The sequence below is a fragment of the Aythya marila genome, assembly GCF_965140915.1.
Source record: "Aythya marila genome assembly, chromosome: 4".
Taxonomy (NCBI): domain Eukaryota; kingdom Metazoa; phylum Chordata; class Aves; order Anseriformes; family Anatidae; genus Aythya; species Aythya marila.
In genome coordinates this window covers 45,685,492-45,914,219 of record NC_139045.1, presented here as the reverse complement: position 1 = coordinate 45,914,219, position 228,728 = coordinate 45,685,492, and the positions used below count along the sequence as shown (strand labels likewise).

At 42.7% G+C, this 228,728-nt stretch overlaps 2 protein-coding genes and 1 long non-coding RNA gene across 9 annotated transcripts; all 3 read left to right on the top strand.

Moving 5' to 3' along the window:
• Positions 1-44,607: 44,607 nt before the first annotated feature.
• On the top strand, positions 44,608-169,561 carry RASGEF1B (RasGEF domain family member 1B). Of its 7 annotated transcripts, none has more exons than XM_082759006.1 (14): positions 44,608-44,659; positions 151,960-152,142; positions 153,899-154,021; positions 154,893-155,030; positions 159,213-159,425; positions 159,524-159,598; positions 160,616-160,711; positions 161,011-161,113; positions 161,836-161,915; positions 163,368-163,463; positions 164,876-164,971; positions 166,185-166,308; positions 167,013-167,085; positions 168,206-169,561. In XM_082759006.1, exons 2-14 carry the CDS (start codon positions 151,966-151,968, stop codon positions 168,228-168,230), a joined length of 1,419 nt encoding a protein of 472 aa, XP_082615132.1. In that variant the 5' UTR covers positions 44,608-44,659; positions 151,960-151,965; the 3' UTR covers positions 168,231-169,561. The 7 variants fall into 7 exon arrangements, with proteins under 7 accessions (XP_082615132.1, XP_082615135.1, XP_082615134.1 ...); XM_082759009.1 differs by lacking the exon at positions 44,608-44,659 and adding an exon at positions 115,496-115,665; XM_082759008.1 differs by lacking the exon at positions 44,608-44,659 and adding an exon at positions 139,845-139,898.
• Positions 169,562-180,158: 10,597 nt separating this feature from the next.
• Positions 180,159-183,552, top strand: LOC309878112. The gene is made up of 4 exons (XR_014317485.1): positions 180,159-180,703; positions 181,151-181,325; positions 182,314-182,361; positions 183,353-183,552. It is a non-coding gene; the product is annotated as an uncharacterized lncRNA (long non-coding RNA).
• Positions 183,553-191,699: 8,147 nt separating this feature from the next.
• On the top strand, positions 191,700-222,246 carry PRKG2 (protein kinase cGMP-dependent 2). The gene is made up of 18 exons (XM_082758666.1): positions 191,700-192,152; positions 195,042-195,563; positions 201,977-202,143; positions 202,565-202,678; positions 205,281-205,386; positions 206,674-206,737; positions 207,513-207,590; positions 208,556-208,650; positions 210,887-210,955; positions 212,099-212,197; positions 212,996-213,146; positions 214,401-214,537; positions 214,685-214,774; positions 216,602-216,743; positions 217,503-217,666; positions 218,377-218,499; positions 219,427-219,489; positions 221,309-222,246. Exons 2-18 carry the CDS (start codon positions 195,055-195,057, stop codon positions 221,439-221,441), a joined length of 2,304 nt encoding a protein of 767 aa, XP_082614792.1. The 5' UTR covers positions 191,700-192,152; positions 195,042-195,054; the 3' UTR covers positions 221,442-222,246.
• Positions 222,247-228,728: the final 6,482 nt, after the last annotated feature.

Below are 228,728 nucleotides of genomic sequence, written 5' to 3'. Positions count from 1 at the left end.
GTGTGCCCATGCATATATATAATGTTTAGTGTTCATCTAGTCCCCAAAAAGAAAATCTGCTTTTTGATACTGCTAAGTAGTACTAGCTTGAAGTGCACAGCCTGAAGTGCTCATAGTCTGCTCCCTCTTCAGCAGTGTATAGCTGTTAACACTCTCCACAGACTTAGCTATGCTGGAAACCTGCAGCTAGCTTGCAGTGAGGCAGGGAAACAAAAGCAGCTGAATGTGGTCTCACTCCATCCTTCATTAAATTCAGTGGAACGTATTCCTCTGCCTTTACTAGGACTGAATGTCAAACAAACTGTTTAAATTGATTGGAGGCAAGGCGATGCCCATTCAGCAGCTTGTACAAACAGCTGCTGCAGTTTAGCTCCTGTTTTACTGCACAGCCACCAGCTGTGACAGCCAGTTTGCATGGGTTCCTCGGACTCTGCAACCTGCAGGCTGCCTGTATTGGTGACTCAGGAACAGACCAAGGCAGCTTCTTCACTGCCTTTGTGATATTCCTGCCACATGTGTATAGCAAACAGTGAGCACAGCTCCAGTGAGATTCTCACTGGGAAATGGGAACATCGTCAGTGAGGAAAAATGCCAAGCAAGATACCAAAACAGTGCTATAGATCATAAAATTAGGTTAAAAACCTCCCTTTTAAAGTGTCTCATTTCCTTGTCTACCACATCTCACAGAACTATAGAATCATTCCGATTGTAAAAGCTCCCTAAGATGATCTCATCCAACCTTCAACCTAATAGGGACGAGTCCACCGTTAAACCATGCTACTAAGTTCTACATCTACACATTTCTTGAAGATCTCCAGGGATGGTGATCACTTCCCTGGGCAGCATATTGCAATGCTGCACAACCCTTACAATAAGGAAATTTCACCTAATATCCAAGTAGGATATAAACATGACCAGGATATAAATATTTAAATAGTTTGTGTTTTTGTTTTTTTTTTTACAAATTTGCTGGACACTTCGTAGTAGGAAAGTGAATATCTAGCACTCTTAGAATAAACGGTTCCCTCAGGAGTCCAGCTGCCCCCATCAGCCAGCATTTGGCACAACACAGGGCAAGAGCTTTGAAAATAGCCTAAAATGTGAATGGAAAATAAAAGCCAAGCAGCATTGCATGCTTCTTCTGTGAGCCGCTCGGTCTTGTGCCTTAGGAATTGCACCAACAAAAAATCTGAAAAGTCAGTATTTGTGCTGCTTCCACCCCTATCCACACTCGGTGCATCCTGTGCTCTGCTGCCCTGTGCCTTTCACGGGCAGCTGTGATTGACCTTTGCCAGACGGCTCTGCCTTCACGGCTCCTCTCCCTGCGAGCTCCTTTAATGCGTGTAATTTCAAGACCAGCTTTGCCTTGGGGAAATGCAGTGTTGTGAGGCGAAGGGTTCCCTCTCGTGGCAAAAAGCAAGCATTAATCCAGAGATCCAGGTGGATGGGGAACTAGGAATTGGTGCCCATGGGCAGAAACACATCCAGATTACACCGACACCCAGCAGCTGCACCATTTCCATAGTTGTCACTGCTCCTGGCACGTTTTCGCTGAACCCACCCGCAGCGGATCTGAGTGCAGGGGGACACCGCAGGGGACAGAGCTGCTGCCAGCTGGGGACAGCAGGGAGCGAGCTGAACCCAGGCGGCCGGGCTGGGCCAAGGGTGGGCCAGGTGACCCGGGGGGTGTCTTTTCCACCCTTAATGGCTCCGTGATGTTGTGACGCCCATGATGTTGTGCTGTAATGCTCTGTTACAGGAACAAATCTCCTGGGACAGTAATATCTTAGTGCTTTGTGTGCTGGGGTTCTTAGACTGCATTCAGAAACATCCCAGTTTCTCTTGGTCAGTGCATCAGATCATCCTTTCAGTTCCTAGGAAAGAGCTGTGTGTGTTTGACCTCAGAAAAAGGTGCTGTACATCCAACCCCATGCCCATTTCCCATTGTAGATTGGGGACCACAGCGTTTTGTTGGGAAGGGACATGGGGAAAGGTCTGTGACCACACTGGGGCCAAACCAGACAGCCCTGCCTAGCCTGTGGTGGTGGCAGCGATGAGAAAAGCAGGATGATGCAGCAGGATCCCCTCTCCCCAGCCAGACAGCATGGCCAGCCTGTCCTGCACAGCTGTGGCTGCTTTTGTAGCTCCAGGGATGAGGATGGAGAGCCAGGAGTTGGTGATGTGCCTCTGCTGGCAGACAGGGCAGCAGCAGAGCCTGGCTCCACAGGTGTGTGTCCTGGGAAGGCTGCTGGGGCTCTCACACCCACCAGGCTCCTCAGTCCCAGCTCACTTCCTTCTGGGCCTGGAGAGCTCTGCCCAGCTGGTGTAAATGGCTGTAAATGTTGGCACAGGCTCTCCTTGGTGGGAGGCTGTTAGCTGCCCCAGCACTGGCTTCCCACAGGGTGCTCTTCAGCAGCTGACCCTGGGGGGAGGATTGTGGCCAAGGGGAGAAGCCTAAGGGGAGTTCGTACCTGAATGTTTTAAATTGCTGAAGGTTCTTTGGTCTCAAGTGTGTCTGATCCAGGTAAGTCAGGATCTGAGTGCTTTCCTTCAGCCACAGCTGAAGAATCTGTGTTGGAAATACCGTATGTAGGGAACCACTGCACAGGGGCAGTGGAAAAGAGCAGGGAGATGTTATGAGGGGTAAACTGAGGTGAGAGTGGTTGCTGGCTGGATGTGGTCAGAGTGATGATAGATAATGTGGAAGAGGTAAAAGGGAGTTCAGGTAAGAATAAGAAATACTAGGAGGCTTTTGGAGTTGAATGGAAGCAGCAGTGCCTGCAGAGCAGTCTGAAAATATAGCTAGTTCTGAGAGGCTATGAAGTCTCAATGCTCTAAATGTGTGAGGGTGTCCTAACTGCAAGGATCAGACCATCATTGTGCTGTGTGCAGCTGCTGAGAGCTATCCAGGACTAAGAAGGGATGGTAGTGCCCAGTTAGGAGAGGCTCAGCTTTTGGGCTGACTGCCTGTGCAGGATGTCAGCTGTCAGGGAAACGGGGGAAGAAGGACTGGATGTCAGAAACCTTTCTTAACAGGTACGTGACAAAAATTTGTTTATAATTTGAAGTTTCTTTGAGTGAGTCCTGTCAATGTGGTGTGGTCTTTCTGCCCTTAGGCAGAATTGTGCTTTTCAGATGAGAGTCCCTTCAATGTCTGTCCACAAAGTGCATTTTGTGCTGTCCCTTCTTCAAAAGGCTTACCTTGCTATCCTTTTTTCTCCTGCTTCACCAGTGTGGATACAGCTGTTCCATTCTTAAACTGCATGGATAGGAGTCTAGATCCAATGTTATTGTTCCATCCTATTTTGAAAAGAAACAAGCACAATGTTGTGCTTAAGTACACTACTACAATGACAAAAAAGACTTATTTCCCCACCTCATCCCCATATTAGTAAGTGAAACAAGAGACAAAATGCTCCTTAAAAAGTTAAGAGAAAACTTCATTATATTCATGTGGTCAGAAACACAAAACACTTGCAGTGAGTTCAAGTATTCTCAGGTGAAGCCCAAACAGACTTGGCAGACCTGAGCCATGGGGATGATGAATATGAAAGTTTACTTTGTAATTTGAATCTATGAATATATAAAATTCACTAGTTAAGAGGCTACTTTTTGCCTAGCATTGCTTATGGCACTTTCAGAGAGCCAAAAAGCATGAGTGTTTCTCAATGAGCTCTTTTTTCTGTTGTGTTCGTTTGATGCCTTCATAATTCAGGACAGGGTGACTTATTACTCTTCATACCATCTGTGGAGTTCAGACGTACATCTGAGGGTCTCTAGGGTCTTTGACCAATTTTTATGTTATAGGCATGTGAATGCTTCTGGTCTTTGATCAGAAGATTGTTTTATGTGAGGCATGTGTGTTAATAAGTGTTACCTTGCAGGGAGAAAGGTAAGACTGCTACCCAGAATGAGCTCCGTATATCAAGAAAATGATATAATCTTTATTAAATCTGATTACTTGTTGGTCATGGACAGTGGTAGCTTTAGTTCTTAAAAGAAGTGAAGACTTAACAAGGTTGGTCTTCCGTGTATCTGAAGAACACAATGGTATTTGTTAATGATGTTGCTGATTTACAAATTGTTGGATTAACACTTGTCTCTTTCCCTTTTCCTAGAGGGATGATCTGACTTGTCTTCCAAGCAAGAGAAAATCCCAGTTGCTGCTGCCTGTGCTGATTTACTGCTTAATTTTTCATAGGTCACTGAAACCTTGACATGTGCCTCTGGAGACTTAGCCAGTACTGTGTGTAGCTACTGTCAGTGTCAAAAGGTGACGTGTGTAAGTTGGCAGACATTAGCCTGTTTAAATTTTATACAGAATGAAATGTCTGATTTTGCAGCCTTGTGACAATGGATTTGCAAAATTGGCAGAGCTTTTGTGTTTAAATACCAACGGAGGCTACAGTCAAGGCATGCAGCAGCAAAGCTTAAGTCCTGAAAAACCTGGTTCTTAACCCAAAGAAGGAAATGTGACAAGTTGCGTTTTTTTTTTTTTTTTTTTTTTTTTTTTTTTTTAGGGCAGGATTCTCCTTTTGAGTACTTATTTCTGTCTTTGTCATACTATAGTTAAAAGTTCTTCCAGAAAAGGTTTTTCTCAAGCTCCATTTTTTCAGTCAATCCTGAGCAAACCTTTCCTATTACACCCATGCAGCTGGGTGCCAGCTCCTGAGCACAGTACAAAGCTGACTACACAAGGGGAAACCCTCCTGAAGGGTCTGGAGGCGGAGGAAGGTTCCCCAGCTCAGTGCCTGGCTGTGGCTCTTGTGGTTTAGGTGGGCCTGGTAATGCCTGGGCAGAGCTGAGTGTGGTAAGGTGTTGATCACACCTGCCCCTCTTCAGAGGGCTCATTGGAGAGCCAAACACAGCTGCTCCTATGCTGGTGCCTGAACAGCCTGCATATGAAGTCTTTATCTTCAGTGGCAGGTTATCTGAGACATTTACAGAAATGTTCTTTGCGTGCACTCGTGTTGAGGGCAAGGACCCCACTGCTGGGAGTGTTTTTGATCACAGGGGAGAGGTGACAGTTGTGTTATTTTGCTTTAGCCTGGGTTAGTTTTGCCTTGGTGGCTGCTGCTTCTATTTTTATTGCCCATTATTCTCTAGTTTGCTCCCAGCTGTACCTGCTGCAGGCCCTGTGCTCTCCCTAAGGTGGTTATGGTGCACCTGCACATGTGGATTTGATAAGGAGCTATTGCAGTGATAAAAAGTGTTGATAGGTCAAAGCGGCAGTGGTAAAATTAATTGTTCAGAGACTTGGAGTCTCAAGGCACCCATAAAAGCAGTGTAATGCACTGTATGGAGTACCACCTGTGTGTAGCAGCTGTCTCAACAACTTTGCTGACACAGGGAAAAAAAAAAGTGATGCTCAAGAGATTTTATTTGGGCTAAAGACATGTTCTCTGGAGGCTTTGTTTTTCACTTAATTGAAAACATCTACAGTACTGCTGCCAAATAAGTGATTAAGGGCCAGCCTTGCTGAGAGGGCCCCTTGCCTTGAAACCATGAAGCCTTGCTGATCATTCGTCAACTTCTTAGACCTTAGTATCAGGTTCTGCTTATCAAATAGTAGTGAACAGGAGGATTGCTGAGGTGACCGCTTTTGGGGCCTCCTCTAGGGAATTGTCACTGGATTTTTCTTCAGAAATCTTCTTGGAACAAGAAGACACCTTGCCTCTTCCAAAGGCAGTGTAGCTGCTGGAAGACACCTCCTTGTGCTGGTGGAGAATTACCTTCATCATAGGCCTCGTGTGAGTAGATTTACTGAAAGCTTTACATGAGCAGAGTGATGGGGTACTGGCCTGAAGGAAGCAGGGATGTGGTTTTATGCATGTGAGAACTATTCTACCGTGATTAGCAGTATGTGTTTTGTGATACTGGGTCTTGATCTAGAAGCCCTATACTAATGGGTATGATGTGTGCTTAAGTTATGGTTCAGTGTAAATTATCTTATATAATGACATCATCTTATATCATAAATTAACTCAAAACATGCTGTGGATAGTAAGAGGCATTGTATCTAATTTGTATCATAATCACTTGAGCAAGTTTTCCCGTTTTGATTTTTGTTTCTAAGTGAAGAATTGCCAGCCTGTCCCAAGAGTTAAGCTCTTCTGGGCAGAACTTGTGCCCAGTGACTGCGCAGAGCTAGGAGCTGGGGGTGCCCATGTCAGACCATGGGGCATGTGTGGGTTTGGGGTAGAGGGATTCTTGAGGTCCTTCAACAGGCCTCACTCAGCAGGTTTTGAATTGGTCTGACATAGACTTTCGTGCTTCTGCATGTTGCTATTGTGTACAACGTGTCAGATGTAAGTCTGCTGTAGTTAGAGGAATTGGTCTCTGGCCTGTTGGTTCTAGCTCCAGATGATTGCATAACCTTGGGCCAAGCTGGTCGTGACTGGGTGTTGAACTCTGTTCTTCCCATTGGGCTATTCAGTACAACCAAAGTGTAGTTCTTAAACCCGCATGCAAAAGAACTTTTTAGAGCTGTTGGATTTACTTTGGAAATGTCTGACCCTCAATCTTTCCTTTCTGGTAGCTTCCATTTACGCTGGTACGTGCTCAGCCTACATTAATCATCTGTGCTTGGGCCTGGAGGACTAAAAGGGGAGAAATCAGAGATACGTGGTGCTGTGGCATGGGGCTTGTGAACCTTGCACAGGAACAAGGTCAGTTTCTAGGATGGTTCCAGCACAAAGCAGTTCAAGCTTCCCTTGCTTCCTCTGACACACGAAATCATACTTGTGTACCCCTTAAAGCTCACATAATATATATGTCCTTAGAGTGAACTTAGCATATTTATTAGGGCCTGGGGGAGATTTGGGGCCCTCATTTTAGCTGATATCTCCTTCACAAGTTTGATCAATGCAAGATTTTCCTTCTCAGTTTTCCAGCTCTCAAAGTGCATGCAGTAACTCAGCTTTTCCGTAAGTCTATTGTGTTTCCCAAAGGGGTATTAAACCTGAACCAAAGCACCTTATGTAGGATTATAAATGAGGGTCAGATGCAAGGATATTCCTGAAGTCCTCTAAATTAAGAATCATTGCAACAGGTATACTTAAACAACAGATTTACAATGAGCTTCCAGTGAAACAAAGATGTTGTGTACAGCTGCGGGACATCTGCAGTCCACCTTCTCCTCTCTGAAGTCTATGGAAAGTGGCCTTTGCCTTTCCCTCTCTACAGCAGAGCCTGCACAGAATTATGTGCAAGCTGTCATTCAATGTCTTTAAAAAAAAAAAAAAAAAAGAAAGAAAGAAAAAACACTTCAAGGATGGTAGGAAGCTACTCTAAGACAAATTAGTAATTAGCATCATTTCCCTTTCTCAGCCTGGACCATGCTGTTCCCTTCTGTGGTGTCTCACCCTTGTGAAGTGCTGATGTGGCTGCCTGTGCTCTGTGCACCAAGGCTCGGTAACTTGGGGACCTTTTCCTATTTCCTAGTGCCATGCTGCTGCTGCTGGCCGACTCTGTGGCTTGGGATGAGCTGTAAAGCAATAAGCTTTGTGTTTCATCTTCCTCTGAGATCAGCTATGGCTGCAGAAGATGCACTGAGTTAGGAAATCACTTTTTTTCCCTCATCATAACCTAGCTGGGTTTTGGGACTCAACCTGTGAGGGCACTTGGGAGCAGTGGATCCCAGGCGTTTCCTTCTGTTCTGTGATTAGGGAAATGAGGGAGCCAAGAGCAACAGCGACATCTCTTTGCTCATGTGCAGGCCCCTGCAAAGCAAGTATATTTTGGAGCAGATTATAAGCATCCTGTCCAAACACCAAGATACATTGAGGAAATTGAAGCAAAAGGCAAATGTTACAAACAGGTAAAGTGAGCAAGGATAAGTTCAGAGAAGGGAAGACCAGATTTGCAGTGGATAGGATGTCCAGCATTTAAGTTTTTAAGCAGTGAAGACAGCAAACCACGACAGTGTTGTGGGTTTGTTAGAAGGGGTTATATGAGCCAGTGAAAGCAAGGTACTAAGGCTTCCTCATTTGTTTTCTGTCATCTGATCATTGTACATGAGAAAGGGCACATTCCAGTGACTTGGAAAAAGTCATTTGCTTAAGCCATGTCACTTGAGTTTCAACTAGTTGATGTTTTTACTCCACTGGTGAAGCAGAGCGAGAGCTGCTTTGGGCCCATGTGACAAGTGATGGTGCGAGCAGCTTTCACCTGTACTCATCAGGTGTGCCTTTCTGTATCTCTGGCAAGACTGTCTTGTTTTCTCCTGTTATCTGTTTGATACTGCTGTGAGGGAGAAGGTGTGCAGAGGTACGCAACTGAAAATTGCCACTTCCTTACTCAAATATTGACAGACAGAGGTGCTTTTCCTGTCCCCAGTGGTCCTGGGCTGGCAGAAGGACTTAGAAAGACTCCAAAGAGAGGCTTCAGCTCTTAGCAATTGCCATGTAGCCCCTGGTTTGCTTATGTAGCTGTGCTGACTGGTTTTATCTCTACATTTGTTGCTTATTTGTGATGTTTAATAAGAATTTTTAATCTGCTTGGATGAGTCAATGTTCTTGTGCTGTAAGAGTGTAAGAAGTAAAAACCTGTGTGGAGGAGTTTAAATGCCAATATGCCTTGTAAGAGAAGAGTCACGTTTATTTTCTACTCAGTTCTGCTTGTAGAGCAATTCACCTGCGCTACTGTCTTGGTTAAGAAAGCTCTCCTGGAGAAGAGTGCAGACCAACCGTGTAGTCTGTCCAGTCCAGGTAAACTATGAAAATTTTGATTTGAAAATCCCACAAGGGGAGGTTGAATGAGCTGGTTTGTTTGCTTGAAGAACAGATGTGTGTTGTTGTGTCTTAGTATTGCAGAACTGGGCTGGAGAGGGCACTGCTGTTCAAGGTATTCCTCTGACATGATAAATATTTGATCCCAAGGATTATTTCAGTGGCACTGTTCTTTATTTTAAATCTCCATCTAACTTGCATCGTGTCCGTTGTTGTTATAAAACTATGAATACTGTATACATCCATTCAGCATATCCACAGATACACGGTGCCACATTATTGATAGTGTTTTTGTGTTAATTACACCCACCCAATATGTGAATTGCATTGTATATAAGTGCCATTATCCAAGCACACTCTCAAACTGTTTACACAAGGTGGCAACCTTATGTAAATACAGAAGTAGGTAATTTTTGATCCATTTCTTAAAATCCTCTCCTCTGGGTGCCAGTGAGAGGTGGCAAGATTACTCTGTTATGTTATACCAAAATATAATTGAGAATGCTAGCAGCCTGCTGAGAAAGACCTGCCAGGAGAGCTGAGAGGCAGTTGGTTTTCTTGAGGCTTAAGTGGGTAATTTCCTAGTTAGAGCAGGAATGAACTGCTATGTTCCTCAAGATGAAACTTTGATTAGCTTATTCGGGATCAAAATACGTGTCGTTCTGTATCATTCTCCTTTACAAGTAAAAGAAAATTGTTTGGCTAAAGCTTTCACTGAGCCAGCAATTAGCTTTCTGTCAAATCTAGACCTTCACATAGAACACTTGCATGAGCAGATAATGTTTAATGAAATTAGTAGAGATGATAACTTTTGGCCTAACTGAAAAATGATAGGGAGAGTAAAGAGCACTTTGGCTATGGAAATACTGCTCACTTGCTGGATTAGAGTAGATGGTTAAGGCCAGTGAACATCATGTTGCAGAGGACAATGAAGAAAGAAAAAAAAAAAAAAGCAGAAACCATAGTATCAGAACAGTTGTCTTTGTTCCCGTGACTGCATGAAGCCTTGTCCCCAGCAGCTGCCTTGAGAAGGAAGCAGTAGAGCTGTAGCTGTTCCTTGGAGGGCTCTGAATGCTTGCTTGGAGAATGCTCCAGAAAAAGGCTGGTTTCAGGTGAAGTCTTCGTTCAACTTTCTCAATTTGGTTTCATAAAGGGCTGTTTTGGTGAGGAGGTCTTGTGATTTTTTTTTTTTTTAAACTTTAACTTTGAGTTGCTCAGTGTTGCTGTTGAAACACCCCTTAGGGGAGCTATGGTGCATCTTTGTTCCCGTCATCACTCAAATACTCATTGAGCATCGTGTCATGCAGTTCCCATTGGCATTTCACATACTGTTGGCCAAGTATTCATTTTGTGAGGAAAATGTCAGCAGCCCAGTTTTGTATAGTTCTCATCGTGGATTCCTCGCATTCATCCCCTATATCTGAAATTCTGACAGATTTGTTTTGTGCAGTCAAATGCTAGAGTAGTGCTCAGCACCTCGGTGTGCCATGACTCGATCACAGGTAGCGTGTTTTTCACAGTTTCTCCCCATTTGTACCAGTACAAAGCTATGGACCATTTCCTTTAGTCTGATAACATTGATAGCTACAGCTAGTTCCCAGATAAAACAGGCCTTTGTTTATAAAACCAGTGTTACCTGGTTGAGAAATGAATATACCACTGTATATCAGTATAACTGGAATGCTTACATGCTTTCCTGGACCACTGTAATAAAAATAGAGGGCTAATGTCATTAACTTTTTCAAATGTAAAATTTACACTTTTAATTTCATTTCATGATACTATAGCACAGTAGCACTTCTTTTTGAAGTTAACCATTTTTGAAGGCTGTCAACGTTTCTAGATAAAATCCTGCTGATTTCTCAAGCAAGAGTGAAAGAAAGAAGGAAGAAGGATTTTGTTTTTAAAACCAAAAACACCACAAAGTGAGCCCTGGCCAAATAAGGAATTTGGAGCCAGTAACATATGGGCACAAGGAACTGCAATGTAATTGTCACTAAGAAGTGAAGGGAATGTAACTGTGCATACAATAGGAATTGGATTTGGATCTCCCTCGTCACATTAATTGGCATAGAGGTTGCACTGGAGATAGCAATTGCTAATTAAAGTGCAAACAGTACCAGCTATGTGTTTTAGAAAGGGCTGGGGGCTGGGGGTGTGTGACAAATTGAATAATGTATAATGAAGTTGGTCTGAAAGGCATGCTTTATATCTGAGCTCTCCAGTGTTTGCGGAGCATTTTGAGTTCCATCTGTTCAGTTGTAAGTATATACGATGGGAATCACTCTCAGCTGGTACTTTTTCCTAGCCTGGATGAGGAAAAATCATCCTAAAAATGATCAAAGTGAAGTGATAAATTTTTAGGCAAAAAAAAATCTTGAAAGCTATTTGAAAATTTGTACTCCATAAAGTATAAATGGCTTCCATAAGGGCCATGTAATGCAAGTCATTTTAGATAATGAATGACACCAGAATTTTACAGCTGAGAAGGCTGAGTTAGAGTACCCACACCATTTAGTTTTGATGGTATCAAGACGAGATTTTAGAACACCCAGGATTTTCTAGATATCTAGATATTTCTAGATAAGTAGAAAATCCTGCTGAAGTGCATGTGTAGCATCTTAGGCTGTTCAATACCTTTAAAAATGTGAACCCTAGTTTAAAAAAAAAAAAAGCTGAGTTGATAAATTATGCATAGTAAATCAAATTTGGATTTTTTTTTTTTCTGTGAATATAGATTCTGATGGAAGAGCTTAATTTGTATCTTCACATTGTGAAGGAGATAGCTGGCACGTTAACCAAATCTTGCTAGTGTGGTAATCTCATGAGTTCTCAGTAAAAAGAATACAAAAAACCCCAGTGGTATGTGGCTAGAGCTCAGACCCTCTCTTAAGACCTTAGGAAGCCTCAAGGTTAGGAGGTGGCTGAATAGATTTTGGCCTTGTTTCTCCACTGTCCCTGTAAGGTCCAATGTTTTTATTTTGTATTTGAGGAAATTTCTGTGCAGTGTTACTGATTAGAATGTTTTGAAGACTTTTTCACTAGTCCTCAGGCCAGAACACATAAGCACAACTGAGGAAGTTGTATCAAAATGTTTTTAATTTCACATGCAAAGCAAGATACTTTCATTAAACTGATGCAGCATACGCAAAGTACCCTGAGCTTTTTTGAACATAGAATAGAGACACCTGCCTCCTCAAAGCATGTGCCTTTGCATGTGACTTGTACCACAGCATTGCTTCAAATGTATTTAATAATCCTAACGAGACTGAAGTAACTATTGATAATGAGGCACATGGGGAAATTAATGACTTAGAGAACACCCTGACAACACAGTAGCATTTGCAGCATGGCAAAGAAAGGATTTAAGAATGAATAGGAACAGATCCTATGCCAGAATGAATAAGGATAGTTATAACAAATGTACCCAGGGACAAAAATTCAGTTTAACTTATGATAACAGGAGGCAGCTATACAAAGACAAAGCCTCTGAAGCAGAGGGGTTCATAGATGTTAATATAATTGAGAACCTTAACTCCTCAAGACAAAGGAAGAAGGAAAGGAGAATGGACAAGAAAAGAGCTTTGAGGAATTGGATATCCAACAGGCTGATTGTATTTTTAGATATTTTGAGGATAAGCAAGTAGCCTAAATCATTAGCAAGGGCCATCTCCTGTGGATTCAGAGCTGCCCTCCTACAGGATTTACTGGTGGTGTAATCTCTAAATCATGACCAGAACAGTCAGTGGCTAAACTAAAGAATCAGTCAAGCGTTCATCTTAGTATTTTGAGCACAAGTGTGTTGGGGGAAATAATCTGTGCAACAACTGTGGGATAGAGGAAACCAAATTGCTAAAAATATTTTTTTTTATAAAATATCACCCAAGTTTCAGAAGATGGGATGCACCAATAGGAGTTCATACATATAGGTTACAAACATCTACTCAGATACTTCTTGTTCAGGGTGCTCTTCCAAAAGCCTCTCTAAATATTGAAGGCGGGGAGACATGTGAAGGAGATCTTGAAGCACGTTTGATTTCATTACTGGCATTTAAAATATAAAATTTGGCAAACTCAAAATGAGAAGTTGAAAGTGGTAGTCCTTCTTTCTATTTTAAAAGGAGTGCAAGAAGTTTTAGAGGAGATGCTGACAGGAAAACCCAGAGATGGAAGACGTGAAGTTTTGTTACGAGTGAAGTAAAATTGCTGCACAGAAGGGGATTCTGTACACAGGACAGGGTGTCATAATAATGCACAGTATTCAGGCAGATTTAGCAACCAGCTGTAACTTGTGTCTGAATGCAAATCTTCAAGCACATCAGAAATATTCTCTGTCCATTTATGGATTCTAGTGCTGAAGGCAAGTTATTTAAAAGGAAAATCTGTTCTAGAGCAGAAAACAAAGTAAAAGAACCCAGAGAGTCCTGTTTTCTAAGAATCTGACGGATAAAAAATATATTTGGGTGGGGTTATTCACTTTTTTTTTTTTTTTTTTTTTTTTCCCAAAATGAATGTCTGTAAAACTTACCGATTAACCAAAATAACTTTTGGAGAAAGGGATGGCTGATTTAAGGTAGCTGTGTGTGTGGTGTTGTCCAGTGACATACACCTCACCGTGCTTTAGTAAAGTCTGCACAAGTAGAACTGCTTATTGACTTAGACGAAAGCAGAGAAAACAACTTAGTATCAAAGTCTGTACAGTTTCTCGAGTCAGACAGCCCTGAAGAAGTTGCAATTGAAGGGCATGTTTAAGACTTGCTGTGAATGTAGATGGACAGTCAGGAGGAGAGCTGGTGAACAGTCAGTTACTCGCACAGCAGCAAGTGTGAGGTTTCAGCACTGCTGTCCAGAAGGGACCAAGTCCTTGGTAGTTTCTCTGGGGTAGTTTCCCTAGTAAAAAAAAAAACTGCAGGTGTTCAACACCCTAAATCGCACAGGTATGACGAATGGAAATGGTTATCCTGTTCTTGGCAGCAAATCACCTAGCCAAAACATAACTGTTTGTCCTTAGAAAGTGTAAGCCTGTTTTCATGGTTTACGTGGAAGCACATACACATCCCTTTGACAAGGCAGGATTTTTACTTTTTTTGTTTAGGAAAATGGATTTGAGGCTACTCCATACATGTTTGGCTTTATAAATAAAGCAGTAACAGATCCAATTTTCCATGCACCAAAATGATTGCACACGCATAAGTGAGAAGTTTTTTTTTTTTTGAGAGAAGAGACCGTCCAGTTTGTACTAGTGCAGGGAATAACTGTGACCTGCCCTCAGGCTGGGTCTAGGTATGGTGTTTTTGTTCGCATAAGGCACTAACGTGCACTCTCTGGAAGCCTTAGAGGGGTAGCAAGGACACCAGTGCTGTGTCTTCAGATTTATTTGTGTTTCCTTTCTTACACTTCAGTACTCAGGTAAAACATTTACTCTAGTGAGGAACTGAAATCCTATTTCCTGTCTTTGTGTAAAATTTGCACCTTAGAGATGTTTATTTTCCTCTTACAGTGGACATCTTCCCTTGTCTGTTCCAAATCATAGTGCAACCACCTGGTTGGCTGCCTGGGACCCCCGAGGCTGGTAAGGAGGGAAGAATTGTATTAACAGGCGATGCTTGACACTGCATTCGTTGTAAGGACAGCTCCCTGCTTATCTGTGTTCTGGGTCTGGCTGGGTTGGAATTAATTTTCTTTGTAGCAGCTGCTATAGTGGTATGTTTTAGGTTTGTGACCAAACCCAGTGCTGGTAATGCAATGATGGTAAAGAAAAATTTGTGGTTTTTCACAGCATCAAGGCTGGTTTTTCCTCTCTCTGCCCACCTTGATAACACACTGGGGTGTATGCAAGAGGTTGGGAAGGGGCACAGCAAGGTAGATATCCCAAAGGAACCAAAGAGGTATTCCACACTGTATCAAGTCAAGCAATAAAAAGGGAAGAGGGAGGGCTTAGGGAGGTTGGCATCTTTTTGCCTGGAAACTGGCTCAACAAATCTAACTGTGTGAGCTGGTAAGCAATTACCTCTGCATCACTTGTTTTGTTGTGTTTTATTTCTACTCTACTACTTCTTCACTTTTTACTTATTTTTTTATCTCAACCAATAAGTTTTTATTGATTTTTTTTTTTTTTTTTTTACTCTTCCTTTCCTCTTTCTCTGTCCCACCAGGCACACAGGGGAAGTGAGCCACTGTCTCTGTGGTGCTTAGCTGTCTATTTGTGTGAATGCACAACACTCAGCATAGCGAATGGTTTTATGTTTTATCTAAGGTACGTTTTCCTTGCTTGCAGCTTCCTGGATCTCACATGGTGTCATGTCCAAGTTGCATGATGTCCCAAGGGCACTGCCATCTGCCACACATCAGTCATTACAGGCCAACGTCACCAACCCAGTCTCCACAGACAGTATTAAAAAGGTCTCTTTGCCAGGTCCTAGAGCATTTTTCTTTCTGAATGTTTACATATGAGCATGAGTCACAAATTATCAGTGTAAGGACAGTGTATTTGTTTGCATCAGAACTGTGGGATTAGTAAAGTCCATGCTTGTGGTTTTTAGAGATGTTCATCATTAATTTACACAGCGGTCTCCTGTTGTGGTTTGGTCAGGATTTGCGTCAGCACAGGAAAACATTTTCTGCTCCCAGGAACCATTTCCAGTTCTGGCATATAAATTGTAGGACTGTAGTCACTTCTGGAATACTACTACTAACTGAGTATTCTAGGAATAAAGCCCTTTCATAACAGTAGGAATTTTTTCTTCCATATGGGAAGAAATAGAAATCTGAACCTAAATGCCTTCAGAGCTGGTAGAGAAGGCTGTGAAGGAATCTTGCTGTATTGCTTTCAAATTAAATATTGTATTAAGCAACTGTTGCCTCCTAGGATTCTTCTTATGACCAGATGGAAACATTAACTGACAGCATTATACACTGTTTTGACACTACACTTGGTGTCTGCAGAACTGAGATCTGGGCAGACAGTAGTTCTCCCTTTTGTTTAAGGACCAATGTCTGTGGCATGAAGTGTCTTACCCACTTTTCTCTGTGGAGATGCAAAGTGAAGCAGGTGTAGGGAGCGAGGAGTAGTCAAGAATTTTGTGGGAAACACTCATATGGGGCTCTTAAAGAAGAGAAAAATAGCTTTCTCACTAGTTCATGATGATCCTCACCATGGTTTTGATTGTTTCTTTATCTTTGTCATGTTTTTACTCTGGCTCTTATTCCAGCTACTTGAAAAAGACTTATTTATCTGCTAGGCTTTTGTTGTTTGTGGAAGGGTGTATTTCTCCCTAGCTGCTGAAGCTGACTACATAAAAATAAGTCAGAATAGTTCAGAAACTCACCACGCACAATCCTGGCTCTTTATCCTGAGGTCTGTGTGAAGATGCACTGCCATGTCAGAATGGGTGGATGGTAGCACAGCACGTGGTGGAGGAAAAAAAAAAAAAAAGCAAGAATAGGGAATGCATCAGTCAAGGCAGCCCAGGAGTTGGAAGCACTTATCACTGCTGCTTCCACCCTGCTCTGGTGTTTTAAGACCAAGAACCTGAGTGCAGGTGTTAGTCCCTAACCACGGTACTGTTTGTAGGATGCCCTCCCATTCTGACGCTCCTGGAGTAAAGCACTCCTTTCCTTTGTTGGCTTTGCAGAGAGATTTCCCTTTCTCTTTTCCTCTGAAACTAATGAATTAAATTTCATAAGATTTTACTTCCTTTAGGTTTATAGAGCTGTCAATTTACATTTTAGTAACAAAAATTACCACAGCTATTTTGATTTTCAAGAGTAGTGGTATAAATGTAATATAGCATCTAAATACTTTCCCTTACGCACTCCTTGACTGGAAGTCAGGTTTACTGTTGAACAGAGAGATAATGCAGTTAAAAATGCATACAAGTTTTTGTGTTTGTGTGTGTGTGTGTTTTTTTCCATGTAGCACAAAGAGTAAGACTGGACATAACTGTGTCATGAAGCAGCTTGCACCAAACAGTTTGGTCAGAGCATTGAACTCGCCATGCCATAGTGCATAGTGTGCTCTTCCAGATTTGTGTTTAAAGGTATTTCGGTGGGATTCCCATAATAATATCTCATTTTGTAGTATCAATATGCTCTCTGTTGCTATCTTTGCTCTTCTTATTATTTTTCCCCAATTTCTCTCCCTTGTCAATGTTACTGCTCCCCAGATAGGCAAAAGAACGATAGATGCCTTTAACTAACTGATCTTGACTTTTTTTTTTTTTTCCTTTTGGTCTCTTCCTTTGTGCCAAGCTCTCCCACTTTGATGTATTAAACAGGATTCTGACTTTTAGGATGCATCTGTGCCATACTTACTAAGTAGTCCTTATTTTCCTTGCAGGTTGGAAAGGAAGCCTCTGGTGTTGCAGCCAGTGGCATAAGCCCTCTCCTGGGCTGGATGCACTCAGATCCTAGCATGATGTGTGGTGGGAGCAGCAGCCTGGCCAGGTCTTGCCATTCTGTGGACTGCAGCAAGAAACAGATAAGGAAAAGAAATCATCACTTTAAGCAACTAGCCCAAGCAATTACCTTGCAAGGTGTTCCCGCTTTGTGCAAGTCTGGTCCTGCTGCAGCTCCACACAGCTCTGCAGACCTCCTCCCACAGGCTGGAAGATTAAAAAAGGTATTCTGCTGAGCTGAGTGCTGTTTAGAGGGTGCTCTGCAGAGGAGGGGGTAAAGCGGCAAGGGCAGCAAACGAGCTCCTAGCGGCTGCCCCCGGCCCTTCACAGCGCCTGGCCGCGGGGCGTCAGGAGAGGCGGGAGGGCCTGAGGGAAAGCGCGGGCTGGCGCTTTGAGGTTGGGGGCGGGAAAGGCTGAGGCAGCTCTCAGTGGTACAAAATGATGTTTTGGGAGGGAAATCTGAGGTAATCTGGAGGGGGCAAAATGAATGTTTTTGGAAGAAAAATTAGAGCTAGCCTGGAGTGGACAACATAGGCAATAAGGGGGGGGGAGGGGGGGGGGGGCAATATGAGGTAACTTAGATGGAAAAACAGGACTCTTTTTCCTGGAAAATCTGACATAACTTTAGAGGATGTAAAATTATAAAATACATCCTGGGGAGAAATGGAGCAATGCGGGAAGGGGGAAATCTGAGGTAACAGAGGGAAAATTACATGAGGAAACTTACAGGGGACAAAATGAGCTTTTCCTGAAGGAAAACCTCAGTTAACAAATAGAGACAAATTGAGTATTTTTTTGACAGAAACGTTGATGTAACTTTAGAGGATATAAAGTGACACTTCTGGGGAACAAACTGAGGTAACTTACACAGGAAAACCAAGTATTTTTTGAGGGAAAATTTATAGTAATTTAGAGGGGGAAAATTATTTTGGGGGGGTTGTTGAATTAAGTGTAGAGGATAAATGGATGTTTTAGGGAAAATCTGTGGAAACTCAGAAGGGACTAAGTGAGCTTTTTTGGAGAAAAAAAGATGAGGTAACAGAGGAGAAAAAATGAACATTTTTTTGAGGGAAAGTCTGATATAACTTTAGAGTATACAAACGGTTGCCTTGGGGAAAAAAATAGGTAACTCAGAGGGGATAAAATGAGCGTTTTAGGGGGAAAAGCTGTGGTAATATAAGAAGATATAAAATGATATTTTGAGAGAAAGTTGTGCAGTTTGGGAGGGAGGGAAATCTAAGTTAAGAAAAGGAACAAAATAAAGGTCCCAAAAATTTTGAGGTAATCCCAAGGGGACAAAATAATCATCTTCTATGGGAAAATCTGTGGTAACTTCTAGGTGACAAAAAGCATTTTTGGAGGGAAAACCTGAAGTAACTAGATGATACAAAGTGCATTTTAGCGGTTGGAAATTTGGGACATTAGGTGGGACAAAAATGAGCACTTTTAGAGGGGAAATAGAAGGTAACATAGAAGGGATAAAATGAGCATTTTGGGGGGAAAGCTGCAGTGACATTGACGTAAAATTACATTTTTGGGTAGAAAAGCTGAGGTACCCTTAGAGGATACTAAATGGTACTGTCGGTGAAGAACTTGAGGTAACTTATATAGGAAAACTAAGCATTTTCTGAGGGAAAATCTATAATAATTTAGAGGGAGGAGTGATTGGGAGGGGGGATGGAGTTAACTGCAGAGGGTAATTGGACATATTTTGGGGAAAACCTGCAGAAACTCGGAAGTGACACAGTGAGCTTTTTTGGAGGAAAAAGCTTAGGTAACTGAGGAAAAGAGGAAAAAAAAAGCATTTTTTCAGAGAAATTCTGACATAACTTTAGAGTATACATGTACAAACTGACATTTGGGGCAATGGTAATGGAGTGCTATTTTCATGCATAAAAGCCATTTTCATGGGGACCGATTCCATTTAACACTGGACCTCTGCTGTTTTCTTTCAGTGACAGCTCTGAAGGGCAACTTCAGCCTCGACTCTGCCATGTTGTCTCTGGAGGAAGGCTGCAGAAGGATCACCAGCACTTCCCACTGAGCACGGGCCGGAGTTTTCTTGTGAGTGAGAGGCAGCAGGGCAGAAAGCAGAGGACGGGAGAATAGAGAAGTGTCCTTGCTGGGGCTGCAAGGAGGAAACCAGCCTGGCTGAGTGAGGGGTGCGCCGAGTTTTAGGCCTCGCAGGGTGCCACAGCGAGGAGCCAATGCTTCTGGTGGCTCACGGTGTCCTCCTTCCCTTGCAGCAGCAGCCGAGCTGGCAGAGAAGGAAGAAAGAGTTGTGGTGTGGAGCTGTGAGGCAGAAGAGGAGCAGGGTAATGATGAGGAGCACAGGGACCCTCCTGTCACCAGGCCTGGGTGTATAGAAGATGACAGCTGACACCTGCGATGCCCAGTCTGGTTTGTGCTGGGTAACCTCCCTGGAAGCAGGGATGGGTCTTGGCTTCTCTGGCCTTTGTGGCCTTTTCTCCTGTTGCTCCTCCTGGTTGCCAGCAGAGCTTGGCCACCCTGTAAGGACCATAAGAGGCCATGTCTCCCTGCACCAGATGAGCCCCCTGTAAGCAGGGGAGGGCTGTTTCCCTGCCACACTCCTGTGGCCTCAGCAGCTTTCTGCCACATGGCAGCCTGGCCAGCATGACCCATTGTCATCAGGGTGTGTCACAGCCTTTGCACTTTGCCATCTGGGAAGCCTCTGGCACGTTTTGGTCTGTGGTCTTCGTGCAGCCCCTTGCGACGAGTATGAGGCTCTCCTATCCTTCTAGCAGAGAGAGAGGGGTTGCTGCCTGGGCACTGGCTGCACTCAGCTCCCTTTCTCCACTGGAACACAAGCTTTGGCCCTGGCCCTGGTCCAATCCCTGTCCTTGCCCAGTTTGCTGTGATTGAGTGAGCAAGTTCACTTGTACTTTAGGCCCCTGTTACAATCGCTGCAGCCTTGAGGGATGCTGCAGACCTCAACATCCCAAAACAAGAGGCTTCACAGGTGGCCAAGGCCAAAGGAACAGGGCTGCCCTGTGAGACAGAGCCCAGCAGCGCCCCACCTTCCTGGGCACTTGGCACTGCATGCAGCAGCTGGGGCCCTTGTACAAGCAGCAGAGCCGGCTCCGCGCCTGCTGCCTCACATGCCCAGGGGCTTGGTGGCTGTGGCATGGGGGAGCCTTGAGGCGGCCACCTGCTTGGCTGCTGAGCTGAGCTGAGCCCTGAAGAAGCAGCAGATGGTGTGTGGGGGGGTCTTTGCCTGAGGGCACCTGACTTGCCGGCATACTTGCCGTGCACTGTGGGACGGTGTCCAGGCCACGTGGGATTTTAAGTGCCTTTGATCCTCATTTGAGCAGGCAGTGTCAGGTGTTGATGTTTATTGATCATAATGGGCCTAAGCAATCCTCTGCATAAGCTTTGCCTCATGGAAGTGTAATAGAGTTATGGTTGCCCTGTGTTTACTAATTTCATGTGCCAAATATTATAATGAATCACAGTGTAACTATTTACCTCTTCCTTTCAGGCCTTAGAAACAAAGTATATCCTAGGAGCATGTAAAGATGGATTCCAATGATGTCTGCCTTGCAAGAAGACTCCAAAGACAACCATCAAAGTATCCAAAACCCAGTTGGTATGTTTTATGCATTGTGTTGCTCTTGGTTTTTCTGTCGGTGAAAGTCAAATGTCTTTTTCTTTAGAGACTACCAAAGTTGTTATAATGTTCAGTACATTGCATAACTTCTGTCTAGCATAATATGTTTGCAAGAACTTTGCTTTCAGGGACACCTTTTAGCTTTGCCTGTTGCAAACTTTGCTAATAATGTATTGCAAACCTGACTTAGTTACATTTCTAGCATGGCAGGGGGGAAAAAAAAAAAGGGACTTTGAGGAAAAGGAAAGGTGTTTACAGCAGGTGTTGAGCTTGCCACTTGTGTTGCAAACTGTTTCAAAGGGACATCCATTTCAAAATTTGTGGTAGCTTCTAAAGTAGTGACTTGTGCAGTTGGTGAGGAATGAACAGCTATAAAAAGACATAAAGTATTTATCAGCAGACAAGGTTTTACTTGCATTATTTAATATTCTTGAATAATGTCTTAAAATAGTGTAGAACATCCTAGGCCTCCGATAATCCCCTCAGGGTTGTTGTCAGGCATGACATTAAATGTGTGGAGCATGGAGTTTGATTGACTGGCTCGGAACACAGCGGGTGGTGTTCCTCCTGCACCTGAGCTGGGGACAGGAGTGAAACCTCCAGAGTACCTTCTTGTGTACTCATTGCATTCTAGCCAGGAGCATGCCCATGTAAAACTGGCTCAAATATTAAATGAACAAATTCCCTTTGCAGTGGAAGAGTTTGGGTTTGTTAGTGAAGCAGCAATTGATTTGAAAATACAGGAACACGTGGAATGTTTAGGCCGTAAAGTAGGTAGTGGGGCTGGGGATAGGTCTAAGCTTGTTGTTCCCTTTGCAAAACGTGCATGTACAATGGTATAGCTGACTTAAACAAGCATAAAAACACTTGAAATCACCCTTAGTCTCCAAAGATTATTTGCTTTTCTTGAATAAATATGGAAAGGTCTTGTTAAGGTGTCTTAAGGACCTTTGCAGGTTCGTTCTTCCTTTTTGTGTTTCCTTTTATGTTTCAAAAGATTGAGTGACAACTCAGAACAGAGTTTCAGTGATGCCTTGGATTATTTGTCATCTTCTGCCCTTTGAGTATCGAGAATTGTTCTTGCCTTGACTGATTTGACCTCAGGTCAGGATGGCTGAATTTGAAGGAATTTGATGCTTAGTGATGTGGTTCACTGCAGGGTTGGAGAGTCATTGTTTTTTTCCATGTTGTCAGCTTTGTGTCAATTTTGAGAACATATCTAGCCATCATGAAGTCAAAGTGAAAGGGGTCAGTGCAGCATTTTGTGGAACAGCTTTTTCAACTGTTTTACTTGGCCTTCAGTAATCTGCAGAGGGATTTGTGGCAAGAGTTGTGGATTTACTAATCCAGCAGGTTGGCTGTTCTCCCTTGAGAGGACTTGTCCTTGCTTATTGTAGCCTCATGGGATGGCCTTACTTGCTTGAATTGAGGTTCTGCAAATCCCAGCCAGAGAGAAACCCTCCTGCCAGCCGAAGGAAAGAACTGACAAGGACTTTTGTGGACGGAGCCCACTGGCCAATACCGCCAGGTGTAGTGCCTTGTTTGTGGCTGGTGGTGCTTCTGGCAGGCCCCTCTGGTCTGCTTGGGATGGAGGAGGCACTGGAAGCACATCTCTCCCTGTCATTAGGCCCACAGGAGCCTTCCTGTCACCGTACCAGGAGCTGAGGAGCATGTCGCTTACGTCCTGATGCAGAATAAGCAATGCAGTAAGCCTTTGGTTTGATTGTCACCTGATGACAGTGGTGACACAGAAATGAGTTGTTTGTCCCACATAACCCCTGTGCATGGTTATTAAGGGAGGCATTGATAGAGGGTTGTGTTTCAGACGTAGAACTGAAAATACTTGACATTCTCTGAAATGTCTGCGTATGAAAGGGAGTAAGGGGACAGAGTAGCTGTTGTAATACCCTTGGCATCAGCTGAGGTGACAAAAGAACAAGTCCTTCCTCCTGAGTGCATAGGATTATACTGACCCCCTTGTCACCCGGCCAGAATTAAGAAAGATTTTTAAAAGGACAGTCTGATCTCTAATACAACAGGCTTATCAAATTGGTAAAGGATGGTCTTGCTCTCTTTCCTCATTTTTATTTATATGGATAAATCTTTGCATGTTTGAGTTCCCTGCTAGTGTTCCAGCTCAGCAGAAGCCCTTCAGTGGAGGTATAAATCCAGTCCGAAAGCAGGAGGGCAACTAACCTATAGAAGAGTGTCTGAAAACGTTGGGGTTTCCATTTTTTTATGGGTAGCGAAAGAAGATTGTTAAGCCTAGTATTCCGTTTTAGAAACTTTGTGCCATGGGTGCTTCTGACTGGGAGAAAAACTTTGAATGCTTCTATTAAGTGTTTGGTTCCCCATTTGTCAGAGGAAGACAGGACGATTGCCCCTGTTTTTGGTTTGCAAGTATGGAACAGTGTTCTGAAGTCTCAGATGTGAAATGGTCTCCCTTGAAGATGCAGTGTGGGTCCATGGTCTGCTTGCAAATTAAAATGCTTGACTTTGATCAACTGTTGTTGTCTCCATCCCAGTGCTATGTTAGTGCATCTCATCAGTTGCTGTGCTAGGTGGTGTAAAGCCTGTTGGACTAATTGGGGCTTCCAAGCCCTCTACAGGTAGGAACTAGGTGTTGTATCAGGAAGTATTAGAATGTTAAGGGAAACGCTTAAAGGGTTTTTAGTGTGTTAAAGCAGTTTGATTCTGCTGCCACTTGTGTGGATGCTGACAGAAACAAAGGAGAATATTAGTTGTGCAGGCTGTTTATTGTCTAGGCTGCTACACTTGCTCTCTCTAAACTAGTATGTGCAAAGCAGGGTTTTATTTTTTGACTCGATTGTACAAGAGACTTGCATTGGGTGAGTGGCCAGTTCAGCTGCCTTCTGCAAACAGGATGTGTTAGTGCTAATGTTCTGCTCCTTCCTTGCCACTGACTGCATCCGACTCCACTTGTGGGTTGACCTGTGTGGTAACTGCACAATACTTGCTGTACAGTGAGCAAATAAAGTGTCCTTGAGAGGAGAAGTGGATTAGATGCTTTAGAACTGCTTGAAAATGCAAGATGTTGTGAGATTGCTGATAGAGCCAGGAGCCATAATGGCTGTAATAACATTTGCTTGACTTTTAGGGCTAATTGAGGTGCTTAAACTGTACCACGTGCTACTTCAGCTGCTGCCAAGCTGTCAAGCCAGTTTTTCCTGGAGCAGAGAAATTGAATTCCTCTCTTTTTTTTTTTATTTCTTTTTTTTTTTTTTTCAGACTTTTCAGTGAGGATTAGGGTTTTGATACATAACCTAAATGTATAAGTGGCATTAGGAACTTCCTGTGCCTGTGCTTGCAGTAAGCCTGGCAGCTTTGAGAACAGTGGTGCACAGAGACATTTTTTTCTTGCGCTGTCTGTGCCCTCACTTGTAGCAGAGCAGAAAAATAAGCCTAGCACAGCAACTGTCAAGGCTTGGACTTGAGATACTCAATGCTGATGTGGAGACAGTTATATTTCACTGATAAATTTCCATAAGCTTCAGGCAAGATTGTTTTTTGTACAACTGCACAGTGCATGAAACTGAACATGCAGTGCATCCTACGCTGACAAACTGAGGTGTGGAGCCTTAGCCCCAAGCCCTAGTCACTGCCTCAGGAGGGGCACAGAGGCTCCAGGCAAGTTTCTTTCTTGCTGACAAAAAGATGATCTATGGAGGATGTTACTCATTGGTAGTCAGGGCTGGAAATGGGTTTGCTTTTTTCTTTTGCCGTTTGACTTTGAAGTAGTTGAGTATTCCTGAGTGTAAATAGAAAAGGATCCTGTCAGGGAGTGTTTTGTGCGTCGGTACAGGAAGGAGGTGTATGCGCCGTGCACAGGACAAATCCTGTACCACAGGCAACTTGAGGTAATTTGCCAGTGCTCGTCTGTTTGCCAGCAGTCCTGCAGCGTTGTCCCTCTTACCACCCCTCTGCGGGGCCCCTTTCCTTTTCTATGATAATAGTGACATTCAGCGGGGAAAGGGGAGAAGCAAACATTGAAAAGCCCAGGCACTGTGCTGGTGCCTTACTTGATTTGTTTATTTTGGTAAGCTACTACGCAGTGAACCTGCGCAGCCTTGTTGAAATGACAGAGGGGGAATATGCTGGTGGATGGCCTGGATAACGAGCCCAGGAAAGAGCGGCCCTGGCTTGGCAGCGAGGAGGAATTTTTCTGCTGAGCTCCTCTCTTGCTGAAGGATATTTGCCTGGCACGGTGACAAGGAAGACCCCTTCCTCCCTGCTCATATATGGCAAAGTTTCTTGCTGAGCTCCTAGGCTGCGTGTTGCCAGATAAGGGTGCTTCTTCTGCATGTGAGGTAGGTGACTGTGCAGCGATGCTGTCTGACTAGTGATTTTTAAATGTCTCCGGAGTGTTGCAGGTACCTTCTGGCAGCTTGCGCGCCTCTTCTCCGCTGAGCAATAGCCAGGGCTGGGGCAGGGGTTCAGGAAACTGGGATGTTTTGTGTTCTGTGTAATAGTAACCCCCCAGGGGTGTTTACTGTTCCACATGTTGGTGGACAAAGAGCTGGAGCTTAATTGTGTGCTGCTGCTCACCTGAAAAGTGCTTGGCTTAGGAAATGAACAGCCATCGGTTCTCCCACCCCCAAATATATGCACGTGAACTGACACATCTCGACTACCAGCCGACAAACAAACTCCCTTGGTGTGTACAGCAAGACACAGCACGCACCTTAAGTTCCCTGTCTGAATTTTGGGGTGAAGATAGGGCTGCAGGCATTTCTAGCATTCTGGAAAGAATATGGTTCAGAAAATGAAGTTCCTCAACTCTAGGATGAGAGTAGTGCCTCTGTAGTGTTCCTTCTAGGTGAACTCTCAGTGCTTTGGAGAAGTCTGGTCTAAAGACTCAGGAGAGGATTTTACCCCCCATGCAGTGTATTTAATGGGAGGGTTATTAGCCTAGTTTTAGGGGCTCCAGTCCAAACCTGGATAGCAACTTACTGCAGCAATATGCCTTTGTGTGTGGGCAGCAGGAGCAGAGGAAGAGCTTGCCTTTTAGCATGCATTTGGGGATTTGGCTGGTATTTCAAACGAGGTACTGCTGAACTCAATTTCGTCTGGAGAAACAGCACTAAAAAGGTTTATTAGTTCAGAATTGCGCAGTTCTTCCACCGCATGGATTATACCTGACAAAAGTATAAGTAAGTTGGCAAATAAATTGTCGATGTTTTTAATTTAAGTTTGCCGGTTAGCTTGCGTTATCCCCTGTGTCTTAATTGTCGGCAATATACGTGAGCTCACTTGCTGTTCTGTGCCTTAACCTCCTGTGGTAAATAGCTTCTTGAAAGCATGACTTGAAAGATCTGTTCTAGTTCAACAAATTGCTTGGTGTACTTTTTGTCCTGTGCTTATGTGATTGCTATCACCACCCATCACAGCAGATTGCAAGTACCGTAATTAAACTTCTTCATTTAAGAGACGGGGTTTAGCATGTAGCTCTTCAGTTGAGCGTGTGCCTGTGCCCCTCTGAGCCTGTCTCTGGTGATGAAACCCAAATGAATCGGTGGTGTCGCTCCAGAAGCTTGATTGGAGTGCTTAAGGCAGCCTGAATGGAGCTGATGGGTGAGAGGGATATCCTCAAGCAGGCTTTGGGTGAACGGTGCTCAGTGGTTGCAGTCATGGGGCAGCTTGGGGATAGTGAGAGGCTTCCAGCTGTGCCTGCCCTGTGGCCCTTGTGGCTCAACGGGACCTGGTTTGCCAGCTGTGATTGTGTCTGGCACGGCTGGGTGTGCAGAGCCTTGCCTCAGTTTGGCGAATGCTCTTCAGACCTTTCTGAGGCCACGCTTTGCAAGTGGAAGCTAGCAGGCATCAGGTCTCCTGGGCAGCCTCTGGGTTTTAGTAGAGTTTGTCCCAGGCAAGCCTGTGCTGCAGCTAGGCGATGTGGCAGGGCTGCTGTGGAGGAAAGTGCTCTGCAGACCAGCAGGTGAGCATGAGTGGCAATGAAGGATCTAGGACTACTCATGGTAGAATGAAATTTCATTTCAATAGCTGTCACTGTCCAGAATGAGATTTGGAATGATCTATTACACTGGAGAAACTTTTTTTCCCAAAGTCAGCTCAGTATTGGCTTGATGATAACTGGTCTGCGAGGAATTAACATGGCCTGCTTTGCTTGGCCTCTGTTTCTGGGGCAGTCTCTCAGGATAATAACAGATGTAGGAACTGGTGGTTCTGGAACCTGGCAATCGCCCACAACCACATGGCTGCCAAGGAGCAGCTGCAGGCCAGCTGGCATGCCTGGTAGCACTTGAAATGGTTCTGTGCACCTATATTTAGGCAACTAATAGAGTCTGTAATCGTTTTGGTTGGGAAACAGGCATTTTGTGTTGGTCAGCTGGGGCTGTTGGCTACTGTTCCTTTGCTGGGTCTCTGGTGCTTCCAGTAGGAGCTAAGCAGCTTTGTTTATATGTATGCAGCTACCTTTAGATGTGCTGACCTTCAGCTTCATCCTACCTCAATTTTTATGCAGTCTTAATTGTGCTCTTCTCATTGATAATGAAAAATGTGACAAAGCAGTCTGAAACCAATAACAAAATGCTAGCGGGGGTGATGTTTGTTCAAACTGTCAGCATCTGTCACACGAGAACAAGATGTTCAAAGCGTGGTGTGATCTGCCTTGTGTTTGATATTGGCAAGCCTGCACCTCCAGAATGTCTGTAGAGAGCAGTGTCTGTAATGTTTGGTGTGTGTACTTCTGGGTGCTCATTGGGAAATGCTACCTTTAGGTTTGAGAAAGAGCATGGATAGTACAAAATTTTGTGCAATCTTTTTGCTTGTTAATGTACCCATAGATACGGAGGGGTGTGTGCATGTGGCTGTGCAGGTAAGTATTAGTTGCTGCTTAGAAGCTGATAAATATTAGGCTACCTTCAGAAATGACTGGCAAGGGTAGGTGCAAGTAAAATATCAGTTACATTTGACTAGTGGTTTCCAGAGGCTTGTATGTTGATAAAATAACTTACATGTGCATATTAGCAATAAATGGCAAGCAACAAATAGGTCTGGCTTGACCAGGAAAGCATTGTGTGCTGCTGGAGATCTGGTTTACATCTAACCACTGCAGATGTAGATCCTGTGGCCCAGTGTTTTGCCTCCTGTGGAAGAAAAGTCCACTGCTGCTTTAGCTTCACATGGTGGGCCGTGCCCTGCATTGACCTAGTTTGCATTGACCAGTTTGATGCAGGAAACCTACCAGTAGAATCTGTCCAAATATTTCATCTTAATGAATGCTTCTGAAGTCAATGAGTTGCAGTTTTTCAGAGGTCAAGTCCATATAAACACAACAGGAAATCCCAGACACAATCACTGGTTGTTCCTGGGTCTTGTAATTAAAGCACAAGTCCAGCAAAACGTTGTTAGGCCAAATGATGAAACAGTTTCTGGAGAAGTACTTGGTCAAAACAGCAGACTGATTTAGCTACAAGCAGGGTTTTGCCTGTTGTTCAGTCTTAGTTTCTTGGTGACTCACAAGTGGTTTAGAGAGCTATTAGAGTGATGTGATTTGTCCATTAATTACATGCAAGTGTGATCAGAGAAGTTCACCCCCAAGAGAATGCTTCAGTTGCTCATGCATAAACACCTTGCATTTGTATAAAGTTCCTCTTGAGACCTTGATGTAACTGAAGTGGTTGAATGGTGGTTCAAAGCCTAGCATACAAAAAAGTCTGATTGGATTTCCTGCTGAATTTGCTGATGACCAAGTAAGAAGCTCTCCACATTGCTCTCAGTTTAATTGTAATCTGAATGCAGGGCCTGTAGTACTCCAAACAGATTTTGGTTGAAAGATGCTAGGACTCCAACAAGGTACAGAAGTCTGGGCTTTTAACTGAAGGGATTAAAAATACTTTACTACTCCTTAATGTTAACTTCAGACTGAATTCAAGAGTAAACTTATTGGACACATTCGTAATAGCTGTCAAGTCATATCGATTGCTGGGCTGGGGAATCTTGAATGTCTAAATCTGTAGCTTAAAAGGAACTTTAATCCTTGACTAGTGTGACTACTCTACTTGCTAAAAGAGTTTAAGTGAAAGCTAGGTGGAGGTGATGTGCACAGGAGAAAATAGCTTGTAGATTTCTTGCCAGGAGGCCTATCTTAAAATTGTCACCATTTCACGGAGTCAGATTAAAAACTATACAAAAATTATTCAGAAGGCCTTAGGAGTCATAATGCTGTGGGAGCTTAATAGTCAGTTCAAAATAGAATTAATTGTTCTGGTGTGTGCCTGTGTAAATACCAACTTGTGATATAGCAAGGAGGTTATGATATGTCACCATGATTTCCAAAACGTAAAATTGGAAATCATAATTTACAGTTGACAAATCTATCGAAGACTAACCCAAACCCTGGAGAGCAGCAGGCAGCTGTGTTCATGGCTTCCATCACTGGCTCAACTGCCAGCATTACTGTCCAAGGTCTGTATTTATCACTAGTGGATTTGTTCAATCCGTTTTGTACTGCCTACATCTTTCTGCTGACCAGTAATGAAATACTTAAGAGCACTGAGACCTGAAACTGCAATTAGGTGTCCAATCATAAGGGCTATGTCTGGCTAACATTTCTTTGAGACAAATGCAAGGAAATGTACCTAGAACTCAAAAGATTGCTCAAGGCCTAAGCATACAGAAAAGCCACAGCATCTTCATGTGTTCATGACAGTCAAACTTCAGAGTGTCTATGAACATGTTTGCAAGACTTTCCTAACACTGATGACTGCAAGGGGTGTGGGTTTTTAATCTCTTAATCATTAAAGAGCGTTTAACTCCTGGTTAACTTCAGGAGTTAGAAACTGTCACATCACAGAACAAATGTGAAACATTACAGGAGTTGACAGTCTTCAGACATGTTCAGCGTACCAGCAGCATCCTTTATAAATCAGCCATCAGTCATATCTGTTCATCTTCAGACCTGGATCCTTCTTAGCTCTGGGCATGCAATTTCTCTTTAGCAGTGCTGGGATTAGGTCCTGCGGAGTTGGGCATTGTCATTTGACTTGCAGATTTCAGGAAGTTATTCAATGGACAGTCCCTCAATTTCTTGTGGGGGGTGGGAAAGAAACAGAATACTTTGTTTCTGCTGTACTGGGGGGTGGGAGGGGTGGGGAGATAGTGTGGTGTAATCAAAGAGCATTTAATCTACTGAAAACACTTGATATCTTCTGAGTGTAAGGAATTTTACCTTTAGCTTTACTCAAGCTGTTGATTCTTAAGATGACTAATGTCATTCAGATTCTTGGAACTGGAAGTAGAAAGCTCAAGGTTTGATCTGAAAAAATCACTGCAGGATTCTGCTGCGCTGTTTGATTTTTATTTTTTTTCCCCCTTTACTTGTTCCTTCCCTTTTTTTCTCCGTGAGCTTGAAGCAGCTGCCTTGCCTCCTTTGTTTACTGAACTGCTCCTAATCTCATAAAATGTTTTTTTCCCCTGAGGAGAAAAGTAAGCAAGCATAAAAGCATCCCTCTTTCTGTTCTTCTGGTAGTTTATTTTAATTTGTATGCTCAAAAAGAGCCAAGCAGAGGGAAGCTTTGACACAGTTTGTTTGTAAAATGCAAGTGAAATGGTTCACATAAGGAACTTTTGTTGTTGTTATAGGAAAAGAGTTCATTCCTGTGAGCTTTAGATACTTGCTAGCAGGAAGAGCTAAGTCCTAAACTAAGTGTTCCAGATGTTATTTATTTGCTGAAGGACAGTGAGGGATTGGCTAGATTAAAACATAGTTCGAAACTGTATGTGATGACAGCTGTGAGTACATCAACTTAAAAACAGGAGAAACTTTATGCTTCTAAATCCTATAGAGTCCAATTTTGGACAAGTTTTAGCATGTTTTCGCAGTCGAGGATGGAGATGTACGTGGAGCTGATGGCAGTACCACGTGACAGAGTGAGCTTCTCAAGTGCTTTGTGGTCCCTTTACTTAGACAGCAGTGATATCAGAGGTGGAGTGGTGGTAATGCTTTTGGAAATTCCATTCAGAATTTCAAGTGTCTTAAGGTTAAAGTGTGTGGGTCTGTTGCTGAGGCTTAATCCTCTGGACTTGACTCCTGAGATGCAGTTTCCTAGGTGCCCTACTGAGCAGGGGTTTGTTAGCAGGCAGCATGACATAACGGAAGCTCTAATCTATTCCGCATCTGGGTATTTGCCATCTTCTTTTTCCATGTTCTTAAGGGTTTGTGAATTAATGTTTTTTTATACAGGTATTCACCTTCCTCCATGAAAGCGTAGTCTCCTGTCTCCAGGACTCCAAAGCTTAAAAAGCAGGGGGTGGGGACTAGAGGTAGAGTTGTTGGAGCTGGCCACAGCTCTGAAGGGAAGGTGACTGAGTGTGTCATGTGTCTGCTTGCTTAGTCAATGAAAACCTGGAAATGTACCTGCTTGTAAGCAAAATGAGAATGCTGATTCAGAAATAGGAATTGAACATTGTTATAGCAGCAGCGTTTCAAGCTCATTTTAGTTACTTAGGATGCTTCTTTTCACCCTTGTCAGCTAAACCAAACATGTAGTAATATTTCAGCAGCAGCTACCAGCATTTGAGCTGTCCCTACAGCAGGGCTTGGATAATCAGAGCCACCTTGTGCTAAACCTGTCAGTACTCCTGAGCTGTTGTTGAGGCCAAACATTGTGGTTCTCATCTCCTGACTCAGGACCTTAGTATATACAAAATAAAAGAGGGTTGGGATTTGTTACCTATGAGAAGGTCTGCACCATTAGCCTTTGCAGCTCTTAAAATGGGCAAAGTTTGTCTGCCTGGGAGACATTCATTAAGGTCAGAAAGGAATGATACAGTTCTAAAGATCCAAGAATTATTTAAGAAGCTATTGGCCATGAGATCTTTCTTGCAACAAACACTGTGTACTATAACTGTAGAGTGAATTTTTGCTATGTCCTATTTAGGAGAATTAATCAATGTTTCAGAATGTGCGCATTAGATTTCTCTCCTATTCTGCTCTGTGCATTGTGGAATAGCTTGTGTGTACTGACCTTAAAATGAACTTCCTGGTTGTCTTTCCCCTGTCTGAATCCTGAATGTTTAATGAAAATATCAGCCCACATTACTTGGAAGGGGGATTACTTGTCTTGTATTTTTCATGTGCATTGAAGTGACACAAAGAAAACATAGTATGGTAAGGAATAATAACAGTAGGGGGCAGTTTTCTTCAGCTGTAAGGTTTGATCAGATTTTCAGCTAGAATCCATTAAACTGAGAAAGTGCACTTGATTAGAAAAGGTATGAGAACAATACCTGACGTAATTTCATTGCTGGGCTTCATTGTAGTATTTCCATGGGAGGGGAAAGAAGGAAGTATTCACGTTTTGTTACTATCGTTAGATATGAAAAATATTGCCCCTGTATATGATTTCACATTCAAGTGACTCATATGCAAGTTCAACACCAGCAAGGTGTGGTGTTTGGCTGATGTTGTATTGTAAACTTATGTTTAATTCTCTGTGCTTGTCTTCAAATTTGAAAAGTAAGCTATCCAATTCTTAGCATGAGATTTAATTTAGCCTGCTCAGCATCACGTCTGTTCTTTCCCTCCAGTGCTTACATACCTCTGTTTGACAAGTGGAGTCCATTTGACTTGATTTCTTCTGACAGAATGCATGTCGCTTGGCAGAAGCATGTGAGCAGCTACTGAAAGATGAACGGAGGCATGAACTTTTGCAAGGAGGTCTCGGGAGGCAGGTCTTTCTGTATGCAGTTAGCTTCCAGTGCTGAGTAGACAGGATGTTTCTTGAACATCTGTAATTGGTCTGGAATTGATTTTTATTCTAGCCTTTCTTGATTATCCGTTATTTGAGAAGAGGTGTTCAGAGCATTTGATGTAGATGCCTAACTTTAAGGGAAATACTCAATGTGGGGGAAAAAAATCATTTTGAGGAAAGAGAAAACAAAAATAACAATGTTTCTCTAACAGAAACACAAGTGCTTTAGAACAGAGCTCAACTTTCCCCCTCCTATTCCACAGCAGAGACCTGGAATAAGTCAGTGGCAAGAAGGTTCTTCAGCATAAACCAGCTATGGTACTGGGTGGGCCATTTCCCTAGGCTTTGAGACTTTTTGCATCGTCCTCCTGGAGGCAAAGCTTCAGCCATGCTTCATAGCAGGTGTGTGCTTCTGGAGACCCACAGCTACTTTTTGGGAGTGAAAAACAATTTTATGCATGGCTGATGCAGCAGTCTGGAGAAGACATTATATCCTTAGAGCTCACTTGGAAATAACTGCACTGTAAAGAAACGTATGCTTCAGTGGAAGTGATGAAGCATTGGCTTAAGGTTGCTTGGGATACCTCAGGTGTCAGGACTTTTGTCTAAAACCTTTAAAAAAAAAAAGGTTTAAAAACCTTTAAGAAGGTTTTAAAGGTCTAAAACCTTTAAAAATGTTTTTTAAAAGGTTTTAAAGGTTTCAAAGTTTTTTGATTTTTTTGTTTTGTTTGTTTTTTAAAGGTCTTAAAACCTTTAAAAAGGTTTTTGACTTGTAAGGTATAAAGATAAGACTGGCAAGCTTTATTGGCTAGTTGCATTTTCTTGCTAAAGAACAAGTCACATGCACTTGTTTTAAATGTTCTAAGCATTTTTGAAGCTGGTAAGGCAAAATAGTCAGTGGAGATAAAGAGTATTTTGTTGAAGGAGAAATGAATGCAATTAACAAATCTGTGGTCTTAACCTAATAAGATAGGCTACAACTTTTTAATAAAAAAGCTATCATACAAACTGTATCTAAAGTGTTAGCTTGAGGTAGGTGTAACTGGAAAGGTGGTATAAGTGGTAATCCTGGCAGCTGTAGAGTTAAGATGGGTTGCAGTAAGGATAAAAATCATGCTGTTGCTCATTTCTGAATGACTGAAGTTTGAGCATTGTGTTTAAACATGGAGCTCTTTCCTGGCTGTTTATAAAGGTGCTTAGGTACAAATGTCTTTCTTTGAGTCCACATATAAAAGTGTAAAGAATCACAGGTAGGAATGGCATAGTTGCAAGTAATGTTTGTGCTACTTTTCCTGAATGGTGTGCTTGCTTCTTGTTCTGAGTGGGCGTTTTGAATTGCTTGGAACTCTGCTAGGCTGAGCTCCCCTTGGCTGAGGTGAGCCTGGCTACAGAGGTACTGCAGGCTGAGCACCGCTGGAGTGGTGAGACCTTGACTACGCACAGAGGAAGACAGCCTATTAAATTCAGGGGGGTCTCCACATTTCAGGATACTGGTTAATAAAACATGTGATTTAATTCATAACAAATGCACACAGAACAAGTGGCAGCAGCATGTTCTTGTTGTTTGCTTCTTTGTTTTTGTGTTGGTCTTTGATAATGTACTTGCAATGCAGTTGGCAGGGAATATCATTATATATAGAACTGGTTTATAAGCCTCTTGAATAAGGTTGCCTTACCAAATGTCCATAATGAGTTTGCTCTTAAATTATTTAAGAGTTCATTTGAAACAAACTCTTTTAATGTATCCACTGAATTGCCTAGTGTACTTGGGAATAACCAATTATGTATCATGTGAATGTTTGTTTTTTCTTTAATTTGGTGTTAGTGACATCTGGTAACAGTGTTGTTGACAAGATGGTCTAAAGGCTCTTTCCGCTAGAATAAAGCGTGACTTTTTTTTGCAGAAGTTTTATTTTTCTTCCAAAAGCTGTAGCTGAGTAATGGTTAGGGATTGTGCAGAAGCTCAGAGCTTATCAGTTCTGCTGATTTTACACAAGCTCCAAGCGTTCTTTGCTGGTGCTGGTAAAAGCTGTGTCTGTAGTTGTTGGGTTACTGCTCAGCTGGAACTTCTGAATGGTTACCTGTAGAGTCATACAGTAGATGACTTGCCAGTGCTCTGGGTGGGATCCAGGAATTGCTTATGTATCTTACTTGGATGGCCTCTTATTTTCATTGTTTGATGGCACTCTGGCAAACCTTAAAACACCTGTTGAAGCCAGTTCTGTTCAGACTCTATCAAGGTGCATGTTATTAGCTGACTTGGTGCACTTAACTAGAGGCTAGGAGAATTTCAGGGCTGTGCAAGGGCAAAGCGTTAAACCTCAGGATTTGGTCTCAGGCTATTTAAATGTTTGGTTAGAGAGGAGACACAGCACAATTAAGCGTTCTGCTTGCTGTTTAAAATTAATTATCCTTTACTGGCTTCCGGATTTGCTTGTGTTGCCTTAGTGGCTTTTTTCCTTTGATCAAATTGTCTCTGAACATGAAGCTCTTTAAGAAGAATCATGAGTGTTGTCTAGGCAAGTTTCTCTTCTGTGATGTGTGATTCTTAGGTGAAAAATATTTATTTCCACATATCTGAGCTGTATTTGGAGGATGGCTTCTCAGCTACGCTGCTCCTGATAGAGGGGTAGGGATGAAAGCCACAGTTGACTTGATACAGACTTGACTTTACACCCTGTTTCCTTGATGCTGTAGTTCCCAAGAAGCAGGGAGCGTTGCACGCTGCTTCAGTTGTGTCCAGTCAGTAGCAGAGGCTGGGAGCAAGTGTACTTCTGGTGAGCTCTGTAGCTGCAGACCTGCTCCATGCAGGAGAGGTGCCCAGGGACCTGCTGGCTTGCATCCTGCTTGGTCTGGCTGCTGGGATCAAACACTAAGTGCTACTTGCAGACTGGTGTGTGGATGGGGTGTAGGAAAAGGATATGGTGACAGATAGCTCTGATAAGAACTTGGAAAAGCAGCCATGAGTACCTTAAATGATTTTTCTGTGGTATGTTTTTACCTTTTCTTTTTCTCCCAGCTGAATTTGTTTTCTTTCTTTTCTAGTCCAGACAGTCCCGTGGTGGTGTGAAGCAAAGCACTAAGCAGAAGGTATGCTCAAACTTTTTTTAAACAGTCGATTTGTTTTATTTCCCCTATAAAGCATTTGGGTGTATTTGTGTTCAAAACATGCTAGAAAATTGGGAATTCTTGAGTGACCTAATACTTTCTCTGACTGCCTACTGACCTGGATGCATGTATTAGTAAGTTATCATTTGAGCAGTAATGATATTTTGGGTTTAAATCATGCAGTAACAAGCTGATCTAAACACTTTTTTCAAGTGGTTTTCATTTGAAAACCACGTAGTTCACCACCCTAAAACCACTTGGTGTTTGGTGTTGAAAAGACTAGATCTGATTTCATGTTACACAATTTTGTATCTGTTTTGTTAGACCAGTCTCAACCATTTGTTTTACTAAATGGTCTCACTGAGGTTGCAGATAAATGAGGATGGTAGTGTCAGACCTTGGGTCACTGAAAGCAATGTGCATTTGTAATGCCAACGCAGTCACAAAACTCCAGAGCCATTAAGGTCACTGGAAGGATTCTCAATGACTTGAGCAGGAATTGAAAGAGATTTTTCCAACAGGCCTAGGGCTACATTTTTAGGAGACCTTGCACTGGTGTTTTTTGTGGATAATTGGCAATTTTGCCTACAGTTGCAAATCTGAGCGGGGCTGTATGCAAATGGAGCTTTCACACTTGGCCCTTGTAGTTAGTAATTACTGGGTGATATGTGTAAATCTGGGAGTTGATGGAGAACTGAACTGATGTTTTCCCATTTTATGTGCTTTTTCATTTTCTTTCTACTTCAAGGAAATTATCATCTTTTGACATGGGTGGCTGGAAAACTGTTTAGAGTGCAGTATCAAGCAGGAAGGTTGAAGATAGGAAATGAGTGGCAGGTGCAAGCCTGTCCTTAAGCTGCTCAAAAATCACAGCTGAAAAGTGCCCCAGTGGTGCACGTGGAGTTCTTTGCACTTGCCTACAAACAACAATTAATAAAACTGAAATCTTTGAGTGGTCTAATACTGAGCTGAGGTTAAAAAACTGTCACTTCCCTGGGGCTTTCCCTTCAGGGTATTAAGGATCACATGCAGGGGAAGAGACTGCCTGTGGTCAGTGTGCCAGGGACAACAGAACAGCTGGAGTCAGACATGGTTAGTGCTAGCAGTCTGTCAGGTAGATATCGGGGGGGAGGGGGAGGAAATGGTAGAATGTGAATTATTACTGACACCTGGTATTTTCCTTGCCATCCTGATGAGTTTCTCAAGTTAAATTTCAGGATGCTTTCCCTACTATCACCCTTTTTGTTTTGTTTCTGTACTGTCTCCTTAAGCTTACTGCTAATTCTGGGTTTTCCTCACTCCCTAGCCCACTAACCTTGTTACCTTTGTTCTTTTCAAACACTGCACTTGCTGGTCCCTCTTACGCTTTGCTGCCTCATGCAAATATAATGAGCTGTGGTAGTGAGCTGTGCTGTTGGAGTGCTCCCACTGCAGACTCCCCAGATGCTTCATTATTTGCTTATAATGCTAGCATGCCTGCAGGGCTTGGTTGAAAAGGCTGTGGGGAAGTAAACTTGACAAGGCAGAGAAGTTGGTAACCTTTTGCCTTTTTTCCTTTGCATCAGTACAGCGTTAGCCGTTGTATCAAGTGATGCCAGCTCACCAGTGAAATAGCCAGTTGTGCAGGCACTACCATATGTTTCTTCTTTGCTCTACTGCTAATAGCAGTGGGTAGCGTTAGGCCAACTAGATCTTAACTCCAATCAGAGGTATAGGGCAGAAACGTGATATTTTGTTGTGAGAAAAGGAATGTTTGTGCATGTGTGTGCTCATATCCTGCTTAGGGGGAGAAACATGACCCTGGAGTGATGTTTTCTCCTGGTATGAGAAAAGGAACACCTCCTTGTACCCTGCATGTAGAGGATGGAGGCCGAGTGCAGGAGAGTGGAGGTGGGCTTGAGGTAACAGTGAAGGGTGCAGGAAGCAGCTTAGTTAGCCTGAACCAGGAAGAGAAGCCAAACCCTTCAAGAAATAAGCTTCTGGCTGATGAAACTAGTCGCAGAACACAAAGGGTGCGTGTTTGCCCTACCTTGCTAGCCCAGGTGCTTTAAGCTTTCCAGCTGGAAAACTAAGCTGCCTTCTGACAGACTTGATAGCAGAAGCTAAAATCCTTGTCCTCTTTAATTTGTTATTTAAATCATAGAAAAATGACATCAGTCAAAACTTACTGAGAAGACTTTGTCACCGCAGCTGCTCTTCCCCATGTGCTTCCACTATCTTTTAAAGATAAAAGGGGCATACAAATCTGTGTGTAGAGGTGGCTGGCAGGTAGTGTGGCCTCTAGGGGTCTGCTTTCATTATGCCTGTGTAATTATGACTGGCTAAGTGTCTGCAAGCAAGCACATATAGAATTAGTAAAGCTCACTGATTGTTCTAATGGAAACAGTGATGTGCACCAACTCTGGAAGGCGTGCTCTGTTCTCTGGATGAACTGCCCCTCAGCGTTCCCTCCCCTTGGGCTGTGTTATGGGAACTGGGCCTCTGAGAGAGGAACTAGGAGGCTGTCTGCATCTCTCAGTGGAATTGCATGCATGGTTGGCTGTCTGGCTGCCATGCATGAGAAGTAACGTGGTTATCTGTCTTGAAATAACGTGGTTAATGTTCTCTGTGGAGCATGATCGCATGCAAGGCTGAAGGATCTTAAGTGCTGCAAATCCCATCGTTAGGAAGTTGTGTTCACCAGAGTGCCTTGGGCTGGCCTCGCTTGCTCGGTGCTGGAACTGCTGCTGTCAGTTGTGTGTGCTTGCTTTATCCAGCTGTGACTACTGTAGGGGAAACATGAATGTTGTGTAATGGACCCTACAGAGCTATGTCATAATTAGGAACTATTATGCTAAATTTAAGTGTGTTAGGTGGTCTGTCCCGTAAATACACTTGTTTCCTAGGTTTTCTGCAGCACAAAGTTGAACAGATTTCTTTAGTGTTGTTATTAGCATATTCTAAGTGAATGAACTGACTTTTCTCCAGGTGAGTTAACAAGTGGGAGTACGGGATCTTTAAAGATGGGGAAAGCACTGGAGGTGAGTTCCATCTTCAGAAAAAACTGTCCCTATACTTTTGGTTCTGGAAAGACTAAAACTTGTAATACTGTACAGGTTTAAACAGGTTACAATGCTTAGGCGAGGTCACTAAACTTGAGTTAGGCTATAAATATCACTTAGTTTTTCTCGCAGATTTTGTTACAGATCAGCCTCCTTTCCTTGTGAGAGGTTGGCAGGTGTCTTGTGTGTTTCCTGTGCAGTCTAAATACAAGATCCTGTAAGGAAAGAAGGTACCAGCTACGCTTGAACTTGTAAAAGCCTTTTAGCCTTCAGGGCTGTTCCCTCTACTCCTAGGTAAAAATTGTCCCTCTATATCCTTATCAACACTGCTTGGCCAGAAGTAAGGCTTTTTTTTTTTTTTTTTTTCAAGCAAAGGACACTTTGCTAGTGTTGATGGAAAGCCCAATTCAATTCCGTTGCTTAAAGTTAAGTATTGCATATACTGTCAATTAAGAGGTGAGACTCCTTTTGGACTGCTTTAGACATGTGCTTGGTTCAGACAGGCCTCCTTGAAATACTGCCTACGTGAGCATTTTGGTAGTATTTAAATGGTTTCCCTTAAATATGTCTATCTGTCTCTATCTCCAATTAAGTGAACTGCTTCCTGAAAAGGATAAGTGTTGTGATGAAAGCTGTAATTTTTCTAATGAGCTGGATCTTAGTTAATTTGCAAGCTCTAATAAGGTATTCTTCAGTGAATAGGTTTGCTGCGAGCCACCTTATTTTGCATCTCCTGGTGAATGCATCAAAAGCAACCACTCTTTATTGCCAGCCTGTTTCCTGAGCATTATTTGGGTGTAGCCTTTGAAGAAACCTGGGGGATCGTGCTGGTGCTCCTGGAGCAGCTTATGCTTAGACCCCACGTGTGATGTCTACTGATGTCACTGGTGGAGAGGAGCTGTTAGCTGCAGCACTGAAGTGTCCCCTGTCCTTAGGCTTTGATGGAGAAGGCCCGTGGGAGTCTTGAAACAGAAATGGTGTTTTGTAGCAGGTGGGGGTAAGTAGTGGGAGGATCTATCCATCAGTGCCCTAGCTGTGGGACAAACTTGTCAGGTTTTCCTCTTTTTTCCAGTGGGCAGTGTAGCTATTGATTTCTTGTCAAGTTGTCACAGCAGCTCTGGTAGCAAATGAGGGCTGTTTCGCCAGCATCAGAGCTTAGCTTTTAAGAACCCATCAGATAGTTACTTGGGGCCATCATTACTATTCTGCTTTGGTTTAAAAGATGTGTAATAGCTGGTGATTATAGTAATGACTCTCTGCATCTCTGAACTTGCCCCTTGTGTTCACTTCATCAGCCGCTATTACGCTTTTAATGCAGTCTGTTGGCAATGAGTGTAGGCTGGTAGGCTTCTGAACCTACTGGCCACAGAGGATTAACCGATGAAGAAGAAAGGATGGGGGTTAAAGGGCCAGGTGAAAATCTACTGGGGGAAAAAAAAAAACAACACTTTGAACTCAGGTAAACTGAAAAAAGTGATTACACTAGTAGTTATCTCAGCTGCGAACAGCTCAATGATAATTTCCTGTCCATTTTTTGGTCCTTTTTATATTTCAGTATGGGGTGGGAAGGAGGTCCATTATGGTTTAAAATACCGATGCTCTTGGAAGTGAAAATTATCGCAGTGAAAATCTTAATTCAGTACTTCTATCGTGACAATTTGTCCTACACAACAGGGTGAAAGCCTCATTAAACTGGCAATAAAGGATAAAACTTTTTTTTTTTTTTTTTTCTGGGATTTTAGCCCTAAAAATTACACTTAGAATTCACGTGCTTTTTTTTTTCTTTTTTCTTTTTTCTTGTTCCCCCTCCCCCAGTGGTTACAGGGTACCTCCTGTTCCTTTCTCCCTATTTATATTTTTCTTAATTGTTAACTCTGGAAATGCAGTACAGAATGAGAACTGATCTGTGAGCTTGACATACGCCTCTGAGAACAACCCTGCTGTACAGTTAGGCAACCCAACTGGTTGTGACAAGCTATGCAGCCAATGAAGAGATTTTCCTTTCTTCTTGTTCTCAGGTGTTAATGTCTTGTTGTGACTTATGAGCAATTATACCACTTCATACCTAGTGTGTAGCTGTTTTCGTGCAATTACTGTTCTGCACTTGAAACATGTATTAGGAAAAAATACATTTGTTAACCTTGCCTTGTGAGTCATGTGTTGAAACCTTTTAACCTGGCAGGAACATTCATCTGTTTGTTAACAGGGTAGCTCAAGCTGTTTGGCTGAATTTCTGGGTAGCTGTAGCTGCAGCAGCAGGAATTGTCTTGGGCTTAAAAACACATTATGTTAGGTTCTGCGCAGTGCCAGTTTCTTTGAGTGTACTAAATTGGGAAAAACAGTTACAGATAAAGGATAAAACTGCTGGGAGGTTGAGATGAAATGAAATTGGTTTTTCTACTCATACAGAAATGGGTAGCAGAGATCAGGCTAAGGTGGTTTTTAATCCAAGCAAAATGCTTTAATGAGGGCCTCTGCTTTCCTGATGTGGGAGGAAGTGTAAAAATATCAAATTTGGGTTCTTCCTATGAGCTGAAAACTGAACCCAAGTCTCTGAGAAGATTCTCGGTGACTAAATGAGTTAATGCTAATTAACTGCTTTTATTGCTGTAACTAACAGGGTAGTGTGGTGTGATTGCTTTTTCTTGTGTTTGACTTGGGTCATAAATACCCTGCATATGTTCAAGTTGCTAGTTAAAACAGGTTCTGAGGCTCCCTCACATATTCCAATAGCCCATGCTAAACCTCAGGCAGAGCAGAGGAGCTATTAGTGGGAGAGAAAAAGGATAATGTGAATTCAGAGAAGAAAAACTCGCTACAAAGACTTCTGTATAATTAACACTGATGCTGAATGTAATCTAACTGATGCAATAAAAATGAAAATGTAGTGTGGAAGAACTTGAACATGACTTTTTGTGTGCAATGAGGACAGGTGGCTATACAAAAGGGGCTGATTCTGAAAGTGCCGAGACCTGCAGCTCCTGTCACCTTCAGATGTTTTCCCTAGCAGGTGACAGCCTAACATCTGAATGTCTTTGAGCCCTTTGAGAGGAGTATGCTCAAACACTGAAGATGGCTTCCTGGTGAGTAGAATTGGGTTGGTTTTGCAAGTGGCAGCTGAAGGGCATTATAGGATGCTTATATCAATCCACTGAAACATTTTGTTTGAGTTAATCATAAATTTCTTCTCCAAATCTCAAGGGTAACACACCTGTGCTTTCTCATGACCTGAGCCACCCGCCTGCTTTCCTTAAGAAATTAGTATGGATGCGGGGATGATATAAATGGGGAAACTGTGGGCTCTTGGGAATCTGAGACTTCAGGCGTTTTTGTGATACTCAGTCTTGTTGCTCATACCTGTGTGTGAGGGCTGATTGTGCTATAACCTGCTAGAGAATCCTTTCCTGACATGAACAGCTGGAATCGGGGAGGGGCTGATTCTTAGCTGGTAGGCTAGTTTCTTAAATAAAACCCAGGCCTGGTGGTGATGAGGTTTTGTCTAGTCCTAGAAGCTTTCCGGTTGATGGTTGACTAACAGCAGCAGGGAAACAGTCCTGCTGTTTTGGAAGGTAAGGAGTCTTTTTCTTCAGGCAGGAAGAAGATAAGAGGTTAAGTCCAAGGCTGAGGAAATTCAGGTTAAGTGAAGGTGTGACTGTGCTGGAAAGATGTCACTCATTGTCCTTTGGGACAATGTGTTTTGTGGAGAATGAGGTAGCATTTAGGATGCAAAAATGTATTTCAGCTGCATGGCTGTGCTTGACCCAGTAGTTACTTGTGTAGTGCTAGATGTTGTTTTTCCACGAGTAAGCCCAGTTGTCTGATACATTGCAGTTACTCCGGAGGGTAAGAGTTTCGATTTTTAGGATGAGAAACAATGGAAGAGAAGACTTGTTGAACTACTTTTCCTTTTAAACTCGTATTAACAAGTAAAAGATTTAAAAGGTCACTAATTTGTTCAGTATATGTAATTGGAATTCTGTGTGAAATTCCCTCCCCTTTGACTTGTCTTGCTAAGAGTACTTACTCTTGCTAAGGGTATTTTTAGAGGAAACCTTCAGGGCTTCCTCTGGGGCTGGATACAGTCTTAGGGCTCTAACCCTGTCACTTAACAGACAGAAGTATGTATCTTTCTGCTCCTGTTACCTACAGTAGAAGAAACCCCAGTAATATATGAAACCTAATGTTTGTTTTTCTTAGCCAAAAAACTCATTCTAAGTTTTGGAACCTATTTTTATAAATGTTTGTTATTTTTCTGTTGGCTTCTTAATGTTTATCTGAGAGTGCTTTGGATCACATGTGTGAATTTCAGTTACACGAAGTCTGAGTTGTCTAGCTTCAGGTGCTTTGTAACAGAACATCTCTGCTTCATGCTGTATGCTTGGTCACGCGGGGGATTCAGCTTCAGTGGCAGAAAATCTCTCAATGCACCAGTTCCCGTCAATGTGGGTGAAACTACTGTGAACAAGCACTGAGGATTGTTACCTTCCGTGCTTGACTAATATGCTGAGCAGCCTTCAGGCATACAGTAGGCTGAAATGTTTAGTGCTCATTTCTCCAGCCTTTTTGAGGAAATGCTTGCCTAGAGTTGAAATGCTGAACATGTTTAAGGAAAAAAAATGTATCAACTGATTCCAGTTTGAGAGCCTAATTTTGCCTTGAACTCTTAAGTTTTTAGGTCATCTCACAGGCAAATATTACGTCTTTATTGGGTGAGCTATTAGCTCCACTTTGCATTAAATGAGGATAAGTAGTTTTCTTTGCCCTGTTTTGCATCTTATCCCAACAGCTTTTCCATTAATTGTGCTGCAAACCTTCATTATCTAAATAGGATGCAGATGATGGTCATTAGACTGGAGGGTTGATCCTGCTGGCACAGTTAACAGTTTCTTCACTGGGGCACAGGAAAATATAAATTATCAGCTACATTTGGGTTAGTATTTTAGATTATTTCTGTATATTTTATTGCTGGGTTGGTGTTGATACTGTTTGTTCTGGAAATAAAACTGATTAGAGACTTAAGGGCTTGATGAAGGAAAAGAACTAATGTATTTCTAGCAGGTAGTGCTCATTCTTGATGTAACATTCTGTTTAGAAGTTGAGGATGTTATTGAAAGCATTGCTGTGCACAAGCCAAAGTTGGTGGGCACCAGGTTACGGTCGTTGTTAGTACTTTAGGAATATTGTGCATCATGTGCTGAGATGCCCAAGTGCTTGCTGTGTTGTGCAGAAGTGATTCATACTGACAAGGAGATAAAATGAGGTCCTGGTACGTGAACACAGATTTCTTGTCAAAAGTATTGGTGGTTTGTTGAAAGTTAATGGCCCTTCTGCAAGTGGATGGAGGGTGACGCATAGAGCACGGGTGTTCTCTGACTGACCCCTCACTTAGGAGTGTCTCTTTGAGCCTGACACCCCTCCAGGAATGCCTTGCCTGTTACAGTAGGAGGGAAAACTGACCAGAACAGCTGAAACTGACCATTGCAGAGAGCTGTGGAAGGGACAGCATTCACATTCGATTTGCAAAAGTTTTGCTGGACTGTACTTGAAGTGCTTTTGTGCATAGATACTGTGATTACTGTGGGGAAAAGAAGAAGAAGAAAAAAAAAAGGACTATTTAGGGTTCCATTGAGTCTTCCTACTTGCAGTTAACTCCTACTGGAACTTTGAGTATGCTCTTTTACAGAACTTCAAGCCCAGAATATTGTATCATGTAAAACAACTGTATACGTTACAGCACGTTGCACAACTTAACACTAGAGAAACTTTTTTATTCCATGTCACCTAGCCGAAGGATTAGAAGAACCTAAGGGTAGCATACAAGTCTTGATACCAAGGTAAAATTTTACTGTACAGTAGTGATTTATTTTAATGTTTAGAGACGTTTTGTTAAAAGAAAGGTGTTTTGTTCATCCTCCAGAAAATACAACAGTAGTTGTCCAGACTAACGGATCTTATGTCCTTTATTTTTCAGACTGTGCTCTTCAGGACATTGGCCAAGGAGAAGCCCTTAACTGCCCACAAACAGGTAAGCTAACCTTCAATTGTGCACATCTTTTTAATATATTAAGAAAACAGTGGCAACTACATGCTTGGGTGCTCCTAAGACCAAGCAGCCTATGCAAGTAAGTAGTGTAATGCAGCAGGGAACTTGATAACCTGTGATTGAAACAGAGGTGAACACCGTTTGATTTTGTCTTCAGTTTCTGGGGTAAAGTTTTTGGCATGTTGCTCCCTGATCTGACTTTGCGCATAGGTGATTATGGGAAATGCTGCTGCCAAGCTGTTCAGATAGCTTAATGTTTCTTTTACTTGAACTTCTAATATATTGCTTTTAATACAGATGGAAAATGTTGGAAATGGATGGAAAGTTAAAAGAGGTAGAAGGAACCATTATGGATTAGGGATTTGGAACAGAATTCACCTGAGAAAAAAATTTGGTTTTTAATCACCCTACCCATTGTGAGCCTGTATCCAGCTTCAGTAAAAAGGGTTGCTGTGCTGTGACTTAGCACCCTATGGAAACAATCCTGCGTTGCTTCTGTTTTTGTGGTTTTTGTTTTGTTTTGTTTTGAATCTGAAATGTGACAGATTGATTTTTGACTTGATGTAAGGCTTAACTTAATGCCAATTGCAGGGAAAACTGCTTGGATTTGTATTTCTGAAAGATTTCAGGTTGAATCTTTTAAATGTATGTAGAGGTCATTAATTAACTATAAGAGGGGGAAAAATAATATTAATTATAAGGGGGGGGGGGAAATAGGAAAGGAGCTCCAACAGTGTATTATTTTATGTGATGTAGACATGATTGTCACAGGACTGTAAGAAGCTTCTGTGCCATTGGTCTACATACTTAAATATCTTGGAGAGAATTTCTTCATATAAGGATTGTTCTTGGCCATCATCTTGCTTGAGTCAATAACTGTGGCTTTGGAAGATTTTTGTTTCTTTTTTTGAAAGAAAAGGGTCTAAATGCATTCCTTCTTTACAACTACCAGGTCTCCTATTTGATGTATTTCACTACTAATATAGATAACTCTTCTACGCTACAGAGTTTGACTGTTCTCTACAGCCTGTTGTGCAGACCGGCAATGACAGGCAGGTTTTATAGTGCCTCTGTCAGCTCGAGGCTGTTGCTGGTTTTGTCTCTGCTTTCTAGTACCTTTGTAGGACATGGCTTTGGTAGTTCTGCACGTGTCACAGAGTTCATATTGCTTTTTCAAATGTTTGTATCTTATGCATCAGACTTACTCTTCTGAACTTCTTCTTAATTAGTGACTTCCAGAAATTGCAGTTTCTGGATTACTTGGATTTGCGTGGGTTGATCTTCATGTTTTTGTCTTCTAGTTGCACTTGACTTTTTTCTCAACCAAAGCAATGAGAAAACTGCCTTTATTTTCTACAGGAAGGCATGAATTTAGTTTTGCATTACCTAGGGCTTTTATTTCATACTGCAATATTGAAGAAATCATTGAGTTGTCACCAGTGCAGCATGTTCCAGTGGTGCTGGGAAATGTGATGTTGAGCATGGGAAGACCAGAGTGGAGTTAAAAATGTGTTGTCTTTGGGAGAAATGTCAAGGAGAGTCTGGTTTGAGAGAAAAGCTGGAGCTTCTGTAGGTTGGCTGCCTTAGAAATGTGTGAAGGAATTTGGAACGGCTAATATTATGGTTCAAGACTAATGTCCAATAGTTTAATGACTGGTTGCGGATCACATTGTGAAGGAAGGTCTAGTGCATTCAATCGCAGCATGTGGGAGAAAAGGGCTTAGTATTACTCAGAATAGAAAGCAAGTCCTGCCCAGGGCAGTGTGGTTTGGGATCATGTTAACACTTTGCTTATTGGCAGGTAGGTGGCACTGCTGAGAAGGCCACAGTCTCTCCAAAAAGCTCCCAGTATTAACTGTACCACATCATTGCTCGTGTCTGAGCATGATTCTCTACTGAAAGACAAAAAATTATTTAGCCAAGGTATGTTTGACAGAGAAGCAATCAAAGGCAGACGTTGAAATAGTCTGTTTGATCAGAGTGAAGTGGAGAAACAGAGGTTAAAAAACATGTAATGGGAAAGGAATGAGAAGAGTAACCCAAACGTAGCTGTGAATTTTTCTCCGAAGGAAAATGGAGCTTTACAGAAACACTGTATTGAGAAGTTCTTCGTTAGTACAGAGGGGCCTAAGAAATGTTCTGAGGACATACACTGTCAGGGCAGGTAGATCAACTGGGTGCAGAAACAAGACTCGTCCATGGTATCAAGCAATTTATTTGCCCCTTTTCCCCTCACAGGAAAAAGAATCTTAAAAAGGACACAAGTCACCAAGTGTTTTTCTCAGAGGCTTGAAAGCAAGTTTGAGTTGAGAGGTAAAAATGTGTGTATCTTGAGCCTGAAGAAGCCCAGGGCATCACTCAGTGAGTAGACACTCTTCAGATTACCCCAAGCAGTAGCAGGTGGCAGTTTTTCAGGCTTTGTTTCCAGCCACAGCTCTATCTCAAGAAGCAGCTTTGGAGTGAAAAACACAGGAAAATAGGTGAGCTAGTATAAAGTCATTTATTTTATGAAGGGACATACACATTTCATGCATCTTAGTCATGTACTTGCTAAATGGAACTTGGTAATGCATTCCAAGTACACTATTAACAACAATCCTTTCACAACTCTTCATCCCTTCAAGAAATTCCTTCTTGTGCTCAGATGCCTGGGGAAACTGGCTGCCCGTGGCCTGCACAGGTATATTCTTCTCTGAGTAAAGAACTGGCTGGAGGGCCATGCCCAGCAGGTAGTGGTTAATGGAGTTAAGTCCAGCTGGCATCCTGTTACAGGTGCTGTCCCCCAGGGGCTGGTACTGGGGCCTATCTTGTTTAGTATCTTTATTGATGACCTGGATGAGGGGTTTGAGTGTACCCTCAGTAAATTTGCAGAAGACACCAAGTTGGATGAAATTCTTGTAGGTCCTTTCCAACCTTGTGCATCTATGATTCTGTGAAAGGGGTGCGGGTGAGATCAATAGATGATTTTCAAGCTGAGGATTCCTGTTGATGATTGGGAAACACAAGTAAATTTGAGAACGAAGACAGGAACAACTGGACATGGGATAAGTGAGAATAGTTATGATGCTGCATTTTTGTACTCAAAATAATAAGTAAAAGTTCACGTCTAATATTGTGTCAACATGTTCACTAAAACATAACTCCATGGAAGGGGCAAAGGAGAATAACACATGGGTTTTGTCTGTCTCCATCTCCAGGTTGATGGATAACGTATATAGCTGCAACAACAGCATGCTCAGGTTTGCTGGGGGTGCTAGCCAGAATGCACTGACTTGTGTGGACTGCTGAGATACTGAAGTGCTCTGCCTTCCCTGACAAGCACTTCTTGTGTTCCTTATACCAGTATTTAATGTCATGATTGCTGATGTGTTGATGAACCTTGCAGAATAGGAGTTCATCTTAGTGCTGTGTGGTTTGGCAAACAGAACCCCGGAGGATTATCTGCTGACTGTGATGAATTGCATTGTAATGAGGATCATAATACCAGCAGCTGAGCCTTCTGCTGGGGGATGCACCGCATGGGGTCTGAATGCTGCAGTTCTTAGTCAGCCCCCGTTGACTTGAGTTTCCAAAGTCAGCAGGAGCGAAGATGATTTCTGTCCCTGTTTTCTCCCTGTAAATTTTTTTTTAGGAAAAAGCACTTGAACTTCATTATAAAGCTCAGCTGTCCATAACTGGTCCTGTCATGGTTATAAGTCATATGTATCTTCCCCCTTCTCTGCATTTATTTCCTGGGGAGCAAGAAGGATGGCCAGGATATCAGATGGTTCCAGAAACCTGTTACCACTGTTACTCTTCTTACACTAGCTACTTAGGAGTTGTGATCCTTAGTTTCAGTAACATTAGTAAGGCTAACTTCTGCTACTGAGATGTGAAATTTGCCAGGGCCAGTGAAATTTGGCGTCATAATTTGACTACGGATAATATCTTTTTTTTTTTTTTTTTCCTATCAGAGGAGCCAGGAAATATCATCTCTGTCCTATCCTGTAGCCTTGAAGCTGGTGTGTTTTCCTAGTATGTAACATATTTTGGAACTTGGTATAGTTTGTTTTTCTGTGGATGTTTGTGACGACAATATAAAACAGCTCAATAAAAAGGACCTTCTTTAACTTGAGTAATAAATGCAAAAATTGTCAGGCAGTAGTACTAAGACATTAATATGAGAATTATATGTTTCTGAAGATTGTCTGCCTTGGGTGGTAAATCTCTTAGCATTTTTAGTGATAGCAATCCTGTAGGATAGAGAGATTTATAATTCTGAGATGTCCTTTTGTTTTTTTTTGTAGATTCTAGAAGATGTGTTTGAGTTTATTGCAATTCATGTGTTGTAGGATTTCCTTAAGAAAAACGGGCAATATACTTTAAAGGAAGTGATCAATGCTGGAGCAAAATCATGCTGCAAGAGAAGTTTGTAAGTCTATGGCAGGAGTGTTATACAATGTGTTAAGCCCCTGGCTCATTCTGTTTAGTAAGCCCTGGTACATGCTGCAGAGGCTTGTTTTCTGCCATCAGGCTGTAATTAGCGTTTAATTCGGCCTTGCATGTTTTTGAAATATGCAAAGGAAAACCTTTTGTTTCCTGTTCTCCTGGCTTCAGTTCTTTAGTAGTTGCCCTTTGTCAGTGTTGTTTCCCTAAGACGGCTTAAAGTTCCTTTTGGAACTGAAATTCTTGTTTCAATCTTAACCCTCTATGCTTTGCATTTAGGCCTTGCTCTAGCATTTAAAATGGAAACTTAGGCCCTGTGTGTCAGTCCTGTACTAACCCACGAAGGGGAGGGCTCAGTTTTCAACTGCATTTTGAGGGAGGCATATGTGGCATGTTATGGATGAGTTGTGAATCTTCTTGCAGGGGGGGGGGGAGGGGGGCTATCAACACAGCTAGGACTCGATCCTACTTGAGTGCTTAAATTTTTTTCGATCAACTGATCTAATTTAGTACCAACACTTTGTTGGGCAAGTTGCCACAGCTGCTTTCCTTCTCAAAACTCTGCAAAATAAAGGAAATCCACTTCTGTTGGCTTCACTTCCTGTGTTGGATTTAAATTATCTATAAGCCGAAGGTGATGCCTCAGCTGTGCTGTTTAAATCTGTGAGGAAAGTTCTGTTCAACTTTAAAAGCATGAAAGCAGAACATGGATCCATTTGAAATCGATATCATGGAGACATAGAACAGAACGTTGGATTAGTGCTTAACCAGCCGAATGCTGCTGCAGGTTGTAAAGTCATGTCCTAGTCTGCTTCAAAATGGCTGTAAAATCAGGTACTGCTAAGTGTTTTTCTGTGGCATTTCAGAATCAAACAGTGCAAACCAAATAATGAGCCTTGTTCCTAGAGCCCTATCATAGAATTGTTTACACAGACCTGCAAATGAGATGGTATTAAAAAGACAGAGCTTGTATTAGACAGAATTTGTCTTTGAGTACAGCAAAAAGAGCACAATCAGGATGAAACTTAAGAGCAGTTAAAATGTATTGTTTTGAATATAATAGCTTTTAAGCAACTTTGAAGGATCCCTTTAGCAATAAACACTTGTTTTGCTCCAGTGCTATTTCCCAAACTGTGGAAAATAATATTTTTTATATCCCCTCACACTTAAAAATGCAAGTAAAAAAAAAAAAAAAAAGCCACTAAGATGAAACTGAAAAGATAACATGAGGAGTAGTTACAGTTGCTGTCTTGTCCCTAATGAGCAAAAAGGTTATATAGTGGATGTAGTTTTCTGAAGCAGCCTGGAATTCAGCTGTTACTTCAAAAAGCTTGAAGATCTGAGGTTTGCCAGTGTGTTTGACTTGTGACGCCCCCATGTAAAAGTTAGTATTGCAGTGCTCTGCTGGGGACCACAGACAAAGCAGTAAGGATAAATCCAAATGTGATTAAAATGCAGTGAAAATAGTGCTTAGTGTGCATGCAAAGTGTGGGCCAGCCTGGTACTACAGTTCTGTGGGATGTTAAAGCTTGAAGCTGGGCCCCTTCATCAGGATTGTTTTGATGATTGTCATGTGGATGAGTGGTGGAAAGCCTTAGACCAGGCAGGGGAAGGTACTGACTGAAGACTTGGATAGAGCAGTAGTTCACAAAGATTTTTTTAGAGGAGGAGCTCGGTTGGGATTTCCTAATCCTGTTGGAATTCCCTGGCCTTCATATTTATAGTATCAGAATACTTGTTGGACAGTAACCTGACATCTCAGTACTGAGGACCTAGCTTGGTGTGCTGCTGTACTCTGGATTGTCTAAACTTCATTTTCATGCTTAGCAATCTCTTTCCAAAGGGCTCTAGTAATATAGCCTGTGGTAGTGTTGGGTGTCTACTTTCCCTGAGGTGTTGTCAAGTTTTTCTTCCAGTTCCCCCTTTAATCTGGTACCCCTCATGCAAGAACCTAGGGCTGTTTTTTTTTTTTGGTGCAAAACTGTCCCTCTAACTTGGAGGGCTGATGAGAAATTGCTTAGCTGTGTTTTTTTCTGTAATAGTGATCAAATTGTGTAGCTTGCCATTGTACTATATTTCTTCTTCCTTCATTAAGCTTCTGGTGTATAAAAATATGCCATTTGTTGTGCCATAATTATAGTTTAGAATGGGATTGTATCCTTCTCATCTATTTCTTGTGTTTGGTCATGAGGGATGCTTCACTTGTATGTTACTTCTGGATGCTCACATCAGAACGACCGGCTGCAAGAAACGCTTTTGCGTATTCTGATGATGGAGGTGTTTTCATGATCTTTCCTGATGAGTGGTAGTAAATCTTGTGTGTTTTTAGAGACCACAAACCCTCACTGGCCATAAGAGCTAGAAATGTATTTTAGATTGACATGTAGTTTGAAGTTCTTTATTAACCTTTTGGTCTTTGCCCTGTTGCAGTGGTACCTAATAATCAGGTTCCAACTCATGAGGTGAATTTATGTCATTGGGGGCTAAGAAAGTGTGCTGACATAGCCATACTGTGGATTTTAGAGTATTTTTTTTTTTCCTGCTAAAAGGGATCCTCTAACGGGAATGTCAATCCATATTTAATAATGCATTGTTACTTGTATTTTGCTCATAGCTATCAAGGGTGCCAGACTTTGCTGCAGAGGCAGAGTTTAACACCTGAAGAGCAGCATCTCTCCCAATTTCTTACTCTGTAGAAATCGGGCATAATTTCATACTTTGTTGTCTGAAAAAAACAAAACTGTTGATTGTCTTGTGTTTTGGAAACACTGCAGGAATGGAGATACATCCCACAAGGATGAATATTTTGTTAAATGTGTTATCTTCCACTGCTTTCCGGACATCCATGCTTTCTTCCCTCTTGTGACATGAAAATGCCTGCAGTGCTCCCTGTTCCCCTGCTTGTGGCATCAGCTTTCATTGTGCAGCTGCCATCCAGCACCTTCTGCTACCAAAGTGCAGCGGACATGAGACAGGCTCCTGGCTGCTTGTTCTTGGTCTTGTTTTGTGTTTCTTGTCCATAGCTGACTCAAAGATGAGAAGTACACAGGCAACAGGCAGAGATGAATGCTGTGCTGGCACGCCGCCTTTTTCACTGCTCTGCGCTGGCGCTTTGACCCAGAATTGTGGTGTGCTGGGCACCTTGGTCCCAAGGTAGGTCTGAAAGCTCAGCTCCGGATGGAGAGCTGGCCACCAGAAGCAGTGGGTGCACCTGCTGTGGCTGCTAACGTGGGACTTGGCAGCAGTGCTGAGCACTTGTGACACGTAGGGGATTGTATATAATTAATGCTGGTGTCTTTGTGAATACTTGTTTACTGAGACCTGGCTTAAGATCACAAAGCTTACTCTGTGCAGCATGCCAGAAACACAGCAGATGGTCGTGTTTTGTGCCCTTGTAATCTGCTGTGTGTTTGGACCAGTGACCTAGAAGGGATGGGCTCTGTGATGCTTTGCCTGCTCTCTGTGGTCTGCCATTCTACCCACAGTTGTGCCCCTTTTGTGGGCAAGGTGTCATTGTGAATGTTAATTTGAAGAGATTACACTGCTCTCACAGTGGATGGTATCTAACACAGGGTTAGCAGCCTGAAACCAGGGGGGTTTAGGCTGCTATGGAAGTAGCAGGCTTTGGAGGCATCCCATCTGTGCATCTGCACAGCTCTGGCCATCCTGATTACAGCGTAGCTCCCGCTGTGGACACCTTCTTTCAAAAGAAGCTGATGAATATTGTAAACATGCCGGGAACCTCTCCAGACTAAAACTACTTGACAGAAGCTGTCATCACAGGCTTGCTCAATCCTTTCTTCCTCTTGATTTCTCTAACTCTCCCCTGCAACTTAAAGCAGGGCTGGCAGGCTTTGGGGAGACTGATCAGTGGCAGGTTCTCCTTGCACCGTAGCCTGCTGCTGCTGCTGGCATGAAAGGTGGCTGGAGATAGTGGTTGCTGGTAGTGCTGCAAGGTTTTGTTAAGGCTCGGGCTGGTTCACTTGTACTGTGTCAGCCCTTGGCTACCCATCAGCACTGTCCATTGGTATACTGGAGGAGAAAAAGAGGGAGAGTGAAGCAAAGACAAATACTGCCTCTGCTTTTGTGATAATGTAAGGGATCCATTGGAGTACACAGGAATTTAAACAAATTTCCTGATCCAGTGAAATCTCTGGCAGATTTTTCCTATCTCCAATGAAGTATCGTGCAAATTCTGTATGATCGTTGTGTGTTTAAATACATCCATTTAAAACTTAAGTAGAGCAGGAAAATAATGAAATGGCTTTACTGGAATTGTACAGATAGCTCCAAACCCCAGGCAGCTAGTGACAAAAACTTGTGAGAACAGGTGGGAGTCCCACCCCAAGAACAGGAGTTCATTTAGCAATGTGGTCAAGCTGTGCGTTTGAGCAGCTACCTGAAACAAGTAGGTCTGCAGTTCTGCATGGCTGTAGAGCAGATTTCTGCCTTTTTGCACCAAACCCTTTGCATGACTGAGTGGTAGAGTTGAAAAGTGGAGGAGGCACAGCACCTCAGGTGGTGGGATGGGGGAAGGATCCCACGTTATCTTAGCTTTCCAAGTGAGATGCTCAAGCAGTGTAAATAAGTAGGAAACAGTCTACCTCATAATTTGGCCTTGTGGGATGTGTTTTTTTTAATTCACAACTCGTGCTGAATAGTTAGCGCAATGATGACTGTACAAAGCATCCTCCCGTGAAAGATAAATGAGTTAAATAACAAGCCCGTTTCTGGTAGGAGTATCCAGATGGTGCTGTTGTACAAAAAGTTATTGGCAGGTTTTCTCAGCGTAGGATTGCTGCTTGCTATGAAGAGCAGCTTGTACTGTTAGGAGTTTGGTGCTACAGAAGTTTGGTGCAAGTTGTGGTAAATGGCAACTTCTGACTCTGCAGTTGAGTCAGTCCCCAGGCAAAGAACTAGACCTGTGTTAGGCCTGAAACACAGAGACATGGGAAAAATGCATGCTGTTGGCTGTCTTTTCTGACTCAGAGGTATAGAACTACATAGTGCAATCAGATAATTTTCTTGTTGTTTTCATTAGGATTATTATAAGGGGAAAAAATAAGGATTCTCTTCATAGAAACCCCCATTCCTTTGCATTATGGAGATAGGAGGCAGGTGGGTGTTCTGAAGTAGCTAGGAATCTGAGACAGAGGTGGTAGTTTCCAGTGGCGAGAGAATAAAAGTAGGTTTTGCTTCTGATTTACTCTTAAGCTAATAAGGCTGCTGCTTTTAGTCAGTAAAATGCCATTAATATTCCCCGACTTTAAAAAAAAAAAAAAAAAAAAAAAAAAAAAATCCAAATAAATTTCTAAATTAATTGCAGGTAGAAATGGAACTGCATGGTGTCATTTCTGCATGATGAAGGGCTGCCATTGAATTCTGAGTTTTTTACACCCTAGGAGGGTGTTCAGTGACTGGCAGACTAGTGAAAGTAATGGCAGCTTTATAATGAGGGGACTAAAAGCTGAATGACAGAAACAGGGAAGAGAACTTGAGCGTCGTTAACTTAATCACTTCTAATTTCAGTTCTCTAGGTTTTTGTTAACCTGTTTACTTAGCTCTAGTGATCACTGGGGATAATGCCTTTGATTAAATGTATGTGGTGCTCAGTGTCCTTGGGTGGTGTATTAACAAAAAGATGAGATGACACTTGTCATTTCTGGTAAGTTATTAAAAGGAAAAGAATACAGCTTAGAATGTATTTGAGATCTCTTCAGTTCTTCAAGGTAAATAAGGGCCAAGTCCTCATTTGTGGGGGAAAAAAAGCATGAAATTGTTTGTGACTTTTCTTAAAGCAAATACAGTTTAATTTTGCAAGGAGAATCAAGTCCCAACAGGACGGGCAACATATCTCTGAAGTTCCAAGGACTTCTTTGAAGAATGCTTTTGTTTTGGCCAGTTTACTTGGCTATTAAGTTATGTGCTAATGATGCTGATAACTGAAGCATAGAAGGGCAATTAACCTGTTGTATTAACTTACTAAATAAAATGCTGCCTTCTCCACCCATAAAAACCACTAGGCTCCCACTTAACCATGCACTTGCAGGTATTTGGTCAGGAGAAAAATGTTGCAGAGCATGAGAATAACTTGTTGCTTGGTCTGAGTGATACCTGTTTGTTTTGGAAGATCAGCTGCTGGGTTCTGCTTAGGAAGCTGGTCTAGGACTGGAAGTTCTGGATCACTTTTTGTCAGTTTCTGGGTGCTCTGGTTAAAAGGGTTCATCTGGTCTGATTTTTACTTGGATCCTGTCTGTGGCTTTTCTTTCAGAAATGCTGTTTGATTTATTAAATGTATGAACGAAAATTTCTGTACTGGGATTTACCATTATACCTGGACTGTTAGGGAATTTTGTCTTCTTCCTTCAGCTTCTTGTTCCGTACTAGCAGGACCCACAAGGTGGCAATGTCCCACAGTGGGATTGTTAGGACAAGGACAGCAGACTTGTTCTGCTTAAACCTGGCAGAAATGCAGGTAACTCGAATTTTGTTTACAGGAGGGAATTGCTGGCAGGCTGGAGATAAAACTTCCAGGCTAATGACTCGAGCTTTTGAGGGCCTGCCTGATGGGGCTGCTTGGGCCAGAGGTGCTCTGTGCAGTTACCTGCGTGGCAATCTACAGCTTGGCTGGGAGATGTTCTGGAATTCATGTCCCCACCTGATAGGTCCCTTTTTTTCCTTCCATCTCTGTTGGGTTGGAGCATGGTTTTTTTGTTTGTTTGTTTTTAATTAAATTTGCTCACAATGGGTTTCTGCTCTTCCTGTTAATTTAGTCTGCTTTGTAGAGATCCTGTTAGTCTTGTCTGATTATGCTTGATGTAAGTATACAGAATTTACGCCTTTCAGATAATGACTATAGTCCCTACTGTGGCAATGTTTGGTTTATAATGAGGAAAAGTAACATTTGTTTCCTAAGGTCAGGTTAGTCACATTTCCTGAAGCTGAGATTAATCTGATGTGGTTTGTCTTAAATAATGAATTCTCACTGTGCCACTACATGGCAAGTGAGTTGTGATGTGCACATAATGATTCCCTTAATGAAAGTACAGCATCTCAGTAACTTCTGCAATGTAATGTCTGTCTTGGTTGGCACAGAGCCCTTCATTAGCCTTTTCATGTGCACTGTAAGGTTTGTCTTAGTGGAACTCTTTGATTCCCTAAACTCTGTTGAAAAACATACATACATCTTATTTCCCTTCTACGTTTAAATAAGGTCCCTGGAAATAACACAACTATGGAGGGAGAGAACCTGGCTTGCTAAGTAGCTGGAGAGTAGCTGCCTAAACACTCTTCAGCTTTAGAGCTTTTTGACACAAGTTGCACAATGTAAATATGCTTGATAAGATCCTTACTTAGTGTTATGTGCTCTCACTAACTGATCTTCTATTAAATGGTTAAGTTCTGAAACTGTATTCCAGTAAGCACTTGTATCTTCAGACACTGGCTTACAGTAAAGGATGGGTCTGTATATTCTGTTCTTCCTGTAATGCAAAAACTATTAGGGGTTGAAGGTCTCTCCCAAAAGCTGCTATTTTAGCTGCTAGTGTCAGACCTTTTGTATTGTGAGAGGTCACACATAAGCATTGGTGAGTATCTAGGTGCTTTGTAACTCAGGTATGCTGCTTAACAGTTTTAGAGAATCAACCCTTTCTCCAGGCCTTATCAGCTTCTTTGCTTTTTCAGCTGTCTTAAGGTCTATGGGAAGTAGTAAGAAGCAGTTCTGAAGCTGTGGTCTGGTAGAGTACTTTGAGCAGATCAAACAACACATGTCTGCAGTCAGCCTGGGCTGACTTGAAACTGCTACAGCTATTTCAGCTGGTTTCAGCTTGCAGCTTGGTTGGTGGCCAGCTTGTTTGGGCAGCAGTACCATAAGGGCAGTAGAAAATCAGTGCCTGCCAAGTTTTCCTGGGAAGATGGCAGTTCTGAATATCTGTTTATATTTTATTTACTGGAAACAGAGCTGATGTTTGGCATGCTGACAGCTCAAGGCTTGCTTAAATAATGCACTTCTCCAAGATTTTGTTTCCTTAATGTTTTCCCCACCATTCATGCCAATTTTTTGGGGGGAAACAAAACCAAGGACCTCAGTGACAATCCATTGGAGCTGGTGGTTACTTCCAGTGCTTTCTATTCAGCCATACCACTTGGCTTTCACACACTCTTATAACAAACTTGGAATGCTTACTTGCTCCTTTTTTTTTTTTTCCTGAACTTTGCTGTTTACTCATCTCCACTATTAAAATAATTCAGGGGGCATAGTTGGCTTCAACTACTGGCAGTGTGTTTTGATTCTTCACTGTGGCCACCTACCTTTGTGTGCATTGAAAATGACTGGAGAAAATGGAGCATGTGGGCTAGGCTGACACTGGCTGCACTGGCAGCCAAGCTGGTGAGGGAAACTGACCCTGATAGGTAATGCAGGGGTGTGTAGCCCTCCTAAAACATCTCCTTTATAAAGGACTTGCATTTTTCAAAGCAATATAATCTTCCCCTACAGTTTTATGTGGTAGATGCTCAGCCACTATTAGAGTTTGCTTCACCAAGCAGACAGACCCAGGTAGTGTAGGGTGCAGTATGTAAGGGAAGAAATTACAAGTCAGATGCCACTGAAGTGTTAACTTAAACTGCCTTGTAAAAAGGGCTGACTGCTGCACTATATTGGAGTACAGCTTCTTTGGGTTGATTTAGAGCTCCGAGTGCTAGAAGTTTCCCCTTTGTCACGCAGTCAACTTCAGGATAAAGTGAGAAAATGGAGGCTTGAGCTCAGATCTCCCCAGGTCCATCTTGCTGTCTTGTTCTTTGTTGTCCTGTACCTCACACAGACTAAATTTAAATTGTGTGGAAATATAGGCTTCAAACATGTAGTAGTTGAAAAACCATGACAATTTCTAATCCCAGAACCATTGAATCATTCCGGTTGGAAAAGATCTCTGATATCAAGTCCACCCATTAAACTAGCACTACCCAGTCCACCAGTAAACCATATCCCTAAGCACCACAGCTCTGCCTTCGTTGAATCCCTACAGGGATGGTGACTCAACTACTTCCCTGGGCAACCTGTTCCAATGCCTCATAACTCTTTCAGTGGAGACTTTTTTCTTCCCCAGTATTGGACCTAAAACTCCCCAGGTGCAGCTTGAGGCCCTTTTCTCATGTTCTTCGGCCTGGGAGAAGAGACTGACCCCAACTGCTACAACCTCCTTTGAGGTACTTGTAGAGAGTGATTAGTTGTCCCCTGTGCCTTATTTTCTCTGCACATTTCTCTGTGCGGGACTCCACTAGTGACCGGCCTCCAGCTGGATTTAACTCAATTCACCACAACTCTTTGGGCCTGGCCACCCAGCCAGCTTGTTACCCAGTGAGACGTGTACCCCTCCAAGCCATGAGCAGCCAGTTTCTCCAGGAGAATGCTGTGGGAAACAGTGTCAAAAGCTTTACTGAAGTCTAGGTAGACCACAGCCTTTCCCTCATCCACTAGGCATGTCATAATTAGTAAGGATGGAACAGTGGTGTGCTACTTACATGGCTGGTCAGAAAAGTCCTCCATCCCTGTTTTATTATTGCTCTAAGTCAATGAATCAGCAAGTTTGCAGATGACACCAAGCTGTGTGGTGCAGCTGACACGCCGGAGGGAAGGGATGCCACCCAGAAGGACCTTGACAGGCCTGAGAGATGGGCTGTGCTTACCTCACGGAGTTCAACAAGGCCACCTGCAAGGTCCTGCTTCTGGGCTGGGACAACCCTAAGGACAAATATGGGCTGGGTGGAGAATGGATTGAGAGGTGCCCTGAGGAGGAGGACTTGGGGATGTTGGTTGGTGAGAAGCTCATCAGGAGCTGGCAGTGGTATCCTGGCCTGCATCAAAAGAGGAATGACCAGCTGGGGGAGGGAGGTGGTGCTCCCCCTCTGCTCCTGTGAGACCCCACCTGGAGACCTGCATTCAGCACTGGATCCCCCAGTATAAGAAGGACAGGGACCCATTAGAACAAGTCCAGAGGAGGCTGTGAGGATGTTCAGAGGACTGGAGCACCTCTCCTACGAAGACAGGCTGAGGGAGTTGGGGTTGTAAAGACTGGAGAAGAGAAAGCTCTAGGAAGACCTTATAGCAGGCTTCCAGTACCTAAAGGGGCCTACAGGAAAGCTGGGGAAGATCCTTTTAGCAATGATGTGTAGTGATAGAACAAGGACTAATGCTTTTAAACTGAAACAAGGTAGATTTATATTTCATGTAAGGAAGAAACTCCCCACCGTGTGGGTGGTGGGGCCCTGGTTCAGGCTGCCCCGAGAAGCTGTGGCTGTCCCATCCCTGGCAGTGCCCAAGGCCAGCCTGGGCTGGTGAGAAGAGAACCTGCCCTTGGCAGGGGGCTGGAACCAGGTGGGCTTTAATGGCCCTTCCAACCCAAATTATTCTGTGAATCTGTGCTGAGCTGTTAGGTGCTGAGGTGCTAATGTCCTTCTGAAAAGCTTCAACCTTTTGGCATGGAAATGGCTCTCTTCAAAGGATGGGAAATCGTTGTTATTGAGCAATTATCTCTGTTAAATATCTGTGCTGACAAATGCTTGGGAATTCATCTACTTGGGAATTCTTCTGCTTGATTAGAGCTATTAACTAACACGTGGACATTCTGAGGCTAAGGACAGCCTTGAGACAGAACTGTAAGAAAGTAAAATCAGACGGTAAACCCAGCACTGTGATCAATCAGCAAGTGAGTGCTTGGACTTCACCGGACATCTTTAGAGTTATGCTTTGGAAATATTTTTGATCTTCCCTGAAATAATTGAAGTGTTTGTGTGAACAACAAAACAAAACAAAAAAATACAGTTGGTTCAAAGTAGCATTGATGTTTCCGTAGTGTCTCTGATTGAAGGCTTTCTGCTCGTTAGACATGACAAATTGCCAGTTATGGTTAGTCATTAAAATGGCACCCTTGGGGAAAGACGAGATGGCTTGTGTGCTATATGAATAGCCATACGTGTGTGTGCGGTGATTGTGACTTGTGGATCTTACAGCCATCGGTGCCACCGATAATAAATCAAGACTCCTGCCTCAGAGGACCTTTCTCTGATGGGAAAGGAGCTATGAAGTCGGACAGGGGCATTTTCCCCTTCAAGCCTGCACATGCTGCAATGAGTTCCAGCACTTGTCTTTGCAGGGGAATACAGGGGAGGAAGTCACAAACCAGAGGGATGATTTATGTGAGGAGAGCTGGCTTCTTCACCTGAATCACCTGGAAACCTTCTCTGCAAATAGAGTCTGTGCTCCAGTTTAATTAGCAATTGGTAGGCTTGTCTTGGGAATTATCAGTTAGTGTATTTTCCAACAGGAGCTACTAGTTGAAGGAGCTTGTTGGGCAGCTAATTAATACAGATGAGAGGCTCTGTACAGTGACCAAAAACTGATTGTAGCAACTTCATTGGAAAATGTCAGTTCTTTGAACACACATATGGAAAAGAGTAACTTGCTTGCTCCAAGGGTACCAAGTGAGAGCAGCAGAGCTCATGATGTTCTCAGCCAGTGTTTTGTATGTTTTGCTTGTCTTGGGACTGCACTCTGCTTCTGTATTTGTATTCTCTGAATCCTTTTAAACAGAAGGGACCCTGAAAGTGAGAAAACCACTGTTTTTGAAGGAGTACTTGTTATCCCAGTACAGGAACAACAGCAGTTGGAGCCATCCTGGCTGCAGGTAACCTTTAACTTCATCTATTAGTCAGTGATTCAGCACTGAATGTGCAAAATGCTATTCATGTTTTTATTATTAGATTATTAGATAAAGGGAAGGAGGGCTGAGAAATGGCATACGCTGACCGCACACCATGTAAATTGTTGATAGTCATTCAGTTTCCAGCATAGTGAAAGCTCTTGAAGTACCCTGGAGTGATGTGTATGGAGTTACTTCCATCACCTGTCTTAGATCCAAGCAAGTACTAGCATAGCTACAGGAGGAAGAGGAACAATTTCTTCCTCTAAAAAAAAGGCAGAGATGGAGTGAGGCCCAGTTTTTGGCCAGATCAGTGAGCTGAACCAAGTGGTTGTTTAAACACTGAGTGACAAGCTGCCTTTTAAGCAGCAGCCTGTGTGAAGCCCAGCTACCCCTGAGTATCAGTGAGTGAGTTAGCAGTCCCCAACATCAGTGTGAGACTGACTTCGTTGCTGGCCTGGCGCAGCTGTTTGTGACTAATGGGACAGGGTAATCAAGCTGGGCTGGCCATAGGTCAGAGGCTGTTGTTCCAAACTAGAGCTCTGAAATACCAAGCATCCTCTGAGGAAGCTTCATTGCCTTTCCGTGCATGTTTCCTTTACTCAGAATGTCAACCTTGGTTTTAACCTGAGGGAAAATACAGCGTGTTTCATTGTGTAAACTGAGACGTGCACCAAACAGCTTTCCAAACAGAGTGCAATTATTGGCTCACTGATACACAGGGTACTAATTACCTCTGAAATGCAGCTCAGGCTCCTATACATTATAATGGTGGCAACAGAAGATTTATGATGCCAGCTATTTGTTTCTGCCTTTTTCAAGGGATTGGCTGCTGGAAATGTGATAAGAACACTTAAGCGTGTTATTTTTGGTAAACGCTTCTTTGTGGTATAAATTGGACCTAATTATGATTAAAAACTTGTTTTCTTTCAACTTTCTGGAAGTAGGCATGGGGTAGACCCGAGCTGCTCTATGATCATCAAATAGAAATATTTCTATTTGAAAACTTTTTTACTTTTGTGTCCTCCAATTAGAGGAAGGGTGAAATAGGCTGTGCAAATGCAGCGTGGCATTTAGCATATAGAAGAAGAGAGGACTTGCAACAGCACCGCATGGTGAATATGAGGTAGAGGCACAGCAGAGAAAACAGCTCAGTAGAACTGTTTTTGATGAATGAACAGGAACCTTATGAACAATAAAGCTAGTGGTAATCTTCCGAAATACCCTTCCGAAATACCCTTAGAACAAATGGATATATAGGTCCTAAAAATGGCCATCAAAAGCATCGCCCTGTTGCTGGTGGCTGTTGGGAGTCAATATTTCTTCTGACATAAAATAGAATGCATCAAGAAATCCTGGAAAATGATCGTTGTGTCCACGCAAGAAACAAAGCATTCCTGAAGTGCCATGCAGACTCCCAGGTGCCTGCCGCAAGGTGAGAGTGCTACCTTGGCTCCTGCTGAGAACAGATGTCTTCAGATAGAAGGCGGATCGAGGGGGAGCAAGGTTCTTCTGCCCATGGATAAGGCTGACGGGTGGGCAGTGGTAGTGCAGTCCTTCAGCTTGCAGGAGTTTGCCAGAAGGTCAGCGCGCCCTTGGCAAGTAATTTATCTTGACAGCACCAGCTGTCAGTCAGATGTCCCAGCGCCGCTCTGCCTGCCACTCTCCTGTGCTGATGGCTGAGATAAATGCCAGGTGCTGAGTTGCTTGATGGTGGAGGAGTGGATTGTGGAATTCCGTCTGCAGTTCTTTTCTTTCCTCCTTATAGGCTACCTAAATTTTTCTTAAATACAAGACGGTTCAAGTCAAAAAAGGGAGAGCGAGTTGAGGAGGCAGGTCAAGTGTCTTTTGGAGAGGCTGCTCTTCATGGAACACAGATGAGTTTTTTTGAGCTTGCATGGAGGAATTGTTTTCACAGATGCAGGTCTCCTGGTTCCTGTCTCAATGCTACCAGTGTCCTCTGGGAATTTAGGTTTCCTCACCGTATGGAAATGCATTTTTCCTTTTACATTAGGTGAAATGTAGCCATCCTTGACTAGGTCAAATGTTGCATGCAGCTGTTATTTTGGGAGCTTGCTTTCAGTGTGAGCTTCTGATGTAAGTCAGTGGCAGCGTTGTCCTGATGTTACTTAAGTTGTTGATATTTGGGCAAAGGTTATACACGTATATTACTACAAGCTCTGAGTGAGGAATCGAAAACTAAAATGGAGAAAGCTCTCCCTGCCCCTGTTTTTTTTTTTTGTTTTTTTTTTTTTTTGAATATTCTTAAATTAGGGTGATGCACTCCACACAATGTAGGCCCCCTGTAGTGCCACATGCTGTTACCGAAGGCAATAGGAACTTGGCAAATAGCTCCCCTTGGAGCAGGCCTGGGGCTGTGCAGGTGTCGGGAATGCCTTTTAAATTCTTCACCTGTCTTGGTCCTTTGTTAGGCTGGTTGTATTTTACTGTACAAGGGGAGGGGAGGAGAGGGGGGGTTCTCAGAGACCTGAGAAGGACAGGTTTCATACATTTCCAGGTGGTTCTGAAAAGCACATCTAAATGTGATGATACCAAATAGCTTAAAAGAAAAGAAATATATGAAGTGTTTACTCTTAAGGTTGATCTGTATGCTAGGCTTATAAAACATTTTAAAAAAAAAAAAAATCATGGCTGTTTACCTGGTTTAATGATCAAGGAAGGCCAAGCAATCCAGTTCAGATTAATATTTAAATAAAACTGCAACTTCCATTTTTTTAGGGACCTACAAAAGTGGTTATTAGATGCCAGAATAATAAGAGAAGACTTTTTTGCTTCTTGCTCCTCCAGCTTTTAAGCATTGCCATGTGTCAATAATGATGGAAGATGAGTAGAATTTCACTCAAAGTTTGTTTTCTTGATGAATTGCATTTGGAGTTGATTTAATTATAGCACAAATGGATTAAGCTATATGGCTTTGAAGAACCCCCTACTAGGCACTGATCTGGCTGTTTGTTGCATGTGAAGGTGTTGGAAGTTGCTCGGGGGAGAAAATTGGAATGGGAACTTCCCCGTACAAAGTAAGATGTAGCCTCAGGGGATTCCTTTGCTCTTTTCAGGGGGTGACTGCTGACTCTAAGATGAGGCTGAAACACCGTGTGCAAGAGCATCAGGAGGTGGGTTTTGGAGGACTAGCAGACAGCATTACATGTGTTGCCAGTCACTGAATGTGGGGGATGTTTGGCTTCAGCAGGATCCCTGGTTCCTTGTAATCTGCAGGCTAGGAGGAGGGGTGTGTGCTGGAAAAGGCTTTGAAAGCCGCTTTGAAGGAGCGATGATTGATTTCTTCTCCCTCTCGTTCTTCCTGTTTCCATGCAAGGAACAGCTGTGGAGAGACTGGGTTTTCCTCTTCCAGCACTATCCTGGGTTCGAGGGGATAGATGCCTTCCTGACACTCCATGGTCTAAGGTCAAGCTTTGCTGCTTAAACTGTGTGCTGGCTCAGAATCTGAGCTGTAGTGCGATTCCTCTGGAGCCTGTGACTGTAGGCTTACACTGATTTCAGCCACTGACAAAGCTGAAACAGCGAAGTCCTTTCAGATGATAGAGCTAAGCCACAGGGAACATGAACAAGGCTTCTCCTTGCTTGGTAGTGCAGGTCTTGGAGATCATCTCCTCAGGAGTAGTCCTGTGCTGCTGCAGGAGCACAGCCTGCTACTGGCAATGAATTTGTCCCAGAGCCCTTAGTTTTGGAGAACAGAAATACTAATAGCTCCAAGAACCACAAGAGGAAGTTATCTCAGTCATCTTTCTCAGATGAGCTCTTCATGGTCAGTGCTGGATGCGCTGTTTTTCTTCATGACACTGGCTCTCTGGCTGTGAAATAAGTCAGTCTGAAGTGAGAAGCCTTATGAACAGAAAAGCAGCATATTATGGATGAGTAACAAACTGTCAGAAATAATAACTGTGAAAAGTCCTTCTGGAGAGGATTACCAGCTGAAAACTGTCTTAAGCATATCTGCAGTTCACAATTAACTTCTTTACATTAAAGGCATAGTGGAAAATGGCTGGTTAGAAATGGTTTCCTCTCACCTTTTCCTGACCAATGTGAACTATCTGTGCAATTTTGTGCTAACCTTGCCATTGCAAATAAACTGCCTGTACCCAAGCCAAAGGTAGACCTATATGGGAAAGTGTATCCTGCGTTCTGTACAAGAACGTGCAGCCTGTAATGTGCAGTGCTCAGAACAATGAGTGCATCTTGCAAACAGCACATAGTTACCTGAATCCTTTGAGGGCTGAACCATCCAGCAGAAAAGAAACTTGCTGAATCAAAAGCAAGTTGCCTGTTCTTTTCTGCATGTAGTTGTTGGTGGTGCCCTGGATTTTGATGCTGTTTGTACCCACCTAGAGCCTGGCTCGTGCTTTTAGTTTTAACAAATTAAGTTGCCTTAAATCAAGTGAGGCACAAAGTAGAGGGGGAATTGAAGGACTGTTCAAAGTTAAGTAGGAAATAAACAGGCTTCTATTTCAGTTCTTATGCTGTATGTTTTATGGAGCTGGGAGTTTGAACAAACTTGCGATTACTGGGGAGGAGGTAAGTGCAGAATTGGTCATCGTGACAGAGAATTCAGCAATACTTCTTGCTGTGTAAGTGTTCTGCAGTTCAAGTCACGACTAAAGCATGCTAGAAAGCTAGGTACATAGTTTAAAAGTTGCTGGTCCCTGCTAGTTGCAGAATGGTGCCAAAACAAAATGCAGGTGTCACGATAAATGCAGGTCCCTGGATGGAATTCAGTGGTTTGCATTATGTGATGGAGAAATTTGGTCCGAGATAAGCCCATACTTCAAAGCTGAAGTTCCGATAGGAGGTTTTGTGGAACTTCAGGGTACTTACTGAATCAAGGTTGAAAGCTTTGTTTTTCTGAAGCACGTGAACTTTCCCCATCACTTTTTTTTGTCTAAGATGACTGGCTCTGATTTGATTGACTGCTTGGTTGGATCTTGCTGTGTTTGCATCCTTGAACAAATCATTTAGAACTCGTTGCTAATGCTGGAACACAGAAGCCACAGGGAATGCGCAGCTCTTAAAGAAATTCAGGTATTGTAGTGCTTTAATTGCACTGTTACCATTGGAAGTCCCTCAGTAATTTGCACACTGCTAATTTGTGCAGTTCAGCAGCATGGGTAGATCAGCTTTCTCTCGGCAGGTCAGTTAAGTGTGGCCTTTTGCTATGGGACACTGTGGGGCTTGACTGTGGAGCAGCAAGGAGGCTGACGCAGATGTGCAGCATCAAACAGTGGCACAAGACAGCATCAGCCATCGAGTGACAGGCTGACCCTAGACCAGTAGAGGTGAGGACGCTGAACCCCATGCAGAGCAGTGGGAACTCCTGATGGAGGGCAGGACCCCTGCATAACAGTGCTGTTGCATGGGTATTTTATCCATACGTTTTGCAGGTCATAAGCCTACCTCCACAGCGATTCAACTGTTTGTGTTAAGCAGTTTACCATGGAATGTGCTCATAGTTGTATGATGCTTGAGAGCGGAACACCTCAGATTCATCAATAACTGCAGTTGACTCGTATCTGCTGCAGAAGACCAAGTATTCCTAAGGAATAATCCATTTGTCTAACAGGCAGGTATGCAAGTCATCACATCTAATTCCTGAGTGTTAGTGACTTGGGTGCAAATTGAAGGTAGAGGCAGCACAGAATGACTTGGAAGAGATCCCATCATATATAGGGTAGTGTGATTGCAGAAGGGAATGAGTTGAGCCCGTTCTTTTGATGAGGAAGCACAATGTGAAGTCTGCTTGAGTTCAGTTTGTCAGTGTGCCAAGTGTTTTTGTGTGCAGCCTGTTGGTGACCGTGAGTGTCAGGTGAGAGGGCTTTCGGAGCTTCCTAATAGAGTGGTGGGAAGGGAAAAAAAATGCAGAGGATGTTGCTGCAGGAAGAGTTCTCTAACTGAGATTATTAAAGTTGTGTAACCAGAATAGGCAGGACATGTGCCAAGACAGGGAAGGAATAAAGACAGTCTCCTAAAAGTCACTGTAGGAGCAGGTGAAGGTAATGGCTGCTGCACTGAGGGTTTTTGAAGAGGGGCTTTTTGAAGAGGGGGACATAAGGAAGAAACTCAGAAAAGGAAAAAGGTCTTTGTGTATTATAAAGCTAGAAAGACTGTCATCTAGTCTGTGGGCTGTAGGACATGTGGAAATTAGTTATTTTCTTTAGGAAGCCATATAATCTTCTTGAAAATTTTTGCCAGTGATGGGAGTCCACATTGTCCTGTTTGCAAGTTTTAGTAAAACATAGCCCTCTGCTTCCTTGGGTTTCTTTGGCATCTAAATACTACAGACCAAGGCCAGATCTCTGTGGAACTTGCTGGAGAATTGTACGCATTTACTGATCTGTTTACTGCTCATAGTTGTGATCTGAGATCTGTTAGCCAGTGTTTAGGACGCTACATGGGATACAGTTTGTAGCTGAAGGCATATGAACTTATGTCTCTGCATATAGATGTGTAAGCTATCGCCAGACTTTTTGGCCCCCTTTGTAGACAGCAGAGATGTATGAATCTCTGAATGAAGCTTATTCCAAGGTGGATGCCTAAATTGGAGACACCTTAGCCCAGAAGCTGATTCCTGCTCTTACTGCATCATGTAACATGTTTTGTAAGCCATTTAATGAAACATCTTGTAGTACCACGTCACTGGTAGTAGTGTAATAGCCAGTGACCTAGGATAGGACAGAACATTGAAGAAAAGAGAACTGAAAATATAGAAATGAGTATCTTGAGAAAGGGTAAAAGGTGTGTCTGAAAGGAGAAGGAACAATGCCTTCTGCACAAAACTGAACTAAGGAGAAAGCGAGAGGGATATAGTACAAGTCAAAGCTGCAGAGGTAGAGTTGAGGGGAATAGACGCTGAAGAGAGGAAGCTGACCTGATGGCTTCGGAGCTGCAGGTGAAGGTTCCTTCGAGTGGAAGGTACATACTAGAACAGCTCTCGATCACTGTCTTTCACATGTTGTCTATTAAATTTCAGATAGAAGCATGAAGAGAAATGGGTAAACCTGGAATTATGGGTCTAGAGCTATTTCGGGTTTTCAGCATGCTAATGAGGGGACTTTTAGAGGCAGAATGAACTGCAGATCATCTGTCATCACGCAGTGTGCTTGTGATTAGGGTGGGTTTGTGGTGACAGCACGGAAGAGAGAGTGGGAAGATATCTGGGTTCTATTACTATCACTGCCTTACACTTACAGATTGACTCAGCTCTCAAGACTTTACTGCTTCTGTTTCCTGTAGATAAAAGAAAGCTGACAGGATATTATTCCCTTATTTTGCAAGGGTGTGACGATGATGTAGGCCAAACTTGCCACTCCGGTGGTTCTGATTTTTGCCTCTCATTTTAGAGCAGTGACAAGGGAAATGCTGAGTTACTCAGAACTCCTGCAGTACTTTCTAGCTGTAAGGCTGGGCTGTGACTGACCCTCACAGCCTCATTGGTGTAACTGATTTCCTGACTGACCTTGTGGATGGCTATTCCAAATGAGTTTGGAAGCGTTCACACAGGGTTCTGTCTTTGGCTGAACTGCAATTGGCTTTTAAACTGCAAATTCATTTGGGGCAGCTTGAGACAGCAGCGATGGAAAGGCAAGATCTGTCTCAAGGGAGATTGGCTGGGAAGGATGGCACCATCTCATGGATCTACACTTTGCTGAGGTCAGCACTTCCAGATATGCAGTGCTATTAATTCAGCCCCGCTGAAACTGGCCTTTTCTCTTCTCACCTTTATACCTGTAAAAATACCCTTCCTTTACTTTATGACCTGCTGTGTTTGCATTCCTTGTTTGGACAGCGTTCTTACACGGCAAGCTTGAGGATCTGAGGAAAAGCCTAAACTTGTTGTTAGAGCAGCAGTGCTATTACAGTGTATCACTATCTCAGACATGGGTCTTGTAAAACAGGTTTTTAGTCCTGTACCAATGAACGCCTGGTGGTCTGCTGTCTTCTGTGGTGCATGAAAGCAAGCAAGCAAATGCTGCCCATCCCACCTCCGGCTTGCTGTTTGTAGGTCTGACTCTGGAGAAGATTTCCAAGGGAGCCTCAAAACTGAAAAGAGGTGGAAGAAAGCCATGCACACAAGAAGGCGGGAGGATCTTTTGGTCCAGTGTTGCACACTTGGGGTTCCTGCTTAATTCACAAAGTACAGTAATGTTTGGTCTCCTCTGAAAAGAGCAGGACTTCATCTTGGCCAGAATGTTTGGGGTGTTTAACTTCTAAGGAGCAGCTACTTAGGATATGGCACCCTGGTTTAAGAAATCAGGGACTAGATAAAATTGCAAGTGTTAAATCAGAGTTCTAGCAGTCAGCCTGGTCACAATACTACTTAAATCCAAAGAAACAATTTTCTAATGAGGCATCCTTCCAGGTGTACTTTATTTACCTATCTACACAGCTAGAAGATTTCAATAGCTGAGAAGTAAAAAGAGTATAATACAACTACTTCACAGCTCGGTGGTATTACTCTATAACAATCACTGGGTACATACCTGTCAGCTGCAGTGCTGTTAGTGTTTTGAAATACTTGTAAACTTGATGGTATCTAGGAGGAAGGGAAGAAATCGAGGGCCCTTTGAATTGTAATCCTGCTTGCAAATTAAAGTTCAATCTCACCAAGTCTTCAGCTCCATCTGTTGCGCTCTCTCCCATCCTTCTCACAGCACTGAAATCCTAATCATGGGATGCTTTTCCTAGAACGAGGGACCAGGATCAACAACCAGGTTATTTATAGACAGCAACAGCCAAGTTGGTGCAAGGTCTCAGTTGCTGTAATTTTGCTCATAACTTTTCAGCACATTTGAATTTTACTTCTCAGAGCAGCCTGGCTTGCAAAGGGCACTGAGCAGGCATTCACTTTGCAGGAATTTCAGGTCAAGCATCGGTTTGTTTAGCTGAGACCATCAGGTTTTAAGAAGTGCTTAGGTAACATTTTTCCAAGTGTAAAGTAAGACAAAATTGGATGGTTTGACCTTGCTATTTTTCTTTGTAGTATACAACTAGAGACCTTGATTTTCAGCTCTATGCCAGAACAAGAACTGTTGCAGGCAGCAAGTCAGCTGTAGCTCAAAAGGTCTTCTCAGGTTGTAAAGCAGAGTTAAATGAAACCCAGAAATCTTTTTCAAGGAATGAGGTGGCACAGGTGCTTCTGTAAAGCTCAATACACTGTATTGAAGACATGAGGGACTCGGTGTTTTCATCACTAACCAGTGGATGAAGGGGAGCAAACCAGATTAAAAACATCAGTGCAGGGGGAAGCGTTATTACCTTCAGCTAAATGTTTTGCACACACTGAAATGACAGTCTGCCTCTTGAGGCCTTTTTAGTATCCTTGGGTCGTGTAACCTTTGAAACCAAGTTCAAAAAGCTTTTTGAACAAATGAAGTCTTCCCACCCATTTCAATGATCCTTAAAAATGGTAAATCAGGGAAAATGGCTAATTGCGTCAGTTCATCTTACAGTGAAGGTCATGGGAAGCTGGAGTAGGCTTTATTCTTCTTTGGTAAGCCCTGGTGGAAGTGGAGCTGGCGCTTGACATTCAGGCATGATGGTTACTGGATGCCTTCCTCAGAAGCAGGGGCAGCCGTGTACTGCCCACCGTACATGAGAACCGTGTACTCAGCCCACTTCATCGTGGTGCTTTGTTCTGGGGAGCCAGGCGGAGCAGCCCCCAGCCAGTAGCAGCAACCTCTGGCCCCTTGATCCATTTGGAAGGCTGTCTCTTCTGTGTAGGGTCTGTGGGTGCCCCAGGCTTTGTCATGTGGCTGGGTCACTAATGGCTTTCTTGGGTTTGTGGTTGTGGCTGCAGGGAATGAATGTGGTCTTCCACCTGGGAACAATTGATTTGTGAGGAAAGGCATCATGCCACTCTTAAATGTCCTCTTTGAGAGCCCAAATAAGACCCTTTTGTAAATGGTTGTTGTTGTAGTGCTTTACTGTGCTGCTTGGATTGTGCTTTGCAGAAAAGCTGCTGCTGTGTTGGAGGCAAAGGAGTGAAAGCCCTGTCCACTGTGCTAGTCATTGTTAAACAGTCTGGGTATTTAGTTTCCTGTCGAGGGGACCTTTATTTAAAGCTAATTACAGGGCAGGCTTGACTACATGTAGTTGCAATTCCTGAACTTGTTTTGCTGGTTTCAAAGCAAAAAGGCTTTCTTAGTCTCAGGCTGGTCAGTTATCCCACAAGCTCACATGGCATGTGCAAGCTTAAAAGGCAAAGTGAAAAACTGAGGCTGGGAGCAGAGGAAAGGACAGAATTAAAAGCAAATGCTCAGCTTGCCTTGTTCTGAGACATCTCTTAACCCTTGGAGGGGCAGGCTCTGTACTCTGGTCTCTTAGACAAGAGGTGGAGGAGCTGAAAGAAAGGCATGAAGAAACTTCAATCCACCTGAGCCATGAGGCACAAGGTGAAATTGCTCCCTTGCAGAAGATCAGCCTAAAGATACTAAGAGATGCAGCCATGTCTTTTCCTGAGGTGGTTTTTGGTTCAGGATAGCCTACGTACCGGTGCATATGCCAAGAACTTCAATAACTTACATCTCAGGCTCATCAGGATAATTGGATCTGATCGAATATTTCCTTTCTATTTCATATTTAATACTTTCTCCAAGCTCTTGGCAATTATGGTGTCACCTTGGTTTGTTGCCAGACTGTTCAGAATGATGCCCTTTCCATTACTTGAGAGAAAACAGTCCAGACAGAACGATGGACTTTTTCTTCTGTGCTGAGGCTGACCTGTACAGGTGCAGGGAACACGTGGCGTTCAGTCGGTGAGGTCCTGTTACAGTGCCTAGCCAGTGCTGTTCTGTGCTTACAGGTACACGCGTGGAGCACTGCAAGTAGAAACAAAAATTCAGCCCTTCAATGGATGAAGTCATGAAAGTCACAGTGGGCTAGGCTGCTAGCTAATGCTTAGGTAAAGCTAATTTTCTTGGCTTTGAAGAAGTGTTCTTTTACATCCAGTGAACACCTGGTCCAGGGCATTGGCGTGTTTTAGTTCTGAAGTCCAGAAAGGAAATTGATGATGGCAGAATTTGGACATGGGGGACTTGCATGAATTTGGGTGCATCTTTGATCTCCTGGCTCAAGTATGAGGGTTTGAGCCCTTGAGCCTAGGAACAGAAGAATATGGGATTGTGTTATTAATGAGTATTTCTGCTACTGCTGTCCTGTCCTAAAACAATGGCTCAGCTTACTAAAAGGGAGGGTGGTCTTTTTTCTGCAGTATTTAACTGATGTTGCAGGGCTGCGTAGGGAAGTCTTTGTGTCTGATGCAGATTGCCTCTAGGTAATATATATACATATATGTGTGTGTGTGCATGTTAAATGTGTTACACTATGAAAGTTGTGGCAAGCAAGCAAAAATAAGGGCACAGGATGATAATAAAATCAGGACACAGTATGACCATACCAGACCATAAACACTACCAAGTTCATATGAGTAAGCGATTTTCCAGACAAGAGAAAAAAGGATCATGAAGATGGGGAGTAAACCTGAAATCTTCATACTACTCAGTCAACAAGATGAGCATCGTGGCAACAAAATGTGCTCCTGGCATGTTAGGGAAACATTGTAAAGGTGGCAAAATCAAGAAAATTACATGTCTCCTGTGCCCTTATTTTTGCTTGCTTGCCATGCAACTGTTGCAAGGCAGTCTGTGGCTGTGGCAGTCACTGCTTCTAAGAGGTGAGAGCAATGCTAGAAGTATCAGTATTACTGGCTTCATAGATCTTATTACTATTTTTTATTTGGTAATGTAATAGATTCTGTTAACCTTGGCTGAGATTAGACATATGCAAGCATACAGTGCAAAATTAGTTCTCAGTTCAGATGAAGATGGTGGCATTCAGGACAGACTTGTTTTAGTTGCTCTTAATGTGTCAAACTTTGAGGTTAAATGTTCTTTGCTAAATGTCCTGGTTATCTCCTATTTAGATCTTCTAACTCTGAAAATTTAACTTTGCAACTTCATTCTTTACTCATTGTAGTTTATTTTTGTATATCACCTAAGTGGTATCTCAGGGCCTGTGTCAGATGTTCAGTCACATTCTGTGCGCTTTACTGACAGTCCGCTGCAGTTGAAGGTCTATGGGAGCTTCCTTTGAGATGTTGTGGGGAGATGAGCAGTGACTTGTACTAATAACAGATCAAATTGTTCACTAAGTTGGGTGACCTTAATAGCTCATAACTTAAACTCCTTTTGCAGCAGTTTAAAAATCAGTACATTAACAACATGAATGTTACTTGTCTAGTAACCAAGAGACGGACTTAAATTCCCAGGGATGGAGTTGCTTTGCAGCCACTCAGTGCTTCCAACTTTGTAAATGCTGCACAAAGGTAAACTAACTGAAGAGGTGACTGAAATTGCTCCTATTCCTTTTTACATCAGTGAATTGTAGCATGTGTGTGCTACTTCATGATTTTCACAGTGAAGACGCTGGAGAGATATTTTTCCCCATGTAAGAGAGTTCATAATTTAAACCTCATCTATTTCTGAAATGTAAAAGGGTCTACATTTAGGGAAATGATACCCAACCTTTGTCATAAGTGTCAAAGCCAGGCTCTACTTGCTTGCTTACTGCTTTACAGAAAGGTGTTGCAGCATGTTCCCAGAAATCATCAGTTGAAAAACTGCTGCCAGGCTGAATGGAAATGTGGCATCATTTTTGTGCTCCTGATGAGCGCTGCACTTCAGGCTTCCTTATCCTTCCTGCCAAGGTTGTTGTTTGCTGGGTACAGCGAATGAGATTTGTCTATTGCCAGTTCTTACTTCTGACATGGCCTCATTGTGACTACCTTCTTCCCTGAACCACAGGCGTGCAGTCTGTTTCCAAGATATTTAAAAAGCACTCACTTGGTTTCATTGTGTGGTTGTTGGCTGCTTCAAGAAACACTTGCTTTCAGTGGCTCTGTGAAAATACAGGCAGCTGACAAAGAGGTCTGACTCCAAAGGGCCTGATTGTAGATACTGCTGTCTGCAAGGCAATTGGGAGACCTGTGAGGTGAGTTGCAGCTTTGTGTAATGGGAGATAAAGCAGGCTGGCTGAGAAGGGCTCCAGAAGCAAGCATGAATGTGTAGATGTGTTACTTCCTCAGATTAATCCCTCCCTCATCTTTCCCTTCTCTCGAGCAGTGCGTCTGAAGCACAGAGAAGCAGAAAAAAGGTCAGGCACTTACTGTTTTTAAGGAGCTTGTACTGTCTTGTCTTGTGCTCCTGCTTGTCCAGTGTTGTAAATTGTCTCAAACTTCCTCCCTGCTCCCCAGGGTGGCAGGTAAATGTCAGCGATGGGATCAGCGGGCAGCAGAACTCACGTGCCTGAATACCTCATCCAGTTTGCACAGTAAGACCTGTTCCTGGGTTCAGGCCAGCTGAGTTTGTTTTGAGCAGCTTATTTTAGCCTCTGAAGAGATGACTGGAGGAAACCTTTCCTTATCTTGTTCCGGAGACACCTTGTATTTCCCTGCTAATGTGAAGAAGTGCAATGACATAAAGCTAGAATCTTCCTTGGAGCTACAGCTTCTTCCTAACCTTTAAGTGTACAGTCCTGTTACGGCTGAGCATTAATTGAGTTTCTGAAATCAGACCCATGATTGCTTTCCGTGGTCTCATGAGCATTTGGTTGCTGTGCTGCATCTTTGTTTCCTTGCTGAAGAGCACTCAGGCTGGTGGGACAGGCAGTTTCCCCACACATGTGCATGTCCAAGTTGTCACATGCTTCAGTGGCTCCTCATAATTGCAGTCTGTGGGACAGCTACGTGGTGCTGGCAGCTGGATGATGGAAAAGCCCCACAACTTCTGCTATCACTTGATAGCAGAATCAGGCAGTTCAGGACCTGTCCTGAAAACTCCCAGTTTCTCCTGTGGTTATTGCAGCTTGCTTGGAAATTCTGCAGGTTCAAAATTGAAAGGAGATTGAATCTTTTAATTAGAAACATTGTCAAAATCCATGCAGTTCTGAAAATGACTCCATGAATTTTGTGGAGAACCTCTTTTTTTCTCTTTTTTCCTTAGATGGGTGAGCTCAGGTTTGGAAATAATGTTGTAATCATCAGATCCTGTTTAGCGTGCACTATAGATCCAAATAATCTGTTGTAAGGCGTTGGGGTAAAGGGCCAGTGGCATACTTAGCCAGAAAACAGTAATCTGTTACTGATGTCACAGGATAATGCTTCTCTGAAAATCATGAGAAAACCTTTGGAGTTGGCTTGACGTAGGTACCTTGTGGTGGAGGGAGTTGCTGATGCTGAGCTCGGGTGTTGGTTTCCTGCTTTTTTCTTTAAGGAAGTACGATTCATTTAGAGGGGACAGAATAACATATAAACAAAAGGAAAGAAGATGTGAAATGGCACAAGATGTGGGAAAACCCTAGTCGAGTCATAAACTTGACTGTCTTCTGGGCAATCCTGTAAGCCTGTTGGCTCTAATTCAGAAGGAAGGGGTCTGGAAGCGGGGAACTTTGTAATATGATATAAAGCTGTAGAGCAAAAGCCTGAGGCTCTGATTTCTGTCTCCTGTGGTTAAAATGGTTTAGGAGGCTTTGGCCCCGGTTCAGCAAAGCACTTAAGTTCATATGCTACCTTTTCTTATTAGTCTCAGTGGAACGATTCACATGGATTAAACTAAGCCTGAGTTTGCTGGCCTTCCTGGAGCAGGGGCTTTACAGTAGGTTGGAAGCATGAAATTAACACCCCTAAAGATGGTGTTGACGTAAAGCTGATGTAAAGAAGCTCAAGTAAGAGCAGCTCGGAAGGCTTGGAGAAGAACGATGGTGTGATTGGTCTCGTGAATTTGCTGGGCCAGATGCAGAAACTTGTAACAAGTCTTAATAGTCTCTAGAAGAAACACAGCAAATTCTCTGAGGTGGTAAAAACTCTGCTCAAGTGTCGAGCCAGTTCAGAAACATGATGTGGCGCTGTGTGGGTGCAGATGGAGTTCAGAGCTGGAGATGCTCTGGGGGTCCTTGCCTCTCTGGAAGCTGCTGCCAGCTTTGCTACCAGGAACAGCCATGTATTGGACAACTGAAAGCGGAGTCAGAACCTAACTGAACAGTAGGGATTCACCTGTGGCTCTGCAGACAGCACTAGTGCCGTACAGAGGAACCAAATGTGTTTCTTGTTTTGGATAGTCTGCGGTTAGCTGCTTGCTCAGGAGCCCCAGCAGCTCGAGGTAAGCTGCTGTGCTCTGTGATGCAGGCAGCAGAAGCAGTCCTCATTGTCTCCTGAAGCAAAGCAGTAACTGAACTCAACCATTTGGCATTTGCTTGTCATCTTTTACGTGTATTTCTGCTGGAGAGCTCTCTATGAAAAATGCAAAAGGACCCATTTCAAGTAGCAAATAGCAAGAACTCTAAGGCTTTTCATAACGTGTTATTGATGGCATCAAAGCAACAAATGTAGGACACTACCAGATCCTGAAATCAGTGTTTTCTTGTATAGAAAGTGTATGTTTGCAAAGTGGTTAATTGCTTGCAGCTTGATAGCGTGAGCATGTTGTTGAGCTTTCCAGTATGTCAAATGGAAACCTCCAGCTGCTGCTGGGTTCCAGCTCTCTTTCTGGGCTGCTGTGGCTCCGGGACAGCTTTCTGCCCTGAGCTTTCCATGGCCAGCATTGCATCTTAGGTAAGTTGTTTGTTAAAGCACATGGGGCAGTGTGTTTGCTTCTGAATTCAGATTTATGTACAGGCCAGCAGGGTCACAGTGATGCTGTGGAAAGCATGTGAGAGGGCTCCTTTTCTCCCCAGAACGCTCACTGCCTGATTTGTGGTCTCAGTGCTGCAAATTGTCTTTGTCCTCTTGAGGCAGAACAAGAAGGCTGTTCTTTTTCTTGTCTGTGTCTGTGATAGAAAGAGCCCTGAGAGAAAGACGTCTTACACGTGAAGTCTCCATCTGACTGGGTAACTGGATTTTGTGAGATGCTGCCCTTTAGCCCTGCGGTAGGGTGTCTGTGTCATGTACTGCTGCAGTAAAGGTTCCTGTCGCTGAATGCCAGTCCATCTGTTTGGTGCCTTGTAACTTCATGACTGGGGAAATAAGTTATTCCTGGTTTGAAGGGGAAGACGTGAGGGACAGGCAACCGCTGTCTGAGCCCTGTTCAGCTCTTTGAGCTGGCTTATTTTAGCTTGGAGCCTTTGCATTCCTTTGGACAGTACAGGCCTTAAAAATAAATTAAATAAATAAAATCCTGATGGGTGGTAAATAAAAGATGAAATTGAGCTGGTGGGATGAATAAGGGGCTGATGCTGTTGAATAGTGGTGACTGTCACTACCCTTACAAAGAAAGTTGTCTGATCACACCATTACTAATAGTACTGTGTTCTGGGGGACTCGAGTGGATGTCAGTGTCACACTGGGCTGGCAGTTGCCATGACTTAGTAAGAGGCAGGATTTTGTCTGAAGTTGTGAGATGCTATAATGGAAGGAAAAAAAGGCAGAAACTACTCAGTCAAGTGCTAATATTTCTCTGCTGGAAGTTCTCAGGCTTACTGCTCTTCTCCCTTTGCATAGTAAAAGATCGCACTTGCAGCCCTACATCTTGTTGAATAAAAACTCGTCAAAAAGAAATCCACTGAGCATTGCTCAACACACAGACTTCACATCCAACCCAGTAAAGCTCTGTGCTTGCACTCTCAGCTCCCACATGCTTTACTGGAGAGACTGTCAAATAGACCTCCCTCAGTAATCCTCGTCTTGAAGATCTGCATGTCAACACACTCCTGGAGATGCAGAAAAGGTCTGGACAGTGCTTTGGTCTGACCAGGGCACCTTGTCTATCATTACTCCTCAGCACCAACTGAAGGGCCCTACTCTGAGTGCTGAGCACCTGGTGTACAACAGCTTTCTTCCTTTTTACTCTACGGAAGCTGCCTTCGTGCTTCGTTTTACTGGTAAAGCTGTGTAGGGCTGAAAATATTGCATCTGAACTAATAAGGATGAGGCAGTGGTGCTGCTTGTGAATTGTAATTGCAACAAAGGCCAGAGTATTCTTTTGAGTGTTCAAACGCAAACCAGAAGCAACAAAGCCTGAAGAAGCAAATTTGTAAGCATCTCTAAGGATATATTCAGAAGAGCTGATACACAGATAACAGGAGATTATTGTAGCCTTTTCTAATACCTTTCTGATAATTGTGTGGACTACGAAATGATTAAGAAAACTGGAGAGCGCTTAAATTGATGGCAAGAGGAAAGCAATTGGCAAACAATGTAGATGGATTGGGAAGCATGTACAATGATCCTCAAAGAAGAGCTGAGACAGCAAACAGTTGAGCTGTTGATGATGTAAAGAGTTAGAACAGGATGAGACTGGGGAAGAAAAGAAATGTTCCCGTGTCAGAGGAAAATCAGGTTGCAATGGTGAAAAGTGTGAAGTAATTTCTTGGACAATAGTGGAAGCCTCAGAGTTTTGAGTCATTTAAACCTGGGTCCCAGGACAAAACTCCAAAATATACTGTAAATACCTACCTTGTAGAGGAATGGATATTGCTGTGTTTCATTTCAGTCGCTTTTCTGGCAGGAGCACTGACTGTTTTCTGGAGTGGAAAGTCAGATGAGTTGCAACTTGGCTGGGGAGAATGGAGGTTTCAGTGGTGTGTATGTGTATTTTTTTTTCCCATGCATATTAGCAGCTGAGGATCAGATTTGTTAGAGTGCTTTCAAGTTAAGCTCCAATAATAAAAGTATCAGAATAGATGTTAAGACAACATGAAAAATTGTGTAGGAATCACTTTACATTATCAGATCCTGAGTTCTTTACAGAGCTGTGTTTTCCATGCTTCATTGAAGCTAACAGGAATTTTGTTGCTGGTGTCTTGCAAATAGAGGCTGTCCCATGGTAAAAGCCAGTAACGGTGTACTGCATCCGCCATTTAGAAAGCTCAATTACTAATTTTTTCTTGGAGTTAGTGCTGTGAACTGAGTTTGTTACCTTCTTAAATCTGCAGTACAACTGTTCATGGACAGCTGTTGCATCAGTGTTACTCACCCTGACCAAACCTGACCTTTTTAGAAAGTGTTTAAGAGAAATGCAGGTAATGAGCAACTTTAGTTAAATAATGATTCACTTATATTTAAAGCTGTATTATACAACATCTTGAATTAATGGAAGTATTCATTTACCTTTATAAGGTTTTCTTTTTTACTGCATGTCCAAGGGAGGACAGGGCTGTTTCAAGATGCTGACTTCTCATCCCAAGCAGAAAGACATGCAAAACTGGTTTCCCAGATAGCATTCAGCTTATCTGTCACTGTCAGAATTCCTAAACTGATGTGACACTAATGTGTGAGAGGGATTCCTCATATTAGTGTAGTAAGTGTCAAAAAGCATAAGCAGTCAATTTGAGGCTAGATGAGATGGCTGTGAATTTTAAGGCTGCAAAGTCTCCTTGGGGATAAATTATTTTGTAAGTACTCAACGTTTTTATACTCAGCCTTCCTTTTGTAATAGACCTGCCAGGTGTCACTAGAAGCAAGATATTAAAACTAAAACACAGACTTTGTCCAACGCAGAGAATGCTTCCAAAGGTGCTGAGGCTCAGTGTGCTTGGAATAAATCAAATCCTCTCCAGCTGCTTATCACCAGATCAAAGTAGCATCAGTAATTACATAGCAGCCCATATAAAGACTATCCTGGATCCTTCTACCTTTTAGGCCTCTGAATTTGAACGACTTTTGCCTCTTGACAGGTGGAAAATTGAGATGGAAAAGAGAATCTTCATCTCTTGGGAGAAATGAAGGCTTGTCCTAAGCAGAAGGCAAGGCCTGAAATACAGCTGTGACACATGTAAATAAATTGGAGTTGGCCTCCAAAGAGGAACTTTTCCTGTCTGTGTGCAGCTCGTGGGTTAGCTTCATCTCCCTGGACTGCTCACGGGGTGTGGGTCGGAGAGAGAGAAGTCTGCCAGGGGTCATCAGTGTTTTGCCTTCATTTCCAAGCACAACAAAGGAATGTGATGTTTGCGAAAATGTGACTCATTGGAAAAGGTTTTGGCTGCCATGTGCCTGTTAGGATTGTAACGGGAAAACATCTGCTTTCCACAGTCTGTTACCAATCTGGAGGATGCTCACGGTGGTATATGTTAAATTGACTTCTGAAGTAATGTTGATAGGACAAGGAGTCAGTATTACGAATACATCTTTAAAAGCCTCTCTGGTACTGAGGATGAATATTATTTCTCTAAAATTTCTCAAAGTCTGAGTGTGTGAGGATTTTGTTGTTGTGGTGGTTTTTTTTTTTTTTTTTTGCTTTTATGAAAAGCCATGTGCTGATGTAACAAAATGAATGGGGTTCTTGGTTTGCAAAAAGTAAAGGGATGCACAACTGAAACTGATAATGCACACAAGTATAGGTAACAATATTAGCTTTATTGCTTACAGGATGGACTTTGTTACATCTCCTTTGTTTTGAGTAATGGGAAATATATCTAGGGGACAGATGGTATACCAGAGATCTGTGGGATGTGAAGGTTGCAAAACTTTTATAATAAAGACTGTCAAAAATGCAGACTTTTATCATGTTAATTGCACAGCAAATACTCATTGCAGCATATAGGGAAATGTGCTTGGTTTTGGTCTGGCTGAAGTTATATAAAATTGCTGTCAAAAGCTTAGACATGATTGGTTTTCTTTTTTTCAAACTTACGAGCAAGTCCTGTGACTATTTCAGCATGACTCCATCAATAGACCAAAAGCACGTATGTGTTGACAGGTCTGGACTTGAGAATTCGTATCCAGCACAGTAATTTGCCTGTTGCATGCTCATCACCTGACTCTCCTCTATGCCCTAACAGTTTATATATGCATCCTGCTTGGATCACATTTGGAGGAAGCATTGGCAGCTGGCCTAAAGGTTATATATAGCTCTGCACAGCAGGGTATGTAACTTCAGTTCTGGGTAACTAACAGATAACCAAAACCACCACAAAGAGAATGCAGATGCAAGTCTGTAGAAGGAAAGGGAAAAAAGGTCATTGTTCTCTTTATATTCTTGTTATATTCTGTATGTTCTCTCCTATATGCTCTTTTCTATATTGTTCTCTTACCTACCAGTTACACAGCTAAGAGTGGCTACTTACAATGAAAGCATAGTATGATAAGGCAATCATAGGTGATACAGAAACATGTATAACATGTAAATAAAATACCAGTGGTATGGAAGGAATAGGCTTTTTTAGGTGAAGTAATGGCAGGAGTACCTGCAGTATGGGTTAGGAAGTCACAAAGGTATAATAACTAAACATTTCAGGTACATTTAAATATATATTACCTATTATATAGATTCTGTGTATCTATATTTATGTATTTATACATAGAGAGAAAGAGAACAGACTCCAGGAAGGTATAGATCATGTAACAGCATGCCCAGCTGTCACACTACTTGAAGTACCAGCGCTGCCCTTTATCTGAGGGCACTGTGCAGATCTGGAAATACAAAAGGAAGTGAATTGGAGAATGTAAACATAGAAGGTGCTGTTTGTTCTGGATGACCTATTGCAGAGCCTTGGGCTTACTGCAGAACTTAGGTTTGCCAACGGCTGAAACTGCATATTTGAAACTTTTTAATAAGTACTAGCATTGCGTGTAATATGAAAGGCCAAACAAATATAACCTGGCAAAAAAAGATCTCTTTTTTGTTCAGCTTGATTTGTGTTCTAGGTGGGCTATGTAACATAGATGGTGCCGTTGCTGTCCAGCTGGAATGGATAACTGCTGATGGGATATCCCATCTGGGCAGCAGTGGGTGCAGCCAGCAGCCTGCGCGCTTGCCATAGGCTTGCTAGAGCTGAGGGCAACACCCTCTGAGCTGTGCTAGGCACTCTGTTCCTTCCCAGAGATACAGAAGATAAAATGCTATTGATTTCAGCTGGTCCTTACTATTTCTGGTTATTTCTAAAAACTATTCTGGTGTACTTAGCAATTACTTTCTTTCATCCATTCCTCAAGAGTCATGTTTGGAACCATTGTGAGTCTCTGACCCACTCTGGCTGGCACTGAGCATGGGCTCACCTGTGTTTGATGCAAGTTAGGGAAGGCTTCAAAATAAATACTTAGTGATATAGCTGTTTTGGCTGAAAATATTCTTTAAATGGTTCTGAGTGCACTTAAATTTGAGGTCTATATAAGGTTTTGTAAGCTGTCTATTGATTTGTTCATTTTTCTTTTCCATTTTTTTCTCTCATGCTTTTATCTCAACAATTACTGCAGCTTGTCCCAGAATTTGGTAATAGTACATGAGAAATGAGGGCAGCCTTCTAACACAAAGGTGCTATTGGCAAGCTGGTGTACATGAGTTTATTTGTTGCAACAGTATCCAGGCCCATATCTCCCTGTGAATGTTATTTCCAAAAAAACACCACCACGATTTCATGAAACTCCTACTTAGGCTGAGATTTTCCCTAGTTCTACTGATTTATGTGTTCTCTAAAGCCCATTCCCTTCTAAACGATTGTCTTCATCACCTGGAAGAAATTTAGACAGCTGCTACAGTCCAGAGGGATCTTGTGCCACTTTTTCCATGTAGTCTGAGTCTGTGTATATCACACTGATAGCATAAACTTTAGAACTGTGATGCATTTTTTCCCTTTTTGTTTATGTGGGAGGTTTGGTAACTGCTTTTTAAAGGGCACATTTTAAAGAATGATCATTTGGTGAGTAATGAGGAAAAGACAGAATGTAGGAGTCTGCTTATCTGGAGAAAGTAATGGGAGAGTCCTGCTCTGAAAGCAGTGACGTGAATTTGTTTTGAGATGTCACTCATGTAGTCTTTGATTCCCGCAGGGCAGGCCTCCTTGAGACTGCTAGCTTATGCCTGACAATGTGTCAAAGACAAAACTGGAGCTTTCTTTAAGCCTAAGGTAAGCTAGAAATCATAGAATCATTAAGAGGGTGGAAGAGACCTTCAAAATCAAGCCTGACTCTCAACCTGACCTACGCAGTTGGACCATTAAACCGTGTCCCTTAGTGCCACGTCCACACGTCTCTTAAATGCCTCCAGGGACAGGGGCTTCCCCGCTTCCCTGGGCAGCCTCCTCCAGTGCTTGACCAAGTAGTATTAGCATAGTACTACAGCTACTTTAATGAAGAAAAATATTTTTATCTGGCATGGTCTTGGGTAAGTCTGCCTAATGTTTTTTGAATTGGAGAAGACAGTTGTGAGTGGTTATTGATTTCCTGCCCATAAGCGGTGCCTTCTGTGCGTCTGGTCTGCATTTCCACATGTCATGTATTTCCTGTTTATCTTGTGTTCTGTGGCAGTGGGAAGCAAATCAAAATTCCAAGTATTTTTTCTTTGACACAAGCTATCAGAATCAGGGCTGAAAGTTCAAGTTGAACAATTGTTATCTGCTAGTGTATAGATGAACAGAAAGGGTCAACAGCAAGGGGGCGGAATTGGCAAGTGGCATATAACTACGTGTTAGCAAAAACTAGAAAAGAGTTTGCAGCACGTTGGCAGGACCTCACAGAGCTGCAAAGATTTGGAGACGTAGCAGATGAGCTTAAATGCAAACCATTGCTGGATGGGACATGCTGGAAGTAAGAATTAGAGTACTGTTGTGGTATACTTTATTTGTGAGCAGACAGGAAGAAAAGCAAGGTTTTAATGTTGACTGTTCAATGAAAACAGATGCTCACTGCATAGCAGAAGATACAGAACTGCATACTTATACAGCTAAGGAGGCTACTCAGTTTCAGTGTATTAGGTAGGATAAAAATGAATGAAGTTTGCCTGCACTTGGTTTCTGGCTACAGAGGAATCCTGCCAAGGATCCAGGTGCTTTCTGCAGTTGAGTAGGTTATTTCTCTGAAGCACTCAAGCAAAGTTGGGGGCTTATTAGAGGATCACCAATCCAACACAGATATCAAACCCTGTTGTTTTTTTTGTCCTAAATAGTATGATGTGCTGAAAGTGTTTATGACAATATCCTTTATTACTGCAAGGAAGTCTGAAGTTTCTGAATACAGAGAGATGAAGAATTCAGTATTAAAATTGTTCTTGAATACTGGAGCAGCAACATAATACAGGCTGAACTCTGGACGTACCTATGATGAAGGGAAAAGAGGGAATTGTAACTTTTACAACTGGCCTGATTTGTGGGGTTGTTTTTAAACTAATTCTACTAATAGTAGCAGTGGGTAGCAGATTAGGGGCTGTGGATTCATAATAATTCTTCTAAAATGTCTGCAGCTCATCTTTGAAACTTTCTGTTGGACTTTAAGACTTCAGCTTCTTGATGAATGTCTGAAGAGGAAGCAGTCTTGGAATGTAGGACTGAACTTCAGAGAACAGAAAATATAACAAATTTTGTTGCACGAACTACTGTGTCCACAAACAGTGAAATTGCTGCTTGCACCCAAAGAATAAATAAAGATGGTCTTCCATACATGTAGCACAGCAGCATGTGTTTAATGGCATAAAATTGTAGTTTATCTGTCTATCCTGTTAACCAGAGTGGTGAGAACGAGAGGAATTGGTGGAGTTTTGTGTTTCAAGTTGACCTGACTGGTGCAGGAAAGGAGGAAGGCAGGTAGGGAGGGAGGCAACTGGCTTGGGACAGAAAGAGAAAATGCACAAGAGCAACATGTAAGCCATATAGAATGTGTTTAGGCATGTGGCAAATAATATGAATATATTCTAATCTGAAGAGTTTCACTGTGATCCTCTTTGTGGAGCAGCAGTCCCAGAAAAGGTGACTGTTGATTTTCCTGCAGCAAGGAGCGGTGGGAAGTAGGACCCATCCCAGCTCCCTGTCCTGTCAGGACAGCTCTTTTCCATGTGGCCTTCCTTTCCAAGTGTATTTCTACTTTCTTGGCCTCCTGTAGTCTTCTGAAAAAGCAGCAGCTCCTATGCATCCTGAATGTGGACTGACTAGTAAAATAGAAGACCAGGTACACAACTAATTTTAATCTGGCTGAGTGAGGTAGGAGGTACATTACAGGGAAAAAATGCCTTGGACACAACTCTCAGGTTGCCCTTGCTAAGCAGCACATTCTCAGTTAACTTTACATCCTGGGATGCCATTCATCTCCCGGTGTTATTAACTGGCAGATTCCCGAAGAGACAGGCAGCTTTGACTAAAACAGGCTTTGTGATGTCCCACACTGTCAGGTGTTTGATTTATCTTGCTGTTTTGATGCGTCTCCCCCACCCGGAGGGCAGGGTGGTTACGGAGCCGTCCCAGCTTGCTTGGGAATCTGCATTACCAGGCCTGCAGTGTTTTGATGCTGTCTGATGTGCTTCCCTTGAACAGCTGCCGATTGCTGTGGCGCAGCTCTGCTTGGGCTGCAAATGCCCTGGAGCTCGGGCACCTTCTGTGGGGGTGAGAGAAAACGGGCTGTTGAGGGGCGATCAGTTTCTTTCTCCCCCAGCCCTTTTCAAAAACTGGGCTTAAAGACAAAATCCAAGCGAAGGTGTGACGCTGTCTCAGGTTAACAGCTAGTAGAGCTCTGTCCAGTGAAAAATACCTGCACCTGAAGAGCTGCCAGTTCTGTGCATGTAGCGTAAAGCTTCTCAGCATTGAGTTCTTAAAAAAAAACAAACAACAGAAACTGAATTTTCAGTTAGAGACACACCATTTGATGGGAACTGACAGAGCATTAGTACAGCAGCCTCCTGTCCAGCACTCCTCGTTTAACAGCCCTCCATCCCTACTTTCATCTCAGCTGCTGTTCATCAGATACCATGGCTTTATGCCTGGAGCTCTTAGTATTAGCGATATTTATTCCTCCTACACCGATTTCAGCTGATGCATCAATTAATGCAGGATTAGTTCTCAATCATAAAGTTTCACAGCAAAAACGTTCAAATAACATGTTTTCAGTTTTACAGGGGTACAGTACAGGTTTCCACTTTGTCCCTTTCTGAATGAGCCTTTTTGGTGGCAGGTAGCTGCATCAGCTGCAGCTGCTGCTGGCATTATGGTTTGTTGCTACCTTCCACGTTTCTTTTGCTGCAGCAATTTGAGTGCCTAGGCAGGGGGAGTGAATATAGTTGACGTTAAAATGTAAAAGTAGCATATTTACTAAGGTAGAGTTTGAGTACTGTGGCTCCTGATATTCAGTGTCTTTCCTTCATTCATTGCTGCATGCGGCTTTTGTGACTGGTCTGATTTTTTTTTTCCATTTTTTCTCTTTTTCCTTGAGATGTCCTGAGATGTTATTATTGCCCTTAAGTAGGGTTTGGAGTGATTACATTTAAACATGTGGTGTGGATCAGAACTGCTAAATAGGCAAAGCAAACTTCTTGGAAGTTGCTTGTTTGCTTATTGTATAGCAGTGAGGTCTGTTTATTTCTCCTTCTTGTTTTGTGTAGGCTGTTAACAGGAACTGCACCTTGCTCCTTCTGCTAGCTCCTTTCGGAGCAGTTTCTGCTAGGAAAGCTATTGCGTGCCTCCCCCCTTGTGTGAGCAAAGTAACAGCTGTCTGGTCATGGGGCTGCTGGAGGCAACTCGTGAACCATGAAAATTGCCTTGCAAGATGGCACCTTTTGTTCTTGGGAACGCCAGTAAAATGTGCAGTGAAGTTGGGCTTTGGGTGACGGGTTACTTGGCAGCATGTAAACGTGCCTCTCCCTTGATTAGCCACCTTATGCTTGTATGTGACATGAGAACCTTTGCCATAGCGCTTCTCCCCTGCGAGTAATTCGGGGTGTTTGCATTGGTCCAAAACAGTCTTGTTTTGCTTACATCTACTGGTTGTAATGAAACTTAGGGAAGAATTATGTGGCCATGCAATAATAGGTAGGAAGAACAGAGTACCTGCCTGATCCAGGTGATCTCCTGGCAGGTATAACTAAGCCCATGGCAGCAACAATACAAGGTCAGACTCGAGATGGCTGCGGTCTACTAAGGAATATACTGTGCCCATAGGGAAATACCCAGAGAGCAGTAACAAGAGGGCATGCTTAGGTGAGATTTGCCCCATCTACTTCCGTGCCTTTGAAATATTCTCAGTATGTGGCTGTTCTTCAGCCATGGATAGATTTCTCTTCCATGAAATTTTTGGTCTAAGTTTGAACTTAGGCTACCTTTTAGGAACCAGAGCTGGCTTCTGCAGTGAATTCCATGTGTCGTGTTCTGCTCTTTGTTTTTTTGGCCGGACTGCTGTTAGTTCCATTCAGTGTCTGCTGGTTCTTGTTTGAGAACAGTCACGCTCAACTGTGTATACTTTTGAAGACCTTGCGTTGCAGCAATGTTTCAGGCTCCTACATGGTCTCTGTATGCAGTCCCTTGTGACTGAGGACAAACCTGGTGATTTGGAGCAAGTGGTGTTGGAACAGTGTAGTCAGCAGGGTGGAACTGTAGGAAGCAGCCTTTGAATATGCTTCTGACTCTTTGGCTCTTTTTAAATTGCTTGTTTTAGTGTATGATTAGCATTTCTGATTTTGTTCAACTCTGACCCTGATTTGAATACTTCTTCCTTTTCCTGCTCTCCAAATGGAATACTGACATGAAGTTGTGACGTAAAGCTGGCAGCTTTTCTGAAAATCTCTGGAGTTGAAGGTTTTTGCTCAAATTTCATTGTATCTGCAGCCATAGTACTTGGTTTGGCAACACTTGGAGAGTGCAACCTGGCTGTTTTACTTTGTTGGCCCGGTTCACACCCACTGAGAAGGATGTTGTCTGTGCATTGGATCCCTGGCTCCTGACTTGTTCCATAACCACTTGACTGCATCCAACAGCCTAATCCCTGATCTCCTGCACCTTAGCCACAGCAACCTGCTACATCCCAAAGAGGAGGGAGGAGATACTTGTGACAGCCCTGAGTTTGTAAACTGTCTGAAAAAATAACCTCTTGGAAGAGTGATAATAAGAGGTTAAAAGAATTTATCAAACCGTGAAATACGTAATTACGTGACAGGAGTCAAAATACATCTGTTGCTCAAATACCGAGTAAACTTCTGTACTACTATAGTACTGTTTCTCTTAGACCCAGTAATTCCTCACAAATGATTTTTTTTCTTTTTTTGGCCAACAGTCTTATGTATGAGTTCTTGCTAAGCTCTTGAATAGTCACTCAGCTGTAGAACTCCCTTTCTGAAATGACAATTTTTAACAGAACAGGGCACTTGAGAAGATGACCAGAGGTCAAAGCATCACCCTGATTTGTTTTCAGAAGTGCAGTGCATCTGGCAGCTGCCATTGACATCAAAGGAAACTTTCTGGTGCTCAGATCTCTTTAATAGGCTGTGTAAATATCAGTCTTCTCCGGACAGCAACTTCTTAATATGTTGTTTCAAATACCTGAAGTCTCTGTTCTGGGAGACTTGTTGCTGCAAAGACCTTTTATTTGCTCTCGTATTCTATGCAAGTGTCACTGGCTTTATTTTTGCTTGAGTATCTCAAGACATCTAAACAAAGATATTAATGAAGAGAAAGTCGGAAGTTCTTGTTTATTTTGTACAGGGTCAGCGAAGGAATGATATTTCTGAATGGCCTTCAATGGGATTTAGTTTCACATTGAATTTAAGATTGATGAGTATGTTTAGCTCAGAGTTCACTGGAAACTGGAAATTGTGAAATTCAGAATAATTGGTTGTTAGCCAGGCACACACATCGGTACGCACGATGTTTTGAGTCACAGGCTTAAGCTTGTTGGGTTCAAGTATGAATTAGCAGGATGTTGGTATAGGCCGTTACTGTCACCTGATGGGACTTGAGTCTTGCAAGAAGCAGGGGCAGAGGACATCATATCAGAACAGGAACAAGGAGGGATGGATAGATCTGGAACAACTGGAAAATGTGTTGGAATTGTTGGTAAGCAAACTTTGTTTGGGATATTTGGTAAGCAGAGTGAAAGGTACCAGTTTGGGGATGGCATGCCTTCTGAGGTTCTCTAAAGATGCTGGCTGGACATGTAGGCCTGAGTCAGCAAAAGTCAGGTTCAGATTCCCCTAAAACTTTTATTTTGCAGAATGCAGGTAAGGAATTTAATGGTTAGAATTTGTCTGTGGCTTGCAATAGCTCTTGTTGAAACATACAAAAACCTGTAGCTGTTCTCAGGCACCCTATGAATTTCATGGAGGAGAAGTCGCAGCTTTGGAGCCTGTCAGAATCAGTCTCTGTTTTTCAAATGTGTTTTCACATTTTCTGTCTTTTTGTTGATGTTCAGAAGCATCCCATATCCCAGGCTCTTAATCCAAGCAACCTTATGACTTTATTATGCTTTCCTTTCTGTTTTAGTCTCATTCTGCAGTGGCTATAAAGGAGTTGCCCCAAAATCTCATCTGTCCTTCTGCTGTTGCTCGCTTCTGCATTCTCAAGTCCTGAATAAACGATGCTAGCAATATCACAAAATACATGGTACACGCTGGAGTAACCATGCCTTACCACATATGACTTAAGTTTATTGGGGGGTGGAGAAGAAACACAATACATGCACTTAGTGACACATTCAGTGTGACTGTCACACTGCAGAATTTTGTTGTGGAATAAAAGCAAAATTGCAGGAGTGCCATTAGGCCACATGAATATACTTGGAGCTTATGGACGCTCTGTGCTCAAGTTTTCTCCACCTCCTCCAGTGATGTCCTTTAATTGGCTCACCAGAAAGTTTTCTGCTTGCTCTCCATTTTGTGAAACTGTTTCCTAATGTCTCCAACTTCTTAAAACATGCTGTGGGATTGTGGGCAGCAATTCAAGAGGAAGAAATGAATGATGGAACCTCTGCTAAATTTTTATTTCCTTCAGTGAGTGCCAGCTTTAATCCCAAATTGCAGCCCTGCTTTCTTCCAGAGATGCACATGCTCTGGTTTTCTGCCAAATTTTGGAGCCCTCTGTACCTGATCAATCCTTTACACACTAGACTTGAATTTCTATGCTTCTCAAAAATTGGGGAAATGAATTCAGTTAAGTTTTATTTTAGGCTATTGTCTCCAAACGATGCCAAAGGTTTTCTTTACATTTGTTATCTTCTGAGAGATCATTCATCCTATCCGTTTCCTTTGATCTGAACAGAGCTTTTTGGACACATATCAAAACTTCAGATCAAGACGCGAGTTTCAAACTGTCCAAATCAGGTGGCCTTTGACAGAGCATTGCATATCGAGAATGTGTTTTTGAAGCCTAACTCAACCATTGCTGTCTGTGCTGTGATAGTTTTACCAGCTGAGAACCTTCTGCTGACCCATGTTACTACTTTAAACTGCAGCTTCAAGTATGGAGTTTAGGGACGACATCTCTTCATTGGTGGATTTTTATCCTTTTTTCAGACATTATTCTTGTATCAAAATTTTGTATAAGAGATATTTATCCTCAGAATTTCACTCAGAACTGGTTTAGTTAAACCATGCTTACACACGTCATAGACACGTAGGTTATGGTATAGGCCAAGCTAAGGAAATCTAAGAATTTATTTTGTAAGGTTAAGATGGCTTTAGTTAAACCAGTTAATCTCAGGCCCTTAATTTGTTTGTTTTGGTGTGCAGAACTTAACTTCATTGATCTCTTTTAAACTCTAACCACAACTTAAGTGGCATTGCGCTAGTAGCTTATGAATGTGACAAAGTTATTTATACTCCGTGTGAGATGGAATGCTATTTCTGTGTACAATAGCCACGGCAAGTACTAAAGGCATCCTTTCATTGGACATGAGAGTGAGTCTCATTTGAGTACAAGAGTTCCAGTGGACCGTGGATTTTTGTAACGTTTCACTTCAGAAAGCTGCTGCAAAAGTTTCCCTGGGGACTGTACCATGTCCTCACCCCACCCTGATGAGTTGGGCAAGGCACAGTTCAGCGGGGCTCAGCTTCCTGGTAGGTCCAGGCAGGGGAGGGGGTTAGAGGCCAAATCCAGACCGACTTCCCCTGCCCTCCTTTTCCTTTGTTGTTTCTCTCTTGGCTTTATGGGCTAGACCGGTTAAGTGCTTAATCATTTGCTAACCCACCCTGGCGGTTAATTTATGTTGTAATTGATATGCTGGTGCTTCAATGAGAGAGTGGGAGGGATGGGTCATCTGGAAAGAGGCTTGCCCTCCCCTCTGTCACAGTTGGCTGCTGCTGGAGCTTTTCTTCCTGAGGTTCTTAAAATAAACTAAATGATAGTTCCCAAATTTTTTGGCTGTGTGGGACACATGTCACAGTGCTGTGCAGTCAGGGCTGAGTAGTGAAGGGTGGTGGTTAAATTGGTTAGAACCTCCCTCATAATAAGGTGAAAGGAGAGGGGAGTTGGTCTGTTTTCTCTAGCATGCTGCCTGCCCATGTTTTCCTGTTCACAGGGGCCCTCCGGAGAGAGGTCAAGTCCTCTCTGTGTCTGCAGTCAAAAAGAAGGATGGCTCTGGAGGAGATGAGTTTAACAACAGGATCTGAGGATGTTCCATCTCTGACGGGCCTGAGGTTGTAATCAGGGTGGGAGAGCACGCACGTTTTAAATGTCACAAGGGTGAAGCACGTTGATTATTGTCTGTAGGTGACACATGATCTTTGCCTGATGGTGTAGTATCTTTACTTACCTAAGACCAAGAAGTGTGTTACTTCTTAAACCTCCATTTTACAAATTGTTAAAAGATTTTTTTTTGGTCATCCAAATTGAGTAACATAAATTGGAAATCCTCCCATTAACTACTGCGGATCAGTAACCAGCAGGTGAACTCTCATTTTGTTAGCTCAGGTCATAACTTGGATTTGTTTAGAGGTCATAACTTGGATTTGTTTAGTACAGCTTAAGCATGGTAATTAAGCTACAGCATTCACAAAAACTCCTAAGGATCGGGATTGGATCCCTTCATTGGCTTGGGTGTTTGTGAAAGCTGTTTCATAATGCTGTTACTTCTCTTGTCTTTAGTCTATCAGTTTGCTCTCAGAGGTGCAAAAAAGCTTAGAAAAAATGGCATTACTAACATGTGTAACTTAATCCATGTACTTTATAGTCTGGAAAAAGCAGCAGCTGCACAGAACATACTAATCATCATGAATCGCATCCCGAAATCAAGGCATTGATCATAAAGCACTTGACTACAGTCTACAGTAGGTACTACACTAAATCTTTGACCCTCCATAGCAGTTCAGCTGGGACATATTGAGGCATTTATATTCCATGCAGGGAACAAGCCCCACAAGAGAGAACGTGGGCTCTAGGGGGATGAAACTGCAGCGGTTAACTCAGGCACAGAGACAAATACTGACCTTTGCTAGCTGGAAAACAGGTTTGATTTTCCTGATGATAGTCACCTTGAATAGATCACTTTCCTCTGAAAAGGTCACCTGTGACACAGCTCCATTTTCTAATGGGATGAATGGTGTTTAAAATCAGAAAAAAAAGAATAACCTGTATTTCTAGATCAGCCAGCATTAATATATCTAGTCTTGTACTTATGAAAAGCACTGCTGGCGTGAAAGAAAGTTCTTATGCTCATGAGTTTTCAAAAATAGTTTAACTTGGAGCTAAATACTGAAATCATCCCAGTCTTGAACTGAGCACAACAGAAGGTACTCAGCAGGTGTTATTATCTGGCCTTTACTGAACAGCAGGAGACAGGTCTGACTGACACAGGGTGGACTACGTTGTAAAGAGCTTCGTTCACCACTTCGTGGGTTTGTAAAGCTCTCCTGTCGGTCACTCGTGACACTATTCATTCCTGTAAACAGTGGGTGTAGCGAAGCTGTGTAGGTGTTGAAAGATAATGATTCAGCAGTAGTGAAAAGGAACTTTGCTGCAGTTACTGCCCCAGACAGGTATTGATTGATGCTTTCTTCATAATTAAAGAGTAAGCTTCCTTGTGCGTTGCGTGTTCAATCGCTGCTCTGAGCCAGAGTTCATACGTGTGTGTCAGTTCAGATTCGGCAATAGGACTACAAAGCAGTGTGCTCATCGCTCTGTGTATGCTCCTTTGCTCCAATACAATATAACATAGCTTCTTGGGACAGACGCTCACCAATGATGAGGACCTAACTTCCTGATTGTGTACTTTGCCTGAGGATTAGGCCTACTAAAAATGAATTTATAGTGAAATCTAATGGCTTTTGCTACTAAGACCCTTTAGATAAGAGTTTACAGACCAATCTGGCCAGCAGTCTCAGGAGCTCTTCCCTTACAGACTACAGTCAGCTAAACTGCTCTGGCATTAATCCCAGCACCCAGCAGTGTGATCCAAGACCTTTTCAAGAATGGTAGCTGCAATGCCAGAGTGATCTGGTGAGAGGAAAAATGTTCACAACTCATATATCTACATCTGCTTTTCAGTTTTCTTGTTAAATTCCCCATGCTAGCTAAAACCAGTGTCGGTAGTTCTTTTGTAGATGTTGACTTACAGGTTTGATCCTACAGTTCTGGTACTAATTCCCTCCTTTGGGGGGAAAGAACATTGTCTAGTTAATGCAGATGAAGTTACCTCTTCCTAACAAATCTTCTCTGTAGGCATAAAATTGCAGGGCTTATATGCAGTATTGCTTCTGCTGCCTGTGGCTACTTTTCCTGGGGTTACACCCACACTCTGCAGTATTAGCTTTGGAAAGTCCAAAAAAGTTACAGAAAACACTGCATCAATGTGAACCGTGTTAAGGGTTTATCTGTGGAAATAACAAGCTTTGATTGCAGGGATCTCCAGGCGATGAGAGAGTTTTTCTAAGATGGTCTGGAAATGGTTATGGTTACTGACTCAGTCTTGTTGTTGACCTGACTCTGGTGCCACCGAGCTGTTCCCTTGGACTTGGGTCCCCTGGCCTGATAGCCCAGACTGGCACAGGCTGTCCTGCAGCTTGACAGGTGAGCAGGCAGGCATTTAGGAGTTGCTGTTCTCTGGCATTACTGTGCTGGCACATGATGAACACATGCTGAGGTTGGTGTGGTGGTGGGGCTTAAGCTCAAATTAAAATTAAATTCCAGTCACGCAAACGAGAGACAGTAGTAGAGCAGGGGACCAAAGGAAATTCAGCTTTTGCATGAGTAAAGCAGCTGAAGAGAGAAAAGAGAACCACGAGGAAAGGTTGTAGGATGAGATCTTTTATTAGACATCAAAGGATCCCCATGGGAACACAGCCTCTCCAAATGAATTCACAGAAGGTTGCGTTTGCTGTTGAGGCAGTTGTTTTTTTCTGTTACTGCATGGCAAGACAGCTTGTTGAAAGGGACAGTTGGTTTCTGCAAAGCCGTAGCTGAGAAGACTTTTCAGTTTCCAGTTTTGCTTTTTATTCCCACATTGATAGAAAAGACACCTAAGGCGTGGGTTTAGTTGTTAATTGTCCCTCAGACTTATGTGGGACCTAGGATCAGTCACTGAATGTGTCTGGTACTTGAGACATTAGTTCTCATCAAAGCTAAGGATGAAATAATGCTCTTTGTCTTGCCTTGTTAGGTTTCCTGTTAAATTTCATAGTGCACCTTAGCCCATGAGAGTAAACCGTCTGTGTGTGCTGTAGTGTAGCAGGTCAATAACACATCGTTACCTTGAGCAGAGTCAGATAATTAAAAAGCTTGCTCTCCAGCTCCCAGAATATCGGCCAGTCCTAGGATGCTTTTGAAGTGCTTTAGGCTGTGCCGGTTGGGATTAGTTTGTTGGGCAGTGTACGTGACACATGTGGGTATGGAGAGGAGACCGAGTGAGCGTATGTTAGCTCCAGTGCAGGCAGACAGTAAAAGGCAGTGCAGGAAAACAAAGCTCACGGCTGGGATACTGGCAGGTTTGGAGAGAGCGGGCAGGAAGCTTCCACGCATGCATGTTGCTGTTCATTTACCTGTGGTGTGTAGTCTGAGAAGACTCACACCAGTAATCACCTATGAGTGAAAGGCCCATTTGTGCTGAACTGGGAGACATGATAACAGTGGTGTCTTAAGAGTGAATTACTTCCAAAGATGAGCTTAACTGTGGTCTGTTGTCTTACCAGCCAGGACTGTTTTCTTGTGGAAATGGGGAAGTACAGGTTGGTTAGGAGGTGGAGCTCTGCAGATGCTGCATGGCTGCAATTGCTTGCTACCTTATACAGCATTACCAGAGGCCAAAGCTCCTCAAACCCCTTCTTCTATTATCAAACCAGCATTTGACAGTGCAGGAGAGGCCTTGGCACCTGGGTTTAGTGCTGCTGGACTGGGAGCTTCTCAAGGTCCAAGAAGAGGCCAAGCAGGCCCTGTTCAAGCCCTGCTGTGTTGTCTCCAGGGATGTTTCAAGTGATTCAAAATTGTCAGCGACAATTAAGGATTTCTGCTCTTTCTGTGTGAAGAATGAGCTATGTTTTTAGCTTTCTCTTTTGGATTGCACAGTGTACTTGGCAGGGCAGACTGGAGAAAGCAGTCAGGCGATGGCCCTGCCTGGAGAAATGAAAGCAGAACTGGGCGGCAATGCAAGGAGCATCTTAGGTCATTGCCTGCCCCAAAGCAGGAGTGCCCGCACCATGAAACAAGCCGAAAATAAAGTTCGTGCTTCACAATGATGAAAAACCTCAGTCTGGTTTAATCAGGAAAACAAAAGAGAAAGAGGAAGCTGAAGCTGTGACAGCAGGAGAAGGAAGTGGAGAGACCAAAGGGTTTTTTTGTGTCTGTGTGTGTTGGAGTATAATGTGTACTTAACAGCTGCAGAACTCAGTAAGTTTCCTTAAGAAATGTTACTGGTGAGCTGGATGTGACTCACCTTTAAGTCCTAAATACTTTAAGTATACACCTAATACTTTAAGTCCTAAACGCTACTTATCACAGGGATATTAATTTCTTTTGAATTCTACTCTTGCAAGGGAGATTTTTCCACAAGGGCTACAGAAGACCAAAGGAGAAATTCATGAGCCACTCAATCCAGCACAAGAAAGAGCCAGGCAGCTATAAAATAACAAAAACCTACGTGGGGAGTTAAGAGCAGCATACATTTAGGAAACTACCGTGCTCCTGAAAGGGTTTTGAACAAACCAGGGGAAAAAAAATGGCTTGAGTTAAGGATGATGGTTTTAACAAGAGCACGGTGCTTTCTGCAGGAAGGTGCCGTGCTGGGCTTGTTGCATGGGACCGTGGCTGGGGGGGAGAGGTCACACCAGGGGCTGTGTCCCTGCCCAGAGGAGGTGGTGGCTTCACGTGACTGTGGAAAGAATGGCATGCCTGTCAACAGCTGGGTGATTCAGTGCTGTGCTGCTCTCCATCCTGCTTTTCTTGCCTACGTGTCCCCCTTTTCCTCTCTGTTCCCTCGTCCTGGTCTGTGGACAGGTTAACCCGCCTGCAGAGGTTGAGATGGGAGCACTTCTTCGTGACCCATCGGGAAAAACACTGGCACAGGCAGCACGGGGAGTGTCTCTTGTCCCCACAGCCCCTTTTGCCTTTGTTTTTCATCTCTTGTTCTGTGTGTTGCCCTGGGCATAAGGAGTGCCTTGCACAGAGCTCATTTCTTTGGGTCTGTTCCCCCATGGGAGACATGACAGCAGCTCCCCACTGCCCCTACCAGCTCCGTGGTGGACTGTGTGTTTCCTTGGCAGCCCTGGCAGGAGAGAAGGCCTGTAAATAAATGCAAATAAACTGTAGAATTGGATCCAGGCTTAAACTAGTACTGGTATTTCACTCTTCACATGTCTTGAAAAGTGGAAGATAAACAGCCTGACATTCAAGAGAGCTTTGCCTTTTAGATGTTTAGGTAATTCAGAGAAGTTGTGAGGCTGTCCCTCAAGAAGCTCTTGAAATGAGTGTAGGTCGTGAACCAACAATGTAATCAGTTAAAGCTTTGAGCCCCTGAGTCAGCTGGTTTGTGCTTGATGCTGGTTCAGTGGTGATTTATGCGGCAGTATAACCATCGTAAGGGAAGGCAGCATCCCTGACCAGGGGACCTTCACAATTCACTGTAAGAAGCACGTCTGAGGAGATGTGATGGTCTTGACCATAGTTCAGGGTCAGGAATTCCAACCCAGCTGAGCTTTTTTTGCTTTGTCATTGATTTTGTTCCTATTTTGCTCACCTCGAATGTCAGCATGCAAGCAAGCTTAGCTCTGAAGGAAGATCTTCTTGATTCATGAATATTTCTCTGCTGCTGACTTCAAAGCCTTATCCTCAGTTGCTGCTCTGACCAGCCCAGTTATACTCTTAACCATATAAAAACACATTCTGCTTTTGGCAAGCATGTCTTCTTCCTCTGAGAGAACTTCATATTCCTTAAACCATCCTGCACAAAGCATTTTATTAGCCGCCGTAGCCTATGGACTTCACTTGCTTGTTCAGAAAAAAACACCTCAAAATAATGAGCACACATGAACATCTCTCATGTGAGTGCTGTGAACACCAGGCAGCAGCATAATAACAGCACCAGGTGAGACCAAAGCTGTGCACATCCTGTCATGTATTTTCCAACAGTGGCCTGTAGCAATGCTTGTGGCAAATAGTGAGAAGCAGGGTGATGACAGTGATGCATTTGGCCCGATGCTCCCTTGCTGTACTCAAGGACTGCATCAAACAGTTTGTGTGTAGGAGGAAGTGATGAATTGCTTTGAATTTTTTAATGAATGCCTGCTATGAGAGAAACTAGCTAAGGCTGGGGGTGTGTGAAATCAGCTCGAGCAAGTTACCCTCGCTTCTAATGTCTGGGCTTCTTTTATCTCGGAATGGGTCACGTTTTGTTGCGCTGAGGTTTAAGAGCATTCCTTGGAGCACTGAAGGCAGCCTCTCCCAAGGCTGCTTTGTGCAGTGGGGTCACTCACCTTAGATATTAGCAGTCACCCGCTCCGTCCAGGCCTGCGTGTGCTGCCTGCCCCGCATTCCTGCCCTCCAGATTCTCCAGGGCTCCCTTTGAAGATCTCCTGTGCACTTACCTGCCTTTAGATGCCCTTTGCTTTAAGCGCTGTGTTTATTCTGCAAGATAAACATCCCATTGCTAACTGTACTTTCAGCATGGTGCGTTTAGTTTCTGCACACAAGGCTCTCTAAGGGTCGTCTGCCCTCTAATCTGATGGGACAGTTACTGCATTCAGCAGGAGTCTGACTGTAATTTTAAAATTGTGTTATCCCCACCTGCAAAACACAGTTGGAAATGTAGCCTGGGTGCAAGTAGACATAGATCTGAAGTTAGCGTTCTGTCATCTGCCTTGTGGTGCACTTCATGGTACTGTGTTTCAGAGTGTTTTTCAAGAATGTAGTGTGGAAATAGTTCTGTCAGTCAAGGAACGTAGTGTGTATGATTTTCAACTAAAAATGTAGTTAAAACAATTAAACCTGAGTGCTAAAAGTTGGAGTCCGATGGCAAAAAAGGATTCTGTTTGCAGCGAACCAAAGTTGGTATGGCTTTCCAGATTGTCTACTGAGAACAAACTCTGCTCAACAGATGGAGGGGGAGAAAAGGGAGAACGTTTTTAGCTACATGCCTGCTTAACACGTTTAAATCAGAAACAATTAGTTTCATGATAGTGCTTCATGATTTTTAATCTGTACCAGAGTGGTTTTGTGGCATCTTTGCAAAAGTCATATGTATTTTCTGTAGGTTTCTGATGGGATGATGAGATTATTCCAGTCCTTCTGTGTTGTCATGAGTACCTTTTAGTTTCTTGTCTTTTGTGGACTATTGGCAGGATTTTTCTGTCTGTTAGTTACAGGATTTTTTTCTTGTTGCGACTTGCTAGAATGCCTGGAAAGCTTTGGGCAAAAGATGAAGGTTTTCCTATTTTAAAGAACAGCTTTGAATTATGTGTTTGCCTGCTCAGTGTGACTCTCATATGCTTGTTAACCAGCTGATAGAGGAAATAATATTTTTCCTGAACGTAAGCAGCTTGCAACAAATAAATAAACAGTCTTAGATGGGTGCTTTATTTAATTGCAATTTACTCAAGGACTTGAAGCAATTTAAAACAAACATGCTGCAATGCATCATCCTATAAAAAGACATTAATGACAGTCACAGAAAGAGTTTGTCCTTCTCCCAAACCCATGGCCATATTCACCCTAGCTGCAAGGAACAGGACTGTGGAGATGCACCCAAGCCTCTGAAGAAAATAAGTATATGATATAATTGACAATCTTCTGTTTCTTTGGTGATTGGATGGACAAAGAAACCTTTTTATCTTTCAAGGTGAATTAGGCAGTTTTACAGGTTTATTTTAGGAACTCTAATCTTGCTGATAGCTATAAACTAGCTTGTATCTACTGTTTAGATCCTAAGCTGCATGCTTTGCTGGGCCTGCCAGTAGATTAATTAATTTGCTGGATCAGAGCTCAAAGGGACAAATTTCCGCACCATTAAAAAGCCCAGAACAGGCAGTAATACTTCCAACTCCATTTGAACAAAACCAACCCAATGATAATGTCCATTTTGACTTGATTTTCAGCGTTATAACCCTAAAACACCACTTGCTCTTATGATAAACTCTAAAGCACTCCAAAATGGTTGGGAACTTGCCCGGCCGGAGGCAGCCCCGCTGCCACACACCGACTATTTGGCTCTACAGCCTGCTGGGCCCTCACATCTGGGGGATGCGTATCACTGCAGAGAGAGCTTTAGGAAAGGGGTTCTCAGCCCGCAGCTGACCCGCAAGGACAACCCATCTGTTACAAGGGCTGGGCTTTTTAAGCTGTCGTGATCATTCCCTCCGAGTATGTGTTCTGGTAAAGGATTTAAAATTGGGTCTGAAAATCCTAAAATCCTTGGAGAAGCTGAGATGAAAACCAGCTTACGCTTTCTGTGCATCCCTCCCAAGGCTTGTTTCTGCTGTTCCTCCAGATGTGTTGGCCTTCGCAATCAAAATGTAAAGAACTCTTTGCTGTTCATGGTTGGGGTTTTCTTTACATTTCTGCTAAGTTACTGAAAACGAAAGAACTGTGCATTTGTCTTCTGCAGGGGGCAATATTTGTTGCAGCAGCAGGAATTGCTGCTTACAGTGCACATCATAAAGGCTGGAGCTCATGAGCACTTCAGAGCTGCTGTTGGAGAGCCTGGCTCTTGCTTTTTAACTTGCTGATGTGAGCTTTTGACCACAGCACGAGGTAGGATGCTGTAAGAGTGAACACAGGTGTGTGTGCATGTGTCTGTGCAAGGGAGAAATCTCAGGCCCCCCTCCAGCCAGGGCTGTCGACACTTCACATGTGTAATAGCAGAGCTGCCTTGGCATAGTTTCTGTGCAGTGAGTGCCTGCACTTTGCAGTGCTTAAATGGAGCAGTGTTGAAAAACAGATCATCTGGAGCTGATGTGTATGTACATCATAAGCTGTGCCCTTGCAAGGGCACAAAATGTGCTGGCAGTCTCTTCTGCAAGAAAATAATTTTCTCCATCTGTGGTTCTGTTTACAGGAGGATTCTAAATATATCTCTCACGTCCTCGTGGTGGTGAAGAATAAGCCTATTCCTGCTGTGTTATAAGCTTAGAAGTCAATGGACTCTTGAATCTTGTTTTTCTTAGAATACACTGGGCGCAGTGATACTGCCTGAACGGTTTACTAATGAGATTCACGCTACCAGTGAAGGCACATGAGCTGTTATAGATGAAATGTTCCCTGCCGTAGTTGTCCCCTCCTGTTGTAGTACATACTTCTGGCTGCTGGGAGGGAATGTGGGACATGAATGTTATGAAGCAGATTTATCCTGAAACCGTTGGCTGTTCTCTGGCGTGGGTTCAGCAGCATTACAAGAATAGGGCCCTGCAAGAAATCATTTGATGTTTTTCTCTTCCTGTTAGATGTCATTTAAACTTTTTTTTTTTCCTTTTTAAAATAAGTAGGGACAATAAAGGAATTCCTTAAGGAATTAGCTTCTCAAATATGTCTTGGTGGAACTGAACTAGAGGCTCCCTTTTTCCTCCCCTTTCTTGATCAAATTGCTTGAACTTCGCAAAGCAGTTTCTGGGATTTGAGTGAGCGAGCAATTACGCTTGATTGTTATGCTGGAGTTACTTGGCAGGAAATCCCACTTACTACTCTTTACCTATATTATGTGGCTACAGTGGAGCAATCTGTACCTTAGCGTCTAGACTGCCTGTGTGTTTGGAGAAGAGGCGCTTTAAGGTGCGATCTGTCTGATCTATTTTAAAGTTGGCCTTCAAAGAAAGTGAGTCACACCTGAGAAGTGCATGTCTCTCTCCTTGGTCTGCCAGGGGGACTCTCAAAGATCAACTCAAATAGTTTTTATCTGTCTTTAGGTGAAGGGAATCCTAATTTTTTTCCCCACTAGCAAGACACAGTCTAACGAAACCATGCTTCTGCCTCTTAGATCGAGTCTTTGTCTGATATCAGAAGCTCTTGGTTCTTGAGTTTTAATTGTGTTTTGAGACCCTGGCTTACGGGGGATGTTGCTCAGCAAGAGCAAAGAAAGAATGGGAATCATTAAGGAAGTATTTAAGTCCTCTGCTTCATTTTTGGCTCAGCCCTCCAAGATAACAGCTGGTTTTGACAGCTACAAAGTTGACAATGGAAGCTCAGATTAAACATGAATTTCTGAGCAGAGTCTTTCTTTTAACTTTTAAAAGCCCAGTCTGTGTTCTTGGCATTTAAGTTTGCTTAAAATTGACAAACAAAGCATACAATTTGGGAAACTTCTTTTCTTCTAGGAAAACTGAGTTGCTAAAGACTGTGTAGGATAAATGCTATGTCGAATGCATTGTGCTCGGATGGAAAATAACTCCCTTGCTTTGCTTTCAACATGGCATTTCTGGGCCAAATAAATGTAGGCTGAAGCTGTGGCTCTTCTCTTGAGACTAGAGACAACTGTGTGACAGAAATGAACATGGTCTGTGTTTGGGTCAGTTCAAAAGGAACTGCAGTCTCATAGAGGTGGTGCCGGCAATTAGTTTTTCAAAGCGCACTGATTCACAGACCTGATTCTCTTCTTCCTTTGGCTAGGATGGTTAGTTTCTCTAGGCAAAGTGTGTCTGTCTGTACAGTGTTTCACAGCTGCCTCGCTCAGGTGTCAGCAGCTACACAGAGGCCAAGGTGGGAGCAACAAGGTTTTGAAGGTACACAACTTCAGAACTGCACATTCAGGACACCTTCAGAAAGGGTAAACCTGGAACAAAATGGCCAACATGCTTTAGGTGTCCTGCTCTTCTCACTGTCAGAGGTTTTGAGTGTGTTCACCTTGAGCCATCACAACGAGAGGGGTAGGTTTACAGAGGTTAGAAAGCAGTGTGCTCTGGCCACCTTTTGGAAGATACCATACGGTAACTTTGAGAAGCTAAAGAGCCCGAGAATATTAGTCACTTCTGAAAATCGTCACTTGGGATCCTGCAAATGGGCAGGACAGATGGAGTTCCATACTCCGGGTCCCTTTAATGAAACCAGCTTGTTCTGAGTAGAAAACGCAGTGTAGGAGGAATATGGCATGTGGTAGTGGCATTTGAGAAGCTGTTTTGTACTTTCAGGTGAAAATCATCGTCACGTTCTGTCACTTACCTCTTCTGTCATTTGGAAGGGAAGGACAAAGGTCTTAGTACAACAAGACCGTTTTAAACCTTAGGAAAACCACTACGTAGATAGCAGATAATTCAAAGGTTAGGGTGGTGAAAGAGCATGCCGGGAGAAGAAAAACACTGGCTTCTTACTGGAGGAAAAGGAGTAAGGTGGATCTGGAAATGCTTTGCCGAGAGAGGGAGAAAAGCATGCTGCTGGTATTGCAGCAGATGTTTTGGACTATTTATGTTAGTAGGTAACAAATCAGAGAAGGACACCCAGCTGAAAAAGCAGCAGCAACTTGGGTGGAATTATATGAAATGAGCTTTCGGGAGAGGATGCTGTAGAGAAGCCTTGCAAAGGAAGATTCTGTGATAAATAATGAAATGGACTCCTAGCAGAGGAGGCAGATGCCGTTTGCTTTGTTTGCCTGCAAGAGAGTCTAAGAATATAGTTAGTTGTGCGATTGTGTATGTGCTCTTATGCTGCATGACACTGCATTGTCATGTAGAACATAGGATTTTGCAGGAATTTTGGATGAAGCCAATTTTTTCAATTGCAGAAAAAATGTTTCAGGCATTGGAAAAAATGCAGCTGAATGGATGTGTATTTGGTGTTCAGATGCTGGGTGGTTTTTTTTTAATGTCCTTTCTTCACATTGAAATAGGTGAACTGCTGTATAGCTGGTTTTCACTTAACCTTGTGCTTAGAAAGGGACGGATGTGGTCATTTGTTACTATTTACTTACATATTACTGCATTGTACTGAATGTTTTGAACCAAAATATAATTAAATCTGCAGAAGATGCTGAGCTGGCTGTTGTGGGATAGCCAGAAGCAATTTATGTCCTTGTTGACATTTCTTTTAGGTTTTGAATAGTAGCAACTTGACTCTTTTTTTTACAGCGTTATGTAAACTGAATATGTCACTTTGCCTGTTGTACTTTCTGCCTGTGGTGCAACTTATTTATAGGATAATTCCTAAACCTATTTATCCAAGCACTGCCTAGTCCTTGCACCAGTTCTGCAGAGCAGTGAAGATGTCACTGGTCCAGATCACCATGCCTGGGATACAGTGAATATTCCCATCTTGCCAGTTTTTGGTCTGGACTCTAAGCTGCAGATCCGCCATCTGTTGTGGTTTCCCAGATACATCATGTTGCAGAGGTAAACATGAGTTGCCTGCCTTTTGATACATGTACACCATGCTGTCAAAGTGTACCTGTTGATTTTAATAGGACGTTTATGCAAGCGCAGGAGAGTAACTTGTTAGCAGAGAAGAAAGTTCGTTGTATGTCAGAGCAAGAATACAGAGACTATTTCTGTGTAAATTTACAGAACCAAAGTTCCCATGGTTGATTCGGGTTTGTTTTTTTTTTTCTATCTACGTCAAGTTCTGGGCATGGATGTCTTGTCCAGCTCTGTCTAAATAGAAGTAGTGGAAGGATACAGAAGTGACTCTTTACATTCTGAGCTTCTTGATTCCTAGATAGTTATCTAGTATTTCTAGGTAGTTATCTAGAAACTAGATAGCTTTTATACCTCTGCCCCAAAAGCATAGGTGTCCTGCATCCTTCTTGTCTGCCACTGAGCTGTTTCACAGCCCTACCATCCAGACAGCTGTCAGAAACTTTCTGGATGTGTTTTAGGAGTATTTCAAATCAGCCCTAGCAGTTTAAAGTAGTGGAGTCGGAATGAAAGCGTAAGGGGCCCACACGTGTTTAAACTACATATATTTATGAAAGGTGAGACTACTGTGCAAGCAGTGTTGATCATAAAATTAGTGATCTGACTTTTTTTTTGTCAGCTTCTTTTCCCTGGGGCTGAAACATCCTCACATCCTCTCAGCACCAAAGAGCAAGGTGGGGCTCAGCAGAGCACTGACTTGTGTGCTTGCTTTCAAGATGCACAAGAAATAGTCTCACCTACTTTTTCCATGGGGTGTGCTGTTGTTTCCAGAGAGCTAATTGTAAAGCAGAGTGCATACACTGCACGTGGTTGTGCAGTGAATCCAGACTGAAAAGCTGTCCTCCTGTGTCAGGCTTTTCTTTTTCTTTCTCTTTATCTGCAGAGTCTCAACATAGCCCATCAACTCTTGCCTCCTTCAGCGAGCAGTGAGGACTTGTGGGTGGCTGGGGCTGTGTCAGTATCTGCTGCCCACAGATGAATGCTACAAAATAAGGGTATTTAGTACAAAGAGTCCATTTCAGAACCTGCCTGCTTGTCAGGGGCTGTTCAGGGTGGTTTGTTTTTCATTAGCAAGAAAATTACAACTCTGCTTCTACATTAAATGATTAATGCTTCTGATTACTCTGATTTGAGACAAGTGAACTTGTATTACTCATACAGTCCTGGTGATGTGTCTTGGCCTCTTTGTGTTCTCACCTATTAGCTGATAATAGGAAAGATAATTAAGGTAGATAAGTGTGTGACTGAGGATTTTACTTGGAAGAAAGCCATTTTGCACAAAGGGCCAGCCGTACCGATAGCCTCCAGCTGCCTGGTGTGCAGGGGCTGGTCCCATTGCTCTGCAGTGGGATCGGGAGTGTTGGCTGCCCCTACAGATGAGTCCCCAGAGAAGAGGAACTGAAGGCTCCAGCAGTTTGGGCTTTCTCTTTTGACATAGGCAGGTTTGGAGGAAGCAGAGGTGAGACTCTGCTTTCTAAACACGCTGCAAACACTGCCAGCTCATCCTCCTGTGACTACATCAGGAGGAACTCCAGTGCAGTCAGCGGGCCTAGTGAAACTGGTGGGAGAAAGAGGAAGGACAGAGCTGCTCAATGCCAAGCGTTTGCATGGCTTTGGAGAAATCCACATCATAGCTGTCTCTGAAAACCCAGACCTGGCTTTTCGTCCTTTATGAAGGTGAGCCTTCCTCCTAGACCGTGGAAGCTGATGTGGTCCCTAGTGTGCCCAGAGCCTGCACCACCCGTTGCAGCAGGAAGCAGCTATGGCCCACCTCTGCAAGCTGTTTGCAGACCAACCGCAGTGCTGCCACCAGGTGTGGCAGCCCTTGCTGGCAGCTGTGCTGGCGCTGTGCCCGCATGTGCTGTTGGCAAACTCGTAGCTAAATGTTCCAGTATTCTGGACGGGGTAGTTAGCACACGCCACATGTTTAGCTCAGAGAAACCATGAACGTAATTGCAATGTGTTGTGTTTTGCGAGATGGTGCCTTACAATTACTTTAGGTTGAAAAAAACTATTTATTGGCAGTTGTTACTTCTTTTGGATGAAGTTAAAGAAGCTTTTTTGGGAACATTTCATTCTACTGAATGGGTTCTGCACTCTCTACACAATGCTGTTTTATTGTATAAAGGGGCAAACTGACCGAAAACCAGTGTGTGTATTCAGTGTAGCTCTCCGCTGTTTTAACTTGGTGAATTGCATCTATTTACATAACAGATGATTTTGGCCCAGCTTGTGTAGCAGCTTCACATGCTTCTCATGAACAAAATGAAGCAAGCTGTAAACAGCCGACCCGGTGAAGTGCCTGTATCAGCCTGTTGAATAACGCAACGTGGCGGTGCAGTGGGATCCGTGCTTCTGTTAGTAAGAGCTGCAAGCTTTGCTTTCGCTCCTCATTCTCTCTCCCTGGTTGTTGGCAGAAAAGCCTTCTCACCCTGATGATAAAGAAAGCTCTTGAAATGGTATTTGAAAAAGGTAGCAGATAAAATGGGCGGCATGTACTGGGCAAAGACAACCAGTCATGTGACTGGTAATCACACTGGGGTACAAGAGAAAGGCGTTTAACAGCAGCTGCTTCCTCTCCTTCACAACCTCAGTTGAATTCCCTTCCTAACAGGAGCGTGCGTCCTGTCGGAAAGAGATGGCTGGAAAAGATTTTGGTCATCTGTATTTTCAAGAAAATAAATGGCCAAGTTGAAATCCCATTTTTCCTGGGGCAGGGGCTGGAGAGTCGATAACAATGAGCTGATGTAATGCCAGTTTTAGAGGCCGTGGTCCTGTTTGCCACACGCAGGCTGTGCTGGGCTGCAAGGTGAGGTGACAGCTGCAGAGCAGAGGAGGAGGCGATTGGGAAGATGCTGCGACAGCATCTTGTGCTCAGGCGGAGCGAGTGGGAGTCCGGCTTCTGTTCTATCGGGGAGGTATAACAGAAGGGAGAACATTCATTCTCCATCCTATGGGGTCATTTCTAAAGCCTGTGACACGTTATCCAAAGATAAAATGCTTGTTAACCCAGCTAGCTGTTCCCATCAGATAGAACTGAGCAATGTGTTAATGCCCCTCAGCAAACAAACAGCCATCTTTCTAGCCAGCAGGATGTCTGCTTGTGAAGCTGTAAGCAGGTTCACTTTCCCCCTAACTTCTCTGGGCTTTTATTTATTTATTTTTTTTCTGATTTCCCTTTTCCTGCTGCTGTTCCTTTAGCATCTTGAGAATGGCTTCAGGAACAGAAATAGGAATGTCTTCAATTGGTATTTAGGTTTATTCTCTTAAAATTTGTGTAAAAAACCTGTGGTTTCATTGGTTGTGTGCTATCAGGCTGTACTGATTTTACAACATAGCATAACCCAAGGCTTCCTTCTGGGCTGTGGACAGCTTTTGTAGAAGTTATGGTTTTATGGGGAGGTTGTGCTGTCCAGGTGTGGGAAGAGAGCGACTTAGGACTTTGAAGCGAATCCTCACTCAAGCTTCAGGCCCACAATTGAAATGCCATGCTGTGGTTCAGCTCTAGTTCTTCAACCAAAAAGTCAGGCTGAAATGTTTTCCCTGTAGAGATCAGTAACACAATTCTCATTGACAGCAGCAGGGCTGCTTTCACCTTACTTTAACAACAACCTAAAAAATTGTGAAGAGAAGAAGGCAACTTATTCCCTGCTGTGCAGTGTAGTGTAACTGTCTGTACCCCCCTACCCATGGTAGGAGTGGATTGCTTGCCACGAAAGCATGTTGCTGGGAGGCAGGTTACTCAGCCTGGTGGCTCTGCAACCTGAAAATGGAATGAGCTCTGTGTTTCTCTAAGTGGAGTTAGTGTAAAGGGGCTTGCACGATAACAGATTTGTCACAGCTTATTGTGAGAGAAGGATGAGGAAAAAGAGGGCACCGTTTATGGAATACAAATTGGAAGCTTGAGCTGTACATGACATGGATGCTGAATGGTGGTTGTAAAGAGGAGTCTAAATGGAAATGAACAAGGAAGATGGATTTCTTTCAGTTTGACAGGCTGCATTTTATCCATCAGGTCTGTAATGATGCTGTTGCTCTTACATGTAGGAAAGCTGACCTGAAAAGGCAGGGACACGTAGCAACCTGCTCTCTGCAGGCTAGATGTTTTCAAAAAGCAAAAGGTACCTGAGCTGCTGACTCCTTGCAAATGTGTGGTGTTGTTTTGTGTGTGTGTTTTTGTTGTTGTTTTTTTTTTTTTTTTGCTTGTTTTTAAATCAAGCAAGCAAAGAGATGGCTACAAAGCATTATTCACAATAGAATAGCTTATGAGAAGTTAACTGTGGCAGAAAATTAATGCAACTGGCTAGCTTGTATGTGACTATCAGAGAAAATAACACAGCTTTTGATTTGAAGAGCATGAGAGATCAGTCTTTGCGAGTATTTAATAGCATGGATGCTTCTGAAAGGAGGTGGCTCTAATCCCTCTGTAATATGGGAGGGCATTCTCATTGGATAATGGTAACATGGATGGCAGTTGCTGTACTTGCCCATGGCAGTAGGGTTGGGATTAGATGATCTTTAAGGTCCTTTCCAACCCAAACCATTCTAGGATTCACTCCTACCTACCTAAGCGAGGAGGACACTGTAATGCTGCTGCAGCAGGAGAAGCAGTATTGGGAATTGCTCCCTGCTGTGGATGCTCACCGCAGGACCAAGCAGGGGGGAGGGAAGCAGTTCTTCTGTCTCTGCTGCTCAGCCTGGAACAGCCCGACCCCAAGAGATGGATGGAGTGAATATCCCTGCAGCATCAAAGCTTCTGTGGTGTTTGACCTCAAGCGTTAAGTGTAACACAAAAGAAATGTGACTGGGGGGACCCAGGAGCAGTAGCCAGCTGTCACTGAGGGGGATCTGTGGGCAGGCTGGGGAGCTGCAGCCCAGAAGATCTGAGCTGAAGGGAGCTGTGGGAGGTTCTCCTGGGCTAAAAGCGAAGCTGTGAGCTTTGAGCAAGCGTGTTCGCAGAAAGGAAGGTGGTCAGATGAAAACTCATGTGAGCCTCATGTGAGTGCTGGGATGAACTGGTGAAGGGGAAGGCCATTCAGCAGGGGAAAAAGAGGGAGCTGAGGGTTATTTCTCACTTTTCTCCGTTATAAAGACTTGGAGAGGGGGCTGTTGTGCACAATTTTGATGTGGGAGCACTGGTTCTGGGGGCCTGCATATGGTAAGCACTTTCCAGGGACAGAGGAGAAAATGGTTTGCTTTCCACAATTTTTGAAAGACAACATGAGATAAAGGATGGGAAAACTGCCTATTCCTAATTTGTTGATAAGGAACTACGCTAGTGGGACTAAATTTGCTGAGAACTGACTGCAGGTTCTCTGATTTCCCACATGATTTGGAGAATGCAGCACTGTTCTCCTCCTTAGGATCCTACTGTATCCATCAGAGGCCAAATAAAAATAGGCTGAAATATCTGAAGCTCCTTCAGAGAAGTCTGCTCCATTTACCCCACTAGCAGCAAGCTCTGTTGCTGTGGGGTGGGGGAAGAATGTGAGGGGACACCATGTGAGATTAGCTGCCTCAAAAAAAAAATGAGCATTTGTACTAAGTTTGGCTGATGCATCTCAAATGGGACTGTTAGCATTATTTCAGTTTTTGCATGTTTTGCACGTACATAGATCCCATTTGACTCTGGTTCTGATGAGATTGTCTTAAATTGAACACAAATGCTCGCACACTCTCTCAAAGCAAAGCATATCCCCAACAGTGCTGCTTGTCTTAATGGTATTTTCTATATGACGTGGGTGGCACCCAGCAGAAATGGAGCTGCTTGAGCAATGCACACACAAGGTCCCAAGCAGCTGCCTGTAAGATGCCATTTGTCAGTCGCCTTGAAAGGGCAGAAGCATTGGGAGTGCCTATAGATGGGATTTTTTGGCCATTACTTCGAGGAGCTGGCACGGCTGGCAGATCTTGCACTCTGCCAGGTCCAGTGGTAGCTGGCAAAGTGCCCTCAGCACTACTGGTGGTTGATAATGAGCAACCCCTGTCCTTCGGAGTGCTGGCAGATAACAAAAAACACCTGTAAGGTAGGAACAAAAGTAAGATTAAGTTTTGGGGGGGTTGTTTCATCTGGGGGGTACGCAGCTACTCAAGTGATTAAGCTATGCTGCCTTTCTGTCGTGGAGCACGATTCCACTAAATAGTCTCAGAAAAGAAGTGGAGCTCTTGAGTTGCTGTGACTGGAAGTCCTCTGGCACAAGGTTGCTGCAATGCGCAGCATGTCCATTGGGGCAGAAGGAAGTTTCTGGGGTTTTCCTTCTTTTTCTATTTTTAGCCTTTCTGGAGACAGGATACTACTCTCATTTCCTCCGTGGAAATCCCCCTCCCATAATTTTTACAGCTTCTTTCTGTGGCTTGAAGGGAATTTCCAAAGAACCTAGTATAGCTTCTGTTGAAGTCAGTGGCAAAGCTGCGGCCTGCACAGTGAGCAGAGACGTGTTCAGACAGCCTCTAGCTTTCAAATTCCCATTAGAAAATACCATTTTCTAAATCACTTCCTTAGTGTTGTGAAATGACATATTTGTTGTGCACAGTGGGATCTTAGCACTGCAGTGGATCTGCTGGCAAATGGGAGGGTGCTCTGTAGCTGTGGCCTCCCAAAAACTGTGTGAGGGATTCTCATGGGTACTGGTGCCTCTGGCAATGGAAAAGTGCCAGCCCCACAGCCTCCAAGATCCACTCGGAGAAGTCAGCAGGAGGGGAATGGTTTAGCCCTTTGTAGCCACACAGCTGTTAGAGTGCTTTTGTTGACCTGGCTAGGAGCTCTCTGGTGAGGAGAGCTGATTTAGAGAAAACAAACAGCAAACTGACCAGGAAGAAAGCTCTGGAGAATTGAGCTTCCTGAATTCTCTGCTAGTTCAGAAGCGATGGTATGTAGTGACACGGGGAGCTGGAAGTCTCCGGAGTGTTTTAAAAATTATTAAATGTCAGGATGGGTTTTTAAATCCTTAGCCTTTGGTAGCACGATTTAAATTGACTTTTAGCATATGTCATTTGGGCTGAAAGGCCTCTTTAATTTTTGACTTGGAGATATGAAGTGTAATGGATCTATAAATAATTCCCGAAAGGATAAAAGGAGCAGGGGTCTTTTTCACAAACTCTGTTTGTAATACCCTCGGTGACTGCTGGGTGATAGCGAGCTGTTCTGAAGCTGGAAGCACTGGCATAGCTGGTGCGGGGTTGGTGTTTTTCCCCTGCTATCAGACTGTTCCAGCCTCTTGTCAGTAAACTTCAGCGCACTGCCCGTATCGGCTGGTTTTATTATTAGCCAGGGGTTACTGCTGGGCACTGGGTACTTGCGGAGCCAAGGAAATTAACTGCAGAAGGAGACCTTGGGCAGAACTTGCAATGGCCGTGCATTGGAAACCCCTGAAATGGGCGTGTGTTTTCATTCAGCCCTGTTGTAACAGGATTTCAGAGGGCACTGCACCCGGGAGGCGATGAGGTTTTGGGTGCCGCTTTCTTCTGCTGGGTCTCGGCCTGGATCTGCATAGGAACTTGCGGGCATCCCAAGGCTGCTTGGCATCTGGTTTTTAAGGCAATCTGTGCTACAGATAGTGGCATCACATGGTTTTGGGGAAACATTTGAAATGCTGCAAGCAGGCAGCAATAGTCCAGCTTGAACTGGAATCGCAGCCAAGGAGTTGTTCAGCTCCAGAGGCCCTCTCTGTACAGCAGACTGCATACTGTCAAAACTCCTTTGGACTTGAGGATTTAAGCATGCCCTGAAGACTGTGTCACTTGTGTGGTGGTTTTACTCAGGTGGGCGACTGAGCTGCAGCACAGCCACTCTCTCACTCCCCCTCCTCAAAGAGGAATGGGAAGAAAAGGGCTCAAGGGTTGAGATAAGGACGAGGAGATCACACGGTAATTATTGTGATGGGCAAAACAGACTCAGTGTAGGGAGATAGTAAGATTTATTGCTTATTACTAACAAGCTAGAAGAAGTAAGAAACAAAGGAAAGAAACCAAAAGCACCTTTTCCCCTCCCATCCACCCTCTTCCACCTCCTCCCCCCGCGTGGCATGGGGGAATAGGGGTCTATAGCACTTCTTCTCCGCCGCTCCTTCTCGGTCACTCTCGTCCCCTGTGCTGTGGGGTCCCACCCACGGGATGCAGTCCCTGATGAACTGATCCGGCGTGGGCTTCCCACAGGCAGCAGCTCTTCCAGAACTGCTCCAGATATGGGTCCGTACCACGGGGTCCATCCCTCAGGAGAAAACTGCTCCAACCTGGCTCCCCTACGGGCAGCAGCTCCTGCCGGGTCACCTGCTCCTGTGTGGGCTCCTCTCCACGGGCTGCAGGTCCGGCCCGGAATCTGCTCCGGCAGGGGTCTTCCACAGGCGGCAGCCTCCGTCGGTGCAGGGCCACCTGCTCCACCGTGGTCTCCTCCACGGGCTGCAGCGTGGAACCCTGCTCCACCGTGGTACTCCATGGGCTGCAGGGGGACATCCTGCTTCACCATGGGCCTCACCACAGGCCGCAGGGGACTTCTGCTCCGGCGCCTGGAGCACCTCTCCCCCTCCTTCTGCACTGACCTTGGCACCTGCAAGGCTGTTCCTCACAACTCTCACTCTCCCAGCTGCTGTGTGGCAGCATTATTTTTTCCCTGTCTTAAATCTCCTCTCACGGAGGCGCAAACAACATCACTTGTTGGCTCAGCTCTGGTCAGCAGTGGGGCCCTTACCTAACATGGGGCAGCTTCTCACAGAAGCCACCCGTATGGCCCCCAGCTACCAAAACCATGCCACGTAAGCCCACTACAACTTGCCAGAGATTTCTCCTGCTTTTTACTGGCCTCTGAGGAAGCTTTTCTCTTCAGCCCGTCTCCAGCAATACCGACTGCCCAGCAGGGCTGTGTGCTTGGCATGGTGCCACGTCCTGTCGCTCTCTGGCTGCTGTGAAGTGCAGCCCCAGAGGAGCTTTCAGCCAGCCGAGCCCACAGCCGCGTGTCTCAAGGCCTTACCTTCAAGCAATGTGATTGTTACCACTGACTTTGCAATAAATCTTAATTCAAGCTAGATTAAATACAAACAAAGGTGATTAATTATTTAAAGCATAGAAAAGACCAAGCCCACTGGGGGAAAAAAGAAAACTGAAACTAAAAGCAAGCTTTATTTGCTTATATCAGGATGTTACCTAAAAAGTGTCATGTATTTGGCTGGCATGCTGTGGACACTTTTTGGACCCACAGTCCTAGAAGTTGATGGCCTAGCTTTGGTCTTCAGATTTCTCTGAGAGGATAATTTCCTGGTGTTAGCCTATTTCATGTGGTCCTTCTGCCTTTTAGGAATTTTCCAGAGGTTCTGTCCACTTTGTCCTTTTTCCTCAGATTTTATGTATCTCTGGCAGCTGATGACTGTGACAGCTCCTGAAAAATCCAGATATTTCAGTGGAAATTCGTGTCATTAATGTATTAAGAACTTCCTGACTCATGCAGGTGTTAAACTCTCACATCTTTCACCCCACACGCCTACTCTTCGGAACATACAAACAGCAGGTCTTATCTCTTGACCCGATCTTCACATCTGTGGCAATATTTATATAAGCTATAAAACTAGATACAAACATCCAGAAGAAATAATTAATTCATGTTGCTCATTTCTGGGACTGGAATGCAGTCAAATGTGGTGGTGATGAAACTTGAAGCTGATAGATGGCCTGCCCCCCACATCCACATCACCCCCATGTGCATAGTTGGTCTTGGGAGGGCTATTATTTTTTTTTTCAAGTCCGGAGATCTGTCATTGTCTCTTCTAAATGTGGCACCTTGCCATATCATGGGTGTAGGATAGGTAGGATTATTGGCAACATAGGTATCCATGCTGTTTGGCTTGTGTTACAAATTATATACAAGCACTGGAAAACAGATAAATGTTTTCTGTCACACATGATCACAAATATTGATTAAAATAAAATTGGTTTGTTGAGTCACAGCATTCAATTTTTAACTAAAATTTACCAAAATCAAGCCCTTGAATACAGAACAAATGCCTGTAGTGGTTTTTGTTTGTTTTGTTTTGTTTGTTTGTTTGTTTTCATATTTAAGGAAAAAAAAGCAAATAAGCCCCGAACCAACGCTTTCTTCACCATGGCCTCAGCAAAGATATTGTTTGAGGTAGATCTTGGTCTTCATATAAACACTTGGAAAAAAGGCATGGGAAACAGTGGAGAAAAGTTATTTCCACTCCACATATAAAAGCAAGTAGTAGTACTGTGCAAAATACCACTCTTTCATTTCTCAGGGACTTTGTGTATGTTTTATTTCTGTTTTTGCATCACGTGAACTCCGAGTAGCTGGGCTTTGTTTTGTCTTTGAACAAAACCAAATCTTTCAAAACAAAGCTCAGATTAGACTGCTCTTTTTCATCCATTTTGTGGTCTGATCATATGAAGTTAACATATTTCCCATGGTTTCCAGCCAAAAGCAATAGTCTAAGTTTCATGTGAAACTCAGTAAACATTTGTGTTGAGTTGGGCTCAAATTTTGAGGTGATTTCATGCAATCTGCGATGACTTTCAGGATTACAACTGAATCACAGCAAGTAGTAGAAAATACCTGTCTTGGTTAAGTTCCTTGTCTACCTCCTGGGTATTTAACCTGACAACTTAATGTTTCTGTGCTTGGAAATAGTAAAATATAATTATGGTACCACCTGCTAGCATCCTTTGAGCAAAGAGAAGCAAAAGGCAAATCAAAGCCTTGTTACACAAGAATATGTAACTGCTGGATTTTTTTCTTCCCTTTGTTCTCTGACTACCGGGGAAAGTTTCTGCAATCTAAATGTACTGTAGTTCTCTATTTTAAATATCTGATTGTTCTAAATATTTTGAGTGTTGGATGCTACCACTGGGATGAAGTGAATGAGAGAAACAATTTTTTTCTGTGAGTGCTGGTCTTCTGAGTGAGGCTTGGTGATCTTTACTGAGGTGCAGGCAAAATGAGCCGTCGACCCAGGAGTGATTGTGTTGGGCTCAGTCCTGCCGAGTGCTGGACTTTGTGGGTTCCATCTGTCCAAACACTCCACAAATGCACAAAATACCCAAGAGGCTTCATTACAGGCACACAGTGTGCTCTTAAGTTAGGAGGATATCCTTGGCTGGATTGAAGCCTGAATGACTTAAATAAAATGAGTCAAAGTTTTATTCATGTGCACTAGGGGAAAAGAGACAGAAGAACTGCCAATGAAGTTGAACCAGAATGGGGGAGGAAAATAAAAGATGAAATTTTTAGAGTTACTTGGATGCTTAATGTTGTGCCTTGAAGCCAGGGGTATTCATTTCCCCTCCTGTGTCTTAGCACAGGATGAAATGCCTCAAAAAGGCCGCTGAGCAGTGAGTGAACGAGCAGCTGTATTACTGAATGCAGTATTTCTTCTCTCTGAGCAGTGACAAAGGTGGATCTGATCTAACCACTTTTCTCCACTACAGTCCTTCCCCACATCATCCTGGTGCTTTGGCTCTGGTTCTCCTCTGATCCCTTTGCGAGGACCTGTGTGCCTGTAGAGACTTCCTGACAGTGTTGTTTCCCCAAAACAGGCGACATGGAAAGCTTTTCAAATCATGCTTTCTTCCCAGTAGGAGTGGACTTAGCAGTTCCTCGCGCCACAGCTCATGCTTTTGAGGGGAAAATCCCGATGCTGCTGGAGCGATGTGCCCTGCATGCAGTAGGAATTTAGTGAAGTACTGTGCTGAGACAGGTAGAGTCTCAAAAGGAAATCTGTGCTTTTAGTCAACTGCATTCACTCCTTTCCCTGTGGGTGCAGGCAGTGCTGTTAAAAATCATCTTCACTCGGTGAAGATGATTTTTTTTTTTTTTTTTGGATCTTCACCAAGCCTAGATAAAGGCTTCTGTCCTGCTGGCTGGGCAGGGCTGCCACCAGCACACAGCCTCAGTACCGTGCTGTACTGGCACCGTGATGTGGAACAGCAGGTGTAGCAGGATGCTGGCCAGACCCTACTGAGATGTAAGTGGCACTTTGCACCTCGTTGGATATCAAAGGGGACGTGCTCAGAACAGAGAGTTCCCACATCCATCCCTGGTGTCTCTGTAAGTAACAATGTGCTGTCCTGGCTGCCTAAAATTAACGCAGAGGTATGTTTGTACATGTGCTACTGCCAGAAGGGACGTAGTTCTGCATCTCTTGGTGTTTTTTTCCTGGCTTTGTTTGTCTTCAGTTGTGCTGGGAGAACTGTTGGTGGGACAAAAGGGCGAAATGCTTTGGGAGGCAGACATAAAATCTTTCCCTTTACTTCTTACCAGTACCCAATCTTGACTCCTGCCATGGGCTCCCACGTTGTACCAGCCACAGGCAGGGGTGAGCTGGGCATGAGCTGCAGGGGGAGAAGCTCCTTAAGTTGTCATCTGCCCAGGAGAAGTGGCTCCTGTCTCCTTTCATGAGTTTTGAGGCAGGTTAGTTTTCCCTTCACTTACTGCATGTGCGCAAACGGAAGGTTGCTTTGTATATTATGGCGTTTCTGTGCTGAGGGACTACCACTGCCCTCAGGTGAATGAGTGCAGGTTTGCTCTGGTGTGAGTGAGTGGTCAAACAGCCCTGGGAAAAGGGACAGCAAGTGTCAAGAAGATTTAATCGTCAGGAGGTGAAACATCTCCTGCTAACGATGCAGACTAATCACCCAGTGCCGCTTTGTGTGCATCAGTGTCAAATGCTCTAATGGGTCTAGTCAGAAAGTATTTCAGTGATTACAAGCTGTTTGTGATTAAAATTAGTACAATTACATGAAAGAAATCGGATTTGTTTAGTTGCCCAGAGACACCTTTTGTGGGAATTAGACCTAAATTTCCTGTATTAAAGGATAAAACAACCCGAAGAGAGTTCATTTGGAAGGTTATGTCAGCATCAGCCCTAGTGAGCCCTGTATTTTCTCTGACAGTCTGTTTGCATCTCTCGTATGTTGTTAAAGAAAACATTTCCCTTTGAAATGCAGACAGACTTCAAAACATGAAAATAATATGCCTGCCAAGAAGAAAGATCATTTTTATTGGTGAAATTAATGGAACAAAGTTAGAGAGCAGAGATGTGCATTTTCCCACTCTAGTACTAGGAATGTGTTTGAGTTTTTTCTGGACAAAAGCAGAACTTAATACTTTCCTCCAACACCCACACACACGTACTGAAAATTGGCAAGTTGATAGCGTCTGAATTGATTCAGAGCAAGAACGCAGAGTTTGAGGGGGTGGTGGTGGCGCATTTCTGCTTAAATGTTTATTTTTATATTTATTTTACATTCCTGCCCAAATTCTAGTGGTGCCATTTAGTGGCCCCATTATATGGCAGCAGCGGATTTACCTCTGAGCCTTGCCCACTTGATGCCAGGCAAGAAGAGTCATAGTAAGAGCCTTGTCTGGACGTTTGTTTTTATCAGCTGTTTTCTGAAACAGCCCTGCAGAGCTTGCTTCTCCCCTTGTCCCTGTACCTGTGGAAGGTACAAGCAAGCTGTGACCTGGCAGGTGAGCAAAGCAGTCTAGAGATTTTCATTCAGGCCAGTCTGAAGGCAGCGTGTCTCTGTGGCATGATGGAGACGATGAGGGAGAACAGACCCTGGTGCTCGGGGATTCTGCTCAATGCAAAAGATACACAGCTACCAGTCTCACTTTGCCTCAATGTTTAGGCAATGCAGGCTCTGTTGACCTCAGTTTGGATTTCCTGCTCTCTAATGTTTTCTTCTTGAAATCCTAGCTCCTGGAATCATAAATTTAAATAAGAATCTCAGTGTATGCAGAACCAAAGTTGTTTTGCTTTGTGTTTTTGAAGCAGCAAGGGCATTAAAAATCTCCAGGCTATTAGCTGTGAAGCTTCAAAAGCACAGAGGTGACTAGATTAATAAGGAAAAGAAAGGTGGTGTTTCTCTCAGGCTCTGGCTTCTGCATCCTGGGAGTCTTCCCTATTCTTTTTAACTGATTAAAGGTAGAATTGTTGTTTGATTCCTGGCTTTATTGTAGTGAGGAATATTTTTATCTGGTTTTAGCTCTCTTTCCACGAGCTGGTATTGTTGCACAGACAGCTTGCCATATGTTTCAGCCTGCAATGCTTTGTTTTTCCCAGAATCTGCTTCTGCTTTAAATTACTGTTTCTGCAAAGTCCTTGGTGATTTTTCAGAAGGCATTCATACTTGCTTTGTAGAAATAATCAGGGAATCAGCTGGGAGACTTCTCAAAACATCTGGACAAATGCAGGATTACTATTTCTCTGAAAGTATAAGTAGGGAAGCTGGGGGCCAAGCATGTGTGTGTGGCCAGGGGAAAGTGGCAGGGGATTGCTTGAGAAGTTGTTTGCAGGGCAAGGGTGCACGCAGTCATGTTTTGATTTATGAATAATCTTGCTGTACACTATGCAATTTGGTAATTCTTATGCATGTTATAGTAACCGGGGCCTTTCCATTGATTTCCACAATGTTATGCAAATTTGTACTAGCTGAAGGTTTGACTCAACAGCTGGAGAACAAAATTCAACTTCACTTAGCTAGGAGATCAGCTGCTAAAAGTTGCTGTTGTACTTTGATCTTGTGAATTAGCTGTTTGATTTTAACTTCACTGAGTTCTCAAAAAAGAAAATAAAAGATTTTATTCATTTTATATATAATCTAAAGTTCAGTTCTCAACTGCTGAAGGAATGTCTCTTGGGAAAGACGGTGTGTTTCTGAAGACCATTCCTGCCCTGTCATCTATGAAATTTGTGCTACCGTGTTTGGTTGAGAATCCTGTCAGTTCAAGATCTTTTAGGATTTTTTTTTTTAATTGGAATTTTCTCAGAACAGCAAATGTCTTTGGTGTCATTATGTTTGTGCGCTTCTGCCTTGCGGAGTAGGTGAAAAGGGATAACACATCAAGTCCTCAAGCTCTGCTCTGAGAGCAAAAGGTAAAGCAGCCTGGAAGTTGTTCTTTCTCAAGCCAATGATCCTGTAACAAGTCAATACTTTCAATGTTTTCAATATTCTCAGTATTCACAGCCTAAGGGCATGGCTGGATAAGGTGGCAGTTCTATATTCGGTGACTTGTTACCATGGCAGAGCTGGTTTGAGATCATTATCCACCACGAGAACCCCACTATGGAGCTGGGATCCACTTCCCTGGCTTCAGTGTAATTGCTTCTGCCTTGCACAGTAACAGAAGTTACAAGGGGGCTGCCAAAGGGTGTTATGTGGGCAGCACATGGTCTCGCATCTGTTTTTCAACCTGCTGAGCTGTGGAAATGCCTCTAGATTGCTCCCCTACCATGGGAGGGATATGCAGAGGTTCAAGATTATGAGCATCCTACTGTGAAGGTGTGACCTAATCAGAGGGATGGATTTTTTAATGCCTCCTGATAAACTCAGTAAGACGAGGAAGGGTTTTCTCCCCCTGGGGAGACGTGCAATTACTCCATTCCCATGGCAACTTCTCTTCAGTGGAATGAGCAGGGCTCTGCAGGATCTAGCAAGTGCTGCAGCATTAGTTTAATAGCCTTTTAATACTGCTTGGCCTAACATCAGCAAAATCATAACTTTACTGTCTTATAAAATAAAAGTTTGCATACTTTAAAAGCTGCTGTAGTGAAAAACGCCAAGTGAATCAGAAAGTAAGCTGACCATTGTAGCAGTATGTAAGAAACACTTGAGTTTTTGTCTTTTGTCAGTGAGACAGAATTGCGTGCAGTGTAAGGGATGCTAGCCTGCCAGCCATTTCAGAAACTTCTTGCTGCTGAGAAGGCAGTGCATGAGCCACATGGGAGTCTTCATTTTTCAACTATTTTAGACCCAAAATGGCACTTCTTCTTGACAGCTCTCCTGCAAGAATGAAATTTCTGCTGTGTTGTGAACGTGAATGGTACTAAATATTGCCAGCCTCGAAGAAACCTTACCGCTTTCAGAGTTCCTTGGAGTGCTTCATATTTCTACAGGTAGAGCTCTTGTTACTGTACTGTTTGAAGGGAAATTGTTATAACAGTTCATAACATTGTCAGTATATAACACAGAAGAGCTTCCTCTACCTTATAGCTAACTGTGTACGTTTTAGGGGAAGGGAACTGAACAGGCTTGCATTTCAGCTCTCTCCCATGACTTGGCAGCATCTTTTACTTTAATTCAGAAGACTGGTGAGAAAGGTGATAAGTTGATCCAAAGGTAAAGCAAGCTCCTCTTCATTCTGTATCTTCAAATGCACGCTGACTTTAAAAAAAAAAAAAAAAAAAAAAAAAAAAAAAGCTTGTATTTGTTGCTGTAATAGTAATAAGTAGAGATGTGTGGTGGTGGTATTGTGTCAAAATACACCACGTTCTGCATAATAGGTCACCTAACCCTAAACACCCCCTATGCAGGTGGTGGGGGGAGAAGACCTTTTGTCCTTCAGCCCCTGAAATAATTTCCAGTGAGATGTTTAGTCTTGCTGGGACCACAAAGAAGGAAGCAAACATTTGTAAAGCTCTGCTCTCAGCATGCTGTGTACTTTAGCAGCTGCCCTTCTACTTAAAGGTGCAGGCAGCAGAGCTGTGAAACTATCAGTGATGCAAAACCAAGATGCAGTTCAGTTAGAAACTTTAAGTGCAGTTCATAAGTGAAAGGCATGGATTTCAAAGTTTCAGCCTTAAGAGTTTCATTTCTCCCTGAAATGCCTGAAAGTCTTCCTCCTGCCTCTCTGTTATCACCATCAGTAAGAGGACTCTGCATGCCCAGTCTCTGTCAGAGCAGGTCTTACCTGCCCTAGCCAAGTTCTTCATGATGACATAAATATGTCCTTGAAACCAAAGTATTTTTGCCAAGTTTTCTTTGCAGAGGAAAGTGGATGGGAAATAAGCATTTACCATTCGTTAGCAAGCCTACACTGCTGTATAATCTCTACATCACAGGAGTCTTTCTCAGAAAACGTCATTGCAAAAAATGCATTTCATTGATCTGTCTGCCCTCAGCCTCTGTACTGCCTTTTGTATCATTTAGCTAGAAGGATAAAATGAAAAGGATTTTTTCCCAATAGGTTCTTGTATTCTGATAACGATTTTCCTTTGCTCTCCCAGTTTCCCCAAAATACCATCTTTCAAAACAAAATATTGCTTGGGAAAAGCTGCAATTTCTTCTGTTTAAACTGTGTTTTGGGAATTTGAGAAGGAAAACAGGCTCAGTGGTTGCCTTTGTGATGAGATTTTTTTTCCTCCTGGTTACTGCCAATACTATCCTTCACTAATCCTAGTAGTAGCTTGCATTTTGTCTGGGACGGTTCTTACCAGCTCTGTAAAGGCCTGATCAATAATCTAATAGTGTCAATGGAAGAAATTCCCTAAGAGTCAAACAAATATCAGCTTCCCTGCCAGGGTTAGGCGTGCACCGCCTGCCGGGTGTGGAGATGCTGCATGCTGCTTGCCTTGGGCTGCAGCTCACCTCTGCCACGCTCCTCAGCCAACTTCCCAAACGGGGCAGGAGCTCGCACCAGGAGACAGTCTCTGCTTATCCCCCAGGTGCTCTGCAGCCAAGCTGTGATCTCAAGCAGCTTTCAGGTTGGCCCTGGCTTGTGTCCCACCTAACAGAGGCGGGGACGTTTCAGGGCTGCGCTCAGAAAATGAGAAGCCACCCAGGGTACAAAATCTTTGTTCCCTCTGGCAAGCCTATACTGGAAATCTTCAATACATGGGCATTACTGTCACTCTGCAGCCTTCTGGGTAGCTTTGCTTCCCTTTTAAAACAAACAAACAAACAAAAAAAAAGGGCCTCATTGTCCCTGAGGACCTGTTTTATTTGCCAGATGCCTCACAGCAAAGCATGTATTATTTCTTTGTATGAAACGTCTGTTTTTCAGGCTCTGTAGATATATTCAGAGCATACCTGTGCAAATGGCTTCCCTTCAGCAGCTTGATCCTGAGCTCTCTGAAGCAAGTGTAAATAAGGGGGGGTCTCTCAGATTCAGGCTCTGTGTAGCAAGACCTGTTTTTCTGCAAGCATTACATACAGCTAGGCCTGACTGTTGGTTCTGAGTTGCGGTCTCCAAAATGTGCCAAACATGGAGGCTGATGTAAATCTTTTTATCTTTTGTTCACAAGCGCTGTTGTGGAAAAACAAGTGGAAAACTTCAGGCTCTTACTTGGTGGTACGGCTCCCCCGCACATACTTGGGTTTGTATGGTGCAAGGACATTGCTCCGAGCAATCTGAAGATTGCTTGATAGCATTTCTTTATTTGTTGCTATACATTTTTAGATTGTATCAAATTCAAAACCTATTTGAAGTTTCTGGTAAGCATTTGGCTCTTCTTTGAAATGCAAAAGGAAAAGTTCATATCATGGCTTCATTCCATAAAAGCTAGCAACAGTCCTCGTGAGGCTCAGGGGCAAATGCACATGGAAACACAGACACTTTTGGGATAACCTCCCTCATTTCAGCCAGTGCAGAAGTGCCTGCTGACTTCTGTGTTTGGAGATGATTTAAAAAAAAAAAAAAATGTTATTAAAGAAAATTAGTAGCGGATATTCCGGCAGTTGTGAAGAATTCTCAGTAAGGTAGTACTCTGAAATGAGAAAGCTTTTGTATTAAACCAGCTGGGTGACTTCTGTTTGTGTGTGAGTGTCAGAATTGTGAACAACTGACAAACCATTTCCAGTGGTTTGGTTCTAAAAATGTGTGCGAGTCTGAGATTTCCCCACTATCAGCATTAGGCATGTGGTTGCAAAGGAAAGTGACTTAAAATACAGCCAACGTAAATCAAAATCGGAAGTCGAAGAGAACATCTGCTTTTTGCTTTTATCATGTGACAGTCTTTTTTATGGACTTCCTCAAACCGTAGTCTTGAGTCTCAGCTATCCCTAGACCACTTTAATGGTAGATCAACTCCATGTTTCAGCAAAAAGAACAACAAAGGAAAAAATGAGTTTTCAATCCACACTTCTCTGAATTGGTTATATCTTTGTTAGTTTTCAGTGGCAGAACTGAAAGCAGAGTTTTGCATGAGTTCATTTTTTTTTTTGTCTTCTTATCTATTTACAGTGAAAGTAGTAAGAGTAACCTTTATCTCTCCCTATCCCGTGTGCTTTCGTGTTATTGTGACTCATGGATCAGATACATGGGGCAAAGATTGGAAGAAATGATTAATAGTATGAAATTACTTGAACGTCTGACGCTTCTAAGGCAGTGTACGTGAATGGTCTTGTGGAACTGAATTATCTGCAGGTGTAGGATTTGCTCTTATTGTAGCGCATGCAATCTGAGTGTGGTCTCTGGCTTGGCTCTGCCGTGAAGAAGAAGAAAAAAAATCCAGAGGGCACAAACAGGCCCACTAATAGAAAAGGTTTGCAGGTTGGTCACTGCCGTCCGTCAGGATCCCTGTGTAGTGTGAATACAGCTGCTGTGCAGCTCTGTGTTGTGCAGGATGAGGGCCCTGCCTCCAGGGTTAACTTCTGAGAAGTTCACATGTGTGAACTTATGAGCTAATGCTCTGTTGAAAAAAATGATTTTAAGGACAAATAGATAGTTCTGAGCAGCATGCTTACATCTGTTTGTAAATAGCCCCTTACATGCAAACTTCTGGAGCGTACTGTTAGTTGATGTGCTTTTTTTCTTGCCTCTGAGACGTGCCTTTTGTGAAACCTGAAAACCTCATTTCACTGGCAACTTTCATCACAGATTTGGAGTGATGTTGTACTCAAGTGTGCTGATGAGCTGGGTCAGTGAGCGCCTCTAACACTCTGTGGTTAGGCCAGCATGCATTGCCTTTAGGACTTCCAGGGGCAGATGGTTGGCTTTAATGCAGTTATGCTTTCATTGACTGTTCACATGAGGATGGGCCAGGGGTGAAGATCCCTTATTAGAAGCTTCGCTGGTCCCCCTGTTGCTTACCAAAATTTTTAACAGCTGCTCCAGACACTCCAGCTAAATGTAGGCAGATGAGACTGCGTGACTTATCCTAATATGTGAATGCAGGCCCATGGTGGCTCTGGTTGCCAGCAGCTATTTTCTTAGGAAGTTCTTGTTGCTTATAGTTTATTTGTCTTTAAGTACAATGTTTGAGTCCCAAATTGTAATTGGTGATAAGAGCTACAGAGATAAAGGTCTTTGAGTATGTCTTCCTTGTGGTTGCTCAATGGAGTACACTGCAGATGACATAAAATGAAGAGTGGTTTCCTGGTGAGGAGACCCCTCCATGACTCCGCAGCTGGAACTCCTGCAGTGAACTCCAACAAACTTGCTGATCCCTGGAGTGACCTAGCTCTGCTCCAGAAGGAAAATATCAACAGCAAGGGGCTGTATAGCTAGAAAAAGCTCCATGATGATGCTGGTAATGCAATGAATTCAAAATGCAAGTGATGGGGGGAGAATAAATATCCCTGCAGTAAGGATGCAGAATGTGATTTTTGGAGTTATGTAACTTAGTTTGCATTTTCGACTACTCACTTCTGAGCTAACTTGATTTTCTAATAAACTTTGCATTATTTGCAGTCTGTTCAGTGGTCTGTGCTTGGAGGTAAGATAAACGTGGAAATCTGGAAAAAGAAGTACCTGCCTTTGGAGTAATACATAGATGAAAAAGACTGCCTGCCCTGCAGATCTGCTGGGGAGGAAAGCCTGGGAACTACCAAGTGTAGCAGGAATGAGAACTAAAGAATGCAGTTTCCAGGCTGGGTATTTTCTGTTTGATCACTGGATTTACCTGCCTGTAAGCCAAGTGGATCTAAGAGGAATCTGTAAAGAGAATATTCTGAATCTATACAGAGGGTTTGTAGCTATAAGATGAGTTCTTCAGGCTGCCATTTTGCTGTTTGAATCCGTCCCTTGGAAGCTGAGGATCCAAAATGCAGTTGCCTCCAGCTCACGGATGAGTGCCAAGATCTCTGAAGCCTCCTCAGGCAGTTGCCTGCTTTTGCTAAATGAACGTTTGCAGTCGAACTCTGGAGTTTGTAACAGGAGGAGTCAAGAGCCCACAAGTTTAGATGTGTGCTGTAGTCCTAAACAGCATTGGAGAGTTTTGAATGTATACACAGCAGTTAATTCATGAATTTACCCTTTAAACTTTTGGAAGTCTCATGCACGCTCAGAGGTCTTGTGATGGTAACGGCCGCACAAAACAAAGGGAACTTGTGCGTTGGCACAGACGCCTTACCCTGTAATATCCAGCTAGACTCAGCTGCAAGAGTGAAGCCAGCGTCTGCAAACCCTGCTGACTTCTTTGCAGGCCATTTTACTGGCAGAGGCGATAGAAAGAAGCAGCTGGGCTTGGCTGAGGAGCTTGCTAAAGCACACGGTGAGATGCCACGCAGGTTGCCCAGTGAGCCCACGGGCCTGCCACGTCAGCAGCCTGTGCTCTGTGATTCCCTGCCCCCTGCCAGGGTGAGCTGACTGAGAGAAAGCACACAGGGCAAAGGCAGGAGTAAGACTTTTTAGTGTAATTTATAAGCCTGTGCATGACAATCTGTATCCGACCCGTATTTTAATAGATGGAGTTTTAAAGTCTCAGAGGGAAATGTGGTTGTTGGGCAGGAATGATCTTTGTCAGGGAGAATTTGGAAAGCTGTTTCTGTGCTATCTAGCAATGTTTTCTGCCTTTCTATGGAGCAAATGCATTTCGTAAGTGGCGTTATTTCCTCAGTTCCTCTTTGTACCATGAAAAGTTACTTGTGGTAAAGGCAGCTGGCGTGGGATTTTGCGGGGTAATTTGGAGACAATTGGTGATTGAAGGCTGGATAAAAATTGAGCTGCCCTTACTTCAGGGGAAAGCATAATTCACCTTGGGGCTGCAAGGCTGGGAGGTGCTGAGATGGAACAAAACAGAAGCCCTCGGAGCCCGCGGCTCTGGGCATTATTTCTGCTGAAGCAGGTTGGTCTCCCGCGTGTTGTTCCATTTCCCATGTGTCCAGATCAGCCCTTGGGCTCTGCGGAAGGAACTGGCATTAGCTCAAGAACAGTACTGATGCCTGGGGTTGGGCGGGATGTCTGCAGTCCTGTAAAGCATTAAGGACTGTTCTTCGAGCCATTAAGCCCCACCACAGCTCACATCCTGGGAGCACAATTTGCAGCATGGCGGGGTGTGCGCTGTTCTGTCTGGGTCTGGGTTGCAGTCATCAAACTTTCCCTTTGTGCCCACAACGCAGACAGCGTGGAGGGAATTATTAAACCCAAGGAAGTCAGCGATGAGGAGGGAGGCGAGCTTTCAAAGGAAGTGTGCGGTGGGGTGGTAAAACTCGAGCAAAGCAAGTATGCGATATCCAAAAAGGATCAGGCTGCTGATTGGATCCACATGTCACAACAAAGTGCAAGGGGAAGACATAACTAGCACAAATATGGGCAGACTGAGCTACGGCACTGGGAGACCCAGCATGTCTTTGACACAGCCTCATCTCAGAAATGGGAATTTAGCTCCATCTCCCTGGGAGCTCTCACGAGCTGCTCTGAAGCCTTCATAGGATCCTTTAGGCAGAAGCCTTTTCCAGTGTGTTCTGCAGAGTGCAGGCAGTTGTAGTTTGGGAAAGATAACGGACAGGCACAGACTGTACCTCTCTCGCGTTTAGTTAGGATTCAACTGCTTGCTGTTGATGCTTTTCCTTGCTTTTAATCTGTCTTTACTCCTGCTGGGCTATACATTGTCTCAGGAAGTAGCTGGAGAAGGTGATCCCATCAGAAGCAGAGAAATCATCTTTTCTACTCAGCAGTAAAACTTTAGCCTGGCGTTCAAGACTTCCATTCTTGAACATCAGCGGTAAAGCCTCTGCACCTTTTTTTTTGTAGGTGCCTATGCTACAAAAAAAAGTTAGCTCAATTTTAAGGCACTTAAAAGTGCCACATAGGAAAAGATTTAAGATTTTGAAGTTGCTTCTATTAGTATTGAAAAAACCCTAGCCTAATTTGTGAATTGGTTGCACGACTTATACACTCAAGTATCTGTGCAACGTGAAATTTTTTTGTCCTTACTATTATCACCAAAAACAATTACTATGAATGAAAATGTTTCTAAGTACTCAGTACTAAGTTTCTAAGTTGCTCAGTTAAAGCAAGCTGCGAAAAATACCAGCAAACAAATAGTTTTTTGAGAATGCTCACTTCTGGAGAAGCTGTCATATTTCAATGAAAAAACCTTCAGAGGAAGTCCACCAGATATAGTTCCCTATGTTTGCTGGAGAATAACAAGATTTCTTCTGCTTCTGAAATAGTAGCCGAGCCACCATTCATGTCCTAAAAGAAAGAAGCATGATGACAACAGTAAAATAATAATTAGTATAATGCTGGATTTCCCATCAGCATAGCTATTCTAGACCTCACAAATGACAAAATGTCAATTACAAGGATGCCGCCTTTTCCTGAATTATTTTCTAAACCCCAGCGTGGTAAATTCTTTAAATTAGTGCAATACTTCAGTTGAAAGCACTGTAAGAGATGGGAAATTTCCACACTTCATGCTAAGTATCTCAGTAATAAAAGTAATAGCCATCGTTATTGCAATGCCACAAACAAGGGGGGGAGAAAGCAATCTCATAATTACAGCAAGCCTTTTCTGAAAGTGTCTGTCAGGGTGAATTCTAATGCTGGCATAAACAGCAGTAAATTATTGTCCATGGGTTAGAAATCTCTACAATTAAAAAGGCACATGAGAACTAATAGAGAAAAAGATCTTTGGGAGGGCCAAGCAAAACCCTTCCGGTCTTCCTGACCTGCTCTGCTCCAGCAACAGCTTCCAAGCAGGAGCTGGTTCTCAGCTAGAAACCCCCTGATGATCCGAGCAAATGTTGTGACTTGCCAACTACTGAATTTAAAATGAAGAGCCCTTCCATTGTGTTGCCTCATTTTTTCTTCTTGTATCTTTTTTGCCTTCCAAGAAAATAATGAAATGCCAGGAAAGTAATTTTCAAGAATTTACCGGCAGCTATTCCACAGATGTTCCTTAATAGCATGTGGTGATGAAGGAAGAAAGGTCAGGGAAGGATATTGAGAGAATCACGTTATCCAGGGCAGTATGGTAAACTCACATACTCGATGCAAGCCAGAGCTAGAAATAGACACAAAGCATGAAGGAGAAAGAAAACTACCAGAAATCTTGTCTGCCTTCTGAAGGTAATAAATTAGTCATCATCAGGTGTTCTTACATGTATAGAACCTCGGCTTCAGCTAGGCTGTCGTGTTCAGCGCTTTTTGGTCTTTGACCCTGTTTGTTTGTTGCTGGAAGGGAAGATGACCCGGTGGTTAGCAAGTTGGCCTCAGAGCTGGAACACCGGAGTTTAAAAATGCCTAAATGAATCACTGTTGTTTTTCTGGTAAGGACATCTGGTTCTGAGAGCTCCAGCTACGAGGGTGTCCTTGGGAAGCAAGCAGACACCCTCAGTGACTGCTGCTACCAGCACCATCCACCCCAAGAGGGATGTGGGTGTCAAGGGCTTCTTTCCCCTCCAGATTAGTTTCTGACTGCAGTCAGAATCTCCAAAGAAAAAATCTCCAAAGAGTGTTTTGAGAGGTGGACTGGTTAACACGCTGGATCTGGGACCAGTTGAATTAAACTTTATCATTTATTTCCCATTTTTTTGAGTAGTGCACTGTAGGAAGCAACAGCCCTCTGCTTCACACTGGTATTTTCGTTTCCCATTTGAAGCGCATCTTTTGATACTTCAGAGGGGCCATATAGAAAGATATGTTTGGAAGGCTTCGACAAGAAAGGAAGCAGCTGTGTATCACCATATGAAATGACTTTTATATTCTCCAGTAAAGATTATGCTTACTGTGGAGTAAAATTGTCGAACAAATTCAGGCAGACGCTAGTGGCAGTGCTCCTTTGAGGATTTTGTTGCTTCTGATGAATGAAGCACAACCCTTTAGGCTTTCTGGGTTACCTCTGCTGGGTCTGATCATGTTTAAAGCCCTTTACTGCCTGATCCTAAGGTGAGTAGAGCAGACTGGAACAATGCCCCTGAACCATAGGTGACAAAAAAGCCACCTCTGTAGTGGTTGGTGATGGGAGCATTGCCTTGTGTGCTGCAGTTAAATCAAGCACAGCTCTTTTGATGAAACATGGAGTAAGGTTTCTCTTCTTTCCATAGAAGAACACACAAGAAGTCTCATGGTAACTAAGACCAGCTGCTGGAGTCATGAATTTTTATGAAGGGCTTTCTGGCAGACACATTAAATAATGCCTTTAGTCCACATATTGGCTCTCTGAAGTAATTTTTCTATCACCGGCTCTGCAGATGGGTGATTTGTTGCAGCACAGGCTGCAATTTAAAGTTATTGGTCCCTACAACAAAAGGCTCTTATACTTGTCAATGTTGTCGCATTTGCAGTTTCGCTTCCGCTCAGGATGATGCTAGTAAATAGAAGAATTATTGAAGGGAGAGGAAGAGGGAGATATTCTTTCACCCCCTGAGGACTCACTTTATATTTACCACTTTTAGCGCCAGTTGAATTTATTTACATTTTGGTACTGGGTCTGGCTTCCAGGCTATCGGAATTGTTCACACACGTGGCTTCTCTCAAACGAGCATCACCAGAGCACACCCTTCAAGGACTGATATTTCAGAAGTTGGGCCTGCAACAATATAATATTTATTTCCCAAATGGGCCCTCGTGGCTCCATTGAGCAGTATCTCACCTGCACGCCTTCAAGGCTTGTGAAGGAAAAACTTCCAAGTTCTGTAGCACAGAGGTTGCATGTTGGTAAAGGAAAGCAGAATCTATTCTGTGAAATGCAGTGGAGGTCTGTTGGGAAAGACTATTGGAAAGAAATCCCTATTGCTTGAACCCAGTGGGTTCATCTTATTACAGACGTGTTACGGTAAGACTTTCAGATGAGTCTGGCAAATTCTTCTCCATGGTATCTCTTGAAAAATAAATTCCAGTTTTCACCTCAGACTTGATGGTGTTCTAGAACACCAGAACCCGGGGAGAAGGTCCTTCTCTGGTCAAGTTCAGTAACTAAAACTAGTGGGGTGATCACCTACTGCTGATTTAGCCACCACCTCTCCTTGCTACCGTGTTTCAAGAGGCTGGGTCCTGTTGGTACTTGGCAGCTCAAGCTGGTGCTCTGAAATCTGGTGGTTGCCGTTGTAAATGATGCTCATAAACATTCTGCTAACTGTTGGGAGCTGGATTGGCGGAAGTGTTTTTTATTTCTGGTTTTATTTTTTGTCGCCATGCTCTGGGTGTGCATGATGACAACCTTTCTATTTGGAGACAGGGCTTGTCCAGTAGCTACATGGAAAGATGCTGGCTTTGCAGTGACTGAATGAGGAAAAGACCATTGCTGCTTGCCCTGTAGTTCATTATAGCCATCAGTGCCCATTGCAATGTTAACTCCAAGGTTTCACAAAGCTTCTTTCCCTTTGCCTGTGTTTCCTGGCAGCCGCATAGCTTTCAGTTTTGTATTTCTGCAGCTCTGATTTATATCTGTTGGGAGGGGGATGGAGAAGGCCCGTGATGGTTCGAAAACTGGAGTCCATTGATCTGTCATTTACTCTGGAAAAACAGTGTCATCACCTACCTGCCTTTGCTTTTGAAGCCACACAGTGCAGGCTTGGAGTTTTTACATGTAAGAGACTTTTAACAGACAGAAATGCACGTGGATTTCATACTGTTCCTTGCTGGCATTCCCCCTGTTTGATTACAGCACAGCTGTACAGAGCTTAAACTGTAATGAAACGGATTAGTGAAAACTGCACGTAATGACCTCTGATTTCCTCTTACAGACTGCAGTCCCCCTTAATTAGCTGCTACAGCCTCAAGTTCTGTTGTTGCTTTTGTGGCTGGAGTTTATTTTATCCAAGTCAGTCCTTGTTTATTCAAATGCCTTCCCTCCTTCTTCCAAAGCATAATATTTGAGGGAATTTCTTATGAGGTAGGAACTTTCTTAGGGCTGCCTTACAATGCATTTAAGGCTAACATCTGATCTGTGTGAGCAAGTGACATGAGACAAGGCCTGTATGGCCCTGCAGGACATACACAGGCTGAGGAAGAAAATAGAAGGAGCTCGTGGAAGCCAGTGTTGGCTGTCAGCAAAAGCAAAAACCCTTTTGGCTTTGATCATGCTCTTTTGTTTGCCAAGAGAGGCAGAAACTTCTGCATGACTATACAGAATGCCACCTGCTCATTTGGCATTGTGGGTTGTCTGAGCTTACTGTTAAACTAATCCTGTCCTCAAAGGGTGGTTATTAATTTTGCAGTAGGATGTGCACTTTTACATTGATTATTCTCAGCAATCTTTATCTATTTTTTAATCTGAATTTAGCCAAGTTCTACCCCTATACTGGAAAAAGGAAGGTGCAGGCCTGGCTCTGAGTACAATAACGCGTGCTCACTCCTCAGAAGTAAATAAATTTGTACTGATATATCCCAGTTTGATTATTTGGCAAATGGGTAAAAATTGAGGTGTTACTGAATTTCTCTAGCTGGAAGCAAATGGAAATCATTTTGTTCAAGTATTGTATTTACTTAAAAATATGCATATATATTTCATATTTCAAAGTATTTTCTATCTGATATCTGCTCCATTACAGCAGTACGGCTGTGCTAGGTTGATGACAACAGTAAAGCAGTAAAATTTAAACCTCTTTGTGAACATGAGGGGGACATCACTCGTCAGTGTAAATCTCCTTCCTTTTCAGCCCTGACCTACATACCTACATTCATGTGCTCGGTCTGAAGCGTGTAAATGTTTAAGGAGTCTCTCCTGGGTCAGCTCCTATTAAAGTCAAGCATGTGCATTAAGAGTTTGCAGAATTTGAATCTTGGTTTCTGGCAGAGTGCCTGTAGTTTTTTATTATCCTATAAGAGGCAGGGGGGAGGAAGCAAGCTGCCATTGAATGCTAGTGAACTGACACAGCAGACGAGTTGCAGCCTATCGTGAGTGTAAAAATATGCCTGCTAAACCATATTTAGACAAGCATGTACCACTTCTTCCATTGCAAGACTAGCTGGTTTGAAGCCATTTCTCTTGGATGAAGTAATATTTAAACAGTTTTCAACTGAATATTACTTAATAAAATGAAACACTGCAGAGTCAAACGGTGTCAGTACAAGCTACTAACCCTACATTGTTTTATTTGAGACTTTGTTGTGTTCATTTTTTACCCATTAAAAGTGTTGACTCAGTGACAAGTACTTGCAGATGCAGAGAATAACGGCAGAAAAGACCACAGAAGTATCAGTTTCCAGCCTTTCTATCCCACAGTTTTTCAGGAAGGCAAAATCTCAGGAGGTTTGTGCATGGAGAGATGCTTATCTAAATACACAGCTGGCACAACCAGGGCTCATACCTGTAGCTGAAGAAGCTTTTGTTTGCTTTTGTGTTTCACCTTACGTCCTGTCTGGTGGCCAGTGCGTCCTGCAGTTTGCGAGCTCAGACTCCAAGCTTTCTGGGACACACACACTGTGCTTAAAAATAAATAAATATTTTATTATTATTATTATTATTTATTATTTTTTTAAAAAAAGGAAGGGTTGAATGCTGAGAGCCAGCTATTTATTGTGCTTTGGGTGTAGCAGCTAGTCTGTTGCACGTGTTGGGGGAAGGGAGGTAGCTCTAGGACAGTTTTATTCTGCAGGGTTTTGTAATCCTCCTCGCGTCTGGAAGCTGGAGGGGGACAGCTGGGGACGCAGCAGGCAGCCTTTCAATTAAGTGGAGGTGGTGGTAATCTTGTCAGTGACACTTCCTTGTCTCTTGACCAGGCAATTTAACAGAACCGACAACTGGTAAAAAAAAAAGGGCAGATTTTGGAAAAAAGTACAGATTTTGAAAAACATCTGATAACCTTTTTGGGCGTGTGGGGGGGAAGGAGTTGAAAGTGTTCAAATATCCTGCTTAAATATTCCCAGCTGTAAACGTGCTTTTTTATTATTATTTTTATTCAAGCCAACCTTTTGTTTTGCCATGTTGGCTAATTTACATAAGGTTTTAAATTAAAAAAAAAAAAAAATTGAATTTGAAATTTGAGCTTTTAAAAACTATAGAACTTTTCAATCCGAAATGGTTGGAATTGTTTTTTCATGAACATTCTATTTTTGGGTGTGATTTCAAATTGGTATCGTGGTTTGGGAGGGAATTTTCAGCATCTTGAAAATATTTGCAGAATGGGACTGCTATTCCCCAGGCAGCTGCTGACTACTGTCGTGACAGGGCTGAAGATGTGGATGTGTTGCTCCCCAGAACTTGACAGAGGTCACCCACCAAATTCCTTTCACATAGGCTGTCAAACTGCTTTCATCTGTAATAAATCTTCCTTTCTTTCTCACCAATCTCCAGTTGGAGCAACACCATAAAAGTACTAATGGCATTATTTTCTCAGTCTTCTGGACATCGCTTCATTTCGCCTGTCCTGCTGAACTGTAAGCCTGTTTTTCAGTACACAGTGGTGGAAAACATACCCTTCGCAAAATAGCAAGCACAGAGAAATGCATGTGCATATTTTATTTGTACTTGAAAACAAAAGTTGTGGTTTGGGAAGCCTTTGAATCCTTTGTGCACTGGTTGTGGGTAGAGATGACTGAACTCTGTCCAAAGACTTGTAGAGGGCACCGTCATGTTTTATTAAACATCTGGGAGGCATACCAGGCTTCCTGCAAGTCATCTGGTACAGAAGGGTCTCACTAACCAGTGCTTTGAGGTTTGTCTGAGAGCCATCGCTGCCGCAGGCTAGAAGGATGAATTTCCTCCAGGAGGTGGCTGACGTGGTTAGGATGATTGGAAGCGATGGAGGAGGACGGCTCTTGAGCTGGGATATTCTCCACTGTGCCAGAGTCCCAGACTGGCTGCGTAATACACGCGTGCACACATGAGAAATAAACCATGGGCTAGTATAAGCTCCAAGCAACTGTAGCTGGACCATTTTCTCTCCTTGATAATCCATTAATTTGAGACTGTTTTGTCCCCGCAATATTTGCAGTATGAGACTCCACGTGCGAAAGGCAGTTCAGAGCTCTTCCGTGCCAGTTCACCACTTGAGGCAGGGTTTATGAATGTTAGAAAAAGCAGAAGAAGGGTTGGTTTTGGCTTTGGAAGGAGATGGCTTGTTTGTTTTTGTGCGGGGCTTTTGTTTGTTTTGTTTTAATTTCTGCAGGCTTCCTTTGTTTCCGTTTGCTCTTCCCTGTTATTTTCCCAAAGCAGCGAGTCGGCTCCCACAGCCCCGCTCCCAGCCCTGCTGCCCAAGGGGAGAGGCACCGGCTGCGTTACCTACTTGTGCGTCAGGCCTCTGCACGAGGTGCCACTCATCCAAACACATCGGGCTCCACCGTTCCCAGCCCCTAGGATGGCAAAATGTAGTGAGCGAGGGATTTTTTGGCTGCCTGCATGAGTGCAGGGAGCCCCCTGAACATTATTATTCAAACCCGTAAACCTGCGCCAGACTGTTAATGTCTTGATGCTTATTCAAGTGTCAGGGAGCGCTGGCAGATGTCAGAGTAAATGGGAGGCCGTCAATGAGGAAATTGCTTGCCATTCACAGGGCGATTGCTGCAGGCTGTCAGGTAGGTTTGAGAGGATGTCAGGCTGAAACGTGAAAGGGGGGAGAGGCAGGAGAAGGTGGGGATGGTCCCTTGTTTGGTAGGCAGGGGGGAAAGCCTCCAGCAACAGCAACCCTACATCAGTAACTAAACAGAAACAAAGATGCCAGCATCCCCCTTTGGAATAAGGCTGGTAAAGGAGGAGTTTGGGACTTTTAAAGCTCAAGGCATGTGGCAGTTTCAAGTATTTGCAGTGATCCAGAAAGGGCAGGAGTCAGTTCACATTCAGTATTCCAGTTTCTCCTGGGGTTATCCGTCATCTGTGTATCATCAGACACATCAGGGTCCTACAGCGGAGCTTTTGTCCATAGTTTAAAAAGACAATATTTGCACAAGGTATTTTATGTGTTTTGAGTAGTCTGCTTTGCAGTTAGGAGCACCTCCAGTAAACTGGGCTCTGGCAGCCAGTGAGGGGATCTGGATTTGGTTCTGTTCTTGGCCTTACGTGCTCACTTGCTACATCATGTGCCGTGGGAAGGGTTTCTTCATTGTTAAGAACAAGTGAAACATTTGTCACATCTGCAGATAGGTGAAAGGATTTATTTGTAAGATATTTGGGGAAAATTTTATGCAAATAAACAGGAAATTTAATTCACTCTGGACAGTTTATTCATTTGGGGTCAGTTAAACATAGGCCATTAACAAGACAAGTGACCGCAGTGAATCAACAACTTGAGAGGTAAAAAATCAGGAGTAAGCCATGCGGAGCTGGAATCGACTCTACCCACCTCCTGTGTTTCCCAGCATTTAAGAGACATGAGGAACTCATGAAATGTCTTGCATTGTGCTGTACTTGGTTTTCGGTAGTTTCAAATTTGTATAGTACCCCAATAGTACTGTCAAAGTGATGTTCACTTAAAAGGAGACGGAGCCATTTGTTCCTAGTGTAAATACATTTTTAAAGTAAGAGAACTCCTGGCATTTTTCATCACAGCTAGTGGCTCCTCACTGCATTAACATCAAGGATGCAATGCGACTGACAGGTAAGAAGCAGCCTATAAGCCACCTTAAAGGAAGGAGCTGCTGTTTGTCCTTGAGAGCTGAAGTTGCTTCTCCGACATAATTTCAGCTATACCTGGCTTGAATTACAGGTATCTCACTGTCATGTGGACCGGTCCTGTGGAAAGGTCAAGATAATTCAGTTAGATGTGATGACAGAGAGTGTAACGATTGTTCTTAGAGTTCAGATTGTGGCAACCCATTGCTGTGGTCATCTTCACCGCTTGCCTCACAGGTTTCACGGGAAAGAAAGCAGAACTTGGGTGATACCTTATAACAGCCCTAGGACACGCGAGCAGTAGTAGCTTGGATAAATCCTCTTTGTTACTTGGGAGAGAAATTAATGCTCTTCAAGGGACATCTGTCTTTTCCTTCTGTTCTCCACCCAGGTCAGCAGTCAAGGTGAATATTCTGAAGGTGAGTGGTTTCCAATACTTGATCTTTGTTGTTACGCACGGGTTGTCACCCACTTAATTGACAGAAGCACCACATGTGTAGTGTGAGATGACTGAATGGGGTCCTTGCAGAGTTGCCCTGTTAACTCTGAAGCTTTGGCTCCTGGATAAAGCTTCAGAAGTTGGGTACTGCACTCCCTGGCCTGCCACATAATACAAAATTAGATAGATTTGTGCCTTTCTTTGGTGTCTAGGCAGTATCTGTCTCCTTTCCAAAGAGCACTGATATCCCTTGAGGCTAGACTTGAGAGAAAAGCCACCTACAATTTGATTATTTCCTGTACGATTCCTCCTTAGCTATGTTATCCCAATGCTCAATTTCCTTCTCCCATCTACCATGTAGTATTTAATCCTTCCATATCGTTGTCAGTCTGCTTCCATTTCTTTTGCACGGTCTTGGTGCTAACAGGGAGGCTGCTGAGGGGGCTACCAGAGGCTGTCTCCAGCTCCGGTGCCCGCTGCACAGAGGTGTAAGGGGTCCTTTCAGCACGAGTCCAGCTCAGGCCCCTGGCTGAGTTGTCACTAGTGAGAAAGAAGGAGCTGTGCTGGCAGGCTCACACGTGCTTGTAGAGCAGGCAGCTTTCAGAAATTTAGTTTGTTTGAATTTGGGTGTTTCTTACCTGGAAATATTCAAGGCTAATGACAGTGAGCATATTCTTCCAAATGTCAAGTCTCTGAGTGTCTTCTCAGAAGGTAAGAGTAACACGTAAAAAAGAAGTGTAGAAAACACAGGGGCATAAAATATTGGACTTTTACCCAGTACATTTTCAGAAGAGCAAAAATAATTTTACCTGAGACTTGCACTGATTGTGAAGGGCACCTGGCCCCCTGGCATCAACAGCTTTAGTTCAGATTGTTTAAGTTGTGACTAAGTTGTAAGTCTCATTGCAAAGTACGTGTTACAGACAGTACTGTGTGCTCACCAGAAATCTCTTAGTCTTGGCTCACAATTGCACTGTCACACCGCTCCATCAAAACATTTCAGACTATGCTTTTGTATTCTCCTTTGTCAATTGCTGAAGCATATTCATAATTTCTAACTTGAAGGCAAAGTTTAAGTGATCTTTTGGGCTTAGGCCCTTAATCTAATTTAACACTATAAATTGAGCCTGAAGTAGTTTTTTGAAAATCAGAGTAAGACAAGATGTTTGGTATCAGGGGCTGGAAATGCTTTCAACTGTGTAGGTATCTCAATAATTTCAGCAGGATTTCTGTGCACAGATCTAAATGTGTGCACTGATATTGCCAAATTAATTCTTCCTTTTGAATTTGGGATAAATGAATGCAAACTCTGAAACTTTTCATCGGTCTGTGTTAAGAAGCCGCTGTGTATGGGATTCTAAGTACTTTTTGAAATGCCAAATGTATGTTATGTGCTCTGTATGTAACACGACTTCTCTACAATGAGTTAAATGCTACTTTTCATTTATTTCGACCTTCCCCTTATTTGAAACCGCAGGTTAGTTTTGGCAAGCATTAATAGCTCTTAAATGATTTGTAATCTGGTTTTAATATGATCCTAGTTCAAGTTCAATGTGAATAACCGTAGGGCTTAAATGAAACCTGATGTCTTCCTGCTTCATGCAGGGAAGTGCTACAGACCACAGGGTAGGGCCCGAGAGGTTTACACAACAACAAGTATTGAAATGTTAAAAGAACGGACATCAGCCGTTTTCTCTTAATTCTTTTTTGATGGTTCCTTTGGAGTTGCAGCAGGCGGCTAGCAGCTAGTCTGGCTGAGTGTTTCACATTGCTCTGACAGAACTGTCCAGACAGTTGCTTGCTGAAACAGGACGGAGTATTTTTCTCTTATTCCTTAAAATTCGACACTGGTTAATAGTAACACAGGCAGCACTTGCACGACCTAACTAGTAAAAGATCACTTGGTAAACTGAGGGAAGTGGTTTCTTGTTTATTACTAGGAAATAACAAGTGTTTGGCTGAGGGGTGTAGCACAAGCAACACTGTATGCTCTGTACATAAACTCAGGGCTAGAATTCCCCAGAGTAGTGAGGGAAACAGGGATATGAACAACTAAGGGAGCTGGAAGGATAAAAGCTGTTCGAGAGAGGGGAGAAGACTGGTAATGGTACCAGTTTACATCCTCGCGAAGTTGGGGTCTGAAGCTTTCTCTAGTTTGGCAGACAGGTCAGAACTGACTTGCTTTCTTGTACAGAGTTGCAGGCTATTTTCTTTAGAACTGAAATAAGAGTTTTTGCTGTTTCCACAAAATCCACTGTCACCCAAATTCCTCAGAGGTAAGACAAAAATAGTTGATGTTTGAAATAAGGAAGAAGGAGTGGGCTGTTTTACCAGTAGACAGATATTCAACCATACAAAATTTGTGGAAGTTAGTCTACAACAGAAACTGCAGAGAAGTAGCAAATCTCGTTATCCGTTGTAGGTATTTCCAGGCATGGTGATTTTTCTCAAGTTTCATTTCCTTATGTCATACGATTACATTAAACAGTCTTCCCTTCCCCTTCCATTCTGTATTACTTTTAATTCTTACGTCTCAGAGAAACAGTGAAAGGTATGAATATGTTGACAAGAAACTTACTAGCATAGCTACTAGTTATCAAAAAAGTAACCTGAATTATCTTGAAAAAAAGTATTTTTTGTTCTATGCAAGTATTGAAAGTTTGGGAATTACGCACCATGTTCTTTGATAGTTGACATTGGCACTGGTGTTTCACCCTGCCTTTTCTCAAATGGTCAGGAGCCTGCTTACTACTAGTCTGCGTGGTAATTTTGTATGCATTTGTTGGTGAGGGATTATAACTATCTAACAGATGAAAAAACCTCTTCTATCCTACAATGATGTTTGTTTGGAAGTAATACATTCAGATTCTACATTCAGTAAACAGGTTTTTACAGTAGTAATGAGGGTGGAGATACAATGGGGCTTGGGATCAGATTTTCCTAAGAGCTCAAATATGTGGACAGAGTGGTTTGCAATTTGAGTTTGTAGTCTGTATTTCCACCACAGTGGAGGGCCTCTGTTAAAGCCTGGCCTAAATGTTGGCCTTTGTGCCAGCAGATCCAGCCATGGGCATGGGCCTGAGCTGTAGGAGAACTTTGTACCGTGACTGCATTTAGTGTGCATCAGTCTAATTGGTTTAATCAGATCCCATCTATTTTATTTTATTTTATTACTTTATTTTTTTTTTTTACTTTTTATTTGATCTTAATTCCCTTAATCCGTGTTGCTGTTGTGACCAGTACCCTATACAAAATTATAAGAACAAATAAGCAACACATTTTAGCAATCCAGATTGGGCACGTCCTAGAAATGTTGATTCATAATTGTGTTTCTCTCACCTCCTTACAGTTTGTGACCTCCTCTAAACGCTTGCCAAGTGATTCATAACCGCCTGCACTACTGCAGAGTGGCTGAGCAATGCCAGGCACAGCAGACGAATTGCCTCTCTTGCCTAACGCGATACTTCGTTGTGGCCCGGTGAGCTGGAGCACTTGCCACTCTTGCAGCAGCGCAGCGCTGCTGATTCACAGGCAACGCGTGGCTCTCTGCACCACCCTGCTGCTGCTCTGGGGTTGTCCTCTCCGCTGGGAAGCGCAGGGTCTGCCTTCGCTCTTGCCAGCCTGGACCAAAATAAACCAGGCTTAATGTGTGTAAATGTACCGTTACTTCAGCACAATGTTTCTGCTTTAAGTCAAAGAGTGTGGCTGAAAATACATGAGATGAGGGGAGGAGAAAACCACTCTTTGGTTTCTGAAGGGGGCAAAAGGAAAAAGGGAAAATCCTTTATCCGGATGAAGTCTGAAATTTTTTCAAGTGGATTTCTTGTAGGTATGCCAACAAGAGTTGTAGATTTGTAGGGTAAACAGGAATTTAGCAAGAATATTAAATGATGTATTGCACTGGGAAACCTGTTACAGACAGGAAATGGCGTTAGAAAGAAACCTTACAGAGTGGAGCCTGAGGAAGATAAGCAGCACCACCCCCAGACATACACCAAAGAGGGAAAAAGGACGAGAAAGGTGCGTGTGAAACTGCTGCGGCCTCTGACTTGGCCTCGTGTCATCCTCTCCTGAAGTTACGCACCAGTGTCATTGAATGGCCTTGCCCTGTGACACTGTGCAAGGGGACAGGGCGGGCTTGGACGCGAATCCCCAAGTTGAAGAACTCGCACCTTGTTTCGGGAGATCTCACATGCACATTTATCAAGTCCGGATTCTAGAAGGGGATCGTGTGGGCAATTTACTATTATTATACTGCCAGCTCAATAATTTTAAAAACAGATTTTTGAAGTTCTTTCTTTCTAGAGACTGAATTTATAGAGCTGGAAATACAGGTAGGACCTCATGACTGGCCAAAGCAGCTCAGGTTTTTGTGTTCCTTTGCCTGTTGAGCACAGAAATAGCCAGAGGCACCTGTCTTGCAAGCGTGTAACTACTGGGGATGGTTTTTCTTCAATTACTGGGAGATTTGATGCTTTTGGTAGCTTCACCTGTAAATGATGAGCTCTGACCCGATTTGACCGCCGAGTGGGCTACCTGGGGGGGGGGGTCTGGGCCTGGCTCTGAGTGCAGGGAGCCGGGCATGGCCCCCTGGCAGGCCGGCTGGCAGCCCCCGAGCCTCGCTCCCCCCTCGCTGCCCGCCCTGAGGCGGCGGGGCCGGGGCGAGGCCTCCTCGGCTCCGCCTCCGCCCTGTGAGGCGGCCCGGGGGGGGCTGCGGGCGGCCAGGCAGCGGCAGCCGTGGCCCGGAGCGACTGCGGCCACCGCCAGGTAGGGTCCGAGGGGCTCCGTGTCCGTCCATCTGTCTGTCTGTCCGTCCGGCTCCTGTGGTAGGGACAGGCTTTCCTCCCGGCTGCTGTCTGTCTCCTCTGTTTGTTTTTGGGGGGTTGTGGTGCTGGTGTTGCGTTCACCCAGCAGAAGAAGCACTTGGAGGTCGGGTGGGTGCGTGCTTTTTCCTGCCACCTTCTCTGTATCAGCATGGGACGGGGTCCTGAAACGCACGGGAGTGTGATGCCCTGAGATGCTTTCCTCGTTTTCATTTAAACCCAGCTGCTCGGTTGCTGGCTGCTGATTTGGGTGGGGAGGATGGAAAAGCACCGATCCGCCAGGTTGTGGTTGTAGGGTGCTCGGGTGGGACAGGTGGCGGTGGGCTGCTCGCTGTCGGGACACGGGCTGCGTGTGGCAGGAGAAACTTCAGCGCCCCGTCCTCAGCCAAGTGTGTGCAGGCAGGGGACAGCAAGATGAACAGCCGAGGAATGACCGGAGACCGCAGCTACGCTGCTCTGGCAGCAGACTGCAGACCAAGGCAGCCCTAACACCGAGCAGTGCCTCCTTGCCTGCCTGTGTGTAAAGCTAAATACAGCGCGGAGCGGCAGGGAAAACTCCAAGAGGAGTTCCCCTGAGCAGAGTGGAGGAGAGCCAGCTCCTCCCCAAGGAGAAAAACAGCCTGAAAAACTCAGCCCTGGACAAAGAGGTGCTCTCAGCCCAGACCGACAGCTGTCCCTGCATGGCAGGAGAGCTGGGGGCTTGCTGTCAGGGAGCCTGCCCCTGAGGGAATGTGCCACTGGTGGGAGATGGGGACCCTGGCTGGCAACACCGCGTCTCTGTTCCGCCTCTTTATTCTGAAAGCTGGGAACAGCATCTAGAGAGAGATGTCTCCCTCAGCCTTCTCCTGCAGCTTTCAAATGAAATGTGTTAGAAGCTGGGAATCAGCTGAAAATCAGTGCTAAGAATACTCCGGACAAGTAGGTAGCTGGTGAGCCGTGGTGGAGAGACCTAATAGGTAAGACATTGCTTTGATTTTTGGGTCAGTGATGGGGGCATCGCTGCTTTAACCAGGCAGGACTGAAACAGGCTATTGTAGGTTGGTTAACTCCTTGTAAAAGAGAAAAAGAAAGTACTGGTCTCTCGGGGGTTAAGATCACAGTAGTAGCTGATGAAAATGCTTTTTGTCCAGCACAACAAATCCCTGTTTGTTTGGGTTCTCAATGGTCTCTTTCTCCTGGGTGCTCTGGGGGCAGCACAGTGTGTTGTTACCTGTGCTGTAGTTTGATGAGCTACCTGGGCAGCCCTCGGGCAGCGCAGTGAGAAAGGTGCCTGGTACCTGTTCCTGGTGTGGTGAGCAAGCTGCTGGCACGCCGTGATGGGAACAACAGTGTTAGACTGGAGTCCCATTGGAAAGGAATGTGAAGTGGAAAAGCTGAAAACGAGGGAGTTGATTTTCGTAAGCATGGATAGTTTAAAAAAAAAAAAAAAAAAAAGTTGGTTTGACTGGGGCAAAGATAGGAAGGGGCTGTGTGTGGATCGCATTGCCAGTTTATACTACATGGGTATAAGGGTCTGGTGTTACAACACCCACTTGATCTGACACTATTATGTAGGTGGATCTTCCTGCCTACCTTTTATTACCTGACTGCTTCAGTGTTGATGTTCCCCTTGGAAAAGATGCTACAAAGCTAAATGGCTAAATCTTAGTAGAACTGGTACTCTCAAGTGCCTCAGAAATAATCAGCTGTGAAAGGGTTAAGCGATGTTTGGGGCCAAAGATGTAGAGCTAGGGCTAGCTGCTGCAAACCCGGATGCTTCGTGGCTCCAAGCTTTTCTGAGTATCCAGCACTAGGTGTCGCAAAGAGAGGAGGCATAAGAAGCACTGCATGGTTCGCACTCTGGGGCTTTCCTTTCTAAATCAGAGGGTTTAGAAACTTTTCCTTCTACACAAGACTGCAGGCAGCTTGTGCTGGGATGTTGAAACAGGGTTTGAGCTAGTTCGTCATTACACGTAGAAATCGTGGTGGGAGTTCCACGAAATGACTGAGAAACAGATGAGCTCGTAGTACTCGCTTCTTTCTTGGCGTGGGTGTGTTGTTCTTCGTCACTGTGTCCCTGTTCGGTCTGTGGAGCTCCTCTCATTAGCTGTGATCCTTCTCACCCATTTGGAGAGATTAGTGTCAACGCTCCAGCCCTGAGCAGGGGAGCTGTCAGAGGAGATTTGTTTTAAGGGGCACTGTCTGGAGAAGACAGCCTCGACTTCTGGAGGTAAAGATAATCCAAGCCACTCATTTCCTTGTAGCTTTATGCAGTGTTCCTTAATCAAAACTTAATTCTGTCTTTGAAGAATAGGCAAACATGCTGAGCTGAAACAGTTGTTTGACCACTTTTTTGCTGCTCAGCATACAGTTGGGCAGTACAGAATAAAGGTGTAATTTGGAATAGGGTGAGCACATTTCAGCGAAGGAGAGACAGGATTTCTGACTGTTCCTGCCTGAGCATCTTTTTCAAAATGTTGGTCGGTATGCAGGTGTACTCTGCATGCACTGACAAGAGCCCTTTGCTTGGCGTAGGTTTGTGGGGCTGAGCCACATCATCTCATAAACACTTGACTACAAAATGAGCTTGCAGCAGAAGTTCCAGAGCACGTCCTGCAGCCGCAGCAGGGACAAGGCATCATTTACAAACAGGAGACAAAGATTCTACCTCCAGCTGAAAGCTAGGCTTAATTTCTTCTCGATTACAGCTGCTGTGAAAAGTAGCATTAAAAAAGCTAAATCACAACAGTGAGGAACGTGTGCGGATTGCACTCGGTATGCCTGCCTTTTTAATTAGAAAATGGGCAGGATCGTGGAAACAATAGAGCTGTCTTCCCAGGTAGCTCTAGAATAGCACTGCATGACTCAGATCCACGTATTCTGACTACTTTGCTTTTGATTCATTAAAATACATCTTCTCCCCAGAGTAAAATGTTCCCTAGGTCACCTGCCCCTCCCATGGGGTCAGGTATTCCGCTTACGTCTTGTCACAGCTGAAAACAAGGCCAGAAATACCAGCTCACACGCCAGTGGAGAGAAGAGACCGGGAAGCTGTGAGTCTGCAGCAGCCAGCACACTGAGGCATTTAGCTTCACAACCAGTAAGACAGAGGATAAATATGCTTGAGTCAGGTTGGGCAGTGGGGGATTTTCACAGATAATTGCTCTCACAGGTAGCAGGGCAGGGGCTTTCTGCACGAGAGCAGCGTGCTGACCTGATGGCACCTGCCCATCAGCGCTGTGACTTGACCCTCCCTTAAGCACCCTGCAGAGATTGGGATGCTATTACCCTGAGTTTATGATGATCCTTTCACAACCCAAGCTGGTGTGTGTTCGCTGAATGCCATACCTCTTGTGTGTTGCCATAGTACGTGTAAGCCTTTCAAAGGCCAGGAGGCTTTGGCCCATCAGTTGCAGAGCCCAAGGATCCCTGCCAGGTCCCCGAGGCTGACAGGTACCAGCAGATGCAGCATGCCGGTGGATTCCTATTACTGCCCTGCCTACACTAGGGTAGAAAGTCTTTGCAGTCAGTTTGGCTGGGCTCCTTTCCTCCTTGCTTTCCCAAGCAGCTGGTTGAATTGACTGCAGCCAGCTGCTTTACGAGTCCGCTGTGCCTTAGAGCCAGCTCTGCTGGAGAAACCACTGGCTGATATTCAGCCAAAGAGGTGTCAGGCAAGTACTGCTGACTCACGTACAAAGCCCTGTTTGCTCTTTACAGCCAGAATAGGGACATCCCTCTTTATCTGCAACCTGGACACTGAAAGGTTCAGGTTTCTGTTTGTCTGGAGGTCTCTTCCAACCTAGATGATTCTGTGGTTCTGTGAACTCTCATATAGGCTGCTTTTAACTAGCTGTGTATCTGTAACTGTTGGTAAAACTTCTGCTGTTCATGGAAACATAAACTGTTACTAAAAGGAAAGCCAGAGGTGATGTGAACCTGTTGCCTCAAACCAGCATATTTTTTTTCTGCATTATCTAAATGTAAAAGTGACGTGTGGTGAGGTTTTAGGTAGGGCCAGTTAAATAAACTGAAATAAGGACTGTTATTTAACACTATTACAGCCTGCTGTTGTAAATTACAACCTGGCTGGCTGTTATGATTATGAAAGGGAATGGTGCTCTCTTCTTGAGCGTATTGTGGGTTTCACCAGAAGACCAAGCACAGATGTCTGCAAAGTTCTACAGCTTTAAATTCAAAGGTTGTCTGGCTCTGATGAGGTTGAGGAGGGAACCATTAGAAGAGAGCTCCTCGCTCAAGGCCGGTACTGCGCTTCTGGCATTAAAACTGCGTGATACACCTTCTGTGCCCCTTCTGAAAAAAGATCTTGGAACTTAATGAAAGGAGGTAACCCCACACTAATCCCTCTTTGTACTGTTGAGGAGAGGAATGCGGTAATGAGAAACCGAGTGACTTGACTAAAGCCACGTGAGGAGTTTGTAGCAGAGTCAGAAGCAGACCCAAGCTCTCAGCTGCCAGGTCTGGGCACTGAAATGATGCTTTTTTTGGTTGGCTGTGGACGCAGATGTGAGCAGTTGTTTGTGAAGCTTGTTGTCCCTGTGTGCTTATTTGGACCCACTCGTCGCCACCGAGCGTGCTGATAAAGTCTGTCTTTTGGTCTTGGTGACCTGAGGTGGGTTAGGATTATGGAGGTTCGTGTCCCTCTCACATAAAATGTCCCCCAGGGTTAGCGGGAATTTGATACCTCATTGAGATCAGCTGTTATCTGTTCTGTATGGGGAAAAACACCCCCATCTCCGTTGACAGCATCAGTTTTCTGTTCCTTCGCTTGTATGAAGAATGGAGCAGGCGAAGTTTGAAGCCCACAGGAGGTGTTACGCGTGGTACGGAAATGATAGAGAGAGTCGGGGCTCTGATTCACTGGTGGGGATGGCATAGCACAGATGACATCTCAGCTCCCAGCTGTCCACCCCACCCTGCTCCCCGTTCCTGGACAACTGAGCCACCGTGAATCACCTGCTGAATCACTCAGTTTTAAACGTGATGTTTTGAAGCAAATCATCGCTGCTGATGGTTTGCCTTAAAACTCCTGACTGCAAACTGCAGGAGTTCATCAGCTGATCGATGAGCAGCTCAGCGCGCAGGAGGCTGGGCTGGTGAGCTGCTCCGGCCTCGAGAGCTGCACCGTGCTGCGGGAGGGGAGCCCTGACTGTGCAGAGGTGGGTTTAATGAGCATATTTTTTTTTTCCTGCAGCATTTTGTCTTTTAGGACTAAAATGTTCAAGAGCTGTCTGCTCCCAGCAGAACACATGGCGAAAGTCTTCTGTATTTCTCAGGGTGCAAACAGAGGAATGCCGTGCATTTCTAAAAACCTCACCCTGCTTCAGCAAGTTAAAAAATAAAATAAAATAAAAAAACAAAAACATGAGGCTTTAGTATTGTGCTCATGTGTGTTAAATGTGCTCGTACTCTTATTCCAAAGCTCTCAGTTTGGCCCTCAGCAGTTCCAGCTGATTTCTTAACACTCTCTGTTGGGCAGCCAATAATAAGCTGTTTTTCTTGATGGTGCTTGATCATGAATTAAATGGAACGTTTTGGACAGAGGAGATCATGCTCAGCTTATGTATTGGTTTGGTTTTAAAGAAAGTGCTTGGAGCACTTGGACATTATTGGATATATAATATATATATATGGAAAAATATATAACATATATATGCACATATGCATTATATAATATATATACATATATTATATAATAATAATAAATGGAAAAGGTCCATTTATTATTTTTATCTACATGAAATACATCCTAGGAGATATTAAAAAAAAAAGTAGGTTCTTAACGTGATCCCAGTACTGGTTGTGCATCGAACTTTCCTGGCTTTTGGTCCAGCTGTCTGCTCATAAATTTTGGTAGGAAAGATAGCTTGGTGTGTTGTCTGCTGTTAAAGATGGGTGGTATTTCATTGCATGCTTTGGCTGGTCTGAGGCCTTTGTGCATGCTTTGCCATGTAATTCATTCCGTAAATCACTCGAGGTTTACAGGAATTGCTATGGAGCGTGCGGTGGACTGAACTTCTCTAGGATCTTTGGAGGCTTGTGACATATAATTACTGCTGTGCAAATCCATCATGTCACTGATAACAGATACTTACTTGGCTCATGTTTTAAACCTTTGCTCTGACATGGGAAAAAATACGATGTGGGATTATCAAAGAGATTTACAAGTTGAAAGAAACAGTAATGGGAGAACAAGCCCTATCTTGAGCAGGAATTGAATAAAAATGTTAAAGGGACGTCATCCTGATGTTGACCACTAGGGGGAAAAAAAAAAAAAAAAAAACCTTGCTAAAAGATTTTTCAGTCAGTGATGGTATACAGTTCACATAATGTCTGCCTTTTTGAAGAATAAATGTCATTTTCAGTTTTAACCTACAGATAAAAATCTCAGCTGCGTTGCCATCATGATCAGATAACAAGTGTGTTGAGAAAGCTCATAATACACTCTATGTGCGGTCTTGTTCTCATGTTCTGTGTTTAAAGGCTGCTGCATCTGAGAGTCCAGCAATACAGACGGCTTAATTTGTTTTATTCTGGAGGAACATATGTCCTGTTCTCTCCCTTGGCCTGTGTGATTTTCCTGCACCTGGGATTTGTGCCATGCTGCAGCCTGCCTGCCTGCACAGCCACCCTCAGCGCTGCTGGACACGCATTGAATTCCCTGCCTCAGGGAAGAAGAGCATGGGGAAAGGGTAGAAGGGGGGCTTGGTTCTTCAGGCAAGGAGTTAGAGCACATCAGCATCACGAGGAGCTTCTTTATCTTCCCTTTTTTTCTACCCTTGCAGATTCTGAGAAATTCAAAGCACGCTCAGTAACGCCCTGCACTTTTCTTAATGCTCCCAAATGTACACACAAGCGCGTGCATGTCCATCACGCTTGCAGTTAGTTCAGTATCCTAGGGCTTTAGTTTCGAATTACTCAGGACCTGCCTAATTACTGTGCCAAAGTTCTCATACGTGGGTGATCAGTCAGCAGTAGTGCATCTGACCCTTCCCACATCATCAGCTGGATCTATTTTTACCAAGAATGAAGAAAGAGGAGTTCCTTTCCGCGTTTGGGAGGAAAAAGCCTTTCATTGAAATTCACTTCCTGCTCTGTTCTTTGCATCCTGGCATTTTTCTTTTACAGCCTATTCTTGCCTGGGTCGTTTTTTGAGAACTTTACAAAATTGTTCGTCCTCTGATTTCAGTGAAAATGAGGTGGCTCAAGGCTCACTTACTTTGTTTTGCCTGCCAGAGATCTTTACTTGCCCTGCCAGAGGCCACGATGCACTCACTGTTCTCTTCTGGATGTAAAATATATTTCTGCTGTTATGTCACTGTCCAGCAGGATCACTTCCAGATAGTTTCCGCCCTCATGTTACTCTGTGGTGAATTCCTCCTTAGTTCCTCTTACCTTGCTCTCCATTTCACCTAGGAAAAGATATGTCGCTTGCCTCTCCACCTCCTCTGTGAGTGCGAAATACCATTTACAGTTCCCTGCCTCTTACAAGAAATATTTCTCAAGTATTTTGTGGCAAGGACAGTATATAGGTGAAGGAAGGGTAAGTCAAAGTTGGTGCTAAAGTCACACTGTCAGAGTTGTATGGCAAACTGAAATACGTCAGGGAAGAACTGCAAGAAACAAAACTTGAGCTAGGATCCTTCAGTGATTGTTTCCGTAAGGCGTATGAAGCACTGGTCTGGGAGTTTTCAGATTTCTTATCTTGGTAATAGCATGAGCTGTAGAATTTCACTTTACGTTTCAGTGCAAAAACCAGATGCTTTGTAAACAAAGCAAACACACCCAAGTTGTGAGGAATGCAAAGGGTGGCCTCTGGGTCTGGTATGCTTTTGTTCTGGGTAGCCTGGATTGTTGTATAAAATGCTCTACACTTTTCACAGACACTGAGAAATGGTTAAGATAAGGCTGGATGTTGCAGCTAAGCACCTCGTCCTTACTTCCTTTCTGTGGGTTTCCAGGGAAGCTCATCCTAACTTGCTCCTGTTTTCCCATTTTAGTGCAAACTGTTAAGATCTGTAGTCCCAGCACTCCTCTGTTTTGCCGTGCCCCAGCTTTATAACGGCCTCCATCGGAGTGCAATCCTTCTGTCAATGTGGTTTGGGGTTTCTGACGTGTGTGGTGAAGCAGCTCTGTGGGGATGTAATTGCACATTTGAGGTCGGCATCCTGGGTGAGGAGGTGTGCTTTCGGACTGCTACAAATTCGGTGACCGCTCCCCATGTGGTGTGGGAGATACCTGAACTAACAGAAGAGCTGGAGATGTTTGGCAGTGGCTTTAAAGGCACCTTTCAAGCTTAGTACTGAACCTCTCTGTGGGTGCCCCCGTAAAGGATGCACGTTACCCACATTGTTTGTTTTGGTTTATACCCCTGTTAGGCTCTTTACACGAAAAGAAAACAAACTAATGTAATCTTCCTCTGCTGCTAGTAGAAAACTGATTTATTCTTTTTTCTGTTGCTGAACATAAAGGTTTGGATGAGCACTTGGCAGGCTGGAAGCTTTGTCCTGATTCCTTTAGTTCTGCCAGACTGGATCTTGGCAAGGAAACCCCAGGAAACAGTGGGGTTTTGAGCGTCTCGCCTTCAGGTCTGACATTTTATTTACACAGCTCTTGCGAGGACTGTTGAGGCTTCTTTTTTGTGAGCGTGCTATTTGAAGTCAGAGTTACGGGACCTCAGTGTTCAGGATCTCACATTCTCCTTGATGATACCAAATGCAGAAACAAGTTTTATTTGTCTTTCCACAATGCAGAGTTACTGACCTGTATCTGTTACAGGAAAGCATCACTTCTAGAGCCAGGAAATTATTTCAGTGCTTGTTCCTTCAAGTCAGATCAAGTTAGAATTAAAAAAAATAAAATAAAATAAACATTTTACATGTTAGAAATAGCCAAATGTTTCCAAAACCCAGGTTAAAAGTTCCAATTTTAACTTGGGATGTTTTTCCCTAGAGTTATCTTTTCTGTCTGTTTTTCTAGTTCCAGCCTGTCAGATGTATTGTGGTGGCTTATCAATATTTTGAGGTCCTAAGATGCATCTGCTCTGTGCACCAAGACTTTGTGGGCCAGATTCTGCCCTGTGCCTGGCATTTCACTTCCAATTCTGAAGGCAGGGTTGGCGTTATGTATTTAGCTCCTGAGCTAATTAGAACAAAGCGTGCTGCTTTTTGTCTCCAGCTCCACGTGAAATAGAGCAAAAGGGTCAGGGTACTTGAGGAACCCTGGTGGAAAAGCACACGTGTTATATGAATCATCCTGTTGGCTGTGCTATATTTATCTCCGTCACACTTTGATATCATCCCTTTTCGCTGCACAGAGAATGTGCCCTCTGTCTTGTTCGCTTAGGAATGAAATCTGCCGTGCCTGAACTCGGGGCGCACAGGACATCTCTTCCCTAGTACGGTGTGGCATCTTGCTGAAGCAGGACCAAACCATCTCTGTCAAGTGGCTTCCAGAAATAGACAGCAAACAGCAAACAACATGTACTTTTCAGGGGCAGTCTTTGTGGAGTTTTATTTCATTGTTATGAATCAGGACATCTAGAAATGACCTAAGGATATTTTTGTGTTTCCTCTTGATTCAGACACCAGGAGACTCTGTGTCGCAAATTTAGATCCATCTGAAAAAGGATCTGCGTGATTCTGGGACTAATTGTACTAAGAGCTAGGGGACTGCAAGTTCCTAAAAGGTCTCTCCCTTTGGGAGTTATTAGAGTTAAGCACTGCCTGCTGACTTTCTAAAAATAAATAAATAAATAAATAAATAAAAATCACATATTTTAAAGGGTAGTATTACATACCATGCCTGTGTAAAATGAGTTGGAGAAAACCTTTCTGTGACTCACACCTGTTCCAGTTCTTACCGTGCCAGACGTTAGTGCTTTGATGGAAGCGGGGGCTTTTCCCCAAATGCTGTATCACCTCAGCCTTTGATGAAATCATTGCAGAGGGTGACAGCAGTCAGGCCGCATCGTACCTGCCTGGTGTCTCTTGTGCAGGAGCCTCGTTCGGGTCAGGCCTGCACCTTGTTCTGCAGCGCTTGTACTTACTTTATTCTTCTCCTCTCCCCAGTTCGTCAGGCTGGCTGGAATTGTATCCCTGGGTGAACAGCTGCACAGAGCGACTAATGTGACTTTTCAGACACTGAGACTCCTCGCTTTGTCCCTTTTTGATGCAAATATCAGTTGGCTTCTTGCGAAGCAGGATTAGCGCAGGTCATGTAGGCCAGGAGGCTCTGTTCCCTGTCCCTCTCCATCGGAGCACTGGAGTTTGGCTTTCCCTTATTGTTTACTTACTGAATCCCTCAGTCTTGTGCTGGTTTGAATGCCTGCATTGTCCAGACGTGCTGCCAGAAGCAGGGAGGCTTTGGCTCTGTGCGCGGTGCTTTAGGTCCCCAGGAATCTAGCTAATAACTTAATAGCTTCTCATCTCTACCCAGCTCCCTCTGAAAAGTGCTTTGTTGCGAGCTGCGCAGCACACAGATGGCAGCGTGCTACTTATCTCCGGGCTGTCACACTGCTAGTTGTTCTCAAAACCGGGTGCCTTTGCAGACTGGTGTTCGCCGAGGTCTGGGGCTCTAAAGAACCTTTTCCACAAATAGGATTTGATACAATGGAGAGAAAAGCAACAGCATCTGCGCTTACAATGATGGCTCAGAGGCATTACAGCTCTTTTCAGGCTGTCAGCACACAAGTGCGGCAGCCTGTAGAAATTACCTTCACAATTTTGCCTCCCATGCCTCGTAGCTGTGGAGAGGAGTGGAAGCAGTGCACGGTAGGGTTTTGTATTTGCTGCGTCTACTCCCCAAATACGACCAGCCCATTAGCACTCAGCACACAGTAGCTGCTGTAGTAGAGCTGAAAACTGCCCATATTTGTGGTTTAGAAGGTGGGCATAAACTTGGCTTGCAGTCAAGGCTGTAAAAACCCAGGTTCCTTACACCGACAAGACCGGCTGCTACCAGAAGGCAGGGGAGGAGAGGAAAGGAGAGTAAAACCAGCCGGCGAGTAATCACAGTGATTTTATCTTTCTGCCCTTTCGCATGCTGCATCACCAAAAAAGATCGTGGGTGGTCCCATCCCCCTTGCCGCCCACCCACCACCGTGGATGGCTGAACAGCCCACAGCACAGGCTCATCATTTTCCCCAGTAAGGCATTTTTATTCTGCAGGCCCTGAGGATGCAGACTGGTGAGGAATTCCTTCATTTTTCCTTAGGAGACTGAAGCTGGAAAGCAGAGGGCTGGATTTCTCGCCACCTTATTAAATTTTGAGGAAGGTTAACAGAGCTCTGACTCTGCTTGCATCTTTGAAAACACAGGTAAACTTGGACAGCACTTATAAGCTGTGTGTGGGCATATCCTTCCAAATTTCTGTGGAGTGGAGGTGGAGGTGGATGCTCCAAAGCTTCTGGTCTTAGCCTGGATCACGCCTGTCACAGTGTTAAAGGGAAAACCAAGCGCTGATTTATCAGGGTGAAGTTAGGAGAATGTGGCAGTCGTGTCATGTAAGGAGACTGTCCTCATGCACCACCTTTTTTCAGGGTTTCCCTTCAGGCTGTCCCTCTGTTGGGCTCTGCCTGCCCCCGACAGCCTGAACGTGCTGCCACATCAGTGTGCTGCTCTCATGGCTCTGCTGTCGAAGAACGTTATGCCATGTGCCCAGAAGTGTTCAGAGGAAGTTTGCTTTCCCAAAATCTCTGACAAGAATCTTGAATGTTCCTTCTCACTCCTAACCTCGACCTCTTATCTGTAACTTAACAAAGAAATGCCAAGATATAAAAGAAGAGCCTGGCAATTGTGATAGGCAGTGATGAGAGCCTTCACTGGACTTTTGCACGGGCTGCAAGACAATGCAGTCCTTATTGCTGTGTGCCAGTGACCCAGGGTGTGATCTTGGTTTGCTTGTTTGTTTGTTTTTCCTAGTGCAAAGTCATCTCATGTGCAGAATGCCTTTTGTGTTACACCTTTTGATAATAAAGTCGTATCTCTTCTGGGCATGTGTCTCCTCAGGAAAGGATGCCGCAGACACCTCCCTTTGCAGCGATGTTTGACAGCAGCGGCTACAACAGGAATCTCTATCAGTCCAAAGAAGACAGCTGTGGAGGCCTCTATTACCATGACAACAACCTCTTGTCGGGGTCTCTGGAAGCTCTGATCCAGCACTTAGTACCCAATGTGGATTACTATCCTGATGTAAGTATGTGCACCCAGCGATCTGTGTGGCTAGGCCTGATGTATCTCAGGAAGGGAAGCTTTCAGGCACACAGCAAAAGCAGAATGCGTCACATGAAATTGCTAAGGAATGGGTTCAGCTGGCTGGTAAACATGCTGCAAGTGAGTTCAGCATGCAGGAACTCACCTGATGTTGGAAATCTAATCCTCTATTACTGCTGTTATGGAGCACAACCCTCGTGACTCATTTATAAAGAAAATACCTAGTATGGCTTACTGTTCGATGGGTTGTATGTACCACTGACCCTTAAAAATCTGTCAAATCTTTTGACAGCAAGCTGAGGAGAAAGGACAACCAGGATGACTTGATCAATGTGTTTAGTTTAAGAATAAACAGTTCTTAATGCATGTGTCCCATAGCTCGTCTCAGGCCCGCACATATTTTGCAATTATCAACCGAAATGTCAAACTACTACCACATTGTTCGGAATCAGCAGCAATTGGACATGAGAATAGGGCATTTCTCATTTGAGATTTTTTGTCCTGTCCAGATGCATCTGTGCATTGGGATATTTTATATATCATTTAGAAAAGAAGAATGATACCAGAAGATCTTGGAAAGGGAACGGCCAAGGGACAAACAACATCACTTTTTGTTGAAAGACTCTGGCTGAGGACATAAATCTGCTTGTATTCAGCTTTTGTTGATGTCGTAGGTGCATTTAAAATTCCAAGACAGGAGCTTTTGAAACTTATAGCAGGGTTATCAACACCACAGAACTGTGCTTAAGTTATTGGTTATCCATTAATGCTTAATGTAAAATTTAAACGTATAGCTACTTAGATGCTGATTTGTCAAACATTATTTCAATTCTTGGGGCTTGAAATAAATGTTGTACATTTTCTGATGGTGCCATAAATCCCTTAGTAATGTGAGGGGATTGGAGTGTGTATGATCAATATTGATCTCACAGTGAGGTCAAATCGCTGTGTTTGGAAAATCAAGGTAAAGAGCCCTTTCTTGTAGTCTCTGAATGAGTTTCTATTTCTTTATTCTGTAGAACTAAACTCTGTGCAATTCCCTCCACTTTCACCCAGGAAGCAAGCAGTACTGTAAGAGTTGAACCTAATCTGGGTCTTCCTTCTTAAAGGGAGCATGAGGTGATGGTGCATGGTATATTGAAGTCAGACAGGCAAATACAGCACGGTAGAGATGGTCTGTGTGGTGAAGTTGGGAAAGTTGGGCAGCCTGGTTAACTGACTTATTTTTTGTTCACTGTCTGAGGACTGTTTGTTTAAACCAGAGAAATATGGAAACAAGCAAGATCTGTGTTGGTACTCTACGTAGCTTGGACTTGCAGCATGATTTTTTTTACACTGTTGGGCTAGGAAGAGTTGTGCTGTCAGGTGCTGGTTCTCACAGAGGTGTACTGCAGAGCAAGGGAGATGAGCTGAAATTTTATTCAGAGTAATTTCAGGTACTAGGCTTATAAGAACACCGCGTACAAAACAAGAGCTAAACCAGCCCAGCCCTGTCTTGTTTTGGTCTAATCTTGCCTAATTTGGCTCAAGCATGATGGTACAATGCTGAGTCTGGAGCAATGACAAGTGTTCAATTAAATGCTTACTGCTGTAGTAATAGCACTTGGCACAGCCACATGCACAGTTCTGTTTTGCAGATACTAAAGTATTAGGAACTGATTTGTCGGGAGCAAATAATGAGAAAATACCAAATGGTGGTGATTTATCCCTTTCTCTGTCTTCCTCTTGTTTGCAGAGGACGTACATATTCACCTTCCTTCTCAGTTCACGCCTCTTCATGCATCCCTACGAGCTCATGGCCAAAGTTTGCCATCTGTGCATTGAGCAGCAGAGACTAAGTGAGCCTGGCCTGGACAAGGTAATATCCCTCACTCTGAGAATCTGACCTTTTAGTCACTGACATTTGTGGGAAATCTTCACGCTGCTTGGCCCATCCTGCCTGAGGACTGCTGCTGCTGCTGCACTGTTCAATTCACCACTGCGAGGGACAGAAATAAAAGCGATGGCTATTAATGACTTAACCTGCAGTGATGGCTTTTGTTTCAGCATTCCAAAAGCCTTAATGTATAGAGCCAAAAAGTTGGAAAGACATAATGATGAATTAAGCACGTGAATGGGAATTGCACTGACGCGTCTCACGTGCTTAAGCTACTGTCTTGCTTCAGTCTTAGTGGCGTGGCTTAGCTTGCTGTCCACTTACAAAGGAATGCATTTTGTCAGTGTTTGTATAGTGTCTAGAGTGAAAGGAAGCAGGATGTGGATGTTTGCATGGTACCTCTTCCCCAGGAGAATATAACGCAAATTAAATTAACAAATGTGAATCATTACACCATTTTCTCACTCTAAGGTATTGTACATGTGTAAGTGGTAACTGAAGCTTAACCCTTGGATAGTTGGCCATAAATTACAGAAACGCTAATTACAGAAACATTTTTGCACTGTGACACTCCTGATAATGAAGGCAAAACATTTACATATATGGATATATAGATTTTTTTTTTTCTTTTTCCTAAGATTTTCCACTTACCTGGGACCTAATTTCCGTCCCAGTTAAGCCAATTGGCTCTGGCCTGTAATCCAATGCAGATTTAAGTTATGCTTAAAAAATTAACTGAGCTTCATACCCTTACAGTCCATGGTATCCTACAGAAAGGGATTATATTTCCTTTGGGTTAGCTGTGTGCTGTATTGCTCTTCCGTGTAATGCTCCTCCTTTCCATTTTCAATAGAACCGGATACGAAAAATTGCACCCAAAATCCTGCAGCTGTTGACTGAATGGACAGAGACGTTTCCTTATGATTTCCGAGATGAAAGAATGATGAGAAACTTAAAGGAGCTGGCACAGAGAATAGCCAGCGGTGATGAGGTAAGTTGTCTGAGCACAAAGTTACTGTATAAAAAGGCAGTTCTTTAATACTTTGATATTGCATAGTTGTTGTTTTTGTTAATGACATGAAAGGGCTCTGGGCAATCAAACCAACTTATTAGGACAGTTCTTGAAGACAAAAGGTTCTGCCTGGTACCTAGGCCTAGGAAGAAACCTGGAAGCATGAAAAGATCCTCTCCCAAGCACAGGCGGAGTTTGCCCCATCTCTGAAACCATGAAATAATTGCGCATTGTGCAGACAACCACAACTTGGCTTGTTTTTTGTTCTTAATGGTTTTGCTTGGAAGAAGCCGGGTAAGACACTGGGAAGCCTTGCATATCTGAGAAATCCCCTGGTAATTTGTTTGATTTGTGTGAATAAGATTTGTGAGAATCTGGCTTCTGATGTTTATGTCAGTGGAAGAGAGATAGCAGGTTTGGGAAAAAGTTTTGAAAAGAAAATCATCAGGAAGAATTGTCTTGTGCTTTAAGCATTGGACACGGACTCAAAGAAAGCCTGTTGGATTCCTTCCTCTGAAAGCAGCACATGAGGAAGTCAGGAAGAATGGTCTTGTTCTAAGTGCCAGTTCTCAGGTGCAAGTAAAGTTTCAGGGAGGTCTTATGAAATATTTTGTTGCTTAATTGATGCTTGTCTTGTAAATACTGAAGTAAACTCAACCAAAATCCAAGGCTTATTCCCACTTAGTGGGAAGGCAGTTAACAAGGTTTCAATAAGCAGGTCATGTGTAGCTGGCATAATACTAAGATTGCAAAAGACATTGAAGTGGCATTTGGAAGAACTATAAACACAAAGACCAATTGCTAAATCGCATCATGCTTCTAGTCTTCCTCAGCTTGGGGTTACTTACATAAGCCTTTGAATAATGATATGGACAAGGCATAAAACAGCCTGTTAACGAGCTTTGGTAGGTAAGCTTTACTGGGAGGCGGTGTGAATGCTGCCAAAGGACTGAAAAGACCTTGGGAGCCTATAAATAAGGGTGAAAAAGAACATACCTAAAATGAATTTAGGAGAGGAAATAAATTTCTGTGTTGTGAAAGGGAGGAGAAACAACAAAGGGGTGAAAGGAGTGAGATATGGTATGGAATATGAATTAAAAAAATCAAACTTGATGAGCAAACTTTGAATTGCTACAGGGTATCTATAGGGGGTTTTGGATTGTGAACAGGCAGTAAGTTTGCTTTCACGGTGTGGGTGCTGGGAGACACCTTTCACTTTACAGTGCTCCTACAATATTGCTTTGCTCCTTAATACTCTTTTAAAAGGAAGATAGGGAACTGACATCCAGTTCAAGGAAAAGTTGTAAGATGTCAGACTCTCACCCACTTGAAAAAAAACACCCATTGGCATAAAAAGAGGGCGAGTTGTTTAGCCTCCAGAAAGTTGAGTTGATGGGAGCAAAAGCAGGGTGGAAAGAGCAACAGGGAAGGATTTTCTACAGTGAAGTTCCTGGCAGTACACAACATTTAAACAGTGAAATCATCTATAGAGGAGAAGGGCAGAAGTTGGACAAGCTCCTAGAAAATGATCCGTGGGGAGCAATCTTGCTCTGGCAGGGAGTTTCAGATCTTTCCTAGCTTCCATGCTAGACCTCCAAGTGACTTCAAGGTTTCCTTTAGACAGACAAAAGGAAAGCAAGCATGGCAGTAAATTGGCGTGCATTACTGTGAGCTGTGTGGAACAGCACATGGCAAATTCCTTGAGCCTGCTTTTCTGCAGATTGCTGGGTTGTGATTGTGTGAGTCATTACTTTGAAGGATACAAAAGAATCGGTGTTGTCTGTTCCTGTTCACTACATCTTTTACTTGTAGCTGCTTATTCCACTTTATGAATTACTGTGCTCCACTGGTGTTAAGAGCTATCAGTAAGGGTCCAGCTAAGACCATTCACCACATGAAGATACTTCTCCATCAAAAAAGTCTTTGGGATATTGAACCTTGATCTTTCATTTATTTATTTACTTTCCCCTCAATTTCCTCCTATTCCTGCTACTTTTTCTTTCTCTGTGTCCTAAGAGGTCACGCTCATGAAATATTTCCAGATATTGTTCTGGTCTCTATTATTGCTTAACTGACCTTTGTTTCAAGGTAAGTCTTCTGAAGCTCTTCATTATCAGCCATTGCCTCCGGTCACCTGATTAGTTCCATGTAAACACTTATTGGTGTCTTTTCCTGTAAAAACATTTGATGCATGTATGCAGAGCCACACCAAAGCCATGTCCTGTATCCCAATCTCTTCTCATATGCAGCCCAACATTGTACCAAGCTCTCTTTTATTCCACTATGATATCATTTAGGGGGAGTGACTGTGGAAACTCATTTAGCATGTGATATTCCACATCTATCAGACAGTAATGACTTCCAGTCACAATCTGTACAGGACAGGCACCAAGAGGTGACCTTCGGGTGAAGTGTCCCATCGCTTTCTTCTGTGCTGTCCAAACCTCAGAGTTTTTAAAATATAAATAAATGTCATCATTCTTACCTTTATTTGTGGCTACAAGACTTGCTAGGTGTGGTACAAATATAGAGGGATGTGTTTTTTTAAAAAAGGCCTTAAGAAAAAGACAGAATATGACTTAGGAAGATGTATCAATGATAATCTTGATCTTACAGCTCAAGTTGCTGCATCAATATAGGAGGTAACAGACAAGTTAATCATAAGGCATTCTAAGAAACTGACGTGTAAACTTGTTTTCCTATCAACTACAGGGAGAGAGGAGTGTGTAATTTTTTGGAGTGGAAATGAGAGTTTAGGGAGCAGGGTGCTACAGCCTAAGAGTTCAAGATATCTTGTTCTGTATGGTCATGCTAAACCAAGAGTTCAAGTAGCTTGGATTCGCATCTTCACCATTTTTTTTCCCTGTGTGGGTTGACAGAAAGAACAATTTCAGATGAGGTTTATTAGTTTTGCTTTTAAGATTGACCCACTAATTGTTTGGCAATTTCCACAATAAGTAATCCAAAGTATTTCACATGCTTTTTCACATGCTTTTTCAATCTCGGTTGTTTACCAGCTGGGCAAGAAAATGCTTCATAAAGTTCTTTTAAATCAAATTTCAAAGAATTTGGAAGGGAAATAGGTCAGTGAGGCATTTTTGTGTATGTCATCTAGTGCCTATTTACTGAAGTGCACCACTTGAAATAATATTTGTGTCTTCATGAGGAGTGCGTTGATCCTTTTTTGAAAAGCTTAGGATCCCCCTGTTCTCTTCCCACACCATCCCTAAGTGAAAAACATTGCAGTGTGTATTTGTCTAGGAAATCAAAATATATAGAAACCAGAAGGCGATTATTTACCAAGTAACAAGCCAAGTTTAGCAGGGACCTCAAGAATGAGTTTGACCCAAAACAATGCTGTTGAATTTGGAAATCCATATAAGTGACAGATTCATTTATATGGACTAATACAAATTCATTAGAATGCAGGAAACATTCAGGCCTTTGACTGATCACACTGTGGTGGGCTGCCAGTAGGTGTTTTGGATGCTTATTTTTTCAACTACTTTTGTTTTCCATTAATATCTGTAGGCTGGTATCTGGAATTTGGAAAAGTGACCACCTGGGGGGCTGTTACAGAGTTGTGTCTACATAAGTCAAGTCCTGCTCTTATGCAAATTTGTTCTTCTGGTAAATTAAACAGGGCAACACGGAGAGGCCTGCAGGATGAAAGAAGGAAAGATGGCTTTATACTCTTCTCCTTTCTCTCAGATATACTGCACCTTTTAACTCTAACTTAGGTGAAGCTGGTCTTGTTTCATCCCAGAGTGAAGTAGGCCCTGTTATCATCACTAAATGACCGTATGTTGTTGGGGTTTATTTGCAGTCCTAAGCAGCAGAAGGGGGAGAATTTTCATTTCTTGTATTTTATCATGTGACCGGTACTTCATTTGATGCAGAAGATTCTGCATATTGTTCCTGTCGTAACTTGGCTAGTCAAATCACTGTTAAAGCCCTGAGACAATCAGTGCTTAAATGCTCATCTGGATTCCTTTTGTTCTGATGAAATGTCAGTATCAGATACTCACATACTAGCATGTGTCCTATGTTTGCAACAGGATTGTCAGGCGTCAGCATCATTCCGTTTTGCTGTCATGCAGCCTGTATATAGTATCCTCGCACATTTTAAGAATGTCTCCTAATTGTTTCATGTCATGACAGATGTATCGGAAGAACGTCCAGCAGCTCCTCCAGAACCTGCTTCGAAAGCTCGCAACTGTTAGCCAGTATGAGGAAGTACTTGCAAAAATTAATGCAACGTCCACAGATCGCCTCACGGTCTTAAAGACCAAGCCCCAGTCCATCCAGAGGGACATAATCACAGTCTGCAATGATCCCTACACGTTAGCTCAGCAGCTTACACACATAGAGCTTGTGAGTTTTTATTTTTCCATTATGATTTCATCCTTCTCCTCCCTTTGATATGCACATTAACCTAGGATCTGACTTGATTGCTTGTGTGCTTTTTTAAGGAGAGACTTAATTATATTGGACCAGAAGAATTTGTCCAGGCATTTGTGCAAAAGGACCCTTTGGATAATGACAAGGTAATTAGAGATCTTGAGCAGCTCTGAAGTGTGGCATTTCACATCCTAGAGTTCAGGTGCCTATGAACTAGAAGTTCCAGCAAACAAATGAGAACCAGCAGAAGCAAACTGTAAAGTGAAAATGCTTCTGTACTCCTCTTAATAATTTTGTTTTACCAATGCTTTTTCTTTCTGGAGGAAATGTCCATGAGCTCCAGAACTCAGAAAACAAATTGAAATCAGTTTAACACATTTGCTATGTTTTCTGATTGAAACTAAGGGGAAACTTAATCCTCTGAATCTTTTCTTCCATCCACCTACGTAGTTAGTCTACAGCTGGAAAAAGCTGAGATTAACTTTGGCTTTTGCATTACTCATTTTTAACATCTGTTCTTCCTTTTACTAAACTCTTGAACTCTTTGCAGCAAACTGACAACTGGGGCAGTCTGTAGGTAGAGCGCACATCATGAAAAGCAGGCAGTGAGCTCTGTATCGACATAAAATGAAGGTTAAAGATGCTGTATTTTTTGCTAAGTGTGCTGGAGATACCTCTTTAGCTGCTGGATTCAAAATTACTTATGCTTTTTAAATTAACTGTGCTAAAGTTATGTAGTTAACACTAGAGTTACTATCCAACATAAAACTGATGAACAGAATAGGATGACCCAAGCTTATAATTTGTGTTTTTGTAAGACAGTCTCTCAAAGTTATTTTAATTTAATTTAATATTAAGCAGATATTTATCTTTGATTACTTGCACAAATCTATCCTAATTCCCCAAAGCATGCTGGTGGGATTAAGAGCAGGTGATGGATTCTGCATGGCTGCTTGAGTGCTTTACTGAGCCAACAGCTCAGGAGGAAATGATGCATATCCAGATACAATCACTGCTGCTTTACTTCTAAGGTTTTGTTTGAGGGCAATTGAGTTGATCATGGTTACTTGACAGGGTCTCGAGATGGCAAGGCAGAAAGCCAAAAGGTCCATCTTAGGGAAAAGGTGAAGATTACAGTAAAAATTGCTCTTTTTCTTCTGCAGAGCTGCTACGGAGATCGAAAGAAGACCCGTAATCTGGAAGCCTATGTAGAATGGTTCAACAGGCTCAGTTACTTGGTTGCAACAGAAATCTGTATGGTAAGCAAGGACTTAATCTGCTAAAAGGTTTTGCTTTGTCTAGTTGTCAAAACCATGGAGCCTTTTTAGGTTTGGTGTCCCTTCAGTATGCCCTTGGACTTTCCATTCTCTCAGCTCCACGTTTATTCACGTGTGTCTGAAGAGGAAATAGGTTGCATGTTTTTAGCATCGTACTTGTGCATCCGCATTGTTCATGTGACAAAGTGGTGATGTTATACTTCATTAGTTCTTTCTTTTGGGGATGCGTTAGAGCTCTCTGTTTCCAGCTGAAAGTAATGCTCCACTGTCATCTTTTGCAGCCTGTGAAGAAGAAGCACAGAGCAAGAGTGATAGAATATTTCATTGATGTGGCACGGGAATGTTTTAACATCGGCAACTTTAACTCCTTAATGGCTATTATTTGTAAGTATGCATCTTGAGATGTTTAGTCCCTGTTTGAATCTGGATAAATGAATTGTGGTGCTTCATAGGGAACTCTACAGCGATGTGCAGTTGGAAGGGGAAATGGCAGAGAATTGCTAGATGTTTTTGTAGTATTACATATGTAAGAAATTAATTACTTTCTAGTGCACATCACAGAAAAAGCTGTTTTCCCTGTAACTCTTCAGAGATCTAAATCTCTGCTTTTTGAAACAAGTTCCAGTGCTGAGTTGGAATAGACACTCCTCCTGAAATATGGAGGATTGATGACTTCTATTATTTCTACAGCACCATAAATATCCTATCAGTTTAAAAATTCCACACTTTTATATCAGATGGGAAAATATTGGGAATATTTATAGAAATTATAAAATTTCCCAGATACCGTAGCTTTCCATTACATTTGTAAAAGGTGGTGTTAAGACAACTCAATTGACTTTTTTATTCCACATTCACGTTTATCAAGACCACATGAACTTATAGCATGGTATTTTTTGAGAGATTTTTCTGTAAAAGATGTTGATTTTTGTTTCCAATGTTTTTTTACCACTGGAATTTCAAGAAAACAGTAAGTCTGACTTCAGAGTATCTCTGTTGAAAACATTTGTTATTGTTAATAGCTCCTTTGCTCTAGAAATACTTAACAGCTTTAGGCACCTCAAAGATTTCTGAATGCTCAAACAATTTCTCTCTCTTACATCCAGCTGGCATGAACATGAGTCCTGTCTCTCGATTAAAGAAAACATGGGCAAAAGTGAAGACAGCCAAGTTTGATATTCTTGAGGTAAGTTTGACCAGTACTGGACACGTGGCTGTTAATAGCATGCTACTTTAAGCAACTTTGAAGTGCAAATATGGCTGCTTTCTGACACATTTAATTTAGTGTGTGTGTGTGTGTGTATATATATATATATATATATGCCCACTAAGAGCATACATATATATATATATATATATATATATATACACACACACACACACACATATATATATATATATACACATATATATATATATAGACACACATATATATATATATAGACACATATATATATATATATAGACACATATATATATATATGTATGCTCTTAGTGGGCATTCCGGAAGGTGTAATAAGAATGTTTCAGTTATCAAGTGCTCTTTCAACTGGGAAGAAGGACACTGAAGCAACTGTCTTGTTACTTTTAAAAAAACACCCCCGAAACGGCAGTATTGTGATTAAGAAAAAAGAGTAGGTAACGTCTTGAGAGGCAGATATATTCAAAAAGGTCGGTGTGGATTCACCTAATGCAGTTCTACCTTTGAAAATGCAGTGTAGCTGTAAGGCAGCTGCCTTGTTCATTCAGAGAAATTTATCTTGAATTGATTGATTGCCAATTACTTCCAGGTAGTAGATGCCTTTGGCAAAGATCATGTAAGTGCAGTAATACAAGAATTTGTGATCTACCCAACAGATTATTTACCAACAAGTTAATTAGCGTGGTCTACATGGCAATCGGTTAACTCAGTCTATAAGTAATACAGAGACAATGCAATGTTCTGGTCATGACGCAAACACGGAATGCTTATTACTATCATCCAGAGATTTGACTCGGGCTATGACAACAGATTAAAACTGGACAGTTGTAGCCACCTCACACTTGCTTCCCCCACCCTTGGGTGGGAGATAGCCTTCCTTGTGTCAAGGGGTGGCTGCAAAGCTCTTAATCAGCTCTTAATATCACAGTCCTATTTAATTCAAACCTATTATGCAGGCTGGGCTTTGCTGGTTAAGGGCATTTCATGAGCAATGCAGTCATCCTGGTTACTGACAGCTTTAGCTGCCTGATCTTACTCTGCCACAGCAGCCAAGTCAGCTCTGAGAAATCTGCATACATAGGAAGAGTAGAATATTAGTGTCAAGACCCACTGTTGTCTTAATTCATGATTTTGGCTTTTGAGTTAAAGCTGAAGCTATTTTATTGGTGAAGAGGGAAATAAAAGGTCCTTAGTGCCTGCCTTTGCTTTCCTGCCCCTGACTTTCATTGTGATGAGCGAACATTTTTTAAATCGCATTTCTGTTCTGATTGAAAGAACAGATAAAGAGATGCCACAGTCCTTTAAAAGGCTGTGTTTGTGGTGCTCTTACACAGACCTCTTGCTTTTTAAAATAGTTGCTCAAGTGAAAAAGTGTTGTGTGTGGTGATGACGCTGGCTCTCTGGAGCTCATTATTTACATTTCTTCATGCTTTGTAGCATCAGATGGACCCTTCCAGCAATTTTTATAATTACCGGACTGCTCTGCGTGGAGCCGCTCAGAGGTCCCTGACAGCTCATAGCAACAGAGAGAAGGTATGTTTGCAAATGACTTGGAAATGGGCAGAAAAGAAATAAGCTTGTTAAGTCACATGGTAAGCTTTTGTCTGGGGAGTCTGATTTTCAACAGTTCTACCTCAGTGTTTTTTTTTTGTTGTTTGTTTTGTTTTGTTTTTTTTTTAAATAAAATCTCAAAACAGAATCCCTCACTCTTCAGAATGTCTAAATACTACCTGTGAGCTAGCACCTAGATAAATGCAATATTTGAGGAAACCAGGTGGATCAAGAAAATGACTCTTTGTCACAGCGGTCTGCTGAAATCCAGTCTTGTTTGGTACTGGCTGAAAGTTGCAAACATGTAGTATTTCAGTATTTGTTCGATGAGCATTAAATATACTTTGGAGTTTTAGTGAAAAAGGTGAGCTGAATCAGGTAGTAGTGAGATACAGTGGGTTAAAATCCCCCTTTGCAGATTTCTGGAATGACTGCAAATTATGCATTAACAGAGGTGGCATCTTTCTTTACTTTTAAAAATAATTAGCTTCTAAGAAGTAAGGTGGATTTGGTCGCACATTCATGCAGAGTCTCGGTTGTAGTTCTTGTGGAAAGGAGCCAAATAGCTTCCTAGCTGCCATCCACTTAGGAGCTGTTGTTCGTCAACTGCTTACAACATTAGCACTTTGTGCTGTGTTTAATAAACCTGATCTTGGTGCTCATCAAATAATTTAAACTACCAGGCAGCATGAAGCAATTCCATGTGCAGACTGCTTGTCTATACTGATGTTATGCACATGTAAATAAAATGTTTGTTTGCTTTTTTCTCTGAGTCCTCAGGATCTGTTTGCACAGCATTCAAAACATCGAAAGTTTAAATGTTGATTTTTTTTTTTTTTTTGAGAGAGAGAAAAGTGAATTTTAAGACTTCAAAGAAAGAACTTTTACATATTGAAATATTGCAGCCAAGTCTCGCTTGGAATTTGTGGTATGGTGATATTTGTTTTGTGCTCAGTTGCAACAAGGATGTGCAGCTACGCAAATTTTTATAGGATGCAAGTTGAAATGCAGTTATTTTCAGAATGTAAGCATGTTCCAGCATTCTCCAAAGGCAAATACTTGGATTTGTTCAGTCAGCAGGAAGTGTTCTGTTTTGAACCAGTCAGCGGTAAGGATCAATTTCTTGCTTGAGCTCACAGAATCGTAGATCAAAAGTCATTTATTTAAGTGGGCTTATAGTTCCAAACTTTGCCATATTGTTCTTTAGCTTAGATCTCCCCTCTTTTACCAGACAAGTCTCTGTCAAAAGGGATAGCTGCATTCTGAAGAGATACCCTGCAGGAATTTGGGAATTTTGTTTACCTTTTCTACCACCTGACTTCAGTTAATTGTTCTCTATAAAGCAGTATATTTTGATTCAGTACAGACTCAGAATATTCTTGTTCTTTCCTTAGATCGTGATACCTTTCTTCAGCCTCTTGATCAAAGATATTTACTTCCTCAATGAGGGCTGTGCCAATCGTCTTCCAAATGGTCACGTCAATTTTGAAGTAAGTAGAGCAGTGTGGCAGTGAGTGGGGTATTTATATAGCCTCAGCCCCTTCAGCAGAAGGCTGAAGGCAGACTACGATTCAGCTTCCACTGGATTCTAGGAAAGCAAAACTAGACTGTAATTTGAATATATCTGTTACTTTCACAGGAGTTAAGAGGTAGTCAGGAAAATGCAGTTTTGCTGAAGTTGGAGTGTTTATAGGAACTTATTCAACAGTCACAGTTTTTAGTGGGAAAAGTCAAACTTCTTCCCAGTGCTCAAATTCATCTAAACATTTCGATTCACATGCTTATTATGCCTATCCAAAAATTATACAATTTAGTATTTTGGGTCTTCTTTTCAAATTCCAAATGTAAAAGTTAGGTCCATCCTTTGTCAAGATACACATACAGTAATTTTGTGCATGACAGTTAAAGATCATCTCTGAAGAAATGTGTGACAGAGCAGCAGTGAAGAAGTTCTGGGTCCCTTTTGGGAGTTCTTCTGCCTTTGAATTTACACTTACCCAATCATTTGTTTTCTTGTGCTTAATGTTTTAAAGAAGCTTGGGTCACTCACACAAAATTACAGTAATTTCACTTCTTGTAATCAGCCTCAACTAGCCTGGTTCTAAAATTAGACAATGTTTATAATCTGGAATACCCTTTTTCACAAAGAAGTCAAGTGCCCTTGAGACATGTTAAACTTCTCTTAAAGTTGTCAATGAGTGACATCAACACACTACATGGGGAATTTTTATTTTTGGCATAAACTTCCAGCAAGAAAAATGAGTGTTTCAGATCGATTAACTTAAAAAATGGAACATCTGGATTTCCAAATGTCAGTATGAAGCATCTGGAGACTTGATGTGAAAATTACTAAATGCTTCACTGTGAAACAGACAAACAATAAGCATCATCAAACTTAAAAGTTAGGCACAGAACTATTACCAGCTCCTTGAAAAGAAATCGAGTGCAAATCATGATCTACTATTTATATTCATGATTAACACCAATTTCACCATGGTGGAGGAGTGGGAAGTCATCCCAGGTTGAAGTAGAAACACAAAAGTTAGAAGCAGAGTTGTTCAGTCATGTTCAGTACTAGTTTAAAAGCTGGGAAGTTCCCAAGCCTGGGGCTTGAAACCCAGGGCTCTCTCTCTTTCAAAAATGTTCAGGTAATTAGTACTCTCCAATATAGCATCTGTTTTGTTTCCTGTTCTACTCTGGCAGAAATTTTGGGAATTAGCAAAACAAGTCAGTGAATTTATGACATGGAAACAAGTGGAGTGTCCATTTGAAAGGGATCGGAAGATTCTGCAGTATTTGCTCACCATCCCAGTCTTCAGTGATGATGGTAAGGAGCTCTGGACTTTGTGCAGGTCGGGTGTCACTGACTATTGCTTGTCTCTGTACATGTTAACTCATTGCTTCTTCCCATTAAAAGACTGACCCGAAATATCTTTGTCTGAGAAGTTAAAAAAAAAAAAAAAAAAAAAAAAAAAAAAAAAATTAAAAAAAAAAAAGCTTCTCCCTTATGAATGAGTGGGAAAATAATATTTTTCACATGACGTGCATGTGGCCTAGGAAATTCAACTTTGTCCTTTTCTCTAAAAAATGAATGAAATAAATGAAAAAAAATAATGATTTGGATATGTGGTCCCTGTAAATATCATCTGAAGTGTGTATATATATGGACTTTCAGGACACTTAAAAGGGTGCTGCTTGAGAAAGAAAACTGGGACTTGGCTGGTTTCTTGTAAAGCACCATTGCCCTGGGCTCACTTTTTCCTTCTGAGTGCTTTCTTCCACTCTCGTGCTTTTCAGTTTCCAATAGTTGTTTTTCCCCTTCAGGGTAGTCTTTGTTCTCATACACTTTTTGTTAGTATTGTCTGTATGTAATTATAAGCAAAATGCTGTACTTTCTAATGGGAATCTGGAGCCCTCATCTGAGGGATGGATAATAAAAGCCTGCTTCAATTAACTTCCATCCATTTTCCAGGGAGAGCACACTTTAAAATGCCAGTAGGTTTAACGTATTGTATTTGCTTGTGATTGCAGCACTTTACTTGGCTTCTTACGAGAGTGAAAGTCCTGAGAATCACATTGAAAAGGACAGATGGAAGACTCTAAGGTTTGTGTCAAAGGTTACTCGCATCAATAAATAAAGAGAATAGGATATGGAGCTAGCATCAAATAGTTAAAACCAAATGGCATGCTGTATGTTTCAACAGATGGGGCACAGCATCTGTATAAATCCCCCTTTCACTCTGGGACTCTTAGAAAAATGAGCACAGTCTTTATCTGTAGCCCTCTCAAGCCTTCTCTCCCTTAGGGGATTGGTATTAAAGTCAGTAATTGTGTATATTAATTTCTTACGTTATTCAGTGTAGGAAAAACACATTCTAAACTTCAAAGAAATCTGTACTTCCTCACAAGTACTACAGAGCACTCTGGTTTCAAGCAGACATTTCTGGAGCCACTCCATCCCTTTCTGCACGTAGGTTTTCAGATAGGTTTGCACAATGATCATTCTGTGTCAAATGTATTCATGAAACCAGGTAATGATTTATTAGAATCCAGTCTGGGGAAAAAGGAATCGCAGCAAATGCTGGCTTTCCTTTCACTGCTGGCTGAACATAGCCGAGTCAATTCTTTCATTTTATTAATTATGGAAAGATACAGGAACTATTACAGCACTGGTTTAGCTTCTGCTTTGCCAATTAACTTATTAAAAAAAAAAAAAGAAAAAAAAAGGGGAATTTATGGCAGCACAGAAACCTCATCAGGTACTTAGATAGAGACTTAGAATTAAATAGGTATAGATCTGTGTTTTCACCCATAAACCACACCTCCATGTCAGTTTTTAAGCTATCACTGTCCCAAGGAACTGACCATTAGGCAGTTGTTCTTGTCACTGTTTCTGGCAGCTGGTGCAATAACACCCAGAGGCACCCATGAATATAACACCCCAATTCTCCTGATCCACTCTGGGAGGCAGCTGTGCACTACAACCATCGTGTTTTTTCCTGGGATATCATGAGGGGATGTAAGAGTTACATATGACTGGTCCCAGTGAATTTGGGGAGGGAAGGAAAACGGAGAATTACAATTAGTGTATGGTCACTCCGGCCCAGTGCATCCCACACAGAGGCGAGATGGACAGAGAAAGACTTGGGGATGGATCTGTGGTAAAGCTAACTGAGACGACATACATAATGGTTCTCTTCTGTACATTTCCCTCTTTGTTTCAGGTCAACACTTCTGGGCAGAGTCTAATGCACGAAATAGCTGCTGTTTCTGCTGTTGCTACGTTTCGTGGCTCGTTGAGGGGCATGGCGTGGTTTATTTCTTTGTGTACTGAGCAGCGTTCAAAGTGATGAAAACTGCAGTCAGTTGAAACACCTTGTCAACAAAGATGAGACAAGTTAACTCAAGAACAAACAGGCAGCTTCTCACATCAGACAGATGAAATTAAATCACAGCCCACTCTTGGCTTAACTATTGATTGAAGACAGCGCTGGCAGAACCCTTTGAAGAACTTAGATGCCGCCTATGAATCATTTCACACCTGGATGAAGTATTTTTCCCCCTCCCTATGCTGGAGCTAGCTGCTATGAGGACTCTGCAGAGTTAATACTGGATTATGGAGGGGAAAAAATTACCATTCCTTTCAGTGAAATCCAGGTTTGCATCGAAGAACTTCATTCCTAATAAGCTGAATATAGCACGAACTCAGCCTGACTGGGATTGCTAACAAGGGAAAGGACTGGACACAACATATTGGCTGCTGGGGAGGGAGAGTTTCTCCCCGCCACTGTAACGGTGGCTATTTTTTTTTTCTTTATCCATTATGTTTTTGAGTTGGCTGCTGGCAGACAAACTCATTATTAAGTTATTTAAAAAATATAAAGTAATAAAATTAAGGCTGTGGTAGAAAAATATAGTAGCTCTGTAGCTTGGACTATTTTACAACTTCTAGAGAGCTTTTTTTTTTTTTCTTTCTTTCAGTTGTTTACAACTAACCACTACATGCTACAGACATTCTTATTTTTACTATGCTGTTTTGTTACTCTTATTTTCCATACTTGACCTTCTTATATTAGGTTGAACAAGCAGACTTTTCTAGAATGGTCTTTGAGAAACTGATGTACAAGCTATGTTAAAATATGAAAGTATGTTTTTAAATCATTTTTATAATAGCTTTTTTGAAAGGGTAACAATGGAGAACACAATCCAGTATGACAGAAATAACAAGATGCCAAAAAGGAAAAGAAAAAAAAAAAAAGAGGCTTCTCAACTACATCTGTGAACAAAGCAGTCTCCCTTTGTTTGCTTTATGGATTATAGTTATGACTGTGAAGTAGTTCACTGTGTTACACACCTAATAAGTTTGTAGTAGCTCTAAATACTTAGCCACTCTATTTATCCTAGGAAGAACCTGATGAGGAAAAAAAGAAACTGTAGCTGTAGATCACCCTGGATGTGAAATCACTAAGCAAAGGCACATACTTGGGAAAACAGGTATTTGCAATTATCCTGCCACTGTTACTTTGAAAAAAAAAAAAAGCAAAGAAATAAGAATAAAGATATCTATTTGTTGCACTGTATCTCTTGAGTTTTCAGGTAAACTGGTATTTAATTTCTGATCATCCTTTTTCAGGCAAGTGTTTAATTTCTGAGTTCCGTAAGAACATGCTGAAGTAGCCTTAATCAATAAGAATAATGAGAATACATACTGTCCTTAACTACTGCCTGTTTGCTGGAAACAAGGTGCTGGAAATCAGTGAGTTGCATATTCCGTGGGCTCCAGCTATGGGAGTGCCTCAAACCCTGACGTTGCAGAAGGATTCCTCTCCTCTTCTCCCATTCAGTGAGTTAAGGTGAAGGAGAAAGAAGAGACCAGGTCTTTGAAAGGAGACTTTCTGCAGTTCACAGATTTGCATCCCAGCTTCTGTCAGGTGAGGGCCTTCCAACCTTTCCCTCTACAGCATTCCCCATTGTCGAGGCTTACAGGTAGGACTTAGTTGATGTACAGTGCTGACAAAAATGGTGTATTCCTCCTCTACATCTCCTGAAAATAGGCTGATATCATCATAAGGTTCATAAATGAAAGTAGCTTCCATGACAATATTTGCATCCTTATTACCCCTCTTTTTTTTTTTTTTTTTTTTTTACATTTTTAAGGAAAGCCACAATCTGTAGCAAAGGGTTAGATTACTTGTGAAAATAACTTAGGCACTTCTCTTCTGCACTGTAACACAGTTTGACTACACGCCTGGCTTAGGAATGGATTTGTTATTTATGTGTTTGAACAGAGCCTTTGTAAATGAAAGGAGAAATAGCATTAAGCTGCCTCCCTCCAGCCTGTGGGCTCTGGGTGTTGTCTTGTGGGCCAGGTTCTTACAGAGAAGAGGCAGCACACAGCAACAGAGGAGGCGGCTGCGTCCTTGGCACAGTAGCTGGGCAGCAGGTGCAGGAGGCTGCGACTGGTGCTTGAAAGGAGAATGCAAATTCTTTAGCCCCAGGCAAGCCAGAGGCCGCTCCTGTAGGGGTTATAAACTCAGTGTTTGATGTCAGAGTGATGCAAATCTCATCACACTCCGTACCCTCTCCTCCCACGTTCCGTGAACCTTCTGTTCTGGGTGTCCACTCTGAACATTGAGCTACTGGTAGGCTGTTATCATGGGCTTGAAAACAGCTAGTAGCTTGTACCTGGAGCAAATGAGGGAGAAAATGACACGTATGGCTAACCAGCTCCTAAAGGAAACATTTCAGACTCTGAAATAAGATGTTACAAGAACTCAACTCCACAGGACTTAATATCCCTGTTCAGAGCTGACAGATGCTTGGTATGCTTGGTACTTAATAGGGACAGAAGGCGCATCAAAGTCTGCCCTGTAAAAATAGCTCACACATGACCTCTACCTCTTCTTCCTTGTGGTGCAAGCAGAGACAAAAAATGTGGATCTTAAGGACCCCTATGAATCAACATACTCAGAAGAGTCTAGATGTCCAGCTAAGCCCCCATTTTCTTTCTCCTACTTGGGTACAGTTTCATGCTATAATCATGAAAAAATAACTTGCATGCAAAAATGTGCAAATGCCTGCTTAAAACTATCATCTCCAATGAAGCTGTACTTCCAAGTGATGTTGTTTTTTTTCTCAGCCTTCCTAGGCTGTGTGGTCTTGACAGAGGGGAAAGTGTGTGCAGTGGGACCCCTTGTGGGCTTATTGGGGTATTTCTGCCGGGGGGGAAAAAAAAAAAAAAAGCTTCTGTAGTATGTCTGCTAGCTCCGTCAGCTCCTCTCTGTCTTTTCTTGGTCATGCTGGACAGATTTTTTCCAGGTACATAGGAGAGACAGCCGTGTGGAGAGAGGGGCTAACCCTTCAACATTCATTCCCTCACAACTCCATCTGTCCTGTTCCTGCAGCTGCTGTCAGACAGGTCCAGATGGTCCCACTTCTACCAAGCAGCTGTACCCTAACCTACTTTTATGGTCATGAAGTCTTCTGTCATCAGCTGTTTTTCAGCTTGAAAACAAGGCTGGTAAGGATTTTCAAGGGAACCTGCCTATTTACGATGTTACTGTCATTAGCCTTCTGCTAAACTGACACTGCAGGCTCCAAACTGATGGAGTAGGTCAGTGGGATGTGAAGTGTAAGCTTAGTGCCAGCAAGTACATTACTGACACCAGCAGATGCTCTGCCATTATTCTGCTGCGCTGCATTAAGCTCTTCTGGAGTATGTTTATTTTCCCTTTGCTAGAAAGTTCTAGGTCTAGCACAGCCTCAAAAGATGTTTTGTTATAGGCCAAATACATACCCTGTGGGGTAGGATTTTCTGCTTTACTACTGCTTCTCTCCCCTGGCCTATGAAGTCCAGAGGTTGGAAGAGAAGTCGTTCTTAGGTCTTGTAGCTGCAATAGAAAGCAGCATCTGGAACCAGACCATTCCAGAGAGGGACACACCAAACACAGCATCCGTCTTGGTGTTACAACAGGATGCTTTCGTAAACCCCAAAGTTTCTTCTTGCAGTCAAAAGTCAAGATGACATAGCCTTCCCTAGAAATTACCATTTAAACTATAAACCAGCCCAGGACCTCCTAACAAAAAAGTATTTAGAAGGAAAAACAAACAAACAAACAAAAAACCTGGCCTTTGAACTGCTTTTTTTTTTTTTTAAATGGCAAGTATAGTATTAAGATTATTTCAGAGCGAGCAAGGCTTTCCTTAGACCTCTTTCTAGTTTTAGTTTTCCTGGTCTACAAAAGAAGTCAGAGGAGGATCTTTGCAGCAAGGGAAAAGATGATATGACAGGAAATGGGTTCGCATTTCCTGAGACATTTAGTTAGAGACAGCGGTATTGAATGGAAAAACAAGCAAGCAAGCAAAGTTTATGTTACTATAGTTGGTTTGACTATTGAACTTCATTTGGACTATGTCGAACTTTGGGCTTGCTGACACAGAAGGTCTGTTTGTAACCAGAAATGCTGTAGTGACTCTTGTTACAAAGGGAATCGGAGGATTGCTTCATCTGTTAAACTAGACAAAGTGATCTATTGCTTACAAGGAAATAATAATGTGAAGTTCTAGCAAAAGGGGTCTAATAATAAAACAGTAGAAGTTAATATGAAATCAGAGCAATTAGTAAGGAATGTACTTACCAGTATGGATAGGTGATAGTTTAGAAAGTTAGCATGTGAAACAAGGAAAGAACACATTTATTGAGATACTTTTTTCCCCAACATCATGTTTCACCAGTGCTGCCAGCGTAACAAACTCCTCTGATGGAAACGTCCTCAATGGAGAACGTTAGGGTTTCCCCTTCATTTTTGTTTGAGCTTTTTTGTATGCATTTCTGTATGGCAGTGCAATCAGGTCTAGAGAAAATAGCAAATGGTGTCCCTCGATCCCCATGTAAGCCAGTTTGATAATCAACAGAGCTGATACTCAGAAGCCATTTGACCCCCATTTAAAAATAAATAAATAAATCATGGTACTATATGTTCTCAATCAACATTGCAGAGAACAGATGTTATCTGAATTCTGAGGGCTGAGCATTAAAGAAATCTGATCTGTAAATCTCTGTTTTAGGTGCAAGTGTCAGTCAGCTGTAACCACTGGAAGCTCAGGGAAAGGAGAGAGCGAGATGTGTAGTGCACCATGCTGTGACTTTGTGCTGTGCTTATAATGTGTCATCTACATTCTTCTCTGATAAAGCAGCATTAAATTGTTTATTGAGAAATTATATTTAATTTCTCTGAAAGAAAAGTGGTTCACAAGTGAAGGTATGTTACTGAGCTTTATTTATTGCACTATCTGTGGTTTTGGGATGGCAGAGTAGGAGAAGCCAATATTTTCTTCTAAGTTCCTTTTCAATTTTCACGGTGTTTATAGTCCTGTGCATTGAAAATAATCCCTTTACTGCTCAAATCAGAAGTCTAGCTTGTGTACCACAATATTGGGAGCAAATGCAGTCAGGGTTCTTTCCAGTGAGTGCATTTTAGGATCTCTTTACCCGCTGTTTTTTCACTGCAGCTATCAGAGTTTGTAATTTCCACTACTCTTCAAAAAAATAGAGTGATTCTCCCATAGTTACATGACTCTTGGAGCAATACCTCTGAGAAATACTCTACCTGTCATACTGCTAATGATAAACTGCAATTGGAGTCCAAACTTCAGCCCATCAAACATAAGCAGAAAGCAAATTTCTTTGCAGAGCTACTTCATCAAACTCACTGAACAGGAGGTAAAAGGCTATGCCATATTTGCAGGGTGCCTGGCATGTAACAAGACAGGAACTTTGAAAGTCAACTCAATTTAAATGCGAGTTGGAAACAGAAGCATCACTGTGTGCTACTCCTGTGGACTGTGGTGGCGTGCAGTACAAATGGCACAAGCAAGAGGCCAGTTTTGGGATGCGTGCCAGGGGACACAGGCACTCCCAGCTGGGGATGTTCAGGCTGCGAGCCAAAGCAGCTCAGCTGAGCTCCAAAGGATGCACCAGGGCAGATCCCCAGCTCTGGACGTCCAAGGGCCTGGGCTGTGCCTGGGCCTCACCTGTTGCAGCCGCCTCAGAGAAGCGCACCAAGGCGGCCCTGGCCCCAGGACTGCCCTGCCCTGCACACAGGGGTGCAGGCACCTGCACAGTGAGTGTCTGTGGCCCTGGTGGAGAAGCACTGGTCAGGAGTCGCTCACTTTGCCAAGCAGATGAGAAATGTGGGGCTTTCCATGATCTGAGCCCAGTGCTGCAGGCTGGTTGTGAACCATCCTCTCAGGGACATCTCATGTAGAGATGGGGCAGATCAGCAACCCAAAATATCTCAAGCATACAGAATGTGTGAAGGATTTCCTGCCTTGGGAATTCCCTGATCACCTCATCTGTGCTACCACATGGCACTTAGCTGACTGGCATGTGGCTCACTAGCATGTTTCAGTGTGTATTTTGAAGTGTGTGTGTAGAAATATTTTTATGTGGGGGTTACAGAGCTCCTGTTGCCTAATTATTTTAGTATATCTGTCTTAGGCCCTTGGTATTTAAAAGCCTTTTCCTAGCACATGCTTGGGGCCATAGAACACATGTTTTAGCTCCTCCTGCCTTCTTGACTGCGCTGTGATTTTCTTCACAGGTCATACATGTATGGCGATTTCTGTTTGCCCATCGCAATCTAGCCTGATACCTGCAGTGCGACGGTGAAGCCCTTGAGTTGGAACAGAGAAAGAAGGGAGGGAAACCAGCTTGCTTTTTTTTGTCTCATTGCGTTAAGCCTCAGAACAAGCTGCAGGTCATCCACTCCCCTTGTGTGTTACTAAACATGGGCTAGGACTGGAGCGTTGTCACAAACATAGCTGGGAAGGGACATGGAGAAAAGTCTGTGACCGCACTGGGGCCAAACCAAACAGTCCTACCTGGCTGCTGTGCCTGTGGTAGTGGCAGCAATGAGAAAAGCAGGACGATGCAGCAGGGTCCCCTCTCCTCAGCCAGGCAGCTCGGCCAGGCTGTCCTGCACGGCTGTGGCTGCTTTTGTAGCTCCAGGGATGAGGATGGAGAGCCAGGAGCTGGTGACGTGCCTCTGCTGGCAGACAGGGCAGCAGCAGAGCCTGGCTCCGCAGGGCTGTGTCCTGGGAAGGCTGCTGGGGCTCTCACACCCACCAGGCTCCTCAGTCCCAGCTTGCTTCCTCCCTGGGCCTGGAGAGCTCTGGCCAGCTGGTGTAAATGGCCGTAAAAAAAAACAGTTTTTATATGAACATGTTGAACTGTTGAAGGTACTCCTGCCTTAGTGTGTATAATCCAGACAATTCAGTATAATCCAGATAATTTCAGGAGCTGAATGCTTTCACTGACCTGTGAAAAAACTGTCAAAAAAGCTGTGGTGGAAACACTATCAAGAAGTGGTAGTGCCTATCAAAGGGCTTTAGTAGATGCCTAAGGATTATTTTAAGGGTTGAACTGTTTCCTTTTTCCTAGAGGGATGATCAGATTCATCTTCAGAAAAAGAGAATATTAAAATCTCTGAGGCTGGTCAGATTTACTGCATAACTCTTGGTAAGTCACTTAAACCCTGACACGCACCTCTAGAACCTGATCCTGATGCTGTCAGTGATTGGGGAGCAAGTGAAGGGTATGGCTGCTGGACATTGGCCTCAGTATAACCTTTTGCACTAAATGGCCAATTTTTCAAGGTCATGACAAATTAGTTACGAGTCCTTTGAGGTTCCATGATTATGCACTAAAGTAGGCTCTAGCCAATGCACACAGTAGCAAAGCAGAAGTAATCTTGGCAGTCTTTGTTCCTGCCTAAAACAAAAGAACAAAGAAAACACTAAGCTGATATTTTTAGTGCAGGATAATCCTTATGCATACTTCTCCCCATCTTTGACATGTCATAGGTAAAACTGTTTGCAGCAGAAGCTTCTGTGGCTCCCATTCCCCACTAACCTCTGTCCCCTCTGCAGCTGGGTTCTGCCAGCTCCTGAGCACAGTGCAGAGCTGACTGCACAAGGGGACACCCTCCTGCAGGATCTTGGGGTGGAGGAAGGACTCCCCAGCCTCTCCAGCTCAGCACACAGCTGTGGTTCTTGTGGGTTAGGTGGGCCTGGTACTGCCTGGGCAGAGCTGCAGGGCTTGTTTGGGTGTGTGGGCAGGGACCACCCTTTTGGGAGGGCCCACGGATGAGATAAACACAGCTGCTCCACAGATCATGCATCAGCAGTCCTGGGTGTGAAGTCTTCCTCTCCAGTGATCGGTTACCAAAGATTTTTGGTAGGGATTTTCTTTTTGTGCAGTTTTGGCTGAGGGCAAGGTCCTCACTGGTGAGAGAGGGCTGGGAGTGTTTGAACAGTGGGGAAAGGCACCAGCAGTTATTTTATTTCTTGGCTTTGTGTGACACCCTAGACAGCGTGGATCTATCTTGGCATACAATGCTCTTTTACCTGAAGAGCCAAACATAAATGTAATTTAAAATAATCCAAAATGGTGATCTCTAGAGCAAGCGGGTAATCCCAACATCTAGCTGCTCTTTGTCTATTTGTAGTACCTGACAGTATTTGTCAATTTTGACTCAGTAGGTTGTGAAATTACAAGGAGAAGGAAAGACTCTGCTCATGCTCTGGTTGTTTTAGTTTCTTCAGTTTTTCATTTTACCTTGTCCCCATCTCCAGAATATCTGAACATTTTACAGTGGCACCAAATAGGTTGTAGTGTCCTAGCTGAATTGCTGGGTTTTTTTGTTTGTTTGTTTGTTTGTTTTTTTTTAGCTTTAGTCCAGTTACAAAGTAGCTGTTTAAAGATAAAAGTTCAGATATATGTGACTGTCTAGGAAATAGGCTCAGTAAAGTTTATGATGATATTTAATTCTCATCGGATTTGTACCGCAGCCTCAGGCAGTTTCCTGGAAAAGATCCACCTTTCAGGGCATGTGAAGTTTTTCCTCCCAAAAGCACCTCCGCTTTACAGAAAGGTAAAAAACCTGTGTCTTCATCATGAAGTTATCATTCATAATGATTTGCTAGCAAGGTAAATGTTCTCAGCCTACTATTAGAACTACATTGTATGTCTCTTCAAATATCTTAGGAAGCAGTTTATTTTATGTAAATTAAACAGTGTAAGTCCTGGCAAAATTCAGTGCATTAGCAGAGGAGATAGTATCACACAATGTACCACTGAGAATTCAGAGGCACTGAAATATCATTCATAGCTAAATTGGCTTCTTTTGCAGATGGCTACGAAGTGTAACGGACGGCATAAATGCAGCTTTAAATCTTAGCTAAGTCTGACAGAGAAAAGAAATTAGTTCTTTTTATGATAAGCAATGCTGATAATGCACGTGACAGAACAATTTGAATTGGAGCCTGAGCATACACAAGCTCTGACACATCAAAGTGTCTGGCATCAGATCACACTGTCTCCCCTTTAGCATCTGTTTGGGCTTGAGCTGAAGCTCTGAGGACTACTAACAGGGTGAATGAGAGCATTGCAGCACAACTCTTAGCCCCCCAGGCAGCACAGTGGCTAGAGGAGGATGGAGAGCAGGTGAGAAGTCTGGTTTGCTTCTCCTCCCATGTGAGCAATTCTGGGAACCCAGTATGCACTGGCTTCCCGCACAGCTTTCCTCCATTATCAGTGAGAAATATAGCATGCAAAGGCTCTCACCAAAGGCCAAGCTTGAACTGTCTGCTACAACCATTTATGTAGCAGGCCAAGGTTGCACCCTAGACTCCCCAGTCATTCATTTTCTTATCTATTGTACTCGTAGATAGTAGGGAGAAGGTCCCACACAACATTGCCAAGACATGGTGGTCTGGCTACTCACTCTTGATCTGGTCTGAACACAGGATGGCTTTCAGTGAATCCCACCTCTCTTCAGACAGGCTGTTTTGATCATGAAGCTCATCTCTTGTCCACTTTCCCCCTCACCTAATGAAAAATAACAGGTTTGCACTTAACTTCAACAGACTAACAGAGGTATCTGACTTTCTTAGACTTTCTCTGTCCTTACTTGCTTCATCTGTGAGGCTATCAGGCCTACATATCCTCCTAAGTCTGGCTCCTGGAAATTATGGGAAGCTTCCTCATTAAAAAGGCAGATCTCTAACTCTTTCCCATGCAGGTCGCTGTCATTAACATGTATAAATCCTGCAAAAGGAAACAGACCCCTTTGTGGTCAGGGGTCTTATTCAAGGGCTTCACTTTCTAGGTTTTTTGTTTTTTGTTTTTTTGTTTTTATTTATTTATTTAACTAAAAGTAAAATAAAGAATTGGGTAAGAAATGTGTAGTAGCTGAAGACTACATTTTTTGTGTGTCAAACATTTTGACTTTTTTTGCTTTATTTTCTTTGTATTTGCATCTTTATTTTACTGGTTCAAGAACTGCAGGTTTCTTTATCAGTAATTTTAGCTCCAGCTGGCCGAACACCAGTCAGACAAGCATGTCACCTCTGTGCTATGCTCTGATATTTGAGCCCCACAATCTCAAAGCATCCCGCCAGTTCAAGCACTATGCTTTTCCAGTTACACATCCTCAGGAGTGGAGTTTACTCCCATCCCTGAGCCCAGCTCTGACTGCAGGCATGACCTGCTCCCAGCTCCCCACAACTGCTGTGCAGGTATGATCCTTGGAATGGCCAAGTAGGGCCCAGGGGAGGATGGAAGCAGGACAACTGGTAAGAGACCAGGGACATACTCCCCATTTTGGGTAGCAGCACTGGGGAGCTGAATGACTTCCCCAGGTGATAATGATTTGAACTAGTTTGTGTTAGCGACAATGTATGATAACACACATTGCATGGATTCAAATGAAAATAATCTGTAATAAATAAATCATGTCGGATTTACTTATTAGATAATTTAAGTTAAGCCATAATTTAAGCACGCGTCTCCCAAGCTTCAGTTTAGTGCTTCTACATTAATGACATCCAACACCTCATGTTAAGTGGGCCTGGCTAGTTACATTGATGAAGCAGTTCTCAAAGAGAGCCACATCCCTGCTTCCTTCAGCCAGTACCCCGTCACTCTGCTCCTGTAGAGCTGTTAGTAAACCTACTCACACAAGGCTTGTGTGATGAAGGCAATACTCCACCAGCATGAGATGTCTTCCAACAACTATGCTGCCTTTGGAAGAGTCCAGGTATCTTCTTGTTTAAATAAAGTAATTTCTGAAGAAAAATCCAATGATGAGGCCCAAAAGCAGTCACAGAATCCTTGGAGGAGGCCCAAAAGCAGTTACAGAATCACCTAGGTTGGAAGAGACTTCCAAGATCACCTTGTCCAACCTCTGACCCAACACTAACAGTCCTCTGCTAAATCATATCCCTAAGCTCTACATCTAAATGTCTATTAAAGACCTCCAGGGATGGTGACTCAACCACTTCCCTGGGCAACCCATTTCAATGCCTAAATTTGCCTTAACAGTGCCTTCCTACATAAACAATGCCTTGTTTATGTATTTTACGAGACTGGAAAGAACTGGGTATCTACAGAGGGTGATTCATTTCATCACTGGGATTGATGCCCCATTTAGCAGACAGAGCATGCAGTAGTCCTTAACCCTATAAAGTTCCTCTCATGCATATATTACTACTGCTATCAGTGGGAGAGCTTGAAGACCTTTCCAGATGCATCATACATTGAAGGATCTGGGTCTTGTGTAAGCAGTGCTTCTTTAGCATTTACAAATTGATGTACCTCTTTTCTCCCTCTTCTTGCTAGGAATAATAGGCTCTATCTTGCAAAAACGTTCTGCTTGCCAGGTTTCACTGCACAGCTAAAGTAAGGCTAGCAGAGCTAGGAAAACACTACAAATAACCACTAGATGTAGTGAAAACTGTTTGCACCTGTTCTCATTTATAATCATTGCATTCACTTAGCTGAAACCAGACAATGCCAACAAAGAAAGAGGTAAGCATTTTTGTTCTTCTGTAATCATCTTTAGAGCATATTATTTCCTTTTCTACCTGTCTAAGAGGCAATTTGGGAAGAAAAACCTGTCTGAAGAGAGACCAGGCTGACCGGTTGGCCCAACTTGAACACATAGATGTGATGTGGGAGCATAATGGAGAACAAATTACAGCCAAGTGGGCTGCCAGGCATGCTGGGAGGGATCAAACTTACTACTGGGGCAGAAAATGCAGATTTGATTTATCTTGGGAAGCCACAATGCCAACAGTATTTGTGGAATAATACGGCAGAAACCGAGTGATGAAGCGGCATGCACGATGGGAGAGGTACATGTCTGGAGAAGCGTGGTACAGCAGCTTGCATTGGCCCTCTGGGTTCCAACAAAGCCAGCAGGTGCTCCAGGCTCACAGCAGGCACAGCTGTCATCATGGTGACTGGGAGGTTTCTGCTGGGAAAGGAAACTGGAGTAGCACCCTAGGAGGAATAAGCAAAGATATCTGTCACTGTGGAATACCACTTGAGCTACACTGAGATACTGAAAGTCCTTTCAAAAATAAAATCACCCAAGAATGAGCTGAAGACAGTGGAAAAGAGTGGGTACATCGTGTTCTCTATCACCTCCGGGCAGACGGAAGGATAGAACGGTACAATAGCTTGCTTAAAGCCATGCTTATATTGCCTGGAGAAAGGGAATCTCAAGGGTTGCACGCCTCACCTCCAGGAAGCTGTGTGACTAATCAGTACAAAGCCAAGAAACTGTCATCGTGAGTGCCATCATTTTCTGCCCTGCAGAAAACCTTATACCCCTGGATGAAAAAGTACCAGTCAGCTGCATGAACACTGGGATGGGGAGGTGAGTTTGTCTCTCTCCCCCCTGCAGCTGTTGAAATACCAAAGGAGATCAAGTTCTAGCCTCTATTTCAACAGGGTAAATTTCCTTAGCGTGTAAACCCGCTCTTGTTTCCTGGAGGAGCACATACTTTGCATGACTGTACTGGCTTGTGTGTGTATGTTTAGTCAGAGTGGATGTAATAAATGGCTGAAATGGGACCAGTTGTCAACGAGATTATAAAATGTGTAAAACTGCTGTTGCCTGAGAAGTGTGTCAGCTGCTCTCTCCCGAGGAGATAGAAACAGCAATTTTACAAAGTGTGTATTTAAGCTAAAAATAGCTTTTTCTACTTGGTCGCTAATTCCTATGGGAAGCACTATTTCTGGGAGTGTTTAGTATATGTTCTGTACTCACTGGAGCTATTTCTTGTGTCCTGGTTTGACTAGATCATGCTTTCTCTTAACACAGCAGGCAAAATCAAGGTACAGGAGTACTGATAAAGGAGAAGTACTAAATTTTGCTGTTTCAAATGTCCAAAGAAATAGATACATATCCACAGAGATCTGCTCAACTGGATTATGTTTCGGAGAAAACAATGGAAATTATGGCATTTATATGAGACCTTTCTGAATTTCTATACAAGGTAAATTTGAGACAACGTATGTCCCTTGCATGCTCGGAAGCTGTGTTTCTTATGTAAATGCACAACTGTGAGCGTATTCTTTTAAAGAGCCATCAGTTCATCCCCATGGTCAAAAGATAGGTCTAGAAGTTATGTTCATCCTTGGGAAATAGCTTACCTGTCATAAAGACTTGGTAAGGTTAACAACCTCAGTTACGGTTCTCAGATTAGGTTTCTTACATATAAACCATGTAGGACTTTGTTCTAGTTCTGGCCGTGAATTCCCAATGTTACTGTATTTACAATTTCCTAAAAATCTTGCTTCTTAGAAAACCTGGAGGTGTTAGGAAGATGAATTTTCAATTTGAACATAATGACAAAAGTAAGGGAAATAAAAAGTGAAAGATGAAGAGATGAAAAGATCCAGAAACATGTAATGAATTGAAGAGCAGCACAGGTATCTTCTGGAGTGAATGAGTTGATCAAGTGGAAGCCTTTGTGCTTTCCAGAGTTGACATATTTCTTGTTTTCCATTTTAAACTGTCACATTTTTGGCTTTATACTGTCTACCCCATTACTCCAGGTGGCAGATTAGGCCAGAGTGATGGAAAGCACTGAAGAAGTAGCTCACCTGAAGCTGAGCACGGTAATACAGGGTTTAACAGTCCAAGCCAGATTTACAGCAGCCCATAGTAGTGTAGTGCTGTAATTAATGGGAGACAGCGGTGTCAGCACTGTGTGAAAGTTCAGTGAAGTCTGACTGTAGCTGTGAGAAAATCCAATTTCTGTAGAAATATTCTGTGCTATAAATGTTTGTGGTGAGAAGGCGATAGACAGTGACGGTACTTGGGAGTGAAAAACCTCCCTTCCTTTGGTTTTCAAGCTTGATTCTGAAACATGGCTGAACGTGTCTGTCATCTTCATATCTCACCCAGATGATGAAAACTGTGCAGGAAGTCTGCTGACTTCTGTCTATAGCATGAATTAACAAACTGTAATTCTGTTCCAGGAAAAAGGATTCTGAGGAGGCTGAAGTGAGGGGAGCTGTGATGAGGCTGTAAGTTCAGAAGTCATCCTTTTGTTTGCATGGCGTCTTAAGACCCAATCAAAATGACCTTATGGATGTTTATAAGTTAGCATTAGGTGCAGACAAGTCCCCAAAGTCCCCTAAATATACCTGTTGCAATGATTATTAATTTAAACAACAGGTATACAGTGAGCTTGCAGTGAAACTAAGGTATCGTGTATAGCTGTGGGATCTGCAGCCCATCTTCTCCACCCTGAAGTCTACAGAAAGTGGCCTTTGCCTTTCCCATGGTACATCAGGGTCTGCACAGAATTACATGCAGAGCCTGAGCTGTTTCCCTGCTTTCATCAAAGCTGAAGGCAGAGCTCTCCAACAGGCTTTCACAGTCGGGCACCAGAGGCTGATGTGAAAGGATACCGGGGGAGGGTGGTTTGCATTGGCAATGTGCTGTACTCATCTGATAGCTCAGCTTCTCTCTCACCCCTCTCTAGTACCTCTGCTCTGCTTCGGTATTTCTTTAGTGAAATATCTAAGAGGATACTTCTCAGAGCAGCAGAGCAGCTTTTTGTTCAGAGTGGCAGTTTATCACTTAAGAAGTAGATAATGTAGGTAGCACTAACTGAAATCAATCTCACAAAATGATCTGTTGTGACATTTACATGGTAAGTTTGCTGAAACAGATAAGTTACATCAAGAAAAAGGTTGGAGCTGAAACCTTGACACAAAATACACACACACACATAAAAAATCTGAAAAAAAAAAAAGTTAAAAAGGTAGTTGTTAATCTATACCCAGCCCCAGTTTGTTTGTGATTTTCAGCCACTGAGGCTTTGATGCTGCATATCAGAAACATGGGGAGAAAGGCAAAATCAAAAAGCAGTATTTTTACAACCAGTCAGACCCATTTCAGAGCACATTCTCAAGGCAGACATTGCTGCCTATGTCACCCAGTGCAGGTTGTAGAGATGGCTGCAAAATGCAGCTATGAGATGCTTACTGCCTTGTGCTGCTTTTCAAACAGGTTGAAGCTGAGAGCACTGTTCAATTATCCTCCATTTGCTGAACAGAGTGTGGCTGGAAAACAAAGCAAAACCAAGAAACCATAAATGCCAGATCTGGTAAAAATCTATTTCTGCGTTTTTTCATGCTATTCTCTGTTTTCTTATACCTGTGTGGGCGTATCACAATTTGCCATTGGTTCTGAGCCTTTTTTTTTTTTTTAATTGCAAATTTACTGTTGGCACGTTGCTTAAGTGTTTGGCTGCACTATTGATGCTGTGTGATGTGGGGATGGCGGAGTCAGCAAAGCAGAAAAGCTAATTTGTCCCTTGCGCATGGGGACCATCTCCGGGTAGATCTGTGTGGTGCTGGCAGAGTTGTCTCCTTCTAAGGATAAGGAGAGAGTTTTATTTTCTAGGGCTGCTCATACATCCCCTTCTGTCAATATTATGGGAAGTAAGTGAATATTTCTCAGCAGTGAGAAGATGAATTCCAGCTTGCTGCTCTTGAGGAGAGTGTGTGAGGATTCCCGGAAGAGGTTGGTTCAATTACAAAGGTTGGAACTGAAACTAATCATTTATTTAGCAGGGAACAGAGCATTTTTGTTAAGATAGTTTCATATGCATTCCAACGGGGGCTTGGGCTCCTCAGGCTCCTTTTTTAAGTAAGATGTTGAACGATGAAATCCATTGCAATTGAGATTTATCCTGGTTAATTGTCATGGTGCTTAGGAAGTTGTCCTCTAATAAAGCAGCTGTCCCTGTTGGCTCTGGACTTCCCTGTTCACAGAGCACTGTAGCTGTCTTGGTGTTCTGCTTCTCGTAGCCACAGTGATGGCAACAGCTTCATTTATGAAAGATCAGATTTGCTTCCAGAAATATTTGAAGTCAACAGTTAAATTCAGAAACACAAAACATGAGTAATCACGCACAGGCACTCAGAGTGGAGTGAGAATTGAAGAATCATAGTCAATCCTATGAAAATATCCCTGGTTTCTGGCAAAATCCTTAGCTATATCTATTATGATGTTTATTCTGATGGAATTTTTAAAAGTATGCTTATAGATGTTTGTAAATACTCTTATGTGGTTATCCAGAACTGCTTGAAACACGTTATCGAGGTGTCCTGACCAAATCAGCAGTTAAGATTCTTTGAACCCCATAATACAGTGATTTCTTTACAGAAGAATATGCTTACACTGTCAGAATCCTCAGATGAGCTTTTGTTTTGGGTCCACAACTCTAAAAGTGTTTCTGAAGAAGTTCAGTCACGTGAGTACCACAGGAGAAGCCTGCCTGGGAGTAGCTCTCCTGCAGAAGCAGAGAGTAATTGTCATCTTGATTGGAAACTTAGTGGGTTTTACTCGGAGCATTGAAGAAATGTTCTCTGTTGATTCCTGAGTGCTTTCCCAGAATGAGGAATATTATACTGATCTGTGTTTTTTTGCTGTTGTTGTTGTTGTTTGTTTTGTTTTGTTGTTTGGTTTTCTTTTTGTTGCTGTTGCTTTCTTTTCTTTCTGCGTTATCTGTATCCCCCCCCCACCTTCTTCCTTTTGGATGGGCAAGTATATGTCTGTGTGTTGCCTGTGGAGCAGAGCCACTCTTCCACCTGGTCAGGTAATTCATTAGATGTGCCTCAGTTTCCCTTGGGTGATGTGCAAAAAAGGGATAAAAACACAGATGCTTGCAGATCCTAAAAGTGCCAGCAGCCATAATACTTCAGAGAGAGTAAATATTTCCCCCGATTCATTGCAGGTATTTTTTGCTCTGCAGACTGAGTCTGTGTTGGCAGAAGGAGCCCACAGTCAGCGTGCACAGCCAGCTGTCCCTCAACACCTGGGACCAGAAGGTCCCCATAGCTTGAGGAGGGACGAAGATGAGCTGTGAGGTAGTGGGGAGCAAGCAGGAGAACAAATCCTTGCTGCAAATACAGTTAGTTTTTCTACCCTTAAGCCGAGTGGTAAGATAAAAGACCCTGCTCAGCTACCCTTGTTCAAGAGGCATTTGGATAATGCCCTGAATGTGCTTTAATTTCTGGTTATTTGTTAAGTGGCCTGGCAGTGGGACTCGATGATTTTTGTAGATCCCTTCCAACTGAACTATCCTATCCTAGTCTATTCCTTACATTTTTTCAGCTGCTGTCACCAACTGAAGCACCAGATGTCTGCACTGAACAGAAAAATTAAATATAGCCTCCAGAAAAGCAGTTGGGAAAGGAAAGGAGAACCAAGAGGCAGGGAGGGGAAGTGCAAAGGACCTCAAAGGGCCTGGAAAGTGAGGTTCATCAAGTTCCAGATAGCCTTTGTGTAGGATGTGGTAGTGGTGGTAGACATTTGGCATCAGTATTAGGAGGTACTGGTTGTGTGATTTACCCTGGCGGATGGAGCATTGTGCTCCCCCAGTCTTCAAGGTCTGGAGTTAACCTCCACCTCTGACCTTTGGGGCCTATAGGCACACACATATGTTTAAAAAATTTCTAAATGAACTGCATGAATGAAAAGGTAAAATATAATTTAATTACAATCTTACATATACTTCTGTCAGTACTGCTGTAAGAAATGCTCTCAAATTCGTTGAGTTAAAGAAATAGACAGCTCCCCCACACTGTCAATTAAAAAGTTCCAGTCCAAATGCTTTTTTTTTTTTGTTTTTGTTTTTATGTTTGTGCTATCTCTGCTTCTGTGACCTCCTGTAGGACACAGATAGACAGCTGTTTGTTTATTCACATGGGTCCAGCAAGACATTTTTACCATATGTTCCTCTTGCTTATTTCTGTTTTTCTTTTTTTTTTTTTTTTTTTTTTCTTTCAGGCTAACAGGCCTGTCACATCACAGAGGAAGAAAAACCATGCATGGTCATAAGCAAGAGTCAGTTTGTCCAGATAAAGGGATGGAGTTGGGCAGCAGTGAAGAAGGCTGACATGGTAAGTACACGGTCATATACAGCCAAGCCATGGGAAAATACTATACATGTAATTCAGGACAGAAAAATGTTTAAGTGCGTGCCTGCCTAGTGCATTCAGTCTGAAAAAAATATGCCACCTCCCTAAATTCTGCTAGCCTTTTTTTGCAGATGTAGTAGTTATGTTCTTTATGAGCTATAAGTTGTGATTTCTCTATTCCACTGTCTCACAGACATCTCAAATGTCATGTCTCTATCTCCCTTGTCACATGCAAGCCTACCTCTGATTCTAGCTCCCCATTTTTCTGGTCCCTGTAATTGACATTTATCTTTCTATGCTGTCTTATTAGGCTTGGGATTTGTTTTCCTAGCTTTCAGGTGCCTTTCTGCAGTGCCCTGGTCACGTTAACCACAGAAGGGCACCTAGCCACATGTGTGAGATTGTAAGCCATGTTCAGAGCACCACGTGCTGAATTGCCTTGCTGGATAAAGACAGGGCAGAGCCACTCACAGAACTCAGTTACTTCCTACTTTTTTTTTTTTTTTTTTTTTTTTCTTTTTAGCATACTCAGCTTCCTCTACGAATCTCAAGTTAAGTTCTCCCAACCTGGAAATAAAACTAGCTTTCTTGTTTTTTTTACTGTTGCTTATAAATGCCTCAGGGCTGGCAAGGTACGGTATATTGTCTCTTAGTTCTGCACTGAACTGCCCTCAGTGACTATATATTTATTGTTTGTTTCCATTTATTTTCTTAGAAACGTTAACACAAAAAAAGACTCTGTCTGCTCAAGGGAACACAGAGAGGCTGAATGAAGAATTTGAATGGGAAAGATTGTTCTGTAGACTATTTTGTGAGATAGAGAAGTTGTAGTCATTGTGTGCTTAGAGGAGAGAAAAAAGAAGAGGTTTCAAAGGTCTTGACAAGGTGTGTGAAAGGCGTGTGGAACCAACAGCCTGTACAGTAGCACGGGGTGGCATTCCTGACTCAGGTCAGCCAGTTCTTGTGCTTAAAATGATGTACAGCCTAAAGTATCTCACTGAATCACGCTATTGAGAAGCTCTGGAGTAGTATGCTTATCACAGAACTTGTCTTAAGTCTTTTATTAGCATGTCAGCTGTGGGAACGTCTGGGGAGATTAATTAGTCTGATTTGTCCCATGATATCCATAGTCACAGGATTCAAAAATGTAGCTGCCCTGTGTCTCTATATCCACAGCAGGGTGACTTTAGTGCTCCATCATGTCAATCTGATTTTGCCTCCAGGTCCCAGTAGAATCTAAATATGTTCGCTGCCCCTGTTAATGGTCATGAGTAGCGATGTCCTATGTAATAAAACTACTAGCTGAATATTTGCCTTGGACATGTGCTTGTAGCATTTTAATCAGATCACCATTGTTAAGGTCACACACTGCACTTAGGCAGGCTACTGTTGTGTAGTTATAAAGCTGCATCTTATGGGTTGCTAGGGGAGGAATGACACAGGCAATTATCACAGGGTCCATGGCAAAGAACATCAGGTAGAGTAACTTAATTAAGGTTGTGTAATGTGTCTGAAACTGGAAAACATCAGCAAGATATAACCCCCCTGGGAAGCTTTGACTTCAAGTGTAAGTGCTGGGTCAAATGCAGGCTTGTTGAAATTGAGACAATATTTCTTCTGTAATACTTGTCCTAAACAGAGGAGATTGTTTCATTTTTACTTCCAGTTCCAAACGCAACACCATGTAAAAGTATCAGAAAACACACAAAAATAATTCCAGTATTGAAGTTGCAATTCTGAAAGGCTGGCCAGGGATAAAACATAACTTTAAAGGTCTTGATTTTCTTATATTGAAATGAGTCCTGTTGCTTTTTGAAGGACATTAGGGACATGTACCATCTCTATAGCACCACATAAGGATTCTGATGCCAGGAGGCTCTGGAGGAACTTTGGACTTGTTTTTTTAAAAAGACAACACATTTTAATTGATGTTGTTTCAGCCATTAAAAATGGTGAATGATGCGTTTATTGGTCCTGGTAAAAAGCCATCCTTTTAAATTACTGATTCAGCAGACTAGCCACAGAATTAAGAACAACATTTTTACAAAGCAAATATGTCTAGCAATCAGAAAGGAAGAATAGCATTACTAATCTGTAATCCCCAACCATTTCATTCTTATCTGCAAGGAAAATATATTTAATAACATTGTTTGTTCTGTTTCAAAATGTCAACTTTATAACAGCAGGGCACAATCTAAAGCTCCATATTTTCATGTTCCTGCTCCTCCCTACTTTATGGTACTAAATTTGATCCAGTTTTTGATAATAGACAGCATTGCAAATGGAAAGGATTATAATTAGGACATACCCATTATACTTTACAGGTTTTATTACTGTCCCAGAGGCTTGCAAATAATTGAGTGGGAATTATAGACTATAGGGCTTGTGCAATACTGGTGTTCTTTTAGTACATGCTGTCCAGGAAATAATTGAAAGTGAAAACCAAGTTGCTTCAGAGCAATTTCAACTCTATCTCCTTTTTATTGTGAGAAAGCCAGACCAAATTCTTTTCCCACCTGGAACAGCCAATAGCCAGGCTGATTTTTGCTTTCCCAGGCTGATTACTTATCACAGATTTTTTTTTTTTTTTTTTTTTTTTTTTTTTTTTTTTGTGCTCGCTAAAGATCTCAGGATGTCTTAGTTTCTCAGGTACCCAGTTGAGATTCAAAGATGCCAGCTACACTTCTGAAGGATGCTCTCTGGGGTGCCAGGCTCTGAGACCCAAGGCTGGCAGGTATCTTTCTCTGTCAGTATTTTAGTGGATGTCTTATTCTGTCAACATTTTTCCTTTATGGCTGCTCTCCTCACACATCCCTCTGCAGAGGCTTAGAGGGGTGTTTGGGCATCTTACAATAGCTCTATGAACACTCAAGGTGGCCAGAGACAGTGCAGGGCTTTGCTGTGTATGGGCTTTTGGAGTCTTCTCCAGGTCCACTGTGACCAGTTAGGCTGCTAAATCAGTGTCCACTTGTTGTGAAGCCAGACTGACACCTGGGGGTCCAGAGGATATCTCTCTCCTCCCCCCCACCCCTGTTTATTCCACCTTACCCACACACAACCCCATGCTTCCCATGATGGCCCTTCTCACCTGCCATCACCAGGTCCCCCCAGTGCTTTCTATCTGTCACTGCTGTCACAGGAGCCCCTTTGGGCAGGGAGCTTTGCTTCTGGGCTGCAATTTAAGAAATCTGTCTCCTGTGAAGCCAGACACTGGAAATTAATTTGGGTCAACAACAAAGTCAGTCACTCAGTCCTTGATGCACATACCTAAGTTACACTACAATAGGTATTTTCATTTAAGTGGGGTAGTTTTTTGGCATTTCTGTATGGGGAGAGGAAGGAGGAATTCTCCTTTCTCAGTCAAAATGTCTTTGACCCATGAATGCAATTACAGGTTATCTGAAAAGACACACCTCTTGATAGACTGATTTCTACTTGCATCATCTGTAAAAGGCTCTGTTTGATTTCTGCAACTTCATGCTGGTCCAGAACCTCATTATGACTGCTGAACCCAACAACCTGCAGCACTGATCTCTAGATCCTGTATTTTTCAGTTTCCATCTGTTCTGGAATATAAAGCTGGGTGATTGCTGGTGACTTTCTGTTGAGGTGAGTCACCTTTGAGCTGGTCAAGTAACAGCATGACCTCCAACTCCCCAAACCTAAGCTATAGTACACTCATGCTAACCTGCTCAAAAGGCAAAAGAAAAACCCCAAATAAAGCTAGAACAAGTAGCCAGAAAAGCAGATTTTGAAGTTTTTGAACTAACTAGTGCCACATCAAGTTCATTCTGAGTCTAGATTGAACCAAGAATTCCTAGCTGTATCCCCCTCATACTGCCACCCTGGAATGCTATCTGGTAAGAGGCTCTGTAACACATACCAGACGTTTTTTAGAATAGGACATCTTGGGATTTCTAGCTCTAGCTAATATTGCTGGCTCTGTATACTCTGGAGTTTCTTTACCAGGTTAGTTTTCTAGAGCGTGTTTCCACCTTCCCCCTGCACCCCACCTTAGTCTTTGTAATATCTTTTCCACCTTACATGTTCCCAAATTGAGAGTCAATAGGGAAGAAAAAAACAAACACATCTGAAGCAGCTTGGGCTATGTTGCTCTTTCAGAACTGATTCCTATGCACACTAGTGAGGATGTTATGCATAAGACATAAGTCAGTACTATTGTGCTAGGGAACAGCAAGAGGAGAGGTGCTTTCTAAGAGAACATGAGCCACAAGCCAGGCAGGTGAAAGGGACACAGAAACTGGACAGCCAGCAGGGCAAGGGCCTTACTGTCCAGGGTCCGGTGCAACAGTACCTGAGTGAAGGAGCCCAGCAGAACCAGAGATCATGGCCAGTCCACAGGATTTGGCAATATCAACATGATGAGGCAGATCCAAGGTCAAGCCAAAAAATCATCTCATACGTAAGGTTTAAGATGAAGGAGCAAAGACCCTTGGCTGAGCTTAAATAGAGCTCCTGGACCCATAACTGTGGGGAAGGGGCTCCAGTGAGGGTGGTCAGGGCCATTAAGGGTTATGAGAGCCTTCAGGGCCTTGACAGTGTATTCCTTTCAGAGCTTTGCCACTCACTCCTGTTTGTTCATAGACTACTTGTTTCATTTCTCTGTTTGGGACTGTGCTGTCCTTGCTTTTGTTACCTCATCTAGTGTGATTGCAAACACTTAAAATAGGAAGTCTTGTTCCTTCCATGCCTGCGCAGAAACAAGTGTAGGAGGGCCTTTGTCTTGCCTGAGTCTTTTGATAATAAAGCGTGTAGTATCTTAGACAAGTGTGCTCCTGGCAGGATTGCCACAAAAACATACACTTTTGCAACAGGAAAAGAGGATGCTGACAAACTGCTGTACGCCTCGGTGGATGTGACAGATTTTGACTTTCAGAGCACAAGCAATTGCTGAGGCATGTTTTCTCATCAAATGCTTCTCCTCTGATCACTACAACATTGGCATTCGGAGGTTGTGAGTAGGCAGCAAAATGTACAGCCGCTGTTTATTTATAATCCTGTCTTTTGTAATCGAGAACTAGATTGTAAGTAAATGTGTGCAGCTCTCCTCAGAGGGGTCCTGTGAGTCTACGTGAGCTGCTTCGCTGCAACCCCAGGCAGGGACTGCAGCAGCCACGCTGAACACGGATGTCTGTTAAAGTCAAAGGGGGATTTACAGGTGGGGAAATTGGCGTTTGCTCATGTGATGGAGTTGCCTGGAATATTTATGTGATTGATATGCCTATGTGGAGGTTTTTCACCGGTGGGGCTGTCAGGATGTAGAAGGGAAAACAGGAGGGATTTCAGGGGCAGTGTGAAAACCACTGACAGGGTATTTCTCCTCCAGTGCTGGCAGCTTTGGGCAGCAATTCTGAGTTTGTGAGTGGGGCAAAAAATAATCTGAGGTGAATGTAAAGACACTCCAAAGAGGAGCAGTGAAGTATAGAGAAGAAAATCAGAGACCCAGAGTCCTAGAGGCTACAGCTTGGGGTCAGACTGAGCCTGCCTGACAGCGCCAGTAGGAGCAGCGTGTGTGCAGCTCCTCGGCTGTTGTGAAATCCTTTCACTCAGCGTTTGGCACTGTTAGAGCCAGCACTCCTCGAAGAGAAGAAGCTGTGTGGAAGCACCATGGAGGCACCTGCCGGGAGTGACCCACCCCTGTGAAACCAGGACAAGGGGGCAGCCAAAGAGCTCCAGCCTACCCGAGGACGGACCCGTGGACAAGCGAGGGGGCTGCAGCAGGCAGGAGGGCTGCGTGCCGCCACCCGGGAGCTGATCGGTGAGCGAGGGCTGCAGGATCCCTGCAGCAGCTCAGCTGCCCACCCGTGAGACACGCCAGGCCCTCTCTCCGGCCCAGAGCCCCCTCAGCACCGAGGCCCCGGGTGAGTACTGCTGCTTCCCCACCCGCCTCCGCTGCACCTCCTGGCCACCCGTGACGGGCAACGAGCACAGTGACGGGCAACGATCACAGCGTGCGGTGGCGTTTCCACCCACCTCAGCTCTGCAGAGGCATCGGGCTGAGCCTGCCAGGTGAGAGCAGCCCCGTGAGGAGGCCGGGGGGGTCTTGGCAGAGGCACCAGCCCAGTCTGGCTGTGGTTTGCAAGCACAGCCTGGACACCCAGCACTGGCTTGGGCTGAATCTGCCGAGTGGTCTGCGTCCTCCTCTCCAGGTAGGGTGAGTCTTTCCGCTCTCCAGCCCTGTCTTGGCCAGTGATGGACCCACAGAGGATGTGAGATGCTTTGTAGGAAATGAACAGGGCATGCTCTCTTTTTGTCTCTTCGCTTACAGGTGAAGACTGCTCAAACCTTTGAGGTGTAATGTTTTGAGTTCTCTGTTAAATTGCTTACTGTCGTGCTGAATTTTACTGCCTGGCTTTTCTTGAGTCCTGTTTATATGTGGCCTTGAGAGTTTCCTATACCAGCAGCCAATAAAGGGCACTGCATGGAAACAGTAAGATCTCAATGTTTGCTGCATTGTGCACTGCCTATTAAATTTTGCACATGCGACTGGAGAAGTTCCTGTGTTTTCACTCTAGTTCATTTGTTACATTATAAACTTTAACCTCCGAGTCATCAGCTCTTTATTTGGTAAACCTGTTGTGCTGCTGCATTCAATCTTCGTACTGTGTTTTCCTGTGCCTTAGGCATTCACCCTATCCTTTTTCAGAGGTCATTTTTTAAGTCTGGGATGGCCTTTTTGAAATGTGGTGAATGCTACTGCATGTAGTGTGGGAGGCTGTTGTGTGTGCTAGCAATATTTCCAGTAATCTTCATTTTCACCTACGTAACAAAACAGTTTAGTTTTATTGCGTGCTGAGATAGGATTTTTGGTTGAGCCATAGGCATTAATAAAAAAAAAAAGTCCCTCTTCAGAGATGAGTTGATTTGGTACCTTGAAGTGCAAGTTGCTTAAATTCTCTTCTGAAGTACTGATTTATGTGTGATAAACTTTATTAACAGCATAGTGCTGTCATCACGCCAAAGCACCATGCAGCAATACTTCTATAAAACTTAGTAAAATACTGTCTTGATAAGGCAAAGATTGGAATCCAAGGGAAAAAATCTTGTTTCACCTGAGACAGGAGTCTTCTCTGCCTCTGCTATAGCAAGGTACAATTTAACAGGCTTCATCAGGAACCTGAGCAGGCTTTTTTTGAAAAACCTCTGTGTGGTGCCTGGGCAATACAACCCTAAACTCATTCCTTCTCTCCCAGCAGAGATCTCTGTAGGCTCAAACTACACCAAGCTGTGACCTGGCACTGTTGTGGTCCACATGTGGGATCTGGAAACAGACATTGCTCCAAGATTGCTTCTGGCATGCAGTGGGTTAATGGTTGTTGAATACTGGACCACTAAAAGAAGTGTGCTAGTTTTTTTTCCCCCCTATATGCATGGATCGAATACACTCTGACCTAAGCAGCAGATATTGCTTCCTTGCTTCTCTTAAAACAATAGAAGATATGCCAAAGCTTGTGTCCAGGGAAGAAGGCAGGTCACTTTGTAAACCCTCTGATTGCAACAAGGGCTGGGAGAGCAAGTGTTCCAACAGGAATCCAAGCTCTTTTTTCCTGGTCACTTTTCCTGAGTAGATGACAGAGAGGAACAGTTTTCCATGAAAGCTGATCGTTCCTTGACAGCAGTAGCTGCTGTGACACTAACAAGCCTGAGCCAGCTTTTAAAGTTTAAGAGCTCCAGAACCAATGCCAGCTGCCTGCTCTTGGTGGGAGTACATCAGGTCAAACTGTGTTCAGCTCTCAATTTGTTATCAAAGGACAGCAATGTTGTTGAAACTTTTGGAGTGGGTCCTGTATGAGGAAGGACTGATTAGGGTAGAACCCTTTTTTTCTGGGAAAGAATTCAGACACACATTAAGGCAGAAAGGTAGGACAAAAGTTTGCAAAATAGCATAGAAAAGATTAGGAGAGAGATTTTTTTTTCTGAAACTGGCTCCTCCTAACTTTGATTTGTACCTGGTTTTGTGCTGGAAAGAAAAACAAGAGGAAGTTCTTCAGGCAAGCAACAGACCTATGCAATTCCTTGCCACAGTCTCTGCAGATATGAGGTTTACAGGGGTTAGAGGGAAAACAGGACAAGTACAAGGAACTGAGATCTACTGAGGATTAAAAATGCCTATTGGCCTCAGTAATCTGAAATTTGGAACACCATTTCAATCAAGTAGGCTCTACAGTTGTCCTGTTGGTACTCTTTCATGGCAATCTCCTTATGGCCATAGTTGAAGACAGTTTATGAGCCTGCCAGATCCTTGTTTCCTGGTCAGTATGCCTGTTTTTTTTAAGTGTTATTTGCCCATATCTTTACTAAATCACACGTTATTTCAGCCAGACAGATACATACCCACTCGTTGAGTTTGTATGATCAATAGCTATTCCTCAATGGGAAAATGAAAGAACCTTTCTTTTTTCCATTTAGCATATTTCTTGATTTAACAATAGAACATGAACTTTTCTTCTTGATTGTTTTGCTTTTCTTGATTTTTTTCTCTTTATTAGGGTGATAGGAGCTTATATATTTCTTCAACAAACAAAAAGTTACAGCCACTTTTGCTTTGTATCTACCAACCCACCACTTCTTCTTTGCCCTGTATTTCTCTGGCTTTCAGGACTGGGAAGGATGAAAGCCATCGGCTACAATGTTTACTGCAGCCTACCTCAAATTTAGCTGCCAGATAAATAATTACCTGCCCTTTAACAAAAATATTTTACTTCTGGCTGTGTAACTAAGTAATATTGCAAATGTGTTTTTGCACCTAGGTCTCTGGACAAAATGGGGAACTTGTCAATGAAACCCAAGCACCTGAGACAGCCAGATAGACACGTAGCAAACCTCTCTATTGGTTGTGCTGGCAACTATAAGTTTCTGAAGGACCCAGGTCTAGGTATCCATGTGACTGGGCAAGCTGATGTTCTTTGCAGCAGGGTGGTTGAACTGGAAAAGGAGCTGAAAAGAAAAGATGAAGAGTTACAAGAAGGTCAAAGTCTTGTTGCTGAGCTTCAGGAGCAGCTGGCTATGCAGACTAAGGTCATAGCAGAACTCACCAAGGAACTTCAGAGCAAGTGTATACAGCTGAACAAGCTGCAGGATGTTATTAATACTCAAGGAGAACACTCTCTTCAGCCTTCTCCATTTAGAGCAACTCCAAAGAATCAAGTCTCTGCTGACAGGAGGAAAGGAGCTAAGGAAGGTGTATCTGCAGAGCCAACAACACAGCTGTATGATTTGAGCAAGCAAGCTAAGTTTTCCTTTGAAAAATCAAGAGTCCAAAAGGATTTCAGGTAAGCTTATTGCAGAGGGGTTGTATGTTTGTGTTACAGGAATATAGCTGCGATCCCAATGATACTGTCTTTGTGAAAAATTACAATTTGAGTACCCAATTTTTTTTTGCATAGCTTTTGTCACTATGGTAGTTAGATGCTCGCTGGATTTCCATTTAGCTTTCAACCAAGAATCATCTGCATCCCCCTAACTTCAGATCAAGTGGTGGGTGGCATCTGCATCTTCACTTTTAGCCCCTTCAGTGTTTGTCTTTACCGTCAGCTAAGCAGAACCCGAGTCTCAGGTCCAGGTTTGCCTACTGCTTAAAGTTTAAGCTGTTCTCTGGAGTACTGATGGGCAGAAGGCTAGATGTCCTCACACAGGGGTGAATTCTTAGTCCTACCTTATGGATGGCTTAGGAAGGAGCAGGTGGCCTCAGTTCAAGTGCAGCATAGACACCAGTTCTCAGCTGTGTACTAGCTTTGTCAGCCCGGGGTCAACTCACTCTTGCAAACTATAAGAATTGTTTTTTACAGCATAATTAACCTGTTAGTAGCTTCCTCCTCTTCCCCCAGATTCAGTCCTTGTTAAGGAACCCATTTTAACTTTTTCCGCTTTGAATCGTTACACTTCTAGCCTCTACAGAAGACAGAAGGAGCAGCAGTTGCAGCTCACCTTGTGGATAATTTTCAGACTAGTATTCTTACCCATACTGTAGACCCTCTTTTACCTTACAGTTATCTGATTTAATATCATGATAGCCAGCAAATATGTGGACTTCAGCCTGCAAACAAAGTGTCTCCTCTTTGTGGGGAGCTTTATTATTTTGAGGAGTCCATGACACATTTGAACCTGTACCGCAGTAGAACTAGGAGTTATCAGGCTCAATGTAGTTGTCATCCATCCTGTGTTATATCCTCAAAGCTATCTTTCGAGCCTGAAGGGCTGCCTGAATCACCCTGAGGAGCTTAAAGCTTCAGCAAACAGTGTTTTTCTGTGTATGAGAACTAAGGGAACTGTAATTACAACTTGTGATAAAATGTTACTACCTATCTTCTTGGCATAACCCTTGTGCTGAAGTCCACCAGATTGTTTTTTAGGGTGCTTTCAGAAGTAGAATTGTAATAACACTGCAGAGTGAAGCACAGGACAGAATGATTTACCAAGTGCAGCACAGACTTCACCATTCAGTACAAAAGCAAGTATTGCAGCTTATGCAGTCTAAGCATAATGGTGATCATACAATAGATTAGAGAGCCAGGAATTTTCTGTCTTGATTCAGTGGCCAAGCAGTTCTAACACTGCCATTTTTCTTGAATGCCATCTTCATTTTCTTGTCTTCCTAAACAATGGCATGAAACAGAAAGGATAAAGGAGAACTGGTCATTTCATTTTCCCTCCCTTTTATCTTTAACAGTCTGGTTCAAAATAGTTATGGTAGGGCTCCCACAGATCCATAACAATTTAGAATACATCATTCCTGTATTGATTTGATCTTGACTGTAGTGGAAACAACTCTTAGTATTCACTGCAAAAGCACTAAAAACAGACCACCCTACTCTCCTCCCCACCATTTCCAGCTTTTGTGTTATTCTTTTCACCTTACTTCCTTCTGTTCAATGCTATCCATGTTTCCTTCATTTGCACCTCATTTTTAATTTTAATGGCCATCACAGAAGATGAGAATTCAGCTTTCATTTGTCTGCTAATTACTGTCCTGAGTGTAAGTAATTTTATAGTGAAGTTGAACTCATCATTTGTTTCATTACACACTGCTAGTAAGTGCATCAACTCTGCCAGAGTAATTAGCATGAGAGAATTAGCTATGTTGCTCCCTAAGCTGAAGTGAGAAAAAGTAAATAAATAAATAAATAAATTTGGAAATGCAACCAAAACTTCAGCTTTTAACACTAAATATTAATGGAACATTTGTTGTAGCAGACTCAAGAGCTCACGTGAACTTATTTCTTGGCAGGATTATGAATGAAGAAAAGTATATCATAGAATCTTAGAGTATCTTTATTAAATCAGAAGAGCTAGAATTAGGAAAAATGATTTCTAGGGTATCCTCTGTATTCGATAGATCATGCCAGAGATTAAATTACCTTTTCTTACATTATTAAACTCAAACTCAACTTCATATTTTACCCATTGTTCTTAAATTACCAAGTAATCTTCCATAATTAACCATTTTCTAGATCTATTTTTGGTAGGATATAAAATGGCAATATATCCAAGTTTTATTTGTAGATCTAGGGACATAGTTCAATAGTTACTAAGACAATTAAAAAGCTGATTATGGACTCTTAATAGCATTACAGCAACAAAACTTATTTTTTTTAAGTGGTGCTTTGTAGTAGTGTTTTTTTGTTTTGTTTTGTTTTGTTTTTTTAAAGTCTGAAAAGTAAAGTAGAGGCATGTCAGAATAGCTCTGGTTTTATATACACTTGCAACTGTCTCCAAGAGTTCATGGCTGAGGCTCTGAAACTTTAGCCTGCATTGTGGACAGAATTCTGCTATGCTGTTGAAGTGACTCTGTTCAAATATCTTGGGCTTTGAAAGACAAGAAACTTAGACTAAAACCACCAAGAACTGGTGCCTTGAATTAATGTAGCTGCAGTACACTATCAAAAACTCATTTCCTGTGGAATAATGCTCATTTGCAAGTTGGCATGTTTTTTTTCTGTTGCAGTCATTATTTGTTGGATATATGTCCTTTGGACAGCTTTTAAACTCAGAAAAAAAGTTTAGTATCTTTATCAAAAAGCTATTTTATAAACTCACATACATGATACGCACCAAGGGAACAAATTAGACTTTACTCAGGGAATCAAGTAATGGGTGAAGACTTCTCTCAGACTTCTAGGATGAGGTCTGTCTTCTGATGCAATAGTGACCAAGCTATCTTTTGATCTTCCAAATGCTTCAGAAGTGAGGAAATAACACCAGAAGTGCTAGAGGCATAGTAGTGCTGTGTCCATCACCTAGGTAAGCCTGTGATACACGTGCACTTGTTGAAGTCATCCCCTTGCAACTGAGATAAAATGCCTAGAGGTTCAAGCATTTGGTTTCCTTACACAGGTTGTAAATACTTCAGTTGGCATTCATAAAAGGACAAAGTCTAACCTTGACTGTCTACAGAGTTCTGTCCATCGTGTTTAAAAAAAAAATGTTTCTTTATCTTAGCAGTGGCTATAGGAGCTTTTAGAGTTGTTAGTGTAAGCAGCTGCTTCCCCTTTATAGAGTAAGGATTTAATGGAGCCCTGAGGGGAGAATAAAAACCTATCTCACATTTAACAGTTATGTCTCCTACCAGTCAATACCAACAGAAATCCAAGCTCTCTCATCACTAGGACACAATTAGATTGAGGGAAATCAGTGCTTCCTGAAATATGTCATGCCCTTAACCTGTGGGATGACAGGTATCTCCTCGTGGGAGGGAATTCACTACTGTTCATGGAAAGATGTTTTTGAACTGTCAAATGGTATTTATGGGAGTGTGACTGTTTTGACAAGGGCCGCAAGGAACATTGGTAAAATAGCTAACAGCAGGGAAGGGAACCAAGCCTGGACAGGACTGCTATAGCATAGCTCAAGCAGTGCAGTAAAGGAAAGTTCTGCTAGTGGTGGGACCCAGAAATACCTCAGGAACACCAGAACAGTTGTATGGAGCTGTGCATCCCCTTTTTAGCCTCTAGAAAGAACAGTGCAGTAACTGGTACAAATATAATATCAAGTGTCACCTGTCCTTTCAGGACAAGTAATTATTTCCAGCAGGTCTTAAAGCTAAGGTAGGTGTAGGGGAAACAGAGAAAAACAAAACAATATGTACTGCGCTGGATGCCTATGAAATGAGCAGGCAACTGACTGAAGAGCTCGAGGCATGATTATGATACTTCTAGGTCCTTTGCTTAGTAGCCCACTGCACTTCCTGAACCAGCAGCATCAGAAGATTCAGTATTTCTGCAAGCTTTAGTGCTTGCTCTTAAGTATCAGTTTATAAGCCATTACTGTATTTTATTGCAGTATAATGTGCATGATGCAGGCCAGGATAAATTAAATAAGCAAGGTCATTTTCAGCAGAAAATCAAGTTAGAGACTATATTCTAATAATGCTGTTGCTTTCAGGAAAAGCTAAATTATTATCTCTATTTCTAAACACAATCTTAACCATTACTGCTTGATTTTATTTTCTTGCCTCTTGTCATTACCATTACTGATTTTCAGACATTATATGCCTAGTAACATGTTAAGTCTACCTCTGTTCATTCCTGATTTCCCTCAGGAAACTTTCCCACATTACCTACGTTTGATGAAAGCTTTGCCTTGTTTTACAAATAGAAGCAAGAGGAAGCCTTAGATGTTCCAGAAAGCTGTGAAGGTGTTAATTTTGTTAGGCAGTTTGCCTACACCAGCATAATAGGAACAAAGGGACTTGAAAGCAGAATGTAACTTTCACTGCAGCAGTAAGAAAAATCACTCAGTAATTCCATAAAAGATTTATCAATGCAGCGTTTGTTTAAATGCATTCATTTCTGGCATGCATTCAAAGCACTACAAGGCTTTTTACAGGAAGCCCTTGACCTAGAGCATGTGTCAGTCAATCAGACTTCACAGGCTGCCCAATGTGTACACAGAGCCAGCTTTATCTCAGTTGATCACTCATTGTTAGTCAGTTCAGCCAGCTTTGATTTTTCCACATTCTCTCCTTCTTAAAATCCAGCCGCTGAGATCTTCTATCAGCTGGAAAAATACACTGATCTTGTTTTTAAAACATCCTTTTCTATATCAACATTTCCCACTCCAGGAGACAGTGCAGAGACAGCATCGCAGGGAGCAGTAAGAACATGGCTGGTCCCCAGGGAAAAGCAAGCCAGGAGCCTCAGATGACCACACAGCACCCTCTCTGACCAGGGTACCATCCCACAAGGGCCAGACAGGTTAGGCAGAGCAGGGTGGTGATGACAGCACCCAGCATAAATCCCATCCAAGAAGTGATCAGTCCAAGTGCAAGCTCTAGCCAGGAAACGTAAGCAAAGTACTAACAGTGTGGTGCCAAAATCCCTCTAAAAGACAAAAATAAATCCCTATAACATAACTCAAATAAATCCAGACTTCCCAGACCTGAGTGTAAATAGAGTATACATGCCAATGGAGCAGTGGGTGTGTGAATGGAGGTCCCAGGTGAGGATGATGAGGTGATGGCCTGTTACTGCCAGTGGGGTCCTCACAGGCTGCTCCTTGATCTCCGGTGTGCCTGCTTTACATGCCTTTTGTCCGACTTTTGTGAATACCCCAAAGCTTTTCCAAAGACATTTCAATAAATCCACCCTGTATAGTTGTACTTCGCCAGGGGCATGCTTAGGGAAGACTTCTCCCCTGTCTGCTCCTTCTTAAGGAGACAGGGCCAGTTTGTCATCCCAAATGGGCAGACCACTACCACACTTTTACACAGGTAGGAGCACTTATGCTGTTGTTTTTTTTTGTCATCCACGCAGAGAAAGTGGATACAGCAGAGGTAGGCAGAGTTTTGTGTGTAGGAAGATATAGTACAAAGAGCAGTGCTGAAGGGAGCTGCGTTAATCCTAGCCCTCACCCCTGCCCACCCCTTACACCCTCTATCCTGGGTTTATTGTGCAAATGTGGGGACAATGTTCAGCAGGTACTCTGCTAGCTGACCTTCCCATGGTGTCCCATTCATGACTTAGTTTAGTAGCTATGACAAGGGAATGCCATAGGATCAATGGCCTTTTGCAGGTTCAGGGCAAGTTCTCAGTTGTTTAATCACAATCATTTACAGCTTGCTTCATTTTTCCCACCACCAATGTCTTTTAACATGTTCCTAAGAACCAGCAGTGCCATGTTAATCATGCTTTGGCATACTTTTTTTCCTTGCTGCTTACTTCGCTACAAAGCAGAAACTCTTCATACCGTCAGTGTTGAATTTAAATCTGTTACTATCATTGGTGTTTTGTTTCTGCTGGCTATTAAGAAAAAAATAGGCTGGAATGTTAGAAAAGTGGACCTGATTTTATAAGAGGTTACCATTTCTGTACAGGCAGAGGTATATGAAGACATACCTTTCCCATTTCATTCCTTCACATAAGCAAGGCTGTATATTTTGGTCGTGCATTGCAGAAAGCACGGTGAGAAACAGTGCGAAACATCTGGAGAGTGTTCCTTTTGCTTGGAGGCTTTTCACATCTAACATGATGCTTTCTTTGATGGGATCATGCAGGAGGAGAGAGGCCATGGTGTGGCACTGCTTCTGGGATGCATGTTAGTTGCAAGGATTGTAATATGCATCAGTGATACTGGTCGTGCTGTCAGTGTTAGAAATTAGACGAAGCATGTTGAGAGGAATGAATGCCTGGTGAATAATATATCCCAGCAGTGCTTGATCTTTGAAACTTTGCTTTTTGATTGAAACCAGTGAGAAGAAGCTCATCACAGACGCCCTGAATAAAAATCAGTTCTTGAAGAGACTGGAGCCTCAGCAAATCCGAGATATGGTGGAATGTATGTATGAAAGGACTTTCCAGCAGGGGAGTTATGTCACCAGACAGGGAGAGCCAGGCAATCACATCTTTGTGCTCAAAGGTGAGTACTGCTTGCCTGTACAATGTGTAAGTGCTAAAACCAGGAAAATAATTTCTAAGTCTTTGCGAGAGACAGGAATGTTGATATCTGCATTCCTAAATCACTCATGCTGGCCCCACTGAGGGCAATGCAAGTTTTATCTGTGAATCAGTGAGAGCAACAAAAAATACCCTAGAAACCTGAACCTTGATTTAATGCTATTTCCTGGTAAAATAAATTGAAGTGCTTCTTCCAGCTCTGAAACTTAGAGGCCAGGAGAGGCTGGTTTATACCTGCGTTTCAAGGCACTGTTTGCATCCTTGCTGCTCCCATTTCTGTGCTTGAGGGAGTTGTGAAGCTAGAAATGCATTGATTTACTTTCCCTCCTCTCTGTGGAACAGAGCTCTGATTTAATGCATATTATCCTGCTGATTTTTGACAGAGGGCAGACTGGAAGTCTTTCAGCAGAATAAACTCCTCTCCTCAATACCTGTGTGGACAGCATTTGGTGAACTAGCCATTTTATACAACTGCACACGGACAGCTTCTGTGAAAGGTATACAAAGTGTATTATAACAATATGGTGTGGACTATTGTGAGGTTCCTGATATATCCAGTTTATCTTTGAAATTGTAATTTAAGAGATGTTAAAATCCTAATTTGAGAGGTAATAGAGTATGTAGGAATTAGTTGCTGTTGTACTTTTTTGTTTCCATATCATTAAGTTATTGAGTCTCACCAAGATCCCTTTACATGTTGCATTTGTGACTGGCATTAAGGAGAAGGTTGAGTTTGATTGTGAGGAAGATCAGGAATTGCTAGGTGAGACATGGTTCTTCTCCATGGAAAATACTGGCTCTTCCTTAGTGCTTACTGTCTGACCAGGATAGAGGTGTGTGCTGCTGAGATACAAATATCCATCTTCCTTTACTAGACTGGGTAATAATTCCTTAAATATCCCTAGATTCATTTTCTAGTCTGCCATATTATTCTGTGACAGACCAGTAAGTGACCAAATAGGATTTTCATTCCTCATCCCCATTTTTCCAATCTCCACCATTCTGTGAAAATAACTCGTGTTTGGAGGCTCATTTCTGGCCTTGTCTCAGTCGAGGAACCTTGAACCACCAGTAAGTATGAAGAGTTCATGCTTACTTAAAAGGGAGCAAATGGAATAAAACAAAAGTTGTTTGCTTTAAAAACTCATGGTCTTTGTTCCTGCACCCAATTTAAGTACTTAATCATTGCTGGCTATGTAGATGGAGTAAGCTCTTTTTCTCTCTTTTTTTTTTTTTTTTTTTTTTTTTTTGTGGCTGCCTGATAAATAGAACAGCATCACTAATGTGATTAGTTTTTGTCCTAGCATTTGAATCTGTTCCCTATTTTTCTTTTTTGCATGCTGTATAGTATTAGCGTTGTAAAGTGATGTTTCAGCATAGTAAGATGTCATGCTGTTTTGGATCTTTATTAGCGTGAATTGTTTTTGAGGCAGGACAAGGTCTCTCCAATTGTTGACAAGAAAGGGTATTTGTATACTTAAAATCCCTCCAGAAATCCACACCTCCCCACTAGCTTTCCTGTGTTTCCTTGTGCTGAAGGAGGAACACTGCAATGCCAAAACTGAGCAGAGCTAGCAAATACGTAGGCGAAAACTCTGATGCGGATGCTGGATCTAGTCAACCCCCTTACCTGCAATGTTTGAAAAGTGACAAGCGAAGGAGTTTAGCCAGACAGCATTTTAATGGCCATGGTTACCCAGCAGCATCTTTATATGCATTAGCTGTATTTGAAACTGAGAACAAGATTTACTGCTGTGTTTCTTTCTAGATTCCTCTTTTTCTGTCTCATCTTTGGAATTGCAGATTTTTGTTTGTTTGTTTGTTTTCTAGCTATGTAATTGGTTTATTTAGTTAAGGTACAAGATACAGGAGATGAAAAGCTTTAATACTTGTCATATTTTCTTAATGGAAAGTAAACTGAAAGATGTTGTTTAGGAGAAAAACAAAACCAAAACAAAACCTTTGCTTTCCCTTCCAGCATCCAGAAACATTTTTTGAGCTCTTTTAATAAATGCCAGTTAAGAGTGTATGTGTACATCAGGATTAAGTACAATGACTGACAACTGACCTGTGCATCTTTTTAAACCTAGCATTGTTCTTTCCTGTAAAAATGGTTTTATGTTTCTGATAAATAGTTGAACTGGGGAAATCAATTGTTATATTTTATTTTCCTGTAGCTTTCTGCAGCATTTTTCCCAGAGAAAAGTTTTATTCCTTCAACTTACAGAAGGAAAACTACTGAGTACAATGTAGCACCTTGAGAGAGAGAAATAGAGAGAGATTAGATTAAATAGAATCACCGTATTTTGTTGAAAGAAATAAAAAGTGCAGCGTATTCTGTTGTGTCAGTGACTGCACACAGAGGCCGCTTAGTTGTTTGCATCTTTGATGCTGGGTCTTGTGAACACTTGCTGCATTAATATTTTTATTACCTTCCTAAATATAGTCAGTAAGCTGTAAGGTTTGTTTTGTTTGCTCTTCTTTCCCTTAGAAAATGGTTAAATTAGAGGAAAATATGTGTGAAGATCATAGGATTAAATGAAATTACATGATTTTCTTCACCTCTGTTATTCCTATCTTCTTCCATATCTCACAAACATGGGCATGTAATCAATCTGAATTAGAGATGGATCTGAGCTGTAGCATTCAACATTTATGTCATACATTTATGTCACGCATACTTCAGCCAAGTTTTCTTCTTTCAGGTCATCTGTTTTACAAATTACATTGGAGTTTTCAAGTGCAAAGTATATCCATGATTAGGAATATATTTTCACGAGCATTCAGCCCTGATTATGCCCATAGCAAATGGCTAGTTGTTCAGGGTTACTCACTCCGTGGGGCTGCTTTGAAAGCGCAAACTGAAGGAGCCATTTGGGAATCTAAGCCTTATTTTAGTGAGGGTTGCTAATGTGGGAGCTGGATTCTTTTAAAAGTCTGATTGCATTAGGTGTTGCAGATTTAAAAATTTGTCCTTGGGCAATTTGTAAAGGCTAGTCTATTTTGTACCATGGCCTAATACTGTAATATCTGCCACCAGATCATAAGGAAATGTTGCTGATTTGTTGTTTTGTTTGGTTTTATTTTGTTTTCTTAAAGCAATCACCGATGTAAAAACATGGGCATTGGACAGAGAAGTGTTTCAAAACATCATGAGAGTGACAGCACAGACAAGGCAAGAACAGTACAGAAGCTTTCTTAGAAGGTAAACCTCATGCATTTGTGTTTCTAAGTACTGGTCTGAGCTAGTTGGTAAGGTGCACAGTAGTATTGTGCTTGTTTCTTACAAAGGGACAAAAAGAGGTGCATTAAGAAATGCAAAGGGCCTTAATAACCTGAATATTTATCTCTTTCAATTTTTTTTAGGATTCACATAATTATTTTGTTTATTTTGACTGTCTTTATCTATTGCATTAGGAAACAGCAGTATCTGCTTGATGAAATGCATGCTTTTAAGTAACGGAACAAATGTATAGGCGGGTTACATGGCTAGAAGTTAAAAGGATGTATTCAATGAAGAGAGTTAATGAAATCGTCCTACTAGAAGTTCATTTGCTGCTGGAGTAGATTAAATAATATATTCTTCATCCCTTGGAGACTTGAATATGAGAACTATGTATCTTTATTTATGAACTCTTTCCAATATAAATTACTACGAAATCTGCAGAGAGGTAAAGGAGAATAATACTCTCTCATACGGGGAATACTGAGAAATGTGCAGTTTTTTCCTTTAGAAGAAATTAAGTTAGAGGTTCCAAATCATAATTAGCTGATTTCATATTTTCTTTTCCTTTAAAAAAGCATCGCCGTTCTGATACAGTTTCAAACTGAGATCTCAAGTCTGGCCTTGCATGTCTTTTTGCATCCATTGCTTGTCTCCATCTTTGGTTTCCACCAGTATTTCTTTGTTGAGCCCACTAGCTAGAAAGCTCCATGATTTCCAAACTTTTACCAGTCAGAGTGCTATGGAGGAGAGGTTTTTCCATTCTTAGCAGCAAGTTCGCTAAGTCATCACAGTAGCTGAATTCTCTTTTAATAGTTACAAAAGTAATAGTGAAGTTTCTAACTTTGTCTGATTTCGCAGTCTCCGCAATGCTTTTCAAAATACATTATTGGAGTATTATAGTGTCTTGTTTTTGCAATGAATGGATTCTGTATGACTGTATGTATAATTTTGAATTTGGGCCATGTGCCTGCTAGAGCTTTTTCTACCTAACAAAATACAAAGGTGATTTACAAACTAAGCAATGTTTGCTACATTTCTATAATTGTGCAAGTTCTGCTTACCTAAAAAGCAAGATGTGAGAGTGTTTTGACCTTTCAAATAAAGATTTAGTGCATGTTTTATATTATGTGTTTTGTATCACAACACCAGTTTAGCTAGTTATAAAGTGTGATTGTACAAATTATATAATGAGAAGAAATCATGGGGAAAAAATGTTAGTCATGTTTTTTGTTTTTTTTTTGGCTTTGCATTTCTGTTTTCTGGTAGTGTGTCCCTCCTAAAAAATTTACCTGAAGATAAACTAACCAAGATCATGGACTGCCTGGAGGTGGTAAGATACTGTTAAGTTTTCCTGAACGGTATTACTGGCATACAATGTGGATATGTAATATTTTCATTTGCCCTGGAATACACACACTGCAAAATGTAAGGGAGAACAGACCTGTCTGTCTTAGGGATGCATCTGACAGCAGCATTTGGAGGTAAAATTTAGGTATATAGTCATGGCTGTGATGTTTTGAAAGAGTAGTGGTAGCTATTGATATTATTTGTATTGGGAAAGTCTTTAGGAACTCTGGTCTTGGAACAGTTCTACAAATAATTGGAGGAGAAGAAAAAATTAAGTGGATTTTTAACAAATCACAGAATTGAAAGTTAGCATGGAAAAAGTTCTTGACTGAAAATTAAAGAATTGGGCAGTGAAGGTGGGATTCCTTAGCAGAGACAGAAAAGCTGGTGGTTTAATCCAAGCTGGTGCTTGGAATACATGATTTAGGCACTGCCACTGTGGTGACAAGCCCCAAATTACGTTGAAAATGGGACTTGGATTTGGAACTCTTTTAACAGCTTTTTATATTTTATCCTCATTTTTTCCCTGATGATACCAGTGCTAATATTTTTTATTACATAATACTGCATTTAGGTATGTTACAGCCACCAAGCTTTACACAGTGGCATATTATTATGGGACACAACCTATGCTGGAGTTAGGAAGTTAAACATCAATGGAACATTGAGACATATTGACAGCTCTGCAAACAACGCAATTTATCAAAGAAGCTAATGTTAAATCAGGCAATGTTGTCTCTCTCTTTATCACCCAACAGGAGTACTATGACAAGGGAGATTATGTTATTCGGGAAGGAGAAGAAGGAAATACCTTCTTTATAATAGCAAAAGGAAAGGTAAGATGTAATAAAACAAACTTATAACAAATACAAACACTGCTATTTCAAAAGCTGTCTTGAGGGGTGTGGTCTTCAGTAAAATCTGTTTAGTTGCTTTTATGTTCACAATGCTGTGATAAAAGCCTGGAGTAGTATTGCAGAGATGGGAACCATATTTTCTTTGGCAATGAAGCCATGTTACACTGTTACAACATAATTCAAGTTTGTTCTGAAGTTTCTCAACTCTGTAGCAAAGATATAATGTCTTTTTTGTAAATGACATTTGATCTTCTTTCTTCTGCGTATTTCATTATCTGACAGGTTAAGTAAACCATTTTACAGAACAAACACCAGTTGGAACATGTTTTCCTTATTTGTTGTATTTATTTCATGAATTGGCAATCCAGGAAACGAATTTGAAACAGTGAAGTGCTACTTGAGGAACTAAATAATATAATTTGCTTCTTCCAATATTTTAAACTATATTGGTGCTCAAATATGTGGTATGATAAGATACTTATTAAAAAAAATAAATAAATAAAAATTATAAAACTCTGATTATTTCATAAATTCTCAGGGATGGTTTATTTGTAAAGGTACAAAATGTTAGTTAATATTTCTGCAGGGTTTAACTGAGAAGCCAAAAAGATAATATGATGTCTGCTCACTGTGCAAACCTGAAGTATTTTTATTTTTTCATTGAAATTGAATTTATTTTGCTTTGTTTTAAAAGGTGTGATGAGAAAATGTTAGAGGATGAGAAATAATACATAAGTTTGGTTTTGCCATTTCATCAAAAATGTGGGAGGGGCTGCAGGATGTTTACTGGTTTTAATTTTTGAGAGAAAGTAGAATTTACGTTTATTTGTTAAATACTGCAGCTTCACTGAGTTTTAAGCATTTATGAAATATACCAAAAGAAGGGGAGACCATGGGATGCTTTGACTTTTACCTTCCTAATTTTTTGTTCCTGTCCTTTTAAGGTGATAGTTACCCAGAGTACTGCAGATCACTCACAGCCTCAGCTGATCAAAAGTCTACATAAAGGAGATTACTTCGGAGAAAAGGCTCTCATTAGGTTAGCTCTCACTGTCTGGTGTATAGTATTTCAATGGATATGTCACTGTGTCAGATTGTACGCTTCATGGCTGTTTTGAATATAATCAAAACCGTTTGAATATCAAATGAATATAATCAAAACCATTTGAAATGCCAGCAGGTCAAGGCAATGGCTGAATTTGTCTTAATATGTTTTTTGTTTCCAGAAAAGACTTTAAAACTTACACTGTCATTTACCTTTGTTTTTCCCTGAAACAAACAAAAAAAAATAGTAAAATTGCTGGCCCTCTCCTCATTGTTGCTTTTTGTTTCTAAAAAGTTGTGATGAAATATTGTTCCAGGCTCTCTATGACTCCTAGCATGGATAAGTTCAATTGTTAGGAGTACAGAGAGTATGTGACCTATGTCAATAGCTTCTTCCTAGTAAATGTTTTCAGGCTTTCATGAGCTGTCAGAAGGTCCTGGTTTATTATTTCTGGGCTCCAGATAATTTTTACCCATACTGCTGCATTACATGATGTCAGCCCTGTTTTGAAAGAGTAAAGCTCTGGCTTCTGGGGATCTCTTCCTGATAGAATTTTTGTAGGGATTTGCCTAGCGAAGTTGCTGTGGTCACTCGTTTAATTTTAAACCTGTGTTGGATAGCACTTGCAATAAATAAATAAAAAACTTCTAAACTTTGAAGAACTTTTTTGTGCTCATTATCTTGAGCATTCGCTTTCTTTAGTTTCTTTTCACTGTGCTTTGTTGGCCTTTAGGAACTGCTCAGGGTATCTGGGGCAATCGTGTCTGTCCTGGTTTCAGTTAGAACAGAGTTGATTTTCTTCCTAGTGGCTGGTAGAATGCTGTGTTTTGGCTTAGGATGAGAAGAGTGCTGATAACACCCCGATGTTTTAATTGTTGCAGAGCAGTGCTTATACTAAGCCAAGGACATTTCAGCTTCTTGCTCTGTCCTGCCAACAGGCAGGCTGGGGGTGCAGTAAGAGCTGGGAGGGGACAGACCCAGGACAGGTGACCCAAACTAGCCAAAGGGGTATTCCATACCATCTGACGTCATGCTAAACAATATATAGGGGTGGCTAGCCGGGGGAGGGGGCCTGACTGGACTGCTCGGGGTTAGGCTGGGCATCGGTCAGCGGGTGGTGAGCAATTGCATTGTGCATCACTTGTTTGTACATATTATTAGTAGTAGTACTATTATCATAATTGTATTATTATTATTATTATTATTATTATTATTATTGTTATTGTTATTATTATTATTATTTATTTTTTTTTTTTTTCCTGTCTTATTAAACTGTCTTTATCTCAACTCACGGGCTTCACTTTCCATTTCTCTCCCCCGTCCCAGAGAGGGAGGGGGAGGGTGAGCGAACGGCTGCGTGGTGTTTAGCTGCCGGCCGGGTTAAACCACGACAATGTCTCAGAGGTTACATTAAGACCTTGAAAGGTCTTTTTTTTTAGTAACCAACTGTATGAGTAAATTCACATAAGACATAAATATTTTATAGTAAGCTTTCTTCATTCCCTCTCACAACTGAAAATATGACAAATATATATAATGCACAATAAACTCCCAAATACATTTGGATGTAAAACTGCCACTGGAAAGTTGGGCCAAGAGAAGAAAACTGCACCTCTTTTTACAGTTCAAGATTGTTGTGTTGTTTCACATGTAGGCACTCACGTGTTTGATTGGGCAATAAGCAGTCACAATTTTCAGCTGATGTAAAAGGAATTATTTCTTAAGAAGACATTTACAGAAATTAAATTAAAATATTTACATATAGGCTATGAAAAAACAACAACAAAAGATTGAGGAACTTAGAAAATACTCAAATAATTGAGTTTCTGGGCACCTTCACATCCATTTCTATGAATATTTATGTGGATGATTGAGTGGAAAATGTTTGGTGTGTGGAATGTTTTATCTCTGAGGATCAGTTCTGAAATGCATAGTTAGTCTGTTTGAATGCTATTTACATCTCCACCTAATTTTCTGGGAGGTTTCTAAAGGGTCATGATTCAAACCCTATTGAAGTGGGAATACAAACTGTGCTAGACAATAGTAAGGACCTGTAAAATGCTAGAATTGTGTGTATTTGGTTTGGCAATATTAATACAAATACAACCTACAGAGGCCTTGCAGGAGTTTCACCTCTAGCAGCTGTTACTCTCTGTGAATAAGTACAGTGTAAGGTACTTCAAGGATTTTGATATGCTTCTGAATTCTTCTAATCTGTTTCAATTCTTAGTGATGACGTCAGATCAGCAAACGTTATTGCAGATGAATATGATGTGGAGTGCCTTGTTATAGATAGAGAGTAAGTATCATGCTACACTTTAAGGAACGATCTGCATTCTTTTTAGGCAGAACAACAGTAAGAAGTAACTTCAGCATGCGCACAACCACAGTGTTTTCTTAAGTGAGTACTGAACAAGTGGTTATACTTTTGGTATTCTGAGCTGTGGTCATGCTTTAGACAGAGGCCTAATGAAGAAAGACTCACAGAGAGTGCACGGAGAGAGCAGAGAAGCTTAGTAATAGTTCAGCTATTCTTTTCTTTCTCTCCTCATGGTGGTGATGTTTGACATTTAAGTAATATTCTTTGGCTCAGGGGACAGCAAAATCCCTCACACGTCCTTGTTTTGGGTATGTCCATTTGTCAAGGGGATCATACAGCCCAATTTGCTGATTTTGTCCAGTAGAGGCCAATTGCAGACTTCCTAAAGTGGAAAGTTGGAGGATATAAGGAAGAAGATTCCCAGTGGAAAGCAGAACAGCACATCCACGTTTCTCAGGGCTAACTGCTTCAAGGATGCCTCCTTGGAACGTGGACAGCCGCCCTCCTTTTCCTTGCTGAATCCCCAGAAGGGTCCTGCTGAGGGCTAAGATTCTGTCCCATCTTGGGACTGACATCTTGAGCTGTGAATGCATTTTCCTCTTTAGTTCTTTAGCTTGTTTAAATGGGTTGAAGAGAAGCATGCCAGAAGCTGGTGGTACACCATTCCCACGGTGCTGTCACCAACCTGTGAAGAAGGAGAGGTGATGTCAGTTGCTTTGGCACTGCATGCTCAGGGTTCAGTCCATTGGAGGGAAGGAGTGATAGCCCTAGACCCACGCTATGCTAGTTCTTGTGGTAGGGATAGTGGAACCACGCTTAATAATCGGTGTCTATGACAGTCAAACTATGTCCAGACTGCTCTGAATTATTTCAACATAACAGGAAATGATCTGAGATCTGGTGCTCTGTCCCCCTACCCTTTCACAAACCAAATTTGGTACTTCAGTGGGTTAGCGCCTAATCAGATCTCTTAAAACTTGTACCATCTAAATAATAGGGTCAAGTTCTGCCTGGGTCATAGCTTAGGGGCAATGTAAAGTCCTGATACAGCAACACAGATTTTTGTTTCTTTCACTTTCCATAGTATGTACAGTAGTTTATACTATTTCATTGGGTTTTTAGGACATTTAATCAAACCGTTGGAACTTACGAGGAGCTCCAAACCTACCTTGAAGGCTATGTGGCTAACCTGACTCGGGCTGATGAAAAGCGACATGCAAAGTAAGTCAGATCATTTGTTCTTCTTCATATCTTCTTCAGTATATAATCACAAAAGAAAAAAAAAAAGAAAAAGAAAAAAAAAAGTGATAGATATGTCAGTAAAATCATGGATGGTAGCTGATGGAGTTGGGCCTTTGGAAACAATAGGAATCAGTACACTAAAACTGTGTAGGTATGGTTATTGAGTCCAAGGAGTTTTCTTTTCTGAAAATTAGAGTACATAGAGTCTCAGTATATTGATTTCCAACCGAGAACTAACTCTATCCAAAGAAAACTGAACACAGAAAAGAAGTGAAAGTGTTTTCAAATGATGGACTTATCTTTTGCTTTCTGATGGTAAGTTGACTGGTAAAACCACTAAACATCAACCTCAACCCCCAAAGGAGTTAATGAAACTGTATTACTGTACAAAAGATAAATTGCCAAAATTGCCAAAAGATAAAATTTCCAATAGAAATAGGCAGACATAGAAGAAGCAGTCTATTTTTAATGTTTCAGCTAAGCAGTAGTGTTGTTAAAGGGTTTGCTTCTAATGGTGGACCACACCTATTGTTTCTGTGCCTCTGATTTCAGCCTAAGCACTGCTGGAATAATAGCAGAGTATGTTTTTCTTCCGTGTAAAAATATAGATTCACTTCTGTTTCTGCTAATTCTGCTCGAACTGTTACACTAGAGAAATTTCTTCTCCAAATTAAGAAGAAATTTCACCTCACCTCTCTTTTTATAGGAGTATTAGGGTACTGTGATACACATTGCTGGCAAGGAAAGCATTAACCTATGTTAATTGTCTTAATGCAGAAGAAGATCCTTCTGTGGACAGTCGACCAAAGAGGTGACTTTGGAGATGATACAGCTGCAGGAGAAAGTAGCCCAGTTCTCTTCTTCCCCATTCCAGAATTTAGAAGTTGTCACAACTCTCGGTGTTGGTGGGTTCGGAAGGGTTGAGCTTGTAAGAGTTTGTTTTAAACATATTCAAGTAGTTCTCTGTCTTAAATAATTGATTTAGGTGCTGAAAGATGTGGAGGATTTTAACATTTATTCTGCATGATGTGACTCCTGGACAGAGATAATTCTATATAAGGCTTATTAAACGGTATTTTCAAGACTTAGATGTTCAAAAAACCAAATCCACTCTTGTGTGCTTTCACCTCTTGTTGTTAAAAGTATCTTCATCACTACATGTATATTCATCAGTTTGTGCTTGTGATGTTTACCGATGTGCCTACCCGTATTGTGTCTCCTGAATTGCAGGTCCTTTCCCCAGATTCTGCCTGAAGTGATCTCCAGGGTCACATAGCCTTTGTTATTGGAATTGCTTTGGTATGGCAACAGCTACAGGAAACAGTGCGATCTGATTCTGAGCTGTGTTCATTTTGAATTTTCCCACAATTTGTAATGGCTCTTTTGGGTCATATTCTATAATATGAACAGATATGTTTCTGGGATGTGAAGAGCCTCATTAGACTTAAGTCTTAAAATTCCACTTTGCTCTGGCTGGGTACCAAATATCTGAAAAAAAAGTGTGAACACTTCTTCTACAGGTTGCTGGACTTAGTAAACAAAAGGTGATACTAAGGAACACATATAGTCTTTACAGTAGCTAGACAATCAGTTGTTTTATTCTGAATCACAATTCACCAAAGAAATTTCCACGTTGGTTGACTGCCAGTTTGGGAATTCTACAGCTTCACCTGGAAAATAAGCTAAAAATTAAATTCTTAGCTAGCCATAGAGCACTGATAGCTGCTACTTTGATTTCCTGGAAGCTCTGTTTTATCTTCCATTTTGGATAATATTTCATTGTAAACATTCTTCATACACTACCTCTGCTTTTTTATTATTATTTGTATTATGCTAGTATTTAGAGACCTCAAACTGAAATTAGGACCCATTGCAGTATAAACTAATCTTAAAATACAGTGCCTATCCAAACTGCTGCTGTTTTCTCTACACATAAAGGACAAAGATAGCATTATCTTCATTATAGTGAAGTTCCCAAGTATGGACTGGGACCCTAAAAAGCTCTCATGCTTTACTTAAAATCATACAGAATAGTTGTGCAGAAAATCTGGCATTTATCCCTCATTCTAGTCATCAGTTTCAGTCCCATGCTGTGTTGAAATGGACTGACACCAATATACCTATTGAGAACGAATGGACAAAACTTCTTTACCTCATATGTACTTACCGTTTTTATTCACAGGTTAAAGTGAAAAATGAGAACATCGCTTTTGCAATGAAGTGTATAAAGAAGAAACATGTAGTGGACACCAAACAGCAAGAGCATATCTATTCTGAAAAGAGAATTCTTGAACAGATATGTTCTCCATTCATTGTGAAGTAAGTTCACCGTAGAGTTTCCTTAAAACCTGACCCACTGAACAGCATTAGAATGAGGTTTCACATAAATGAGTTCTGGAGAAAAGACATTGTGGGTCTTGCAATTCATTTTGCTTGCCCTAAATAGCTGTTTTTGTGTCTCCACAGACTGTATCGTACATTCAAGGATAGTAAGTACGTATACATGCTACTGGAGGCTTGCCTTGGAGGCGAATTGTGGAGCTTACTGAGAGACAGGTAACAGAAACAGAAATGGAACCTTGTCCTTTGAAATCGCCAGTCAGCTCCATACATCTGCTGAGTAGGTTCTCTGTTTAGCTTGACTAAACAGAGTATATAGATCTAAACAGGTATAGATCTATTACGGAGGCTGTGAACGGGAAAGGGATCAGATTTTCAAAATTCATAGCCCTACAATACTTTCTTCCCCACTCCTTTCTAAAGTTAGAGAATTTGTTGAGCAATCATCACTTCTTTGTATACACGAGATGCTGAAAATAAATACTTCCTGCTGGTTTCACAGAAGAGCCATACCATTTCAGTCTCATTCTGTTAATTTCCCATTGGATTTGAAAAAAGAGACTATTGGGGTATTCAAACTTTCTTGGTGGCTGGTTTCTAAGGAGTAGGCATGAGCCGATGATAGTATGGTTTCTGTATTCATGGCTAGACTTGCAATATGTGACTGCTTTTAGCAGAGCAGCTCATCAGTGAACATACTGCAAAATAAGAACCGGATAGCATAAACATTGTGCCAGAGGCTGTCTTTGAGCTGCCTGGAGGACATAACCCCTGCAACTGTTTGTTCTTCAGGCTCAGCTTGTCTCTCGTGGCCCCATCTATGTAGGTAGAGGAAGAACGTGTCTCTAGTGGTTCTAATGCTGGTGTCTCTGAGTTTGCTGCTGCCCACCACCACAGTTCACCATCTCTCCAGGAAGCAGAGAACAAGTCCTATGAAAAACTGAGCAGCAGCTTCCTATACAAAAGGATAGGGATCTGTAGAACTTGAGAAAAGGAATGAGTGAAGTGTGTCCTAAGCTAAGACATTGCATTATCAGGTAACTAGCAGCAGAGCAGTCTTTCCCTGCTGACAACCATGGCATGGGCAGCTGCCATAAGAATATTGCACTGTCTGCTGCTGAAAAGTCAGCAATGAGCCCGAGGAAGAAAACACTGTAAGCAGCCCTCTCTGACTGAGAGAAGGGGAATCCTTCTTAGCAACTAATGGAATCCCTGCTCTGGCTAGAAGTGCTGTGGGATCTCTGTTAGCATTAGAGAAGCAAGATGCTTGCTTTCATGAACCTGTCTAAAAATGATTACTTGGAGTAATTCATTTGTACACATTCACAAATATAGAGACTGTAAACAAGTTAGGAGAGATCATCTCTTTTGGTTGCTTCTTTGTGTACGAAGAGGCTGGATCCAATCTGTCAGCATGGGAACAACCAAATTCAGCAAGAGGTACAGAAATAATTTGTTTGAAGATATTCTTCAGATATAATGGTACTGTTGTCCTAATACAATGTTTGATTTAGTTCACATTTGGAAGTACTGTCCTTCAGGGAGGTAGGACTGAGGATTTTGCTCCCTTTCTTTCACCAGAAAGTGTTCAAAGCAAATTTGTTTGCAAGTGGGATTGTTCTCTGTGATAGCACCTGGCATTTCAATTGGTTGAAAAATTCCTTGTTCTCATTTTTTTTTTTTTTTTTTGTTTTACTGTGGTGTCATTTGGCTCTTTTATTATAAAGTGGCTGCATTTCACTGTCAGATGAGGTTATTGTGCACTTGCAGTGTATCTAAACCTTTGGGATTTTTTTGCAGTGAGAGATGAAGTATCACTCAAAATATTGTCAAAACAAGCAAAATGATCTACAAAATGTGATGATTCAAAGGCTGTCTCATGAAAAGATATTTGGTTTAGTTTCAACCACATGAGTGACATACAGAATGTCAATGCAAAAATGTTGTTCATGTTCTGGGTGTTACATGTTATCTGATTATTGAGTGAGGTATTTTTAGAAGTTAATACTGTCTGCAAAGTTAATGATTTTTTTTTTCTTCCAGAGGCAGCTTTGATGAACCCACTACCAAGTTCTGTGTTGGGTGTGTGACAGAGGCTTTGGACTATCTACATCACATAGGAATTGTCTACAGGGACCTGAAGCCAGAAAATTTAATTTTGGATGCTGAAGGATACATAAAATTGGTAAGACATACTGTTATCTTTTTGTGCCCGTATCCTGTTTCCTTGCAGGGGGATATAAATAGGCAGCATGTAATTATAGTACCAGGATCCTGGAGTTTAATATCCCTTACTTTTCAATAGAAAAGAGGGCAGGCTACTGGTTGTGTGGTGAGGAACAAAGACATTGCAAAGCTATTTCAAGCCACAAAATGGGGATCTGCAGCCTCCAAGAGCTCTTGCCACAGAGTAAACCCTAAAAGCACTGTCTCCCACCAGCCATTCTTAATGAAAAGGCAGGAACCATTTTTTCCCAGGACCAGAATGCCCTCCCTGTCCAGCCTCAAGCAATCATAGGTTCTACATTATCTCTGTAGAAAGGGAACACAGTGAACAACTCCTGCTGTACTTGTCTATGACAGTCAAATTGGAGAGAGATTATCCTTCAGAGAGCTTGAAACATCCACTCTTGAGGACAATGAACAACCCACCCTTTTCCATGGGCAGTAAATCTTGTATCCTCAAGGAGAACACGGGTTGTTCTGTCCAAAACAAGAAATCATCTGGGAAATTACTCATGAAAGTAAATGGGACTACTAATACTCAGTAATCCCATGGAATTACTTCTCTATCCTTCCCAAACACTGTAATCATTCAGCTATGAACAATTGGTTTTACTGGTGACTGTGAGATCTCTAGAGGAGGTGTGGAAGCAATTAGGACCTTAAACTTTCTCAGTGCAAAGCATGTCTATGTTATACAGCATATGTTCATTTTCATCAGGTTGATTTTGGATTTGCAAAGAAGATTGGGTCAGGGCAGAAAACCTGGACATTTTGTGGAACCCCTGAGTATGTTGCCCCAGAAGTCATTCTGAGTAAAGGCCATGACTTCAGTGTGGATTTTTGGTCCCTTGGGATTCTTGTGTACGAACTCCTTACTGGCAGGTAAGTGCCTACTACTCCCAAATTCTTACCTTATTTATCTGTTTTGAAGAACACTTTAAAGGTTATTTTTAAAATGAATTTTGTTATTTTCTCCATCAGTAAACAGGAACAACTTGCAAACTGATATGTTTTTTTTGTCTCTTCTATGTGTCTACTCATACATCATTTCAGAAATGTCACAGACAATCGAGGCAGGGGACCTATCCTCAGTTCTGGCTTATCCATACAAGGAAAGAGCCAGACAGGCTCTACACAGGTGTGGAGCACCTTTAACAGATGCTCATGCTTCCTATAAGGAAGACCTAACAGCAGGCCGTTCTCACCTTCATGGGGCAAAGGGGTGCAGAGGGTTGGGTGAACTGTGAGCAGGGCTCATTCTTTGTCCCCATGCACACTTGCATGACACTTCTTTGTGTCCAGTTGATGTTAATACAACATGGAAGTTTCTGAGTCAGGCTCGGGGCAGGGTTTGCTTTGACAGACACATGTCATGCAGTATCCCTGATTCCTACAGGCAGTTTGCCAACTTCACACCCTTCAAGTACCTTAAACAGGCTGAAATGCAGATTGTCAAGCTAGGAAGGTGTTTTTTTGTTTGTTTGTTTTGTTTTGTTTTGTGTTTTCATATTCTCAAATGTTTGCTTGGATAATAAATGACCAGATGTGTTCTTGCCAGCAATTTTATGTAACAGTGTGTTTTCTTTTTCTAGTCCACCGTTCTCTGGGGCCGATCAAATGGTGACATATAATTTGATTCTCAAAGGCATTGAAAAACTGGACTTTCCTAAAATAATAACAAGGCGGCCTGAGGATTTGATCCGCAGACTTTGCAGGTAGGAGGGGCAGTTTGTGACAGAGACTGGGTGTAGATACTTTGAGCTATTTAAGATCCAGACTAAAGTCATAAATTCCTTACAATTCCATTTAACATTGTTATGCCTAACATGGTCCATTCTGATTATGTTCAGTACACATGCATGCCTCAGAGCGTGTCACGCCTCTTAGTCTGCACAGCCTTAAATGCAGGGTGTGGGCTTCCTCTCTAAGTATGAATTTTTCTGTAGTTTTCTGAAAGACATTTTAGGGAAAATGTGTGTAGCTTAGGGCTAAGGAAGGAGCTTGAGAACTTAAGTTTTATTACCAAGTGCAGTGTTTTAAGAAATGCTTCGAAAATTACTTAGGCATATAGCTCCTCCACAAACCTTAGGTCCTGATTTAAGGGCTGGATTAAGCCCATTCTAAAGTGTGCAAAAAGGTTCTGTTTCAAAAGAAGCTGCCTAACTCAGAAGCATTAGCACATTGTCACAGTCACAGCCTGTGACTGGTGACGCTGCTAACTTTGAAGTCCCAGCTCCTGTGGGATTTCATTCACGGCTCTAGGAACACATAGCTGTGTTTGCGCAGTGGGATTAAAAGGATCTTTGAAGCTGCAAATTTTGCCCTGCCTCCTTTTACAACTCATGAACAGACCTGCTGGCCAAGAAAATGTAAGGTGTGCAACTAAAATTCAACCACTTAGCTTTCCTACTACTACTAACAGCAGTGTGAAACTGTCTTGGCTTCTAAATTGGAAGATTTCTCCATCTTTGGGAGAAAGGAGGAGAGAGAAACACCTCCTTATGTCTCCTCATCTGACTATATGTTGTATGCAAGCTTCCTCCCTGAGTAACTGTTCAGGGCAAGCAGTCAGGACCAATGCTCTTTTCCAAAAATAAGAACATTCTCAAAATTTTTATGCTTATTCTTTTTCTGTTTTTAAGGCAAAACCCTACAGAAAGATTAGGTAATCTGAGGAATGGAATTAATGACATCAAGAAGCACAGGTAAGTGAAAGAAACTGCCAGGAAGAAATTTTGTTTTTTAATTTGAGAATATTTTTGGTATTTTAGAACCCAGTCCACTAACTCCATAAGGCTTCAGACGCTTCCAGACAGATTGTGTAAGAGATACTCGTGTTGCTATCGATTACGTTTGCTACTTCAGCAAGCAACAATATCAACATAAATCCTCAGCAGGATCAGCTAGAAACATCTTCTTGTTGACTGGTTTTTGTTACAGGTTGCTGACATAGAAGTTTAATTCCATTTGCAGAGAAATGAATGCCAGTAGTATTCAGGATTATCTGCCCTCTTAGATCTCCTGAGTCTCTGATCTAAAGCCAAACAGTTGCTGTTCAATAAGAGTAGTTAAGGGCTCTGGAGCAATATCAGATTTATGTCCTCTTTCTTTTAATCAAGAAAGACCTCAGTGGATTAGACATTTCCTGCTTTTTCTTTTCATCTTAGTTATTTCTAAGCCCTGCAGTTTGTTCTGTGGAAAAGAAGTGCTTTGGCTCTTCTACTTGTCTCCCTTTTCTCATGTTGTTAAAAGAGAGCTGAATCCCAAGGCGACACATACATCTTTGCTTGGCAGTGCTTATGCATATGCATCCATGTGCACTAAACCATCTACTTTAGCCTGCCTGCCACTTCAACACTTCTGCAGAGAGAGGATGCCATGTACCTGGTGGTTCTGAAGCTCTCCCTGCTACTGCTTCCTTGTATGGCAAAGACAGAGCTGAAGCTTCCCACTTCTAACAAGTGTGTTGTCACATGGACTGTTGTCATGCAAAAATGTTCTATAGCCCTTGTTCACATGCATTTAAACTTTTAATAATATAATGCTTCTAACAGAAAATGGTCTGTTTCTCAGTCTTTCCCTGTCAGTCTCTCATTTCTTTTTAATCAGGTGGTTGAATGGTTTTAACTGGGATGGTCTGAAAGTGAGGAAATTAACATCACCTTTAAAAAGAGAGGTATTGGCTCTGGCTTTCAACATCTTCATGCTTTACTAATATAAAGGTGCTTGACTGCAAAGAAACAACTGATGAGAAGTGCAGAATTTCCCCCAAATGTATTTGCATTATTATAGCTCTCCATGTTTAATGAAAGCTGAAGGAAGGAGAGAGAGACCCAAGCGATACATAACTTAAATTCGGTTAGATAATGGAAATGTAGTTCTGCCTGTGTACTTTGCAGTAGTTTTTCACCATTATTATAATAAATGGTGATGATGAACCAAAAAAATGTATTTTCTTAGATGGGCATTTTAAGATGCACTGCTCACTTTACTGTGCAGAGTACAAATTCCTATATTTTCATGGTATTATGGCATATCCATAAATAAACTTCACCTTTTAAGTGGACCATTTCTCTTTGCCATAAAATGAAAAAAAGATTGAGGGTAAAGAATCTGAAGCTGACTTTGAACACAATTTGAAATAAACAATTCCACGATCTGCTTTGAGTAGTTACCCCATGTTTGTAGATGAGGTGTTAAACAAATTTGAATCAAAACTGAACTTAGCATGGCCCAATTTTCTTACTAACTTTATAGGCCTCTGGATGAAATCCTGGATTTCATAATATTTGGGGAGTGTTTTTGTACATGGATGCTAATGCTATTGTTCTGTTGTACAAGTTAATTTCTAGAGTTGTAGCTTTTAAAGAAGGAAGAATTTAATCCAGTGAAAGAAATCATCCCTTGTCATGTTAGCCTTTCCTCCCTCCACTGGCAGCAATATAAATGATGCATAATCAATAGAAAGTATTTTCAAAAGGTACCTTCTGAAATAACTATGTCTTTGTGTTTTTCACGTCATAGTTGTCTGGACCAACTGACTACAGCTACTTTGATAGCTATCCACCTGAAGAGGGAACCCCTCCAGATGAACTTTCAGGCTGGGACAAGGATTTCTGATACTTCCTTCTTCTGGGACATTTATAGAGACTCATAGGCATCAGTTCTAAACCAGTTCTCATGTTTCTTGCTTAAAATCAAAGCACGCAAAGTTTTTGACAAGCATGATGTTCCCTGAAGAATAGAAGACAGTGCAGCGACCAGAATCTGTTTGGGTAACACACCAAATTCTCTGTGTGCCTCTTGATAACAAGGGCATGCAGATGCGACCTGAATACTTTTTGATACATGGTGTCTCTGTGAGCATTTTCAGGCACTGTGGGTGGGATGTATGGTTTTGCTATTGGAAGTTTCACTAGCTACTATTTTGATATTAAAAAGGTTCCTACATGTCTTAATTTTTTTAAAAAGTGTTAGGATTAGAGGCCCATGTGGCATTTGTCAATAGATGACACTATAGGCATTTATTTTTCATTCTATTATAAGTTTATTGTTTCACTTTTTCCAGTAATGGACAGAACTGCTTTCATCCAGAAGCATGTAGAAATGACGACTTCTGCAACGTTGATTTGATGCTGCAGTTGGAAACTGCTTACCAGTTTAGTTTTGCACTGGGTTGAGTATGTGAGACAGGCTGTAACACATCAAAGGAAAATCCAGTAAGAAATGAGTTGTATGCATAATAGAAGTTTCCTGGAGAAGCAGACTGTAGTATGTGTTTTTCTCTAACTGCTTCAAAGAGCTATGTCAATTTCTTAAAATGCTGTGCTTTTATGTAGTGTGAAGGTGAAATAGATGGACAAAAATCATTTACCTTGCAAGAAAAAATACGTAAGTACAGAATCCTGTGTTCTCCTTCAAACGTTCTTTCATTGATATTTTAGTTTTCATTGGTATTTTGCAGAAGCACTAGATATGTTTACATCAGTGCTAAAACTCCCACCCATTTTCAATGTTCTGCTTGTTCTCACTAGATGTGAAATACCGTTTCAAATCATATTTCATTAACATATACCTATTCTTAGTTCTACATGTACAGTGGGAAAATAAGACAGGTGTTTTTTTTTTTCTTTTGTTCATGAATCGGTTTAACTATTGTGTTCTATTTTGACCATCTTCCTTTCTCCCTCCTGGCTGTGAATGACGTTTAGAAAGACAAGAAATGACAAGCTTTTCTCAAAAACAGTATAGAAATATGATTGTTTTTTGTTGCTCAAATGTTCAAGCTCTATTTTCACCTTCTTTGGCACAAGGAAACAAATTGTGAACCAGAACCACCAAACAACTTGAGCAAGGAAGGCCAGCAAAAAGCAAACAAGGTGGTCAGGAAGCTGCGAGGAGAGTCTGAGGGACATGGACTTGTTCAGCCTGGAGGAGGGAAAGCTTTGGGGCACCTTATATGACCAGGTAGAGCCTTGAGAATCTCAGTCTGAATCCATTGTTGGCCCTGCTGTGAGCAGGAAATTGGACTGGAGACCTCCCGAGGTCCTTTCCAGCCTGAACAATTCTGGGATTCCAAGAAATAATTTTAACTGTCAGCCAGTGGTGTAAGTAGAATAGAGCAAGATGTGCTTTCCCATATGACTTTATATATGCCTGATTTTTGTCACTTATCCTTTAGATCATGAGAACAGGGGAGTCAGTCTGAAACATTGATTGGATAATAAATGCAGTTGGATGTTGTGTGATCATGGTTTAAACAGAAAAACTCTGCTGCGCTCTGTTATGAGCCACAACTGCTGTAGGAACAGACGTGTTCCTGGGGTCATGCTGGGCTTCCGGGCTCAGTGCATCTGCAGCCCCTACTAGGATTTGTTTCATTTCCCGCTAAGGCAAAATCCAATCTAAATGGAGATAATGAAGATGCCTCAGCATCCTGTATTTCACATGCTGGATGGAAAATCTCCCAGGAAACTTGTTAAATGTGCTCAGGGCTTAGTTACTGATGACTGCTGTATGCTTAGGGGCTGGTCATGACCTATCCCAACTGGGCAACAGAGGGACTGCCCCAGGGACTGTCCACTTTCCCCATTTCTGGTAAGTGAAGGAAACTGAACCTCCACTTCCTAAGGCCAGTGCCAAACTTCATTTTGCCTTTAATAGGAGTCTACAGGGACCTGGGGCTGGATTCCCTTAGTAATTGGTGAGGAGGGAATGTTCTTTTTGGGGGAACTTGTTCTTTACTGAACCTCTGCTGGATGAACTTCTGGTTGTGCTGTGGCAGAATGTTCATTTGGCTGGTTTGGGCAGAAGGCTAACAAAATGCTTCCATAAAAAAAATTGTAACAAACAAGACAACGTAGTTATTGAACTTATTTATTACACTGTGTGGGCTAATTGATTTTTCCATGTTAACAAGTATTTTTTACTGCTGAGTGGTCATTGGTTTGACAGCAAATCACTTTACGTATTCTGTAGAAAATTCAGTCTAAGTAAAGTAGTATTTTCCACTGAATGTAAAGGAGGTTGGATGGGGCCCTTGGAGGAAGACAGCACCCACTTTTCTGATTCTGTTTCCCTGCCTGGTTGTAAGCTATCATGGGAGCTCGAAGCCAGCAAAGCCTGTGTGAAGTAGTGGTAAGCATACACAGCCAAGAGGGTGGAGCAGAGGCTTTAAGCTGGGACGTTAGATGCTTCAAACTCTTGCAGCTAACTCTGCTTAGTAACACCAAAGAGCAGATTCTCTTTTCAGGATTTAGAAAAGCATTAGACATTATGGATGTGTGTTTCTCTGTGTGTCCGTTTCTGTCTTTCTCTCATAAATATATTTATTAAAATACTGTTGAGCCAAGTTTTATAAAAAGCTTTCAAATGTATTTTTCCATTGTATTTATAGGTAATTTTCTTTTATATATATAAATATAACATATATATATATATGTTTTTTAAGTGAATAAATAAAAGTAGGATGTTTAGTGCGGTTAGCAATTAAGCCTGTGCAACTGTAGGATATGTTTTCTTTATACAGCAATCATATATTTTGTTTAATCTGCAGTGTGTGCAAATAAAAGAAGTCTACAGTGGAATGTGCAGGACTTTCCCTTTGTACAGTCTCATTCCATACAGCGGTCTGGATTCTTAGTCCTGAATTGTGCTTGGGGTCCACATGTTTCAGAAGAGACTGAGGCAGAATAGACTACCCTGGGCACAGAGTCACAGATGTTACTTCTTTCAGCACCCCCCCAGCTATGCATTCCCTGGTTGACACTGAGAAAACATAATGAATGTGTAAGACACTACAATAAATGAGGTCCCAGGTCCTTTTGTATTTATGTAGAGGTCCCACGTATATTTGGTTCATTTCATTTCTGCCATGTATGCAGATGTCTGAGCTGTAATTTTCCAGAAACAGAAGCTCATACAGTACAAACTAAACAGTACTTGAACTAACCCAAACTGTCTTTAACATCTGGAAGTACTTCAGGCTTCATCTCCAGCCCCAGGGGAGTTATGATGTTGTAAAACAAGAGCTCAGACTGGCAGTTCAGGCTCAAGTACCTCCATTGTGCTGGAGATGGTGGGAGATCTGAATGGACAGCTATGAGTATGATCACATTATCACTTACTGTTGCACTTCACAATTTTAAGGTCAGTTAAAAACAGGTTTTGATACTCAGGTTTTGGGCACACTGTGGATACGTCTGAGGTCACTTGTCTGAGGTCTTTCCTCGGTGCTCTCACTTCTGTTATAACTTTCTGACAAATTGCTTTTATTTCATGGCTCTGAGCAACCTGGGTGTCTCTGCTTTTTTTCCATTAAATTCTGCCACTAGAGGCAGGAGAGGTGATGATTCTTCCCAACGGAGGACAGAGTTGAAGACCAGTTGGCCTGCACTGCACAGATAGAAGCAGCTCTTCTCAGCTCCTGCATTAGAACAGAGACGTGGGTGAGCACCTCAGAGGGACACGGGCAGGAGCAGCAGCAGAGCGTAACCCAAGATTCCCAGGTATATGCTATTTCTATCCAGCTAGCGGGAGTGATTAATTTTCACCATGTCCTCACAGCTGCCCCGTTGGGTCTCAGGAAGGGGGAGGCTAGCTACTCTGTTCCCTGAGATAACAGCCTGGTTCTTTACATTACGCGCAAAATCACAGTAGACAGAGAGTTACAGTTTCAGAGTAAATTAGCCTGTACAGCAACCAAAAGGTGGCTAATTATTTTCTTACAAGTCTGAGATTCTTTGTTTGCCCCACTAATGTTGCATCACAATCTGTTTGGGGGATAGCGAGACATCAGCAAGATTTCCCTCAGCATTCAAGTGCATCCTTTTGCAGAACTCCTCAGTGTTAGATCACTGTGACTTCTGATACTTCGGGCTGGTTGGTGGGAGCTGGCGCAAAGCTACTGAAATAAGGTGAGCTCCTGATCCACTCAAGTCAAGGGTAAACTGTGGCTGACCTCCTTTAGCCAGTATTGCATTGATGCACAGCAGCCGAGAAGTGGCAAATGTAATTTTTAAAAGCTTATCTGATGTTCTTTGCAGAGCCAAAAGCCATTACCTTTACCAAGGCTGCCGGCCAGCTACATCAAAAGCCAGAATGAATATTCCAATTAAATTATTGGGCTGATAGCAGCAGGCATGGCTGCTTAATTATCTAGTAAGTCACTAGGGAAGTCAAGTCCATCCCCAGGAAGATGGCTGGACACACCATTTTGCTAAAGAGAAAATGCTCAGGAAAACGAAAGCTTAAATACACCCTGGTGTGTCTCAAAATGGCTCCCAGCAACGTTGCATGGCTACACAGCTTTAGTGCCTGGCGGCCGAGAGCTTACATTACTGGCATTTGCTGTCATGTGTCCTTTTGGTTAGGGAAGCCAACAGAAATGTGCTGGACCTTATCATGAGCTATGTCTTCTGTGGCATGTTGCCCGGATGGGGACCAAGCAAGAGGGGACGGTGTCCTTGTCCTCTGGGTCAGCAAATTGCACTTTACACAGGGGATGTCGGAGGCAGGTGTCTGTGCTGGGGGACACTTCCCCCCACCCCTTTGCATCCAACTTCATGCTCGTGCTGTGCCTGGGAGGTGCCACAGCCAGGCAGGCAGGGAGGTGGGAGCATCCCCCATGCTGAATTTAACACTCAGGTGGTGACAGAAGGCATAGACTGAGCTGAGCCCAGCTCAGCCCTGACCTTCTGCCCCAGAGCCAGTGGCTCCAGCTTCCCCCAGTGAGTAGGATGCTGGGGCTTGGCCTGGTTCCCCTCACGTTTTGTGGGGGACTGACTGCCCCTCTCAGAGGCAGTGGCTTCATTTGCAGAGTGAGGATGTTCCAGCTCTCCTGTGAGGAGCTGAACAGCTCCGAGGTACCTTCTTCTCTGTGGTGGGTGAAATCTGTTTTGCAACAAGCTCTCTACAAATAGAAGATTAGATTGGGTTAGGTTTATTGTTTGAGCTTGCACGCTGTTTAGCAGTAGCCATTACCATGCAGAACTGCATAAACAAGGCATTTATCCATGCAGCTATTGCAGAAGGCAGCTAGGGGAAGCCCCTACCTCTGCTTGTGCTTGCAGGGCCTGCAGTCCAAGAGCCAGAGCCACCTTCCAGCTCAGCCAGCTTCCCCTCCATGTGCCCTGGTGACACCGGGCCCTGCAGCAGAGCGGGGGGTTCACAGGTGAGCCCTGCAGGACGGGCAGCCTGGTGCACGTCGCTGCTTCCGACCGTCCTGAAAGCCACAGCCACATTTCAACCATCTGTCAAAGAATAATTCATCAGTGTCAACATCCTGGCTGGGTAGCCTGTAATAGACTCCCACAGTGACATCCCCTTTACTTGATCATCCCTTAATCCTTACCCAGAGGCTCTCAACTTTGGTGAGGTGGGCAGGGACGGGGCTCAGGATTTCTATTTAAGCAGAGCTCGCTGTGCTGCCTGATTTAAGTAAGTTAAGGGCCACTAGCACCATCCCATAGCAGCAGGGAGGGTTTAATGTGTGAAGGAGTCAGGGCAACAGAACTGACTAACAACTGGTACAGCCAAGTTATGGCCAGGGCGAAGCCACTGGGAGACTGAAATCTGCAGCCAAGGAGCCCGGCGGTCAAAGCAGAGATCTGGAAATGAACCGTCTGCAGAAGGAAATACTGTGGAGGGCTGGCTGGGCAGTCGGGTGCAAGGAAGAAGCCAGAAACCAGAAGTCTTTTAATATTCCTCCAATTCCCACCCGAAAGAACATTTGAGCTAAGTTTTTTTTACAGAAATGCACTCGGATGCCATCAATAACCATACAAACGAGCTGCTGCTGCCTACGGGGAGAGACAGACAACAGCCAATCGGTTAAACATTTTGCATAAATACTTACAAAAGTGTCAAAAAAAACTTATAACCGCTTTCACTTTATTGCTCTGGCGTTTGGGCTGGGGCAGCGCTGGAGGAGGAGGAAAGGGAGTAGCGAGCAGTGGTGATAGCACTGCTGCCACCCTGCGACAAGCAGCAGCACGGGTACCCGCAGCTCTGCCCGCATCCTGCACCGGCCTTCCCAGCCCAAGCTGGGACACCGAGCTGGAGGCTTTCTCCCAGCTGTGGCCGGCACTGAGGGCCCCTAGTGGGGCGAGTGGCAGCGCTGAGAAACCATGACAATGGACAGACTGGGAGCTGACGTTCAGGCACCAGCACCAAAAAGGTACAAATTTCACTTGCTTTCTACCCAAAAGGAGCCCCTCTGCAGGAGCTTCTCCGCCAGAGCCTCTCCGCAGGGGTCTCCCAGCCGTGGTGTGTCTTGTGGATGGGTGCACACGGGTATGGGAACACGCACAGGTAAGGGCTCAGGGGGCACACACGTGCTTCAAGAGCTGAGTTCTGTATTAACTTGTAAGGTAAGCACCTGCTCTGCTCCCGTAACAGATGCTGGCCTTCCTAGTGATGATTTGGCCCTAATTGATGGTACGTTGACACCTGGGTCTCTTAAGTTGCATGCCTGCTAACTGGGTGTGACTGAGCCCACAGACACGGGGCCTCTCAGTCCTCACGTACTGCAGACTCCTGAGAGCCCCCACCTCTGCTTTCATGCACCCTGGTGGCTGTTGCTGTGACTGCTTTGGAGGGCAGGGAGCTCAGGCAGCATCGAGAGCTGTGTCTTCCCAGCTGCAACACGAGACTGCCACCTCACTGGGGGCTTCTCCAGCACAGCTGATGGCACATGGGAATGACTGAAAGCCAGGAAGCCTCAGCCCTGAGCCCAGACGAGGAGCACAGACCTGGCAGCACTGGGGGATACCCGGTGTGGTGTGTGGGGCAGCTGGCAGGGTTGGGCAAGCAGCAGTTCCCCAGGGAACGCCATGGTGAGGAAGCTGGCACTGGCTAGGGGTTAGGAGGAAGTGTTTCTGCTTGTGGTTTCGTGTTTATTTGTCACTGATCCATTTGCTTCTTTGGTCTTTAGCCAGCTTGCTTG

What these genes read in the sequence shown, in the direction of transcription:
- PRKG2 (XM_082758666.1), top strand. Translation starts at nt 195,055, where the DNA reads ATGGGGAACTTGTCAATGAAACCCAAGCACCTGAGACAGCCAGATAGA. An exon ending in ACGGACAGCTTCTGTGAAAG is followed by an intron (nt 202,679 to 205,280) that starts GTATACAAAGTG and finishes GTTTTCTTAAAG; the next exon opens with CAATCACCGATGTAAAAACA. An exon ending in GGTTCGGAAGGGTTGAGCTT is followed by an intron (nt 213,147 to 214,400) that starts GTAAGAGTTTGT and finishes TTTTATTCACAG; the next exon opens with GTTAAAGTGAAAAATGAGAA.
- RASGEF1B (XM_082759006.1), top strand. Translation starts at nt 151,966, where the DNA reads ATGCCGCAGACACCTCCCTTTGCAGCGATGTTTGACAGCAGCGGCTAC. An exon ending in CCAAGTTTGATATTCTTGAG is followed by an intron (nt 161,916 to 163,367) that starts GTAAGTTTGACC and finishes CATGCTTTGTAG; the next exon opens with CATCAGATGGACCCTTCCAG. An exon ending in ATGGTCACGTCAATTTTGAA is followed by an intron (nt 164,972 to 166,184) that starts GTAAGTAGAGCA and finishes CTACTCTGGCAG; the next exon opens with AAATTTTGGGAATTAGCAAA.